Source organism: Oncorhynchus tshawytscha, linkage group LG19, assembly GCF_018296145.1.
Source record: "Oncorhynchus tshawytscha isolate Ot180627B linkage group LG19, Otsh_v2.0, whole genome shotgun sequence".
Classification (NCBI taxonomy): domain Eukaryota; kingdom Metazoa; phylum Chordata; class Actinopteri; order Salmoniformes; family Salmonidae; genus Oncorhynchus; species Oncorhynchus tshawytscha.
In genome coordinates, this window is record NC_056447.1 from 6,216,605 (window position 1) to 6,504,962 (window position 288,358).

Here is a 288,358-nt window from a genome sequence, read left to right on the forward strand (position 1 = left end):
ACCCATTGCCTGAAGTCAGCGCAGCCTGTCCCGGGACGTCTTCCTGGGGCCTCGGAAGTTGCCCTGGACCTCTCCACCATTCCCTTGGAGTACCAGGACCTCCGGGGAGTGTTCAGTAAGGCCGGGCCACTTTTCTGCCGCCTCACCGACTATTTGACTCCGGGATTGTTCTTTTCCCAGGCACCACTCCGCCCCAGGGATGAATATACTCTCTGTCGTTTCCGGAGACTAAGAACATGGAGACCTACATTGAGGACTCCCTAGCTGCTGGGTTCATCCATATTTCTGCCTCCCCCACCGGCGCAGGGTTATTCTTTGTGGAGAAGAAGGACAAAACCCTACGCCTGTGCATCGACTACGGTGGTCTCAACGACATCATGTGAAGATCCGCTACACGCTAATTCTCATCTCCTCAACCTTCGAGACGCTCCAGGGATCCACCGTGTTCTCCAAGCTGGACCTACGGAACACCTACCACCTGGTGCGGGAAGGGGATGAGTGGAACACTGCCTTCAACGCGGCCACTACGAGTACCTGGTCATGCCCTTTGGCCTTACCAATGCCCCTGCAGTGTTCCTGGCTCTGGATAATGATGTTCTCCATGACCTGTTGAACCGGTTCATCTTCGTCTACCTCGATGACATCCTCGTCTTCTCCTGCTCCACCCAAGAACACATGCTCCACGTCCGACAGGTTCTCCAATGCCCCTGGAGGACTACATTTTTGTAAAAGCAAAGAAGTGTGAATTCTATCGCTCCACCATCCCCTTTCTGGTTTACATCATCCCGGGAAGCCAGGAAGGTGAGAGCGGTGGTGGATTGGCCCCTGCCTACGTCCAGAGTACAGCTGCAGCGATTTCAGACACTTTTATCACCACTTTATACGGGGCTACAACACCCTGGCTTCACCGCTTTCTGCACTTACCTTTCCCAAGATTCCCTTCATTGACGCTTGCCTGCCACCCGGGCTCCCGGTGGACCCTGGCTTTTGTGCGACAACTCTTTTTTTTGTCGCCACTTGCACGGTCTGTGCACAGAACAAGACTCCTCGGCAAGCTCCGGCGAGTCTCCTCCAGCCTCTGCCTGTCCCTCACCATCCCTGGTCTCACCTAGTCACGGGTCTCCCTCCGCCTGATGGCAACACTGCCATCCTTACAGTCTGTTTTCCAAAGCCGCCCCCTTCATTCCTCTCCCCAAGCTACCCTCTGCCAAGGAGACGGCCCAGATCATGGTGCAGCACGTCTTCCGAATCCATGGACTGCCCATTGACATGGTTCTGAAAGGCAATCTGCACCCTCATTGGGTCGTCGACCAGTCTGTCCTCCGGGTTCCACCCCCAGTCCAACAGCCAGTCGGAGTGAGCCAACCAGGACCTTGAGACTACTCTGCGCTGCCTGGTCTCCGTCAACCCGACCACCGGGAGCCAGCACCCTTCCCTGCTCAGCCAGGGGCCTATCACTGTTTTAGTGTTCCCTGGGGTATCAGCCGCTCTTCCCTGAGCAGAAAGAAGAGGTCGGAATACCTTCTTCCCAGATGTTTGTCCACCTCTGTCGTTGTATCTGGAGGAGAGCCTGGTCGGCCCTCCTCAAGACCACCTCCAGGTATCGATGACAAGCAGATCGCCACTAGACCCTGGCTCCTCCAGTATGGTCTCGGGCAGGAGGTATGGCTTTCAACCCGGGGTCTGCCCCTCCGTGTGGAATCCCACAAACTATCCCACCGGTTTATCGGCCCGTTTCCCATCTCCAAAATCATTAGCCCCTCTGCTGTTCGTCTTCTGTTGCCCCGTTCCCTTCGTATAAATCCCATCTTTCAAGTGCCCAGAATTAAACGCCATGTCTCACAGCCCTTTGTCTCCTGGTAAAAACAAACAATGTATAATGTGGAGAAGCATTGTACCATTGAACCCGATGTGACATTTTTTTTTCAATAACCAAAAATATATGTTTTTCTGCTGGTTGAAGCTGGTGTACCAAACCGAAAGTAAAAGACACAAAAACAAAACTTAAGAACAGGAAGCATAGAAATATTGCACATAGAACAGATGTGCCGCTTCTTATACTTGCTTTCAGTGAGAATGACAGATCTATAACTCACATCTATGCATTTGGTAAGGGTCGCCCAAAAAGTTACATATTGTAGCTTTAAGGGGAAGGAGTGTAATAGATTGGTCTAATAACTATTATTAATTACCTGATTGGTTAATCTTGTGACCTCTTACCTTTGATATGTTGATGAAAATAACTGTGATGGGTGGTGGTAAAAAGTGGAAATATTTCAAGAATAAAGTGGCAATATTTCAATAATAAACTGTATTTAATTTAGAGAAAATTAACATTTAGAGAATAAAATTGCAATTATATTTCAAGGTTAACGTGGGGGATATGGTTAAATCCATGTCTCTCACCCTCTCCACAGTTGAAATACCTGAGTTAGATGACCTTGTGAAACTATACTTTAGAATTGGCTTTAGTAACAAGGAAATCCTATAGCACATAGCCCTATTATTATAAGTAGGTCTATCAGGACCTGGAAGAGGTTGTGCCACAGATTATTTTCAGAAGGAGGAACTGTGGTTACATACATACTGTAGGTAGAGACGGGCGGGTTGTGTGGGCGGTAAAAGGTAGGGGCAAAACAAACAAATGGCCATCAATCGAATGATCTAATACACTCGTTCAAACAGGCGTCACTGTGCACTCACACTTATCATCTTAATGATCTCTTAATAACTCGCTCGCACGCACACACACACCAAATTCTCCCCTGGCAATTTCAGACTATAGGTATACACTCTTCTAACGGTACGTTATGAGCACAAACAAGAAAACGCTCTTGGCACTGTCACTGAATGTGAAGAGAACTGGGATTGAGTCCCTGTCAGTCTGCCCTCTGAATTCACTAAAATGTTCTGCTGCTGTGTAGCCAAGGCGAACACCTGCAAAAAATCTTTGCATAATGGAAACATTATCCATGCTGCTTTGCTAACAGGAGTATTTCCCCCTTATGGCAACTATCCTTCTAAAGACTATAGTCTCGTAGGCCAACACTGCGTAGACTACGTGAGCACACCCGATAAAACAAATGATCTTGGGATCCTGGAGACCAGGGGCTATGAGTCAAGCTGCTCTCCAAATTTGCTACAACACCGCTATTGTGCAGCCCATTTATAAACCTATAGCGGACCACTAGATTGAGTACACTAACTTCTAGGTGAATTGGGGCGGCAGGTAGCCCAGTGGTTAGAGCGTTGGGCCAGTAACCAAAAGGTTGCTGGATCAAATCCCTGAGCTGACAAGGTAAAAATCTGTCGTTCTGCACCTGAACAAGGCAAGTAACCCACTGTTCCCTGGTAGGCTGTCATTGTAACTAAGAATTTGTTCTTAACTGATTTGCCTAGTTAAATAAAGGTTCATTTTACTTTACAGTAAGTAAGTGAAAGTAAATTATAGGCCTATTCAATGACTGGGGGAGGAAGGAACAATGAAGCAGGGGTTTTACACAAGTGTCTGTGGGATGAGAGGCAACTCAAGGACCACTCCTGTATGCGCAAACCAGCTAATTTGAGGCACTGCTTGAATATATTGTAGCGAATTCAGGGATTAGCCCTGACCAAGACTTGAACCCGGGTCCAGTGACTGTTAAGCCAAAACCTTAACGCCAAGGGGTCCAAACCCCCGACGAGGTCGCTAGGTGTTGGGTTAAGGTCACTCATTACCTCCTTCCTTCGGGTGAGCGTGTCCCCACGGTTCTCTACACCAAGTCCCTCAAGTGGACATTCCTCTCTGATTGTCCCACATCCACTTTCTCACTTCTGACACCAATGTAGCAAACTCAGGAGTAGCCCCGATCTGGACTCAAACCCGATCCAGAAACTGCCAAGCCAATAGCTTAAACCGTTAGGCCAAGAGGTTTGAACCCCTTGACAAGGTCGCTAGGTGATAGGTTAAGGTCACCACAATATTCATGGATAGATTTTCCCTTTCTTGAAACAACAATTGATCTAAATATAGGCCTATTAGATGATGATCGCTGATCTGACATAAATTGGTTGGTAGCCTAGTGTTACGCACCTAGTACTGAGACGTGATCAGCAGACAAAAAACCTGTCATATTTCACTTTTGCACATTATATACCTGAATTGTCGCAACCCCTATTACCAGCCTGTTCAACCTCTCTTTCATATCGTCTGAGATCCCCAAGGATTGGAAAGCTGCCGCAGTCATCCCCCTCTTCAAAGGGGGAGACACCCTGGACCCAAACTGTTACAGACCTATATCCATCCATCCATCCTGCCCTGCCTATCTAAGGTCTTCGAAAGCCAAGTCAACAAACAGGTCACTGACCATCTCGAATCCCACCGTACCTTCTCCGCTGTGCAATCTGGTTTCCGAGCCGGTCACGGGTGCACCTCAGCAACACTCAAGGTACTAAACGATATCATAACCGCCATCGATAAAAGACAGTACTGTGCAGCCGTCTTCATTGACCTTGCCAAGGCTTTCGACGTTTTTCGGATGACTGCCTTGCCTGGTTCACCAATTACTTTGCAGACAGAGTTCAGTGTGTCAAATCGGAGGGCATGCTGTCCGGTCCTCTGGCAGTCTCTATGGGGGTGCCACAGGGTTCAATTCTCGGGCCGACTCTTTTCTCTGTATATATCAATGATGTTGCTCTTGCTGCGGGCGATTCCCTGATCCACCTCTACGCAGACGACACCATTCTATATACTTTCGGCCCGTCATTGGACACTGTGCTATCTAACCTCCAAACAAGCTTCAATGCCATACAACACTCCTTCCGTGGCCTCCAACTGCTCTTAAACGCTAGTAAAACCAAATGCATGCTTTTCAACCGATCGCTGCCTGCACCCGCATGCCCGACTAGCATCACCGCCCTGGATGGTTCCGACCTTGAATATGTGGACATCTATAAGTACCTAGGTGTCTGGCTAGACTGCAAACTCTCCTTCCAGACTCATATCAAACATCTCCAATCGAAAATCAAATCAAGAGTCGGCTTTCTATTCCGCAACAAAGCCTCCTTCACTCACGCCGCCAAGCTTACCCTAGTAAAACTGACTATCCTTCCGATCCGACTTCGGCGATGTCATCTACAAAATGGCTTCCAACACTCTACTCAGCAAACTGGATGCAGTCTATCACAGTGCCATCCGTTTTGTCACTAAAGCACCTTATACCACCCACCACTGCGACCTGTATGCTCTAGTCGGCTGGCCCTCATTACATATTTGTCGCCAGACCCACTGGCTCCAGGTCATCTACAAGTCCATGCTAGGTAAAGCTCCGCCTTATCTCAGTTCACTGGTCACGATGGCAACACCCGTCCGTAGCACGCGCTCCAGCAGGTGTATCTCACTGATCATACCTAAAGCCAACACCTCATTTGGCCGCCTTTCGTTCCAGTACTCTGCTGCCTGTGACTGGAACGAATTGCAAAAATCGCTGAAGTTGGAGACTTTTATCTCCCTCACCAACTTCAAACATCAGCTATCTGAGCAGCTAACCGATCGCTGCTGCTGTACATAGTCTATTGGTAAATAGCCCACCCATTTTCACCTACTTCATCCCCATACTGTTTTTATTTATTTACTTGCTCTTTTGCACACCAATATCTCTACCTGTACATGACCATCTGATCATTTATCACTCCAGTGTTAATCTGCAAAATTGTAATTATTCGCCTACCTCCTCATGCCTTTTGCACACATTGTATATAGACTCCCCCCTTTGTTTTCTACTGTGTTATTGACTTGTTAATTGTTTATTCCATGTGTAACTCTGTGTTGTCTGCTCACACTGCTATGCTTTATCTTGGCCAGGTCGCAGTTGCAAATGAGAACTTGTTCTCAACTGGCCTACCTGGTTAAATAAAGGTGAAATAAAAAAATAAATAAAAAATTAACAGGGTAAAATGATGAGACAGAGAAACGTTAGTACTATTCAGTAGTTTTTAAACTATTGTTCACTTTTGTTAATCTTTTTTTTGTTGACAAAAATCAGTAATACATTACAACTCTATTTCAGTATTAACTCTTCACATTCCATATTCCAGTATCAAAAGTTAAAGGGTTAAAAAAAACTATTACCATACATCTACACATTCACATTGTACTGTGTATAACTCACTGTACTCAGTTTCCATTTCCAAAAAGCTATAAATGACTTGTGCTAAACAATGCTACAACCATGAAATTATAAACCATTTTAACATGTAAGCTAACATTGACTGAAACCAAATAGCCTAGCGCTTTGCTTTATGAGTAGTGCATGACCCTAGGGTGGCAACGCATACATTCTAAGTGATTTCAATAGTCTTTCTCCATTTTAATTGTTGTATTCTGTTCAAATCAACTTCAACCAAAAATATTTTCCTGCATGTTCATACATTTCTGCATTTTGGATGGTTGAGGTGCAGCTCTCTGAGAACTATGGGGGGGGTCTTGGAGGGTTGGTGGCCTGGCGGTTGGGAGCTTGGGCCGGTGGCCGATAGGTCGCTGGTTCGGGTACCCATTTTCACTTGGTGGGAGACCTGTCGACGTGCCCTTGGGCAGGGCGTTGACCCTGATTGCTTCTGTGGGTCGCTCTGGATGGGAGTCTGTTAGATGACTGAATGTAACGTAAATTGAGCAGCTTCACTGCAGGTAGATTGTATGTTTTAATATTCAAGAAAAATCTAATAAAACTCAAATAAACAAATGCGCTCCTTTAATGAAAGGGGATGGGGCTAGGTTTGTGTGGAAAGCCCCATGGAGAGCAGAGAGAGATGACTCAAAGTTAACTATACACACTGCGTATCACATTGAAAACTTCTTAAGCCTGCCTCCAGGGTGGCACAGTGGTCTAGGGCACTGCAACACAGTGCTATCTGTGCCTTCATAGACTCTGGGCTCTGTCGCAGCCGGCCGCAACTGGGAGGTCCATAGGGTGATGTACAATTGGCCTAGTGTCGTCCGGGTTAGGGAGGGTTTGGCCGGTAGGGATATCCTTGTCTCATCGCGCACTAGCGGCTCCTGTGGCCGGGCGCAGTGCACGCTAACCAGGTCACTAGGTGCACGGTGTTTCCTCCAACATCTTGTTGCGGCTGGCTTCCGGGTTGGAGCCGCGCTGTGTTAAGAAGCAGTGCGGCTTGGTTGGGTTGTGTTTCGGAGGACGCATGGCTTTTGACCTTCGTCTCTCCCGAGCCCGTAAGGGAGTTGTAGCGATGAGACAAGATAGTAACTACTAGCAATTGGATACCATGAAAAGGGGGTCAAATAAAAAATAAAAAATAAAAACTTCTTAGGGCTAGGCCCCTTTTTCTCCACTTCCTGTCTGAATGACGTGTCCAAAGTGAACTGCCTGTTGCTCAGGCCCTGAAGCCAGGATATGCATATAATTGGTACCATTGGAAAGAAATCACTTTGAAGTTTGTAGAAAGGTTAAAATAATGTAGGATAAGGCTTCCACAGGGTGTCAGCAGTCTATGTTCAATGTTTCAGGCTTTTAACTTGAAAAACAAATAAGAAATAACAGTTTTAGTAGTCTTTGAAATTCATATCTGCGCGCACCATGAAGACATTACGCACCTCCTAAAATCAGTTTCCTATTGAACATACTTCATTCCGAAATAAATATTATAGTTTGATTACATTTTAGTGTATCTGAGGAGTAAATAGAAACATATTTAGATTTTCGGAGTCCTTTCTCTGCAAGTTGAACGAGTGGATTACTGAAATCGATGGCGCCAACTAAACTGACTTTTTGAGACATAAAGAAAGATTTTATCTAACAAAACGACACTACATGTTATAGCTGGGACCCTTTGGATGACAAATCAGAGGAAGATTTTAAAAAATTAAGTGAATATTTTATCATTATATGTGAATGTATGAAATCTGTGTCGGTGGAAAAATATTTTGATGTGGGACGCCGTCCTCAAACAATCGCATGGCATGTTTTCGCTGTAATAGCTACTGTAAATCGGACAGTGCAGTTAGATTAACAATAATTTACGCTTTCAGACGATATAAGACACTTATATGTACCTCAATGTTTAAAATCTATAATATTTATGATTATTTATTTGAATTGCGCACCCTCCAGTTTCACTGGAAGTTGTCCCGCTAGCGGGACACCAATCCTTAATTAACAAACCAAACATTTTAATACCACTACAGAACCAGTCTGTGCATCAATACTACCCAGCCCTAGTTAAAACTCCCTTCAATTGCCTTCAAACTTCACCAAACTCATGGACTATTTAGTTAACCATGTTATATCAATATTTCATGAGTCATATTACACTTGTGCAAATTTGTAAGTTAACTTTTCGTTTCGACACACAGTACCAGTCAAATGTTTGGACACACCTACTCATTCAAGGGTTTTCTTTATTTTTACTATTTTCTACATTGCAGAATAATAGTCAAGACACCAATAACACATATGGAATCATGTAGTAACCACAAAAGTGTTAGACAAATCAATATGTATTTTATATTTGAGATTATTCAATGTAGCCACCCTTTGCCTTGGTGACAGCTTTGCACACTCTTGGCATTCTTTCAACCAGCTTCATGAGGAATGCTTTTCCAACTGTCTTGAAGGAGTTCCCACATGCGGAGCACTTGTTGGCTGCTTTTCCTTCACTCTGGAATGTGTACACACACCTGCATACACACACTGTACACACACAACCCACCTGTCTCTACCTATGTTTTTAACCACACAGACAGATGAAATCCTACCTCATCCGAGTCCATTTCGTTGGTTCCTCCTTCTGAAAATAATCTGTGGTACAACCTCTTCCAGGTCCTAATAGGCCTACTTATAATAATAGGGTTATTATGTGCCAAAAAAGAAAGAATTTCCTCGTTACCAAAGCCATTTCTAAAATATAGTTTCACCAGGTCATCTAACTGCAGGCATTCCAACGGTGGCGCACAGTAACAGGGGGCCAGGAAGTCATGCAGTTAACCAAATCACAGAGTTTATTCTCAAAATATTGCCACTTTATTCTCGAATCATTGCCACTTCATTCACTATTTTTGGGGGAAGACTTTGTTCCCTGAAATATTGTCACTTTATTCTTGAAATATTGTCACTTTTTTAAAGTACTATCATGTAACAAATATCCAAGTACCACCACCCTTCACTGTTTACTTTTGTTTCACTTGGCCTTAATACTCTTCCATAAAAATATCACACAAGGATTTGAGTGCACAACAAATGATTAAACTGTGGAAAGCAACATACAGTATAAGCATGTTTTCATTGATAAAGCAGAGCCATACTATATTTCTATATAGTATGAACAAGCCTGTGGGGTGTTACAACCCCGCCTGGAAACGCCCTCCATTCATCTTTTATGGTAACAAAAACACCCTCATTTGCTGTACACTCTAAAAAGAAAAGATTCCTAGAGTATCCATTAATGGGTTCCTCAAATGTAAAGTGCTGGGAACCTCTAAGTTCTTCGAAGAACCCCTTTTTAATGGATCCTCAAAGAACCGTTTTAACTACCCCTCTCCTATTATTATAATTAATATTATTAATAATGCGCATAACAATAACACAATATTTTAGTTGTCAGTGTTTATTATGATTTTAATGGCAAAGCAGAATAACATATCCAAATATGAGGTAAACTCTCAGCAGAGCCCTAAGTCCAATGGGTATATCTTCTGGCGTGTTGATGTTAATGTGCTGATGTTCTCCGTATCCATAGCCAGAATGATTTTGCAGTGCAGGGTGATCGAACAGGTTTCCTGTTATATTCATCAGATGTGTAGGGAGGGTGAAACCTGTGAATCTAAAAAAAATAGTAATTATACAGATGTTTAATAAAACAAGCACATGATAGTATTCATACATTTTTTTTTTGTGGTAAATGTGAATGAAAAAAAAGTCATACACATACCTTGTCCATAATGTAGAGGCCTATGTGATTTTCATTGAAGAGGTAAGGGAGGAGGATGTCACACGTGATCTGCATAACATACCAATTGACATACCTTTGTATGCCTCCTCGTCTGTATACCTGCAGACACAGACACAAAAGTGAGCAATTCAGTCATCTGCACCCAATTCAGCCTTCAACATATTCTTCTAGCATATATACTCTTACCTCGCTGTTGATTGATATCCAGTCAATTGTGTCCATTTTCTGTTTTACAGAGATTTGAACGAATATGAAATGATAGATGGTATCATCATAAAACAATATCAATTTGAATCATATAAGGGACAAACCTTACCTTAAACTGAGGAGATCTTTACATTTTTCAGTTAAGTGCCTGCGCCTGCTGTCCTTTAAATTAAAATCCAAATGCTTCAGTTGGGCAGTTAGGTTCCTGAAAAAAACCCACCAATTAAAGAGGTTCCTCGATGAACTCCACCTCCTATGGGGTTCTTGGAAGAAACCTTTGGGGGCAATTTTCAGTGCCAAGAACCCTAAGGTTCTTCAACTTTGAGGATCTTAGAAGAACCCTTGTTGAACCCCTCATTTTTAGAGTTTGGAGATGTTGGAACTGGGCCATGACAGTTTCTGAAAGAAAGCTCAATCACAAGTTGTATCACATTTCTGCAGAGGTGTGGGCAGAATGTTTGAATCTTTTGCAGTGACTTTTTTCAAACTAATGCATGCCGCTTAAAGCGAGTGCCAAACACTGGCCACACATTCTGAAAGATTCATTGTTTATTGAACAATTTATAAGTAAATGCTGCCTTACACCACCTTGTGGAAAAATGGCTTAAGGACAACAAAGTCAAGGTATTGGAGTGGTTATCACAAAGCCCTGACCTCAATCCTATAGAACATGTGTGGGCAGAACTGAAAAAGCATAGGTGAGCAAGGAGGCCTATAGTGGGAACCTTGTGGAAGGATATCCGAAACGTTTGACCTTAGTTAAACAATTTAAAGGCAATGCTAACCAAATACTAATTCAGTGTATGTAAACTTCTGACCCACTGGGAATGTGATGAAAGAAATAAAGTTGGAATAAATAATTCTCAACTGTTATTCTGACATTTAACATTCTGAAAATAAACTGGTGATCCTGACTGACCTAAAACAGGTCATTTTTACTAGGATTAAATGTCAGGTGTTCTCTGTTTTGCTCTAAATGTGTAAAAATGATATATACAGGACCAGTTAAAAGTTTGTACACATCTACGCATTCCATGGTTTTCCTTTTCTACATTGTAGAATAATAGTGAAGACATCCAAACTATGAACATATGGAATCATGTAGTAACCAAAAAAAGTGTTAAACAAATCAAAATATATTTTAGATTTCAGATTCTTCAAAGTAGCCACCTTTTACCTTGATGACAGCTTTGCACAGTCTTGACATTCTCTCAACCAGCTTCAGCTGGAATGCTTTTCCAACAGTCTTGAAGGAGTTCCCACATATGATCCTTTCCTTCACTCTGCGGTCCAACTCATCCCAAACCATCTCAATTGCGCTCCACCACTCTCCTTCTTGGTCAAATAGCCCTTACACATCCTGTAGGTGTTTTGGGTCTTTGTCCTCCTCTGCTCTATGTTCACAACATACTTCAGTCTGAGACTGCCATCTTTGAAGTCGTTTGCAGTGAGGTCAAAATGAAGGGGTGTTGTAGAAAACAGCCATCAGCGATTGGCTCATCTCTAACCAATCAGAGTAGACATTTGCATGCTGAGAATGTTGTGGTAACTTAAATATACCATTTTCCAAATGTTCCTTAAAATGTTCTGAACACCTCCAAGACAAGGTCAAATGTATATTGCATGATCACTGGAATATTATGTTAAACCTAAAAACAGATATATTTCAAAATTATGGAACACTGTTCAACATTGCTGGAATTTTCTGTACAACCTATGTGAATATCAAAATAATATTCTTGCGACATCCCAGACAACTCCCATAACTTAATTAAATATTCTGGGAACCTTTAAAGAATGTAGACCAGCTGTTTTGTCAACATCCTTACAGGAATTTCCTCTGCAATCTAACGTCACAACTGAGCATATTTTGTGTTTTGGGAAACTCTCTCTTGTAATGTACCCACACCGGAACCTTTAAGAACTCATAAACGCTATTCTGTTAACATTCTTGGAACATGAAAGGATTTTTTGTGCACCTCGATACAAACAATACCCTGAATGTCAGCACTGGACAGTTTTAGTGTTTTGGAAACCTCGTTATATCCACACAATGTTCCTACAACCTAAAGATACATTCTGGGAACCTTTAAAGAACAGATGAAATGTGTTATGGGAACATTCTTGTAACATCAGTGAATGTTTTTTGCACTCTAAAAGAAACATTGTAGAATCCTCCCCACAACTGGACCGTTTTTTGTGTTTTGGGAAAACATATTTTGTGATGTTCCCACAACCTAATGAAACATTCTGGGAACTGTTCTAGAAACTTTCTTGCAACATGAGGAGAATGTTTTATACAAACATTATATAGTCATCAGCGAGACTGGACAGTTTTCGTGTTATGAGAACATTTTCCTTGACGTAACAAAACATAGCTAGATGATGCATCTATAGTATCAAATTGGCATGGTAAGCCAACTGTAGGGAGGTAACGTTCCACTCTTGTACAGAAAGGTATGGGCAGGCATAAGCTACGGACACAATTGCATTTTATCCATGGCAATTTGAATGCAGAGATACTGTGACGAGATCCTGAGGCCCGTTGTCGTGCTATTCATCCACCGCCAACAGCTCATGTTTCAGCATGATAATGCACGGCCCATTTCGCAAGGATCTGTACACAATTCCTGGAAGCTGAAAATGTCCCAGTTCTTCCATGGCCTAAATACTCACCAGACATGTCACCCATTGAGCATGTTTGGGATGCTCTGGATTGAGGTGTACAAAAGCGTGTTCTAGTTCCCGCCAATATCCAGCAACTTCACACAGCCATTGAAGAGGAATGGGACAACATCCCACAGGCCACAATCAACAGCCTGATCAACTCTATGGGAAGGAGATGTGTCGCGCTGCATGAGGCAAATGGTGGTCACACCAGATACTGACTGGTTTTCTGATCTACACCCCTACCTTTCTTTTATGCATCTGAACAACAGATGCATATCTGTATTCCCAGTCATGTGAAATGTATAGATTAGGGCCCAATTCAATTATTTCAATTGGCTGATATTGACTGTAACTCAGCAGAATCTTTGAAATTGTTACATGTTGTGTTTATATTTTTGTTCAGTGTAGCTCCTACACACCTTCAGCATTTTTCACTCCCTCAGCTTTGGGACACTTGTGCAAATGGAGAGTCGAGTGCGTGATTTTGGAATTAGCTTACTCTTTGCGAGGAAGAGGTAAGAATGACCAGAGGGCGGGCTAGTGGCTCCTTATGAGGGGTGGGGCTCACCTCATTCGCCACTCGGCCCGTCTGTCTCCAACAGACCTGTGTGATTGGTTCTTCGAGCTTATGAGATTCTGCTGAATCAAAACAAATCCTTTTAAGAACCATGCCTACCTTAGTGATGCATCTGTGGAAATGCATCTATATACTATAAATATACAAACCAGTAATTCTTATTTTGTTTAAATCACACATTTCCTTCTCAGTTACGCATGAGGGAAAAAAAACGCGAAATATTTATTGGCAAGTAAAACACCACAGCCGGAGGCAAAGACTCCAGTAGCCTACAGTAGGGGTATTCTCTTGAGACTGCGCTCAGGGTAGGTCATTCATTCAGGTACAGGGCTTCCTTCATCCCATCAACTTTCAACAGTGTCTCCATAGCAACCGCAGCGCACCAGGCTGGAGTGTTTGTAAGGCGCTTTTATCTCGAAACCTGATTTCTCAAAAAGCTGAGAAGAAGCCTGGTATTGAGCTGACAAATCCCCAACTAGACTAAGAAAACAGTGTGGCCCATATCCTTCAAACTCACTTTTATAGTGTGTGTGGATAGCGTTCCTTTCAAAGCAAACCACTAGCGGTGCAGTTCGTCGAATGCCCGAGAAACAGCTCTTACAACTTGGATGGAAAGGAGAATACTGTCGGTAAGCCAGAGCCCCTCTGTGGTCAATGTGCCCTACTGCATCACTAAATGTAAATCACCAGTGCCCAATTGAATAACAATGAAGTTAAAAATGGATAAACGTAGTGGAATTCCGGGTAACGCTTTCGATGATGCACACACGCCTTGAAAGCGCATTTACAATGCCTTGTAGTGCATGATAAAAACCTGCTTCATAACAACTCAGAATTAGTAACATCATCCCTATGGAGCATCATAGCCCTACCGGATACATGTATAGGGTAACCAACCCACTGAGTTGGGTAATACAACATTGCAATTGTATGCGTTCACCTATAACAATATTTTTAAGTTGGATCTATGATGCATTATGCACTTTGGTCTTATAATGCATCATAGTGATGTATTGTAAGGAAGTTAGAACTATTTATGAATTATGACAACTTATGAAAAGCGTTAAAATGCACTATAAGTGTGCCTGTAGTTAGTAAGTGTCAGCGAAATGTTTTGGCATGGTGAACCATTTTTTAACACAAGCAAGTACCAGAATGTTGAAAAATAACCTTATAATCTGATAGGTTGGTGCACCTGTGTTTCCCAATAGCAATACCTATGGTGATCCATGCCCTTTACTTTCCCGTGGGGGTGGGGGGAGACAAGACAGACGGGACAGGAGTGATTGTCTCATAGAAAGGTTTATTTTTTGCCTAAATGTACAAAGGCAAGTTACAGTATTGTATATAAAAAAAAAAAGAAATGTGGCAATGTACACTTTACATAAGAGAGAAACCCTTGGGGAAAGGACGGCGGGGAGGAGACGAGGTGGGGGAGACGAGGTGGGGGAGGAGACGAGGTGGGGGAGGAGACGAGGTGGGGGAGGAGACGAGGTGGGGGAGGAGACGAGGTGGGGGAGGAGACGAGGTGGGGGATGAACCAAAACAAAACATAGAAATAAAAAAAGAAGAAGCTGTAAACATCTTTCTTTCAAGTACCGATGACTGATACCGAGCCACTGCTCTGGGGGCGGGGCTGAGTGTGATAGAGCAGGGGAGGTTTAGGGGGCAGGGTTATGAATAGAGAACAGGAAGAGGACATCCCACACAAGAACATTCCCTCCTCCCCGGTGGGAGGAACACAAGGATCGACTACCCAAGCACCATTTGAGACAACGCCTCAAACGTGGCTGCCCGTGGGAGTATGATCAACAAGTCATTTCTCTGCCTGGCAGGTGTCAACGTACTAAAAAAAAAAAGATCTGCAAAACTAGATTCTCGAAAAATAAAATCAAGTGCTTTTCCCCCTTCCCCTCATCATTTTTAACAGCCTGCCACCAGCACAGGGGATCTGGTTTAACAATGAGACGTAGAACAGCAGAAAATGACATTATTACTATATGACCTCACCCACCTTCCGTCTTCACTCTGTACAGACGGATTAAAACCAAAACACTAACTCCTCCCCCATTGTATTATGGACACATGTCAACAACAGAAAAATCTGTGCCAGTATTAATCTGTGCCAGTATCCAATCATGGCTGAACATTAACAGTCATGTGGTGAGAGAAAAATGCACACACCCTTGAAATAACAACCCCATTAAAAGATTACAACCTCAAATAATAATAACTGTAGCGACCCGTCTTTAGAAACGGGGATATCGACTTCACCACGTTTGCGTCACAGTCGATGTCACGCAGGGCTACGAGCCAGAAGGTTCAGGGTTTTTCCACCACGGACGAGATTCTCCCTGCCGGTCTCATTACACTACAATCAGAGTCTGGCAGACAATGATCAGCCAGGGGGGAAATCAGATTTTCAACATTTTGATGCTATATTTATAGAAAATATATGCAACTAATTTTCCAACAACAGGTTTCTGTGCCAATGCACCACACAACCAATAAGCAAAGCATAACTGCACACGGATGACCAATTCCGGGCCCTTTAACATCATGTTTTGTGTTTTCAACACCAAAATGAAATGGATCTCGACAAACGGAAAACACAACCCTCCCTACGTTGTATCGACAATCTGTTTCGTAACAGATGGCTCTTTCTAGAGGCGTCACTACAGACCCTGGTTCGATTTCAGGGTGTATCACAACCGGCCGTGATTGAGAGTCCAATGGGGCGGCGCACAATGGGCCAAGCATCGTCCGGTTCGGGGGTAGGCTGTCATTGTAAATAAGAATTTGTTCTTAACTGACTTGCCGTGTTAAATAAAGGTTCAATGAAATAAAAAATAGCCAGTTCGGATGCCGGAATTATATCAGAGTGGACCGACGTACAAAGGCACCCTACGGGAGGCCTTTGATGTAGCCTAATCAGATTAAAACGTTGTGACTGGTTGTGTTCATGCCACACATAAAAATGAAATGACAAATATTTCGGCTATATTGAAGCGCTATGGTTCTAGTTGCACGAGGAATAGCCGTTCGGATCAGAGAGGAGGCAGAACGCAGGTTAATCTTTCCGGAATCACTGGGCCTGCTGGGAGCATAGGCCTATGTGGCTACATTATTATAGGACCACTTGGGAGAATGATGATCCGCAACAGACAGCCCATTCGGTATCAGAAGGAAAAAATATAGCTAGACTGGCCTGCTACTGTGCTTTTCTAGATCCACAACTGATCCAAATGGAATGAAAACATTCATATAAACAGGGATTTTGCGCTGTTATTGAAATTACATTTCCACTACAGTTTACAGCCTAGAGTAGAATGTTGTAGTCACTTGAAAACATTAATGCAATTATTCAATGCATTGTGGCGTTGTAGGCTCGTCTAGGGTAGAATCATTGTATTGTTCCTAAACAAGATCTATAGGGGAGCTTCATGTGCTCACTGTTATTTCATGCGCAATGAGACACCTGGCCTCTCCGCTGCCTATCAGCTATTCCTTTATGTTCTTGTGGATTTATATAGAAAATTGGTGCAGATTTGAATAATTTTATGTGTGGTATGATTGCTAGTTAACCTATTGCAGATCTGGACAAACAATCCACCTACCACTACTGTCACTATGAATGGTGAATAGAGGGAAGGATCTACTATTAGACTATACCGACCTGTGGTACAGTAGGAAGTTAGCACATGGAAAAACAGTGTATAAAGGAAGTACCAAAACACCTTGATATAGGGGAGGAGCATGCAAGCAGATGAGGACAATTGGCTAGGATGGAAGAAATTATATAGTAAAACCTGCTAAATGGTGAATGTAAAATACCCTCCCCTGTGCCCAGTAAAAAAACAAACAATACAAAAACCACTAATCAAATTGATTATTTCAGACTTTCCGTGCTGCGCTCCCGAGCAAGCCGGATCCATGAAGGGTAATAAAAGCACCAGAGCGAATCAGATTGACTGTTTTTAGCGGGCGGGGGCGGGCTCTGTGCGGCGGTGTTGGGATCGATGGGCACCATTTAACGGGAGAGGGGTGGACCGGGTGGGAGAATCTGCTGTGTTTTACCTCTCTATCAAACCTTCTGGACAGCAGCTCTGCTCTCAGCCTGTCTCGCTCCAGTCCTACTTTGTCTGTCGCGGCAGAAAGTAATCATGTGCCAACTTCCCCAGCCAACAAACTGCATTCACGATCGGCATCTTGTGGAACCCGAAAAAACGACAACAAAGGAGTGAAGGTTACAATGACATGTTGACATGTGACATTGTTTTCCTTGAGGCGGCTTGGGAACGTGCGCGGAGAAGGGACTAAAATGGCATCGTGGGCTTCGAGGGGGGACAACAAGCTTCCGAAGGGGTGAGGTCCAGGGAGGGAGGGAAAAAAATGATCACAACACTTCAATTCTAAAGCTGTTACGTCAGCTACAGTTTGTCATATTATATCAAGAATGTTAGGGAAAAAAAGAGAAGGCTAACAGACCAAAAAAGAAAAGAAAAAAAGCAAGTAGGACATTTTTTCAATAGCATCGAAACAAACCTTTTTAAAATAATTCCTCTGTACACTATATACAGAAAACCACAATAGTGAGTGCGTGTGGGGAAAAAGAGAGAGAGAGAAGGGCGGGAGGGAGCTGATAGGAAGTGTCCCAAAGCAAACGTGCACACGGCTCGTTCCGCTGGGAAGGACTATGTGTTGGGCTAACGCGTTACAGTGCCGTCTTACACCATGCAGGCACACACACACGACAGAGATAGTTGGAAAGGAGAGAGAGATATGATGGGAGGGGATGTGTGGGCCCGCAGGAGAGATTCCATTTTGCAATTGCTTTCATTCACCAAATATAGCACAGGGGCATGTGCCAACTCCCAGTAACACAGCACTCCGTGACTACGAGTACTCTAATAAATATACAGGAGTGAGCTGCCCGTCTCTCCAGCACTACACACTAGATCAGAGGGAGAGCGAGTGCAGCAGCTGCCATATCCACTGAGCATCCATTGACAGCTCTGGAGAGAGCCTCCCTCTGTGTTCTTCGATGTCCACTGATGAGGGAGGACTGCAGCCATCCCATGATGCAGTTTGGTGAGAGACTAGCAGCAGTAGCCAGATTGTGGTTTGCAGACAGTTGCCAACTGTTCACATACAAAGTCCTGTGGGTCCCAGACAGCTTCCATGTCCACAAACTGACACTTGGAGCCCACAACAGCCAAAACAAATGCCATATGTACTGTAAGAGCTGGATGGATGGCTCTATGGACCCTCTCTCCTCTTCCAGCCTCAGCAGTGTCCAGTGAGGATGGATGGCTTGGATAGATGGTTCTATAGAACCAGAGGCCGCATCTGAAGAATCCAGACGGCCTTTCCGATCAGTGCATCTTTCTCCTTCCCTTTCCGGGTCACAGAGCTTGGAGAGCCCCTGAATGGTGCATCTGTACTCCTCTCCTCCCCCTCCGTTCCTCTTCTCTCTCGGAGCCAAAATACCTTCTGGCACAGATATGTCCTCTCCCTCTAAGGCGGGGCCCTCGCTGAGCAGCTGGGAGCTGTAGCCGTAGCGGATGCATTGGTGCTGCTTTGTAAACTGGATGACCCTTTGGAAAAGGAAAACCGCGACACAGCTGCCGCCTCCGACGCCACTGAGAGAGGCCAGTAGTGTTCGAAGCAGCGGCAAACAGCCAAGGGAGTTTCCTTACTGGGTCAGAGTGAGATGGAAACAAGGTAGTCAAGCCAAGACGTGGAACGAACGCCGCACAAAAGCCTCATACAAAAAAAAAAGCACAAAAAAAACTAACACGGATATTGTTTACGCTCTGAACAAACTCAAGTAGGCGGATGATGACTTTTCACAAAACAACAAAAACATTGTGAACTTGAAAGTTCCTCCCCCTGAAACTGAACAGACAGAGAGGAGGACTGTTTCTGTCAGTGTATGAAGATGAGCAGCTTCGGCTTGCATAGAAAGCCCAGAGTGGAGGAGAGGGATGGGGACACCAGTAGGTCCCTCCTCTGGCCCAAACAACAACCCCCCCCCAATAAAAGACATAACCGAAAAAGAAATGGGTCCATTGCAATGAAGGTCTCAAGATGTCCTCAGGGTCAGTGGGTAGGTTGGTGGATGGACGAAACAATCCACTTCCTCAAGTTAAGCTGCAACTCCACTACGCTAAGGCCCAGGATCCGTGAACAATCCATTAAGTCCATATTTCCATGTAGTGATTTCAAACTTAATCCAGTTTGTTTCTGATCAACCTCCTCTCCCTTTTGCACTCTCTAGTTCCAAAATGGTCGTCGATGGGCCTCACCCCATCAGAACGTGCCAGTCTCATCAGGCCTTATTCCGGGCCTTTTAGTCCTTCCTGTGAATGTCTCAGCAGTGCAAAGGAGTCAATGGACTGGCTGGCTGGTTGGCCGTGCGGTACCAGAGGAGGTGGGCTCGGTGAGCCCTCAACCAAGCCATAGGAAGCCTTGCTGTGGGGGTGGCCATCAATGAAGCTGAGGGAGGAACCAGATCAGCCGGAACAGCCAGGCAAAATCAACTAAAAGTACAACAAACACCATTGAACTGATGTTTAAAAAACGAGCGCCGCAGCACGCTTCCTTATGTGATCCAGTCACATGGCTCCAGGCAAGGTTGAGGTCAGCCAATCAGGTCTCCCTGTGTGGGGAAAAAAAGACACAGGGAGAGTTATACAAACAGCAACGGCAAGGATTTTAAAATCCACATTCAACAAGATGATTGGCCTGTATTTAGCATTGCTTAATCAAGCCTATATTGTAGTGTAACGCACTACGGAGAATCACACATTCTGTTTTCTTGAATGACGCTTGGAATAAAATGTAGTTGATGTTTGTTCATATTGTGTCCAGCAGAGGGCAGCATAGAATGCAATGTATGTTTGTCATCAAACAACTGGAAATCCTTCTAGTAGTCAGTAGCAGCTTTGACTAAGGTACTAGCTTCAGAAAAATGACCATGTTTAAACACCAGGAAGAAGTGTGTGTGTGTGTATGCAGCATTTTTTGTCCTCAGGAGCTGTGAAGGGGAACTGGTTCTTGCTTACCATTCTCACCTCCGTGCAGGGGGGTACATGGAGGGGGCGGAGGCTTGCTGACTGGCAACAATGGCTGATGAGGAGAGACCTGTGAAGGAAGAGCCCAACGTTAGATACGCCTCCATATACTAATAATGACTCAAACTTTTGTCAATACACTCCTACACCAAGTTTGGCTACTCATGGATTGCATGTTATTACTGTACCTATTCTATAGTACCTTAGGTGGGAGAAAAGGGCCTTGCAAAGTTATATAATTTGACAGTGATGTAATTACCATAGAAAAGCGCTCCATTTGAGCAGTTAGCTCATTGAACACCAAAGTCAGAGAGAGAGATGTGTTCCGTGTGCTTGAGCCCGTTTGTGGGCGTCCATCTGTCACTCACCTGTGGCATAGGACAGGTCGTACTGCCCCGAGAGAAGCGGGTAGCCCAGGTGGTGATGGGAAGGCAGGATGCGCTGCGAGGGCGAGGAGCGCGGCCGGTCTATGTCTCGGTCTCGTTCGGAAGCGGCGCGCTCCCGTTCCCGTTCGTGCAAGGGGGTCTTGTCGCTGACTGTCGGCGACTTGCTCTTGTACTGGCTGGCATGCTGGTGAAGGATGTCCAGGGCCTTGGCCTCTGAGGCGGACTTGCCGCTGACCGTGGGGCTGGCGCGCGACGCCTTCTCACCGCCCTCTTCGCCTGGCCCCATTTTACTGCCGTAGGGAGAGAAGGAGAAGTAGGAACCTGGGGGTGACAAAGGTGGTTAGACACCATGACATGAGTCGATTCCGCGTTTCCATTTAGAATTAAAGCAGGAAATATCAGGAATTAATACACCAAGTCATTTTTGTACATATCATAGTACAGACTGAAAATACTATTCCATTGGAAGAGGTGTATGTATCCCAAGGCATTAACTCTTACCAGGGTAGTTCTGCATCATGACCGAGGGCATCCCGCGGTAGCCCGGGTGGCTGGGGTCATAGCCCTGGCTGTAGCCATAGGCTCCGTGCATGTAGGGAATGTAGCCCTGGTGCTGGGCCAGGGGAGAGGAGAACTGCATGTGGGCAGCAGTGGCCCTCGGGTCCTTCACCATCCCCCGGTGCTCCTCAGAGGCCGCCAACGACGACCGGGGCTCAGCCCCCTCTTTGCTCTCCTCCTTGGGGGTGGCGTCTTTGGACCGAGCCCTCTCATCCCTGCCCTCCTTGCCCTTTCGGTCTCTGTCTCGGTCCCGTTCCCTGTCTCGGTCCCTGTCCCTCTCTCGGTCCGCTCGATCTCGGTCTCTTTCCCGTTCCCTGTCGCGTTCCTCTTTCCACCGCTCCTCGTCCTGTGGTTTCTGGGCCTCAGGGTACTTGCTGGGGTAAACGTAAGGCCACAGCCTCGAGTCAGGCTCCTGAAAACACCACAACATCTATCTCATTACAGACAATATCTCAACAGTTGTCTTACACATTTAAAAAAAAATCCACTTTAACATTTCCCAAAATACACAACAACAACAAAATGTATACTGCTAATTTTGAATGGGTGGCTCATTATGTTAAACATCCAATCAAAATCAACAGATTCAAACACAGCTGGGTCATGTTACCTGTCTGTACCACATGCCCTGCTCCATAGCCGAGGGCCTGCCCGACTCCATGCCCGCCTTGAGCTCCTCCCTCTTCCCATGGTGCCCTCCCTCGCTCAGCTTCATCTTCAGCCCCTCGGCCTGCTGGGCCGGCGCCTTGGCATCCTCACCCTTGGGCATGATGACCGATGACTTGGCCTGCTCCAAAGAAGACGAGGGATCTTTGGACAGCTTGCCCTGGGGTGGCCCTCCTTTGCCCAAATCTGTGAGACTGGGGGCCTTGGAGAGGGTGGGGGGCACCGAAGCCTTCTGCTTCCATTCCTCACTCTGCTCCTTCCCCGAGGAGCCCTCTCGATCCCTGTCCTTTCCAGCAGCGTCCGATTTCTTCTCGGCGGCACGGTGCTGCTCAGCTGCTGCCTGTCGCTGCCTCTCGTCGTACTGCTGCCGGTAGGCTGGGTTGGTGTTCATCAGGTGGTTGTGGTAGGCCTGGTCCGGGTGGTAGGCGTACGGGGGAACGTAGGCATACTGGTTGTAGTAGAGAGGCTGCATGTACATGTTGGAGCGCTGCTGGATGACTGAGGCCTGCTGCTGTTGCCCCGGTCCAGAGGCACCCATCTCAGGCTTACGGTCCTCCTGCAGCTCCTGCTTGACCTTACGGTCCTCATCGCCTGGCTCCTCCTGCTCCTCTTTCTTTACCTTGACCTGGGCCCCCTCCTGCAGTGTGGCCCCCGTGACAGACACCCCCGGGCTAGGGTTGGGATTGGCGTAGTTCGGGGAGTAGTAGGTCTCGTAGCCGGGGTAGTAGGGGGACTCCTTGCTGGGTGTTTGGGCGGGGAACAGGGCCTTCTTGGCACTCTCTCGGATAGCCTGCTCCTCGGACTTGATGCCTTTGGCGCCCTCCACCCGACCTTCGCCGTCCTCACCCGCGTCTGAGATGTCCGAGTAGGCCGGGCTATTGGTCTTCACTGAGGAATTGTCGGCTCCGTTCTGCGTGACCACGTGGAGCGGGGTGAGGGGTTGGGCCATGCCTCCAGCCTCTATCCTGCTGGCCACACCGATGGATGGACTTGGGGCATTGTCAGTGAAGCTGTAGATCTTGTCCGCCTCTGCCTTGATGCTGGCCAGCCGGCTCTGGTGGGGGTCCGATGAGCCATTCAGGAGTCCATCACCTTTGCTCCCCGGGTCCGAGGATTCAGAGTATGGGCTCTTGCCTTCTTCCGGCTTCCCCCCTTTCCCTTTGGGGCTGTCTCCCTCCTTTCCCGCCTCTTTCTTCTTCTTGTCTTTCTTCTTCTTGTCCTTCGAGCCGATCAGAGCTGGGTTCACAGACGAGGGGTCTCCCGGGGCCGAGGGCTTGGGCTGGATGGCTTTCAGCTGCGGGCTCTTGGGAATGGACTGAACCACTGAGCCCAAGGCAGGGGTGGAGCCGGGGCTGGCTGCAGGGAAGCCACCGGCCGTCTGTAGGGAGTACAGCTGCTGAGGCGGTATGGCAGTGGCGATGGGCCGCGCTGACTTCATGCCCTTCTGGGCCAGCTTGTCCACCTTGGAGCCGCTACCCGTCTTCTTGGCCCTGTCTTTCTTGTCGTCCATGCCGTCATTGCTGGCCTCATCTGTTAGGCAGGGCCCGTCTTCGCAGCCGTCTATGGCCATACCAACTGCCTCCGGGTCTGCCTCGCAGGGCTTCTTTTTGCTCTGCTTGGAGCCAAATTTCCCAGAGGAGGGCGATGGAGTCTGGGCCTCGAAGCCCCTGCCCTTGGGTGTGACTGAGCGGGCCGGGGACAAGCAGCCCTTCTGAGAGATGGAGGCACCGTTGCAGCTGCCCGGATCGGGGTGGAGAGTGGAGTCCTCTCCGTACTCACTGTCCCCATCCATGTCCAACTTCATGTCATCGTCGTTGTGGGCGCGGGCCTGGTGGTACTTGAGGCCATTAATGTGCTTGTATTTCTTGTTGCAGTTGGGGTGTGGGCAGTCGATGAGCACTGGCGAAGGGCAGTTGCGGTCGAGTTGTGGCGGGGGAAGGGGCTCTGCCTTAATAGTGGGAATGCTGGGGAGGACGGTGTGGGGCACTCCTCTGGGGCCGCTGTTGGAGTTGGTGCGCATGCGCTTGCTGCCCTTGGTGTCCTCAGAGCTGGAGTTTGGCTCCATGTCTGAGGCGGGCTTGTTCTTGCGCTTGTTGGCCGACGATGAGCTGGCCTTGACATCCTCCGTGTTGCTGTTGGGTGGTGTGCGGCGCTCCGACGACGTCTGGCTGCCCCGCCGGCTCTTGCTGCTGTTATTGGCGGCACGCGTCTTGCTGGTGCCGCTGCCCTTATTGTCTGAGGAGTTGCTGTTCTCGTTGACAGGCGTGTTGCCGTTAGGCCTCATCCTCTTCCCCCGGCCCCGGCCGTTCCTCATCTCCAAGTCGCTGGTGGGGGACTCACAGAACCTAAGAGAACCGAAACCAGAGAATTAAACCTATTGGCCATTAGCAACCCCCCCTCCTCCAACAAGAGAACTCACTGCCATCCTGAAATCCCTACCAACAGCCATAAGGAACTGTCACAGTGGATAGTGGATATGAAACAATACAAGCCAAAGGTGTTGAGCGCTCTCAATTCCGTTGCCATTCTCGGTCAGCAGAGAGACACTCAGATGGGAATGCATCTTTCTCTCTCTCGCTCTTTCACTTTTTATGTCCAAACTCAGAATCAAATAGGCTTCCCAAAAATAACATGGTGAACGTTTATTTTGATTGACAATTTTGTGCATTTATCAAAATACCATCAGGTAGCCTGATTTCAGACGTGTCATGTAAACAAGATTATTAGGGAAATCATTCTTCTTGAAAAGCTTGTAAACGTTGTCAAACTATTACATTAATCTGACTATTCACAATAATCATATTAGTGTATGCATACTCAGTACTAGCAGTCTCTCTATTGGTCAGTCACTCGGGAACGGCTCGTAATACCAGCTACAGTACACGATAAAGGCTCAACATTTCTGACACTGACAGAACTTAATCGTCAGACCTAGACCCTGTCACAATGAAAGAGCAAAGACGTCCGACAATCGTTTACGACCTAAGCATTTGCCCAAGATGCAGAAATGTTGTCTGGGACCGCAAAATCGTGGCATAAGAAAGTCTCTCTCTCACATAAAAAAAAAACTATACAGTCAAAAGGTGGTGAACCACTCAATCCCGTTGCATCTCTCTCTCTAATATCACCGCACCGATTCCAGAGGGCTCTTTTTTAAAATGTGTATTTTTTTTTAACAGGCCCCGGATGTGTGCCGGATTCTGATCCTCTCGTTATCCCCCCCCAATCTCGACAGCCCAATGTGTTCTGACAGATGGCCAAGCGCCACGGGGGCACGGACAGATTAGGCCAGGGTGACGTGGCAGCTGATCAGATAGGAAGAGATAACACCCCCCTTTACACACCAGCCAACAGGGAACAGAGCGGCAGAGACGGAGAGAGGGAAGAGTCACAGAGCTCTATCAAAAAGACGCGTTGCACGGCAGGAAAGGTGGCTGCAGTGTAGATCTGATCTGGAACGATGGCATGCGAGGCAGTTTTTTCTCCTACATGAACCACTGACATATCGCAACTTGGATTATGGATGAATACACAGTTAAATGGCACGAGAAGATTACTGCGTGGCACACAAAGCTATGGAGATGAAGGACGATTGCTTACAGCACTATAGCACATGGTGAAACAATTACCTATCGACTTTATATTCCCATTTTCACTGTAGGGTTGGGGAATATTATGATAGCATCGTCTATTGACGATTACTGACAGCCATCGTCGATGGTGACGACATCGTGATGCGACAGATGTTGGTTCAGCATTTTGCCCATTCGCTATATAGCCTATTTCTTTAAATATGGTATATACAGAACTCAAGAGAGGATTGTAGGCCAGACAGAGTGGAGAATTCCACCAAAGCAGCACAAAATGTCCATAAAATATTGTTTCACTCTCTCTCTCTCTCTCTCTCTGCCGGATGCATGGGCCTTAAGGACAGCAAAGAGTGTGCAATTTTAGCAGTCTTCTGCCACGATTTTGCCGTCCCAGACAACATTTCTGCATCTTGGGCAAATCCTTAGGTTGTAAACGATTGTCGGACGTCTTGGCTCGTTCATTGTGACAGGGTCTAAGGTCTGACGCTTAAGTTCTGGCAGTGTCAGAAATGCTGTGCAAGAAGAACGATTTCCCTAATAACCTTGTTTACATGACACGTCTGAAATCAGGCCACCTGACGGGATGAACGCACAAAAATTGTCAATCAAAATAAACGATCACCGTGTTATTTTTGGGAAGCTTATTTGATTCGGAGAGATAAAAAGTTGCGCATGGGAAAACTATTTATGAGATGCATATTTGACATTTTCCTCGAACTCACTTCACTCGTGCATAAGCATAGAAGGAGACTTGCGCTGCTGCTGCTGGCACACAGTCATTGTACGTGTTTAGTCGAAGTCTATGAAAGGCTCAGCCAGCAGTATGGTGCCTCTTGACAGGATCGATGGCAGAGGAGAAAACTCCTGTGTCAGTGGGGGGGGGGTTCTGATACCCTATGATTTTTCATTCATAACGGCTGACACCCAAGGACAAGAAAAGCTATGGGGGAAAATCCGCCCCCGAGGCCCTTCATACCAATATCTGTCTATTTTCAAGTGTCTGCCAGACTGCATGTTCTGTTTGAACTTGTGTGTGTGTGTGTGCATGCGTGGGTTTGTACGTTTTGAGTGAGTGTGTGTGTATTTGAGTTACTGTATGCTTACCTTGGCGGGGCCCAGTCGTGCCTTGTGCAGTCAAGGAGGGTTCCCACATATGTCTTGTTTCTCCAGGTCACGTTTACCACCAGCATACCTGGGAGGAGGAGGAGAGAGGGGGGCACGATGAGTAATGACGATTACAGAGGAATTGCCATCTCATGTCCTCCTCCATCAGCCAAGAGTCTAAACCACCACGCAACACACACAATAAAACAGGTCATATAAATCGAACCGCTAATTATTAGCAAAAATGCTAATATATCGTACACAGTATAGACTGGTAAACATACAACACCGTGCTAAAAATCTGTCATACTAATCATTGGTTTCATATCAATTTCTAAAGCGAAAAAGACGGCAGTAAGCAACATTCAGGTCAATCTGAAATGAATGGCATCTCAGAGTATTGAATAAAATAGTGGGGACTGTTTAGCATTCAGCATGCTGCAAGCTGGTTTCCCTGTCGGAACTGCTAACAAACACACCTCCCCCCTCCATTAGAACAGAGCAGTTCCTGATTACAACCTAAGAGCAGCACAGTACACTGACAGACGGCCATCCATTTGTATGCAGCTGAGCGAGGGACGAATGAGGAGGGGAAAAAAACAGGGGCATGGTGTCCTCCATCTGACATTACTGCCTGCAGACTGCAGAGGCTCCACAGGAGAAGAAAAAAAACGTATTTTCGTGCCGGGGAAGGAAACAGCCGAGGCATATAAAAGAGTTCCCTGGTCGTGAGAGCCCAGGTCTGTCGCCTTCAATTTGTCTCTCGAATGGTTTGCGCATTGGATGGCAGACACTTTGATACTAGAAGAGTGGAGGGTTGAAGCTCGGCTCATCTGTGCGCTTGGTTGCTGAGAGAAACTGCCATGCGCTCTTGGACCACTAGGGGGCAGTTGGTATCACAGGATGAGCTTCCATTGAATCACTACCACACACACACACACACACTCCATTTCATTGAGACATTCCCCCGGGGGCTTGTCTTTCATAATTGACCTGAACTCTGTCAGCCGACCGTTTTGCCTTTGCAGCGTCTCTCATAAATCTCAGTCACAATGATTGTGTTTACACAGGACATTCAAGATAATGTTGCCTAACTCAAGTGTACAATATTGTTTTGGTTTCAAGAAAGGGAATATGCACAATTAACTTGAATGGCTAAACGTTTTACAACCGTTCCGATAGATTTTCACTATTATGCGCCGTGCATGGTTTTTGTCAGAGCAGCAAAACGCCAATAGAACAAAAGTTCACTATATTACAATGAGGAAAAACATTGATTTTCAACCAGACAAGCCGTTCAAACAAACAATGATAAATGTGTGCGAGTTTATGTCCAGGCAGACGTTACGCAGAACCGCCTTAGTAGCAATTATCCCATCTGCGATCAGTTAGCATGACATCAGCTCGTTGCTGGAAAGGTAACCATGCAGGACAAACAAAGGCCTCTGTCAATTCCATGTCATTTACTCTGGCGCGCAAATGTTATTCCAAATGGCCTGCAACGCTGATGTGCAACACCGGAGCCTTGTAAAGAAAGTCTGAGCCAAGGAATAAAAAAAAAATAGAAAATCTGATTCGGTCCATTTCTGAGCTTATTACACACACCATTCATGTAGTCCCTGAAATCTTGAAGTGCCTGAAGTGCTTTAAGCAGGTGAGGGAAGTCCCTAAATTCACATACAGAATTGTAAAAACACAGGTGTGGGTTGAAGTGTGTGAGCTGCGTGTGTGTGTAATATGAATAAGTAGAACCTAGCCTATGTTCTCGTAGCCACAGTGTGAGGGAGAAACAAGTGGTAAAAAAGCCCAGACAGTGCTGCTTTTCAGGCCTGAAAGCCTGCAGCTCACGTCGATCCTCTCCCCTGATAGTGACCTCTGTGTGTGCCAGATTAATCGTTGGTGGTAACCCGAGTCTGCCAGCATTAAAGCTACATGTCTGACAGCGTCTTGAAGACTAATTCCGTTTTTTAAGAAGCTCAGAGAGCTCTCGGCCCCTGCCTCCGTCTCCTTTTTAAAAATGTTTAGCTTGGAATGCAGTAGTTGTTGCTGGAAATACTGTCGGTTTCTCGACCTGCAAAGCCATTGTTCTTACCCTGGTCTTTCACTTTAGTGAAGATAGAAACTCATTAGTGTGAAACTGATAAGACACAGAAAGCAAAGATGTAAACAAAGTGATCTCCGTACTTCCGCATGTTGAGCTTCGAGGGCTGCTGGGGTTTAGACCGACAGATAATGAGTTTATTCCTCACTGAAGAGATAAGGGGCGGGGTTGCGGTGGGGGGAAGGGCTGGCTGGCGCACTGGACAATGAGAAAATTCAGAGATGGCTCGTCTCCATCTGTTGTAGCCTTAGCCTAGCTTTAGTATAATATAATGCCATTTAGCAAGCGCTTTTACACAAAGCAACTTACAGTCATGCGTGCATACATTTTACGTATGGGCGGTCCCAGGGATTGAACCCACTAGCCTGGCGTTATTGGCGCCATGCGCTACCAACTGAGCTACAACGGACCAGGTGACCCACCACACAAGCACTGGGGAGTGTTTCAAATAGAAAACAACAAACAATAAAAACTCACTCACTTCCACACTACACATAACCCCCCCAGGCACTGAACCTTCCCAGAACAGAACAGAGTCTGAACATGGAGGGAGACTACGCAACATTAAGTCTTCTCAGGCTAAACAATACAAATGTGTGTCAGTCTCTCTCTTTCTCTCCGTGTGCAGATGTGTTTCCCCTCCCAGCGAGTCTGCCTGGGGTGTTTAGGGCTTGTATAAGTGAGACAGTCCTGTTGGAGAGTTGCTCATTGTAGAGAGAGAGAGAACGCCTGGCAGTTTTTTTTCATACTTGCGGTGTGGGACTGTCAGAGGCTGTTTTGCATACCTCTCAGCAGACTGCGCCTGCCAAGAGCAGCAAACTGGAGCAGCAGACAAGCCCAAACTCAGACAAAAAGCTCAGCTCGCTGGGGTTTTCACTCATCCAGAGAGCATGAAGAGCAGATCTCCGGATAGGGTTGGAGGATTTGGGGGCAATTCCTTTTCCTTCTTCATGGCTGAGTTGCAAATCTTTCAGGACTTTATAAGGGTCTGTGTGAGTGGATGTGTGAAAGAGTCAAGTAGTCTCTGTGAACTAGGCAACCAACCCCCCCTCTGAAATATCTAAATCCCCCACCTGCTCCATCTTGGTTTATGCCCTTCTCACTGTTTGCTAAAAACATCTGCGTTAGCCTGGCACATTTGTATCAAACTGAGGAACCAGAAAGGTCCAGAAAGAGTAAGTAGACAAGAGCAAAAGAGAAAGAGACAAGAGAAATGTAGACAGAAAAGAGCACAAACAAAGTGAAATGGCGAGATGCACTGAGTGAGAAAGAAGCTAGGAGAGACATGAACCGCTTGCCCCCATGTTGATTCTTAAGTGCAGCAGCTAGGAACCTTGTCATGTCACATCCCTTCCCTCCCACTACCCCCGCAGAGCAACAAAGACCACCTCCACCACCACCTCCAGCCCTGCTCCCCTAACCCCTCCTCGCCTCCCCCATCAAAGGCCTCCCTAATGGCAACAAAGAGCTGACAAGCTCCCAGAGGGAGCCTGGGGGTCCGGGGGCCTCTCCTGACTGGGTCACCAGTTTAATAATCTTTACCCCAGTGGACGCCCTTCCATTAATGGGTGGGCCCCCGGACCCCACGGTGGGTCAAGTCTACAGGCCCTCGGAGGCCCCCAGGGCACTGTGACCCCTGCTACCGGGGGCACCGTTCTCATTTAACTTGTCGTATTATACTTTACCCATTCATCCAACTGCAGGTCAAATAGACTACAGTGGACAAAAGCCATCTATGTAAATGGAGGAAGGGCGAGAAAAGGGCCCGTGTCATTGTCACCCCGCTAGTGCACAGTCCTAGCCAGCCTGAGAGACAATGTTCTCAATGGTTGTCTAAAAGGCATTGTAATGACGGGAGCTGTGTGGGATTATGTAATATCTTTGACAGTGCTGACAAGAGTGGGACAGGATTATGAGTGTTTGATAAAAGGCCTTAATCTGTTTGCTCAAGTGAGGAGGGGAGAAGGAACAGTGGCGACCAACTGCAGGGATAAATGAATAAAATCCCTTTCCTGTTAAATGGTAACTGATAAACTCCACCATCGTGACTCAGCCTTTCTGTGGCATTGGATTACACTCTCCCACACACAAAGCTAGCTGGAACATTATAGCTTTGACTTTGGTGCTTAGAGCTGAAATCTGTGGTGGTGCTGGGCTTTCAAAAGTGATCATGTTATCATCTTGTTCCAATAAGGACAAAGCCTTCTCTTACGAAAAAAGATTGAAGTCAGAGTGCAGTTCAACTGCAGTACAATGCAGTATAACTGCAGTTATTCCACAATTACTTTGACCAAAATACCACAGTCGACTACAGTTACTGCACTTTCCAAACTGCTTGCTTTTTTGTAAGGTTTAACACAATATGGCACTTCAATTAAATGTGTCTCTGTAAACGTGCCAATATGGATACCTCAGGCCACTTAGGTGCTTCTCCTATTTTTGTTCAAATAATTGGACGTAGCCTAACAACTGACATTTGGGTAGCTATACCACCTCAGCAAGCGTCGGCAAATGGACGGGGTGAATTTGCCATACACAACATATGTGACGTCGATAAGGTCTTGATCCTGTGGCACGGCGGCTATGGCCACTGCCTCCTCTGACGAGCGGGATCACATGACCAGGGTGTGGGGGTCTCCCACTGGAGAGAGCTCCTCTTTTGTAATCACCCCACTAGTCATTCAGCACAGCTGAGTGACCCGCTTAATGGGAAGAGGAGAGTGAGAGAATAGACCCTTTCCCCCCCCAGGTTCCTTTTGAGGGCCTGACCGTCTCCCGCCCGTTCCCTCGTTGTACTAGTCCGTATGAACTGTTCTCATGTGTCTGGCCATTGACCACACACACACTGTGTACCTTTAAATCTCCATCTCAAAATGTCAACATCTAACTAAACACATGTATTCACTGTGTTAGCCACTGTGTTCGCAGAGTTGACCTCCCCACCCCAATCTAGCTTTTTTAGTATGCGTATGAAAATCATTTGAGTTGTCAACAATGGAGAGGGGGGAGGGGAAATAGTCATCCGGCCAGTGTCAAGTTTGCTTCAAAAACTGTCTAGTGCAGCGGGGTTGGGTTGGAGCTGTGCTGGACTAGGCTGAATATACACTAGGGCTGGCTAGCTGCCTCGCTGCGGGTTGGTCCGAACCCAAGAACGAGTGAGAAAGACCATGGATGGAATGAAGGGAGGTCTAACTGGACAGATGGGGAAGACTGATTGAAAAGGAAAGAGAGAGCTGAGAACGGAGGCCAAAACCACAGCTCTGGGAGAGGCAGAGTGAAAGACTGAGGGGTGTAGTGGATGAGTAGCGAGCACGCTCCGAGCGGGCTTCACTGACACACGAACCACCGAGTGAATAAATGCCAGGGAAACTGCAGAATCCCCTCAGGGCTCCTAGCAGTGTGTGTGTGTGTGTGTGCATTTGTCTGTTCAGACCGGCTCGCCTACATAGACAAACTAGACATTCCCAGTTTCCATCATCATTACATTCTTAGTGGACAGGGACAATAGCAAGCAGCGGTACCAGCTGTTCTCTCTGTAGTAACATCTCATGGGACTTTCTGACAAGCCAGGTTGGACCGAGTGACAAGGCTGAATTTTGAGCTCTGAGCTGGAAGGGCTTTCTCAGCTGTGAGGCCCAGATCCGCCTCTTAGCGGGCTTCGCAACCAATTGTTTCAAACAGCGTGGCAGTGCTCCAACCATAAATATTTCACTCCCCACAGTTCTCTCCACTGCTCAACTCTCCGTTCCCTCCTCCTGCACATTTTTTCACCATTCTTTATCCAAACAACACGAAATTCTTCAGCAAAAAAAAAGCTGGCGTGCTTTCAATGTTGACTTAATCCCCAAATCATAACACATTAAATAAAAAATATGGCCGGGTGCAGACGCTCGTAGCCATGGCAACCCCACAGCGGGGGCGTGACCGTGGGTCTTGGCAGTTTCTCTTAGATGCTCTCAAACCTCTGACAGAGGTCTGCTGCCGGGTCATTGGTGTGGGCACTGCCTGCACTGTGTTGGCACACTGTCTGCCTGACTTTTCCCTGGCATGTAGCGCCAGCCGGCCCTGCCGTGAGGGGAGTGCTGGTGGGGTGGGGGCTTTTCTGGGCGGCACTTTAAGGGCACTAAACCTTTAGAGCAGTGGTTCCCAAACATTTTATAGTCCTGTACCCCTTCAAACATTCAACCTCGAGCTGAGTACCCCCTCTAGCACCAGGGTCAGCGCACTCTCAAATGTTGTTTTTGCCATCGTTGTTAGCTTGCTACAAACACACTATACAATACATTTATTAAACATAAGAATGAGGGTGAGTTTTTGTCACAACCCGGCTCGTGGGAAGTGACAAAGAGCACTTATAGGACCAGGACACAAATAATAATAATCAATCATTTTGCTCTTTATTTAACCATCGTACATATAAAAGCATATTTGTTAATCGAAAATTGTGAATAACTCACCACAGGTTAATGAGAAGGGTGTGCTTGAAAGGATGCACATAACTCTGCAATGTTGAGTTGTATTGGAGAGTCTCAGTCTTAAATCATTTTCTACACACAGTCTGTGCCTATATTTAGTTTTCTTGCTAGTGAGGGCCGAGAATTCACTCTCACATAGGTACGTGGTTGCAAAGGGCATCAGTGTCTTAGCGTGATTTGCCAAGGCCGGATACTCTGAATGCAGCCCAATCCAGAAATCTGCCAGTGGCTTCTGATTAAATTAAATTTTCACAGAACCGCTTGTCGCAATTTCGACGAGGCTCTCTTGTTCAGATATCGGTAAGTGGACTGGAGGCAGGGCATGGAAGGGATAACGAATCCAGTTGTTTTTGTCATCCGTTTCGGGAAAGTACCTGCGTAATTGCGCACCCAACTCACGCAGGTGCTTCGCTATATCACATTTGACATTGTCCGTAAGCTTGAGTTCATTTGCACACAAAACATCATACAATGATGGAAAGACCTGTGTGTTGTCCTTGTTAGTGCAGACAGAGAAGAGCTCCAACTTCTTAATCATAGCCTCAATTTTGTCCCACACATAGCGGGAATATAGTTGCGGAGAGTCCCTGTAATCTTAGAATCAGATCACTCAGGCGAGAAAAAACATCACCCAGATAGGCCAGTCGTGTGAGAAACTCGTCATCATGCAAGCGGTCAGACAAGTGAAAATTAGTAAAGAAAACTTTAAGCTTGTCTCAATTAAAAAAAACGTGTCAATACTTTGCCCCTTGATAATCAGCGCACTTCTGTATGTTGTAAAAGTGTTACATGGTCACTGCCCATATCAGGGGCCTTGCTTTAACAAAGTAAACCATTTTCACTGTACTGTTCAAAACGTCTTTCAAGCTATCAGGCATTCCCTTGGCAACAAGAGCCTCTCGGTGGATGCTGCAGTCTACCCAAGCGGCGTTGGGAGAAACTACTTGCATGCATGTTACCACTCCACTATGTCTCGCTGTCATGGCTTTTGCGCCATCAGTACAGATACCAACATGAGCAGCAGCTACGTTTGGCTTCATACGGACCGTTAGTGGAATTCCTGCGAGAGAGTAACGGTTAATGTGATTGGTTGTTAATTTTTTGACTAGGCTACCTGTATTTGACATTGTGTTGGTTAGTTTGTTGAACACTAGATGTCTTGTTTCACTTACAAAAATAAAATGAAACCAACTCAGGCGAGAGAAAAACCTCACCCGTTGGGAAATATAAACGGACTGTTTGAAAATGTGAAGAAAAACCACTGACATTTTGGAATCATCAGCAGCAGTATGTGGGGAGACTGGAATGGGCTGACAGTGCTACAACAGCGAGCATGACCCCCGGGGGTCAGGGTCCAATCCCCGCAGGATTTTCATTATTTCCGGCCCAGCATTGCCGCCAAATGCCACACCTCTCTACCTGCCGAATTTCTCGCTCTTCCCAGCAAGCAGAGATGTGTGAGTGTGGAATCCCTGGCTGCTTTGACTGACGGTGTGTCTGTGTGTTTGTACTTAACCCATAAGAGTCTAAGCCCTGTCTAAGCTGCGGGAAGGGGGGGGATCTACTAAGCTCTATGGAATTGTTTTAAGAAGGCCATACCAAGTATCATTTTGCTATTTGATAAAACATTAAGAGCCCTTGATGTACCCCCCCCAAATAAATATATTTTTAAAATGTATGAACATTTTTATTTTGGCCTTAGTCTGAATGCATTGAATAACAGATCCAAAGGAATTTTGTTCTGAAGTTATACATATTAGTGTGTAGCCATAACTGTTTGGAAGCTACAGACAAAAGTTGGCAGATCGGCTGTACCGAAAAAAACGGAGAACACTGTTGTGTTTGTGAGAGTCTCATCTTTCCATAGGGGCCATAATAGTTTTGTAGGCCAAACCGTTCAGACGCTGCAGACGATTTTGTGAGAAAACCGATTTTTCGGGATGTCTCATGGTCTGACAAACACGCTCTCACTCTCCTTTCACTGCAGGGAAGTGTGACATAGGAGGATTGATATGCATTTTTGGTATGCCAAAAATACTGATATCTCCAGCTTATTATCTATCTGTGGAAGACCATCTCCAATGAACTGCCAGCTGCCTGAATTGTTCCGTTTTTTCTCTTTTTTTTTTCTTAAAGCGACTTGGAGATTCTGTATTAGAAATGCTAGCTATAAAAAGCAAATCTATTATTGTTATTATTAGTCATATGAATGTGTTTTGCTTTTTTTCTGATAAATAATATGAAAAACAAGGTAGTGTTAGAGGGCGCTTCTCGTCTAAGGTCATTTTAATGGCATGAGCTATTTTTTTAAATTACGCAAATGCGATTTCCAAGGGGGCACAAACATCGACCTTAGGGGGTTAAACGAGCATGTGTGTGCGTCAGGGGTGGCGCCTCCACCCCAGCCTGCACTTCATTCACCCTGTCAGGTCCAGCATGGGGCTGCTCATTGATCTACATGGCAAAATAAAATAAATACTGCACGGCTAAGAAGGTCAGCATTCAGTAATCAAATATCCCTAGCAAAGGTTGGTGTCCTTTATTAGAGAACGAATAAAACAAGGCGACCCACTTTAATTAAGGAAGCTGGGGATATGGAGCTGACGAGCTGAGCGATGTGCAATTGCACCAACAAGGGGGAAAATACGCAGAATATATTGACTAACAACGCGTATTAAATCGGCAGCCTCTAGCGCCTTAGAAATCCGTGAAGAGGCAGATGACTTCACCGTGTGGGAGGGGGTAACCTTGCCTTGCCTGCTCTCCTTCCACACTCCTTGCGTCTCTCTCCTGCTCTAAAGCAGATGCTGTTGAGCCTCTGATGTCGATGGCCTATTGTTTATCCGAGAGGCTGCTCCCAGTGCTTACTGGCGAGGAGGAGTGGGGGGGGGGGCTGCGGTAGGAAGAGTCCTGGGGGGGCCAGCATGAGCCACATGAGCCACACGGCGACCGCCTCAAACGAACCACTGAATCAATACTAGAGGGAGAGGAGGAAGAAAGGCGGGAGACATAGGAGAGGGGAGGATGGAATGAGGAGGAGAGTCGCTCTCTCTCAGCAACCGCCACAGGGTGAACTGTGAGTTAAGCCGAAATCGCACAGAGAAAAGCTGTCAACTGCGTCAAAATGTGTATGCGCGAGTCAACCGACGTACACTGCCTAGTGCGTGCCAATGTTATTGTCATGCCAATCCATAATAAACAGTTGTATTTGTTTTGTTCCCTATGTAGCCCTTGTGAATTATTGTTGTGTGTTCCTTTTGACTCACCTTGTACGTCCTACGGGAGCGTCCGTACCTGCCTGTGTGAGGAGAGTTGTAGCTAAGACACCCGAGCAGTTTAATAAAGAATTTAGCGAGTCTCGTTTTTTCTACATAACAGTATTCTCTTTTGAAAGCGGGAGTTCCTTGAGTTTCCCAGCCGTGAAAGGAATGCCTGTGATCAAAATCCACACAGATGGGCATAGGGTCATTCCCCCCCACCCCCAAACATGTATTGTTGGCACTGGCAGTTAAACTTATCAACACTAAATAGACACTTTTTAACTATACATGTCACAATTCCAGATGTAACAATGCATAGTCTATTTTCTGGCAATTTATTTGCTCATTTGACCAGCATAGCTTTATAAACAACCAAGTCTCGTTCTTCTACATACAGTAAATAGTATTCTCTTGAGTCCTTGAGTTTTCCAGCCGTTGAAATCAACACAGGTCGGATACAATTGTTTTCAAATATATATAGCCTATTTGACTGATAAACCTTAGCTTACAGCCCAATACATTTGAAACTACATCTTTAGTCTACTTAGCATAGGGAAGATCATAACGATTCCTCTAATTCCTTTTCTACAAACGACACATGCAATTGATCAGCTCATTTTACCAGCATTGCTCTGCGTAGAAGTGAGGAAAATAGACTTGCTTTCTAATCTGACACGCTACGATGCCATAGACGCTCACTGCCCGTCTGTCTTCTCTCATTCAGTCATATGCATTCCATTTCCGGCGTGAGCACGGGTCGTTCGCGTACTGTGTTGTCACACCATGGCAGTGGGGGTGATGGAATGCGCGAGAGAATGCGGGCGAAGTGCCTCCTGCCAACTTTCCGCTTGCCGGTAAATCACGGCCATTTGAATACGCTGCTGCGAGGCTGACCAGGGCCATTAGCGGGAGAATAAACGACCGGCCCGACGCTAGCCGCCCTCGGGATCCTCTCTGTTGATGCATTTCCCGATAAAGCTCCAGATACTCCGGAGCCCTGATTTATTCATGGCCCTTAAAGAGGTTGGGAGTAAGTGGCTTGCAGATAGCACCACCTCACTCAGTATCAAGATGGGGGGTGCGTTGCTTTTTCCCCCTTCCTCCGGAATCGGATAGGTTTGTAAGCGACTGTAAACAACACTGTGGATGCGCCATGTGTTCTACCACCCCTGCGCTGAATCATTAAAAGGCAGTCTGGGGTGCTGAGTAGTCCTTCACTTTAAACACATTAGCGGCCCTGTGGGGGAAGAGCATGTCGGAGAAAGCGTGCTAGCTGTTCCTGCGCCCGGGGAATTGCTCACCGACGAGAGACCAGAAGCTTTTGTGAAATGAGGTTTCAAATCTGTAATGGCTAAGTGCTGCCATGGTGATGAAAAAGAGGAGGCGGCTGAGGCAATTTCTCGTCGAGTCGTCGACTGCCTCTGCTTCCTTTCTCCATTACCAAGCGAGGGAAGAGGAGCAAAGTACTGAGAGTAGACCGGGTCACTGGGAGAACACACAATAAAGCAGACAAGACCCTTGGCCCTCAGAATGCTGATAAGCTAGCTCCAATTGTAGGCGATGGTGTAACTACAATAACCGCCTAATGCACCTCTTTGAAGAATGTCTCTTCTGCATTAATCAATGAATTATTCATCCAAAGAGGGCTGACAGTTATCATACCAGATGAAGCCTATTTATGGCAGAGGATAAACGAAAACAGAACATCTTGCTTTTCCCCTCCATCTTGGACCTTTTATCGGGATGTCCTACATAAAATATAGGCCGAAGGATTTCAGTGGGTGAGCACACACTTAAACCACTGAACTAGGGTTCATCATGAAATAAATCCCAGCCAACATTTCCTTTTTCCACAAAAAAAATAATAAATCCATACACATTATTTATCCCTGTATTCCCTTTGCCCGGAGATCAGTCCTTACCGTCCTCGGTCTCCTGCCAGACAATGCCCTCCAGGTTGACGCTGGTCCCGGGCTCGCAGGGCCCCAGGCACTCGGGATCAGTGGCCAGGGCCACGTCCGTCGTGTTGGACGCCACTGAGCGAGTGCGCACCATGATCTGCTCACAGGGCGAGGCGATGCTTTCGTTGCGGTTGCCCACCGGTGCCAGGAGATGGAGGGGTGGAGGGCTGGGTGTGGAGACCAGAGACTCCATCTGCACCGGGAGAAAGGAGACATTTTGATTAGAGATAACATGATAAACAAAGCTGACATCGATATGCTTAACGTGGTCTATGTCCACACAAAGGAGGCTGGCCTACATTTCGATAGGCACAACGAAATGTGTAGGGTGGCAAGAAATGATTAGGCTAGATGCTCTGATACAGTGGTAGTCAGTAGCAGTCATTGCTTGTTGTTGTCAGCAGCTGCGGCGTTTCCCCTGCTGTGTCAATGTTGCCCATTGAAGATGAGGGTCATAGAGATTGAAACCCCCCCCCTCTTCTCTTCAGCATACTGGCTGTGTTGCTTCCCCTTCAGACCTGAGCTCTCAGCCTCTCACAAACCCACTGAACCTGCCTGGATGCCTGGGTTATTTGAAAGGGAAATTTCATCCTGGGGGAATCTGGATTTATTTTGATCATGTCCATGGGTCACTCATTGCAATTCTCATTGCAACCCGCTATTGGGACAAGAGAATTGGCTAGAGTCACCTCATCTAAAGAGCTGGCTTCATGGGGGTCTAGCTAGGATGCCTTCTCTCCTGCTGTGTGAGCTAGTCAGCCATATTCAGAGAGCCGTGGTGGAAGTAGTACTCCGCTAGCTTATTTAACCTTGACGGTGGGGATCATTACCATCCTCCATGATTATTATTCATGGCTGAGGACATTTAAGTGCACCGAATCATTAAAACATAAGCTACGGCTGTAATAAAGCACCCTTTTTCCCGTTTCTTTTTCTCAGCTGTAGCTTCTGAAGCCATTTGATTTCGAAAATGTTATTGCTAGTTCTCGCTCAGGGTTGAGCGGGAGGAGGGGGGGGCAACTTGGCAATCTAATTAGTGGTGTTTATTGACTCGCCCCACACATGAAAGTGCAGCATTTAGTAAGAGATCTCTTTTACCGTGAAATCAAACCCAAGCATAGCGGGGGAGAACAACAGACTGACATAGCGGTACTAGGCTTATGTTCCAAACAGCGACATTACCAAAACCAAACACCAAAGAAAACGTTAGAAACGTCAACAATGAGGCCATACTTTATGTAATGAGGTCTTTCCTATTTACTTAACAGTAGCTGCCATTCCGTGAGGTAAGGGAAAATATGTACAAGTAAGACTACTCCTAAAACTACACTCATCATATAATTGCTATTTCAACAAGAGTATTGATGGGACTTTAGGGAGAATTGTTTAAGACATCGCAATTGCTTGGTGTTTACTTACAATGCAGAGAGGAAGGTGCATGTACGGGTGGCAAGTAGCCTAGCGGGTAAGAGCATTGTGCCAGAAACCGAAAGGTTGGCTAGTTCGAATCCCGAGCCTACAAAAAGGTGAAACATCTGGCACAATGGGTGTCTTAGTGGGAGTTGGATATGCAAAACACATTTCCAATTCACACGTGTATAACACACACTTGTACATGTGTGAAATAAGACAAATATAAGCACCCACCAAATGATTATGATCACAAGCGGAGACTCCCTAATCCACTTCAGTCAACCTGGTTTCAATTTACAGCCTTTGGGAAAAGCCTGTGTGTTAAGTGCTTCAAGAGAAAGGTTGAACACACGATAATACTACTTGGAGAAACCAGGCGAAGGTTGCGCTGTGACAGATTCCTGATTCCAGACGCCAACATAATAAATCCTGGAGCTAGCCAAGGAGGAGCTGATGGGGCCGTTTCAAACCGCTGAAAAGCAGGGCTAATCAACGAGGATGTGTTCAATCAAGGCCAATCCGCAGATGGCCTCCCTCACACCACTGTAGAGAGAAAATAGGGCTTGCCCTTTGTTCCCACCACTGTCCCAGGGGGGCAACGACCTGTGAACAAACAATGCAATAAGCCCTGGAGCTATTGGAGCAGGGTGCTGAAAACTACTGGGGCAGTCAGTCAACCGAACCGCTAGTAAACATACCAGTGTGTATTAATGGAAACCATAGCCAGTATCCGCAGCACTCATTTCTCGAGAATGTACGCCCTTATCGTAGGCAAACCCCTGTGACGGCACTACTTACGTTGACAACTTTTCAGAGCACACCTGGGATTGTGTAGTACTGTTTGTACTCTAGAGGCTAAAGCGATGTGAAGGTTGACTTGTATGTTTGGAAGATGGCGTGTAGGCTACAGTGAGTTGTCATGAGCTTCGGCCTAATTTACACAACAACAGATGTGCTGCGAGTATGAGAGTACTGATGAGCTTGACTCTACATCATACCCTCATTACAAACAAACCCCCATGACAGTGTTGCTTACGGACTGACGAGCCTAATTCATTTGAATAAAAACCAACCCGTCTTGCTGTGTCGGGTAAAATAAAACACAATTGAAGAAGAGGCAAACACTGACTCCACAAAATTTGAAGCGTCTTAAAGCTTTGTATTAAAGGAGATTTTGTGAATACAAGCCAATTTTTTTTTGAGCGACAGAAAAGTCCTACGTTGAAAAGAACACTTCACACCAACGTGGGGGATGTTTGAAACGCTGCCACCACGGACGGGGCAACGACGCGCCACCATTAATGACTTCCACACCTAGGTGGTGGATGACACGAGGTATTTACATAAGGTGGCAGCCCACTCAGCAAAGAGGCTCTATTGTGAGCGAGCATACGAGAAAGGGGAGTTGTAGAAACTAGAGAGAGAGGGGTGTAGCCGAGGACAGTCACAAAAGGACTTTTTAGGGGCCCGTTTGTTGGGATTGTTGCTCTCGCCGTGTGTTTCGGCGGTAAGCAACAAGCTCCCTAATGAATTGAGCAGAGAGAAGTGGAGCCTTTAATTGGAGCGCCAGGCAGCGGCAGCTGGTGCCTTCAGCAGCCCAGGGAGCTCTGGGACCGCCTCTTAAAGGCCCTTGTCGTCAAGGATATCATTGAGCCCTCTGAATATCAGAGATGGCGCTGCAGATGACTGCGGAGTGCATCATATAGACTGGAGGGAGGCGGGAGGGGAGGGGCATTTGAAATGCATTTGGATAGGCTTGTCTTTTCAGAATTTAGATAGTGATTGTTGCTGTGGCGCTACTGTAATTGAGCCAGTCGTGAATGTTGTTGCAGCAAGGCTGGCAGGCTGACACACAAGAAGGGCTCGTCTATGATTAGCATCCAAGAGAGCACAACTTCATCAGTCAAAGCCAAATCCTCCAGTCTGGGGAAACTCCTGTGGTTGTGTGATCACTCACTCAGTGGTTGTCCTTCGATGCTAAATTCAATGTCTCTCTCTCATTCGCTCCATCACCGTGCTGGTCACGACTGCAGCTCCCTGGATTTACAGTCTGGCTGCTAAAAAAAAAAATCAGACGACCACACTGTTTGCGAGGACTCTGTGCGAAGTCACGCTCTCCCATTCCTGGGGCCTGGCGAGAACCGTACCGTCTGAGTGACTCATCACCCCACACCTTGCAGGGGAAGAGTTCATTCTGCCAATTCTGAGATGAAACTTCATTTTATACTCTGGCATGAGGCAAGACTTCACTCTCCACCTTTATAAAGACTACAGAATCACAGGGCGAATCGCTCAAACCTAAACCTGTTGCCCTTCAGAACCTGAAGACTGAGCCCACCTGTAAAGCTGCTGCGGCAGCCCATCTGCAGGACGTGAACCTCAGTCATATCTCCCTGTTTAATCAGGCTGGGGAGAAGTAAGTGAGCCCATGGCCTCAGACAGGATTACTGGGGGATTACAGTCAGGGCATAATGCTCAGCCACCTGTCCTCCTCGTGCTGCTCTCATGAAACTGATGCTTGTAAAGACAAACCACATTTTTCAATGCCAGAGGCTTAGAACACAGTCAAGTATTTATTTGCTGTTGTCGGCTAACAAGACGATGCGTATGGAAAAACAAGCAACGCTTTATCATAAGCTAACGGCTAACGCTTATTTGCAAGTGTAGGCTCCATAGAGACGAAAGTGAACCTGAAAACAGCAGTGGTCGAAGAGGAATTCTTCCAACCGTCGACCAAAAGCATGCTTACATACCCTAGCGTCAGATCCTTCCAAACCAAAGATGCTTACGACTGGCTCGAGAGACCACCAAACACAAACCGAAAGCTTAAGTGGAGACACCAGGAAAAGACGGCCAAACAGAAACCCTGCCTATGCATACACTATTTCTTTGCAGAAAAAAAAGAAGGGAGGCCCAGTCTCTAGTCTGGGGAAGCAGAAATCTAAATGGATACAAAACCTCAGTGGCAGCTCCAGCCCGAAGCCTACAACAAAAACATCCAGTATTCCTGGACCGGTTTCTCCTTTTGGGGGCTGAAGTGCAACTATTAGTGGTCGTTTGTCTCTGCAAAAGTTTTCACTTCGCCAAGCCTGCGCACGCACACACGCACACGCACACACACACACACACACACACACACAATGTGCTTTGCCCACACCCTGCAACCGGGACTCGGAAGATGTAAACGGATTGCGTCTGTCCAACGACAGTTTAATCCCAAACATAAACTGTTTATGAGCTTCTTTTTACTGTTCAGCATATGATTTAAGTATTGCAAATGCAAATTGTTGCAGTGTGCCATGTTTACGAAAAGACTGCTGTGGAGATGTGGGGCTACTAGGTAAAAAGCATTTGAGATTGATCGACAAGTGAAATCATTTACGTGCCCTTAATAGGCATAGGTTCCAATAGAACCACATCGCTGTTCAGTCGATAAATATTGTCTTTATATCAATATACAGCTTCACGAAGCTAATAAGGCCATACCAAAACGGAAAAAAGTGAACAGTCCTTTACTTTATAAGCCTTTTAAGGGGTAACACCCCTGCTCATGACTGTTTTTCCACATGTCATTTTGCTGGCTGCAAAAGACCAGACCCTTGGTCTGCTAAGCCCCTGGGCATTATCTTAAGGGTCCCCACAAACCAGTGGTCTGGAAAGCATCAAACAACCATATCCACTTTCACCCTGGCAGAGTGAGGAGAATCAATGTTCCCTTAGACAGCCTTTCAGAGGCGGAAAACAATCACTCAAAAACAAGGGGAAGGGGGGAAAAGAGGTATGGAAAAGGTCTGTGGCAAAAGACGACTGGTATAATAGGAATGGAATCCCCCCCTCCCCCTCCACGGAACAAAAAATTAGGTTTTGGCAGGCGAGTGTGTTACAGCCTCAATTCCATCGAGTTCCCAGAACATTCCTCTGCGCCCCCACGCCCTCCTTTCCGCTGCCGGGTAAGTGTTTCAGGTTCAGGAACAGATCCCTGAGGCCCCCGGGTGGGTGATGTCACCTTCCCAACATCCCTCTCGGAGGGGGGGTGACCCGTCCCTGCTGGGGAGGTCGGAGTCAGGCAGTGGTGAGGGAGCAGAGTTCAGGCCGTGTCAGGAGTCTCCAGTAACATCAGGAGAGGGGAAATACATCTGCCATACAAGTCCCCCTTCCTTCATAACGACAGGGGAGAGAAGTGCCCTCTGCCTAGAAACAAAAACAGAGAGAGCGATGGGGGAAAACGATAGGGATGGGGGGAGGGTTGATGCCACAATATTATTTTGGACAATATTATATAGATGGCCAATTGAGATATTACACAAAGCCTGCGTCAACATTATGCTAAGTATTAGAAACTAAATTTAAAAAAAGGAAAATATATGACTTGACACAAATTAGAAGTGAACAAGAATAGGAAATTAAGCAACAATTCTCAATCATTTCTTTGAGAGTACATTTGTCTTGGTCCACTGGCCTCTAGGCTAATTTGAACTGATTGAACTCATTCTCGTGTTTTTACAGGCTTAAATTAAAATCAGAGTCACCCACTCACCTTCCACTGACCTTCCCCTTCTCTGACCCCACCATTGACTGATGCAGGTAGTAAAACACCTGTAGACATAAACATGGCAACGTGCCTGGGATGCCTTGCTACCAGAATGCTAAGCAACACTAATATATTCAAAGGACCTTACTCCTCCCACCCACCCTCGAGGACAGTTTTTTAAACACCTAACTGAAACGAGACAGCCCGCTTAATCTTCGCAAAGGTGTAGAAATAGCACGGCATTGAGAGATCAAAGTGCATCTTTCATCAATCACTCGCAACCTTTCAACTGAACCCTGTTGGTGTTGACAAAGTTGAACTAATGTCACGCTATGTTTAGATGGACCTCTCTCTGAGCAGCCTTTCAGGTTAGGAGCTCTAATCCCAACTGTGTAAACAAGCAGGCAGTGAGGACTTAAAAAGTTCCGGCAATTCAAAAGAGGACGACTTCCAGGCATTTCTCTTTGGATCAAGACATCCCCAAAACGGCCCTTGTCACTTTGATGCAGATCATGAAAAGGCTTGATAACGTTCCCATTTCGGAAACTGGCAGGAAAAGCAAGACTTCTCTTCAACAAGTTTAACAGTCAAGGTATTAAGAAAAAAACTAAATAAAGACCTTGGACTATAACTTCTCGCCATAAAAGCAAGACTTTCACACCACCAGTCATAACAGTCATTGGCCTAATGGGGGGAGGGGGGGGTTATTGATTTAGCAGACGCCCTGGGTAACTAAGTGTGTCAATTGACTTCAGCTTCGTAGCCTAAAGTCCACCATTGAACCAAAACCCGGGAACACCGTGCAAAGAACATGGAGTTGAAGTTGGAGTTGGCATGCCGAACGGCTTCCCTGTGCATGTCAAACATTATAAATGTAGGTTACGTCATTTTAACGAGCCTCCAGATCAAAGGTTACCACAATTTATTCACTGCACTAGCAGTACCAGAGAGTTTCGAAAATCTGGTGGGGGGGGTGGCCATTTCACACAGAAGCTGTCCTTTGCAGGACACAGTGCAATTAATCACCGTGCTGTGGTGATACTGTGTAAATCTGTGCCCATTACCCAACATGCCTCCCTTCACCCACACTGGGTCCACTGAGCATGCCCGCACCAGCACTTGGGGGAGAAGTGATGAGTCATGCACAGATGATAGGGCTAGAGGGCTGCTCAACACCTGACACACTGACATAGCTCCTATTAGACACGATTCACACAGCCACTCAACATGACTCGGAATAGCATATGACAAACACACAACCCAGAGATCTGGACAGGACAGATTCAAACTAATATCGTGGGGGTGTCCGATCTCTAAAACAGACCTCGACCACGGAACGTAACCAGAAGTAGCACACTTTGCATTTCTCATATGCCCAGAAACAACAGTCAATACTGTTACCGCCATTGTTCCTCCGATAAGAAGAGTCTAAATATTGATCTCTCAGTGTCAGAGGAATCAATATGGTCAGTAGCCTTAGAAAGTGGTCTGTAAAAACCAGCTACTTTCCCAACAAGTCTGCGCAGAAAGGGGAATGAGTAGTCCGTGTTAATGTTGTGAGTGGTTACACAGTTTATGTTGAGCTAGCCGGCACCGGGCCAGAACATTCTGACGAAGGCCATACCACGGAGCCCGTAAAACAAATCGGGTACTAACTGCCCATGCCTATAATTAGGGAGGAGGATTGATTGAAAATCTGATTCGTGGAAACACAAGGCTGCCTGTAATTTGAGTTTCCCTGGGCCCTGGTAGCCGCTCTGGTGACCACACTGGAGGCACCAAATTGAGTGGTCGGGAGAGTCTTCTCCAAGCACTTTCAACCAGCTCTGCCCCCTCCCTAGTCTCTCATGGAACAGGCCTAACAGCACTGTCAAAACAAAACGACACAGGAGAACGCCTGCCAGTTTCCTGTGACCAAATGTGGTCTTTTAAATGACATGCTGCGTTGTCTGGACTGAAAACCTCAGAGAGACAGAGAAGTGGAAAATGACTAAACGCTAGCATGAGAAAAAAAACTTCATGGAAAAAAAAGAAAAGAAAACCAGCAAAAGCCCACAGAGTCGAAAGTGAAAAGCAGCGATGGGGTGGGGGGGGTGGGGGTTCTGTTTCTTGTCTCCAAGCAACTCTCTAAGCCCGAGAACAAGCCTCAAACTGAAGAGCGAGAAAGAGAGAGGGGAGAAGAAAAAAACAACAAAAGACAACCACCACTTTAATAGCCCCACTGAGTAGACCAGGCATGGCTACACTGAACCCTCCCCCTTGTAACCTAGATTCATGGAGGAGGCAGTTTGTTCATAATTGCCCGGTGTCTCATTAGAGGACAGAAAACATCTTCAAGAGAAGACGCTGCTTACCAGCATCTGGCTGCCAGCTAAAAGTACGCCTCCTCAAACATGCATCCCACAATTACATACAACAGGCCTTTGACCATTTTGTTCTCCCTCCTTCCCCTTTGAGAGGAATGGAACCAAACGGACATGTTTTCCCGGGCACTCTGCAACAGATGATTGAAAGTGACTTAAAATGGGACTGCAGACACAGTACAGAGAGACTGCCATGTTGTTTTTAAAGGCATGGTTTAACAGAAACACCGTTATCCCACAAAAGACTCGAAGCCCCATTTGTTCAACAACCCACTTCTTTAAAATACCATATAAGGTTTGTATAATTGGCTAGGCCTTTTTTTTGTGAGGTAATGATCGAGACTCCCCAGTTGGTGTTTAGCATGTGAGCGTGGGAGAGCTTGCTGCGGGTGAAAGCAGACACACCACAGAAAGTGACAGGTAAAAGGAAGGTGTGAGAGAACTGCGGGCAGAAATGGCTGACGGAGTCGTGCAAGTCCAGGGCACTACAGAAACCTTTGTTTTACAGTTCACACGCAGAGCCTCCTGCTAGTCAACAGCAAGAGCTGAGCCCTGGCTAATTCAAATCACACCACCTCCCACATTGAGAGACAAAGGGTCAACATCCACCTCAACAGACCCCTTTAACCATTATTGACACAACTCAAAGAGAAGTCTAATGAGAGAGTTGGACATCAAAATAGATTTCAACAGGCAAACAGCATCACAATAAGTCCGACTCTGAATACCTTGCCATCGGGTATTCTTTCTACAATGCACAAAAGGGCGACAGGTAGCTTAGCGGTTAGAGCGTTGGGCCTGTAACCCGAAAGGTGAAAAATGTGTCGATGTGCTCTTGAGCAAGGCACTTAACCCTAACTTGCTCCAGGGGTGCCATACTACTACGGCTGACACTAGAAAATTTCACTGTGACAATAAAACGTTTTTTTTTTTTTTTTTTTTTTTTTTTTAAGGACCCAAGCAGCATGTTCAATGACTAGGAAGAACTGGTATTCTTCGGTGACCCATTTTATGCTGAGGGGAGGAGGGTGGGTTCGCCAAACAGCCCCCCCCCAAGGGAGAGGCAGATTGAGGCGGTGCCTTCAGAACAGCTCAGAGAATCCAGCCTCCCTCCCTCATCTCCGGGCCCTTAGCAACAGCCTCAGCCAGCTATTCACCTGTTGCTAAGAGGAAAGAGACTACGCCAAGCCCTCTCACATCCTAACAACATCAACGAGGCAGTGAAACCAAAATAGAACCGTTACTGTACCGAACTAAATGAAACACAATCAAATCAAAGTCTCCAGCCTTTTAAATCAAGCAGCTCTTGAGAAAGGGAAACTAGAACAGACAATAAAAATAAGAAAATTCAATAAAGAGGTCAATTTCGCTATGATTCTATGGTAAACGAAAGCAGCTTTGATTTAAAAGAGAATAATTGTTGGCAAGGCCTTACCTGAAGAGGCCATTCACTGGATTCCTGCTGCCACAGAAGGTGCTTAACAAAAGAGATGCCTTTCTTTACTGCCTGTGGCGATGACAATTCAATTGTAGTTGTGTGTGTGTGTGTGTGTGTGTGTGTGTGTGTGTGTGTGTGTGTGCGTACACGAAAGAGCGAGACAGGGAGTGTGTGAGAGAGATAGTGGCTGTGAGGAAGCAAGGACTGGTGGTAACCCCGACAACACCTGTACTTTGCAAGCAGCCAATAGCCTGGTCTTAACAATTCAGCAGAGGCCTTGACTGAGTAGGAGGCACTTGACAACAGAGCAGAGGGGGGGCATTGTTCAATGTTGAGCTACAGAAGGCCTATAGCCAATGGCTGAACAAAAATTACTGTCAATTATAGATCACATGGCAAATTACTGGTTCAACAAAACAGTTGAACGCAGCGGCTTGTTAGTGAGAGAACGCTAGACGTTATGCAATTAAACCGTTATTGTCACTGCGGCTAGGAATAGTCATTACGACAGCTCTCGTTTGCTCTGATGCATTCAACTGTATGAAGCTACCCTCGTCAATTTCCGCTACTCTTGGGTGTCTCTGTGGTTAGGCGGCTAGGCATTTTAGCCTCTTCTCTGTGGGTTGAGGCAGCATGATTGGAGACACAGCCTAGAAGCACACTCGGCTAACACAGACATCAGACAACAATAGGCTCTGTTCAGAGTTGAAAGCCGAGGCACCGAAGCACGGCGCAGGCTGCCTGATTACGAGTGTGCACTCAGGCAACAACCAAAAACAACAACAACAAAAAAACAAGGAAATGGAAGCAAACCCTTGATTTAATGCTCTCGGCCCCCCGGCTAAACGGCGTTGTTGCAGGACTCGAGTTTTCACGAGACATTGTCGACGCCTACATTATGCCCGTTTAGAAATGAACGTGGTAAAGGCGCTGTGTGTGCAGGGCAGGGGAGTCACCAGCTACTCCGCCGAGCGTACAAAGGCAGTGTCTCTACTTACTGAGAGGCTGTGCTCTTTGGTTTAGCCTGCCGTTTAGGTTACATTTCCCTTTGCTCGCCCTAGTTTCAGCATTGATGGATCGCTGCCAGCTCCACCTCCGATGCCTCTTTGCTTTTGAGCCCATGCGTGAAAACAGAATCTGAGAAAGGGAGGGAGGACAGAGTACAAGAGAGAGAGAGCGAGTAGACACACTGAGAAGTGTTTGTGTTCCCTGAGAACACAGCCTGAACTACTGGGTGTAATATGACCAGAGACAGCGGGGAGGAAAAGCTTTTCTACCGACGGCATAACAAGCAAAATAGTGTTTCACGGAGAGAGAGTAGAGGGGGAGAAATGGAGGGAAGGGGAGAGAGAGAGAGAGAGGGGGAGATAGGTAGGGAGAAAGAGAGAGGGGGAGGTGGAGAGAGAGAGGGGGAGCGAGAGAGAGAGAGAGAGAGGGGGAGATAGGTAGGGAGAAAGAGAGAGGGAGAAGGGGAGAGAGGGAGAAAGAGAGAGGGAGGAGGGGGAGAAAGAGGGGGAGAGAGAGAGGGAGGAGGGGAGAGAGAGGGGGGAGGGAGAAGGGGGAGAGAGAGAGAGGGAGGAGGGGGAGAGAGGGAGGTAGAGAGGGAAGGAGGGGGAGAGAGGGAATGGGAGCGAGAGAGTGAGAAAGAGCCAGAGTGAGTGAGCGAGAGAGGGGGAGAGAGAAAGCCTTCCGGCTTATCAGTATTCAGGGACAGGAGCCTGCATGAAACCAGAAGGTAGCAAAGCTGAAAAAGACCTTAGATTGCCTGATAACTGAACTAGAGTTTCACGAATGGCTTGACGTCTTTATTCAGTTCGCACGGAAGGGCATACAAGGCTTTGTGCACAGCAACTCTGACTACATATGCAGAGAGGAAAAAAATAGTTGACACCCCTTCTGCCTCCCACTTGCCTGTCTCTTTCCTCTTGCGGAGAGCCAATTGAGAATTTGCTGCTACCTGAGAGAGTTAGTGCTTGGGGGAACTGGCAGCTCAGTGGTGTATTAAGAAAAGGGACACGGTTGACTACAGCAGTACCTTCCTGTCTGAGAACTGTCTGGCTGGCTGGAACCCAGTAGGTTTTTGCTCCTCTTTTCTCTCAGCCTAGCTGATGACCTCCCCCCCTCGCCTGCCTGTTGCCCTACCCCTCCCCCTTCAACTCGGACGGTGGCTGGCTGGCTTGGGGCCTCTGCCTGTAATTGTGTGCTGGTGGTAATGGGAGGAGACTTAACTCAAAAGCCCCTCCCCCCCACAAAAAAAAGCATGGCCACTTGAAATCTTCACACATCCCGTTCACAAGGGTGTAATTTCACATTAGTTCCGATCTCCGTACAACATCCCCACCGAGTAACAAAATGAACAGAGCACTTACATTTTGAGATGAGCTGGAGATTCTTGATTAAAAAAAACTAAAAAAACCTGTATGAAAGGGTTGTTAGCTCTGTTGCCGGGGAGTTAATTAAGCCAAAGGAATGCCAGTCACACACAGTGCGCCTCAGTCAAGCCCCATTCCAAAAACACAACTCCCAGGCTTCCCTTGAACAAATCCAGATGGTAGACTGGGTAGACTGAGAAAAACAACATGGCTGCTGCTGGAGCGGTGAAGTAGTAGTAGTAGTAGTAGTAAACAGTTCTGGGACACCAAACTGAGAGGCCAATCTGCTGCTCTCACCCGACCGGTCTCCCCGCGACATGTTTCAACAAAGTCCCATCTGTGCTGTGGAAAACACCGGAAATCCCCCTTGCACCCTCCCTTCCCTCCCTCTTCCCTCTCTCCCTACTTCCCGCCTCCTCCCTACCTCACGCCCCCCCTGACCTCCGGCCATTCCACCAGAGCGGTATTTATTACAATAATAATCCAACATTCTTGTCAAGGTCACCCACCGGAGAGCTCAGTCAGAGGGGCGGGCCGGGCCTTGGAGCACAAAGATCCAGATAAGCAGTGCAGGGCCTCTGACGATCCCCCCCTCTTCTCTCTCTCTGTCCACTGCTTAGTCATGCCCTTATCTCTGCAGTCCTGAGACAGCCTGCTGAGCCCTCGACAAACAACAGCTCAGCACCTCTTCACCTCCGTCAGGGGAGAACACACGGTAAACAACGCCCTGCTGGGATTACTTACCCACACAACAACAGCCACGGCAGTACACAGCGCTGGGCTGGACCAGAGGGTTTCATACAGATATGATTACCAAACACATCACAGCCAAGGTAACATGCTTTCAGCAGCCAATGTTGAAATGAAAAACCCTACCAGAATGGGTGGGAACAAAGCGAGAGTGCTGAATCCAAACATAAAGAAAATATGCAGGCATTTGATTCAAGAACACTCCCAACGTTGACTGATAGAACTGTACACAAAGTTATAAAAAGATCCAAAAGTAGTTGTGTAACAGACTCTTACCTTGGGGCTCCAGTTCAAATGACATCTAGCCTAATTAAATACATGTTTCTCTCAATTCTAGAGGACACAATTATATTTTTAGTTTGGGAGTGAAAATGGGCATGGGAGGAGAAAACAGAGAAGAAAGTAGTGGGGAAGAGAGGGACAAAGAGTTAGAGAAGGGGATAGCAGGGGAGAACGACTGCCCCCTCTTATTAAAGCCACGCAGCTCAAGGCCGACCGCAGTACTGCAGGCATTGTTGGTCAAAAACAGGATCCCCCATTGTAGTGAATGGGAAAATGGCAATCTTCGTGGTCAATCTTCGTGTAAATAAAATACAAATTCTTAGACAATCGGGGTACCTATAATTGCTTCTATTACACCAGATGCACGTCCTTGAACCGATTCTTTTATAAATCGCACAGAAAAAATAAGGATAATTGAGTTGCTATTCAGCCTGCAGTACCCCGGTCGGCCTTCAGCTGGAGTTACTTAATGAGAGGGGGCAGCACTGAGCTAGCCTGCAACGCCATTTCCTGGTGTAGCTCAAACTGCGCATGTTATGTCTCCATGAGATGACATCTGACTTATTTTTGCGCTATTGAGTCTTCACATAGGAATGAATGGTGTTACGTGATCGATGGCTTTGTCCATTCATATACAGCCATTGGGGGACTGAGAGAGGGGTCCAGAGTGGAGGAGAAAAGAGGGCTGTCTCGCATTCCAAGCTGTGGCGAGACGACGGCCATCATGCTCCACTGCAGTCCCTGTCCAACTGTAAGACCTTACATCACGCTAGCACTGCACTGCAATCAGACACACAGCCAGCCATTTATCGGTCTTCTGAAAGGATAACCATTCCTCTCAGCTCTGCACATCACGAAGCCCCCAAAACACACGTTTCTTTCCCTCCTCTCCTCTCTATCGTTTACTCCAGCTACCTTTTGGAGGGTCACCGAAGGGTGTTTGGCTGGCTGGCTGATACCGCTCTTCTCATATAAAGGGAGATGCCACTATAGTACACAATAAAGTAGAGAGGCGACACTCCTCCGACAAGTCCCTTTTCATTGCATATCGAGTCCAATGCCATAAAAAGCTGCTTTCTCAAGGTGAGTCCTGTTCATCACTGAGCTCCTTGTGTGAACTGAACCCATCCAGCCTCTTGTTACTGCCCTCTCCCAGAGATGGAAGAGGAGGAGGAGGAGGAGAGAAGAGAGCAGGGAGGCCCCTGTGGGCAATGGCGACAGGACAAAAGCGGTTTTAACTGCATGTTCGAATCAAGAGAACGTGCTGCCTCTCTTGCCTGTGCCACCTCCCAGGAGAGCCCGAGATGCCCGCCACCAGGTTATTTATAGACGGCATGGGTTTGTTCAGTCTTCGCCTGCGGTTCCTGTTGTTGCAGCAAGCCCCTGGAGGGAGGGGCTGCCGACAGAGTCAAAACCTCCCTCAGCCCCTTGTGAAACACCCCCTCCTCACCTCGCAGTTTCAAACCGCAAGAGAGATTCTTCTGAAAGGGTAGCCAGGTGACGGTCATCTTTGAAATGTGTGAAGCCAAGAGAGCACAGTCAAGAATATAGTTATATGGACTCGCAGTCTGGTACTTAAAAAAACATTTGTGAAATCAGTAAAACATATGAGTGAAATCAGTGAAATCAATAAAACTAATTAGCTTCTGTAAAAAAACAAAAACAAAGGATGTCATATTAACCGAGTATCATATTATCCAAAGTGGCTTTGGTCATTCTTCAGTGTAAGCAGTCTTGCCACAGATAAAGCGCTCTATGCATTCCAAGACTTACACAGACACTACGACAGCATTACGGCACAAAATGTCCACCAGCTCATGAAAACTCGTTCATATACTCACTCATGAGGACGGGGACTGGGGAATGCATAAAGCTGCCGCTAATCATTTATCTACGGTCTCCATTTCCACAGGGAGTGAGTGAGCCCAGGGGCTGTAAGGAGAGCTGCCGGTCCATGCAATGCCAGGGCCAGGGTCAGACGGGGGGCTGGCACGGGGCCACAGGGCCATCTTATTTCAGTGTCTGTCAGGTTGATACCAGCCAGCCAGAGCCGCCGCTCCCCAGCTCCCTTTTAATGACCTGGCGTATCCATGGAGACTACCTGGCTATCAAGCAGGGGGTTGTCACTCAACGTTAACCATGGCAATGCGCTCCACAGCATGGCTCAGAAAGGGGGAGGGGGGCTAGTGGGAAATGGGAACACGGGGGCCCAACAGCATTAGTTTAGCTACTCCTCTTGCTCTTTGATATTCCGGCTCTTCCGACGCCTCGTCTACAACAAAAGCCAGGCACAGCCACTAATAAACACTGTACACACCGGGGGACATAATTCTAATGAACTTTGTTCATACATAGCTGTGTTAACTTCTTGGATATAGGGGGCGCTATTTTAATTTTTGGATGAAAAACGTTCCCGTTTTAAACAAGATATTTGTCACGAAAAGATGCTCGACTATGCATATAATTGACAGCTTTGGAAAGAAAACACTCTGACGTTTCCAAAACTGCAAAGATATTGTCTGTGAGTGCCACAGAACTGATGTTACAGGCGAAACCCAGATAAAAATCCAATCAGGAAGTGCCGCATTTTTTGAAACCGCCTCATGCCAATGACTCCTTATATGGCTGTGAATGGTACACGAATGAGCTTAGGCTTTCTGTCGCTTCCCCAAGGTGTCGACAGCATTGTGACGTATTTGATGGCATATCATTGGAAGATTGACCATAAGAGACTACATCTACCAGGTGGTCGCTTGGTGTCCTCCGTTGCAATTATTGCGTAATCTCCAGCTGCAGTATTTTTCCATTTGCTTCTGATGAGAAACCAACTGTCACGACTGATATATTATCGAATAGATATGTGAAAAACACCTTGAGGATGGATTCTAAACAACGTTTGCCATGTTTCTGTCGATATTATGGAGCTAATTTGGAAAAAGGTTTGGCGTTGTAGTGACTGCATATTCCGGTCTTTTTCTTAGCCAAACGTGATGAACAAAACGGAGCTATTTCGCCAACACAAATAATCTTATTGGAAAAAATGAACATTTGCTATCTAACAGAGTCTCGTCATTGAAATCATCCGAAGTTCTTCAAAGGTAAATTATTTTATTTGAATGCTTTTCTTGTTTTTGTGAAAATGTTGCCTGCTGAATGCTAGGCTTAATGCTATGCTAGGCTATCAATACTCTTACACAAATGCTTGTGTAGCTTTGGTTGAAAAGCATATTTTGAAAATCTGAGATTACATTGTTGTTAACAAAAGGCTACGCTTGTGTTTCAATATATTTATTTCATTTCATTTGCGATTTTCATGAATAGAAAAAGTTGCGTTATGCTAATGCATTATAGTTTAAGTATTTTTCTGTCGATTTCTCAGCCAAGCAGGATGAACAAACATGACGTTTTTCGCCTACAAAAATATAATTTTTTGGAAAAAAGGAACATTTGCTATCTAACTGGGAGTCTCCTGAGTGAAAGCATCTAAAGTTCTTCAAAGGTAAATGATTTAATTTGGTTGCTTTTCTTATTTTTGTGAAAATGTTGCCTGCTGCCAGCACAGCCTAGCATAGCATTATGCCATGCTAAACTTACACAAATGCTTGTCTAGCGTTGGCTGTAACGCATATTTTGAAAATCTGAGATGACAGTGTTGTTAACAAAAGGCTAAGCTTGTGTTTGAATATATTTATTTAATTTCATTTGCGATTTTCATGAATAGGAAACGTTGCGTTATGGTAACACGCTTGAGGCTATGATTACGCTCCCGGATACGGGATTGCTCGTCGCTAGTGTTTAAATAGCTAGCTATGATGAGCTGTTTGGGTGAGCCGGGTGAGGACGACAGCGGACTAAATGGGATATAGTTTAAAATATTGATGCACCGATATGACATTGTTGGCCGATACCGATATCCGATATTTTCCTTGCCAAAAAAACAAACACTATCGATGACCGATATTTAACATTTTAGCTGCCTTTTAAGCATTCTAGTACAGATAAATAGTTAACACACACACATGGACGCAGCGGTCTAAGGCACTGCATCTCAATGCAAGAGGCGTCACTACAGTCCCTGGTTTGAATCCAGGCTGTATCCCATTCGGCCGTGTGTGGGAGTCCCATAGGGGGGCGGCGCACAATTGGCCAAGCGTCGTCCGGGGTCGCTGGTCCAAATGTCAGTCGTGAAGCTAATAGCAGTGACGCTATTACTGTGTGACTCCGGTAAGGCAACATGTGAAAAATAGCGCACTTGGTAGTGTGTATCGGTGCTCGACCAGTCGGCGAAAGCCAACATCACCCACGACAGAGAACAGTTGATTGTCAAGGACAATGAATTCCATTATCTTGGCATTGAGTTGTCTTGCTGAAATTTTCTTAGTCTTTCAAATGACTGCTCGACTTGTTGATTGCTCGATCCACACAGCAGACATTGTGGGCCAGGTTAGGAATGCTGTGTTGCATGTGTTGCACGTGTACATTTTAATGTGGCGTCATCTACCTACGTTATATAAGTGTGCACGCCAGCTTTGACATCGGTTTTGCACATCAGCGTTAAACTAGACATCGGGGCCGATGTCGGCATCGTCCGATTCCAATATCTCACCGATATATCGGGGCTGAAATGGACAACTGCGGAGCAGAACTGAAAAGACCTTAAGATTCCAGCCAGCCTCTCTCCTCTGTGCTGCTGCTGTGATGGCGATGACAAGTCGACTGCTCATACTCACTATGCAAGTCCCCGCTGTCTATCGGGCTTTAAAGTGTCCCTCCAGCCTCCTTTTCACCTAATTTAGCACCTGATTTACTTAACAAAAAGGCACATCTCAATAGGAGGCCCAGGTAAGTCATGACATAGCACAAGTAGGGGGGGGTGGGTCTTTGGTCTTTTGTTCTCTATTGCTCCTCCATTGTTACTCAAACAAGGGGGAGGGACGATGACATCACAACTTCCTATCAGACCTATCCTATCAGACCTACCACTTCAAAATTTCACAGTTGTCTTTTTTTTTTTAAATATATATATTTTTTTAACCTTTTAGTGTGTGTACTTTAATGTATTTATATTTGGGACATGTGCTTTTCAACAGTAAAATAAATACCAAAAAATTGCTGGAGGATGTCTAAGGACAGCGGCACTTTTTCTCTCTCTCCCCCTTGCTCTCACCCACTGAGTGACAGACAGGTGAGAACAGGGGAGGATGGAGGGACGGAAGGAGCGAAAGAGAGGAGACCCACGGTAACTGTCTGATTAAAACACGAGACGTGACCGAGATACAGTAAGCAGACAGCGGGAGCTGAGGAGCCCCCTCCCCCTTCCTAAAACCCACAAAGCCTCTCTCCTGAGTGTCCTTCAGCATATGGGGCTCCACAATGAGATGGGGGTGGAGGGAGGGATGGTGGTAGGGAGATGGAGAGGAATTCTAAACTCTTCCCTTCCTTTTTCTCTTCCTTCCTTAGCCTCTGGCAGTCCTGGCGCTCTCCAGGGCCAGGACTGCCAGAGTAGCATCATACTTTGATGACCTCGTTAGTTCAAGCACAAAAAACAGCTAATGTCCAGATACAAATAAACAGTGCAGTGGGGGCAGGGATGTGTGTCTGGCTATGGTGGTCCCTCAGAAAGGCTTGTTGGCCTGGTAACATTACAGCATAGTTGTACATGACACTGAACATGGCCAAGACATAGGCTAAATGGAACTTATACTAGATTATTTCTAACATATTTTGCCTATTTATTTGATGATCGAGAAGAGAAAAAAAACCTGTGCTATGTTCACCATTTAGGGCAGCCAAAACAACTAAGGCCCTTAGGACAGAAGTAGTCTTCACGTGGTTTGACACGGGAGTGGTAGGGTCACCTTGCATAAAACTGCGGGCCCCACTGTGGTATTCAGCGTAACCCAAGATCCTCAAAAAGCTCAGCGCTCAGTCTTGCTTTTCTTCTCCACTTCCTGTTTTTGATTCATGTTAGCTAATCGAATCCCATTGGGGCTCATGTTTCCAGCAAGCTGCGTTTTCGACACCCACCATCTCAGATTGTTCTAAAATAGTAACTGATACGATTAGCATTCCTGAATTTTTGGGGGGGTTGAAGTATAATTTAATCTGAGAAATGTAGCTAAATGATTAAGACAAAATTTGACATTTTAATTGATAGGATTATATTCAAGAAAATATAGTACCCAACATCCAACGTGGACCAATCTTCTTCCTACGAAATAGTAAAACGTGATGAATCCCCCCCAAAAAAATTTAAAGACACCCACGGCCCCTCCCACCCCAACAACCAGTATACAGTATCAGATCTTAATGTCTGACATAGTAATGCATAGTATTAAGCTGTGGCTTGGAGTATTGCTTTTTCATACATGCAATGTATTCCCTGTGAATCTGATGGTTATTTTCCCCTGTTCAGAAATTTGTCATTGGAGTCGCTTGCATTATTTACCATAAATGAGTGTGAAAGTACCAAGTTTTGCTTCATGATATTTTATTCATTTTGCTGGTCTTTTGTGTTTATTCAACAGATCACAAGATTTCCATTGCAATTTTAGGTAGAGACCAATAGCTTTTGCTCATGATGAAAATACATTGTGTGGTCGTCCTCAAAATTCAAACCAGTCCACCATGAAAGCAATTCAGTTTGTCTTTCTCTTACACTTAATCTGTGTTCAGGAAATGGCCCCTTTGTGTGTGGTTTATTCCCTACAAAAAAGATCTGGATTAGTTACTGTTAGACCATTCCTGGTGAACAAGCAAACCAAAAGGCTATAGTAGTTCTAATGGTTTCAATGACAAAAGTCCCAAAACGCACCCTAGATAGTGTTTTACAATGGTACATTTATTGGGTTGGGTTTAATGGTAAATGTCACTAATCACATTAAATAGAGCTGTTTTATAATAATTTAATTGACAAACATAAGACTGTCATGTAATGGTTTATAATATAATTGTATTATGGTTTCCACAACACTTTATTCCCTAACCCATTTTTCCATCAAGTTTTGGGCTTGTAGGAAAATTATTAATATGAGAATTGCACCATAGGGATAGCCCTCTCAGCGAGCTGCCACCTTATGGACTATTCGGGGAGAGTTGGGCTGAAGCATTTGGTTGCTAAGAGGAGGACAAACTGAATGGCTTGGCCACAATAATGAAAAAATAATGCAAGCAACTTCAATGCCAAAATTCTCTGAATAGGGGATACTAACTATCACCAGATTCACAGGGAATAAATGACATAGGCTGAAGAAGCAATACTCCAAGCCGCAGCGCCATACTACTTGTCAGACTTAGAGAACTGCTAATGTATACTGGTTGTTGGGGTGGGATCAGCGTATAGTGGCTTTTCACCATTTTATTGGATTCCTCATGTCTCATTGGTAGAAAAATGTTTGGTCCAAATTTGATGTTGGGTACTATATTTATTGAACATTAACTGAATCGTAGGAATTAAAATGGCCAATTTGGGTGCACCAACATGCTCAGTATCTCAGAGATCGATATAAATTACAACAAAGTAATTCAGGACTGCCAATCTTACCTGTTTCAAACTACAGAAATTATTTCAGAACAATCAGATGGTGAGTGTCATGGCTTTCTGAAATTACACAACTAATCACGCTTACCTGAGACCCATTTCTCTGGCGTTTCCTGGATAACTTGCTCAGAAGGCTCAAACACACACACAGTTACACACACTTGCACCCACCAGCGTAATCAGCGACTGCTCTCTGTGAGAAATGGCCGCCGCCTCTGGAGCTGATGACCTCTGGTATTAGTCACGCTGGGAGCGCAGGCGCGTCGGCTGCAGTGAGTGCGTGGGTTTAAACACTGCTCTTCTGCCCATGCCTTCTCTCTCTCTCTCGCTCCCGACACCGCCAATTTCCTCTAATGCTAGTCCTTATGAGGAACAGCGGCAGTCTGTTTATACTGCAGTTAAGCCATTTCACTTTGAGCCAGAGGATCAATTTGCAGGGCGCAGAGACAAAAGGAAATGAGAACCTGCTTTCTCTCTCTGTCTCACTCCCTCCCCCCTCTTTCTTTCTCTTTTCTTTCTCTTCTTTCTGCAGAGAAGGGGCCAGTGAGTGAGCACAAGATTGAGAGAGAGAGGGCGGTCACTTATCCTTGTTCGGGCCTTGTCCAGACAGCCCCTTTAACACCGCCTGCTTTGATGGAGCTCTCCTAAGCCCAGAGTTCAGCAGTGGCCATGGAATGCTCTTCAGCGCTGGTTGTTTTAAAGCCCCGCTGTGCTGTTCACACCGTCGCTCCACTCACACCGAGTTCCATTTCTGTAGGCCCTGTTAGAAGGCAAGCCTCAGCTTCTCCAACATGTACTAGGCTCTGTGGCGAATGACCTCAGCCTCTGCTGCTCTGTTGAACTCATTACTAATCACAGAGCACACATATTCTAAACGCTTTCTCACAAACTGCTCGGTTGTTTTTCCTCCCAGTGATGGTGACGACAATGAAGATAGTTATGACGTCACTCTGACTCAGGCATAGGGTTGTTAAATTCCGGTAACCTTCCCAAGAATGCCCTGGTTTTCCAGAAATTCGGGATGGAATATTCCAGATGTACTGCTTATTACCTCCTGATTTCAGGGAACCTTCCAAACAGGATTTCTGGAAAACTAGGGATTTTTGGGGAAGTTACCCAATGTTGCAACCTTACTCAGGCATTACGCATGCCCAGCAAGGTAATGAGAAAACAGTCTGTGATTGAAGGGGTGGGTTTTGACTGGTCCCAAGTCCTTTTTGCCTTGAAACTTCGGCCACTCAAAGTACAGGGAACAAAGACCGAAGAGGAGGGCCAGAGTTCATCGTTTGCAGAAGCCTTTCAGCCTGTTTACTGAAAGGACTAATTGGATGGGCAACTGCCTGGAGGCCTAGCTAGTCCCCCCCTCACACACACACACACGAAGCAGCAACTAACTGGCAGTCGAGCTCGGTGGGCCATTAGCCGCCCCTGTGAGGGCGATTCGCAAAAGGGCGATAAATCTGTCGAAGGGGATCCTAGCGACAGCTGAAACTCTGCACGGAAACAGGCACCGCGCTGCTCCAACCAAGCACTTTTCAAAGGCCTCGGCAAAGAAAGAGGGGAAAAAAAGGAAAGGCGAGAGGAAGAAAAATAAAGACGACCTCTCTGCCAGTCAGTTCATCCATCCTCTCCTCACTCCCACCGTTCCCCTCCTTTCCTCTCATGGCAGGTAGTGTAGTCGGAGAATGTGAGTCATGGGATGATTTAGGCGCGGAGCCTCAGACAATGTCGGCAAGGATGGCGTGCTGATGTAAGAGCCACTCGTGGCACTTCTCTGTGCCAATGACGAGCCGGGACAAATCAGCCAGGCAGGGGATATGGGCCCTCTCCTTTTGATTAATCACCGGATTTATACCGCCACCGCCGTGCTGGAGAGAAGAGGAGGGGGATAGGGGAAAGACAGGAGGGTGGGGAGGGGAGTTCAATCCATCAGTAGAGAAAAAAGGGGTGGAGAAGAGAGAGAGCTCCTCTGGTCAAGTCAGAGTCTTTATTAGGAGAGAGTATCCAGCAGAAGTGGAGATCCTAAAGTGGTGGAGACGCCCTTATGACGCTTCAGGGAAAATGGAACACACAGCCTTTCCTCAAGGGACAGACGGTGAAACATCATTGCTGAAATAAATCATGCGTTTGTCAAATTCGGCATCTTAGACATATTTGTAATTAATCCAGGATAAAGCAAGTGCTTTGTGTTTGTTAAAACTACACGATTACGCGCAAAGCGGTCGGCGTGGTGAAATGACCCTGAACTTCTGTCAAAACGCAAGTGCCTGTCAAGACCTTCACATTGAGGAACGAAGGGAAAATTGGAAAAACAGTAGGCCTACATATAGACGCACTCAAAAAAACATGTCTCCTCTCCCAGGCCTTTGGCTTTCTACACCAAGTGCAGTCCACCACAGGGATACAAGCTGCCTGCCCTCGCCGATGAAACTGAGGAATGCTCAAAATGAGCAGGAGGTGACCCTGTTATTTTTTTCCATAACCACCCAAAATACACTCTCCAAATATCTGGGAATTGTGTCTTTCTTCAAGGCAGAGAGAAGAAGGTTTAGTAATTTGTGAGTTGACCCCGACCCCCCCCCTCCCACTCTCTTCCTTGGAATGAGGCCCAGAGGCTATGCTTCCTAGAATGGCTCTGTGGTCTGAACTGTGGAGGGAAGGAGGCAGGGGGGAGGGGTGGGTCTTCCCCAGAAATCCACAACAAGTCATGCTCTGTGCCAGTCAAGAGGGGCTACGCACCAGGAGATAGGAGGGGGCAGAAGGAAAGTGAGGTCTACCCTCCTTTCTCTCTCTCTGTACCATTTGGCTGGGTTGTAACACTGGGGGAATTAGCCCTTTCTCCCACTTATGCGGGCCCTGATGGTAACCATGGCTACTGCAGCTCAATAGAGGCTCTTCAAAGCAAAGGTTTTCGCTGTTTCAACATCCTCCGACTGGAGTCAAGACTATTCTCAAAATTGCTCCAAGAGCCCCGGGAAAAAAAGGCAGTCAATTATGAAGCCGCTTACTTTGGCTAATGAACAGGTCATGCTTGGAACTCAAGTAGATTCCCCCCCTCACTCACTCCTCTCTCTCTCCCTTTCTACTCCATCTCATTTTTCGCTCTCGCTCTCTCCGAGGTCTGTTGAATCACAGCTCGTTTTTCCCAAAGCCCCTGATAGAGTGGACTGACAGATGGCTGAATGAACATGTCACGTTTTAAAGGACGGGGAGAAAGCTGCTTCCAGGAAACCCCTGTGAATTCCAGTGTGCTCAGCCTGGGTGCCAGAGGGACCCTTCTCCATCCCACATGATGTCCAACAAGCTCCCCCACTCCAAACAGCTACAATCCCACATTGAGCCCTCCCTTCCACTCCCTCGGTGGCTGCCACCAGTCTGGATCATTAGGAATGTTGCCCCCCCCAAGGACGACAGTGTTCCCTGTGATTTCCCTTCACAGTGAAGTAATCCCCTCTTTGGAAAGAAGTCCTTTTAGGGTGAATTAGAGAGGGCTCTATTCAAAGGGGTGAGTGTCAGGGTGGTGGTGGAGAGGAGGGAGGGGAGGTAACACCAGTCACATGGGCCATAGCTGTCCGTGTGGATTAGCCTGGAAACGAGGAGGTGCCTTTCATCTCCGACCCAACCTCACAGTGTTAAAACACAAGCCATGTTGCCAGTACTAACGTGTGGCTGTGTGTCTTACAGAGCGCGGTCCTTCATAAACGCTAATGCATGCTGCATATCGAACAGAACACATGCCGGCAAACTCTCTCACACCATTAAGATAGGCCGGTATCAGGCGTAGATGCTGGGAGGGGGCAGTCGGCATAGCGTAATAAAACACACAGTCGCAGAACTGCTACATCGTGAAGTGCTTTAGGAAGAGCGTATGATCGTAGCATCAAAATGTGGCCTACACACTGACAGCAAGGCTATAAAATGAACCAAGTCAAGAGTAGGTATGAAGAAAGCAGCACAGAATACACACAGGCTATTGGCTCCATCTAAGCAGTCCTTAGATGAGCACCACACACCCTGTGACAGTAACATCCAGGATACGGATCAACTCTGACCCATAAACACATTCCACACCTAATGAGGCTCCAGTGAGGCCCTGAGACAGGATGAGTTTACAACAAGTCGACCTCACTCAGAGGGAGGGAGAGGAGGGAGGCCAGAGAGGGGGGCGTTTGGACAAACATCTAATAAATCTACAGTACCTCTACCACCCTCCTCCCTCTCTCCCCTTTTCCTCCCAGTAGCCTTGACCCTCTCCGGCACCTGGATTTGTGCTGACAAAATACTGCAAAATGGACACTGTCGAACAGACCAGCAGAGGAGGAAATAGTTGGACATGGTTCAATAGATTTGCTCCAGTGACTAATTTGGAGTATGCGAAGGACCCATGGCTCACACACACGCCAATGTACTCCGATTTCAATACCTCACCCTCTCACACATGTTCACATCGACAGACACACACACACACACACGCACACGCACACACACACACACACACACACTCTAACACACACTTCCATCTGTTGTCAGAAAAGCTCCTTCACATGCCAGAGTGCTTAAGATGACAAGTAGCTTGCTATTTACCATACACACACTCAACACCGATAGCAAACATATTTGTCTGAATATATCTGAAAGGAAGATTAAGAGAGAAAAGGAACACAGGGAGAGAGAGGGCCGTTTTTAAATTAGGGCTGTCAAAGTTCCCGCGTTCGGTCTTGGTGGGGCTGTCTCTATTGTAGTGCACTGTGCGCACAGCTTTGAGCAACAATTAAGGAAAACACATGTACATTTTACAGTTCCAATGCTAATTTCCTGCAATTCTACACGTTGCCAAGACTTATGCCTTAGTTATAATGCTATTTGAGTGACTCAAACACAATAACAAAATCAAATGGGGGCCACATGCAATGACATTTTTGGAATTTCAGTTTCTCCCCAACCGTCTAGTTTTTATTTTGGTGATTGTTAGTTCTCAAAGATGATCTTTATAAAAAAGATATAATCTCCATGATCTTTTCTACATACTTTATTTGGTTTTAGTAGTTTAAGGTTAAACCGAAAATGATTTTACTATCACAAAAAAGTATGTTTTTGTTCGTACAGTCAACCGTCCAATCAGAAATTGGGAGAACAATCCCTTAGCATGCCTGAAGATTTAACAGTACTTGAGTGAATGTGTGTGTGCGATGCATCACAATTAACTAATGTCATTAACTCGATTAATTTTAAATCGTTTGACAGCCCTAGTTTAAATAAATACATACGGTGTAGAAACAGGGGGAGGTTGAAGCCAAACCACCCAGAGAATACCTGCTGTAACCAGAGAGATGGGCCTGTAGAGGAAGCAGAACCTGATTAGTTCACCAGTCCCCTCGAACTATCCCTCCTGTGTGTACTACACATGGGTTGTGTTCATTAGGGCATGCAACGGAAAACATTTTACAATGTTTTGCTACAAAAAAAATGTAATGGGATTTTCTTATTCAGGAAGTACAGGAAGTTCTTCCCTGTTTCGGCCTGTTTTCTTCCATGTGGTACCTAATGAACACCAAACCCAGGCCTAGGTCTATGTAATGCAGTGCAACAGCAAAGTGCTCTAAGGCCTCAGTCAAATAAAACCCTCAGAGCATGCTGTTAATACACAAACAGACAGGCAGGTCTATGTTTACAGTGCCCTACTGTACTTTGGGTGGAAAATGGTCTCCTTGCAGCAATAGCCTTTACAGTGCCTTCAGAAACAATTAAAGCCCACTGAATTTTTCCACATTTTATTGTTACAAACCCTGAATTTAAAATAGATGAAATGTCAATTAAATGTCAATTTCTTTGTCACACAATATCCCATAATGTCAAAGTGGAATAATATATATATATATATATTTTTTTTTTAACAATTTAATAGAAAATGCAAAGCTGAAATGTCTTATGTTGATAAGTATTCAACCCCTTTATTATGGCAAGCCTAAATAAGTTCAGAAGTACAAATGTGCTTAACAAGTCACATAAGTTATATGGACTTACTTTGTATGCAATAATAGTGTTTAACGTGATCTTTTTTTATGACACCTCTGTACCCCACACATACAATTATTTGTAAGGTCCCTCACTCTAGCAGTGAATTTCAAACAAAGATTCAACCACAAAGACCAGGGAGGTTTTCCAATGCCTCGCAAAAAGGGCACCAATTGGTAGATGGGTAAAAAAAAATGTAATACAAAATTGAAAGCAGACATTGAATATCCCTTTGAGCATGGTGAAGTTATTAACACTTTGGATGGTGTATCAATACACCCAATCACTACAAAGATAAAGGAGTCCTTCCTAACTCAGGAAACCGCTCAGGGATTTCACCATGAGGACAATGGTGACTTTAAAACAGTTACAGAGTTGAATGGCTGAGATAGGAGAAAACTGAGGATTGATCAACAACATTATAGTTACTCCACAATACTAACTTAAATGACAGAGTGAAAAGAAGGAAGCCTGTACAGGACAATAATATTCTAAAACATGCATTCAGTTTGCAACAAGGCACTAAAGTAAAAAAATAACTTTGTCCTGAATACAAAGTGTTATGTGCATATCCAATACAACACATTACTGAGTACTACTCTCCATACTTTCAAGCATAGTGGTGGCTGCATCATGTTATGGATATGCTTGTAATCATTAAGGACTGGAGAGTTTTTCAGGATAAAGAAGAAATGGAATGGAGCTGAACACAGGCAAAATTCTAGAGTCTGGTTGAGTCTGCTTTCCACCAGACACTGGGTGATCAATTCACCTTTCAGCAGGACAATAACCTAAAGCACAAGGCCAAATCTATGCTGGAGTTGTGTTTTATTTGATTTATTTAACAAAAACAATGTTTACCTTTATTTAACTATTTTCAATGACGTCCTAGGAATAGTGGGTTAACTGCCTTGTTCAGGGGTAGAATGACAGATTTTTACCTTGTCAGCTCAGGGATTTGATCTTGTAACCTTTTGGTTACTAGTCCAACGCTCCCACCACTAGGCTACCTGCCGACCCAGTGAATGTTCCCGAGTGGCCGAGTTACAGTTTTGACTTAAATCTGCTTGAAAATCTATGGCAAGATCTGAAAATAGGTTGTCAAGCATTGATCAATAACCAATTCGCCACTATTGGCCTATTTATTGCCTTACCTCCTTACTTGATTTGCACACACTGTATACAGATTTTTCTATTGTGTTATTGACTCTACATTTGTTTAGCCCACGTGTAACTCTGTGTTGTTTTTGTCGCACTGCTTTGCTTTATCTTGGCCAGGTCGCAGCTGTAAATGAGAACTTGTTCTCAACTGGCCTACCTGGTTAAATAAATCAATTTAAAACAAAGTAAATAAAAAGATGGGCGAGAAAAAACCCAATTCTATTTAATCCATTTTGAATCCAGGCTGTAACAAAATGTGGAACAAATCAAGGCAGAATGAATACTTTCTGAAGGCACTGTGTCTTTATTTATTCTGTCCGTCCTCAGTGGTTGGTAAGATGAGCTTCGTATTACAATCCGCTAAAAGTACTGTGCGATGCAGAGTGACGTTTTAATACTAGTAGCCTGGTATGGTTCCAGTGGATGTACTCATCCTCTGGTTAAATATGCATGGCGATCCCCCGGCGACCTATGAGCCCTCCTACACACAGTAGAGTCAATAGCATATCTAACAGATAAATTGCTAGATTCTTATTCTTTTTTTGTTTGTTGTAAAAGCAGTACGTTGCTCTCTCTGGCTTGGAATTGTTCTGTGTGCGTTGTCGAGATCTACTAAAGTTTCAGATGCGGTGATGTCGTGAGAGGTCAGGAGGTCACATAACCAACCCTCTTGAAGCTCTAACCCGAAAAAGGCACGCACTTTAAAATGTACGGCTGGTGCATTTTTAACAGCTCCGATATAAAATAGAAATGACTCACGCGTTTTCCCTCCCTCACTTTCTCTTGCTTTCTGGGAGGCTGAAAAGGGGTCAGGCTGAGCACACCTGGGGAAGGCCCTCCACAGTGTGCAGTGAAACGAGATTAGGACGGGAACAACAGTTGGCCGGTCAGCTCTCTCAACATGACAAGACGGGTTTCTCCTTCCCTCATTCTCTGTTCATCTGACTTACTCTCCCCCTCTCTACAACCACATTTCTCTATACTTTTTCCACATACATTATTCTCCCTCCCTCCCTCAGTCCCGGAGGTGTCGTGCAGCTGCAGCGCTCTTCTAATCTCATTAAAAAGGCGCCCTTCCCTGTGACACTGACCTCATCAGAGTGGGACCAACTCGGACCACAAAGCCACCCTGCATGCCTGTTAACCTGTCACCTTTCTGACACGGCCACAAGAGAACCTGCTCCCCCTCCTCATTCCTCCCCACGCAGCAGCTGTCGCGTTCACTCGCTGCCGCAAAGAGCCAGAGTAACAAGAGCACAATTTGCAATCCCACAAACACCACTAAGAAAATTGTCCTTGAGTGATACAAGTAGATACAATCGCTTTACGCAGGTCTGTGCCACTAAGAAAACAATCCTTGACCTGATACAAGTGGCTATATTATCACTTTACATAGGTCTGCAGCACAAACACTACTAAGAAAGGGTCTTGGAGTGATATCAGTAGCTACATTAGGGTTGGGCGATATTACAATAGTATCGGATATGGAAGATGGACAGCCATCGTCAATGGTGACGACGTCGTGATATGACAGACGATGTATAGCCTATTTAAACTTGACTGGCACCGCGGAGTAAAGAGCTGACCGGGCAGCCCACAGCAGAGCCATGCCAAGTGGCCTGTTCCTTTGCTATAACCTGCATAATCTATTGAAATAAATATGTTATAAACAATTTACAGAATGCAAGAGAATAAATGTCGACAGAGCTAAGATTTCCGCCCAAGCAGCTCAAAATATCCATACAGAAAATATATATATTTTCTCTCATTGTCGGATGACCTGGGCCATATAGCAGAACACTCCGGTGTCTGCTATTATTTTAAAGGCCTCATTTTGCCATTCCTCTCCATTTGATATGAATACGACTTTTGTTTTTATGCTGGCTTTCCCCTGACGTGATACCTCATGATCAAACAATGAATTTAACTAAGAGTTCTCCGAAAGTTTGAAGTTGTTTTTGAATAGCCTAAAAACATGATAGGCCTAAGGTAATAATGAGAGGTAGAATTAACAACAGCGAGGTAGAAAAATCCAACAAGTAAATTTGAACAAACCTTACCGTTGAGCAGAGCTTCGTGTAAAAAAAATGACGCATGCAGCCCTCCTTGCCGTTGCGAACCAAATAGCCAAAAGCCAAACACTATATGAAAATAGCCTATCAAAAGCACTAAGACAAGTTAAAGTTATGAAGAGTATTTCCCAAATAAGCTATTCTAATAAAGTCTTTGACCTAAAGACGCAGCTTTCAAATGGGAACAAGTGTGAACGTCAGAGTCTAGAGGCTATTCTCTATCACAGCTTTATTCTGAATGAGAACTAAATACAGGTGTGAACGTCAGAGTCTAGAGGCTATTCTCTATCACAGCTTTATTCTGAATGAGAACTAAATACAGGTGTGAACGTCAGAGTCTAGAGGCTATTCTCTATCACAGCTTTATTCTGAATGAGAACTAAATACAGGTGTGAACTAAAACGTCAGAGTCTAGAGGCTATTCTCTATCACAGCTTTATTCTGAATGAGAACTAAATACAGGTGTGAACGTCAGAGTCTAGAGGCTATTCTCTATCACAGCTTTATTCTGAATGAGAACTAAATACAGGTGTGAACGTCAGAGTCTAGAGGCTATTCTCTATCACAGCTTTATTCTGAATGAGAACTAAATACAGGCAACAAGAAGGGAAATTTGAGCAAACAATATCATGATGGAAAAATCGAATGAGAAGTCAAAGGAAAAAGCTTATGAAATAAATGATGTGTAGAGTAAACGATACCATCGTATATCACAATGTTTAATGGGTACTACGATAGGAGAAAGGTACAATAGGAGAAATGTTGACAACGCATAATGTCAAAGCGGAATTATGTTTTTAGACATTTTTTACAAATTATTATTTTTTAATTAAAAAGCTGAAATGTCTTGAGTCAAGAAGTATTCAACACCTTTGTTATGGGAAGCCTAAATAACTTCAGGTAATAAGTTGCATGAACTAACTCAGTGTGCAATAATGGTTAACATTTTTTTTTTGACTACCTCATCTCTGTACCCCACACATACAATTATCTGTAAGGTTCCTCAGTCGAGCATGGTGATGTTATTAATTACACTTTGGATGGTGTATCAATACACCCAGTCACTACAAAGACACAGGCGTCCTTCCTAACTCAGTTGACGGAGAGGAAGGAAACCGCTCAGGGATTTCACCACGACTAATGGTGATTTTAAACCAGAGTTAAATGGCTTTGATAGGAGAAATCTGAGGATGGATCAACAACATTGTAGCTACTCCACAATGCTAACCTAAATGACATAGTGAAAAGGCATGCACCCTGTTTGCAATAAGGCACTAAAGCAATTCTGCAAATAAATGAACTGAATACATAGCAAAAAATCCTAGAGGAAAACCTGATTCAGTCAGCTTTCAAACAGACACAGAGACAAATCCACTTTTCAGCAGGACAACAACCTAAAGTGCAAGGCCAATTATACACTGGAGTTACTTACCAAGATGGCATTGCATGTTCCTGAGTGGCCTCGTTACAGTTTTGAGTTAAATCGTCTTGAAAATCTATTGCAAGACTTGAAAATGGCTGTCCAGCAAAGACCAACAACCAACTTGACAGAGCTGGAAGAATTGAAAAAAAGAATAAAAATGGGCAAATATTGCACAATCCAGGTTTGCAAAGCTCGTATAGACTTACCCCAGAAAGACTCAAATAGGTGTAATCGCTGCCAAAGGGGATTTTAACATGTATTGACTCAGGGCGTTGAATACTGATCTAATCAAAATACATGATATATGTAGATCATTGACAAAAAAAAAACAGACAATTAAATCCCTTTTAATCACACCTTGAGACAACAAAATGTGGAAAAAGTCAAGGGGAGTGAATTCATTCTGAAGGCACTGCAGAAGAATGGTGATAATCGTCGCTGCTCAGCAATCATCACTGCAGGCTTGGGCTAAAAGGAAGGGATCAGGAAGAGATACTACCAACTGCTAGCCAAGGGCCTTAGAGCTATTTTAAGACCATTGTGCTGGCTCTACTCTGGTTGACGAGTATTACTCCATTATAGGGGCAATGACACTATCCTTCTACACAGCCAAATTGGATAATAGAATCAGATAGATACATGACTGAATAAAGAGCACTGTGGTTTGCTACAGCCTTGACCTTGCTTAACACCACAGGCCACTGTTTACACACAACAGTAGCGTGAGGGTTGAAAGAAGAGGAGAGGAGGATAGGATAGGAAAAAGGCGAGGCAGTAGACCTGGCAAGGGGATTCACATCTCAACTAGGCGACCAAAAACGTTCACTCATAGAAAGGCCAGCTATTCAGCTCACAGAATCATATGGCAATCTTGTACACTTGTCTCCAGTCTCTTGAGTCGACAGTCAGGCTAACCGTTAACTGAATAATAGCCTGAGTGAGTGAGATATTTATTCCACTGTTGTTGTAGCTTAGCGCAGAGGCAGGTCTTGAAAGACTGCAGGTAAACCATCAGTTTGATGTTTCCGGCCTAACTGCCACTTCCTTGGCTCTCACCAGACACCCTGTAATACCAGCTATTTCTCTAGACAAAACCTCAATAGAGCTCAGGAGAGGCTCATAAAATTAGATCCACAGCACATAGCTGTCAAGATGCCGGACTGTTTTCTAGCTAAGTAGTCGGCGAAGCAGTCGTCCAACGCAATGAATAGCAGAGCGTTTCTCTTCACCTTATGTCTTTTTCACTCACAGTTGATAAAACAGAGAGTGAAAAAACAGGGAACATTTAATGGCTGCTCTTGGGTCAGAGGTCCTTTCAAGCTCGGACCAGATCCTCTCCAATAACCCATCTTTAAGGTCTGATCCCAGGTCAGTTGAAGTTAAATCCGCCCCAAAGAGAGAAAGAGCCGTGTGAGACTGTGGAACTTGTTTTGAGAATGGGTCAACATTCCTTAAAGGAGAACTCCACTCAAAAACAACATTTTGGTATTTGTTTCATTAGTCCATTGCTGACATAGTCCCTAAACATTTTGTTTGTCAGCAATCATGTTGTTTTCACAATATCTTACTTTCAAAATACAGCATTTTTTATTTATTTTACCTTTATTTAACTAGGCAAGTCAGTTAAGAACAAATTCTTATTTTCAATGACGGCCTAGGAACAGCGGGTTAACTGCCTGTTCAGGGGCAGAACGACAGATTGGTACCTTGTCAGCTCGGGGGTTTGAACTTGCAACCTTCCAGTTACTAGTCCAACGCTCTAACCACTAGGCTACCCTGCCGCCCCATCATCCCCCGTATGATGCATTTTGGAATCACACTGTAGGTCTAAGGAATGTGATTTCACCCAATAGTATGGTCATATATGAGCAAATTAACCCTGACACTGTATGTATCAAATTACATTTTAACACAGTTTAGATGTAATTGTACAATTATTTTGCATCCTCCGAGTCTCAGATGTGGTTTTGCATAGCACAGTACAGCGAGTAAAGCACAGTAGAGTATAGTACAATACAGTACTGAGTACAGTAATAGTACAGCACTGTACAGTGAGTAGAGCACAGTAGATTACGTATTTGTACTGCACAGTACTCTACTGATGTCCAAACTTCTGAAACATGGGGAGAATGACATCAATATCCATATTTATGCATTTCTGTTTAGTACAGATCAGGAATCCATGATGTAATTCCGTTATCAATATCCACTTCACTTACTGGGAAATGTGGTCGTATAAAAACCTGAGGGAGATTTTACCGTAACTCCGTTACCAAAGTTGGAATCGACACAGTTTTCCCACTATATTCGTTTTAGTACATTTTTCAGTAGAAACTGTTAAAAGTTTTCGTTGTGCGTATGGTTTGTTAAACTTTGAAATCATAGTTTTTTGTTTGGCATACATTTTAAAGTAAAGAATCTCAGTCAAAGCGTAATTCTGTTAGTGTGGAATTGCCCACAGCAGGCTGGAAAAGCTAACATTAGCAGGCTAGTAGGGCTAACGTTGGCATGCTACTTGACTAGCATCCTTGGCTGACATTTTATCTGAACAAATTGGTTTAATTATGCTGGCTTGCCGGGTCCTCCGTATAACGTCACACCCAGCAAAAACATTTTTTTCCCGAGATATCTTCCGCATTCTTTGGAATTCTGATTTGTTTTATGTATGTAGAAAAATGTTAGAGTGAGGCATAATTTGCATTGGGACTTTTGATCCATATACTAATGCAAAACAATATGTTACATGTGGTTACGTTTATGTTACCTACCCTTTAAAATACCCTCAGGCCTCCAGTGTTCACAAACTGAGGTGATGAGAGCAAATTAACTGCCTGACATTTCCTGGGCTGAAAACGTTATGGGCCGGACAAGATGAGTCTACTGTACATTCAGGAACAAAGGGACACGAGGAGGTGGCAAACAAATCACTGCCTCAGCCCTCGTGTAAACATGAGGGAGAAAACGATCCACACGCACACACACAACCTGGAACATCTCCTTCCTGTGTCAGAGCAACAGCAGGGAGGAAATGTTTGGGCTGTCCCAAATGGAGAGCTGATCAAGGGGGAAGCGTCACAGAAACCCTTCACAGAAACTCTCCATGAAGCTCCCTTCTCCGGTCCACCCCGGCCAGATACCAGGAAAAAGGAGGGAACTCGACCACCCCTCTTGGGTAAAAAGCCCCATCCCACCACACACACTTCCTTATCTTCTTACTGTGATAGCTTTAATCTGACAATGCACACGCCCTGAGGGTTCAGTCAGCATTTGAACTGCCTCACTTCACTGCGAGTCGATTGGACTGGCTTTGTTACGTTTGAAGCTCCAGTTTTTCCATCCGTGTCTGTCTGTCTTGTCTGTCTGTCTGGGTCTCTAGCACTACCAATGCTATTTCCCTGTTCCAATATCAATCTCTCCCTCTTTCGATAAACCAGTACTTCTTTTTCAGAGGCAGAAAGGGAGAGATGAATAAAGGAACAGAGGGCTCTTTCTATCCCCCCTTCTCTTTCCATCTACACCTCTCCTGCTGCTTCTAAAGTCTCTTCTTTCCTACAGCTGAGAAAGCTTTGAGCAAAGCACAGGCAGCTTCAAACGTCTCATCCATTTATACACAGAGCTCTGGCATCCCTCTCGCCTCCTCCTTTCCCTCAGCTGCCTGCCCCCCCTTCTCCTTCCTTTCCCCCTCAAGTGCCCTCTCCTTCAGGCAGAGGCTGCAACAGCATGGCTGCCTCTCTCACAGGCAGGCAAATCAGACACACACACACACACACACACACACACACACACACACGTTATATACTGACCCCCTCTGCCCATTGCAGGCTCACTGTAGTAGCCCGAGCTCTCACTGATAGTCAGTCCCAGATCCAGGCCTTCCTCTCCTAGGTAGGGTTGTTCAGTCCTGTTTTCCTCTCCTCCCCCCACCTCTTCCACTTTCTTGCTACTCACGCGTCGAGAGGCGAAATGAGGCGCGCTGGAAATGTGCTGGGGCTGACAATGGAATATGGCTGCTCTGAATGCACAAGACTTTAATGGGCTGAATTAGCAGTGCGAGTGAGTCTCTCCCTTTCGCTCCCTCCCTTTCTCTCGATCTCTCTGCCTAGCTCGGTCGTCCCCTCCCCCACGCCTTGCTGCACAGCCATTCCAGACACACACGCTGCTTACAAAGCTGAGAGACAGAGAGGGAAGGGCCAGCCGGCCATGAAAGTGCTTTGTTTCTCCCAGCTCTGGGATCGTTTCCACAGGCCTGCTCTGCTGTGCCCCCTCAGGATTCCTCCCTGTTACACATACTGACTCAGTCTTTCCACAGGGCTTTAGGGGGTGCGCTTGTGTACACTAAACATTTATTCATCCCAATCGCTTCGATTACAGACATTATTATGAGGTAGTCATTTCACAGTTAAAGCTCATGAACAAAGATTGAGATTTCTTTGGAAGAAAAAAAAGCCTGATAAAAAATGATGGGGATGGGGATAGTAAAATACCCAGCATGCAATTAATTTCCCTGCTGTGTTAACAAATCAAAGTAGATCAGAGAAAAACACGATTTAAATGAATTAATGTTGTCACATTAAGTGAGCGTATGCTTTGACAGACTACATTAGCCCCTATACCCACAGTCGGCCATTACAAAAACGAAGAACGTTTTCAGAGGCGAGTCGCTCGTGGGAAGTGGCTGCCTGGTCTTCTCCCAACCCCAAACCCACACACACACCCACACTGCTAAATAGAGACAGAGCTAATCCTGTTTCAGCATGGCAGGACGGGATTATAATATACTAGGAGTTTATACAGCCCCGGCGATGGCTCTGTGCGATGAGGAAGAGATGACCTCTGGGAAGAATGTGTTCCTTCAAATTATTAAGTGTTATGTGAGAAATGACATCTTACAGCACAGCTGTTTACCAGAGATCGGCCCCCCGGGAGGAAATGTGTGAAGCCACCGCGGCGGGCTCAAATAAGGACGCGAGCGGCCGTAGAATTCCGCAATCATCTCAGCTAGCTGGCTGCCTATATTGCTTCTCTGTCTTAACCAGTGTTGCAACACGCTGCAGGCGTCCCTCAAAGGTAATCTGTTCAAAGCCCTGTACTGGATGAAGGAAACAGACCAAGGACTTGTGTAGTACTTTGTCATCTGTTGAAAAGAAAAAAACACAAACACCTATAGGGCTAGGCAATTTGTTATTGTGCATTTAATCGCTATGGTAATATGGACGTGTACGACATCAACATCACCACGTTTCAGCGTCCTGTACAGGTCTAGCCTATTTGTCCACATGGTACAGCCCTGACAGCCCCTCGCAGTCTTTTGGTCAGACGGGATTACAGAAATGGCTGCACCTGCCCGAAAGATACACTGAACACTACCTAGGGGACGAAGTGAGCCCACCACATTATCATAAAAACTGAAGAGACAGGAGGACACATAGCGTATACTACGGCCAATTCCAAGGTCATTGGCTTTAATCATATACGTGGTCATAACTAATCTTCCTGTCAAAAACAAGTTCTCCGCAGCGAAAGACAGAGCCCTGAGAAAACCACTATGTAAAGTCCTTACCAAAACAGCAAACAAGTGTTATGACCGCGTAAGTGCAGCACTAGACGTAAACCCCCCGGGTCACGCACCACAATAGCTCCTTTGATGCTTAACAAATGTTTGGGAAATGGGGGCTAACCAGAGCCAGCAGCACACTGAAGGTCAAGGAGACGACCAGATGTTGGAAAACAGAGTTTATGTGGCCAGCATGGATCCGATATTAAATATTTCCACAAGGCACAACCACAGCTCTTGACAGGGTTTTCCTGTATCGCCGTCCAACAGGACTATAAACTTAGCAGCTCTCGCCACTGTGACCCATAAGCCTGCACACTACGCTGACCTCCGGACAACATGCTCTCGCGTCTATAATGTGTACGCCCTACATAGGCCTGCTGTGAGTGACTGTACATAGATCTGTTAACAGAAAATGGGATTCTGAACTAAGGAATTAGCGTACCTCCTCCCCATACTTCTATTTAATTCCAATATCAATATGCCATTTACTACCTTCAACACAATACAGACGGAAAACAAGGAGGCTTTTAAAGAAGGAATGATTTCGAAACGCTTACGCAGTATGCCATCTTGATTCATGGTACTCTACGCTCCATCTGTCAGGAGGCAGAAGGCATTGTGTGTGTGTGTGTGTGTGTGTGTGTGGGGGGGTACGAGGGCAGTGGTAAGACTGAAACACAATACCCACCCCACACAGCTGTGTATTGCGACCAGCCTGCAGTAAACATAGGCCTACATTTAAGAAATTGACCGGACCCATATGCCTTGGGTGCGTAACCTGATTAGGACGTCAAGGATAGAACGGTGTGTCCTTCTTACGAAACTCAAATCTGCAATTTCAACTTGTTTAAATAACTGTCCACATTTACTTTTCCTCAGCCAACAAGATGATTAATAAACTGCAAAATCACTAGCCTGTGTCAATCTGCTATACCCCCATAGTAGAAAAGTTTCCTATTTTATTGGTCAGCTTGTCGTTCTGTGCGAGAAAGAAATTCCCTATTCCAAAACAGACTTTGAGGCAGTTGTGGGAAGATGGATCCTAAATTCATACAACCGGTAGGCCTACGCTACATCCGAAAAACTAAGTCTGATGCAACATGTCAACACATTTAGCGGTAGGCCTACGCTACATCCGAAAAACTAAGTCTGATGCAACATGTCAACACATTTAACGGTAGGCCTACGCTACATCCGAAAAACTAAGTCTGATGCAACATGTCAACACATTTAGCGGTAGGCCTACGCTACATCCGAAAAACTAAGTCTGATGCAACATGTCAACACATTTAGCGGTAGGCCTACGCTACATCCGAAAAACTAAGTCTGATGCAACATGTCAACACATTTAGCGGTAGGCCTACGCTACATCCGAAAAACTAAGTCTGATGCAACATGTCAACACATTTAGCTTAAAATGTTGATAATTTATTATTTCTACAAATGTTAAGTGCAGCAATGAACGCACAAGGCAGTAGGCTACGCAAATGTTTGTTACATAATGCAATTATTGGGAAAACACCGTTGTCAAAAGCACACTGCACATGCGAGCGGTTTCATGAAATAGAGGGGGAAGATCTAAAGATGCAACAATTAACATGGGTTACTAATAGACTAGGATTGTGCTTTTGGCTACTGGACAGAAAAAAAGGTGATTTGAAAACCAACAGAACATGAGAAAAATAGGCTACTTGTTTCAATGGCATATGGAAGTCTTTATAATTGTCTGGTTGGATTTTGGCTAGGCTCATTTGAAGCATGGTAAGACATGCCTCATATGTAGTAAAATGTAAAGGGTTGAAACAATTCAGTATATGCTTTAAAAATGCTTACGGCCTCCAGCTCATTGCAAAGTGGCGTGTGATGCACTGAAGCCTGCCCAGTTGACTATGCACTTGAATGGCAAATGGAAAGTGCACTTCAATTACCAGGTGAGAAATAAAAATAGTAGCTCTTTAATCGTGGCCATCAAAACTATTTATGATTTTTCTATTCAGATTGCAATTAGATGCAGAAAAAGCAGCAGTCCACACAAAACACAGAAAATGACAAAATACAGAACACCAATGGTCAGGAACAGCGACACAAATCCAAACTAAAACACCACGGCCAAAGAGCAAGACAAAAAAAAAAAAGAAAAGAAATTAAAAACACCAAAATATAATGGGTGTGTTTAGAGTTCGTCAAATGAAATAAAATGGTATTAATCACATGCTTAATAGACAACAGGTGTAGACTAACAGTGAAATGCTGACTTAAGGCTCCTTCTCAATACACAATGATTGCATGTCTTTTGGGGTATATATGGGTTTTTGAGCTGTGCTTTAACTGGCTGAATAGAGAATTTGGTACTTTCAGCACGTCAATACTTCTTACAAAGACCAGCGGTGACACAGTCAATCTCTCCTCCAATTTGAACCAGGAGAGACTGACATGCATTTTAAATGACATTGGCCCTCTGTGTACATTTGAGGGTCAGACATGCTGCTCTGTTATGGTCCAGCTGCAGCATTTTTTTTAGGTCATTTTTTTTGCTGCACCTGACCATACAACTGGGCAATAGCCAAGATTTGGGCATGCTCAGAATCAACCGCGAGAGCCACTGCATTTTCAAGGAAACAGACAGCGGTGCTCTCAATAGGGAGTCCGGTGAATAGATAAGTAGCAAATTAATTCAGAATAACGGCACAGAGACTTACGAACACTACATAGACAACATCAGAACACACTTTCAACAACACTCTTCAGACTCTCGAGACAAGAACAATGGCTGGCAACTACCAGCACCTAAAAAGAAAAACAACTAAATCAACTCAGTGAAGTCTTCAGTCTTAACTGCCGACACAACAGGGTTGGCAGAATCGAGGCTACCTTATTCTTAGAAACACACGCGATAGATAGGTAGACTGAGCTAAGCATTCCCCTTGCTTTGTTCCCTTGATTTTGGTTCACTGGAGAGTGGAGGCAGAGGGGGGGACAGAGGGGCAGACATGTGGAAAACAATTAGTGTGGAGTGTTTTTACTGGAGTCCTGCGGGGCAGGGGTGCTTCAAAAGGGCCCAGCGGCAGCAACCCAGGAGCTAGAGCCTGGACAAAAACACGGCCGACCGACACTTCGCCAGCTAACCCCTCCAACCTAACAAAACACATCTCTCTCTGCTCAGACAATCCCAGGCTTTCAGCTATGTGAGCTATCCACCAGAGTAAACTCTGGGCTGGGAGAAGAATTCCACTCTGGCGAAAGCAGCGGACAGCCGTAATGCTGCAAAATGACTAGATAATTCACTGCACTCATGGAAGCTTACCCTCGGTGCACTCCTCTTGGCACATTTCCCAAGATGGCATCTAAAAAGGTAAATATTGTGTTGCCATCTGGTGTATATTTACATTTTTGACCTGGTCAAGAACACGGACAGTGAACTACCTGAATAAGATGCCTTATCACTCCAGAGATATCAATAGAAGCAGTGGCGTGATCCCGTGCGGCTCAGTTGGTAGAGCAGGGCGCTTGCAACGGCAGGGTTGTGGATTCCTTTCCCACGGGGGACCAGTACAAAAAAAGTAATTTAAAAAAATGTATGCCGTCACTCTACTGTGAGTTTCTCTGGATAAAAACGTCTGCTAAATTACCAAAATGTAAGGCCCTAATTTCTCATATTCAACAAAACCTAAGATAAGACATTAGGAGCTCAGCAGAAAGATAGGAATGAGGAGTGAGATTAAATCTGCAAATCGGCAAATGTTAAAAAAACAATGTCCACACAGGGTAGAACACTTTTACAATACAAGACGAAACCAGTAGCTTCAAGCTTTAATTTTAGGCTAACTTTCCTTGCTACCGTACAGCTGAATTCACTACCCGAGTACTTTGTTTGTGATAATATGCTAACCATAATGCAAAATATGCGAATACCAAAGCTGATTTTCACCAAAAACATTATTAATTCACTCTGTCTCCCTTGCCAAAAACAAATTAACTTAGTCTCCCTCACCTCCCATCTGGTTTCCACTAGATTCCCATAGGCACATTCTGTGTCACGGATGAGATCATTACTTTCTTAAAGAGACGGCGCAAATTTTTATAAAATAAGATATTGCTTCTTCTATGCAAATGTTGTTGATCAGTAAATTGAAATATGTTCCAAATGGAAGGTATTGTTTGTCATCTGTAATGAAATCGGCAACAACAAAAACAACCCAATGCATGCGCGCGCAAACACAAACACCGACACACACACACCTATTGAATAAAACGGATTCACCTGGAATTTGAATAGACCTAGGCTACATCTTGATTTACACAGTTTATCAATATAAATGTACCATTCAAATACAGTTGAAGTCAGAAGTTTACATACACTTAGGTTGGTGTCATTAAAACTAGTTTTTCAACCACTCCACAAATGTCTTGTTAACTATAGTTTTGGCAAGTTGGTTTGGACATCTACTTTGTGCATGACACAAGTAATCTTTCCAACAATTGTTTTCAGATTATTTCACTTATAATTCACTGCATCACAATTCCAGTGGGTCAGAAGTTTACATACACTAATTTGACTGTGCCTTTAAACAGCATGGAAAATTCCAGAAAATCATATTATGGCTTTAGAAGCTTCTGATAGGCTAATTGACATCATTTGAGCCAATTAGAGGTGTACCTGTGGATGTATTTCAAGGCCTACCTTCAAACTCAGTGCTTCTTTGCTTGACATCATGGGAATATCTAAAGAAATCAGCCAAGACCTCAGAAAAAAAATTGTAGACCACAAATCTGGTTCATCCTTGGGAGCAATTTCCAAATGCCTGAAGGTACCACATTCATTCTGTACAAACAATAGAATGCAAGTATAAACACTATGGGACCACGCAGCCATCATACCGCTCAGGAAGGAGACACGTTCTGTCTCCTAGAGATGAACATACTTTGGTGCGAAAAGTGCAAATCAATCCTAGAACAGCAGCAAAGGACCTTGTGAAGATGCTGGAGGAAACAGGTACAAAAGTATCTATATCCACAGTAAAACGAGTCCTATATCGACATAACCTGAAAGGCCGCTCAGCAAGGAAGAAGCCCCTGCTCCTAAACCGCCATAAAAAAAGCCAGAATACTGTTTGCAACTGCACATGGGGACAAAGATCGTACTTTTTGGAGAAATGTCCTCTGGTCTGATGACACAAAAATAGAACTGTTTGGCCATAATTACTATCGTTATATTTGGAGGAAAAAGGGGGATGCTTGCAAGCCAAAGAACACCATCCCAACCGTTAAGCACAGGGGTGGCAGCATCATGTTGTGGGGGGTGCTTTGCTGCACGAGGGACTGGTGCACTTCACAAAATAGATGGCATCATGAGGTTGGGAAATTATGTGGATATATTGAAGCAACATCAAGACAGGAAGTTAAAGCTTGGTTGCAAATGGGTTTTCCAAATGGACAATGACCCCAAGCATACTTACAAAGTTGTTGCAAAATGGCTTAACCTCTTGCGACGAGAAATCCCGGATCCGGGAGCGTAATCATAGCCTCAAACGAATTTGCATGACGCAGCGGACATAAAAACTTTTCCTATTCATGAAAATCGCAAATGAAATTAAATAAATATATTCAAACACAAGCTTAGCCTTTTGTTAACAACACTTTCATCTCAGATTTTCAAAATATGCGTTACAGCCAACGCTAGACAAGTATTTGTGTAAGTTTATCATGGCATAATGCTACGCTAGCTCTGCTGGCAGCAGGCAACATTTTCACAAAAATAAGAAAAGCAACCAAATTAAATCATTTACCTTTGAAGAACTTCGGATGTTTCCACTCAGGAGACTAGTTAGATAGCAAATGTTCCTTTTTTCCAAAAATATTATTTTTGTAGGCGAAATAGCTCCCGTTTGTTCATCATGCTTGGCTGAGAAATCGACCGGAAAATGCTACCATTACAACACCGAACTTTTTTCAAAATTAACTCCATAATATCGACAGAAACACGGCAAACGTTGTTTAGGATCCATGCTCAAGGTGTTTTTAACATATATATTCGATAATATATCCGTCGAGGCAATTGGTTTCTCATAAGAAGCGAATGGAAAAATGGCTACCTCAGTATTTTACGCAAGATTTTCTGCGGGAGACACCATGTGACCACTTACTAAATATGCTCCCTTACGGCTATTCTTCAATGGAAATGCGTAAAAAGACGTCACAATGCTGTAGACACCTTGGGGAATATGTGGAAAACGTAAGCTCATTCGTAGCTCATTCACAGCCATATAAGGAGTCATTGGCATAAGGCGGTTTTAAAAAATGTGGCACTTCCTGGTTGGATATTTATCTGGGTTTCGCCTGTAACATCAGTTCTGTGGCACTCACAGACAATATCTTTGCAGTTTTGGAAACATCAGAGTGTCTTCTTTCCAAAGCTGTCAATTATATGCATAGTCGAGCATCTTTTCGTGACAAAATATCTTGTTTAAAACGGGAACGTTTTTCATCCAAAAAATGTAATAGCGCCCCCTAATGCATAACTAATGCATAGGACAACAAAGTCAAGGTATTGGAGTGGCCATCACAAAGCCCTGACCTCAGTCCTTTGGAAAATTTGTGGCCAGAACTGAAAAGTGTGTGCGAGCAAGGAGGCCTACAAACTTGACTCAGTTACATCAGCTCTGAATGTCAGGAGGAATGGGCCAAAATTCTCCCAATTTATTGTGGGAAGCTTGTGGAAGGCTACCCAAAACATTTGACCCAAGTTAAACAATTTAAAGGCAATGCTACCAAATACAAACTGAGTGTATGTAAACTTCTGACCCACTGGGAATGTGATGAAAGAAATAAAAGCTCAAATAAAATCACTCTACAATTATTCTGACAATTCACATTCTTAAAATAAAGCGGTGATCCTAACTGACCTAAGACAGGGAATTTGTACGAGGATTAAATGTCAGTAATTGTGAAAAACTGAGTTTAAATGTATTTGGCTATGTAAACTTCCGACTTCAACTGTAAATGATTACCATTTTGTTGTTAGATTGTTTTTACCAAAGTCAGATTGATTGTATGATTGTATAATGGAGTCATAATGCATACATTGCTGTCTGTAAAGAATTGACAAACATTTTCAAATTTAATGATATTGAACTCAAAATATGCCCAACAATTGAACAGTAGCAAAACTTACAGTACCTTCAGAAAATATTCACACCCTTTTCCTTTTTTCCATATTTTGTTGCATTACACCCTGAATTTAAAATGGATTAAATTGAGATTTTTGAATCACTGGCCTAGACACAATAATAACCCCATAATGTCAAAGTGGAATTGTGTTTTTCAAAAAATATATAAATAATTGTATTCAAGCCATTTTGATGGAAAGCCTAAATTAAGTTCAGGAGAAGAAAATTGCAAGGACTCACTATGTCAAATAATAGTGTTTAACATCTCTGTACCCCACACACACACAAATTCCCTCAGTCGAGCAGTGAATTTCAAACAGATTCAACCACAAAGACCAGGGAGGTTTTCCAATGCCTCTCAAAGAAGGGCACCGATTGGTAGATGGGTAAAAAAATAAAATAAAAAGCAGACACTGAATATCCTTTTTGAGTATGGTGAAGTTATTAATTACACTTTGGATGGTGTATCAATACAGTCAGTCTGCAAAGTTTACAGGCCTCCTTCCTAACACAGATGCCTGAGAAAAAGGAAACCACTCAGGGATTTTACGATGAGGCCAATGGTGAAATGTGGGTGTATGCTATACTGCTTCTCATGGCCCCTTGAAAGTTTCCACAAATTGTGTGAGGGGTAGGAATGAGCGTATTTCTCCATCCCCTTCTCCATCCATTGTACTGGGCAGTACAATGGAGAGAAATGGCTCAGTCCCTGGAGCAAAAACCTTGTGATATCCAGGAGCACGAGTATAGGAATAAGCTCCTCCCAAACATTTTAAACCTGCATCTTTCATTGTTAATGTGGGATTCAATGACTTTATGAAGAGCAGCTCAGAACAGCTGGAGATGGATTTTAAAGAACTTATTGGGGCTCTACTCGACACCTACAAACTCCCCATAATATCTGGCCCTGTGCACTCCCTAAATCGTAGCATTGAACGTCAGCAAACTCTTAGCCCTCTGTTTTAAAAGGAGGATGGGATCCACCCAAATAATTTGGGTTCCTGGATCCTTTCACAGCACTATAAGGCCGTGTTGAGACAATGACTTGTCAATGACCTACGCCTACCTCAGTTAATCCCTACCATTGTGTCGCTGAGTTGTCATAATGCTTCAGCAAATGTACACTAACGTTCAAAAGTTTGGGATCACTTAGAAATGTCCTTGTTTTTGAAAGAAAAGCACATTTTCTGCCCATTAAAATAACATCAAATTGATCAGAAATACAGTGTAGACATTGTTAATGTTGTAAAAGACTACTGTAGCTGGAAACGGCAGATTTTTGATGGAATATCTACAAAGGCGTACAGAGGCCCATTATCAGCAACCATCACTCCTGTGTTCCAATGTCGCGTTGTGTTAGCGAATCCAAGTTTATCATTTTAAAAGGCTAATTGATCATTAGAAAACATTTTTGCAACTATGTTAGCACAGCTGAAAATGGTTGTGCTGATTAAAGAAGCAATTAAACTGGCCTTCTTTAGACTAGTTGAGTATCTGGAGCATCAGCATTTGTGGGTTCAATTACAGGCTCAAAATGGCCAGAAAAATAATAATTTTCTTCTGACACTCGTCAGGCTATTATTGTTCTTTGAAATGAAGGCTATTCCATGCGAGAAATTGCCAAGAAACTGAAGATCTCGTACAACGCTGGGTACTACTCCCTTCACAGAACAATGCAAACTAGCTTTAAACAGAATAGAAAGAGGAGTGGGAGGCCCCGGTGCACAACTAAGTAAGAGGACAAGTACATTAGTGTCTAGTTTGAGAAACAGACGCCTCATCTGTCCTCAACTGGCAGCTTCATTAAATAGTACCCGCAAAACACCAGTCTCAACGTCAACAGTGAAGAGGCGACTCCGGGATGCTGGCCTTCTAGGCAGAGTTGCAAAGAAAATGTAATATCTCAGACTGGCTAACAAAAATAAAAAAAATGGGCAAAAGAACAGACATTAGACAGAGGAACTATGCCTTGAAGGCCAGTATCCCGGAGTCACCTATTCACTGTTGACGTTGACACTGAGTTTTGCTTTAAAGCGGCATCCAAATCTATCGAATGTAGTGATCACAAAACAGTAGCCATATCTAGGAAAACCAAAGTTCCAAAGACTGGGCCTCATACTGTGGTTGAGAGGTCATACAATAAGTTTTGTAGTGATTCCTATGTTGTTGATGGAAAGAATATTTGTTGGTCTGTGGTGTGTAATGAGGAGCAACGAGACGCTGCACTTGACACATTTATGAAATTGCTTATTCCAGTTACCAATAAGCATGCACCCATTATGAAAATGACTGTAAAAACGGTTAAATCCCCATGGATTGATGATGAATTGAAAAAAATGTATGGTTGAAAGGGATGAGACGAAAGGAATGGCAAATAAGTCTGGCTGCACAACCAATTGGCAAACGTACTGCACATTGAGAAACCATGTGACTAAACGGAATAAAAACAAAAATTAAAAATTAACTATACTATGAAACAAAAATAAATTATATAGAGAATGACAGTAAAAAGCTTTGGAGCACCTTCAATTATTTATTTTTTTATAAAAAGGTAAACTCAGCTCTATCATTGATTGAATCAGATGGCCCATTGATCACAAAAGCCACTAATTTTTTTCATTGGCAAGATTAGCAAATTTAGGCATGACATGCAAGCAACAAACGCTGAAACTACACATCCAAGTATAAAGACAAGCATTGTAACTTTGAATTCCGTAAAGTGAGTGCGGAGGATGTGAAAAAAAAAATGTGTTCTCTATCATCAAGCCACCTGACAACTTGGATGGAAAATTACTGAGGATAATAGAGGATGATATTGCCACATCTTCAATCTAAACCTAATAGAAAATGAGTGCCCTCAGGCCTGGATGGAAGAAAAAGTAATTCCACTACCCTAGAATAGTAAATCCCCCTTTACTGGCTCAAATAGCCAACCAACCAGCGTGTTTAAAATAAAAAATGACGTTGTCAACCAAAAATTGCATTTGACCAGACACAATGATATTTTACTGTTAACTAATTGACAGATTTTCAGCACGCTTATAGGGAAGGACATTCAACAAGCATAGCACTTACACAAATGACTTCAGTGTGACTTTTGACATTATCGATCATAGTCTGCTGATGAAAAAACTTGTGTTACGGCTTTACACCCCCTGCTATAGTGTGGATAAAGAGTTACCTGTCTAACAGAACAAATAAAGTGTTATTTACCTCTCCAACATAATCCAGGTAGAATCAGGACTTCCCCAGGGTAGCTGTCTAGGCCCCTTACTTCTTAAAATCTTTTCATGCTGCTTGCCTTGAGTAAACCCAGTGTGTCAATGTTTGCGGATGACTCAACACTAAACATGTCAGCTACCACAGCGAGTGAAATCACTGCAACACTTAAAGAGCTGCATTTAGTTTGAGAATGGGTGGCAAGGAATAAGCTAGTCCTAAAGTCCTAAATATTTCAAAAACTAAAAGCATTGTATTTGAGACAAATCTTTCACTGAACCCTATATACCTCAACTACATATTGTAATGAATATTGTGGAAATTGTCCACCAGACACTGGGAGATTAATGAACCTTTCAGCCAGGGTTTCCGTTAGCCGGTCAGATGGATTTTGGCCTATAGAGAAATTGAAAAGCCTATAAATAAAATTGGCACCGGAGAAGACGCTTTTTTGCCTATTCATTGATGGAAATACCAGGTCGATGAAAATACATTTGACTGGTACTGCTTATCGGTCTATAGGTTCATTTGCATTATTTAGTTTAATTAAATCGGTGCGTGTCGGCTACAGTATATTCGTTATGCATCTTACTTATCACATGCATACAGCATACAGAAACAGTCTGAGCGAAAAATCTGTCAGACAGCTCGAAAGAAGCTACTGCTGTAGCATCTAAAACGGCAACGGAAGATAGGCTTCATCAGCGCTTCACACACCAATTTGCAATGAGCTGGTGGCTGTAGGCTACAATTTTGGAAAAATCTACTAAATTGTTTGAAACCTTGACATTTGAATACATTTTGAATACATATTTTTTTATGTAGCCTTACTGGGCTAGGCTACTTCTTCCTCGACAAGCTGACCAATAGAATAGGTCAACTTCTCTACTATGCAGGATAGGAGTTTGACATGACTGAATAAATAAATGCACCTATAAATAGATAAATAAATCCACACATAAATAAATATACGAGCAGGAAAATACAAAAACACTGACCAATTCATTTATTTTCTCTACATATTCATTTATTTTCTCTACATGGCGGCTGGTAGCCTAGTAGTTAGATCGTTGGGACTTAAAAATCTGTTGTTCTGCCCCTGAACAAGGCAGTTAACCCACAGATCCTAGGCCGTCAATGAAAATAAGAATTTGTTAGGCTGATACCCCATTTCATGGACCCAAGATCCATTGGTAAAGCTGTACATTGCAATATGAATGATCAATACACATAGGCTTACTGGTGAGCTAATGTGGCTCATTTCACAGTGGTGTCAAGGTCCTGCAATATGGGCTATCATGCTAATATTTGTATAAACTCTTCACGGCTGTGTTCTGTGGGTGTCAGTAAGCAGGCTGATACCCCATTTAAATAGACCCAAGATTTATAGGTGTATAACAAAATAATAATTTTAAAAATGCCTGTACATGTGACTTTCCCCACAGTCCCCTTAGACAACTGAAAAGGGGAGAAAGCTATCACAGTTTCCTGGTTTCCACCAATCAGAGTGCCTGAAAGCACATTTGGACTCTGACCCCCTCCCACTGCAGGTCAGAGTGGCTATCTTTGTCAGCAGTTAAAGATGCAAGTTGTCTGTGTGATTAATGTTTAGTGGAGGAAACAGTGGAGCATGTGTAGATTTTTTGTGAACTGTATGATGTAGATAGGGAGAGATTGTGTGAAAGAGTTAGAGAGGCTTGGACAGGGGTGAGGTTTGGTTGGTGTAGTGGGGGGAGGAAAGAGAAAGTTAGTGGTGTCTAGGGCTTTATTTCACTTTCTTAGAGGAACAGGACAAATGAAGAGAATTTAATCTGGGTAGGCCGTGACTGGCCTCACACTTCAGCACAGTAAATGGCGGTGTAGGCCTTAAAAGTTGGATGAGATCTGGCAACCCAATCCCAAAGAAGAAGACACAAGTTTGGCTGCCGACCAAGTTATCAGTCTGTTTATTTTAGTAAGATTGTGTATGCATTCAGGAAGTGAGTTGTGAGGTTTATTGTCGGGAGGGTTAATGCTAAATTATGGTGACTGACTGAAAGCAATTACCTTAGGCTTAATAACCTTGTCACATCTGTAGCTGTATAGTACTGCTGCAGCTTACGTATATTTCAGACACGTTTACTGTATTGCATTAGGTGTTATTGTTTAGAGATGGTTCATTCCTATAGCCTGTACGCACACTTTACCGCTGCATTTATTATGATGATATATGATGATGGCACCGGAGAGGATGGCTGCTGTTTTATTGGCTCTTAACCAACCGTGCTATTTTGTTAGTTTTTCCGCATTGTTTGTAACTTATTTTGTACATAATGTTGTTGCTACTGTCTCTTATGACTGAAAGGATCTTCAGGACATCAGAACAGTGATTAACTCACCTCGAATTAGACAAATCATTTTCCTTTAATGAGTCGGACGGGAAGGATATACTCCATACAGCTGAACAGGTCGTCATCCCCGTCATTCACAGGAGAAAGAAACTGAGATTTTGCGAAAGGAGATCGGGGTGCCTTGTGAGGATCAGACGACGATTGGCTAATCTGCCTTTGCCATCCGTACTATTAGTCAACCTTTGATCCCTGGAAAATAAACGGGACGAAATAAAAGCACGTATATCCAATGGGACATTAAAAACTGTAACATATGTTTCACAGAGTCGTGGCTGAGTGATGACATTAATAACATGCAGCTGGCGGGTTATACACTATCCGCAGAACAGAACAGCAGCCTCTAGTAAGACACGGGGTGGCGGCCTATGTACATTTGTAAACAGCTGTTGCACGATATCTAAGGAAGTCTCTAGGAGTATATCATAGGAGTATATCATGATAAGCTGTAGACCACCACAGAGTACCAAGAGAGTTGTCATCTGTATTTTTTCGTAGCCGTCTACACACCACCACAGACTGATGCTGGAACTAAGACCACACTTGATGAGCTGTATACCGCCATAAGCAAACAGGAAAACACTCATACAGGTGGCGCTCCTAGTGGCCGGGGACTTTAATGCAGAGAAACTTAAATCAGTTTAACTGATTTCCATCAGCATGTTAAAATGTGCAAGAAGAGAAAAAAAAAAGTTGAGACCATCTTACTCCACACACAGAGACGAGTACAAAGCTCTCCCTCGCCCACCATTTGACATATGTGACCATAATTCTATTCTCCTGATTCCCTGCTTACAAGACAAAATTCAAGCAGAAAGGACCAGTGACTCGGTCTATAAAAAAGTGGTCAGATGAAGCAAATGCTGAACTACAGGACTGATTTGTTAGCACAGACTGGAATATGTTCCAGAAATCTTCTGATGGCATTGAGGAGTACACCACATCAGTCACTGTCTTCATCAATGATGACGTCGTCCCCACAATGACTGTACGTACATACCCCAACCAGAAGCTATGGATTACAGGCAACATTCGCACTGAGCTTAAGGTAAGAGCTGCCACTATCAAGGAGCAGGACTCTAACCTGGAAGCTTATGAGAAATCCCGCTATGCCCTCAGACAAAACATCAAACAGGACTAAGATCGAATTGTACGACACCGGCTCCAACGCTTGTCGGATGTGGCGGGGCTTGCAAACTATTACAGACTACAAAAAGAAGCACAACCGAGAGCTGTCCAGGAACACAAGCCTACCAGACGAGCTAAATCATTTCTATGCTCGCTTCGAGGCAAATAACACTGAAACATGCATGAGAGCATAAGCTGTTCCAGACGACTGTGTGATCACGCTATCCGCAGCTGATGTGAGTGAGACCTTTAAACAGGTCAGCATTCACAAGGCTGCAGGGCCAGACGGATTACCAGGACATGTACTCTGAGCATGCGCTGAACAACTGGCAAGTGCCTTCACTGACATTTTCAACCTCTCCCGGTCTGAATCTGTAATTCCAACATGTTTCAAGCAGACCACCATAGTCCCTATGCTCAAGAACACTAAGGTACCATTCCCAAATGACTACCGACCCCTTAGCACTCACATCTGTAGCCATGAAATGCTTTGAAAGGCTGGTCATGGCTCACATCAACACCATTATCCCAGAAACCTTAGTCCCACTTAAATTTGCATACAGATCCACAAATGATGCAATCTCTATTGCACTCCACCACTGCCCTTTCACACCTGGACAAAAGGAACACCTATGTGAGAATGCTATTCATTGACTACAGTTCAGCGTTCAACACCATAAAGCCCTCAAAGCTCATCACTAAGCTAAGGACCCTGGGACTAAACACCTCTGTCTGGAACTGGATCTTGGACTTCCCGACAGGCCGCCCCCAGTTGGTAAGGGTAGGTAACAACACATCCGCCACGCTGATCCCCAACACGGGGGCCCCTCAGGGGTGCGTGCTCAGTCCTCTTCTGTACTTCCTGTTCTCTCAGGACTGCCAGGCAAGACTACAACACGATCATTAAGTTTGCCGATGACACAATAGTGATAGGCCTGATCCCCGACAACGATGAGACAGCCTATAGGGAGGTCAGACATCTGACCATGTGGACAACAAACTTTCCCTCAACGTGATCAAGACAAAGGAGATGATTGTGGACTCCAGGAAAAAAGAAGACAGAGCACGCCCCCATTCTCATTGACGGGGCTGCAGTGGAGCAGGTTGAAAGCTTCAAGTTCCTTGGCGTCCATATCACCAACAAACTAACAGTCCAAGCACACCAAGACATTCGTAAAGAAGGCATGACAAAACCTATTCCCCCTCGGGACACTGAAAAGATTTGACATGGGTCCTCACATCCTCAAAAGGTTTACAGCTGCACCATCGAGAGCATCCTGAAGGGTTGCATCACTGCCTGGTATGGCAACTGCTCGGCCTCCGACCACAAGGCACTACAGAGGGTAGTGCGTATGGCCTGGTACATCACCAACAACAAGCTTCCTGCCACCCAGGACCTCTATACCAGGCGGTGTCAGAGGAAGGCCCTAACAGTTGTCAAAGACTCCAGGCACCCTCGTCATAGACTGTTCTCTCTGCTACCGTACAGCAAGCGGTACCGGAGCACCAAGTCTAGGTCAAACAGGCTTCTAAACAGCTTCTACCCCCGAGCCATAATACTCCTGAACATCTAATCAAATGGCTACCCAGACTATTTGCATTGCCCCCCGTTCTACGCTGCTGCTACTCTCTGTTATTATCTCTGCATAGTCACTTTAATAACTCTACCTACATGTACATATTACCTCGACTAACCAGTGCCCCCCGCACATTGACTCTGTACAGGTACCCCCTGTATATTTTACTGCTGCTCTTTAATTATTTGTTACTTTTATCTCTTACTTTTTTAGATATTTACTTAAAACTGCATTGTTGGTTAAGGGCTTGTAAGTAAGCATTTCACTGTAAGGTCTACTACACCTGTTGTATTCGGCGCGTGTGACAAATACAATTTGATGTGATTTTCATAGTTCACGCTACTGTTAAGCCATGGCGAGAGATTCTAGATGTTTCATAGACGGTCCTCAGCGCTCCCGCTTGCCCCCGCAGTACAATTTATGACTCTGTGGCACTAGACACAGATCAGATATCCACCAGTTCTGAGAGAGGGCCATAAATCTTGCCTGTCTTAGTCAGTTCTCTCTCTCTCCATGATTTGTTTATACATATAGTGCTCTAAATGTGTATGCTGTAATTTGAATATCCCTGTATAGATGCTATGCCATTCTTTCCTGTGTAGATATTCCTATTGGATAGCTTACAACATTGTAGATTTGTTCTTACCTTTCAGAACCACAAGTCTATCCTATGCAAACTGGAGATGTCTGTGTGAGTGTGAATACTATAGTGTGTGGTGGTGATGGTCATAATAAAAGTCCTGGACTAAGAAGCATCTGTACTGTTCTTGCCGGACAGCCTGTAGCGAGTCAGAACCAATTACATCACATTAACTACTAGCGGTGAGGGCATTCCCAACCGACCGATCAGACAGCTCCAGCTAGCCATTTTTTACAATTAGGTAAGGCTGTACATTGCAGTATGAATGTCCAATACACACAAGTCTGCCTGGGGAGGTGATTTCCCACAGTCAAAGTCCTGCAATATAAGCTACAATGGTAATATGTAGGTACCCTCTTCATAATTGTGTTCTGTGGGTATCACTGAATAGGCTGATACCCCATTTCATTGCTCCACAATCCATAGGTAAAGCTGTACAGCTAAATATAAGTATATGCCCCCAATGAAATTATGAAGTCTAATACATCCACAGTGCGACTTCAACTGATTTGCCATTTTTTGGGTCAAATTAACTTAGTCTTTTGTTGAATTTATATAATTTGTTAAGCAGTATCTAGCGTAAATAAGGCATGATTTCACAATGTGAAAATGTCAATGCGGGGCCTTTATTTTGAAGGTGAACCGCAAAAATGTGTGTGCTTAGCTTTACATACAGTGCTGGCCCATACTGAAAACAGATTACCTGCTTTCCGTGTGGAGGTATGCATCGAAAACTTGGGTCAGCTAGCTGCTAGCTATTCATCTTATTGATAAAGTTCCATTAAGCAGGTATCTTGAAATGGCTGGGGGAAAACTAGCTAACGTTAGCTTACCCCCACCAACTGAGTTCACCGTAGATAGCAAGCTAAGTGGACTCTAGCTAGGTTTCTAGAAAATAACTAGCTATATAATTACTAGCTAGTTACTGACTATTTTAACAGTTTTTGTCAAACTACTTTGTTCCCCTGCCTGTTCGTTTATGCTTTAATGACTGAAAGTTGGCAAGAGAAATGCCCCTCCTAATTTGACTGTTGTTTTCATATAATTTGACTGATTAGGGGGCTTGTGCACATTTAAAATGTCTAAATTACTGACTGAGCTAATTCTTGTTCATGTTTTTGTTGTTGTTGCATTTCATTGCTGACAGGCCAGGGACCATAATCACAAAGAATCTCACAAGTAGTACTGATTTTAGGATACGTTTTGCCTTCACATTGACAAGGGGGAGGTTATCCTAGACCACTATCCCTAGAGGGAGACACTTTGTGAATATAGGCCCTGGAAGAAAGCGGTTACACAATACCTTGCACAGCAGTAATTTTACCCCTAGAGCAGGTGTGCCGCAGGTACTGCAGGATTTAGTTTCAACTCGGCACAACAACAGGCGTTCGTTCAGTTCAGCCACGTTTTCTCAAAACATTCTTGAACCGACAGATACTTTTGCTCCAATCGGTGGGTGTGCCGGGGTGTGGCTTGAAGCAATGAGTTTAGTATGTAAAGGGCAGGGGTGCATTTTGAATACACAACCCAACCCCTCCCCATTTTTCAACGAGTCGTTCAGTACAGCACCGTTTCCGTTCAATGGAACATTCTTTTACATTTGTATGTACTGAATACAGCCCTGACCGCCTGAACTAATTGATCCGTTGAGTGATTGCCTAAATTCAAAACAACCAGTTTTCCAGGTCGGTTAAATCAAAAACATGAAGTGCCTGCGGCACTCCAGGGCCAGGGTTGCCTATCCCTGCCCTAGAGGTACTAGTCAATGCTTATTAACTGAATATTGTACGTGAATTTCCATAAATCAATGACACAAACAAAAGGGTTGAATTGTTCAGCGACATTTGCAATAAATGCTAACACAACTTTGGTGTTGAAAGGTACATAATGCATTTATTGTCATCTCCCTATCAGGTCACTGCATGCTGTGACATGGGTCTGGATGGTGACACATCTTCAAGCTGCCGGACTGAAGACTGTGGCCTTCATTGGTACCAGAAGCAAGGGCCTTACCTAAGAATACAGCAAGTCTCCCTCTCGATCTCACAGCCTTTCTGTCAACATGTATGTACCCACTCAAATTCACACCAACAGCTACGGACACAAGCACGGACTTTTATTCACTTGTTTTTACTTGTCGCAGTCTTCAATCTTGTCTGGGATATATATTTTAGTTGCCAAACCTGTGTGATGTCTGATATACATAAACAATGTATTCACCCCGGACATGAGAATTGTATTTACTTTAGACCTTTTGAATCATCAAGTGTCGTCTTTGTGTTTAAGCTACTACAGAAGGTAGTCAAAGCTGATGTGACAAACATGCATGTAAAAATTGTTTTGTAATCTAACAATTAAATTGAGTTTATACAAAACTATATTGCATTTGGTCACCACCTAAATGTGTCTTTTAAAAGCCTTCATAGTTGCATCCTTCCTCAGTGAACTGCCTGCGGATAGCTGACAACAGGGTGGCAGGATTGTTCATGTGCTACGCTAGAGATCCACAGCAAACTCACCTGGGGATAGGGGGATGGACGTGTTAGTTTTGTCTGGGAGACTGCGAGTCTTTTACAGGGAGAAGATAGCATGAGTTTTGGCATAAGTACAGTGAACCCAATGCAACCAGTGGCTCTGGAAAATATGTGACCCACCACCTGGTTTCGGGTCCTATGAAGCAAAATCTGAAATGGTGTTGTTTACATTGGATAAAAGTAAAGACTCAGAGCTAGAAAATTGTATATCATGCACAATTCTGCTTTGAAAGTTGATAAACTTTAACGCCACTTTTGAGAAAATGGCCTGTGAATGTGTTGGTACACGTACTGGAGAGCTCTTCTTTGTCTACACCCATTCAGCATCGTTCACACCCTCTTAAGCATTAGCCCCACCCATCTCTAAGGATTCACAGTGTAGCAAACAACCAAAGATTAAGATTAAAAGTAGTAGCAAAAAGTAGTAGTACAAATAAACTTTATCTAGTCCTTGGCCTATCTTTGGTGCAGGTCATGTTGTTCTTCTCATTACCATCTCTGGTAAACACACACACTTATATTAAATAAAATCAAAGTTTATTTTTCACATGCACAGGATACAGAAGGTATAAACAGGACAGTGAAATAAATGGTTACTTGCATAGTGGATTATTTTGTTTAGACGTGTAGCTAGCTAGCTAAATAATGAACCAAAATCCCAACTCTAATGCCGCGTTTAAAACAACAGGGAACTCGGAAATCTCAGACTTCACTGCGTTCAAAATAACTGGGAATGCAAACCAAAAAAAAGGAGCTCGGAATGGGGAATTTTTAAAAAATATTATTTTTATTTTTTAAATCGGTCATCCAACTCAGAATTTCAACTCATCAACTCGGGCATCTTTCTAAAGCTACGACTTTCCAACTTAAAGATCACTGATGTCATGATTTGACCTCGTATTCTTCAGAGTTCTCAGTTGTTTTGAATGCAGCAATATTAACATGCATGAATCTGCAGGTAGTTAGAGTTAACCAACTAGGTTCAATGTTAGCTAGCTAGCTAACATTAGGCTATTACTAGAAATGCAAATGGTTTCTGATATACAAATATTATTACTACACAGATCATATGTAACATTAGCTAGCTAGCCAGCCAGCTAACTTTAGCTAGCTAACAGTACGCTTTAACATGCAATGAAAGCAACCTTCTGACAAAATTTTAAATGTATAATATCTGAAAATGTAGCTAGACTCTTACCTGTATAACATGGATGAACGCTTCTCCCTCTGTCATGTATACAATGTTTGCCCTTAGTTTGAATATGTAGAAAGCACCTGTCTCCGGATTACAACAGCCTTCTGTGTTCTATTTAGGACTGTTTGCATTTGGCAACCATCTCTCTGCTTCCACTGTGCATTCTACTGATTTCAAAACTCTCAACTTCTTTGATGACATTGACACCGTTTCTTCCCCCACCACTGTCATCAGAAGCCTCTACAATGTCTGGTTCAATGAACATGTTTTTACCTAAATCAGGGATTTCCTCATTGTCTGATTCATTTTCAGAATCAGAGAGTCAGCGTGGCACGATCGTTCTCCAGAAAGTAGTCCAGCAACACGTTTTCAGTGCTTCATGTTATCTTTAAAACTAGGCTTGTAATTTAAGAATTGTATTTGTATTTACAGATGGCATACAAGTTTGTTATTAAGGCACATGAAAGATCACATGTTCCAGAAGACATTTCTGGCAAAAATGCCTCTCCTGTGAAATAGTGCCGTGAGACATACGCCTAGCTTCTTAAAATGGGTCACATATGCCATGTCATCACACAGGTAGACTGCCATAGTGAAGGAGGTTTACATGGTGCATCAAGTATTCTATTATGAGTGTAGCTTACTGCTCTGGAGAGATTGCAGGTAGTTGGTCAGAAGGCTCTGGAGGTCCTTGGCCCATTCTGTCTCTGCAGCAGTTGGAGAGAGATGGATAGAGGTAGTGAGCACTAAAAAGAGAGAGCACCCTCACCCCTGACCACCCACTGGCCCACGGCCTCCTGCCTAGTATCATGTAAAGGAAAACAATAATATCATGACTTACTGACAGAGTGCTCCATATTCCTGCTGGTAGCAAGCCTCAACCTGGATGCAGAGAAATGTCCTGCCTTGTAGTATGGTTGCATCCATCTCCGCCAGGCTCCAATAAATCGGATGGCAAACCTGCAGTGATTAACACGAAAATGGTACCTGACCTTAGGATTCCTATATTAGTATGACTATTTCACATTAATGTCTGTAAATGACAATAGATCTGATTAAGTATGCAGTATGCAAGCCATTTAAGTATGCATGCCATTTTGTGATAATGGCTATGACAAATTACATGGCATACATGTGAATTTATAGCTACCTAAGATATTATTTATATTTTATTGCACCATCTCACTAACAATTGCTAAGGCGACCAGTAAATTCCACTATTGTGGCTAAACCGTACTGTGGCAAGCTTCTCATAGGTGATTTACTCCATCATGACAACATGCTCCTCTTTACTTGGCTGTAGTTAGCTAGCTGCTAGCTTATTAATTAAGTATCCACTCTATTGCTTAATGAGTGATCTAGTTAACGTGAGCTAGCCAACATGCATTGCTTCTGACATGTAAAGCAAGCAGAATCGTGACATCTGACAGATAATTAGCTACCAAGATAATAATGGTTTCTGATAATTGCAATTAGTTCATTATCTGGCTAGTTAGCTACGTGTAAAACCAAGTCTGGCTGTAAAACAGTTAGCTAGCCAACTCAACTTTATAGCCAAGCTAGCTAGCTTGATACTCGGTAACGTTAACTTACCATGCTTTTCTGGACAACTGGACATTTCTCTCGCCAATCCCAGTCGACTCCTTCTTGCGACTCCTTGTCCCTTGGTCTTCTTCTAGGTTCAAAACTATATGGCTGTAGTCCGTTGCCTTATTGTAAAAAGCAACCTCTCGTAACACAGCCAAAACTGTTCACCACTATCTACGTCAAGGACAATGTTCCATTTGTTCTTTTTATGGTACATGTGAGGCACATTTATTTTTAAATGTAATATTTATTTAACTAGGCAAGTCAGTTTAGAACAAATTATTATATACAATGACGGCCTAAACACAGGGCCAAACCCGGACGACGCTGGGTCAACTGTGCGCCGCCCTATGGGACTCCCAATGATGCAGCCTGGATCCGAACCAGGTACTACAGTGATGCCTCTTGCACTGAGATGCAGTGTCTTAGACCACTGCACCACTCAGGAGACCAGCATATAATAGTTTTGATAAACAATTTGCCACAAAAAAGATACATCGTATTGAGACATAGCTATATGTGCTAGACATTATTGTTTGGGGGGGTCAATGTGAAATAATGTCCTTTAAACACGTTCTGTCATACTGAACGCATTCAGGCCAAGGAGTTCAATCTTGATTTTATCAGAGCACAGAGGAAGTCTGGAGCTCTGTCAGAGTGACCAAGTTCTTGGTCACCTTCCTGACCAAGGCGCTTCTTCCCCGACTGCTAAGTTTGGCCGGGCGGCCAGCTCTAGGAAGAGTCTTGGTGGTTCCACACTTCTTCCATTAAAGAATGCTGGAGGCCCCTGTGTTCTTGGGGACCAATCAAATCATGTCCAATGAATTGAATTTACCACAGGTGGACTCCCAATCAAGTTCTAAAAACATTTCAAGGATGATCAATTGAACAGGATGCACCAGACCTCAATTTCGAGACTCATAGCATGAATACTAATGTAAATAAGATGTGTATTTAAAAAAATATATATATACATTTCCAAAATGAATAAAAATATTTATATAATGTTCGGTTTGTCATTATGGGGTATTGTGTGTAGATTGAACAAAAAAATGTGTTTTTATCTATTTTAGAATATGGCTGTAATGTAGCAGTATTTGGAAAATGTCAAGGGGTCTGAATACTTTCCGAATGCACTGTATGTGTGCATTTATGTATTTATTCATTTAATTCTAATTATGGCAGCTTTGTTCCTCCATATTGATATAGGCCAGTGATTTTGTTGTTCGTTATTCTAACTAGGCTTGGGCGGTGTACCGTATATACAGCATACAGGGGTATTTAGAAAAAGCCAGGGGACAACTGCGAGAGACCGGAGCCTTGTGAGTCACTCACTGTTGTGCAGCACGCGCCAGGTGATCTAATTACAGTATGGAATTCACAAATGTTTGCTAGCTAGTTATCTTATAACTATTAAGTTAACTGTTTAAAATGTGCTAAATGCATTGCAGTTGTGCATTTGGTTTGCTAATTTAGTAGCTAGTTCTTTATCTAGCTAAATGGTTAGCTTATTCCAACATCAAGCATTCACTATGTAGCATTTTTTTGTTACTTTTATAGTTCAGGTCAGACACTGTCTAAAATGTTCACAATGTGATCATTAACATTTAGTTAGCATTCTCTATGGGATTTTACATGTACTTATTAGCATTGCTCACCCCCGGTTTTACACAGTACCCGTGGGGAGTGAAAACAGCGCCCTTGAGTTCAGTGCCGGTATTACCGAATATCCCAGTGTGGCACAATTCTACCGTCTTTTTCAAAGTGCTAATGAGAATTCAGTAAGAAGGACCGCACATTGTTGCATCCTTGACTTGCATGTTCTTTTAATATTAATTACCATAATCTAAATGAGATTTCTGTCTTTCTGAGCACCGTGGGTGCCCGCCATAATCAGGTTACGAACCCAATGCATATGGGTCCGGTAGATTTCTCAAAGGTCCGTTAAATTGAAATGTTGCCGGTCAAATGTACGGGCCACATTTTCCTAATGGAAACACTGCTTTCAGCAGGGCAATAACCCGAAAATACAAGGCCAAATCTATACTGTACTTGCTTACCAAGAAGACAGGGAATGTTCCTGAGTGGCCGAGTTTTACTTAAATCTACTTGACAGTCTAACTGAAAATGGTTGTCTAGCAATGATCAACGACCATTTTGACAGAGCTTGAAGTATTATGAAAATAATAAAATGGGCAAATGTTGCACAATCCAGGTGCAACATCTTAGAGACTTTCCCAGAAAGAATCACAGCTATAATCATCCCAACTGTGCTTCTACAAAAATACTGACTCAGGGCGGTGAATATTTATGTAAATCAGATATTTGATATGAGATATTTCATTTTCAATAAATTAGCAAAAAAAATGTAAAAACATGTTTTCACTTTGTCATTATGGGGTGTTGTGTGTAGATGGGTGAGAAAAAAATGAATTTGATCAATTTTGAATTCAGGCTGTAATACAACACAATGTGAAATAAGTCAAGGGGTATGAATACTTTCTGAAGGCACTGTATCTGTCTGGATCAAGTGTCATTCTGTGACTTGTTTTAGTTCTGGTATCATTTTGGTATTGAGTATCGTGATTGTATCGAGTATTGTGATACTAAACCTGGTATCGTTATTGAAGTAAAAAATTCTGGCATCGTGACAACACTAAGTCTGTCTTGGCAGCATCTTGTAGGTACTGCACAGCCAAACTCATTTTCAAATAGACAAAAAGAAACACTGCTCTAAAACAAGCAACTACTTCTCCTTGGGGCAGAGAGCTAGCTTTGGTGTTTTCCCCATTTCTTTTTTCAGAAAGGCTGTTTGATGAAATCAATCTAGAATCCATTTTAAGCTGCAAAGGCCAACTGAGGCAAGTATTTGTTTTTATCTGGCGGACTTAAAATGCTAACGTTATTTTGACCAAAATGACTGATGTGTAGAAATGACGAAATGCTGAAAGAATCGCAGCTATGGATGTGATCCATGTCTAATGCAGAGCAGCTGACTGCTGGTTGGATCTTGAGTGGCATGGCATGGTTGGAAAGTTGCTTGCAACGGTTCCATCAACGAGAGCAGCTCGCCAGAAAAGGAGAACTTGGCACAGGCCCTGCCTTTTCTTTATGTGTTTTCAATTATCCGCCACCCCGTTTCAAAGGAAGTCACAAACACTCAACTTCAAGACAGGCATCCACTTCAATGATTCCGATTTGGGGCTGAACTGTGTTACACAAAAAAGGGAGACGGCCTCATTGTGATCGGTGCAGGCTGTTTTACATTCTCTGAAAAGGGACTGCGATGGTGGTGGCATTATAGCTTGTGATCTGTGGGTAGGAAAGGCTGCTTATCGTCTTAAAATGACACTGAACATGACAAACGGAAACGTCTCCCATGGAGTCTGACGAGAGAAATGTGCGTCTACTTCTCCCGCTTGACTTCGACGGCTATGAATGCAAGGCTGTATAAAAGCCCGGTGTGAGAGCCGGAGCTAGCCGTTAGCTGATGAAGAGGAATCGCTGTTCCACTGCAGCCAGTAGACGCGTGGGGTGGCCATTTGAGAGCTCAACGAGATTGGAACATAAGAGGCGAGCTTTGTCTGCCCAGTTTGCTGCCTAGTTTTCTGCAGTAATCAGAATGTTACTCAGGCATCTCAGAACAGATGGCTGGAAAACGAATGGTGGGTCTGATCTCTATACACAACCCCCGTCTTTGGGATTACACACCTTGACAGAGGAGCGGAGGAGAGGGAGTCTGGACTGGAAGAGAAACACGAGTCAGAGGCTGTTCTAATGTGAGGGCTAACCCTACTAGATCACAAGGGAGATTTCAGATCAAAAAGGGTTCATTTCCTCTGAGGGCGTGTGCGTGAATGAGAGAGATAGTGTGTCCCTGCTACGCTGAGTTCAAGTCTGCTAGTGCTGGTGGGTGTGTGCCTAGGTTTATACTATTTTTGTCTGTCTCCCTGCTCCTCCGCGAGCAAAAATACAATTTCAGTTCGTGTTAGTTATTAGTTAAGCTAGTTATTGTTCGGCTTTGTTCTCAAAGCTATGGCTGTGGCTCTGTCTGATGGTGCAGGCCAGAGGTCTGTGCGGGACTGATTTATTCATGCCGCAGCTTCTCATAACGCACCCGCTCACACTTGCTGGCTTTCTGTCAGACTCTCACCCACTACTGCAAGAACTGGTCCTGAACACCAGTCCCACAATGTTATTTTAGGCATACAGTACAAGTCAAAAGTTGACACACCTACAAAGTTTTCTTTCTTTCTTTTTTAAAACTATTTTCTACATTGTAGAATAATAATGAAGACATCCCAACTATGAAATAACACATATGGAATAATGTAGCAACCAAGTGTTTTACAAATCAAAATATATTTGACAATTCTTCAAAGTAGCCACCCTTTGCCTTGATGACAGCTTTGCAAACTCAACCAGCTTCGTGAGGTAGTCACCGGGAATGCATTTCAATTAACATGTGTGCCTTGTTAAAAGTACATTTGTGGCATTTTCTTTTCTTAATGTGTTAGAGTCAATCAGTTGTGACAAGTTAGGCTGTGGTATACAAAAGATGGCCCTATTTGGTAAAAGACCAAGTCCATATTATGGCAAGAACAGCTCAAATAAGCAAAGAGAAACAACAGTCCATCATTACTTTAAGACATGAAGGTCAGTCAATGCGGAAAATGTCAAGAACTTTGAAAGTTTCTTCAAGAGCAGTTGCAAAAACCATCAAGCGCTATGATGAAACTGGCTCTCATGAGGATCGCCACAGGAAAGGGAGACCCAGAGTTACCTCTGCTGCAGAAGATATGTTCATTAGACTTACCAGCCTCAGACATTACAGCCCAAATAAATGCTTCACAGAGTTCAAGTAACAGGCACATCTCAACATCAACTGTTCAGAGGAGACTGCATGAATCAGGCCTTCATGATCGGATTGCTGCAAAGAAACCACTACTAAAGGACATCATTATGAATAACAGACTTGCTTGGGCCAAGAAACACAAGCAGTGGACATTAAATCAGTGGAAATCTGTCCTTTGGTCTGATCAGTCCAAATTTGAGATCTTTGGTTTCAACCGCCATGTCTTTGTGAGACGCAGAGTAGATGAACGGAGGATCTCTGCATGTGTGGTTCCCACCGTGAAGCATGGAGGTGGTGGTGTGATGGTGCTTTGCTAGTGACACTGTCTGTGACTTATTTAGAATTCAAGGCACACCTGGCCAGCATGAAAGCGGACACGTTTTGCATATAGCATATATCCTACTTTTTAGGAGGACGATTAGCAGACAGAGACAAATAAATGGGTCATCAATATTTATTGAAAATCAAAAATGCGCAAAGCTCCCTCACCATGGTAGCCTATTCACGCGGTACGCCTTTACCTTTTCAATGACGATTTTTGATTGCACCTCGACTAATGCTGGTTGACCTCACTCGACTTTCCACTATCAATATTTATTGACAGGCACTGTAGTATAGTTTACAGTTGAATCATATTTACTTTCATTTCCTTGGAAAGATAACGGACACGTGATTCTCCAACCACGTACGGGCAGCCTACTCTATTTAATTGAGACCGCACATATACTAGGCACACTTGTTTTCACACGCCCAACGAGGAAGAGAGCTAGGCAACCTAATGTAAAGCAGTGAATTCTGAGTGTGTGTCAATAACGCAACAAAGGTGTGCTTTTAATACAATAGGTAGGCTAACGCCATACAAAGCAGAAAGACATCCGTTCACAAATAATCTGCGGAACAACAAACATTTTAAATCATAAAATTGTCTGCCTGACCGCCCACTCCCAAACGCATCATGATCGCAATGATCGCAATGATCTCTGTCAGGTCCCAAAAGAGATCATTGCGGCGGGGTTGACATTTTTCATGATACAGGCCTCTAGTGCAGGCATGCACTCCACTGGAGCTCTGCTATATGTCGTTACTGTGGAGAAGGAAACGAGGGTTGTGGTACAGCACCACCTTTCCCCGCCTGGGTTGCATAGAAAATACACACACGTACACAATGGCTGAAAACTGGAGTTTAACTTCTTATGGCTGGGGGCAGTATTGAGTAGCTTGGATGAATAAGGTGCCCAGAGGTGCCCAGAGTAAACTGCCAGCTACTCAGTCCCAGTTGCTAATATATGCATATTATTATTATATTTGGATAGAAAACTCTGAAGTTTCTAAAACTGTTTGAATGATGTCTGTGAGTATAACAGAACTCATATGGCAGGCAAAAAAACATCATTTTTCCAACTCATTCCCTATTGAAGATACAGTGGGATATTGGTCATGTTGCACTTCCTAAGGCTTCCACTAGATGTCAACAGTCTTTAGAACCTTGTTTGATGCTTCTACTGTAAAGGAGGGGCTTCATAAGGGCTCTTTGAGTCAGTGGTCTGACAGAGTGCCACAAGTATGTGACGCTCATTCACGTGAGAGTTAGCTCACGTTCCATTGCATTTCTGAAGACAAAGGAATTCTCCGGTTGGAACATTATTGAAGATTTATGTTAAAAACATCCTAAACATTGATTCTATACATCGTTTGATAAGTTTCTACGGACTGTAACGGAACTTTTTGACATTTCGTCTGCTCCTAGTGAACATGCTTTGTGAGTTTGGATTTCTTTACAAAACGCGCATAACAAAAGTAGCTATTTGGACATAAATGGACATTATCGAACAAATCAAACGTTTATTGTGGAACTAGGATTCCTGGGAGTGCATTCTGATGAAGATCATCAAAGGTAAGTGAATATTTATAATGTTATTTCTGACTTCTGTTGACTGCACAATATGGCAGATATATTTTTGGCTTGTTTGGTCTCTGAGCCCTGTACTTAGATTATTGCATGGTTTGCTTTTTCCGTAAAGCTTTTTTGAAATCTGACACAGTGGTTGCATTAAGGAGAAGTGTATCTAGAGTTCCATGCATAACACTTGTATTTTCATCAACATTTATAATGAGTATTTCTGTAAATTGATGTGGCTCTCTGCAAAATCACCGGATGTTTTTGAACTACTGAACATAACACGTATACTGAGATTTTTTAAAATATAAATATGAACTTTATAGAACAAAACATACATGTATTGTGTAACATGAAGTCCTATGAGTGTCATCTGATGAAGATCATCAAAGGTTAGTGATTAAACCCAGAACCCGTATTCCGATAAGGTCGCCGGGATGCAGAGAAAACAGAAAGATTGCAAAACCAGTCCCCCCGGCCACCTGATAGGATGGATCCAGTGAAACCGACACGGAAATGGGAGAGAGTCCAAGTTGTGTCTCTCCCTGCGCCACCCCTCCTCCCCGTTTGCACAGCCCTGACTAACCCTGAGTTGTAATACAATAGCACCAGTCATAAGTCACCATGGGCAGTGAGAGAGTGAAAGAGAAAAAAAAAAATATGAAACTATCGAGAAGAGACGGGCTGCTCCCAGGTGCACAGGAGACCTCCCGTCACGCTATAAGGCTCTGGATTTGACTGTGAGAGCGCTGGAGCCTGACATTTCACAGGCGCTGCTTACACCCAGACACATTCCCTACAGAATACTCCACACTCGAGAGAAAGGAGAGAAGTGGGAAAAGAGAGAGAAAGAGATCCAAAAATACCTATTCATTAAAACCACTGCTCCAGGAGTTAATTCAAGGAGTGAAAATATAGACAGTCTAATAAAGACTGGATGAGAAACCTGAGCCCTGACTGACTATCAATCAAACTGCAGCAGAATAAGAAAGTAAAATTGTTTGAAATTTGTCTAAATAAATCATGTCTGGATTCACTGCTGAGAGAGGAATGCTAGAAAGCTTTAAACCCCTTGTGCATACAGCACTTTCGCTACAGTAGAGTCCATTGATCTCTACGCAGGTTGCGGTAACTGGCAGTGAGGAAGGTGTCTGGTGCTGATTCAAAATGAAGGCTCATTCTTTGTGAGCTTGGCATTTAGCTGGGAAATTACAGAAACCGCTTGCCTTTGCTAATTAATGAGGAGGTAGCCTACTGGCAACAGAAGCTCACTTGACTTCCAGAAATCAAACTTCAACTCCTGAACTTTAAGGAAAGGCCAACTACCACGGGCCACAGTCAATTTTAAATGCCCTGTTTAGAGCATGGTGCAAGCAAATGCAGAACTTTTTGTGGTAGAATGAACCCCATTTTACGGCAGGACGCTTGGTAGGAAAAAGGACGAAGAATCGTTTCTAAAACTGCATATCTAAGGCTCTGGTCTGTCCAAGAAGTGAGGGTAGACAGTTCTCTGCTATCCACTTAACATATTAATTATTCTTTTGGGGTATAGGGAAGGGTCAGTTGGGGAGGGACAGTTTTCTTTTCATGAATTTAGGGAGGGTTCAGAAAGAAAAACAAAATGGAGGGCCATCCATTTTCATTTCAGACAGGTCCGATTTTCTCCATCTCGCCCTTATTATAAATAATGTTCACTCTCTTATATGAGTACGATTATGCCTTTGGCTGCAGTACAATACAACAATTGATTTTAAAACCAAGGTAAGACATGCTTCATCGAATGACATAAAACGTCTGAGTTTTAAACAATTAAATGTATGGTTACATAGTTTCAAAATGCTGACCACCGCCGCTCAGATTCAAGGTCGGTGCGGTGCGCAATATTTCTGTAATTAAAAGTCTCATTAAAGTTTGTCTACATTGTCTGGCGCATCCCTCATGCTAGCATCGGTTTGGACATGAGTCTGTAATATGCAGAACTTTTTGTGGTAGAATGATCCCCATTTTACAGCAGGGAGCTTAGTAGGAAAAAGTGTAATTACGTAAGTGATGAGGTTTTTATGACAGCCTATATTGTCTAAAGAGATGAGACAGACTGTAGACATCCAGGAGACATTAAAATAATCGTCAAAAGCGGATTACGAGGGATTTCAAAAAGAGAGTCTCTCATTCACCTCAAGTAATTCCATCTCTGACAGAGTGGAAACATGCAATCACCATCACTGAGGTTAATGCCTGTACAGGGCACTGCAAATTCCCTGTGTTGTCCAAACAGGAAAGGCATGTGAAGGTCATGACTGTAGAATGGGTGCCGTTAGCCAGTGTCAGCTGCTGACAACTACTTAATGTCAGAAATGGCCTATTGATGAGATCTTAAGGGCCACACAGGATGATACCATGTTTTTTGTGTAATTTTAATGCGACCAAGCCTTTAATGTGTCTAAACAAAGGATTACTTATTGACCCTAGACAGACGACAGAGATATCTTGTCCTTTAGTCGCAGGATTTCCTGGCCTGCCGGCATGATCCTCACAGAGGGAGTAGACTGCTTCCTCTCCTCCTCCCCCACCCAAGACAGACACAGCGAGAATGAGTTGAACTGAATGCCCCCTACCATTGAATGATAGAGGTTGAAAATGGAGCAAGATGACACATGAAACCTCCCGCCACAGAGTTCAGCACTCCCCAAGCTCCGGAGATAAGCAGAAAACCCTCTCAATGGAATACGGATGGATGTCCTATTCTATACAGCAGAAGCAGCTATCACACAGCTCATAGCGAAAGAAACTTTGATACCTTTTCCTGACGATCTTACCAAGTTCCATCCGATGAAGACTTTGAAAAGCATACTATCAAGATGACATGGAGAAGAGTAGCCAGTAATTATGTCTAATGGGTAACTCTACCCTGAAAGTGCCCCCCAGCTAACTATCTGCAGGCTGGAAAATGCAGAGGCTCTTCGACCCCCCCCCCCCAGACCAAAAAAATATCTGCTGCCAGAACAAGTCGTCCAACACTGCCCCTGGAGCTTCACTTTTGTCTCAGCGTATGGCGATGACATATGGCTGACAATTGTAACTGATCTCCCCTGGTGCAAAGCCTCTTCTAGAGATGGCTTGTCAATACTCTCCAGCGTCTCTGTCAGAAACCTTATCAGAGAGCAGCAGCACTCAGGTTTGTCACATCTTTGGCATCCGACACGCTGAAGCCTTCCACCACCACCCTCTCCTCCCCCCACTATGTCGACAAGCAACTTGTGTAAAAACAAGACTGCCCATTTGAGTGCCTGAGCACATCTTCTAGAAGGTTCGAAAACGGGTGCCTGTGTTACTGCTCAGGCCTTTTACTAATGGCAGTGAAGGGTCTGAGCAGTAACCCATTGTTGAAATGACTGGCATACATAAAAGGACAGGCATCTGCAATATGTAGTGGTACAGACTGACGCTTATGTTGGGTCTTGCATAACATACTTCACTTGTTTCTGGGGTGAGTACAGCAGTGTGAAAGTCCCCTGAGGAGCCATTAGTGTTAAGATGGAGCCTCATGCACTACTTAACACACCCATCAAATTCAGTGATTACATGAGAGGTTTCGAGACAGTACAAAGCTCTTATCCCCCACACAGAGAACCAGATTACGTCTGTAGCTCACTCAATTTGAAAGCAAAGTGCTACATTAAAATGTAATAAATCACTTGTCAAGGCGAGCTAGATATGCTAATATTCCAGCAGCAAACAAACAGACAGCATCTGCTATAGTTCAAAGCAGTTGACTTAACAGCAGCCAAGCACAAAATCGAAGACAAGACAGCTTGTTACTTACCTTTTCACTTTTCACTTTCTTCAGGTTTCTGCATTCACTGTTGTCCATCTCTTCTGGATCACTTTTAATGGCCAACGGTGGTACAGCAATCCCTGTGGAATCCAGGGCGATATTCCCAAGTGGTTCGGCCACAGCCAAGTCTGTATTTTGCGTACCGTCAAATGGGACGCTACGAGGGCCCCCCAAAGGCAGATTTGGGGCACCTATCTCCTTCTCAGTATTAGCCACTCCTGTAGCCACAACTTCACTTTTCTCCTTCTTACTTTTCCCAGAGCCCACCTCCTTGTCTTTCTTTCCACTAGGAACATTACGGGAGGCTTTGCTGCTCTTCTCAGCACCCTTTCCAGAGTTGGTGTTTGTTGTGGGACCTGTGCCAATGCCGGATCCCATAACCTCGCCCTGGGTTCGCACCTGGGTGTCTTTCTTGGCCCCGTCTGTAACCGAGGCCTTGCCACTTTCCTTTGAGTTCTTACTTCGCTTGGATTTGGGTTTACTCTCTTTGCCTTGAGCAGCGGGTACGGGGCTAACAAATTTGATGTTGTCGGGTAGAGCTGCTACAGCGCTGGGAGGGGCAGCCATGCCCCCACCGTCTTTAGTGCCAGACATCTCAAGTTTGTCCTTTTCTAGGTCTGCGTCAAGGTCAATGATCAGATTGCCAACACCTATATCCCATTCATCACCGCTGTCGTAAGTGTCCACCGCATTAGAGTCCACACCTTTCCCGCCTGCAGTGCCACTGCTTAGGGACATCTTAGTGCCAGCGGCCCAGGCGCACCACAGTTAAGTCTGACCTTCTCAGACTACTGGAGGCAGTGGGAGAAGGGTTACAGCAGCTTTAGGGTCTTCTCGGTATCCCCTTCCCAGTAACCCACATTGTTGCCCTGTAAAGAGAAGAGAAAATGTGTGAAAATTCTGCAGTCAGAAGCTCTTAACATACCAAGATAAACTATAATGAGATCATTAGAGATTTGAATCTTGCCACACAGGAAAGTATAGCAGGAAAGAAATCAGGGCTTGACATTAACTTTTGAGAGGCCACTTGTCCCCCCTAAAAAAGGTCTGTGACACCATTATTACAACATTGTACGATGCCACTTCACAACATGAAATGCATTACTATCTTTTTCACCATAGAGAATCAGAAGAACATGTAGGCTACACTGTCTGTGGCTTCTTTGCATATTCAAGCCAGTCTCAAAATACAACACTCCTTTTTAGGCTCTCTTGGTAGGTAGGTAGGATGGTTGCCCCCCCCCCCTTGATAGCCTATAAAGTTTTGCAACACGACCAAATACTTTTTATGTCTTTATAAAACAATTCCTTACAGGGATCGAAATTAAGGGTGTCCCGTCATCCCCGGGACGATAAAAAATATTTATACGGATCAAAACCGACAGTTCGAGGACCACAGACCAAAACTCATACAACCACTGCACATTCAAAAATGTTTTTAAAAAAGCAAAGAGGCCGATGCAACAGATCTGACCATTTATCTTAAAAATGTTGACAACGTTTTATTTCTTCATATTATAAGCTCAACAATGCGCATATGGCTGTAGGCTACACACGAATGTTCCAAATTGCAATTAGCGGTAAAACGCAGTTCTCAAAAGCGCACCGCACGTGTGACATAGATGAAAATATCCATTAGATATTAAGAAAAAGCAGCACTCTAAAGATGCATCAACTTGCATGGGTTAGGGATGGATTGAAATGTACACAATGGATACCTGCAGGAAAATGGGGGTCATGTTTTTAAAATTCCAGTCATGGGGAAGGTTTAATATTGTCCAAAGAAGGGTCATGTCATTTGTAATTGATGAAATGTCAATATTTTCCAGTGTTTCAGATTTAGTTGCTCATTAGGCTACATATCGATGTGTGCCCGCTGCCGACCCTCCTCTCTGATTCTCCGCTGGATGCACAATACCAAGTGCACCTATAGGCTATTTAGTGGGGTCTCAATCAAATAAAAAACATAACCTATAGGCTAGAGTTTCTCAAACTCAGTCCTCGGACCACAAGGGGTGCACGTTTTGTTTTTCGTCCTAGCAGTACACAGCTGATTCAAATAATGAACTCCTCAACAAGCGTGGATTATTTGAATCAGCTGTGTAGTGTTAGGGCAAAACGTGCCCCCCTTGAGATCCCCAGAACCGAGTTTGGAGAAACGCTGCTATAGGCTTCGAAGTTCATGCTTGGATAAGCACAGAGCAAAGTTATATTTTCTAAGATAGCTTTATTTACACCATCCCAGCAGCTAAGCTTCATTACATACCACAATGGATATTGCAACCCTGAGCCCTGGCCTGCTCTTGCTGATCAAATACTTTTATTGTGTGCTGCCTAACCAATGGCCGTGGTACAATCGATCGGAAATGGTGCTGAAAGTAAGCAAATTCGAGTAGGCATAATTAATTAAAAACTGTCTTCATTTTAATTAAACTTTACTAAACAACAAGAGGGCTTTGTGTTGGAGCCTATTTGTCCCCATTTAAGAACTAAGGTAGTAGGCCAACCTGTTTTGACAGACAAAATGAGGCTATAGGCTGCTATATCCATAGATTTTGTCGGTCAATTCCTCACTTTGCACTGTTTTGATGGGGTATGCCATAGGCCTACTTTTTTATTAACCTACCCCTTATTAGCTTAAGTTAAGAAAATAAAACATATCTGATTATATAAAGTGAACTATAAAGAGCGCTTTGGCACGTAATGCTTTATGATAGAAACAAGTTGTAAAATAACCGGGAAAGAAGTGGCTCCCGATGCATATGAGATTTGTTTAATTTACATGACATTCAGAGGCTGAGCAACAACCCACTGTAGCAGGGAAACAAAAAATGGACTTGGCTTGGGAAGTAGTCAAATTCTTTCACTCTCAATAGATTAAGCTATTCACTTTCTGTACAATAGAAGATGTTTAAACCCAGACAGCTTTTAGGGAAACACTTGTGACCTTCTTCTCGTTGGGTTAAGCCACGGAAGAAGAGTAGCCAGCAGTTAAAGCTTACATTTTAATGTGTCGGTAGGCCTTCTCTCTCTGGGGTGGAAAGGTAGGCCTAATTTTTGAAAGGACCATGATCAGATTCCTAATGACGTCTCGGATTAAATTATTTGCAAACAGGGACAGTTTCGTTGCAAACAAGACAGACTGATTTGACAAATATGATAAGATGAGCACATAGGCCTCTCTGTCCATTTTTAGCCAGTCATTAGTGTGGTATAAAAAAATATTCAGCTAATATGTCAAATGACGTTGAATTGCATGATATCTTTTTTTATAAAAAGGCCATTTTTTTCTCGGCCCTGCAAATACAATGATAGATTTATGCTCTTACTATAAATGATATATTTCCAACCATACTTGTCCACAGTGGACTGCGAACACACAACCTTGTGGCCTGTAGCCCTTTGCAATACCAAAATTCCTGCGTTGCCATGTAATGCTTACAGGACGAAGAATCGTTTCTAAAACTGCATATCTAAGGCTCTGGTCTGTCCAAGAAGTGAGGGTAGACAGTTCTCTGCTATCCACTTAACATATTAATTATTCTTTTGGGGTATAGGGAAGGGTCAGTTGGGGACGGACAGTTTTCTTTTCTTTTCATGAATTTAGGGAGGGTTCAGAAAGAAAAACAAAATGGAGGGCCATCCATTTTCATTTCAGACAGGTCCGATTTTCTCCATCTCACCCTTATTATAAATAATGTTCACTCTCTTATATGAGTACGATTATGCCTTTGGCTGCAGTACAATACAAGAATTGATTTTTTAAAACCAAGGTAAGACATGCTTCATCGAATGACATAAAACGTCTGAGTTTTAAACAATTAAATGTATGGTTAAATAGTTTCAAAATGCTGACCACCGCCGCTCAGATTCAAGGTCGGTGATGTGCGGTGCGCAATATTTCTGTAATTAAAAGTCTCATTAAAGTTTGTCTACATTTTCTGGCGCATCCCTCATGTTAGCATCGGTTTGGACATGAGTCTGTAATATGCAAGTGGGCTTTTTAATTTATGTAGCCTACATGAAAAAATAGATTTTAATATTATTCCATGTTAACCACACGGATCCAATTCTTACCAGAAGAATTGTTTGATATTGTGATGTGATGATTTATTTTTTAACTTATCCATTCATAAAACTGAAATCTATATTCTTCTTGACTGCCTTTTTCTTGCCCGAGACATCAAGACAAGCATTCATTTCGAGCCCTGGAAAGTATCCACTTTCAGAAAGTATTGTAGACATTTGCCAAACCTCCAAATCAAATTCAGACAATGTTAACATACAGAGAATCTGTAGAAACTAGGAGAATAGAAAGATTCAAAACATCACAGCACAGTTGAAAAATATATGGCAGAGCTAGAAATCAAAACTGGATGGTCCTCAGAGATAGATGGGAGGGGTTGAGGGTAGCTGAAGGCTGGGACCAAAAATAAACAAAAGATAACTAATGTCAAATATACTGTGTCTGTAAAAAGTATGAAATATGTATAAGCTGGAAGTAGAAGACTAAGTATTGTTTTCCATTAGTTTACTCCAATTAGGGAAGGAATAAAGAAAGAAAATACATAAAAAATATATACAGTACAAGTCAAAAGTTTGGACACGCCTACTTATTGAAGGGTCTTTATTTTTATTATGTTCTACATTGTAGAATAATAGTGAAGACAAAACTATGAAATAACACATGGAATCATGTTGCAACCACAAAAGTGTTAAAACAAGTGTTAAAACAAATCAAAATATTTTTCATATGAGATTTTTCAAAGTAGCCCCCCGTTGCCTTGATGACAGCTTTGCACACTCTTGGCATTCTCTCAACCAGCTTCATGAGGTAAACACCTGGAATGCATTTCAATTAACAGGTGTGCCTTGTTAAAATTAATTTGTGGAATTGATTTCCTTAATGCATTTCATACAATCAGTTATGTTGTGACAAGGTAGGGGTGGTATACAAAAGATGGCCCTATTTGGTAAAAGACCAAGTCCATATTATGGCAAAAAAAAGCTCAAATAAGCATCATTAATTTAAGACATGAAGGCCAGTCAATCTGGAACATTTCAAGAACTTTGAAAGTTTCTTCAAGAGCAGTTGCAAGAACCATCAAGCGCTATGATGAAACTGGCTCTCATGAGGACCGCCACAGGAAAGGAAGACCCAGAGTTACCTCTGCTGCAGAGGATAAGTTCATTAGACTTACCAGCCCCAGAAATTGCAGCCCAAATAAATGCTTCAGAGTTCAAGTAACAGACACATCTCAACATCAACTGTTCAGAGGAGACTGTGTGAATCAGGCCTACATGGTCAAATTGCTGCAAAGAAACCACTACTAAAAAGGACACCAATAACAAGAAGAGACTTGCTTCGGCCAAGAAACACGAGCAATGGACATTAGACTGGTGGAAATCTGTTGTTTGGTCTGATGACTCCAAATGTGATATTTTTGGTTCCAACAGCTGTGTCTTTGTGAGACGCAGAGTAGGTGAATGGATGATCGCTGCATGTGTGGTTCCCACGTTGAAGCATGGAGGTGGTGTGATGGTGCTTTGCTGGTGACACTGTCAGTGATTTATTTAGAATTTAAGGCACTCTTAACCAGCATGGCTACCACAGCATTCTGCAGCAATACGCCATACCATCTGGTTTGCACTTAGAGGGACTATCATTTGTTTTTCAACAGAACAATGACCCAACACACCTCCAGGCTGTGTAAGGGCTATTTGACCAAGAAGGAGAGTGATAAGTGCTGCATCAGATGACCTGGCCTCCACAATCACCCAAACTCAACCCAATTGAGATGGTTTGGGGTGAGTTGGCCGTAGAGTGAATGAAGGAACAGCTACCAACAAGCGCTCAGCATATGTGGGGAAGAGAAAGCCAAGAGTGTGCAAAGCTGTCTTCAAGGCAAAGGGTGGCTACTTTGAAGAATCTAAAATATATTTTGATTTAACACTTTTTTGGTTACTACATGATTCCATGTGTTATTTCATAGTTTCGATGTCTTCACTATTATTCTACAATGTAGAAAGGAGTAAAATTAAAGAAAAACCCTTGAGTGTGTAGGTATGCCCAAACTTTTGACTGGTACTGTATATATTTACAAAAAAATGTAATATGGGGGATTGGCAATGATGCAGTTGCATTGATAGAAGCCAAAATCTGCAATATTTAAGCTGATGTACAGAGAATACATTCTAAACAGTATCTTTGACTTAAAGGGTCGCACACAACCCACCAAACGTGGATCTCCGGTTGGTCTACAGATCGTTCAGAGCACTGTTGACGTCTGACTGTCAACATTTTCACATGATTCTTTGCAACAGCTTTGCTCATCATAAACTGTACCATGATTCTACGTGTAAAATGTACTGTCTTTGCAACAGCTTTGCTCATCATAAACTGTACCATTCATGACAAAGAAAAAACTCAAACCAAGCTTTCTTGATGCACTCAAGTTCAAGGAGAAAGCTGCCTTTGGGTTTATAAGCCACATGTATGCCAACAGTGAGTTGGGCTTTGCCAGGGAGGGTGAGGTTTCCACAAACCCCAAACACATATGGAGTCCATTTCCTCTTTCACCAGCAGGTTGACGTCAGGCAGGACTAAAGAGACCTCTGAAATCAAAGCCACAAGCCCTGACCCAGAGATCAATCTCCTTTCTCCTCACCAGAGCTCCCCCGCCACAGGATATTTAGTCTAATTAACACCCTGACATATCAATCCAATGAGGTCAACAACAGCACGAAAACAAGGTTGACTTCTACTGCTGGCGTCAAAGCCTGCAAGCCCTCTTCGCTCTCGATCTCGAGTCTGAATGAGCCATAGCCCCAAGACTTAAGCTAATGGAAGAGAATGAACAATATGTCAACATTAATGAAGGTCTTAATGGAGGCAACCACGCTCTTATTAGGCCTACCTCTCCATTGTGAGACATTTAATGTAACACAAAGAGATTTGCACTCATATCAGTAGGGGTGGGAGGTCCTGACTTACAAAGGACACACTAACACTGACATTGTTCTTGGTTAGGAAGTTCTGGTTGATCTTAGTCAGCCTGTACCATCAAACAGACCAAACATGTAAGGCAAAGAAAGACACAGTCTTCATAACCAGTTTGCTCTGAGCTATTGGTATTCCTCACCCTAGCCTGTTTACATGTGACAGACCAATAAAGAGCGAAACAAGACCCAGGCGTTTTATGGGCCCTGACACAAAGCCTCCATTGAGGCAAATCACAGCCCTTTGCCGCTTTCGCTTTCCTAACACTGGGTCAAAAACAACTTGTGTCCAGGAATAGGAGCATCTCTTTCACAAGCCTCCTTTTCAAGGCACTTATCATATGAAAGCATTGGTGTAACCGCTTCGCCCCCCCATGACAATGGAAGGCTTTTCACACACACAGAGAGAGAGAGACCGAGAGAGAGAGAGAGAGCTGTCTCTGGATGAGGAGGGGTCAGATTCCCCACCATAGCCTACAGTTTAGGGCTACTGTAAGGATTGCTACTGTAAGGATTAAAAGTAGGGCCCTATAAAATCAGCGTCGCAGAGGACACGGACGGAATCCAGACTATCAAACGGAATTCAACAATAGATATCTTTTTTATTGAACTTAATAGACAATTCATGAACTTGCCTAAGTTTATCATCAGGCATGAACCAAACGCATCACTGATTTGTATTTTCCTAGAACTTTCTGAAATGGCACAGGAATGCCCCTGTCTGTGTTTGCGGTGCGCGCATATGTTTACACTTTGTGTAGCCGTTAAAGATGATGCTAATGATAACCATCTTCTGGTAGAGATGGAAAGGCTTTCCCAAATGAAATGTTAACTACAAAGTAGAATATGCCTACCCCTAATGCCATCATGATTATTTGCATCAATCCAGTGGTCATTTGTTTTGCAAACTCTAATCACGAGTGCAACAGAAACATCACTAACGAAACAGGTCTCTTGATGGTGCACACTTGGATTAAAGGGTAACTACACCCCAAAATCCACATTTCTTCTATTTTTCCGAGACCTCAAAAGTGGTCTCCTGATGTGGTTTAAGCATTGTTGTGGATTTTGAACAGGGATGGTAAACTCCAATCCTCGGGGGGGGGGGCCTGATCGGTGTCACACTTTGTCCCAGCCCCTGCTAACACACCTAACACCAATAATCACTAATCATTATCTTCAGTTTAGAATAGAATTCGTTTAAAATCAGCAGTGTTTGCTAGGGATGGGGGAAAGTGTGACATCACTCTGGCCCCGAGGACTGGAGTTGCCCATCCCTGATTCAGAGCATCGGTTTTTGTTGTTTTTCCTATTAAAAAGGTGTGATTTGAGAGTGAAAACCTGGGGGGGGTGGAAAAACTGAAACCTGGGAAAATAAAACAGATTTTATAGGACCCTATAAAAAGTATGTCATGCCATTATTGACTTATCACAGATGCTAATTAAACCCCTGGCTATGTGTCAGAAAATAAAGCTCAGATTCAATTCTCCTTCTCGCACTTGGGATGTTTGCATAGAATGATAGAGATGCCACATACTGAAAAGAAAGTCGATTTGTCAAAGGCTGACAATTGAATCATAACACACAAAATCCTCCAGGGATCCTACAGGAAAAATGAGATAGTCAGTGGATAGGTATCCATCCATATAGCCACTATTTACAGCTAGGTCAGCATTGGATCCTTGCTCTATCTAGCTCTGGCTGTATTGCCGAGTGCTCAGCTGAACTCTGACACGCTTGGTCAGAGGCAGGTTCAAATGCTCTGTTGGAGCTTGATTGGCTGTGTGGCTAGATGGTCAGACAGGGGTGACAAAAACTCTCAAATAGTCTGGTCTAATCCTTTAGTCACAGGGCTTGAGCCTGATGAGAGCTGCTAGCATTCAAATAAAATAAAATCCCAACACAAAGACCTAAGAGTCCACAGAACCAGGAGGAATCTTGTCACAAAAAAGACAGCAAAACATAACTGCACAAATTGATGGGTTCTATTTGATTAACACTTAGGCCTAGCTGTCTGACTATCAATTAGGGCTGGGAATTGCCAGGGACCTCACGATACAATATTATCACAATAAATAGGTGAGGATACGATATGCATTGAGATTCTCATGATTCTCTATGTATTGTAATTCACTACTGTGATTTGTTTGTGATTAGATGTTCCAAACCCAGAAAACATACACACACCCCTTTGGCTCACACACCCCTTTGGTATCAAATTGCGTGGGGAATATTAGGCCTGGGTGGTATACTGTATTTAACTATATACCGGTATTGATGCACGGACTGGTGTGGGTTTTTACTTTATCTTCTATAATGGTTTTTGAATGTTTGGTTTGTTAAATGTGATACATCCATTTCTATAGTTTACTCCGCCACTTGAGTCATCCCTCTCCACTCTCTGCCGCTTTCCAGACAGACCTGGTCCCCCCCGTCACTCAAGGAGCGCATTTGTTGTTGCTTGACTACGAGACACTTTCATTCAGTCTGCATGGTCAACGCAGCACATGCAACAATGTTGATGACAACGATGTTGTTTCCACTTTGATCTTAATATAAATCCACAAGTGTTCTATAATTACAATATTAGTTTGTGTTTCTTACATCTGCAAACAGCTAGTTTGTATGTTCTTAGCAAGTTACGATTTAGCTTGTTAGCCACTAATGCTAGCTAACTAGCTAATAAAAGTACTGATTCAGAGCAAACGTAGCTAGCTAATACAGTCTGATACCAGTGTTGGTGGAGGCATAAATCAGCATGTTGTTTGTGCAACAGTATCTTCTAAATCAAAAGAGGAATAGGCGAAGTATGAATATGTTGGCTACATGAATGAAGATTTAATGTAGCAAAAGATTATAGGGTCCCCTAGGAAACACTGAACATCACTTAACTGCAGGTCAGTTAAGAACACGTTCTTATTTACAATGACGGCCTAGGAACAGTGGGTTAACTGCCTTGTTAATGGGCAGAACGACAGATTTTTACCTTGTCAGCTCAGGGATTCTATCCAGCAACCTTTCGGTTACTGGCCCAACGCTCTACCAACTAGGCTACCTGCCACCCCGGTTGCAAAATGTTTTTGCCCATATCGTGGCAGTGTGGATATGTGTGAAATGCTTGATATTGTATGTGATATCAACAGAGAGGTATATTTTCTGGGTGATTTAAATATTGACTGGCTTTCATAAAGCTGCCCACTCAAGCAAAAGCTTCAAACTATAACCAGTGACTGCAACCTGGTTCAGGTTATCAGTCAACCAACCAGGGTAGTTACAAACAGCACAGGAATGACATCAGCAAAATGTATTGATCACATCTTTACTAATGCTGCAGAAATTTGCTTTAATGTAGTTTCCAAATCCATCGGATGTAGTGATCACAATACAGTAGCCATATATAGAAAACCAAAGTTCCAAAGACTGGGTCTCATATTGTGTATGAGAGGTCATACAATAAGTTTTGTTGTGATTCCTATGCTGATAGTGTAAATATTTGCCGGTCTGTGGTGTGTAAAGAGGAGCAAACAGATGCTGCACTTGACACATTTATAAAATTGCTTAATCCAGTTACTAATAAGCATGTACCTATTAAGAAAATTATTGTAAAAGTATTACATTCCGGTGGATTGATGAGAAATTTTACATTTGTATGGTTGAGAGGGTTGCACAACCGATTGGCAAACATACTGCAAATTGAGAAATCATGTGACTAAACTGAACAAAGAAGAACAAGAAACTGTACAAAGAATGATAGTAAAAAGCTTAGGAGCACCTCAAATGAAATTTTGGGCAAAAAGGCAAACTCTGCGCCATCATTTATTTAATCAGATGGCTAATTAAATCACAAAACCCACTGATATTGCCAATTACTTTAATGATTTTGTCATTGGCAAGACACGGCAGCAACAAACGCTGACATTACACATTCAATTGACAACTGACTTTCACCATGCTAATAGTTGAAGGACATTCAAAAAGTACAGCAAATTACTGACAATTGGCTGAGAGAAACTGATGATAAAAAGATTGTGGAAGCTGTTTTGTTAGACATCAGTGCGGCTTTTGACATTATCGATCATAGATCACGCTGCTGGAAAAACTTGTTATGGCTTTACACCTCCTGCTATATTGTGGATAAAGAGTTACCTGTCTAACATAAGACAGAGGGTGTTATTTAATGGAAGCCTCTCTAACATAATCCAGGGAGAATCAGGAATTCCCCAGGGCAGCTGTCTAGGCCCCTTACTTTTTTCAATCTTTACTAACAAGTATTGTAGATATGTAGTGGTGTAGTAATATATGATGTACTGCTAATGGGGATCAGTAATAAATACAAATGCCCCAAAATTATGAAGTGAAAACATGTTCTAAAAATTTTAGCAAATGTTTTGAAAATTAAATAGAGAAATACCTCATTTACATGAGTATTCACACCTGAATCAGTACTTTGTAGAAGTATCTTTGGCAGCGATTACAGCTGAGCCTTTCTGGGTTAGTCTCTAAGAAATTTCCACACCTAGATTGTGCAACATTTGCCCATTAAAAAATTCTTCAAGCTCTGTCAAGTTGGTTGCTGATCATTGCAAGACAACCATTTTCAGGTCTTGCCATAGATTTCCAAGTAGACTTAAGTAAAAACCGTAACTCAGCCACTCAGGAACATTCACTGTTGTCTTAGTAAGCCAATGAAGTGTAGATTTTGCCTTGTGTTTTAGGTTATTGTCCTGCTAAAAGGTGAATGCCTCTTCCAGTGTCTAGTGGAAAGCAGACAGCCAGGTTTTCCTCTAGGAGTTTGACGGTTTCTTAGCTCCAAATCCGTTTCTTTTTCATCCTGAAAACTTCCCAGTCCCTAACGATTACAAGCATACCCATAACATTATGCAGCCACCACTATACTTGAAGATATGGAGAGTGGTACTCAGAAATGTATTGGATTTGCCTCAAACATAACACTTTGTAAAAGGTTAATTGCTTTGCCACATTATTTGCAGAATTACTTAATATTTTTATTCTGTAGAGGATTCCTTTTCACTAAGTCAATTAAGCATTGTGGAATAACTACTATGTTGTTGATCCATCCTCAATTTTCTCATACCACAGCCATAAAACTCTGTAACTGTTTTAAAGTCACCATTGGCTTCATAGTGAAATCCCTGAGCGGTTTCATTCCTCTCCGGCAACCGAGTTAGGAAGGATGCCTGTATCTTGCAGTGACTGGGTGTATTGATACACCATCCACATTTTTACCCATCTACCAATATATGGCCTTCTTTGCAAGGCATTGGAAAACCTCCCTGGTCTTTGTGGTTGAATCTGTGTTTGAAATGCACTGTTCAGCTATGGGACCTTACAGATAATTGAATGTGTGGTGTACAGAGATAAGGTAGTCATTCAAAATTCATTTTAAAACACTTATCCACAGAGTGAGTCCATGCAACGTATGTGACTTGTTTAGCACATTTCTCTTGAACTTATTTAGGTCTGCCATAAGAAAAGGGGTTGAATACTTATTGACTCAAGACATATATGTTTTATCAGTTTGTAAAAATGGCCACTTTGACATGATGGAGTATTGTGTGTAGGTCAGTGACACAAAATCTCACTTTAATCTATTTTAAATTCAGGATTTAACAACAAAATGTTGAAAAAGACAAGAGGTCATACTTTCTGAAGGCATTGTATTGCTGATGCAGAGAGACAAGAGAAAATGCGTTTTGATCCGTCATGTGATAAAAGTGCTGAAAACATGTTGGCTTACTATTTAAAAAGAAGATGGAGAACACGCTATAGGATGAGCAACACCAGAGTATTGGTGCAGGTACAGCCGACGAGCGGTAGCCGCGTTTTCAGGGGAAATTTAAAAAGCCCCTGGACGTTAACAAGGCGATGCTCCATCTTTACTGGATTGGTTTAACAGTGCAGAAGAAAACCTCTCCTGACAAATGTTTTTTCTCGTCAGGAACAGAAATAGAAAGAAAAGTCGTACAGATAGTGATTTGATGCTTGATACGTAAAAGCGCAAGTATCGATAGAATATCATCCAAAATAATATTGCGATGTAACTATAGTTTTTTCCCCCCACATCACTACTATCAAGCTATTACCCATTTCAGACAGAATATGTTGTATTACCTGTAAAAGAGCATACAGTAAAGTTTACATGACCCCATTTCAAACAGTCCCTTATTTAACACCACTCTTGCAGGTATACTCCTTTTATTTATTTTATTTCACCTTTATTTAACCAGGTAGACAAGTTGAGAACAAGTTCTCATTTACAATTGCGACCTGGCCAAGATAAAGCAAAGCAGTTCGTCACATACAACGACACAGAGTTACACATGGAGTAAAACAAACATACAGTCAATAATACAGTATAAACAAGTCTATATACGATGTGAGCAAATGAGGTGAGATAAGGGAGGTAAAGGCAAAAAAAGGCCATGCTGGCAAAGTAAATACAATATAGCAAGTAAAACACTGGAATGGTAGATTTGCAATGGAAGAATGTGCAAAGTAGAAATAAAAATAATGGGGTGCAAAGGAGCAAAATAAATGAATTAATTAAATACAGTAGGGAAAGAGGTAGTTGTTTGGGCTAAATTATAGGTGGGCTATATACAGGTGCAGTAATCTGTGAGCTGCTCTGACAGATAAAGTACCAGTCAAAAGTTTGGGAACACCTACTCATTCAAAGGTTTTTCTTTATTTTACTAATTTCTACATTGTACAATAATAGTGAAAACATCAAAACTATGAAATAACACGTATAGAATCATGTAGCAACCAAAAGTGTGTTAATAAAATCAAAATGTATTTCATATTTGAGATTTTTCAAAGTAGCCACCCTTTGCCTTGACAGCTTGGCACACTCTTGGCATTCTCTCAACCAGCTTCATGAGGTAGTCACCGGGAATGCATTTCAATTAACAGGTGTGCCTTGTTAAAAGTTCATTTGTGGAATTACTTTCCTTTTCAATGTGTTTGAGCCAATCAGTTGTGTTGTGACAAGGTATGGGTGGTACACAGAAGATATCCCTATTTGGTAAAATACCAAGTCCATATTATGGCAATTACAGCTCAAATAAGCAAAGAGAAACGACAGTCCATCATTACTTTAAGACATGAAGGTCAGTCAATTAGGAAAATTGTACAGTGCAGTTGCAAAAACAATCAAGCGCTATGATGAAACTGGCTCTAATAAGGACTGCCACAGGAAAGGAAGACCCAGGGTTACCTCTGCTGCAGAGGACAAGTTCATTAGAGATAACTGCACCTCAGATTGTAGCCCAAATAAGTGTTCCACAGAGTTCAATAACAGACACATCTCAACATCAACTGTTCAGAGGAGACTGCATGAATTAGGCCTTTATGGTCAAATTGCTGCAAAGAAACCACTACTAAAGGACATCAATAAGAACAACAGACTTGCTTGGGCCAAGAAACACGAGCAATGGACATTAGACCGGTGGAAATCTGTCCTTTGGTCTGACGAGTCCAAATTTGAGATTTTTGGTTCCAACCGCCATGTCTTTGTGAGACGCAGAGTAGGTGAAAGGATGATCTCCGCATGGAGAAGGAACTGTGATGGTGTGGGGGTGCTTTGCTGGTGACACTGTTAGTGTGGGGGCACACTTAACCAGCATGGCTACAACAGCATTCTGCAGCGATACGCCATCCCATCTGGTTTGCGCTTAGTGGGACTACCATTTGTTTTCCAAAAGGACAATGACCCAACACACCTCCAGACTGTGTAAGGGCTATTTGACCAAGGAGAGTGATGAGTGCTGCATCATATGACCTGGCCTTCACAATCACCTGACCTCAACCCAATTTAGATGGTTTGGGATGAGTGAACCACAGAGTGAAGGAAAAGCAGCCAACAAGTGCTCAGCATATGTCGGACATCCTTCAAGACTGTTGAAAAGCATTCCAGCTTGTTGAGAGAACGCCAAGAGTGTGCAAAGCTGTCAAAGGGTGGCTACTTTGAAGAATCTAAAATATATTGTGATTTGTTTAACACTTTAGTTACTACATGATTCCATGTGTGTTATTTCATAGTTTTGATGTCTTCACTATTATTCTACAATGTAGAAAATATAAAAACATCTAGAAAAACCCTGGAATGAGTAGGTGTGTCTAAACTTTTGATTGGTACTGTATCAGTGGGTAACTGGCAAATTGGAAATGGTGGGGGTTGGAGGGTGTTGTTAAACCAGCTTGTTTGCATTTCAAATTAGGGAGGTGTTAAACAATGGAAGTGTTAAAGGGACTTCTGGATTTTTTAACATGCTAGCTAATACCCATAGACTTCAGGTCATTGTGCTAATGCAAATCTCCAACTTCCTTCATACTGGAGACACAGTATCTCATAGAAAATAGCCTACGTGGCATCGAGTCAGAAACATCTATTCTAGTGTCAAAATTTACTACAAAGTGTAAATAGGATAATTTTGATCGTAAAATCAGTACCGTCCAAAATTGAGTTTTGTAAGTGAGTTCGTCACAACATGTAGCCTACACCTTGTAGGGATATTAGTAGTAGAGGTCGACCGATTATGATTTTTCAACGCCGGTACCGATTATTGGAGGACCAAAAAGCCGATGCCGATTAATCGGCCATTAATCGGCCATTTTTTTAAATAATATTTTTTATTTGTAATAATGATAATTACAACAATACTGAATTAACACTTATTTTAACTTAACATAATAAAAAGTTAAGCCTCAAATAAATAATAAAACATGTTCAATTTGGTTTAAATAATGCAAAAACAAAGTGTTGGAGAAGAAAGTAATATGTGCCATGTAAAAATATGTGCCGTGTAAAATATGTGCCATGTAAAAAAGCTAACGTTTAAGTTCCTTGCTCAGAACATGAGAACATATGAAAGTTGGTGGTTCCTTTTAACATGAGACTTCAATATTCCAAGGTAAGAGGTTTTAGGTTGTAGTTAATATAGTATTTATAGGACTATTTCTCTCTATACCATTTGTATTTCATATACCTTTGACTATTGGATGTTCTTATATGCACTATAGTATTGCCAGTGTAACAGTATAGCTTCCGTCCCCCTCCTCGCCCCTCCCTGGGCTCGAACCAGGAACACATCGACAACAGCCACACTCGAAGCATCGTTACCCATCGCTCCACAAAAGCCACGGCCCTTGCAGCGCAAGGTGAATAACTACTCCAAATCTAAAAGCGAGTGACGTTTGAAACAGTATTAGCGCACACCCAGCTAACTAGCTAGCCATTTCACATTGGATACACCAGCCATTAAGGCTGATAGGCTTGAAGTAATAAACAGAGCTGTGCTTGCGAAGAGATGCTGGCAAAACGCACGAAAGTGCTGTTTGAATGAATGATTACGGGCCTGCTGCTGCTTAGTCAGACTGCGCTATCAAATCAGACTTAATTATAACATAATAACACACAGAAATACGAGCCTTTGGTCATTAATATGATCGAATCCGGAAACTATCATTTCGAAAACAAAACGTTTATTATTTCAGTGAAATACGGAACCGTTCGGTATTTTATCTAATGGGTGGCATCCCTAAGTCTAAATATTCTTGTTACATTGCACAACCTTCAATCTATGTCATAATTATGTAAAATTCTGGCAAATTAGTTCGCAATGAGCCAGGCAGCCCAAACTTGCAAATACCCTGACTCTGCGTGCAATGAACGCAAGAGAAATGACACAATTTCACCTGGTTAATATTGCCTGCTAAACTGGATTAGTAGTTATAACTAGTGATTATGATTGATTGTTTTTTATAAGATAAGTTTAATGCTAGCTAGAAATTTACCTTGGCTTCTACTGCATTTGCGTAACAGGCAGATTACTCGTGGAGTGCAATGGTTAGAGCGTTGGACTAGTTAACTGTGCAAGATTGGAACCCTTGAGCTGACAAGGTGAAAATCTGTCGTTCTGCCCCTGAACAAGGCAGTTAACCCTCAGTTCCTAGGCAATCATTGAAAATAAGATTGTGTTCTTAACTGACTTGTCTAGTTAAATAAAAAGGTATCAAATAAAAAATTCATTCAATTTTAAAAATAATCGGAAATCCTTATTTTTGGCCGCCGATTTCTGATTATTTTTTAAATTTAATACATTTTTTAACCCTTGTTATGAAAACTTGAAATCAGCCCTAATTAAATCGGCCATTCCGATTAATCGGTCGACCTCTAATTAGTAGTTCTGGGATTTGTCCCCTGGGAAATATCTAACAGCGGACATAAGGAGAGACGAGACAAAACTACCCAGTTATAGAATAATGTGTTGTAGGACAGCTGAGCTGACTCAAGACCGGGCATTCAACTCAGTTTATAACATTTCCAAGGTAACATGTAAACCCAAAGACAACTTCCATTCACATTAACAACTGCCTGCAGGGGCAATGACAACACTCACCTACGCATCAGCCGGGCAGCCTCAACCATGGCCAGCCTAAATATCATTTGGAAACAACTCTCTAATCTGAAAACAAAATTTAGGATGATCATCTCCATCCTGATGTACGGATCAGTCATGGACCCTCACCCTGGACTTCATGTCATCTGGATGCCTTTGACTCCAAGTGCCTCCGCCACATAATGGCATCATATGGCACGGCCACATCCCAAACTCCACAATACTACAAAACACGGAACAACTCAATCTCCTCCCTGGTCAGAGCCTCCTGACACTGACTGTCAACCGGTCCAATCAAACCCACCTCTGGAGGCTGCCCTTATCCTCTGGAGGCTGCCCTTAATTGAGCCCTTAAGTGAGCCCAACCGGCCATGCCCAAGAGGAAGACTGAGGGCCAGGTGGTCCGACCTACACAACCTGGGACTCAGTCCACGTTTAATGAATTTACCAACAAAAAAAGCAGAGAACTATTCACACAGACCTACTACCTGTAGTTTGGTCATTTTTCCACGCCGATACAGATTATTGGAGGACCAAAAAAAGCTGATAATTACACGAAATAAACACTTATTTTAACTTAATATAATACAACAATAAAAATCTATTTAGTCTCAAATAAATAATGAAACATGTTCAATTTGGTTTAAATAATGCAAAAAGAAAGTGTTGGAGAAGAAAGTAAAAGTGCAATATGTGCCATGTAAAAAAGCTCATGTTTAAGTTCCTTGCTCAGAACATGAGAACATATGAAAGCTGGTGGTTCCTTTTAACATGAGACTTCAATATTCCAAGTTAAGACGTTTTAGTTTGTAGTTATTATAGGATTTATAGGACTATTTCACTCTATACCATTTGTATTTCATATACCTTTGACTACTGGATGTTCTTATAGGCACTATGGTATTGCCGGCCTAATCTCGGGAATTGATAGGCTTGAAGTCAAACAGCTCTGGGCTTCAAGCATTGCGAAGAGCTGCTGGCAAACGCAGGAAAGTGCTGTTTGAATGAATGCTTACGAGCCTGCTGCTGCCTACCGCTCAGTCAGACTGCTCTATCAAATATCAAATCATAGACTTAACTATAATGTAATAAACACACAGAAATACAAGCCTTTTGTCATTAATATGGTCAGATCCGGAAACTATAATTTCGAAAACAAAACATTTATTCTTTCAGTGAAATACGGAACCGTTCCGTATTTTATCGAACGGGTGGCATCCATAAGTCTACATATTGCTGTTACATTGCACAACCTTTAATGTTATGTCATAATTATGTAAAATTCTGGCAAATTAATTACGGTCTTTGTTAGGAAGAAATGGTCTTCACATAGTTCGCAACGAGCCAGGCAGCCCAAAAAGAGAAGTGACACAATTTCCCTAGTTAATATTGCATGCTAACATTAATTTATTTTAACTAAATATGCAGGTTGAAAACAATATACTTGTGTATTCATTTTAAGAAAGGCATTGATGTTTATGGTTAGGTACATTGGTGCAATGACAGTGTTTTTTTTTCACAAATGCGCATGTTAAATCACCTGTTTGGCAAAGTAGGATGTTAATGATAAATTAACAGCCACCGCATTGATTATATGCAACGCAGGACAAGCTAGTTGAAGTAGTAATATCATCAACCAGTGTTAACTAGTGATTATGTTAAGATTGATTGTTTTTCATAAGATAAGTTTAATGCTAGCTAGCAACTTACCGTGGCTCCTTGCTGCACTCGTGTAACAGGTCATCAGCCTGCCACGCAGTCTCCTCGTGGAGTGCAATGTTGATTAAACGGTCAACCTCTATTCCAGGGTCTGTTAAAATGCAGGACTCATGTATAGGTATTTTGGTGGGTTTTAATTTACCATGTTTTTTTTTTACACCCCAACTCTTTCAGATAAACAAAAATGCAGGAAAAAAGAAGCAGGCATAGTAAATTAGTGTGAATATTGTGTGAGAAAGAGTAATACCATTCTAAGAACTCCATTATGCAAGGTCAGGATTTTGAAAATACAATATTCAAAAGGTAACAAAATCTAAAAACTATTTGTGCTGCTCGAAATGACCCAGTAGATTATCCCGTGGCATGCAGAATGCCAGAGCTATTCTAAGAACTGCCTTTCTGGTGAACTGCCTCTAATTCCACGCTTACAGTAATTAAACTAACCGCAGTGTGAGGCCTTCAGCAGGATGACACATGATTACAAAAAGTCCACTCACCGCTCTCTTTTCATTGTCATTCAGTAACACTCTCTTCATATGGAAAGTGTTCCAAAAGAATCCCACAGTGAACCCGGTCATTTCCATGTAAAAGGACCATGAGCACCAACATGTCAAATTGGGTGTGAAATGAAAGCTAAGAGTCTATATAACCAACATTGACAGACAAGCGGTCTTCATCAAGTTATTCAATTATTGCATCTGAGCTCCTAGAGCGTTTTTTTTCTCTCTCCTTTTCTTTTTCAAGTGTTCTACTCTGCTAGCCAGCACCTCGCCGAAACAAGTGTGCGTTTCTTTCACCTCCAGAAGACCCTTGCCAAATAATAAACACATTTATACTGAACAAAAATATAAAACGCAACATGCAACTATTTCAATGATTTTACTAAGTTACAGTTCATATAAGGAAATCTGTCAATTAAAATACTTTCAACCAGGCCCTAATCTATGGATTTCTCATGACTGGGCAGTGGGTCAGTCATGGGTGGGCCTGGGAGGGCATAGGCCAACACACTTGGGAGCCAGGCCCACCCACTGGGGAGCCAGACACAGCCAATTAGAATGAGTTTTTCCCCTCAAAAAGGGCTTTATTACAGACAGGTTGCTGGTCTCAGACGATCCCGCAGGTGAAGAAGCCGTACGTGGAGGCCCTGGGCTGGCGTGGTTACACGTGGTCTGCGATTGTGAGGCCGGTTGGAGGTACAGTCAAATTCTCTAAAACGACGTTGGAGGCGGATTATGGTAGAGAAATTAACATCAAATTATTTGGCAACAGCTCTGTTGGACATTCATGCAGTCAGCATGCCAATTTTGTATTTTTATTTAACCATTATTTAAATAGGCAAGTTAGTTAAGAACATATTCTTATTTACAATGACGGCCAAGGAACAGTGGGTTAACTGCCTTGTTAAGGGGCAGAACGACAGATTTTTACCTTGTCAGACATTTGTGGGATTGTGTTGTGTGACAAAACTGCACATTTAGTGGCCTTTTATTGTCCCCAGCACAAGGTGCACCTGTGCAATGATCATGCCGTTTAATCAGCTTCTTGATATGCCACATCTATCATCTGTGCATATGAACATTTCTGGGATCTTTTATTTCAGCTCATGAAACATGGAACCAACACCTTTAATGCTGTGTTTATATTTTTGTTCAGTATAGTTTTGGAGAAAAGATTTGCCTTCTGTAAGTTTAAGAAACATTGCTTAGTGCCTTGTAACTCTGTTACAAAAAAAAACACATCTTTTAAGATATTTTCACATTTCTCTCCCTCATGAGGGAGAATAATGAAAGTTCACAGAAGTAACAAGTAAAAGGTGGACCTACCAATTAGGAATGTTTTACTAATAATACATTTGAATTAATTCTCGTTTGATTAAAATTGGCAAAAGAATTATCGATTTTCCTCAAAATCTGTCATGGAATTACTGCAATTGAATTGGTAAAGTATTCAGAAACCACAGTTGGATCACCTGCTACTGTCCTTCCTTCCAGCTCATAACAGTTTTATTTTAATTACGTCGTCTGGTGGCCAAAGCGAGTGTGAAAACAGTCTGGACAACCCCTCCCTCTAACGTTACATCCCCCCACAGCTTTTACTTACACCTACCCACGAGCCCCCTCTTTCCAGCATCCACACCCACTGAGAAGCAACTGACACTGGAGATCCATGGAAGTTGAAAAGTAGTTGGTCAGCCCCCCCTGGCCTTGATTTCAACGTCCACAGAAGTTGTTTTTTGAGGGCCGATCCAGCCCCGATTTCAACATCACGTAGATTTTTGATCCGGTCCGGCCTTGATTTGACCCAAACATAGATGTCTATGATTGGTGACAGGACCAAATCATAAAGATGTCTATTTTCCACAAAATGACGGTACAGTACACTTAAGCACAGTAGAGTACAGCAAAAGTAAAGTAGAGTATAGTTCAGTGGAGTATAAAACAAATTGTGTTTGTTAGGCTTAAAACTGACCAAATCAGTTTCCTAAAATCTTCTTTCCAGAAAGGAAACTCCAATAATGGGGACAAGGCCTCGGCTACATCAAAGCAAACATACATTTTCTTATCACTCCACTATCAAACAAACCCATTGTAGCCCATTAAAGCCAGACTCAGTAACTGTCAGTTTGGTCATTTAGTTTACATTCTATATATATTTTTTGTCGAGTCAACAAAACAAACCCAGGCAAGACTTCATAACATGCTCTAGAGTCTAGGCAGGGTAGCCTAGTGGTTAGAGTGTTGGACTAGTAACCGAAAGGTTGCAAGTTCAAATCCCTGAGCTGACAAGGTACAAATCTGTCGTTCTGTCCCTAACCAGGCAGTTAACCCACTGTTCCTAGGCAGTCATTGAAAATAAGAATTTGTTCTTAACTGACTTGCCTAGTTAAATAAAGGTTAAAAAAAAAAAAAAATTTAAATACCTGAGAGTTCTCAATTCATATCAAGCAGTTTTCTAGTTACAACAAGCATGTAGGCTGCTGTATTATAAACGCTAATTTCGAGTCCGAGCAGTAAAATGCAAAGTAACTTTGTTCCAAAACCACCGGTGTTTTCAAAAATGCCCTGCTACGAATCATCAGCTGACAGACTGTGGGCTTTATCACACATTACATTTCAAAAACATTTCATTTCAAAAAGGTGTAGACAGAGCCAATATACGAACCATTACCAGACGCACACTTGTATTCTGTACCCCAACTCTAATTTATAATTAGTTATTTATAATCAGAGGGATATAGATAGGCTTAATTGTATTGTTGATGTGTTGCTGTAGTCGTGGATGGATCAGAACAGATTCTATTGATAGACTGTGCCTGAGAAACGGTGTCATAATTTTCTGGAGAAATCTGACCTGCAATTTGTAAACAAAGCTTATTTTATCACTTTGAAGTGACCCAAATGGTAAATTAAGATATATTAAAACTAAATTAAATAGTGATATTTTATTTGGCACTTACTCGGTCTGGCTTAGAGGCTACTACCTCAGATTTGATAAAACAAGGCTAGTTAATCAACATTCATAAAGACCATGCTCTTTCCCGAACAGTCACCTGAAAGCATTCCTATTATTGTGTACATGGGGGTTGAGGGGGATGTCTTAAATAATATACATTTTTCATCCCTTGCCACATACCTCGAATTTCCCCACCCAATCCATTACATTTTGTATTTGCGGTCATTACTGTGGCAACATGGGAAGATCCTGATTGACAGACACGGGGGCAAACTGTTCCAAGCGATTCTCTCGCTCTCGCCACTTCTCTCTCCGTTGGGGATTGTGAGCAGCAACAGTTAGCCATTTCAAAACCACGGGGTCATGTTAAGGCGAGACACAGCTTGCCGTCACATAACTCTAATGCGCCATCGTTTCCAAGGGCTTAGAATTCCACAGGCTATCATTCTGCTGAAAATGCTCCTTCAATTTGAGATAATGGCTTCATACTAGTCCTGAACTATCTGAAGTCAAGTCCAATACCATAGCAACTTAGTAGACTACTCCCACCGTTTCCCAGAAGACTAAGAATCAGGATATGAGGTGAAAATCTGACAGACAGATGTTGTTCTTGGCAATAGAAAGGGGGGGGGGAGGAATACTCTTTACTCAACTGTCAGAGGACTGGTGACTGCTTGGAGATAGACTGTTGACTACAGCAGTGTGGAGAGGGTTGGTTTCTAACGCTCCATGAACATGTCATCTCTATTTTACTACAAGGTCCATGTTCATGTGCGCTGGTGCAAACATTAAAATTGGGCTATGCTCAAGAGTTTTCACAAGCATATGGCGCACACGCGTTTCATTCCACTGATCGTGCCACATCAAACATATTCCTTGTTTAATACATCCCTATTCAGAGAAATCATTCCTGTTTCGATTTCGCAGCACCTCCATGGAAAGTATTATTCCAGTAAACATCTTGATGTGGCAAAAGCAAGGCTCCCATTAAATAGACAGACGCAGTTGCTGCGATTGGTTCCCTGCTCGATGGTTAGCCTAGCTAGCTCCGGCACACTGTGTACTGTGTGTACTCTCCTGGCTCTGCAGTGCTCTACTGTTAGCCCCAGAAAAGGTTGTCCTCTCCCCTCCAGTCAGTCACACATAAACCCTGGTGGCTCGTTCTGCTGCAACTGGTGCCCTTCCAGCGGCTGTAAATAACGTCTCTAAACTAATTTTGCTTTCCCTGCCACATGCCAGTGAGCCTTGGGAGTGCGCAGGGAGGAGAGGCACCAGTGAATCTGGGCAGACAAGCCAGCCCCTCCTGCCGCACTACAAGGGCCTGATTAATACAGGCATTTGTAACGGACGCCTCTGCTGATGAGAAATGTGAAGGGAAAATGAAGCAGGCACAGGGCAGGGACGCCTCTCACAGCGCGATGACAGACTGAGGGATCAGATCGATTCCAACCGCGGTTCTGTCAGGGCCCTCTGGATGTTTCCTCCCCCGCGTTGAAAGCACCAACACGGCGGATGACAAAAAAAAACACAACAAAAAAAGAGCGAGGAGGAAAACAAGGGCACGAGATTACATAAGAGAACCTCTGACCTGATTGTGGAGAGCTCTGCCTCCATCTGCACAGTGCTGCCTTTCATTTTTAATTCCCCCTTCCCTGCAGAGTAAATGAGGATCTCTAATAAAGAATGGGTCTCAAAGCCTGCTGGCGCAGAAAGAAAGTGACAGGCTCTGTGTGAATCACAGAGAGTTCTCTGAAGAGGTTCGGCCGGGAGGTGGTGGGTGGGGGGGAAGAGAAGAAGTGCAGTGCAGGCAGAAGCACTTCCCCTTGGTTAGATTAGGTGCGTTGCATCAGATGAAAGAGCCGCTCTGGTTTTCATCTTCCTTTTTGTTTCACTCGTTAAAGCTAGTGTACAGAGATCACTAGAAGATAGAGCCTCTCCTATGTGACAGGCCGGGGGTGGATTTATCGAGCCTTTGCTCAAAGATGACACAATGAGCGATACAGACGGACCTATTGCTTTTGCAGACCCGGAACCTGCTCTGCTCAGCTCTCAGTCAGCTCTGCACTAGGCAGGCATTGATTGCTCGGCTATTGACGGGCTTGCTAGCTGAGCATGCTCGGCAGCTTGCTGCTGCCGCCCCGACCTGGGAGCCTCGCCTGCCTGCATTATTCAGCTCTCATTAACAGGGACATGCGGATCCCCAATGTCCGCCGGGCTTCGTCTGCCAGGCTCATAACTCACCGGTTTCACATTCAGCCCTTTGCAGACAGTGACCACCATCAGAAGCCACATTAGTACCATCACCCACGAGAGGATACTCACTGAGGAAGAGGGCACGGGGTTGTCCCGTCTGGTAGGGTTGAAAGGGGGCTGGAAACCCAGTGTGTACTCGACTTACCGCGTTGCCCTTACCAGTAAAGCACTGTAAGCTGTTTTAACATCCCACACCAGGTTAAATACAGTCCAATCGGATGGAAGTCGCTCATCAAATCAATCTCCTGGGGTTAAACCACAAAGATTTTCCCTACCTGCCAAAGGGAATCTGTCAATTCGCATGACCTCATTCGCCAATTATTTTGTAGAGCCTACCATCTTGGCCTAAAGCTTTTTCACCGCAAGTGTTTTCATATCTTAATAATGGGTTTGTATTTACTGAGCCAGTGTGCATTTCCTCCCACTGTAGTGTAGTTAAGTACTGAGGGATTAAAGGAAAAATCTGAAAAGGCAATGTTCCAGTATATAATTTTCCAATCCATCCACAACATTCTGTTTTCACCATTCTCAAACATCTCTCATTTAAATCAATATTTCCTGAATAAAAGAGCAGCAGACCATTTCCCTCAGGGTTGGAGAGTGGGTTCCAACTGCAATTTGTCATTTCAATAACGCTCGGCAAAACCCCCCCGTTTGCACAGCGTATCCATGGCAACAGGTGAATGAAAAATTCAATTTTTGATACCAATTTCACAACATGCCAGTGGTGATGAAAGCCGGCACGATAGAGGGTGGATAAAAATTGACCCGGTCTTGATAACACAGCCCCTGGATCAGAGAGCTTTCACCTCTGTGGCTGGCACCTTTAGCCCAAAGATACATTTTTTTAACACTGAGGAATAACAACTCAATAAGGACTTCAATTACATGTGCAGGACCTGGCTAATGAGTCATTTCATTGGGCCCGCTGGTGAGGGACAGGTATTCCGTGCAGGGATCCACGCCGAGGCTGGCCCGTGTAATTGGATTGTGTGCTTGAGCTGCTGACTAAAATAGAAATGTCCCGGCCAGCCTCCAGGTGATGGGAATCATCAGTACCCAGGGAGGTCAGCCAAGCTCCATCTCACCTAAATGTCAGAAGGGTGGCTTCAGCCACCTCAGAGAGTGCAGGACTTAAAAGGTACTCAGTCCCTCATGCGTACTGTTTGGGTGCCGTGTCTAAGACGGTGTTGAAATCGGTCAGCCCTAAACGTATAAGTACGAGTCTCTATTTTCTGGTTGTGGCTTTTTAGTTCAGCTGGACCACTCTGCTCCAGTCGCCGCACATTGTGTGAAGTCTCCACAGAGAAACACTTTGACAATACCCTTTGTGCTTCCAGATAAGCCATGGCAGAAGCAGAAATGAAACATTTCATATTGCTTTCATCTCCATTCCTATGGCACATACATATGAATAAAGCAGGGCAGTCTGGCTGCATCAGATTTCACTCCATCATGATCGGTGGCTGAATCCAAAGAAGAGTGGAGAGAGAGAAAAAACTATTTGGCAGGCAGGGGGATGAGAGCTCCTCTGGGTAATAGGTTCACAGAGGGAGCGCGTGCCGCCCCAGCCACCATGTCACAGATCATTTCCAGGCCATTTACACACGGCCCAGAAACCATGCACTGCCGATGCCTCTGGCCAAACAGAGGTCCCCCACCTTCACAGACCTGACAAGTTGCCAGATTGATAACCCCCAGAAGTGTGAAGTGCAGCTATGGAGTATGTGTAGGAGGCTACATTAGAGATCACAAAAATGTCCCCGTATCAACCCAGTGACCAGAAGGGTCCAGGTGGACACGGAGACAATCCTCAACCTCAAGGACAGTGGGCCATTTTCTCCTGTGAGTTCAGACAGCCTCCAACAGCTCCATTGATCATTACACTACAGCGGAGAGTCCCACTGTGCAACTTATCAGTAGCCTAGTGACACTTCTGGCATCTCTGAAGCACAATGCAATCAAGTGTGTCATGTTTTACTAGTCTCCGAGACTTGACTCGAGCAGTGTTGATTACAATCAAGTCCGAACGTGCAGCTAGCCGAGACAGGGCTGCATTTCTGCACCAGTTGTATCACCAGATTTATTACGCAGGCTAATTTGTCAGTTGAAATAAAATGTTACAGCACAGACTAGAACGTTCCTGACACTAGCTATCAACCACACAGCTACCACTGCAAAGCTTCAGATGTAGGCCAAAGAGTGGTGAGATAAGTGGCCTTACAATTTTCTTTTACCCCTCACATGTTCAGGTATAATTCTTCTTCCATGTTTGAGTTTTGGGTCAGTAACCGAAAAGGTTGCTGGTTTGAATACCCAAGCTGATAACATGGAAAAATCGATGTGCCCTCGAGCAAGGCACTTAACCCTAATTTGCTCCAGGGGCACTGTACTACTATGGCTGACCATGTAAAACAACACATTTCCTTGCACCTATCCTGTGTATTTGATTTGATTTATTAGGATCCCCACTAGTGACAGCTAGTTTTACTGGGGTCGGACACATAACGAAAAAATAAATGACAGACTAAAGACTTTACAATTGGCATACATTTAAAAACATGAACATGTAGTGTTTGTGCGCGCATCTATCAGTTACCCTTACATGTCAGGACATACACAGGCGTTGTGCCGTGAGGTGTTGCTTTATTTGTTTTTTGAAACCAGGTTTGCTGTTCACTTGCCCTTTATAAGATGGAAGGGAGTTCCATGCACTCTTGGCTCTGTATAATACTGTATGTTTCCTTGAATTTGTTCTGGAACTGGGGACTGTGAAAAGACTCCTGGTGACTTGTCTGGTGGGATTAGTGTGTGTGTGTCAGTGCTGTTTGTATGTTGACTATGCAAACAATTTGGAATATCATCAGCAAAAGAGGGCCTAGAGAGCTGCCCTGCGGTACGTCACACTTTACATGTTTGACATTCGAGAAGCTTCCATAAAAAATTTGTTTTTTTAAATCAGTTCTATTAAATTGCCATATTGTGAATTCTGATCTGTCGGAGGTTGAAAAGCCATAACACATACTTTTTTTTATCAACCTTAGGTTATGGTCAATAATATCAAAGGCTGCACTGAAATCTAACAGTACAGCTCCCAGAATCTTATTACTATCAATTTCTTTTAACCAATCATCAGTCATTTGTGTCAGTGCAGTACCAGTTAATTGCTCTTCTCTATAAGCATGCTGAAAGTATGTTGTTAATTTGTTTACACATCTTTTCCTACAGTTTGCTAAGAGCTGGCAGCAAGCTTAGAGGTCTACTGTTAGAACCAGTAAAGGCCGCTTTACCACACTTGGGTAGCAGAATTACTTTGGCTTCCCTCCAGGCCTGAAGATAAACACCTTCGAGACTCAAACTAAAGATATGACATAGAGGATTGGCCATAGAGTCAGCTATGAACCTCAGTATCTTTCCATCTAAATTATCAATGCCAGGCAGTTTGTCATTATTGATCGATAACAATAATTTCTCCACCTCTCCCACACTAACTTTACAAAATTCAAACTGACATTGCTTTTCTTTATTTGTTTTTTTTTAATGCATGATGAAGTTTGCCCACTTTGCCAATGAAGTAACCATTAAAGTAACCATTAAAATAATTGGCAACGTCAAATAGTTTTGTGACGAATAAGCCATCTGATTCAATAGAAGATGGAGGTGAATGTCTTTCTGCCTACAATGTAATTTAGTAGTACTGACGTTTTTTTCCATCATTCTTTACATCATTGATCTTGGCTTCATAATACAGTTTCTTCGTCTTTTTGTTGAGTTTAGTCACATAATTTCTCAATTTGCAGTAAGTCAGTCAGATGTGCAGCAAGACTTGTGAGCCACACCCTTTGCCCCATCTCTTTCTACCATACAGTTTTTCAATTCCTCATCTATGGAGCCTTATCAGCTCTAACAGTCAGTATGTGACCCCAAAGAAATCTAAAATAAATTATAACACACATTTAAGCCATCTCTAATTATACACTGTTCTGTAGTTTTTTTTGTCTGCCTGACTCAATATTTGTATAGTTTACATTTATTGTTAGCAGAATTACAAGTACAGTGCCTTGCGAAAGTATTCGGCCCCCTTGAACTTTGCGACCTTTTGCCACATTTCAGGCTTCAAACAAAGATATAAAACTGTATTTTTTTGTGAAGAATCAACAACAAGTGGGACACAATCATGAAGTGGAACGACATTTATTGGATATTTCAAACTTTTTTAACAAATCAAAAACTGAAAAATTGGGCGTGCAAAATTATTCACTTTTAACAGACCTCTGAGACTATCACAGTGCAGGTGCATTTATACGGAGACTTGATTACACACAGGTGGATTGTATTTATCATCATTAGTCATTTAGGTCAACATTGGATCATTCAGAGATCCTCACTGAACTTCTGGAGAGAGTTTGCTGCACTGAAAGTAAAGGGGCTGAATAATTTTGCACGCCCAATTTTTCAGTTTTTGATTTGTTAAAAAAGTTTGAAATATCCAATAAATGTCGTTCCACTTCATGATTGTGTCCCACTTGTTGTTGATTCTTCACAAAAAAATACAGTTTTATATCTTTATGTTTGAAGCCTGAAATGTGGCAAAAGGTCGCAAAGTTCAAGGGGGCCGAATACTTTCGCAAGGCACTGTAAGTTAAAGGAAACTAGTATTTAAAATAACAGGCCTAACCATTCTTAGCACTGAAATTGCATTGTGCAAGTTTCAGGTAGTCAAACTGTGCCAATGAATGTACAGAATGATTGGATTGTGCAAAAGTGGCATATTGTTACAACTCAATAAAAATAAGATACAGCTAATGGGGAATGAAGTGGCTGCTTCCCATAGAGACAGTGCTATTAAACTCGCAGTGCTGCCATGAAGAGTTAAGACAATTGTAAAATATGCATTGATACATATGCAAATATGTTGCTGCTGTAAACCTTATATCGTGAGATAGTTAAATTACAAACAAATTGAGGACTAGAGTGCTATGCAATTTTTTTTATGGCAATTCGGAAATCATTATGATAAAGATCCCTCTTCTCTTTATCTAAACAGTGCATTAGCCTATCCATTACATTTGGCCAGGGCAAACTCCCTAGTTTCCCAGGCATGCAGGGAATGACCAAAGTACTTTAATATTTAAGAGGCAAATTCCTCTGATGAGATTAGGGGTTCGTTAATGCTGCTTTTCTTAGGGCCTCCCGAGTGGATGGCGCTGTGTTAAGAGGCTTGGTTGGGTTGTGTATCGGAGGATGCAGCCCAACCTTCATCTCCCCCGAGTCCATACGGGAGTTGTAGCGATGAGACAAGATAGTAGCTACTAAACAATTGGATACCACGAATTTTGGAAGAAAAGGGGGTAAATGTATTTATTTTTTAAATATTTTAAAAATGCTGCTTTTCTTAACAGGCCCCCTCTCAACTATGACTTTTGTACCTCCCATGTGAGGGTTTCCAAAGGCACTGGACTGTACAGGGCATTTCCATTTGAAAAGCCCCATGAGCACCAACATCTGTAGTTAATAGGAGCAGATCAAATTTGGTGTAAAATGAAAGCAAAGAGTCTTTATTCTAGAGAAATAAGGCATATATATATATATTATTCAACCATTCAACCAAAGCAAAGGCTTTGATCTCTGGTCAACAGATGGGAAAGCACTAAGAAAACATCTAGCAGAAAAAAAAATCTTAAAAAGTAGCCTATAAGAGGGGCTTCCCGGGTGGCACAGCGGTCTAAGGCACTGCGCCACTATAGCCTGCGGTTCGATTGATGCGGCTGTGACCGGGAGCCCCTAACCCCTAATTATTTAACACACAAGAACACACACACACACACAAAATTTAAAATGTTCTACATTGTAGAATAATAGTGAAGACATCAAAACAATAACAAATAATCATGTAGTAACCAAAAAAAGTGTTAAACAAATCAAAATATATTTTATATTTGAGATTCTTCAAATATCCACCCTTGGCCTTGATGACAGTTTTGCACACTCTTGGCTTTCTCTCAACCAGCGTCACCTGGAATGCTTTTCCAACAGTCTTGAAGGAGTTCCCATATACGCGGAGCACTTGTTGCTTGTTGGCTGCTTTTACTTCACTCTGCAGTCCAATTCATCCCAAACCATCTCAATTGGGTTGAGTTTGGGTGATTGTGGAGGCCAGGTCATCTGATGCAGCACTCCATCATTCTCCTTCTTGGGGGGTGTGTTGGGTCATTGTCCTGTTGAAAAAGAAATGATAGTGGGACTAAGTGCAAACCAGATGGGATGGCAAATCGCTGCAGAATGCTGTGGTAGCCATGCTGGTTAAGTGTGCCTTGAATTCTAAATAAATCACAGACAGTGTCACCAGCACCACACCATCACACCTCCTGCTTCACGGTGGGAATCACACATGCCGAGATCATCCGTTCACCTACTCTGCGTCTCACAATGACACAGCGATTGAAACCAAAAATCTCTAATTTGGACTGATCAGACCAAAGGAGAGATTTCCACCGGTCTAATGTCCATTGATCATTTTCCTTGGCCCAAACAATCTCTTCTTATTTTTGGTGTCCTTTATTAGTGGTTTCTTTGCAGCAAATCGACCATGAAGTCCTGATTCACGGAGTCTCCTCTGAACAGTTGATGTTGAGATGTGTCTGTTACTGTTACTCTGTGAAGCATTTATTTGGGCTGCATTCTGAGGTGCAGTTAACTCTAATGAAATCATCCTCTGCAGCAGAGGTAACTCTGGGTCTTCCATTCCTGTGACGTTTCTCATGAGAGCCAGTTTCATCATAGCGCTTGATGGTTTTTGTGACTGCACTTGAAGAAACTTTCAAAGTTCTTGACATTTTCTAGATTGACTGACCTTCAAGTCTTAAAAGTTATGATGGATGGTTATTTCTCTTTGCTTATTTGAGCTGTTCTTGCCATAATATGGACTTGGTGTTTTACCAAATAGGGCTATCTTTACAGTTTTGATGTCGTCACTATTATTCTTGAATGTAGAAAATAGGTTTTAATTTTTTTTGAAAAAACCTGGAATGAGTAGGTGTCCAAACCTTTGACTGGTACTGTATATACGTGCCTTCGGAAAGTAATCAGCCTTATTCTAAAATGGATTACATTGTTTTTACACACATCATCCCACAATGACAAAGCAAAAACAGGTTTTAAGAAATGTTTCCAAATGTATTAAAAATAAAAACAAATATTAAAGAAGTATTCAGACCCTTTACTCACTACTTCGTTGAAGCACCTTTGGCAGCGATTACAGCATTCAGTCTTCTTGGGTATTGCACTACAAGCTTGGCACATGCGTATTTGGGGACTTTCTCCCATTCTTCTCTGCAGATCCTCTCAAGCGCTGTCGGTTTGGATGGGGAGCGTTGCTGCACAGCTATTTTCAGGTCTCTCCAGAGATTTTCGGGCTCTGGCAGCCCCACCCGAGGACACCCCACTCGAAGCCACTCCCGCGTTGTCTTGGCTGTGTGCTTAGGGTTGTTGTCCTGTTGGAAGGTGAACCTTCACCCCTAGTCTGAGGACCTGAGCGCTCTGGATTAGGTTTTCATCAAGGATCTCTGTACTTTGCGCCGTTCAACTTTGCCTCGATCCTGACTAGCCTCCCAGTCCCTGCTACTGAAAAACATCCCCACAGCATGATGCTGCCACCACCATGCTTTACCGTAGGGATGGTGCCATGTTTTCTCCAGATGTGACACTTGGCAATCAGGACAAAGACTTCAATCTTGGTTTCATCAGACCAGAGAATCTTGTTTCTCTAGTCTTTAGGTGCCTTTTTGGCAAACTGCAAGCGGGCTGTCATGTGCCTTTTACTGAGGAGTGGCTTCCGCCTGGCCATTCTACCATAAAGGCCTGATTGGTGGAGTGCTGCAGTTCCTCTGTTGTGTTACTTTCGGTACCTCTGTCAAATATGTCTCACGGATCAAGTCTGTCTACCAGCGCAGTCAATGTCCCACGGAGCGCACCGTGCCTGCTCCACATACTCACTGCTAGCCTGCACTGCGTGTCTGGGCTGTATCATGTTTAGCTCCCCATTCATGCTGCACAGGAGTTAACACACTTGATTATATGACACGACATGTAGATATATTGAAACGGTTAATTACTGTTTGTGAAACAATGTCCATACAGGCTACAATTTACAATGCAAGAAGATACCGGTAGCTTCCAGCTTTGTTGGCTAAATTCCTTGCTAGCTTACAGCTGAAACTAACATCAATTCACTACTAACGAGTATCGTGATGATAGTTTTTTGATACAAAACCTGGTATCGAAGTCAAAATTCTGGTCTTGTGAAAACACTCATCTTTAAGATATGTTCTCATTTCTGTCTCTAAATGAGGGAGGATAATGTAAGTTCACATTAGTAACAAGTAAATATAGACCTACCAATAAATAAGTTATTGAGTTTACTGATAAATTTGGTTTATGATTTATTAAGTGATTAAAACACGTCATTCTGCTACCAAATCGGAACACAATGACCAAAAAATCTTTTAACGGAACGACTGCAGCTGAATTGGCTACAAATAGGACTATCACAAACCAGTTGGATCACCTGTTACTTTCCTCCCTTCCACTGGCATACTGTTATGTTCAGCTCATTCTGTTTTATTTCTCTTTCTGTCCCGTGGATGGTGAAAGGAAGAGCGTGAAAAGAGTCTGGACAACCCCTTCCTCTCGCTCTCCCGGTCTCTCTTATCTCTCTACAGTTAAATGTCACCTCTCCCGGGTTTACTGACACCTACCCATGAGCACCCCTCCCTTTCCATTTACTGTAACCAGCCCACTGAGCACCGGCCAACACCGGACTTCCATGGACATCGAAAAGTAGTTCAAATTTGGTCAGTCCAAATCTGAACCAATCATAGACGTCTGTTTCAAAAGTTTGGACAGCACAGTACAGTAAAGGAAAGTAGAGTATAGTTCAGTTTAATACTGTACAGAGTAGAGTTTAGAACAGTACAGTAGAGCACACTAGAATAGAGTACAGTATAATTTACTGTACTGAAATATACTCTACAGTGCTGTACTGTACTCTGTGTTGTGCTGTACTGTGATCTCCAAACTTGTGAAACATAGATGCCTATGATTGGTACAGATTTGGTCCGGTCTGGACCAACCAAATTCGGTCTTGCGCATTAAAATAATAGCCAGTGGGTAGAATAATACCCAAACATGCAAAGAAGAATATTACATTTTTCTACATTTGTGTACCTATTCAGGATATATCACCATGAAGAGAATGACATTTATAATTATGCATTTCTGTATAGTACAGATCAGGGACCCATTATGACATTCTGTTATCATTCTGTTACCGGGTGTTAATCCACTTCACCGTGTCATATAATAGCGGACAAACCATTATTTCTGCAGACATCTTTTAATCTTAATTCAGAGTAGATATTTAACAGCGTTTTGGGAAAACATGGTCATAAGAACAGTGCAGTGTGCAGATGTAAAGTTTGGTAACAGAATGACAGTAAAATCTGAGGGAGATTTCAAACTTTACATCATTCTGTTACCAAACTTTACATCTGCACACTGCACTGTTCTTCGATTAAAGGTGTGTAACATTTTCAGGGGAAATTGTTAAAACAGTACATGCATAGAGTTGAATTGTTTGTTTAACTTTGCAATCAATGGTTTTTGTTTGGCATACTTCTAAAGTGAAATCTCAGTGTCATTGTGTTACCGTGGAATTGCCCTACACCCACCTAGGTTAATCAAGGCACGACAGCTATGAAGGATGTGTCATGGATGTGCTGGGGAGTTCAATGCACTCCTAAGACAACAGTTATAACTTACCTTCAGTCATAAACTTAAGACTAGGGAAGTATTTTTCTTACCTATATAGAGTAGCCAGCCAAATAGAAAAAGTAGCTAGGCCTTTCCGGGCTCCAATTTTATTTTGCCAAACAAGCTCTATTTTGGGTGTCTCTGGTACATTCTAATGCCTTGATTCCATCTACACAGCGAAATCATTTAATACTGTATCGAGTTTACCTCCTAGATTGGTCAAATTTGTTGTGGTATTGTGTAGGGATGGGTATTTGAAATTATTTCACTATTCAAATTATATATTCTATTTTTTGGGATATCCGGATAATCGAAATACACTAAGTGTCCAAAACATTAGGAACACCTGCTCTTTCCATCACATAGACTGATCAGGGTTAAGGCTATGATCTCGTATTGATGTCAGTTGTTAAATCCACTTCAAAGCAGTGTAAGTGAAGGGGAGGAGACAGGTTCAAGAAGGATTTTTAAGCCTCGAGACAATTGAGACATGGGTTGTGTACATGTTCCATTCAGAGGGTGAATGTGCAAGACAAAAGATTGAAGTGCCTTTGAACGGGGTATGGTAGTAGGGGCCAGGCACACTGGTTTGTCTATCATAACATCTGGTATTGCCGGTCTTGACTGCCTCACATCATTGTAAAGAAGCTAGTTAGCTGCAGTATGTAACTAAGTTAGCCAGCTTGCTAGCTAACGTAGCAATGCTAAATGAGGCTAGTTTGAGGTGTCCTTGTCTACAACAACTATATTGATATGAAACAACAGTTTACCTGATGGTTGATCATTGTATTCCACTCATCATTTAGCCGAATTAATTCTGTCATTTTTATTGCATTCATTATAAATCTCTCAATTCACTTGCTAAACATAGAGCCTCTAGCGCTGCTTTGATTGACCGACAACAACAAGCTACACTTGTGAAATGTGTGTAAGCTACTGGTGTGTCTTTATGGGGCGCACCAGTAATGTGTCATAAAACTGTTGTTTTATAAATATTTCAAATGTAAATGGTCCATCATTGTAGGCTATGTAGCAATATTAAAATTATAAAAAAATTAAAAATGTTTTGATAAAGCCTTTCCCCCCCCCCATTCTCAAAAATGAATACTCTCCTAAGTAATTGAATATTAACGTCCATGTGCATATTCGAATAACCGTGCCCATCCCTAGTATTGTGTAGAATGACATGATTTTACAATTTAAGTTATCGAAAATGTATGAATTCAGTGTGTTAGTTATTTTGGATAATGTCTAGGCCTATATGATCAGGACTATATGTGGAGAACATCAAACCTTTAACAGTAAACATTAAGTCTTCTGAAAGTCTTATTTACAGTTTTACAGCAAAATATGAATTACCACAATGTTTGTTCTTCAAATGATGTATTTAATAAATAAATAAATAAATAAATAAATATAAAGGTCAAATATTAAAGCTATGTTACTGATTTTACATAAATTAATTTAGAATTATTATCATATTTGGAGCATAATTGTTTATCTATTGTTCCTGCAGTGTGGATTCACAATCTTCATTGAATGATTTCATAATTTATCTGCAGATAATTGCCCAAAAGCCTGAATGGCTCCCTGACGAGTCACTCGCACGTCACTGTCTGGCAAGTCCTGATTTGGACTTCATATTCTAGGAAAATACAAACGGGATCTTCGGTTTAAATACTTGTCCCGGTGCGATACCATGGACATATAAGTATGTTGTATGACTTATGAATTGCAAAGGGATACAGTCAATTTGACACCTTTTACAAAACACTTGCTGTTCGGCTGTCAATCAAAGCACAGTAAACAGCCTAAGCGCCGCGTCACACCTCTGTGGCTGGCTATAGGAGACACGCAAAACACTTGCTGTTCGGCTGTCAATCAAAGCACAGTAAACAGCCTAAGCGCCGCGTCACACCTCTGTGGCTGGCTATAGGAGACACGCAAAACACTTGCTGTTCGGCTGTCAATCAAAGCACAGTAAACAGCCTAAGCGCCGCGTCACACCTCTGTGGCTGGCTATAGGAGACACGCAAAACACTTGCTGTTCGGCTGTCAATCAAAGCACAGTAAACAGCCTAAGCGCCGCGTCACACCTCTGTGGCTGGCTATAGGAGACACGCAAAACACTTGCTGTTCGGCTGTCAATCAAAGCACAGTAAACAGCCTAAGCGCCGCGTCACACCTCTGTGGCTGGCTATAGGAGACACGCAAAACACTTGCTGTTCGGCTGTCAATCAAAGCACAGTAAACAGCCTAAGCGCCGCGTCACACCTCTGTGGCTGGCTATAGGAGACACGCAAAACACTTGCTGTTCGGCTGTCAATCAAAGCACAGTAAACAGCCTAAGCGCCGCGTCACACCTCTGTGGCTGGCTATAGGAGACATGCAAAACACTTGCTGTTCGGCTGTCAATCAAAGCACAGTAAACAGCCTAAGCGCCGCGTCACACCTCTGTGGCTGGCTATAGGAGACACGCAAAACAAAATAAATGAATGTGCCAGAAAACAATCATTCGGTTAAGTGTATTTTGACACATTGTTACCACTTACTCAACATGGGATGATTAGTGAACTGAACATTTTCTGAATAGCGAATTGAAACTTTTAAATAAAAAGTAGCAGTTAATTTGAGGTGGAAAAAGTAGCCGGCTTAAAATAAGTCTGTCACCGGCTGATTAGCCAAGGGCCGGTGCTGAGGAAAAACACTACTTGGGTTTACGTTTCTCTAACATACTCACTCCACGACCGTCCAGCCAGACCCATTGCTAAACACGGGATTTTGCCAAACGGATTCAGAGCAAAGATCTGTCAGTTAGGCCTAAGTGAGAGATTCCAGTAATTGGTTATATAAAGAACAAGCGGCAGTTGTCGGGGGGAATTAAGACAGTCAGTCAACATGAGAGGTGCGCTTTACACTCCGATACACACGATTAGGAGTGCAGGAGGCAGACAGAGAGACGGGCTTCCCATAGATCCTGTTAGCCTGGCTTCCTCCACTGTAAATCTACTGGTCTGCAGTTCACACTTCAGTTCACTTTAACCCCAGCTCTCTAAATCACTAGGCTCGGTTTTGTTTTGCTTGCAAACATTATTAAGCAATTAAACACTTAAATGAAGTCAAGTGCAGCATGCCTCGGTCCTAAAGGACCAGTTTAGGCCGCCACTGATTTCCAAAAGACCGTAATTCAATATATCACCTTTAATAACTAGGGCCCATCCCCCACACACCAGCTGTTGCTGCAGGAACAGCATAGAGCACAGCTCCTCTTGGCTGGCTCACACTGGGAAAGCTTAGCATTTAAGTCACACCCAGGAGAGAGAGTTAAGTTCAGAAGTGGTTTCTTGTGGAATTTCTGGCATTTAAAATCAGCACAAAACTGCCTCCTTGTCTTGATTGCATGTTATTGATGCAAGCTAAAGTCAACCATCAGCAGGTGTTGAAATCATGCTGTGAACTTAGTCCTGTGCAATGATTTTCCAGTGCCTGATGACAAGGACAAGGGATGAACTGACAAGGATGTTGTCACAATGGTGAAGTTGCCAGCCTTAATGAATAAACTGAAAGAAATGTCCACAAATACCCCGTTGAACAGTGAAGTCAAACATTCCAAACGGCCAAGGAATGACATCCCTGACAACAAAAACCACCCAGTTCTAATCACGTTGGATTATGACTTGGCTAGTATACTGTAATTGCAACCACAATTATTTATTTGACAATTCCCCACTCAAAAATACCCTGAAGTCAAGTTGCCTTCCAGGTGATGGCTTTATTGAAGTTTATCTAAATGTGTACACTTTTCCCCAAACCAAAAAAACCCCCACCATGAATATTAATCTACCACCAGTGATATTCATATGCTCTCCAACCCCAATCCCCGCTATAATGCTTTACACGCCTGATCATGTAACAATGGGTGGTTTCCAGACGTGCAAGACATGAAAATGAGAGCCAGCTGCCTGCATACCCAGCCACGTCCAAGCCAGTCTTTCCATGACCAAATGGCACAGGAGAACATACAGGCCCATGTCTGAGAGCATACGGCACTCATTAACCCAGCAAGCCTCCCTGCTGAACCGACCCATTCCAAACACTTCTCGTCATTGCTTAAAAACGTCCCTTTTGGTCCAACGGAGGCCCACAAAGTCAGTTTGGAGGCATGAGAGCATGAGCTCTGAATGCAGTTATTCTCCAAGTACAACAGAAATCTGATCCCACAGTCATTGGGGTGGCAGGGTAGCCTAGTGGTTAGAGCATTGGACTAGTAACCGAAAGGTTGCAAGTTCAAATCCCCGAGCTGACAAGGTACAAATCTGTCGTTCTGTCCCTGAACAGACAGTTAACCCACTGTTCCTAGGCAGTCATTGAAAATAAGAATTTGTTCTTAACTGACTTGCCTAGTAAAATAAAAAGGTAAAAATAATGTTAAAAATAATAATACAAATTGCCTAATAGAAACACATTGGGTATAACGGTTGAAACTATAATTCTCTATCAACAAAACATTGTATCCAACTGTCAAAATAAATGTCACAAATAAAGTTGAATGGCACCCAAATGTTTTCTCCTCCATCAAAGTCTGGAAACAATATTAAGATCGCTAAGTAAACCTACGCTCTGCTATTAAAAACACACAATTAAACTGTTTTGTAGACGTCTGTTGTATGAACCTAGGTTACTAGGACACAAATTTGTATTAGCTAGTAAGTTACATACCTAGCATCATCAGGTTTCAAGAAAATCAACTGTTGGCTAAGTATCAAGAATTCCACCAATTCATGGAAATATGACTTGACTAGCTACTACCATCCACTTTGTTTGACAAGGGTGATGGAATGGAACTGAAGTGACATATGAAGAGGGTAATATACTTTTTGTTGACAGAGGGCGGAAGTGGAGACTTATGTGAATAACCAGTCATTCAAAACGCATCTATTGTCAACGCAGAGTCATAAGGTTGACCACACATTTCAAGTACATTTACTTTACAGATGTATTAAATTACATGTTGACTGTGTTTGTGCACACTGAACAAGAATATAAACGTAACGTGTAAAAAGAGTTGGTCCCATGTTTCATGAGCTGAAATAAATGATCCTACAAATGTTCCATACACACAAGAAGCTTATTTCTCTCAAATTCAGTGCACACCTTTGTTTACATCCCTGTGATTGCCAAGATAATCCATCCACCTGACAGGTGTGGCATATCAAAAAGCTGATTAAACAGCACGGTCATTACACAGGTGCACCTTGTGATGGGGACAATAAAAGGCCACTCTTAAATGTAGAGTTTAGTCACACAACACAATGCTACAGATGTCTCAAGTTGAGGGAGCGCGCAATGGGCATACTGACTACACGAATGTCCACCAGAGCTGTTGCCAGAAAATGGAATGTTAATTTCTCTACCATAATCCACCTCCAACGTTGTTTTAGAGAATTTGCCAGCACGTCCAACTAGCCTCACACCTACAGACCACATGTATGGCATCATGTGGGTGAGCGGTTTGCTGATTGATGTCAACGATGTGAACAGAGTGCCCCATGGTGGTGGTGGGGTTATGGTATGGGTAGGCATAGGCTATGGACAATGAAAACAATTACATTTTATCGATGACAATTTGAATGCACAGAGACACTATGACGAGACCCTGAGGCCCATTGTCGTGCCATTCATCACCCCATATATTACACCATGATAAATGTATTGACACGTCGCAAGGATATGTACACATTTCCTAGAAGCTGAAAATTTCCCAGTTCTTCAATGGCCTGCATACTCACCAGACATGTCACTCGTTGAGCATGTTTGGGATGCTCTGGACCGTCAGGTGTTCCAGTTCCCGCCAATATCCAGCAACTTCACACAGCCATTGAAGAGGGGTGGGAAAATATTCCACAGGCCACAATCAACAGCCTGATCAACTTTATACAAAGGAGATGTGCATTGCTGCGTGAGGCAAATGGTGGTCACATCAAATGACTGGTTTTCTGATCCACACCCCTACCTTTTTTTCAAGGTATATGTGACCAACAGATGCATATCTGTATTCCCAGTCATGTGAAATCCATTGATTAGGGCCCAATTTATGTATTTCAATTGACTGATTTTCTTATATGAACTGAAATTGTTGCATGTTGCATTTATTTTTTTGTTTAGCATAGTCATCTAAATCCTTTGTTAATGTTTTCAGAAAACTAAAACAATCAATGCTCCATAATTGGTTGCCCATTACTACCATCCAAACATCAGCCAGGTCAATAAAATAAGTGCGCACGTACCATGTTCCCTTACATGTTCTTCTAAAAACTGTTTCAATGAGAGAAGATAGTTTATAGGGTGAGAACTTAAACATTTGTACAAAACCATTTTTCAAATCGTACGTGAAATGTTTTAGACTTGCATTTAATTAGGCTGCATTTGAAATTGAGCATTATTTTATAACTGTGAAATGTCAGCTAAGCAGTAAATAGCTAAGCAACTTCAACAGATTCAGTAAGATAATTTGAAAGCAAAGTCTGATTGTTTAACTTCACATCATTCACATAATAATTTTGGGGCTAATGCATTGGCAATCCTCATCGTTTCACCCAATAACAATAATGTGATAAATCTGGTGACTTTGCATGCCAGGTTGCTAATATTTAAGCATCAAATAGGCTAACAAGTTAATCTGAAATGATAGCTTGGCAATCATGTAAAGAAAACTGAACCAAAAGCATCAAAGAAACTCTCAATGGAATATCAGTAACCCTTTCAGATATCAAAATGTGCCACTGAACAAATTCGGTTTGGTGTAAATGTATGAAATTTGGTGTTAAAATAATTAGTACAAGTGTCTACACAGGCCACATTGAAATTTTACCATTGACACTGGAAGTATGATAGACAAAAACATGTGGAGAATAATTTTTATTAAAATGACTTCAACATACGTGTCATGACGTTGCCCTCTTTGGGTATAGCAAGCCCCATCCCCCTCTCCCTGCCTCCCCCTTGCCTCTTTCAACTAGGCTGCTGTGGTCAGAGAGAGGTCGTAAATTCCTGAGAAGACCCTGCCACATGGCCACATAGTATAAGAGGCAGAGTAAATTTTCATAGAGCACAAAGGAATTTCTTCCACCTCACAGAACTTGAGGTACGAACAAATGTCATGTTCCGGAGAAAGTATAAAAGATCGGTGAAGAATCCAACTACGAACTGGTCCGTTTGTTACAACTTGGGGAAGCTCATGGGAGACGGTGTGGCCACATTACCATAACGCTGTTTATATAATAGCCTCAGATATTAGGTTTACATCTAATTGTTGTATAAGATGAATGAGTGAGTATGATACGGTTTGTAAAATTGTGTAATATGATGTTGGACTGTTTAATGAAGGAAAATATAATTCTCTTTTGATTTGAACTAAATCAGAGGACCGGCCCTGAGCCCAGTTAGGGTCAGGCATCCTGGGACAGCCCCTTTTCTGCAATTCCGAATAAAACCCAACTTTTGGAAATTATCACCAGACCATGTTTTTCTCCATTAGGAGAGGACAACGGTTGTAGACCATTGCTGAATCTTTTAACCATACCACGTGGTTAAACTCTTAGACTATCGATACCGACAGAATAAGAACAAGTCTTTGATATTAATTACTAGTCTGCAGCTAGGAATTCGGTATCATTGAACGCGAAGAACGACAACCGCCGAAACATCCATTCTATGACAAATGAATGAATGTCACTCTGAACTAACCCCTCTAACCAAGACAGAGAGAGAGGACGAAACTCTCCAACAGAAACAAACTTTTCACCAGCGATGAAGACGACACACTGAGCGTAAATATATATATTGATTGCAATTGTTCCCGAATGAATGATCGTTCATGTGCAAAGGATTAGCATTTCAATTGTTATAATTATCACTCTGTAGTGACTTCTTAGTCGACCCCCACTTCGGCACATTCTCCTATCATTTCTTGTCACCACATTTACCTTGTTTGTTTGTTTATGCATTCCTGTGAATTACTTAGTAATAAATAAATTATTTAAGACAATTGATGTATGGATGACTCCTAGTGAAGACTGGGTTCGTGCAGATAGCCAACCTTTTACGACGTTTGGAATGAGACTCACATGAGGTAAAGTAAATCATTCATTAATTCGAAGACTAATTGATCAGATAAAATATCTGAAAAGTTATTTTAGGAAATGATAACTTTGTCATCTGAATATTTTTCCTAGTTAATTACAGTTACATGATTAAGCAGTTGATCACATAATACTAATTACAGAGACTCTTTGATAAAAACTATAAGTCTTCAATTTAATGAGTGACATATGTATTTTGAAATACTTTTCAGAATTACATTGTTTAAGCATAAAGTATTGTTATTTGACCTGTTCAAATATATGATGCAACTCATAATCGTTTGAACTACAGCCGTTGCTGTATCGTACGATATTTAGTCTATGGACACATGGGGTTCGTTTCTTGCACATTTCACAAATCAAGTCCTATAAATACACAGTGCATTTGGAAAGTATTTCAGACACATTCCCTTTTTCCACTTTGTTGCGTTACAGCCTTATTCTAAAATTGATTCAATTGTTTTTTCCTCTCATCAATCTACACACAATACCCCATAATGACAAAGCAAAAACAGTCTGGAGTGTTCTTGGGTATGACTCTACAAACTTGGCACACCTGTATTGTTTTGGGAGTTTCTCCCATTGTTCTCTGCAGATCAAGCTCTGTCAGGTTGGATGGGTAGTGCTGCTGCACAGCTATTTTCAAGTCTCTCCAGATATGTTGGATCGTGTTCAAGTTCGGGCTATGGCTGGGCCACTCAAGGACATTCAGAGATTTGTCCCGAAGCCATTCCTGCTTTGTCTTTGCTGTGTGCTTAGGGTCATTGTTCTGTTGGAAGGAGAACCTTATGTCCTGAGCGCTCTGGAGAAGGTTTTCATCAATGATCTCGTTTTACTTTACTCTGTTCATCTTTCCCTCAATCCTGACTAGTTTCCCAGTCCCTGCCGCTGAAAAACATCCCCTCAGCATGATGCTGCCACCACCATGCTTTACCGTAGGGATGGTGCTAGTGTTCCTCCAGACGTGAAATTTGGAATTCAGTGCAAAGAGTTCAATCTTGGTTTCATCAGACCATAGAATCTGGTTTCTCATGGTTTGAGAGTCTTAAGACAAACACCAAGTGGGCTGTCATGTGCCTTTTACTGAGGAGTGGCTTCCGCCTGGCCACTCTACCATAAAGGCCTGATTGGTGAGGTGCTGCAGAGATGGTTGTCCTTCTGGAAGGTTCTCCTATCTCCACAGAGGAACACTGGCGCTTTGTCAGAGTGACCATCGGGTTCTTGGTCACCTCCCTAACCAAGGGCCTTCTCCCCCATTTGATCAGTTTGTCAGGGCGGCCAGCTCTAGGAAGTGTCTTGATGGTTCCAAACTTCTTCCATTTAAGAATGATGTAGGCCACTGTGTTGTTGGGGACCTTGAATGCTGCAGACATTTTTTGGGTCCCTTCCCCAGATCTGTGCCTCGACACAATCCTGTGCCTCGACACAAATCTTTGCTCGGACATGCAATGTCAACTGTGGGACCTTACATAGACATTTGGGTGCCTTTCCAAATCATGTCCACTCAATTTAATTCACCACGTGGACTCCAATCAATTTGTAGAAACATCAAGGATGATCAATGGAAACAGGATGCACCGGAGCTCAATTTCGAGTCTCATAGCAATGGGTCTGAATACTTATGTAAATAAGGTATGTGTTTTTTATTTGTTGCAAATTTGCTAAAATGTCTAAAAACCTATTTTCACTTCATCATTATGGGTTATTGTCTGCAGATTGCTGAAGATATTTTAAAATTATTGAATCCATTTTAGAATAAGGCTGTAATGTAACAAAATGTGGAAAAGGTCAATGGGTCTGAATACTTAATAATGAAAGCGCTGTATATATTGTTCTGGACAATCTATAAACAAAATGTATTAAGATCTGATCGTTTGAACATGTATTTACAGGACTTGATTCATGATATGTAAATAAAAAACACAGTAAACCTGTGTCCGAAAGACATAGATAGTACAATATCAAAAACTCACATTGTAGACAAACGCTTTGGCCGATTAAAACATTACCTTCACATTTGTCCATCATTTGTCTCAAAGAACAAGTGTACTAAAGGAAATTATACATTTCCGTTATAGACATGAATGGGTTAAGGTGCAAAATAATTTTAGATCCAGAAATTCTAATAAAATTGTTCACATACACAGTCATAGGCAAGACTGGTAGGCTGCCAGTCAAGATTGCCATGTCAAGAGAAGAATGGATGCAATAACAAGAGTAACTCTTGACATTAGCCACACATGTCAACCAGGGGCACACAGCACAGGGTGCATTAGGCCTCAGTGCAAGAGGCAGTCCTGTTCAAAGGCCTCCTGGTCTTTCACGTCTCCCCAGAGTAGTTGAAAAAAATCACAGCGGTCTCGGCCTTCCCAACACCACATTATCCCAGCATGAGCTGCTTTCACAAAATGCAACAGAAAAAAAGGTCAGTGCTGAAAGCTTTCTAAGCTGCTTGGCAAGGCTGTTGAGGGACAAGCGGGCTTCCAAAGAAATGCAAACAAGTGACTAGTATGGAGTAGAAATGTTGGAATTTACTCTAACTTGCTATTCATCATTAGCCAGGGTTTATTCAATATAGCAAAGTAAAGTGTTGGTTACAAGTGGTGCACTTTGTGCTGGGGACAATAAAAATCACTAAAATGTGCAATTTTGTCACACCCACAAGGCCACATCTCAAGTTGAGGGAGCGTGCAATTGGCATGCTAACTACAGGAAATTCCACGAGAGCTGTTGCCAGAGAATTTAATACTAATTTCTCCAACATACGCCGCCTCCAACATCATTTTAGAGAATTTGGCAGTACGTCCAACCAGCCTCAAAAACAGCATGACCGTGTGTTACCACCCCAACACATGACTTCCAGATCCGGCTTCTTCACCTGCGGGATCGCCTGAGACCAGCAACCTGGACAGCTGATGAAACTATGGGTTTGCACATCTGGTTGCTCGTTGTCCTCACCAGTGTCTAGACTGCAGTTTGGCGTCGAAACCGACTTCAGTAGGCAAATACTCACCTTCAATGCCCACTGGCATGCTGGATAAGTGTGCTCTTCACGGATTAATCCGAGTTCAACTGTACCGGGCAGATGCCAGACAGCGTGTATGGCATCGTGTGGGCGAGCGGTTTGCGGATGTCACCGTTGTGAACAGAGTGCCCCATGGTGGGGATGGGGTTACGGTATGGGCAGGCATAAGCTACAGACCAAACACAATTGCATTTTATCGATGGCAATTTGAATGCACAGAGATACCATGATGAGATCCTGAGGCCCATTGTCGTGCCATTCATCCGCCACCTCATGTTTCAGCATGAAAATGCACAGCCCCAATTCACAAGGATCTGTACACAATTCCTGGAAGCTGAAAATGTCCCACTTCATCCATGGCTTTCTTCCTCACCAGACATGTCACCCATTGAGCATGTTTGGGATGCTCTGGATAGACGGGTACGACAGCGTGTTCCAGTTCCCACCAATATCCCGTCAATTCGCACAGCTATTGAAGAGGAGTGGGACAACATTCCACAAGACACAATCAACAGCCTGATAAACTCTATGTGAAGGAGATGGGTCTCGCCGAATGAGACAAATGGTGGGTTTCTAATCCACACCCCTACTTTTTTTTGACATATGTGAACAACATATGCATATCTGTATTCCCAGCCATGTGAAATATATAGATTAGGGCCTAATGAATTAATTTAAATTGACTGATTTCCTTATATGAACTGTCACTCAAATATCTTTGAACAAAAATATAAACGCAACATGCAACTATTTCAGTGTAGATGAGACCGTTCAAGATCCCTGTTCTGCTCTGTGAGCGTCGTTGCAGAGGCCATTATGATAAGCTGCAAAATGGGTTCGAATCAAACAAAACAAATTGGAGTTACTACAACTTTAGAAAAAGGCCATGTTCATTTGAGAACATAGACAAATTACAGGCATATCCCCTTCCCCTCTTTAGTGTAGAATTGTGATCTGTGATTACTCAACATAGATACCAGTTCATCTTGAATAATAGTTTCAAGTTAAAAACAAGTTGAAATACTTCACTTCAGGTATTTGAGGGCGATGGCATTGTGGACAGCCCAGACACCATAATGAGCCCCAAGGACCCATCATCTCTGTCTCAGAGCCCTCCATCTCACCCCAAAAAACTGGTGTTGTTCAGATGTTGGAAAACATGTTGTTATCTTTCTTTGCTTTTGTTCTTATTCACATGTTAGGGTGGTGAGTAATTTACTTGGGGGGGGGTTCTCGCAAAAGGTCTGCAAATTTCTGTCTGGTTATTTGTACTTGTGGCAGAAAATATTACTGTTCTTAAATCAGTCACTCAGTAAACTTGCACTGCTTTGTACATGAGATTGTCGTCTTGGGGGTATGCCCTTATTGTCTACAACTAGACAGTTATTCTCAAAAATGTACCATTGCAGGAAGGTCCTCATTGAAATGTTGAAAGGCCACTACACAACACAAGATTGTACATGGACATGTAGATTAGTTGTGAAATGTAAAATAAAAAAGATCAAACTAAAACACCACAAGGATGAAGAGAGTGTCATTATGGTACTCTTTATATGGGCTCTGTGTTTTGGTCCCCGGCAAGCACTCCAGCCTTGGTAGCCGAACTTGCTGCGCGAAAAGATGTTCCGCATCTTCCTCCTAACCATATGCGCCCACATCGATCATAGTGAAGCGCTTACTTTGCATCGCAAACTGCCACCAGGCCCATTGAGAAAAGGCCTGTGTAATTGTAGTACTCCCTGCAAGAGTTTGAAGGAGATCAGATCTGACTATGTTTTCCATCAACAGTATCTGCACAAAACGGATAATTCCAAGGATACCAAAACTCTGGCAATTTCGGCCCATTTTGCCACAAGGGGTTACACAATGAATTCTTCCTTCAGGACAAGCCTGGCACACTTCTGTGACAATGGCACAAACTGTAGAGTTCCCTTGTTCATAACTTGCAGTGATACTTTGGTGTGTGCTGCCACTGGCCAAAAACCGATAGGGTCGAAGCCAGCCAGCCTTTTTGGCAAGCTCATTCCTCTTGTAATGTTTAGTGGACACGCCATTGTTTTTATTTCTCCTCCTGAGTACTAAGAGCAGTTCAAAGTCTTCCAATTCGCAGAGACATGTTTGCTTCTGCAGCTAGTTAAATCATTAAAAAGTAGCATTGAAAAGCATAGAACACCATACTAGCCAGACATGTAGCTGGCTAGCTAGTATTTGCAAACAAAAGGTGTGCAATACTGGATCCAAAAGTTCAAATGTCGTCACTAGCTACAGTCAGAGTGCCTCAGACCCTCATGCTTGGTAAACTAATCTGACACCTCAAACCCCTTAGTGGATATACTACAAGGCGGAACGCAATGACAACGTGGACAAAAGCACGCACTGCTCCCCCCAAAAATCTGATTCCGTCCATGCACCCACGTCGATCGACGGCATGATGTCTGTAGAGCCCTTTGACCAACCCATCTCTTAAGAATTCACGTGAACCCGTGTGACTGTGACCATGTGCTAAAGCAGTGAGGAAGTGCTTTAAAAAAAACAAAGAAAGCATTTCAAGATTAAAATATTTTATTAACTTCAAGTGCTAGCCCACAAATAGGAAAAACTTAACACACACAAACAAATAAAGGCTTGGGTAAAAACATGACCTAGACCTATGCTTATGAGATCCTTTGAGTGACTTTGGTTCAGGTTTTGTTATGATATGAACAAAGGAATCTACCCTGGCAGCCCATTTATTTCCCGCCATTTTGGACCAGGACATGGAATGTTCATGGCCTTTTTATTGCAAACGTAATGATCTTCTCAAAAATATATGCTTGCCAGATTGTGTCGAGAAATCTGGTTCCATCTGAGTGAAAGCTCCTTGGCCACAACAACTAGTCTGATGACTCGCACTAAATTATACAGACGAAATACCTGAAAGTAGGGTAGGGAAATTAATTCTAGCCACCAGCCAAATGCTAGTAGATTTTGGCATTGGCTGTTGTCACACAGAGCATTTAGGAGCATTTTATTTCTCAACCCAAAGCCCACAAAACCATACACTACCGTTCAAAAGTCACTTAAAATGTCCTTGCTTTTGAAAGAAAAGCAATTTTATTGTCAAGTAAAATAACATCAAATTGATCAGAAATATAGTGTAGACATTGTTAATGTTGTAAATGACTGTTGTAGTTGGAAAAGGCTGATTTTTAATGGAATATCTACATAGGCGTACAGAGGCCCATTATCAGCAACCATTACGCCTGTGTTGCATGAATTTCCCAGCCCCCTCATTATCTCAACCAATCATAACTGGGCAAGATTCTGTACTTTCTCCATGGCTAAACACGTTCTGTTTTTTTCTTTTTTTTTTCTTCATAATTATAGATCATGTATGAGTTTAAGGCACATGAAAGGCATTTCTGCAACAACAAAAATGTAATGAAAAAAACCCACCCCAGATAAGGCATTACATATGGGTCAACTGTAGACAGGTGTCGTGTCTGAAATTGCCTACTACTTATTAAAAACTAGGCTACGTACTGTGTACTAATCATACTACATACTATTTAGAACATACTCTTTAGTAAAAATGTATGCAGTAAGCAACACATATGAACATACTAGACTCACCCATGCTGAAAATTAGTCATCAAATGCGCAATTACATTTTTTCCCTCATTTTGGTACATCTTGTCCCCTTATCTGATTATCAGGCTGCTGTCAAACACATGTGCCTCTGAAAAGACGATTAGCCATTCTTCCTCAATAGCATGCAGTGAATTCATACTAGATGACAAGCCAACATGGGTATGACAACCTGGCATTCAATTTTCTAAATTTCACACACTAGAAAACATTTTAATTCACATACCCTGATGGTCTACTATTTAGCATGCAAGCACGGACCTATCCGGACATGGATGTCCTTCTCCATCAAACAAATAGAAGTTCGGGGGAAAAACTAACAGCCGTATAAAGATGTCTCAAGTATTGTTTTATATTCTTCTCAATTTCAACCTGCCAAGGAAGTTCGATTGTTGATTCTACAATCTAGCCAAATTAAGAGAATTGATATAAGCTTCCAGGGAAACAGAATGTTAATTCACTAGACTAGCAGAGATTGGCTTGTATCGTATATCTCGTTAAACAATCGTAGTCATATACACAGTGTACAAAACATTAAGAACACCTTCCTAATATTGACCCTACGGCTTCTCGGTTGTGTCAAGTTGGCTAGATGTCGTTTGGGTGGTGGACCATTCTTGACACACACGGGAAACGGTTGAGCCTGAACTGAAAAACAGCAGCTCTTGACCCACTCAAACTGGTGCACCTGGCACTGACTACCATAGCCCGTTCAAAGGCACTTAAATATTTTTCTTTCCCATTTACACTCTGAATGGCACATGTATACAATCTATAGTGGTGTTGGAATACCCATACTAACATACTGTATGCTACATACTTAACTTCTTTGGGACTGGGGGGCAGTATTGAGTAGCTTGGATGAATAAGTTGCCCAGAGTAAACTGCCTGCTACTCAGGCCCAGTTGCTAATATATGCATATTATTAGTATATGTGGATAGAAAACACTCTGAAATTTCTAAAACTGTTTGAATGATGTCTGTGAGTATAACAGAACTCATATGGCAGGCAGAAACCTGAGAAAAAATCCAACCAGGAATTGGGAAATCTGAGGTTTGTAGTTTTTCAAGTCATTGCCTATCGAATATACAGTGTCTATGGGGTCATATTGCACTTCCTAAGGCTTCCACTAGATGTCAACAGTCTTTAGAACCTTGCTTGATGCTTCTACTGTGAAGGAGGGGGAAATGGGAGCTGAATGAGTCAGAGGTCTGCCAGAGTGGCATAGCTCTGTTGCATTGCATTTCTACAGATGAAGGAATTGTCCAGTTGGAACATTATTGAAGATTTATGATAAAAACATCCTAAAGATTGATTCTATACTTTGTTTGACATGTTTCTATGAACTGTAATATGACTTTCTTCTGAACTTTCGCCTGGACTTGCCCGTGCGTCGTGAGTTTGGATTGTGTACTAAACGTGCGAACAAAAAGGAGGTATTTGGACATAAATGGACTTTATCGAACAAATCAAACATTTATTATGGAACTGGGATTCCTGGGAGTGCATTCTGAAGATCATCAAAGGTAAGTGAATATTTAGAATGCTATTTCTGACTTGTTGACCCCACAACATGGCGGATATCTGTATGGCTTGTTTTGTTGTCGGAGCGCTGTACTCAGATTATTGCATGGTGTGCTTTTTCGGTAAAGCTTTTTTTAAATCTGACACAGCGGTTGCATTAACCTGTTGAGTGTAGGCAGTATTTTGACGTTTGGATGAAAAACGTACCCAAATGAAACTGCCTGTTTCTCAGGCCTAGAAGCTAGAATATGCATCAGATTAGGATAGAAAACACTCTAAAGTTTCCAAAACTGTCAGAATATTGTCTGTGAGTATAACAGAACTGATATTGCAGGCGAAAACCTGAGGAAAATCCAACTAGGAAGTGCCTTCGATTTTGAAAGCTATCTGTTCCATTGCATGCCTTCTCTCCACTTAAAGGGATATCAACCAGATTCCTTTCCCTATGGCTTCCACATGGTGTGAACAGTCTTTAGACATAGTTTCAGCCTTTTATTCTGAAAAATGAGCGAGAACGATCACATCGCGTCAGTGGATGGCTGGGTGCTAGCAGAGTTTTGCATGCACCAACAGCTTGGAGCAGACATTTTCTCTCTCTCGCTCCTATTGAAAAAGCTACGGTCCGGTTGAAATATTATCGATTATTTATTGTAAAAACAACCAGAGGATTGATTATAAAAAAACATTTGACATGTTTCTACAAACTTTATGGATACTATTTGGAATTTTCGTCTGCCCCGTCGTGACCACTCGAGCGTGTGGATTACTGAACATAACGCGCCAACCAAATTAAGGTATTTTGGATATAAAAAATAATGTTTATGGAACAAAAGGAACATTTATTGTGTAACTGGTAGTCTCGTGAGTGCAAACATCCGAAGAATATCAAAGGTAAACGATTAATTTTATTGCTTTTCTGACTTTCGTGACTAATCTACTTTGCTGCTAGCCGTTTGTAATGTTTTGTCTGCTGAGAGAGATGTCCTTACATAAATACTTGGTTTGCTTTAGCTGTAAAGCTTTTTTGAAATCTGACACTCCAGGTGGATTAATTATTTTATTTTAGTATACTGTAAATTAATGGTATCCTTTCAGTTGAGCGTACTCTGTCTACCGGAAGTTGATGCTGCTGCTATGCAACCTCTTGCTAGCTTGTTAGCATAACAATAATTACTAGCTAAACTTCGGGTGTGTTCGTAAATTCAATCTGGAGTGGAGCGTTCGTAAATTCAGGGTGTGGTCAGATTATCTGTTTGTAAATTAAGAGCGCACAGTGGACACTCTGGCCGAGGAATAGGGTTGATCCGTGCGTTCTGACCCCATAACGGCAGTCAAGCACCCAAGTTAACTGGCTAACTACTTCCAGACACAAATGAGACACCTCATTGACCATTTTACTTGCCCTAGCAGAGCTGGTTAGGCAGTGTTCATGTTATCCAGAGCGTTGGTAACTGTAACTGTGCTGCTGGCAACAACTTAATTACACTTTTTATGCCGACGTTTACTGACACCGGCCACATTCAACGGGTGTTGAGTGTTCGTAAATTCATCAGTTAGTCTGCGCTCTGGCACAGTCAGATGAGTGTCTTCTGAAATCAGAGTAGATAGCCCGTGCAAATTTACGAACACACCCGAACAACTACACCACTTAGCTAAGCTGTGAATGACGTGAATAATCAAGTAAATAAAAGTTGGGTAGTTAGATAGCATAAAGTAAATATACTGGAAAGTTCTATGTATTAGTAGCCAACTAAAGTTACAGTAGGTAGCTAACATACCTGGTACATACTGCTGTAATGCTATGCGGTTCGTAAGGATAGCGTTGCTAACAAGTTGTCAGCCAACATAACGTATAAAGTAACTTATTTGAAGTCATTACTTTATTACATTGGTTAACATTTTCTAAACATTTGTCATAATTAGTTAATGCAACGAATTTGTATCCACTCTCGGACATCGGGCTGCATATTTTCTGCCTTTTTCTTCAAATCTGAAAACGTGAAGCCACGCACCTTTTATGAAGAATTGCATTATGGGCCTAAAACCATGGAAATAGTGTCCATTGCTTGTATACTTTGTATTTTGGCGAATGTAGTATGACATCCGGGAACTTTTGGCATAGTAACTATATCCATACTATGACTAATAAGCATACTACATACTCAATTTATGTCACAAATAATATGGTTCGTGCGGTTAGTATGAGTATTTGAACACAGCGCATGTCTCAATTGTCTCGAGGCTTAAAAATTATTCTTTAACCTGTCTCCTCCCCTTCACTTATACACTGATTGAAGTGGATTTAACAAGTGACATCAATAAGGGATCATAGTTAAACCAATCACTGGCACATTCAAAAAACACAATTTAGGGCAGAAAAGGGTTGACATGCCAAGAGATTGAAAGGCCTTGTGGGATAATTCTAGCACAATCTGAGTCATTACAGGTCATCATAACAGCCTGATTAAGCCATTAGTAAGACAAACGATACTGACAAAAGCTATCCCTAAATAAACACTGTCATCTTTTTTTCCCCTCCATTGACGACCTTCTGAAATCGACACCCTTTGAGATAAATATGCATTTCACAAAACAATCCCCCCTGCTAAGTGTAAAGGTGTAAATCATGAGAAGATCCCGGTTTGTAGAGAACAACGGAGGCAGATCAATGGGGAAAGGAGCGCAGTGTGGCGCCATTACACTTGCCTTTTTGTCTGCCTGGTTAGTCATTCAAAATGTGTTTGCTGCTAGAGATCTCCAAGACAGCTGTGTGCCATTAGCAATGGAGAGAAAAGCACCTTATGATGACATCGTATTATCATGATAGAATAGCCTATATCATCAGGAAAGTAAATAAAGACAGTTGACACAGGTGCTTCTCTGCATTGATAGAATATGTTATTAGCCTAGGCTTATTGATGTCAAAATAAGGTTTCCTGTTTGAAAGATGGAAAAGTTTCAAATTACATTGCAAACTATAACCAGAAGGCAAAGTTGATCATGCTTAGGCTACTTCGCTTCACACTGCCGGAGCTATTTTTAATCTCATTCAGCAATTCTATTAAGAAGCAGTGTTTTTCCCCTATAGGGTAAATCCATCTGAATTCAATCACTTTTTGACAGCATCCCTTACGATTTAAAGAAACTTTCCATGCATGTTTGCCCATGGAAAAAGTGGTCAAAGTATAGTTTTGGAGATAAAGTTAACACATTTTGTATACCCCTCCATACCATGAGAGATCCATGTCTTCATCACTGGAAAAGATAAACTGTTATTGTCTGTTAATGTCATTTAAAAGCTTACAAACATTGTTGTCAAACTACTTCATCTTTGAATGTATTAAAACGCCCAAAATATATATTTTTAAAACTTTATCGTCAATTATAAACATGTGAACTCCAATTCTTTTCATTTCACATCAAGGTTTTTGTGTTGTGACAGCCATCGGTTGAGACATAACATGCTCTAGAATTCTATTTCTATTAATTTCAATAATAGAAATAGAATTCATAGAATGGACCCATCCCTTCAGACCACTGCAATATAGCTAGTAAACCATTGGCATTTTCATTGAATGTTTACTACTAATTACTACCACAAAGATGATTGGCGGTCCACCCATCGTCAAACGTCATCTTAAAAGGTCATTTCTATTCTATACAGTGCCTTCAAGAAAGTACTCACACCCCACCTGAATTTAAAATCGATTACATGTAGAATACCCCACAATGACAGTGTGGAATTATGTTTTTTATTATTTCATTTTTTAATAAATTAATAAAAAATGAAAAGCTGAAATGTCTTGAGTCAATAAGTATTCAACCCCTTTGTTATGGGAAGCCTAAATACCTTCAGGTAATAAGTTGCATGAACTAACTCTGTGTGCAATAATGGTGTTTAACATTCATCTCTGTACCCCACACATACAATTATCTGTAAGGTCCCTCTGTCAAGCAGTTAATTTCAAACACAGATTCAACTACAAAGATTCAACTACATTTTCCAATGCCTCGCAAAGGGCACATATTGGTAAGATGTGTAAAAATAAAAGCAAACAGTGAATATCCCATTGAGCATGGTTATTAATTACACTTTGAATGGTGTATCAATACACCCAGTCACTACAAAGATACAGGCGTCCTTGGTAACTCAGTTGACGGAGAGGAAGGAAACCACTCGTGGTTTTCACCATGAGGCCAATGGTAATTTTAAACCAGTTACAGCGTTAAATGGCTGTGATAGGAGAAAACTGAGAATGGATCAACAACAACAACATTGTAGTTACTCCACAATACTAACCTAAATGGCAGAGTTAAACGGAACAGTCTGTACAGAATAAAAATATTCCAAAACAATCAAAGAAATAGAAAATCAAATAAATAGCAAAGAAATACTTTTTTTGTCCTGAATAGAAAGCACTATGTTAGGGGCAAATCCAACACATCACTGAGTACCACTCTTCATATTTTCAAGCATGTTATGGGTATGCTTGTCATGGGCAAGGAACTAGGGAGTTTTTTTAGGATAAAAAGAAAAGGAATAGAGCTAAGCACAAACAAAGTCCTAGAGGAAAACATAATTTTAATAGGTTTCCTATGGAGGATTGACAGTACAATTTAAAACAGATATTCCCATTCAAGTCAACATTCTCTGAAGTGTGTACCTCCAACCATCTTTCAGGTACCATTTGAAAGTTGAAATGTATTCCCCCCCATTCCAGTACATTTATCAGTGGGAATGCATAAACATTTTTGTCCAGGACACCTCGTTTCCATATGTCGGGTTCATTTGTAATCCATTCTTTTTCTGGGTGGGTGAGTAACATGGGTCTGAATTTGGTAAGAACAATCTCCTTTTTGGCAATGCAATAAGTGGTGTTAAATTTCATTACCTCTAGCTCAGTTAGCTCAGCCTGTTGACCGGCTTGGGCTGGCACCAGTTGCCTGTCAAATGTGTCTGCATCTGGTAGTACACTAGTGGTGTTGCTCCAGCCCCGATTCATTTGTCCTGGCACTTGTGCTTTTGGCTTAAGTTATGTTTTTAGAAACGACTCGTGCTTTAGGTGACTTCAGCCAGAAGCAAAATAAGTCTTCCCTGCTGCCATTACTACACTTTCAACAGTTCTCACAGAACATTGTGTTCCTAGTTTTGTCTTCTCTGGTTCTGAAATTGAGATCCGTGACATTCCAGCCAACACAGACAGGACCTGGGAATATTTTTGAAATTCAATACCCAATCTGATTCAGATCCCAGGTGGACTTGATTCTGACCCAAAATATGTCTGAGACGAGGGAGAATCAGATCTAAATTAGGTCGGGTCTGTATTGGACCCAAATGCATCCGAAATATTTTTTTTAAATAATGCAGCTGTATTGCTAAAAGTAAAATTGTTTTAACTTGTCGGGATGGTAGTAAATGTTAACATTTCACATGCATTTCCTGATGTAGGCCTAGCTAAAATAATTGAGTTGTGGTCTACCCTGCAACTTAGTATTATCCTAAAAGACATCCCTAATTAAAAATGTCAACACAAGAAGAAGGGAATTCTGTGGCACGTCTCTCTCCAGAATGAGCCCTCTCTCCCGCGAATTCATGCACATTCATGGTGTGAATAGTTTGCCTCTGATTTTTTATAGTTGGCTAGAGGACACATAGTACCTGGCCTGTGCATAAATGTAGACCTATACAAGCTCCCAATTTGGGATGTCTGATAGTAAGCCCATTTCTGATTGTCTAAACCCACCAACTCTCAAAGTATTTTCTTCGTCACCTCACACAAAGTCAAGAGTGTTTTACATCCTTTGCGAATGACAATAGTTCCTCACTGTATTTGAAAATCTTTCCAACACTACTTTTCCATAGGCCTAAGTAACCACCACACATTGCTGATCCCATATCTCAAGTGGAAATGTCATAAATTAGGCTACCTGAACACTTCTCCCTTGTGCAAAGTGCAGCGGTGTCTGTTCAGAGCTCATTGGCGCAAGAAACGAGTTGAAACAATGTTGCAAGCTCACTATAAGGAGAGCTCAACCCAGACAGAAAGAGAGGCAGACAGGAGAGATGAATGCTATTGACTGAACCAACTGCCATTCGTAGGCAAATGTGACTAATAGGGGATATTTATATTCATCAGGATATTTTCTCCAAATATGCTATAATTTTTGATCCGATTGGTATTTCACATACTTTCAGACAGATCCAAGGTCCATGGCCACCGAGTGTGATCTGATCAGGGATCTGAGGGTCAACTACAGAAATTTGGATCCAACCCATTCGGATACCTGGTCAGATCGCGGGTAATCGAGTTTGGGTCTATCTGTGAAGACCTCTACTCCTTAGCCACTTCAATTTGCAAAGTAACGCCTCTCGAAATAACCATTTCTTTTTCTGAGAAGGTGGATCGGTAGCAGCATCTCTGACATTGTCCTCATATTCCTCGGGTTGATCATTTTAGTTTTTTTGTTGTTAAAGAAAGCTTAAAATTCCACCGTGTTTCGTTGTCGTTCTTGCTAGCTCGCTAGCTAATGCCATATAGCTGACAGGAAGGGGGAACGTTTCACAGTACCAAGGGAAAGTTTACACAAAAAGGGATCGGTCGTGCCTGGTTTAATTAGCTATTTAAAAAAAACATTTGTCACATTATGATTGGTTATGATTTGTAAACAATGTACACGTGCTCCCAAAATAATAGTACTGGTCACACAGCAAAATGTTAAGCTATACATTACAGCCCTGACTACAAGGTGAAAGCTGTCAAAGTTAGTCAAATTATCAGGATATGTTAATTTCACATTTTGGAAAGGATCGACAGTTTCTATACGGGCATTTCTACCTAAAACGTTGCATGAGCACAGACAAGAAGTTCATAGGAGCATGTCAAATTTCAGGTCAAATTAAAGCCCAAAGTCTGTATTTTTTAAATAAGAAAAGGCTTTGATTTCTGCTCAAAGAGATAGAATTAGGGAACTTAGACAACATCTACCAGAAAAAGTCTTAAAAGGGTATTAGAAATACATCAAAACACAATAATGTTTAAGACCCCTACCAACTAATATCAACACTTATATTTATATTTTGAGAAATTATTGCCTTCTGTAAATTTAAAAACATTGCCTTATAATTCTGTTACCAAAACACACATACTGTATCTTTAAGATATGTTCTCTCCCTCATGAGGGAGGATAAGGAAAGTTCACAGTAAGTTAAGGTAGACTTACCAATTAGGCCTAGTTAGTGTTTTTTCTGATATCAAGATTAGGATTTATTAAGTGATTAAAACTCGTAATTCCGTTACCAAATCAGTACCATCTTTACATTTACTATAACAAGCATCCTCACCGACTGACACCGGACAGCCATTGACACTGAAATTTGGTCAGTCCGCCCTGGCTGGACCAAATCTAAACCAATCATAGACGTCTATGTTTCACAAGTTTGGACAGCACATTAGAGAACAGAGCAGTACAGTGCAGTACAGTGAAGTAAAGAAAAGTAGAGTACAGTAGAGTTCAGTACTGTAGAGCGCGCAAGAGTACAGTATAATGCACTGTATTTTACTATACACCTACTGTCAAAAATATTTCTATGATTGTTTCAGATTTGGTCTGGATCAACCAAATGTGGTCTTGTTTGGGGACAGAGATCATTACAATAATAGCCAGTGTGTAGAATAATACCCAAATATGTAAAATAAGGATATTGTATACTTCTACCTTTGTATTCAGGATATCACAATAAAGAGAGTGATATTCATATCTATAGTTATGCATTTCTGTAAAGTACAGATCAGAGACCCATGATGTAATTCTGTTACCAGATGTAAATCCATTTCACATACTGTAGTACAACAGCCCAAATATTTTATTTTCAAACTCGAGGTGTAATTGTCATAGCTAACACCCAATTCTTTCTGCAGATATCTTTGAAGCAGATATTTAACTTCTTCGGGGTAGGGGGCATTATTCGGAAGTTTGGATGACCGAGGTGCCCAAAGTAAACTGCCTGCTACTCAGGCCTAGAAGCTAGGATATGCATATAATTGGTAGTATTTGATAGGAAACACTCTTGAAGTTTCTAAAACTGTTTGAATGATGTCTGAGTATAACATAACTTACTTGGCTGGCGAAACCCCAAGCACAATCCATCCAGGGAAATTGTTTTTGAGGTCAATCTGTTTCCCATTAGTTTTCTATGGCAAGCCCATTTTAATAGAAACATGCTTGCAGTTCCTATCGCTTCTACTGGATGTCAACAGTCTTTAGAAATTGGTTGAGGTTTTTCCTTTGCGTAATGAAGAAGTAGCCCTTTTCAGAACGAGGGTAGAGTGAAGTGTACTGTTTGATAGAGGCGCATGACCTGAAAGCTCGCTACACTTTGTTTTCCTCCGGTATTTAACACAGTTTATCCCGTCTTAAATTTGATAGATTATTTACGTTAAAAAATTACTAAAGTTTTATTAGGAAAGTTGTTTGAAATGTTTGGACAAAGATTACAGGTAACTTATTAGGTATTTTGTAGTCATGTTGCGTGAGTTGGAACTGGTGTTTTTCTGGATCAAACGTGCCAAATAAATGGACATTTAACGACAGGAATTAATCGAAAAGGACCATTTGTGATGTTTATGGGACATATTGGAGTGCCAACAAAAGAAGATATTCAAAGGTAAGGCATGAATTATATCGTTATTTCTGAGTTTTGTGTTGTGCCTGGCGTGTTGAAATATGATTGTCTGTGTTTGCATCATGGGGTGCTGTCCTCAGATAATCGCATGGTTTGCTTTCGACGTAAAGCTTTTTTGAAATCGGACACCGTGGCTGGATTAACAAGAAGTCACGCTTTAATTTGACATATTGCATGTGTATTTTCAAGTATGTTAAATATTTACAATTCTGTAGTTTGAATTTCATGCTCTGCAATTTCACTGAATGTTGGCCAGGAGGGACGCTACCGTCCCATGTACCCTAGAGAGGTTAAGCGAGTTTTTGGAAAATGTGGTTGCATAAAAAAAATTAATTCTGTTATCAAACTTTTAAATCTGCACAGTTCTTCCAGTAAATGTGTTTTTGTACGTTCTGTTTAAATTAAATGCAGTCGTTGTGCATAGAGTTGTATGCTAAACTTTGAAATCTTCGGTTTTTGTTTGGCATACATTTTGAAGTGAAAGATCAAAGTCAAAGTGTAATTCTGTTACTGTGGAATTGCCCTTGTGTAATTTCACTTGGGGTAACTATAAGTACTCCTTTATATCACTATGTCAAGTGAAGTACAAGCATCGACTCCAGTACTTAATTGTCTCATGATGACGTCAAGTGTCTCATCTCATTGTATAACTAAGATCCTCCAATTAGCACTGAGTACACATGATGTTTACACCTTTTTTAACAAGATGGCAGTATCGTGACGCGACACTTCCCAATACAAAATATCCCATTCATTGGAATCCATTCAAAACTGACAAGATAATTTTACGTCAATGACTTTAGCTAACTAGCATCAGGCCTATTAGCATAGTTTATTAGGACTGGTTTAACAAATGCACACTAATTGTTAGCTGATGGGGTTGACTAGTCAGTGAATAATGCACCTGAACAAACTCCATAGCAGGTACAGAAGTATTAAAAAAATACATTTTAAAAGGAAAAGGTGAATTGCAGAGGGGTCGGACATTTTCCACATGCGAATATTCCTCGGAAGAAATGTATATAAAAGCAACGCACGCACCAATAAAGCACTTTGAGGTGCAGCCAAAACAATTGATAACTGAAAAGGAAAACTAAGCATCTCAAAATATTACAAAGATATGTCAAATCAGGTAATGCCACATTCCAGTCTGGAGGATGTATGCTTTGAATTAATTTCCCTCAATCATTAGGTGCTTTTTATGCCACCTTCCCTTCTAACGAGTTCTTGTGAGCATCGGAGTAAAACAGAAGGCATACTCGTGTTCCTGAGAAGCTTTCAGGAATGGGGTCATAATATTTTGAAGCTGAAACCATTCAAACGCTAAAGCCAAATTCATATGAAGAAAAAAAATGATCAACAGGTCACAGAGGCACTAGAAACTGCTTAAACCCACTCAAATCACAATAGTGCTTGTCATTTTGCCACTGAATGTCAGATTTTGGCAGGGACTTTTCCCCCCGATCTTTTAGTAAAATGTTAAGAATTGATCAAAGGGCCATACTAAATTAATAAAACAGGCCAGTTCTGGCCATCAGGCCACCAGTTGAATAGCCCTGCTCTATAGCCTAGCTCTTTTCTACTGCTATCATTTGCAGGCCATATGTTATCCTTCAGACACTGGTGTAATTTTACAGTGAGTGTGTGTAAATGCCATGGGGACTAGAATTTGGTCAACCCATACTTTTGAATGCAAATGAGTAAACTGAAAAGACACTGTTTGCACAATTGCAATTTTGCCTAGCACGAAAAAGTTTTGTTCTATCGATCAAAATCATCCTAGCCAGGGACATTACCAAAATAATCCAGAGTCCCAAATTAAACTGTAAACAAAGCTACTTCTCTGTCTAGAGGGCACTCAATCTTATTGATTCATTCAGCTGCCTGATCGCTCTCTCAGTATCTTCGGGGTGTCTAACTCAAAAACATTTTATCACATAAGGAACAAAGCTGCTTATTATGGAGAAACTGTATTAACGGGGGAGAGCAGGACAATATTTATTGCCACAGTGCTGATGTGCACTAAAAAGGAACATCGGTCTGACAAACTCTTAAAAAGACACTCAAGTAATCTAGGGGAGAAATAGCCTACAGTCCAACGCTGTCAAACGCTCAAGGGTGAACACACGGGAGGGTGAACACACAGAGGGTGAACAGAAAATGAGAGCGGTCAGTTCCGTTGATTGTCAATCAAAAATGAAAAAGGTCATGACTCCCAGTGTTAACCACAGACCAGAATAACATCATAGGGCCTGGGCTTACATCATCACCCACCTGCCAGCCATCACAGAAAATCCCAGAAGGGTCTTGCTTGGCTACGGCGATGAAACTGCAGCATTGTGACATTCCCTACGCGGACCATTGTTGATGGGACTGCAAGGTGGCAGATGAGATACTGCAAGTGTCCGGACTCCTGTCACAGGTCTGTACTGTCACAGAAAGGCTTGGCATCTCGCTTTCATTCACTCTCCCCGTCTCCCTTCTTCCTCAACACTGTATTCTCCAAAAGAAGATGCAGGGTTCAGCAGGCAGTCAGGAGAAGGAGTAGAAGAACACTTTCAATTAATTCCCCAGGAGCTGAGGAGTACAGCCAGCCTTCAAAACGCAACTCTATTTAAAAGGCTTAAAACAGATATAAATGAGTGGGTGGAGGAGGAGAAAACCAAATAAGTCCTCCGGTTATGCTCAGAGAGTGACAGTAAGGCAGACAAGCAATATTGTAGAATTTGTAGACTGGTCTACCAAGGCTAGCAGAATCATGAGTGCTCTTAATTTCCTAGCATTAACAGGGATGGGTAAAAGTGTCCATCACGGACAGCTTTAATAGTTGAACCAGAAGTATCAGACAGACCTCACATATTTTTATTTATTTTGAGTCACTTGCACAGTAGTACCATTATGCTTTCAGAAAGGTCTCTTAAAGCTCTCCTAGGCCACTCTAGAAGGTTCTGTTAGGGACACTGAATGGATTGAAACACAACGCTTCATTAGGGGCCAATTTATTCAAAGGCTGTTCTTACCAGTCCCCTGAGGATGAACACAATCATTATGTGATTGTTCCGTGAGCTCAAGAACACTTGTTTGGCAAATTATTTCAATGTGTAGCCAAATGGAAGTCCCGTGCTAGCCGACAAGCGATTCACCCCCACCTATTCCGGACTATGAAAACCTATTGGTTTTGTCAAGAGCTGTGCTATGCAAAGGTATGTTGCAAGCAGGGATCTACACACATTTTTTCCACTAGTGATTGTCAGACCAATTTAAAAATTTTAAAAAATTGATAATGACCTGGCCTGCCCCATAATGTGCCTGCATTCCATACAGAACCAGGCTAGTAATGATTTTTATTATTATTTATTACAAAAAAAAACACAAGGAAGGGGTAGGGGGCAGCATTCTGAATTTTGGATGAAAAGCATGCCCAAATTAAACAGCCTGCTACTCGGGCCCAGAAGATATGATATGCATATAACTGGTAGACTTGGATCGAAAACACTAAAGTTTCCAAAACTGTTAAAATAGTGTCTGAGTATGACAGAACTGATTTGGCTGGCGAAAACCTGAGAAAAATCCATTCAGGAAGTAGTTTATTTTGGGGGGGGGGTTTCTAGTCAATGCCATTACAGTATCCATTGACTTAGGACTCAAATTGCAGTTCCTATGCCTTCCACTATATGTCAACAGTCTTTAGAAATTGTTTCAGGCTTGTATTCTGATAAATGAGGGAGTAAGACCAGTCTGAATGAGTGGACCCTGCCGTGTCACAGAGCTTTTTCATGCTTGCGACCAGAGAGAGTGCCTTTCTTTTATATTGACGACGTTATTGTCCGGTTGAAATATTATAGATCATTTAAGCTAAAAACAACCTGAGGATTGAATACAAACGTCATTTGACATGTTTCTATGAACTTTACGGATACAATTGGGATTTTTTGTCGGCCTGTTTTGACTGCGTTTGAGCCTGTGGATTACTGAAGAAAACGCGCAAACAAAACTGAGGTTTTTGGATATAAAGAGACTTTATCGAACAAAAGGAACAATTAATGTCTTCTGATTGCAACCATATGAAGATCATCAAATGTAAGGGATTAATTTTGTCTATATTTCTGACTTGTGTAACTCTTCTACTTGGCTGGTTACTGTTTGTAATGATTTGTCTGCTGGGCTATGTTCTCAAATAATTGTAAGGTATGCTTTCGCCGTAAAGCATTTTTAAAATCTGACACAGTGGTTGGATTCACAAGAAGTTCATCTTTAAACCTATGTAAAATCTGTTTTGTTTCTTAATTCTGTATTTGAATTCTCTGCAATCTCACTGGATGTTGGCCAGGTGGGAAGCTAGCGTCCCACATACCCTAGAGAGATTACAGTATTAGAACATGAAGGACAAAGAATACAGCATCAAGACACTATCAAACATGGATCAGTCTTTCCGCAACAGAGCCATCCTTGTGTGGGAGGGTGCTTGTGCATGATAGTGATATAAAATATGTCATTGTGATCATGAAAATGGAAACTATCTTGTGAAACCCGAACCCTCCAAGATCCACCCACAGTTCCCCAATAGCTGTCCCTCAACCATTCGAGACCCTTCGCACAGCACCCCCCCCCGAAGAAAAACAATTACAAATACAATTAATTCCATTCCCCACCCCCAAGAACCCCCCAATGCACCAACAACCAAGAGAATGAACTAAAGAGAAAAAGGGAAAAGACAGAAAAAAACAGCAAACAACAATGCAACATTTATTCTTTAAATAATACATTTAAGACAAAGGACATCAAAGATAACTGCAATCATAACAGCAATGCCTACTTTATATGTTTGTGTGCATGTCTGGCACTATTACATGTATGCGTGTGTTCTTGTATGTGTTTATTTGAATGCGAGTGTGAGTATATGCATGTGTAATGATTAGCATGTTCTTACTTTGATTTGGATAGATTTAGGCCTGCTGTAGCAGCAAAGAAAAGAGACTTAAAAGTTATATTTATTGCAGATTTCAAAATGCTATGTGTTATTTTCTGCAAAATCCTCTAGGAGGGCAGAATAGGAATGTGATTTCGCCAAGCCTTTTCAGGTTTTCACTCTCAAAATAACCCCTTTTTTCTGGGGGGGGGGGACAAAATGGGATGTTCTAAGTCCACAACAATGCTTAAACCAAATCAGGGGACCGTCTGAGGTCTGAGAAATCTTGATTTTTTTTTTTGGTGAGCACCAGCCAGACAGTAGTGTGTTTCTGTAGCACACTTGTGATAGAGTTTACAAAACAAATTGCTACTGAATTGATGCACAATAATCATGATTCTGTTGAGGAACTAGAGCAAGCACTGTAGTTTTGTTTGAAATGCCCAACATCCCCACCATCACACAATTATTGCTGTTTTACGTCATCCAAAAACGGCCCATTATAAATCACAATCTAGGTCAGGCTGGCATCGTTTGAACGCTTGTTCTTTTGCCAATATGACTAGCTAAGTTATAAAATATGATTTTTCAGTGTTAGGTTATCACAGGGCAATTACTAGAACGTTTGTAATTTTAGTGCACATAGATAGGAGTAGGGTCCCGCGATATACAGTACGCCGGGGTATTTCGAAATACCCTAGGTATGATTTCTACATTTACCTTGCATCAGGTATGGATTCCTTAGTACTTGTTAGCATTTTGTTAGCATTCTGGTAAGTGACGTTTTGAGGCTTTTTATTTTATTTTTACATACCACCCAACCCGAGAAGAGTCATGTGTGCCTTTAGGTGCGTGTTTTCATGGCAAATTTCAACACAATAGAGAAGAATAGGCTCATTCTGTTCAGAAAAACCCATGGAATGACGCCATGTCATCTTGTAACTAACTGTACATTAAACATAGTGATCACAAACATTGACACTGTTTATGACATGAGATTTATGATATGGAAATGTGAAGTGCACATTTGGATTCACGAGTGCTTGGCTTGTTTGTATGGCATCAATGCGGTATTATAATCCTCACCATAGGGCTCTAAACGACCTTTTTCCACTGGTGGCATCAACTATTTCAGTTGATGGCACCATCATATGATTTGGTCGCATATACCTTTAACTTCACAATATCATATTTACAATGATTGTTTGGAGGGGAAAAAATAAAACCTTTCCTGGATCTCAAAAAGAGTGTTATTGTTAGTGATTTTGAACAGTACCTCCACAGTTGTAGGGCCCTATAAAATCAGCTTTATATTTTGGTTAAATCCATTTTCCCAGTTTTATTTTTTCAGGTTTCAGAGTTTTCCCATTTTTTTTCAGGTTCACTCAAAAACATGTTTTTGAAAAACGACAAAAAAATGTGATGCTCTAAGTCCACAACCACGCTTAACAATAACTGCTAAAGCAGTTATGCTCACATTTATTTATTTTTACATGCCCCCCCTCCGTCCTTGGCTTTTCCTAATTATGTCGGTGTTCAAATTTTAATATCAACAGAATTGGAGTTATAACCAGTTTTAGGAGGGCATGTCATTTTTTAAACGGTTTTCTCCCCGTTGCACCTCCTCCCAACAGTAGAGTCTGCGGCACTCCTTCTGACAGTTGAAAGTGCAGTGCCCAGCTGATAATTACCCCAATAATTGCCTCAAAACTGAACCTAAACTATACTGACACTAATTTCACACATATAACAGATGAGATAAATGAAGTAAAGTATGATGGGGAGAAATGGGTGACGGGGGAGTTGATTAGTGAGGGGAAGTGAACGATGCATAATTATGTCATCACCAATTGTGAATGAAGAACAGGGCCGGCCATTCTATTGTATTGGTATATTCTAATTATAATCTCAAAATCATATGTACCATATCTCAATCCACCTAATCCAAACAGTTTTATCAGTCTACGATGGCCTACTTGAAGTAGGCAACAAAGTGAAAGCGTGCGTAATTGTAATGCTGAACGGCTTTCAATATCTGGGAAAAGATCCCCATCGGGCAGCAGGTGAGCAAGTGTCAGAATGTGGTGATGAGGCTTGTGGAACCTTCAATTGGCAAGGGGAGAATTGTCACCATGGACAATTTCTTCACTGTCATTGGCCTACACCATGAACAAAGTGAGACGGAAGCTCCCTCCCTCCGCGCAAAATAAGGCACCTGCACAGCCGTTGTACTCCACAATGGTGCTGAAGAATGATAAGACAGGGACACAATAAAAGAGAAAACCGAAGACTATTGCGCACTACAACCAATCAAAACTATGTCAAAGTGCGTCAAGCAAGTGCAGGTTAAAGATGTGTCAGCTAAACTAATCCAACTGATAGCATTGAGTGAAGATGCATACAATGTAAGCACGAGCTGACAATAATTTACTATTTGCCTGATGTCACATCAACACATTTAATTATAATGCCCTTATTGCTTTTGTGCTGATTTTTATTATTTATCAAGGCCACGTGGCACTTATAATGATGTTTAGGCTACTGATGTTTTCATAATTTGAATGTCTTGCTGACTGTGCATCTTGGTGGTTGGGGGGGGTATTGATTTTATTATGTCATTATAAAAAAAAAATGTTACAACTATGAAACATAAAGCATGTGTTGGAACAAAGGCACTCCACGAATAAAATATATTGAATACTTGAATGTGCTTTTGTTTTTACATATAGCCTACAGTAACAAACTAATGAAAATGCTATTGTGTTATTTGAAATAAAATAAAAATCGTATTGTCACACAATGCCTTTATAAACACAACCAAATGATTGTTTTTGCAACAGCATATAGGAAATTTATTAATTACAATGTTAGAATGTTGCAGTCAGAATGACTGCTCATTAGCTTGAAGAGGTGTCCCTCGAGGCCCTAGTGTTAAACCACATCAGGAGAACATTTTTGAGGTCTGGGAACTATATTTTAAAAAACTGCGGAGGGTGTAGTTGCCTTTAAATTCAAGTAGTCACCTATCAAGAGACCGTTGTTTGGCTCGCAGTGTTTTTGTACTGTACAATGTACAGTGTAGGCTCCATGTGATTGCAGAGTTACAAAACAAATGCTATGCGATTGATACAAATCAGCCCTATGGGACTCCTATTCATGGCTGGAAGTCATACAGCCTGAAATCAAAACCAGCGACTGTAGTGACACCTCTTGCACTGAGATGCAGTGCCTTAGACCTCTGCGCCACTCGGGAGCCCTTAATGTCATATCATCCCTCCCTCGGTTCCGATCAGATTTACGTAATAAATACAAAAATAGAAAAGCGAGTTTTAACTTTGCATTGGTACTTTTGATGCATTAACTTGCATTGGTACTTTAGATGCATTAACTAACGCAAATCCATATGTTATAACTGGTTATGTTAATGTTACCTTCCCTTCAAGCGCAGGGGCATACAGGTCAGCACTGCTAAGGCAAAAGCGAGAGAGCTCCAGACTAAAATAGTGGGCTATTTAAAGCACAGAGGAAACAAGTTTCAGACACCTAGATGGCAAGGATGTAATTGTGATATAGTTTAGTAAAACGTTACAAAAATGGTTTGTCAAAAGTACTCAAACAAGAACCACCACAGAATATGGGGAAATAGCCTAGGCCTAAATGACCCAGAAAGTTTCATCCATTCCATAAAAAGAAAGCCAAGTCCTTAAAATCAATAGGCGTTTGCAGCTTTAAGATAAAAGCATAAGTCCTCTTTAAAAGAACCGGTCTCAGTCCTCTTTAAAGTGAACTCTGAGGTAAAAAAAATAAAATCAAAAAGTTCTCTGTTCTCTTTGTATTCACACTTGAATTTAACACAGGTGGACTCCAAGTTGTAGAAACATCAAGGATGATCAATGGAAACAGGATGCACCTGAGCTCAATTTCGAGTCTCATAGCAAAGGGTCTGAATACTTATGTAAATAAGGTATTACTGTTATTTATTGTTAATAAATTACCCTTTTTATTTAACTATTGTTTTTGCTTTGTTGTTATGGGGTATTGTGTGTAGCCTGATGAGTGAAACAATTGATTCAATCAATTTTAGAATAAGACTAACGTAACAAAATGTGGAAAAGAGGAAGGGTTCTGAATACTTTCCGAATGCAATGTAGTCTACTGTCCCTTTAGGAGCTAGAATTGATTTTGTACCATATGTTGTGTTTCTCATCAAATATGTTGTGTTCTAACACTATTCAAACCCCACAATGGAACAAACAGCTTATGAAGCTCTCTTAGCCTATAGATCACATATTGCAAACAAATAATCTGAACTAAAACCTGCACACATATTTTGGAATTTCTGTGCATCCTTTACAATCGCTAATCAATATCCAAAAACAGTACACATTTTTCCATTAACCTGCACATTATCATCTTCTCTATTTTGTGGCACCAATTTGACAGTTTATGGCAAGTGAAACAATGTTGCAGTAGTCTAGTATGTGGTAAGGGAATAATGACAAGCGAACCTGGGGAACATTGGTTTCACATTGCCCTAAAAAAACGGAACTGGATGGCGGAATTCAAGTGAATCGAAGTCAGGGTGTTTTCACATATAGTCCTCTTTAAAAAGAAGCACTCTCAGTCAGTGAACACGTGGGTGAGCAAAAAGCAAAAAAACTCAGGTCTCTTTGTATTCACACTGCCCTAGCCTTTGAATAAGGACTCGGCATTGCCAATCCACATTGCCAAGAACCAATATCCTTTTTCCAACATTTACTCAATGCACTCCGGGTAAATACATGCACATTGCAGGACAAGCCATACTATCAGAACCGGTTATCGGACAGCCAGGGATGTCACAACATACATTTTGAAAGCTAATAGTTAGCATTTTGTTACAAAATAAGATATTAATTAGAAATCAAATATAATATTTACATGAAGAAAAAAAAATGGAAAACAGGATAAATGGCAAAAGAATAATTGCTGATTAAATAATGCTTTAATTATACTCAAAATTGTACCGGCAACCTGCACATCATCTTTTTTTAGTTTATGGCTACGGCAGGGGAAACGGTGTTAGAGTAGCTTATAGTACTTGGTGTGGAAATAATGATAAAAGAACCTGGAGAGCAGTGTTCTCATGGCACTAAAAAAGGGAAACGAATCACAGACTCCTGAGATGTCTCAGTTCGGGTTCGTGTCGGTACTCGAGGGGTCCGAGTCCCTTTGGCGTGTTCACACTACACAAACAATTAAGCGACCCGCAAAAATTGGCTGAAAGGGAACAAGTGTGAAAACACCCTGAAAACACAGAAAGAACACACAACTATGTGTTCATTTGGCATTGCAGCATCTCTTTAGTCTTCTAAATTACTAATCTAAAGCCCGGTAAGAACAAAATGAACAATAATGCAATTTTGAATGTGTGCAATGTATAATCTTACCGTAACCTTTTAATACACGTAAGAAACCAGACTGAAATAAGACCTAGCTTAAATTATGAATGAATGCACAGGCCTAGCCAAATTAATAATGACACAGAAAGCCGACGCATCCTATAGGCTACTGCTCAACAGGCTCTCTTTTCTTTCTGGCTCAGATATTACATCAAAATGTCACCGCCTTGCACACGTCATAACACATGATTTGTTCTACATCATGCAGAACACATCATGAAATCATGTCATAATTATGCCTCAACTTTATATCCGCTTTAGGAATGCTTTATGAACTGTCACACTTAATGGGCATCGTGAACCTTCCGAGTTGGGTTTAAGTTGTGGCTCACTTTAAGTACTACCTCAGCTCTTGCCCTTTCTGGGATCTCAGGCAGTCAGTCGCCTTGTGCACATAGATCCTATCTTGTTTGATGGCTCATTCCAGTGCAACTGATCTTCTGTGAAGGTATACTGGTCAGTAGCACAGTTTAGTACTCAGTACCAACGACATGTAGAGGCACGACACTTAATACATTCCTGATTATGTCCTTCTCGATCTACGTCTATGTAGGGGCGTAGCATGGGGTTAAAAAGAGCCATGTTCAAATCAACAACATAAAAATTATTCAATTTGTGACCAAGACAGAACATACCACTTAGCAAATTTATCAGAAGGGAAACCGTTAGGGGACCAGCATTCTACCATCCTTTTAAAGCCCTAGTTAAACCTTATTTAGCCTACTGAATAAATTCAAACATCCAAAAATGTCTCCATCATTTAGCCTCAAGCATTTTCTAGGTTAGGACTTGGCCTAGATAGAAAACCTTGTAGGCCTAAGACAGGACTGAAAATTCCCATAATTCGATGACGACGTCTCACTTCCCAAAAACACTTCCTCTTTGTAGGCCTATGGCTATGTGACATAGCCTATAGTAGACAAAATACCAATTTTATTGGTCCATATTATTCAAAAATATTGATTATTGTCACGTTCTTTTTATTGGTGAGAAAGGGTTTTGGAGCTGGGAGGCCATGGAGGTGTTGAGGTGCAAAACTGCTGGCGCACCGAAACCTTTTTCATAACCCATATAGACCTAATGCTTCTTTTGAGTGTAAACTTCTATCAAAGTCAAATGGCAAATACAATAAAATGGTGAGGCCCATACAAAAAATAAACCACAGTCCCATGGGCCATTAGCATACAATGTAACGCACGGCTGTCATAACAAGTAGAGAACTTTTAATGCTGTAAGCGTTAGGCAAGGCCTACATTCTGTCATGTAACCAACGTTTTAAATTCTCTGTTCACTGGGGAAGTCCTGTGGGAAATGGAAGCTTGCTTTTTGTTCAAGTCTTTGTAAATGAAAGCTTCACAAATAGAATTGTTTATCCTCAATCCTAGGTTGTACAGGAATTGCCAGTCTGATTGCATGCACTGGATGATTTCTCAACTAGGTTTGTGGTGAGAAAATGTGTCACGCCATGGGAATGCCAGTTTCTAGGCTTTTTAAGTATCAACAACTCCTTCCAGTATGCTGCTTTGCAAATCAATCTGCAATTGATTGCATATCAGCCTACATATCCTAGTCACTTCAATAGGCCTTCATCTAGGCTTTCTCAACAGCCTTTTTCCTTTCTGTAGCCTACTCCAACAGAGGCTCAGAGAAAAAAGTATGCAGAATTTAGGCTGCACCCCACTCTCCATTTAGCTCGGCTCTGCAGTGAAAACAACTTAGTCTTTCAAATAAGGTTCTCTCAAAAAGGCCTTTGTGGGCATTGGCAATTGAAATGCTAGTCTGATTACACAGATATATGTATCCTTCTCGTCCTAAATTCAATTTGCTGTGACTAATGGATTGGAGATACACAAGCCCAGGGTTGCTTTTTTCAGAGCCGTTTTCTACCTCAGGTAACGGATATCTGGTACAATCTCCTTGCCTCGTTCAGAGCCAGTCAGGGAATTGTTTTTGACAAGAGAACAGAATTTCAGAGCTAAGAACACCAGGGCTTAGCAGGGAAATTTGGGTAGCAGAAGCCCTTATGGACCACACTAAAACTTTGAGCCGACAGGCAGATCCCAGATAACAAAACTAGAGACAAAAAGGAGGCTCAGCACTGGCCCACCATTCCAAAACGTTAGTGGCTTGTTCTTTGGTCTCCCTATCAGAATGGGGGCCAACAGATATGCCCTGATATTGGGCAAATTCAGTTTCCTTGTTCCTCTGACAACAAATCTCCTCTTCCAGAGGCCACTTGAGTCTTGGCCAAGAGGCAGCATGTCAAAGGGAGTGACTTATCAGACCTTCATCCTAACATCACCTCAGGCATCAGAGGCCTCGTTTTCCACGACTTGAGTGATTTAATCAGATCATAGGACTCAACTCAAATAAATGAGGACATGAACTGTCACAATAATAACAGAACATGATAACAGCGTAATGTAGCCCATCATATGTCTGGTGACACCTCAAGATTTAATTTTCAACATCTCCAAGGCCCAATGTTGATGATGATATTTTTACTCATGCAATCAATCAATGTTGCATGCAATGGTCATGGCTTAGCCACATGAAAATGCATGCATTAAGGATTTTTCTACCTGGATATGAGTCAGGAGGTAGAGCTGGGAATTGCAAGGGACCTCACGATACGACATTAGCACAACACTTAGGTCCTGATGCAATATGGTTTGCAATTCTCACGATTCTATATGTATTGTTTTCTTTTAAATCCACACGTAGAATCCCTCCACAGCCTCATAGAGGATCTAGATACTTTTTCTACCCTCTCTAACCAAATTATGTGTACTATATTACATATTGCATCACAAAAAAATACAACTTCTACATTATCGTGTAGTTTACCAATAAAATGGTCTGACAAGGATGTGGACATACTCGGTATACGTATCCCGAAAGAAAGAAATTCTCTCACTCCAATACATTTTTATTTTAGAGTTAGCAAAAATAAATAGGTATTTTCCTTTCCATGGTAGCAAGTTCTTGTCTTTTTGTGGAAAAATCACCATGATTAACTCTTTAGTCATATCACAGTTTACCGATTTGCTTATGGTTTTGCCTACACTCAGCGACCAGTTATTGTAATTATATGAGCAAAAATATAATATTTTTATTTGGAATGGCAAGCCAGACAAGATTAAAAGGGCCTATTTATATAATGAATATGAATTTGGAGTGCAGAAATGAACGAAATATTAAAGCATCTCTAAAAGGCATCAGTCCTTCAAAAAAGTTCCCCTAAAATTCGAAATGGTTCTCTAGTAAATTAGTAAGAATGTCTCACCCCCATGTTCAAGAATGGCCTTCTTCCCTTTATACCGATTACAAAACGCACAATTTTGGTTATTTGAAAACGAAATCTCAAAAAGAGCATTCTTTTTTAAACAAGCCATAGAAAGTTGGTTACAATTTCAGTTTAATCCACATGAAAAGACAGAACAAAATAGTTGATAAACAAAAACAACTATTTTTCGATAAAACATTTTTTTAAGGGATAATCTTTGTAAATGATATCACAAATATGATTGGTGGAGTTGTCACACATATGGAAATGTTGAACTGTCTGCTCTACCCAAAATTACAACCAACTAATTGCAGCATTACCGCAAAAATGGAAGAGGTAAGTGGAAGGGACATGTCTGTCGGCCCTGCATTAAAGACAAAAAATGGTGAAAAGAACATTGTGATCAATAAAAATATATACCAGATATACCAGATATATCTGGTATACCAGATATACATATATATATTTCATTTAAGGACCAAAAATGACAGCTGTGCCATATAAATTGCAAAATAGTTGGGTAGAGATTTTTTATTTACTTTTGTGAAATAGCACAGTTACAAATATATGGCAAATAAAAATACATACATACTGATAACAAGTTCAAACAGGTGCCATTAATACAGGTAACGAGTGGAGGACAGAGGAGCCTCTTAAAAGAACAAGTTACAGGTCTGTGAGAGCCAGAAATCTTGCTTGTTTGTAGGTGACCAAATACTTATTTTCCACCATAATTTGCAAATAAATTCATTAAAAATCATAATGTGATTTTCTGATTTTTTTTTTCTAATTTTGTCTGTCATAGTTGAAGTGTACCTATGATGAAAATGACAGGCACTCATCTTTTTAAGTGGGAGAACTTGCACAATTGGTGGCTGACTAAATACTTTTTTGCCCCACTAAGTGTTTGATCACCTACCAACCAGTAAGAAATCCGGCACTCACAGACCTGTTAGTTTTTCTTTAAGAAGCCCTCCTGTTCTCCACTCATTACCTGTATTAACTGTATTAACGTACGTACGTACAGTCGTAGCCAAAGGTTTTGAGAATGACACAAATATTAATTTCCAAAGTTTGCTGCTTCAGTGTCTTTAGATATTTTTGTCAGATGTTACTATGGAATAGTGAAGTATAATTACAAGCATTTCATAAGTGTCAAAGGCTTTTATTGACAGTTACATTACGTTGATGCAAGGATTCAATATTTTCAGTGTTGGTCCCTCTTTTTCAAGACCTCTGCAATCCGCCCTGGCATACTGTCAATTAACTCCTGGCCCACATCCTGATTGATGGCAGCCATTCTTGCATAATCAATGCTTGGAGTTTGTCAGAATTTGTGGGGTTTTGTGTGTCCACCCGCCTCTTGAGGATTGACCACAAGTTCTCAATTGGATTAAGGTCTGCGAGTTTCCTGGCAATTGACCTAAAATATTGATGTTTTGTTGCCTGAGACACTTAGTTATCACTTTTGCCTTATGGCAAGGTGCTCCATCATGCTGGAAAAGGCATTGTTCGTCACCAAACTGTTCATGGATGGTTGGGAGAAGTTCCTCTCGGAGGATGTGTTGGTACCATTCTTTATTCATAGCTGTGTTCTTAGGCAAAATTGTGAGTGAGCCCACTCCCTTGGCTGAGAAGCAACCCCACACATGAATGGTCTAAGGATGCTTTACTGTTGGCATGACACAGGACTGATGGTAGAGCTCACCTTGTCTTCTACGGACAAGCTTTTTTCCGGACGCCCCAAACAATCGGAAAGGGGATTCATCAGAGAAAATGACTTTACCCCAGTGCTCAGCAGTCCAATCCCTGTACCTTTTGCAGAATATCAGTCTGTCCCTGATGTTTTTCCCTTTGCAGCCCTTCTTGACACCAGGCCATCCTTCAAAAGTCTTCGCCTCACTGTGCGTGCAGATGCACTCACACCTTGCTTGCTGCCATTCCTGAGCAAGCTCTGTACTGGTGGTGCCCCGATCCCACAGCTGAATCAACTTTAGGAGACGGTCCTGGCGCTTGCTGGACTTTCTTGGGTGCCCTGAAGCCTTCTTCACAACAATTGAACCACTCTCCTTGAAGTTCTTGATGATCCGATAAATGGTTGATTTAGGTGCAATCTTACTGGCAGCAATATCCTTGCCTGTGAAGCCCTTTTTGTGTAAAGCAATGATGACCGCACGCGTTTCCTTGCAGGAAGAACAATGATTCCAAGCACCACCCTCCTTATGAAGCTTCGAGACTGTTATTCAAACTCAATCAGCATGACAAAGTGATATCCAGCCTTGTCCTCGTCAAAACTCACCTGTGTTAACGAGAGAATAACTGACATGATATCAGCTGGGTCTTTTGTGGCAGGGCTGAAATGCAGTGGAAATGTTTTTGGGGGGATTCAGTTCATTTGCATGGCAAAGAGGGACTTTGCAATTAATTGCAATTAATCTGATCACTCTTCATAACATTCTGGAGTATATGCAAATTGCCATCATACAAACTGAGGCAGAAGATGTGAACATTAATATTTGTGTCCTTCAAAACTTTTGGCTACGGCTGTACAGTTGAAGTCAGAAGTGTATACACTTAGGTTGGAGTCATTAAAACTCGTTTTTCAACCACTCCACAAAGTTCTTGTTAACCTCTCTGGGAAATGAGCGTCCCACCTGGCCAAAAGCCAGTGAAAATGCAGAGCGCCAAATTCAAATAAATTACTATAAAAATCAAAAATTGCATGAAATCAAACGTAAGATACCAAATTAAAGCTACCCTTGTTGTGAATCCAGCCAACATGTCAGATTTCAAAAAGGCTTTTCGGCGAAAGCAAACGATGATATTATCTGAGGGTAGCACCTCCGTAAACAAAGAGAGAAAGCATATTTCAACCTTGCAGGCACGACACAAAAAGCAGAAATAAAAATTTAATTAATGCCTTACCTTTGACAAGCTTCTTTTGTTGGCACTCCAATATGTCCCATAAACATCACAAATGGTCCCTTTGTTCGATTAATTCCGTCGATATATATCCAAAATGTCAATTTATTTGGCGCGTTTGATCCAGAAAACACCGGTTCCAACTTGCGCAACGTGACTACAAAATATCTCAAAAGTTACCTGTAAACTTTGCCAAAACATTTCAAACTACTTTTGTAATACAACTTTAGGTATTTAACGTAAATAAATCGATAAAATTGAAGACGATGATCTGTGTTCAATACAGGAGGAAAACAAACTGTAGCTAGCGTTCTGGTCACGCGCCTCTACCTAACAGTAAACTTCAAGTGACCCTTGTTCAAGATGGCCGTACTTCTTCATCACACAAAGAAACCTCAACCAATAACTAAAGATTGATGACATCCAGTGGAAGCGGTAGGATGTGCAAGAAGGTCCCTTAGAAATCTGGATTCCCAATGAAAACCCATTGAAAAGAGAGTGACCTTAAAAATAAAAAAAAACATCTGAATGGTTTGTCCTTGGTGTTTTGCCGGCTAAATAAGTTCTATTATACTCACAGACATGATTCAAACAGTTTTAGAAACTTCAGAGTGTTTTCTATCCAAATATACTAATAATATTTATACATTATCGTCTGGGGATGAGTAGCAGGCAGTTGAATTTGGGCATGCAGTTGAATTTGGGCATGCATTTCATCCGGACATGAAAATACTGCCCCCTGTCACCAAGAAGTTCCCAAACTATAGTTTTGGCAAGTCGGTTAAGGCATCTACTTTGTGCATGACACAAGTCATTTTTCCAACAATTGTTTGCAGACAGAATATTTCACTTATAATTCACTGCATCACAATTCCCGTGGGTCAGAAGTTAACATACACTATGTCATGGCTTTAAAAGCTTCGATAGGCTAATTGACATCAATTGAGTCAATTGGAGGTGTACCTGTGGATGCATTTCAAGGCCTACCTTCAAACTCAGTGCCTCTTTGCTTGACATCATGGGAAAATCTAAAGAAATCATCCAAGTTCATCCTTGGGAGCAATTTCCAAACACCTGAAGGTACACATAATAGTATGCAAGTATAAACACCATGGGACCACGCAGCCGTCATACCGCTCAGAAAGGAGACGTGTTCTGTCTCCTAGAGATGAATGTACTTTGGTGCGAAAAGTGCAAATCAATCCCAGAACAACAGCAAAGGACCTTGTGCAGATGCTCGAGGAAACAGGTACAAATGTATCTATATCCACAGTAAAATGAGTCCTATATCGACAACCTGAAAGGTCGCTCAACAAGTAAAAATCCACTGCTCCAAAACCGCCACAAAAAAGACAGACTATGGTTTGCAACTGCACATGGGGACAAAGATCGTACATTTTGGAGAAATGTCCTCTGGTCTGATGAAACAAAAATATAACGGTTTGGCCATAATGACCATTGTTATGTTTGGAGGAAAAAGGGGGAGGCTTGCAAGCCGAAGAACATCATCCCAACCGTGAAGCACAGGGGTGGCAGCATGATGCTGTGGGGGTGCTTTGCTGCAGGAGGGACTGGTGCACTTCACAAAATAGATGGCATCATGAGGCAGGAAAATGATGTGGATATATTGAAGCAACATCTCAAGACATCAGTAAGGAAGTTACAGCTTGGTCACAAATAGGTCTTCCAAATGTACAATGACCCCAAGCATACTTCCAAAAGTTGTGGTAAAATGGCTTAAGGACAAGAAAGTCAAGGTATTGGAGTGGCCATCACAAAGCCCTGACCTCAATCGTATAGAACATTTGTGGGGAGAACTGAAAAGGCTTGTGCGAGCAAGGACGCCTACAACCCGGACTCAGTTACACCACCAGCTCTTTCAGGAGGATTCGGCCAAAATTCTCCCAACTTATTGTGGGACGCTTGTGGCAGGCTACCCGAAACGTTTGACCCAAGTTAAACAATGTAAAGGCAATGCTACCAAATACTAATTGAGTGTATGTACACTTCTGACCCACTGGGAATGTGATGAAAGACATAAAAGCTGAAATAAATCATTCTCTCTCGTATTATACTGACATTTCACATTCTTAAGATAAGGTGGTGATCCTAACTGACCTAAAACGGAATTTTTACTAGGATTAAACAGGAATTGTGAAAAACTGAGTTTAAATGTATTTGGCTAAAGTGTATGTAAACTTCCGACTTCAACTGTATGTATGTATGTATGTATGTATGTATGTATGTATGTATGTACAGTGGGGCAAAAAAGTATTTAGTCAGCCACCAATTGTGCAAGTTCTCCCACTTAAAAAGATGAGAGGCCTGTAATTTATCATAGGTACACTTCAACTATGACAGACAAAATGAAAAAAAAATGAAAAATCCAGAAAATCACATTGTAGGATTTTTAATGAATTTATTTGCAAATTATGGTGGAAAATAAGTATTTGGTCAATAACAAAAGTTTCTCAATACTTTGTTATATACCCTTTGTTTGCAATGACAGAGGTCAAACGTTCTCTGTAAGTCTTCACAAGGTTTTCACACACTGTTGCTGGTATTTTGGCCCATTCCTGCTTGCAGAGCTCCTCTAGAGCAGTGATGTTTTGGGGCTGTTGCTGGGCAACATGGACTTTCAACTCCCTCCAAAGATTTTCTATGGGGTTGAGATCTGGACACTGGCTAGGCCACTCCAGGACCTTGAAATGCTTCTTACGAAGCCACTACTTCGTTGCCCGGGCGGTGTGTTTGGGATCATTGTCATGCTGAAAGACCCAGCCACGTTTCATCTTCAATGCCCTTGCTGATGGAAGGAGGTTTTCACTCAAAATCTCACGTTACATGGCCCCATTCATTCTTTCCTTTACACGGATCAGTCGCCCTGGTCCCTTTGCAGAAAAACAGCCCCAAAGCATGATGTTTCCACCCACATTCTTCACAGTAGGTATGGTGTTCTTTGGATGCAACTCAGCATTCTTTGTCCTCCAAACACGACGAGTTGAGTTTTTACCAAAAAGTTCTATTTTGGTTTCATCTGACCATATGACATTCTCCAAATCTTCTTCTGGATCATCCAAATGCTCTCTAGCAAACTTCAAACAGGCCTGGACATGTACTGGCTTAAGCAGGGGGACACGTCTGGCACTGCAGGATTTGAGTCCCTGGCGGCGTAGTGTGTTACTGATGGTAGGCTTTGTTACTTTGGTCCCAGATCTCTGCAGGTCATTCACTAGGTCCCCCCGTGTGGTTCTGGGATTTTTGTTCACCGTTCTTGTGATCATTTTGACCCCACGGGGTGAGATCTTGCGTGGAGATTATCAGTGGTCTTGTATGTCTTCCATTTCCTAATAATTGCTCCCACAGTTGATTTCTTCAAACCAAGCTGCTTACCTATTGCAGATTCAGTCTTCCCAGCCTGGTGCAGGTCTACAATTTTGTTTCTGGTGTTCTTTGACAGCTCTTTGGTCTTGGCCATAGTGGAGTTTGGAGTGTGACTGTTTGAGGTTGTGGACAGGTGTATTTTATACTGATAACAAGTTCAAACAGGTGCCATTAATACAGGTAACGAGTGGAGGACAGAGGAGCCTCTTAAAGAAGAAGTTACAGGTCTGTGAGAGCCAGAAATCTTGCTTGTTTGTAGGTGACCAAATACTTATTTTCCACCATAATTTGCAAATAAATTCATTAAAAATCATACAAATGTGATTTTCTGGATTATTTTTTTTCTCATTTTGTCTGTCATAGTTGAAGTGTACCTATGATGAAAATTACAGGCTTCTCATCTTAAGTTGGAGAACTTGCACAATTCGGTGGCTGACTAAATACTTATTTGCCCCAGTGTATGTCATGCAATAAAATGCAAATTAATTAATGGATTTTTGTTTTAGATTCCGTCTCTCACAGTTGAAGTGTACCTATGATAACAATGACAGACCTATCTCTACATGTTTGTAAGTAGGAAAACCTGCAAAAACGGCAGTGTATCAAATACTTGTTCTCCCCACTGTATGTATGTATGTACATATATATTTACCCCAAAAATATATGGGGGATTGGAAATGCAGAAAATTACATTATAATTTATTTGTATAAAAAAATATACAAACATTAGGCTGTGTTCATGAATTATTGTGCTGTTGCAATGGTTCCGTTTGTAAGTGAGAAGTGTTTAGACCCTTTGACAAAGACCATCATAATAAACAAGAGGAAAAAGAGTGAAAACATAGGCAACTATGATGTACTTTCATAAATGTCTTGAATTCAAAGTGTCTCTGAAATGGTTTTCAAACAACAGCAAGGCGAGGAGCCTAGGGAAATAGGCTACTCCTGCATTACTTTGAAATCTATTCAGCTTAGGGCCTACATCTAGGTATAGGCCTAAGGGTTGCGGTTCACCCTCTGAGAATAAAGTCTGCTTTCACTTTGAGGATGGATACAGTGGAGAATACATTTCTACAATGACAGAAATAGCCCTAAAGGACTTAAGTTACTCTCTTTTCACTGATGATCTCTGACTACAACAAATAAGTTAATATCCATGTCCAAGAATAATAATGAGGAAATGGTTTAGAACTCAATACCTACATGTGTGGGCCCTCATACCTACACGTGTGGGCGTTTTATTCTCGATTCAAACAGGATTGCAAACTCACAGCAACATCTCAACAATGAGAGGTGTGAGTGGGCGGTATCACACTTCACGGTAAACAAATAGACAAGTCGCCTAGTAAGCAAACATCTGCATTTTCCTTCAACTCCACTTAGCACAGATGATCCAGGAGGTAATTGGACATACATCAGTTCAAAGACAAATACCTTTGGAAGTTTTTATTTTTTAACAATGAAACAGAGCTAGTCTGGAACTTGATCTGCCTTTGCAAGCACTTGAGCATAACAATGTTTTAAAGGTCATTATGGTGATGTTATTTTGCATCAACAAAATATGCTTCATGTCACTTAATTCAAACATTGTTTGACTTGGGAAATAAGAAATTGCAACATGAAGAACAAAAAGGTTTTCTCAAAACTTTACAATAATTGTATTGAATTGTGTGTCTGCTGTTGATGTCGACTAGGCTGAATGGATTCTCTACACATATGTAGTAAAAAATAAATAAATGAGTATCCTAGAATTACCAGCTCAGAGCCATTGAACATCTGCAGGGAGAATGAAAATAACAGAGGGGGCCAAGAAAGCAAACAAAACATTTCACTTTTTATACAGTGATATGTCATTTAGAAGACTTATCCGAAGCGACTTACAGTTACGTGTGCATATATTTTACATACAGGTGGTCCCGGGAATCAAACCCACTATTGTGGCATTGCAAGCGCCATGCTCTACCAACTGAGCTACAGAAGACCACAAGTAGACAATACTCAGTGATGTGTATTCATGGAAGCCAGGCTTCCCCCAAAAGAAATTACCAAGAATAAAAGATAACATTTGTCTCTGTATATGTAGTCAATCCATCTCATGCTGTCTGATCAAAAAGAGTATGACATTGTTGCCCGCCCGTAGCATTAAATGAAAAGGAAGACAGCGAACATTTGGCCTCCCTTGATAAAAATATAGAAAAAATAAATAGCCAATCAGCATTGAGCTAAACTGAGTTAGCCAAACTGAGTTAGCGCAACTGCGAATGGTCCAAGAGCACCAATAAAAAAGGGTCAACGGAAGCCAGTATGGATTTGGCTTCACACCAATCGCATCAAAACATAATTGCATCCCGTTGTGTGGTTGTCCTCTGGTGGATAGCTTCTTTTTTTTTTTACATACAATCTACCTGCAGTAAAGCCACTCAACATGTACATTACATTCAGTCATCTAGCAGACACTCCGATCCAGAGCGACCTACAAGAGCAACCAGGGCACAGACAGATCTCCCACCAAGTTAAAGCGACCTCTCGGCCACCGGTCCAAGCTTACAACCACCAACCATCCAGACCCATTTACTTTTTCCACATTTTGTTACATTACAGCCTTATTCTAAAATATATATAAATCAACATAATGAAAAAGCAAAAACAGATTTTAAATTTTTGCAAATGTATGAAAAATAAAAACAGATACCTTTTGCTATGGACTTAAAATTGAGCTCAGGTGTATCCTGTTTCCACTGACCATCCTTGAGATGTTTCTACAACTTGGAGTCCTGTGGTAAATTCAATTGATTGGACACAATTTGGATAGGCACACACCTGTATATATAAGCTCTGCATTGCTTGTTTGAAAAATAGATACTTTGAACAAGATTTCATTTTCAATTAATCAAAAATGAAAATGGCAATCTGCACAAAGGTCATTTTTAAACAAGGGTTGAGTTTTTCTTAGTAATCTACTAGTAAAACTTTTGAATAAGTGAAGCTTTTAGAGAGACATTTAGTGCTTTTATGTTTAATAATGTCAGCCCACCAAATTCATATTCATTATTATATTCATGCTTTATCTTGTCTGGTTTAGCATCCCAGATAAATGTAAATATATTTCTCTCATATGATTAGAAAAAACAAAATCATCAGGAGTAGGCAGCGCCATTAGTAAGAGAGTAAACTGAGATATGACTCAGGAGTTAATCAGTGTAATGTTTCCATAAATAGACCAGTATTTACCTCTCCATGGTTGCAGAATCTTGTCTATTTTTACTAGTTTTTTTACTGAAATTCACTGTGGTGAGCTCATTTATATATTTTGTGATATTAATACCAAGTATGTCTACTTCGACGTCAGCCCATTTTATAGGTAAACCGCAAGGTAATGTAAAGGTTGTATTTTAAAGATCCAATATGTAATATGAAGATCCAATACGTAATTCATAATAAGGTTTTAGTCCAGAGGCCAGAAAAGTTATCTAGGTCTTCAAATGAGACATTGCAGGGATCTAGCTTAATATAAAACTTGAGTCATCGGCAAACATAGACACCATTGTTTTTAAGCCTTGGATTTCTAATCATCTAATGTTTTTATTTAATCTGATTTTAATAACTATCATTTCTATGGCCATAACAAATAGATATGGTGACAGCAGACACCCTTTTTTGACCCCTCTTGACAAGCTCAAAACTCTGAGAAGTAACCGCTATTTACTATTTTACACCTGGGGTTGTGATTACTTTTGCCCATTGAATAAGAGACTCACCAAAAAAATTTAATCCAGGCATTTATAAATAAAACCCAGCCTTACATTATAAACCTTTTCACACATACCAACAAACAAGTGTGATCATTCACCAGCGTTCCCTGCAGCGTGCGCTCAAACCGGTGTGATTAGAACGCTTATTTAGAACGTCCAGTTTCGATTGAAGCAAAAGTCTAAATTTGAGCTGACCACACTTTTTTCACAGAAACATTTTGCACAAACACATTCCTTACAAAGTTATTCACAGAAGAAACGACAGCATAACACAATCAACCAAACCTGGAAAATGTAGTCTACATTAGTCCTAGTGCTAACTGTGGAAAGATTAACATAGCACAAGTGGTCATATTTGGAGAACTCTTGGCTGACAGAAACCATAATATGAATTAGCTAATAGAAATTACTATTTACAATTCATCAGATCATTGGTGAGCTCAACAGTGATCTAAATCATTGAGTACAAACACTTTCTAAAATTTGAAAGTAATCCAACAATGGGTAGTTTGTTTTTTTGCGTCAACCAAAGATAATAATAGGAGACAAGATGAGTTTGGTCTGTTTGTAGTATGCATGATGAAGGGGGTGTGTCGTCTACGATCATTACTTCCGGAAGTTTATTTGAAAGAAGAGAGAACCATTCCTACGCCTCATTATCACATCTTTGGTCTAACAGATGTTTACGTGACACACAGAACGCATTGTATAATAGCACCACACATAGTTGGCAAATAGCTTAGCATTAGCTCATCATAATCAGTACAACCTTCAAAAAAGGATTTTACACCTGCATCATAGGTGTCCATTACCATCTTTGTAATAATCGGAATGTCTTATTTGTCACCAGTTCATGAAAACGTGAATAAAACTGTAAATACATTATGCTTCATACATACTGTATGCTACAGTAGAAACGACAACACGATATAGAGAAAATAAGGCACTTACTTTGATAGGAAAGCACACAGTTATTATTTGTAAGGAAAACAACAATGATGGCAATACAAGCACCAGCCAGAAAATGTGTCAGTTTGTGCAAGACCGTGCAAATGTCTGCATACTTGATCTGCGGAAACACTAGGGAAGTGCTTGGGCTCTCCTCGAAGAGAGAAGTTTGTCCGGCTCAGTAAAGCTTCAAACATGAACAGTCCACAATAGTGAAATGTGCTACTTCTATGTGAATTAATAGGGAGGAACACACCTAAATTGAAACTGTTAGAAAATAACTTGAAATTGACAACTTGAAACGTAGCCTATAGATAATTAGCAGGCAGCACGGGTTAACTGTCCTGTTGCATAACAATCACATTTTGTAACAGCGAGTGCATTACGACATCACATGCATAAAACTACTCACGCTGGGGCGACCGGTAGAGATATTTTGAACTTACGCCTGAAAAGGTTAAAGGCCTTTTCAACATCTGCTATGAACACCAAGACTGGCTTCTTCGATGTTTTATGTTTGTCTATTATTTCTAGTAGTTGTCATATATTTTCTCCAAAGTCCATGTAAAAAAACACGTCTTATCAGGATGAACAATACCTGGTAAAACCATTTGAGGGCTATTCATTTCAGTATCATTTTTACATCACAACATTGATCTATAACAGGCCTCCAGTTTTTTAGATGGACTGGATCTTTATCACCCGGGTCTTGTTTTAATAATAGTGAAGTAAGACCTTCCTGCTGAATACCTGACAGACAACCATTTCTATAGGAGTAGTTCAAGCTAATAATGGAGCTTTGAGTATATCAAAAAAGGCTTGATATACCTCCACGCCATCAAGCCATTGTAAGACGGCGCCGAAGAGGAAGGCAGACGTTTTACGTGTCCCCAACCTGTTGTGTTTTTTTTGTTTGCATTGTTGGTAACTTTTTTTTTTTTTTACTTAATTTGTACATAATGTTGCCGCTACAGTCTCTTATAACCAAAAATAACTTCTGGACATCAGGACTACGATTACTCACTATGGACTAGCAGAATCCTTTTTTCCCCTTTCACGACTCTAACAAGCCCGAAGCGAAGGACAGACTGCTTTCTCAGGAACAGACACATATCCCTGCGATTTGCGTGAAGAGGCGGCAGAGAAAAAGTGGCCAAAGGGCAGGCTGCATTCAGAGAATTTGAGGGCGATCGAATAAATCCCCACTTCCTTCCATTCTGCTAGCAAACATGCAATCTTTGGAGAATAACATTATGAGCTACACAGAAGATTAAACTACCAATGGGACATTAAAAACTGTAACATCTTGTGCTTCACGGAGTCGTGGCTGAATGACGACACTGTCAACATCCAGATGGCTGGTTACAAGCTTTAACAGCAGGATAGAACAGGGGCATCTGGTAAGACAAGTAATGTGTATTTTTTGTAAATAACAGCTGGTGCACAATATCTAAGGAAGTCTCAAGCAATTGCTCGCCTGAGGTAGAGTATCTCATGATAAGCTGTAGACCACACTATCTACCTAGAGAGTTTACATCTGTATTTTTCGTAGCTGTTTACATACCACCAGTCAGAGGCTGGCACTAAGACGGCATTGAATGAGTCGTATTCCGCCATAAGCAAACAAGAAAAGCAAACAAGAAAGCTCACCCAGCGTTTTCTTTAATGTAGGGAAACTTAAATCTGTTTTACCAATTTTCTATCAGCATGTTAAATGTGCAACCAGAGGGAAAAAAAACTCTGGACCACCTATACTCCATCCACAGAAACGCTTACAAAGCTCTCCCTCGCCCTCCATTTGGCAAATCTAACCATAATTCTATCCTCCGGATTCCAGCTTACAAGCAAAAATTAAAGCAGGAAGTACCAGTGACTAGATCAATAAATAAGTGGTCAGATGAAGCAGATGCTAAACTACAGGACTGGTTTTCTAGCACAGACTGGAATATGTTCAGGGATTCCTCAGATTGCATTGAGGAGTACACTACATCAGTCATTGGCTTCATCAATAAGTGCATCGATGACGTCGTCCCCACAGTGACTGTACGTACATACCCCAACCAGAAGCCATGGATTACAGGCAGCATCCACACTGAGCTAAAGGCAAGAGCTGCCGCTTTCAAGGAGTGGGACTCTAACCCAGAAGCTTATAAGAAATCCCGCTATGCCCTCCGACGAACCATCAAACAGGCAAAGCATCAATACAGGACAAAGCTTGAATCGTACTACACCGGCTCTGATGCTCGTCGGATGTGGCAGGGCTTGCAAACTATTACAGACTTCAAAGGGAAGCACAGCCGAGAGCTGACCAGTGACTCGAGCCTACCAGACAAGCTAAACTATTTCTATGCTCGCTTTGAGGCAAATAACGCTGAAACACGCATGAGAACACCAGCTGTTCTGGAAGACTGTGTGATCACGCTCTCCGCAGCCGACGAGAGTAAGACCTTTAAACAGGTCAACATTCACAAGGCCGCATGGACAGACAGATTACCAGGACATGTACAGTGATCATGCGCTGACCAACTGGCAAGTGTCACTGACATTTTAAACCTCTCCCTGTCCGAGTCTGTAATACCAACATGTTATAAGCAGACCGCCATAGTGCCTGTGTCAAAGGACACCAAGGTAACCAGCCTAAATGACTACCGACCAGTAGCACTCACATCTGTAGCCATGAAATGCTTTGAAAAGGCTGGTCATGACTCACATCAACACCATTATCCCAGAAACCCTAGACCCACTCCAACTTGCATATCGCCCCAACAGATCCACAGATAATGCAATCTCTATTGCACTCCACACTGCCCTTTCGCACCTGGACAAAAGAAACACCTATGTGAGAACGCTATTCATTGATTACAGCTCAGCGTTCAACACCATAGTGCCCTCAAAGCTCATCACTAAGCTAAATACCCTGGGAACAAACACCTCCCTCCGCAACTGAATCCTGGACTTCATGATGGGCCGCCCCCAGGTCGTAAGGGTAGGTAACAACATATCTGTCACGCTGATCCTCAACACAGGGGCCCCTCAGGGGTGCGTGCTCAGTCCCCTCCTGCACTCCCTGTTCACTCATGACTGCATGGCCATGCACGACTCCAACACCATCATTAAGTTTGCTGATGACACAACAGTGGTAGGCCTGATCACTGACAACGATGAGACAGCCTATAGGGAAGAGGTCAGAGACCTGGCCGCGTGGTGCCAGGTCAACAAACCCAAACTCAACGTGATCAAGACAAAGAAGATGATTGTGGACTACAAGAAAAACAGGACCGAGCACACCCCTATTCTCATCGACGGGGCAGCAGTGGAGCAGGTTGAGAGCTTCAAGTTCCTTGGTTTCCATATCACCAAAAAACTAACATGGTCCAAGCACACCAAGACAGTCTTGAAGAGGGCACGTCAAAACCTATTCCCCCTCAGGAGACTGAAAAGATTCGTCATGGGTCCTCAGATCCTCAAAAAGTTCTACAGCTGCACCACAGAGACTGGTGGCATCACAGCCTGGTATGGCAACTGCTCGGCCTCCAACCACAAGGCACTACAGAGGGTGGCGCGAACAGCCCAGTACATCACTGGGGCCAAGCTTCCTGCCATCTAGGACCTCTATACCAGGCAGTGTCAGTGGAAGGCCCTAAAAATTGTCCTAGACTCCAGCCACCCTAGTCATAGACTGTTTTCTCTGCTACCGCACGGCAAGCGGTACCTGAGCTCCAAGTCTAGGTCTAAGAGGCTTCTAAACAGCTTCAAACCCCAAAGCATAAGAGTCCTGAACATCTAATCAAATGGCTACCCAAACTATTTTGCATTGCTCCCATCTCACCTCAACTAACCGGTGCTCCTGCACATTGACTCTGTACCGGTACCCCCCGGTATATAGTCTCGCTATTGATGTTTTACTGCTGCTCTTAAATGACCTATTACTTTCCTCTTATTCTTGTCCATATTTTTTGGAACTGCATTGTTGGTTGGGGGCTCGTAAGTAAGCATTTCACTGTTGTAATCGGCGTATGTGACTAATAAAATTGGAATTTCCTTACTGAATTTCCAGACTGAAAGGAATATCCTCAAAGTTATTCCTCTGTAATTTGGCCTTCTCACTAATCTTATTGTGGATTTGTTAACTTTATCATTTGTATTATTATGAAATAATAATAAAAAGAGTTCCTGCAAATGATTTTAGATAGCGTTCCTGTTTTGAAGATTCAGGAAGAATTTTGTGTATTTTTCTCCATATTCCATCCAGTTTGCTTCATTTTTTTATAATATATTACATTACATTACATTGTTGAGCCAATGCCACAGATGTTAGAAAATTGAGTCAGTATATTATGTGTGTAGTAGATCGGAGTAGGTTGATGTGTGTGATATTGGATGTGATTTAGTTCAAGTTTAGTGTCTGGATAAGAGCAAGACTATAATGTGCAAATAAATAAGAACCCAGCCAATTTGCATGGTTGAGTGTCCGTGTGTAACATGAAGGAGGTGTAAGTCTTAATATTCAGGATGATAATTGTAATCCATATTGTATCAACATCATAGTTGCATTAAACATCATTATCATAGAAAAACACAACCAAGTATTTCCATAGTAATTGAGGTTTCACATGATTATGAAACCGAGATCCTGTACAAGATGTTATTATTCCCCAACATCCCTGTTCTGCCATCTTCCTATTGCTTGTTGGAAACATAGATAAACATGTAGACCAAGATACACAAAAACATATTGAATTATAGGAAGTTCTCGACAGTAGAGAGATCTATTCTGTATGCGTGACTGTAAGTGAGTGTAATTGAGTGTGTGAGTGTCCGGTGGATAGCTAGCTAGTTAAATTGTTCCCTTTCCTAAATTAGCCATGGAGGATATGGGGATTTGGACTTGTGGTTTTACTTAATTCTCTGTGTTGGTCAAAGAGTGATTCAAACAGTGATTCTGATCCAACCATAAATTCATACATTGTGCCCCTCCAACATGTAGCTAGATGTAGTATGCTAATGTTGACTAGCCGGCTCATCATTGACCATGACAGGAAGTTAGGCTAGCGAGCAAGCATTTTAACCAGGTAGCCTAGGACAACAAAAACTACAAGTGTGTTAGGTCAACATGAAAGAGAGGAGGATGACATTGGTGTTTCTCAACAAGAGGTCTACATGTTTTTTTTTTCTACTTGAACGAGAACACGCACACATAGAAATCAGAACCATGGACAGCCACATCATATTTCGCTTATGTTTGATTGGACTAAATCGTTTTTGGTAGCTTTTAGTGAATATAGTGGAGGCAGCTCCTGTTTGTTTTGTTGCTATAACTGTGGTTCTAAATCAATAGCTGTTAAGGAGTCTGAAAATGTCTGAAACATTAACTTGCTTGACCATGCTGTGGAGGTCATATAACTGAGATATATAAACATTTTATGGACTTATAACCAGACAGATGTTGCTCTGTTTTTTTGATGAAATAAAGGTGTGGTTTCATTTTTTCTGCCACTGTGTCTTCTTATTGTCTCAGCCTTAGGCCTATATATCATAGTGGCAAGGCATATGAACTAACAGGTTCTAGAGCAAACACAATTACCACAACACATAGGTTGTAATATGGCATTTTTCCCCCTGGCTTGGCTTCCCCAGTGATTCTACCCACGCACAGCTATACTGTAACAATCCAGGAGAGACAGTGAGTGCCACGAACCCGAGCAGCCATGGCACAAAAAAAACAGTCATATTATTGGGGAAACAGTCATTGGTCACTCTTATCGATGTCAGCTTCGTTACACTAACCCCACCAAAATACATATATGAGTGTGGCTCAAACTCAGGACAGCAAATCTGCAACCATAAACACTGCTTACAAGGAAGCTAGTTCCCTTGGGAGAGCCAGGACTGTAACAATAACCAGATTGCCTTGCATTGTTATCACAAAAATATAGCATTGAATAAAATGTGATGGTTGATTGCGATTTCACTACACCTCTTGACTTGAGTCATCCAATCAAATATAGAGAAGTCTGAAGGCGACTAAAATGAACATGTTAAGTAGTCTAGGAACCCACTTACCCTGGCCCTTCTAGCGTCAGGTGGCATGGCATGGCTGTCCAGGCAAATACTGTGACATATGCTCTCGCACGCTGCATATCATTAAGTTCTTTGCAAAAGGCTGAGCCAACCTACTAAAAACACACACTAGCTTGGTTTATGACAGACACCCTGTTAGCCAACTAATGTTGGATAGCAATATCATCAAGTCACTTCCTAGGGAAACAGAGGACAAGTGTACAAGCATTGGCATAGAATAGCCATACTAGCAAATTGAAAGGATCAGCTATATATGGTGCTAAAGTTAACAATTAACGTTACTCTTTAAAACGGCTTGTTAAATGGCTAAGATGAAAATAGAAGGCGGTTAAACCTTATTCCCTAAAATGCACACATTGCATTAGGGCATTTCCTAAATGTCCACTTCTTAGGATAATTTGCTAGCTATGGCTAACGTTAGCTAATACCATTTTAGGACAAGAGTCGAATAACTCATTGGTGCTTGTGTTGAAATAGCTGCTCCTCCTGGGTCTTCAGACAAAGAGGGGTTCGCGAAAGCAGTTGTTAGCCAGATAAGCTAAGTGTTAGCTAGCTAGAGCGCCCTTTCCAGGTTAGCATTTAGCTAAGGACGCTAGTTACGTCCCGCGTTTCTAAAGTAACGTTATCGAAAACATTCCTACACTCGTATAAACTTAATGTTGTTAACTTACCCCACTTGCCAACACCAATCCAACGAATGTTTATGTACACTCCATAGATCCTGATAGTAAAGGTAAAAGCACTTTGATGACCCCCAACGTGCTAAAATTCACAGACAAATCAATCAACGCGCTCCCAAGAAATCCCAACAGCAGAGAAAAGGAAATGCCAATTCACTGGACTGCAGCCATCACACACGTTGAGATCCTGTTAAAACATTGAAATATACCGGTTACGATGGGCATTTCAAATTAAGTTTCAAGCCTGGTTGGAAATATAGCACATCCTTTCTGTAGTCCGAATTGTAAATTCCGATATTCCGGTGGTTTCCACCAGTTTTATTACTGGACTTGATTTCGCTGAATCTCTAATATCTTAATGGCTGTTTATCTTTCAATGCTGAGGGGAGCGAATACAATGTAACCAACAAGCAGAACGAGTCATTTGCAAATTCAGGAATAAGAGCCTTTGTGGACTGAACCGCTAGGGGAGGTACACTACTAGCTGAGAAGAACCGGAACTGGATTTTAAAGGGGATTGGGGATGTTGGTGAATGACTCTCGATGCCTAGGATAATTTGATTATTGGCATGACAGGAACAATATGGTTATATATATGGTAAATACGTAGCAGCAAAAAGAGACACAGCTACATAATATTTGGCTGTCAAAATGCACACGTGTATGTTGTGCTTGATATGAGATAACAAGGCAACTCTACTAAATATTTAGTTGAAATACAAATAACAAGAAATAACATAAAAAATATTGATATCTGATTTCATATAACTTTATACAATATTATCCACAGAGTTTGTTTCAAATAAATTCACAAAAAATAAAAATAAAAATTCAGAATTCTGTTTCAACTTTATAGATTTTACACAATTGTGTCTTTATGTTTATTTCCTCGGGTTGATAGTACAGCTATGGATACCAAGGATTGTGTAAAATACCAAAAACAGTACAAATCAAATCACATTTTATTTGTCACATGCGTTATAACAACAGGTGTAGACTAACAGTGAAATGCTTACTTATTAATTAAGGGACCCTTCCCAACAATGCAGAGACAGAAAAAAAGTGAAATAATAGAAAAATAATAACACAAGGAATAAATACACAATGAGTAACAACAACTTGGCTATATACAAGGTGTACCAGTTCTGAGCCAAAGTGCAGGGTTGCGTATATGTAAACAGACCGTAAATGTCTCAATTTTGGTTTTCTAGGAAAGCTGTGAGTTTTATTATATGATACAATATCAGTACTTGTTGCATTTAGATCTTGTCTAAGTCATATCATCAACTGATTTCAGCCAGTGTATGGCTGTGGATTTACTGCATTGTTTGAATGGAATGTTGGCATATTGGCAGGTAATTTGAAAAATGTATAATAATAATAATAATCATCATAATATATTTCATTTGTACAGCACTTTTCTTTACAGTTTCATTACAAAGCTCTACTGATAAAAAATCAATAATATATATTCAATAAAAACAACATACATTTAGAATCAAGGCATGTAAAATAGCGGTAACACTCGACTTGACACCCAGCTTCATAACACGTTATGACACGATCATAACCATGTCATAACATCTGACATAACTTGTCAGAGCCTGTCATAATATGCTCATAACACTGTCATGACACATATATTTACACCTGTTGTGACATATATTGTTATTTTATGGCTGGTTATGACACCTATATAAGAGTGTCAAAACCGTAATTTATTCAAATGTATTTTTTCCCTGCCTAGAAGTTTCTTAAGTCCTTTGTGTTGTTGAAAGGAATTCTTTACAGTCATGTTTGTTTTCATCATAAATAACTTTGACACTTTCAAGAAGCATTATGACTGTCCCATGTCATTATCACGTACTTACCCTTATGTCAGTCATCAGTCAAATAGAGGGTGTCTTGAAGCATTATGACTGTCCCATGTCATTATCACGTACTTACCCTTATGTCAGTCATCAGTCAAATAGAGGGTGTCTTGAAGCATTATGACTGTCCCATGTCATTATCACGTACTTACCCTTATGTCAGTCATCAGTCAAATAGAGGGTGTCTTGAAGCATTATGACTGTCTCATGTCATTATCACGTACTTACCCTTATGTCAGTCATCAGTCAAATGGAGGGTGTCTTGAAGCATTATGACTGTCCCGTATCATTATCACGTACTTACCCTTATGTCAGTCATCAGTCAAATAGAGGGTGTCTTGAAGCATTATGACTGTCCCGTGTCATTATCACGTACTTACCCTTATGTCAGTCATCAGTCAAATAGAGGGTGTCTTGAAGCATTATGACTGTCCCATGTCATTATCACGTACTTACCCTTATGTCAGTCATCAGTCAAATAGAGGGTGTCTTGAAGCATTATGACTGTCCCATGTCATTATCACGTACTTACCCTTATGTCAGTCATCAGTCAAATAGAGGGTGTCTTGAAGCATTATGACTGTCCCATGTCATTATCACGTACTTACCCTTATGTCAGTCATCAGTCAAATAGAGGGTGTCTTGTCCTGTACCTGAAATCTGCTCCTCCATTCACCCAGTTACAAGAAACAAAGCATTTGAGGTAGGTGCATGTCTGACATAAATGTGTGCACAATTACAATGATAATTTAATATGGTCAATATCAGAAAATGTTATATAACATTAACATACAAATAGTTGACAAATAGGCTATGGTGTAATGGAATGTTTTGCTTTGTGCGGTAGGTTTTTTTGGGGTTATGTAGGTGTCATAACCAGCCATAAAATAACGCAATATATGTCACAACAGGTCTAAATATATGTATCATGACAGTGTTATAACCATATTATGACCGTTATGACAAGTTATGTCAGCTGTTGTGACATATTATGACATGGTCATGGCACTGGGTGTCAAGTAAAGGGTTACCAAAATAGCAATAGTGGGCTAGGTGCTAAATCCATTTTAGATTGGGGCTAGGACTACGAAAATTACAGTCTGTAGAAGTGGATTTTAAGGCCGGTTTTAAAAGTTCAATGTGGTGGAGCGGCTCTCAGATGATCAGGAAGAGCATTCTATAGGCGAGTGGTAGAAGGCTCAGTCCCCCATAGTTTGGAGATGTGTCTTGGGGACTTGGAACAGTAGGGAGTGGCGAGCAGAGAGTGCGGGGTGGTTTGCTGATTGAGATTAAGTCGCTGATGTAGATGGGGCTCAATCCATTCAAGGCTTTAAATACAAGCATGAGAATTTTGAAGTTGATCCTGTAGTTGACCGGTAGCCAGTGGAGCTGGGCCAGGATCGGGGTGATGTGGTCTGGCCAGGACCCTAGCAGCACTGCTCTGGATTAGTTGGAGCCTCTGTAGTGATTTGGCTGGGAGGCCCCCAAACAGGGCAGTGCCGTAGTCAATCCCAGAGAAGATGAGGGTGTGGATGAGTTTCTCTGCATATGGCTGGGAGAGTGATGGTATGACCCGGGCAATGTTTTTAAGATGGAAAAATTCTGTTTTAAATATTTGTTTTATTTGGGCATCGAAGGACAAAGAGGGATCCAACTTGACTCCTAGGTTGGAGATTAAACAGGACAGGTGGATGGCCTGGCTGTTGATTGTAGGGCAGATGTTTCCAGCACTGATTACCTGCTTGGGTGTCACAAGAAACATAGCATTAGTCTTGCTGCTGTTCAACTAGAGGAATTATCATTCAGCCATGCCCCGATGCCCTCCAGACAGCTACTGAGTTTTGCTAGGGCAGAGATAATGTCCAGTTTGATGTTAATGTAGACATGGGTATCGTCAGCATAGCAGTGGAAATGTATGTTATAATCTCTGAGGATTTGGCCGAGAAGGAAGCATGCAAGTTTAAAACAGTATAGGCCCCAGCACTGACCCCTGTGGGACACCGCATGTGACTGCAGACTCCTCTGATCTGGACTCTACAATAGTGATGTATTGCTTCCTGTTGGAGAGGTAGGAGGAGAACCAGTTTAGAGCTGTTCCAGAGACAGCAGTGTGCTCTCTGAGACGCAGCAGGAGGATGATGTGGTTTACGGTGTCAAAAGCAGCACTGAGATCTAAGAGGAGGTGAATCCTAGAAGATCCTGACAAAGCAGCTACTTGTAGGTTGTTGGTAACTTTAACCAGAGCTGTTTTGGTGATGTGCAAGGGCCAGAAGCCAGACTGGAAAACCACGTACAACTTATTAGATGACAGATGCGATTGAAGCTGGTTTGCAACCACTTTCCCTTTTTTTATGAATGACAATGGATTCATTCCTCTTAAACTGTCTGACTAGCTAGCTAACAAACATACAGTGCAGATACATTCTTAAAATAAATTATTATTATTACATAATATCTTTTCACAGCACTGGCAAACCATAGTTGACCAACTCCCTGTCCAAAATGGCTGACCTTTATCCCATTATAAGAAGGTTCATGTGTATTCTAGTATTCAAATTCCTAATTCTATGGGGAATCGTCTCTGCAGCTCTCCAAGGCAGAGGGCACAGGGAGGCCAGGCGGAACTGAATTAATGGGATAATTTTCACACAGTCAGGGCCGGCACTCCATCTTCTCATCGTCTCCTCCGCTCTGTGCACACTGCACTCATGCTGGCTTACGATTCATCCACACACACAGGAACAGCTTCCATTTTGAAGAAGGCAGGGCTAGTTTTTTTCTTTCTCTCGCATTCTGCCTTTTTTTCTCCTCTCTCTCTCATCATCACACCTTTCTCTCTCGCCTTTCTCTCTCCATCTCTCTCTCTCCCCCTCCTCTCTCTCTCTCTCTCTCTCTCTCTCGCTCCCCCCATCTCTCCTCTTACCTTGGTTTGAGTGCTGAACAGCAGACTACACAGTAAGCGAACAGAGATCGGAGGCTTCAAGCCGGGCTGTCTGTCAGGCACACAGGGCTGCAGCACTAAATTAACTGGCTGTATCAGGAACACACATTTCCCTTGCTTACAGTTGTAAATCAGTCATTAGGATGACAGATCTATGAGCTTGATTCAAGACCACAACGGCTAAGATGCTTGAATGTGACACATTGTATCTGGTGGGGAGAACGGGATCAGATAAATCAACAAGCTTATTAAAGAAAAGCAGCCACTCGGATCACCTGTGTAGGAGTATGTGTGTGTGTGTGCATGTGCAAGTAGAACAAACATGTTGACTCACCCTACTTGTAGAGAAATGTCAATGACATGCCCCTCTCTTTCATGTTGCCGAAACGGTCTGTGACTCTGTCATATAGTACACGCTTTTACTTTTTGTTGTCCTAGGCTACCTGCTCGCAAGCCTAACTTCCTTTCATGGGCAACGATGTGCCGGACCAACTACTTAACATTAACCTAGTACATCTAGCTACATATTGAACTTCCATCCTCTCAGGCCAGGGGCACAATGTATGAATTTATGGTTGGATCAGAATCGCTGTTATAATCATTGGCCAGTATGGAGAATTAAGTAAAACCACAAGTTATGTTATTTATGTGATTGGTGTGAAGCCAAATCCAAACGGGCTTCCTTGACACTTTTTTGTTGTTGCACCAGGACCATTCACAGTTGAGGTCACTCAGTTTAGCTCAACGCAGATTGTCTATTATGTATTTATTTGTCATCAAGGGAGGGAAAATAAATTGTGCCTCGTGCGAATTGAAGGAAAATTATGAAACATAAAGAGACAAAATATATATTGTTATATGTTTTTTCTTTTTTTCTTAGTACATTTTGTTTTGTGAAGATTGGCTTCCCTTGGCATATATGTATATATCACGTTTATGTAAGACGCAGATACAGACGGTGTCAAAGTAACAACCACCTGGGCAGGCAAATGACAGGTCAAGGCAGGCAGGAGTCAGTAATCCAGAAGGGTGTAAAGGGTCCTGAACGGCAGGCAGTCTCAGGGCAGAGAAGGATCAGTAATCCAGAATGGCGGGGTAAGGTACAAAACAGCAGGCAGTCTCAGGGTCAGTGCAGGCTGAACGGTCAAAACCGGGGAGGACTGGAAAACAGGACCAGGAAAACAGGCAGGAGCAGGGAAACAAACGTCGGTAGGTTTTATGATCAAAATGTAAACGTAAATGTGGCAACAGACAAACAAAGAACACAGGTATGGTGTGACAATATGAGTCACACACCACTGAAGGTTTCGGTAACAGTTTTCTCCATGAAGTTAAACTCAGACGACTCAGAATTCACAAAGTCAAATGCAGACGGCGCATCTCGCCCACTTGACACTTCAAAGAAGCCCAAGGAATGTTCCTGAATAAAGCCCTGGTCATCCACATACATGATGTCTGTGGTTTCATCCATTTGCCATGCAGAAACATTTGCTGCGTCAACCTCTCTTTTAATCTAATTTTTAATGGATGATGGAATGGACGCTATCAAATCATTCTGAATTGATTTCGGCACCCCAGAGAAGACAGTAGAAACATCCATAAGTAAAGCATCGTAGCGTGTTTACCTCTGCAAGCTCCTGTAGTCGACCTAGTTCATTTTAAACAATGAGCCATTGTTAACAATTACAATTCTCAGTACGAAGCAACGTGCCCCCAGTAAAAGCTCTTACATGCCCCAAAATGCAGTTTCCCTATTTTTTCTTACCTTTTCGTTGTGTTGTGCAGTTTGAATAAGCAGACTGTTCGTCCATTGTATGATCGATGTTGGCTTTTACCCAGAAGTTCGTGCAATGAACGGGGTTCTTCAACAAAACATTCACTATGTTGTTGTTAGCATTAGCTAGCAGTGTTGACAATTTAGCAACTTTGTTGCTATATTTAGCCATACTTAACAAAAATATAAATGAACTGAAATAAATTTTCCAGATGCACAAAAAGCTTCTCTCAAATGTTGTGCACAAATTAGTTTACATCTCAGTGAGCATTTCTCCTTTGCAAAGATCATACATCCACCTGACAGGTGTGGCATATCAAGAAGCTGATTAAACAGCATGATCATTACCACTATAAAATGTGCAGTTTTGTTACACAACACAATGTGACAGATGTCTCAAGTTTTGAGGGAGCGTGCAATTGGCATGCTGACTACAGGAATGTCCACCAGAGCTGTTGCCAGATAATTTAAAATGAATTTCTCTACCATAAGCCACAACCAATGTCATTTTAGAAAAGGGGGTCAGTACATCCAACTGGGTTCACAACCGCAGACCACGTGTGATCACGCCAGCCCCTCATGAGGCCCATTATTGTGCCAGTCATCCGCCACCATCACCTCATGCTTCAGCATGATAATGCACGGCCCCATGTCGCAAGGACCTGTACACCTGGATGCTGAAAATGTCCCAGGTCTTCCATAGGCTCCATACGCACCAGACATGTCACCCATTGAGCATGTTTGGGATGCTCTGGATTGAGGTGTACAAAAGCGTGTTCCAGTTCCCGCCAATATCCAGCAACTTCATACAGCCATGGAAGAGGAATGGGACAACATTCCACAGGCCACAATCAACAGCCTGATCAACTTAAAAACTTTATCAACCTTAAAAACTGTAAAAATGTTCTCTCTGCCCCATGGGAAAAGTGGTAGAATTGCAGGAAATTTGCTTTGAAACTTTAGTTTTTCTCTCAGTCCCATGACAACATGTGTAAAATTGCAGGAAATGTTTAAAACAGAAGAATGATGTCTCTGAGGCCTAGAGGGCCTCTAAAACTGTGTCTTTGGCCACGCCTACTACCATCCTAGGGGAAACACTGTTCTGAGTATCTTGGTTAGCTCTTTTCATCTCCTTTTCAATTCCCTCTTACCTATTCTACCCCATTCATTTAATCTAGCCTATAGGCGTAGTCTTGGAATTGTAGGCCTACCTCCAAGAACGTTCAGCATTCCCAAGACGGACTAAAAGGAGATGGACAAGGTAGGGACATCATAAATCAAGTTGGAGGACAGGGTGGGGTGAGAAAAGTCTAAATCTATCCAAATGTAAATATGACTGAAGATGAGCCTCTGCTCTCAATACTCTGCTGTGCTCTAAGACACAACCACCCAAGATAGCTCTCAGTGATTTATTAGACATTATAAATCCCAATGGTCTCTACAGGTGTATGACTGTAATGACACTTTTGAAACGCAGTATATTTGTCCAACATGCCAGTATTTCTTTGGAAGGGAGGGAAGTGCCAGATCATTGCATATCATGTGCTTGCCTCCCTGGGGATATGCCATCTCTTGTCAAGAGTTGATCAGTGTTCATGAAATTGTCAGTCAAGAAACAACTAGAGGAAATAGTTATCAGACCCCAAATTCTGCAAAGCATTCGAATATAAGTATTCTAGGTCCAAGAGCAGCCCAGATAGTATAGATGACATTTACTGTATAATGGTGCACTATACAAGTCGATAGATTAACCTTTCACTCTCATGGAATTTGGAAGGCGTTCCAATATTCAAGTCCTCTCCCTTTCACATATTGCCCCTACAAGTCACAGTTAATGAACTGCCCCCGAACTTAAGAACGAAGCACATCCGTCTTGTGGGGCTGTGGTTTGGGCCAAAAAGCCCCGAAATTAATGATTTCCTTCAGCCCTTTGTGTATTGGTGTGTTTCACTTGAGGGGGAGGGCTTGACATGCCAGTTGAGAGGGACACCCACAAATGTACACGTGTACAGTTTACTATCTATTTGCAATTGCCCTGCTCGCTGCCAAGTACAGAATATCAAACAATTCAATGGTGACCATGGGTGCAACTGGTGCTATCACAAAGGAGAAGTGGTAGAAAAGGGTAATGGATTCAGTAGAGTGTATCTGCTTGAGAGTAAGCCAGAGCCACGCACAGACACTAAACACCACGGAGAGGTTGCCTTGGTGGTGGAGTCAGGGAATATCATGCATGGTGTTAAGGATGCATCTTCTTTAATGTTGCAAGGTTTGCTTTTGATGACATGCACGGCATCTTACTTGGTCCAAATATCACCCTTTGAGTCCTGGTACATTGGAAGAGAAATAGAGCGCACGAAAAAAAGATTGCTTGCCACAAAACCACCTGTAAATATGACAAGACCAATTAATTTACTGAAATATTGGAAAGCCACAGAGTTCCCGACACTTCCTGCTGTTCTATAGCCTCTCTGTTTAAATGGGATTTTACCCAGGCAGTACTTACACCATTTTCTGCTACTGGTGCAGGGTACCTATTGTCTACTGAATGACACGGTTAGCTCTCATGACATTGATATGGCTTAGATGTTCTTTCAAGAATGTGTTATTAGGTTTGAACAATTGTATGCGAAATGTCATGTCAGCCACAACGTCCATATACTTTTGCATGTACCTACATTTGTCCGAAACTGGGGATCTGTGGGCTCAAAGTGCATTCATCTTTGAAAGTAGTTATTGGAGACTCGGTAAACTCTTCCATGGCACTCAAGGTTTACCAGGACAAATAGTGGAAATGTTCACTATCTACCAACACATCCCGAGACAACTCACTATTACATTCAGCACAGAATGAAACCAAGCTATAGCAAAAGGTTTGTTGAAGAAATGTTAAGGGGCTACAAACTAGCTAACGAATGTGAAAAACAGAAGAGTGTATTTTTAATAGGGTATCCTGTTGCATGGAACCCTACATCAAGGGAGGCTTTTCTCCTTGGAAAGTCAGACGTTACTTACAAAGAACCATGTCAATTTCACCATAGAGTGATCGTTAATGGGAATCGCATTCATCCCAAAACAGGAAGTACCTTATCGAAACGAGTAAACCATGTAGTGGTCACACAACATGAGTCAGTGAGGATGGTCAGGTCTTTTGTTGACGTTGGCAGTGAAGTCTGCTATAGACCCAGTGATGACAACAAGATGCATAATAAGAGACCTAGAGACAGGAGGCACTGCCTCTGGGATTCTTAATGAGATTGGCATTTCAAATGAGGTTCAGTTAATCAAACGCACAGACATCCGTACCACCTGTGTTTACCTGAAAGACATCCCAGGTGTACAAGGGAACTACATATGTTTACAGCCCAACAAGTGGGAGGTAGACTGAGAAAAGGTTGACTTATTCATTTATTGCATTTCTCACATCTGCTGAGTTTAACTGTCTGATAATGAACTATATTTAAAAAGTCTCTTTTCTCTGTTGTCACAACATACTATATCTCAAATCCTGCAGTTAGCTTGAAATTTCCATATCCTGCAGGAATATCAAAATCCTGCAGGTTTTGGTCCTGCAGGATTCCTGCAGGAATGTACTTGTGTAAAGTACTTAAGTAAAAACACTTGAAAGTACTACTTAAGAAGTTTTGGGGGATATCTGTACTTTACTTTACTATTTATAATTTGGACAACTTTTACTTCACTACATTCCTAAAGAATATAATGTACTTTTTACTCCATACATTTTCCCTGACACCCAAAAGTACTCGTTACATTTTGAATGCTTAGCAGGACAGGAAAATGGTCCAATTCACTCGCTTATCAAGAGAACATCCCTGGTCATCCCTACCACCTCTGATCTGGTGGACTTGTTAAACACACATGCTTCATTTGTAAATTATGTCTGAGCGTTGGAGTGTGCCCCTGGCTTTCCGAAAGAAAATGGGGGGAAAAATAGCACTATCTTTTTTGCTTAATATAAGGAATTTGAAATTATTTGTACTTTTACTTTTGATACTTAAGTATAAAAAGAAACATTTTTTAGACATTTACGCAAGTAATATTTTACTGGTTGACTTTCACTTTTACTTGAGTCATTTGATATTATAAGGTATCTTTACTTTTATTCAAGTATGACAGTTTTACTCAAGTTATTTTTCCACCACTGCCTGTATGAATATCATAATCCTGCAGGTTTTGGTCCTGCAGGATTCCTGCAGAAATGTACTTGGTTGTGCAGGATTTTCAAAATATCTGCAGGACAAGTCGTACTCCTGCAGAAGTCCTGTAAGAGCATCAAATGACCTTTCGTTCAGGATCTTGTCAATCTTACTGGATTCCTGCAGGACACCTGCACAATTCCTTTTCATGATGTGGCCCTTTCTGGGTGTAGATCATGGTCCCCCTCCACTCCCCTGCTAATTAGTGAAACATCACCCATTAAAGGAATGATCTCTGACCTCAGCAGCGATACCAACCCTAACTATGCTATTAGCGGAAAAACTATAGAAATTGCGACAAACGCAAAATCAAAAATCCAAAATCAACCATCGGGCATAGGCCTTGTAAAGGTTCTCTCCAGTTTAGTCCTGATGTCTTGCCATCCAAGATTGGCATCGGTCCAATACCGCATTGCACAGCTGAAGCACGAGCGGGACACAGTAGACATAAAGGGACAGGTGGAGAGAACAGGAAAAAATTCTGGTAGCTGTGGAACTGTGTTTGAAAACTGAACAATTAAATGTCATTGCAAAAACTTATGACGACGAACAAGCACAAACTTCAACAAAATCATCTTCTACAGGAACAAAATCGCATTCTAAGGCCAAAACTAAATACGATGATGTCAACGCCAAACTAGATCAATCGGAAGAGTTATCTACAAACAGTAGCGCTCAACTTGATAACATGCATGCAGTTTTGTTGACCGTTACTCACAGTAACAATGTTCTACTCAACATGCTGCAGACCAAAGACGATCAGTTAATGAACACAATGACTAAGTTGGATGACAGGTCAGCAGAGCTCCTTGAAGTAAAGTACATTGAACGATGCAACACTACACTTCGAGGTTTCACTCAGACTACCTCGCCTCTCACATTGAGAGTCATGCTGAAACTACACTTCTAGGACATATCACCCGTTTACCATGTGTATGTTACCAGCCTCGAATCTGAACCCCTGCTACTCGGAGCAGACTTAATGGATCGGTTACTCCCGCTGATAGATTGGAAAACCAACCATGTATAGTCACAGGTCACTGTGCCTTCTCCACTGGCCACAGTGCCTTCTCCACTGCACACTGTCTTCCCCTAACGCTAGCTGCAACGCAATCATTCACGAGGGATATCTGTCAAAAGCACCCCTTGGGAAAAAGACGTTTCGAAACCTCTTGGTGCAGAATCCGATCCAAGGAGATATTACAATATCTCGACACATTCTATCAGCAAACCTGATTGACCATTCTTTTAATGATTTCGAGCCAGCAGTCTCTGTGAATGAGCAACTTCCCTCCTCCTTGAAGTCGTACAATACTGTAGTTGAGATGAACTTATCTCGCACTTCGGACACTTCTGCAGCACTGCGGCCGTTTCAGCGATGCGCAGAGTGTACTCTGCTTCCAATGATACATCTTCCTCTTTGTGGGGAACTGTCACCCCTTACAATGACACTAAGGATGTCAGTCCCACAACTGACCCGATGACTCCCACTGGTGAAACACTTTGCGATATCACAGACAGATATCCTCGTCTCAGTTCGCAGGTACTGAAGAGGTTGCCACACGCAGAGCGGACACTGTGGTGACTGACAGGCCTCGACAGCCACTGAGCGTTTTGAAGCACCAACACCAGGAGATTTGGTTAAAAGGTTGCGGCCATTCTCATAATGCGGTGGCTAACAAATCGTACATAGGGTTCAACCTTTTTGTTTGTGCCTCGGATACCAACATCAACGGCTGGTGGGGGGGTCCCGAGCCACAAAAGGGGGGAATAGTAGCCCAGACCCATGATGAGCCTCATCGAGGCCGGTGGGGGGGTCGAGACTACATGCAACACCGTACGAGGCCGCCAGAGCAGAAAACAAATCTAGTTGTAAACTCCCCTATGAGAACAGAGTGAGGAGCAGACAGGCCCCTAGACGGGGATAATCTTAGGACACATCGAAGACATTACTGAGGTGTACCACACTGGTCGTAAAGGAAGTCAAGTGGACTTCCACATCAAACAAATGGCAAAAATAGTCATGCCTTGCCATGTGTAGTTTTAACTACAATACAACTAGTAAAGTGCTCTAGTCATGTGTTCCGGTGTGTATGTATATATATATGTATATATGTATGTATGTATGTATGTATGTATGTATGTATGTATGTATGTATGTATGTATGTATATATATATATATATATATATATAATATTTCAGAATAAATAGGTAGGACAACTGGTCCCCTTGAGTACCAGTACCAATGACAGCACAGTCAGTCCAGCAACAGTCAGTAAGCGGATTCGAGACCTCACAAGTCAAATCACTATTGATAATAGAGACAGAGGAGTTAGTAGTCACTCAGATTTCAACACGTGTAGGGGAATCTCCAGAACACTCTTCCAACCGTTAACACACATGCTGCTAATAAATAGAATCCTCCATTCAGGAGGAAAGTTATTAGAAGTCATGAACCATGATCACACTGCATACGACTGGTTCAGTGCTTATAGAGTACTTCCATCGTGATGTTAGCTCCTCTGTGGATAGCATAGATATGAAATATACTCCTTCATACCTATAAACGCTACAATGGTGTAAGACACAGTGACGTGTAGTTAAACTACTGCAGGTCCCCGTAATACGTTTTGAGGTCGACATCAAGTCTTACTGACCTCCAGTCATCGACCTGGAAATGATCTGATGACGTCAGACTCATTCTAAACAAGTTGTAACCTACCAGAATACTTGGTTCTTTCCCTTGGCATGTGCTCTTATGTAAGCATAAGCACACACGTACAATGGAACATTTATGAGGATTTATGCTTGGATCACTTAGGGGTCCGAACAAAATACCAGCCTTAGTAAAGTGGAACATTTAGTCTTAGGCCTTTTTGACTCTACTGGTACAGTACTCACCAGTTTCTCCACAGAGGTCCATAGGTCATCCCTGTAGACTTCCCGAAGCTGGTGCCTTGCAGCTGTAGACTTATCATGTAGTTATCAACTTAGGATAGTGCCCGAAGCAACACACTGCAAAATTCAACTGCCTGCTACTCATCCCCAGAAGATAATATTAGCATATTATTACTATATTTGGATAGAAAACACTCTGAAGTTTCTAAAACATATCTGTGAGTATAACATAACTTATTTAGCAGGCGAAACCCCGAGGTCACTCTCTTTTCAATGGGATTTCATTGAGAATCCAGATTTCTAAGGGACCTTCTTGCAGTTCCTACCGCTTCCACTGGATGTTACCAGTCTTTAGAAATTGGTTGAGGTTTTTCCTTTGTGTGATGAAGAAGTACGGCTATCTTGAACGAGGGTCACTTGAAGTATACTGTTAGATAGAGGCGCGTAACCAGAAAGCTAGCTAGTTTGTTTTCCTCCAGAAATGAACACAGATCATCCCGTCTTCAATTTTATCGATTATTTACGTTAAAAAATACCTAAAGTTGTATTACAAAAGTAGTTTGAAATGTTTTGGCAAAGTTTACAGGTAATTTTTGAGATATTTTGTAGTCACGTTGCGCAAGTTGGAACCGGTGTTATTTCTGGATCAAACGCTCCAAATAAATGGGCATTTTGGATATATAGCGACGGAATTAATCGAACAAAAGGACCATTTGTGATGTTTATGGGACATATTGGAGTGCCAACAAAAGAAGCTTGTCAAGGTAAGGCATGAATTATATTTTTATTTCTGCGTTTTGTGTCGCGTCTGCAAGGTTGAAATATGCTTTCTCTCTTTGTTTATGGAGGTGCTACCCTCAGATAATAGCATCGTTTGCTTTCGCCGAAAAGCCTTTTTAAAATCTGTTGGCTGGATTCACAACAATAGCTGTAATTTTGTGTCTTACATGTGTGATTTCATGAAAGTTGTATTTTTTTCGTAATTTATTTGAATTTGGCGCTCTGTATTTTCACTGGCTTTTGGCCAGGTGCGTCCCACATATCCCAGAGAGGTTAAGAGTGGATTCGGGAGATAGCCGCTCTATATAAACTAATGCTTCTGTGGTTCCCCAGGTTATTAATGGTTTAATTGTTGCATGGTTTAATTAAATCACGTAATCAATTAAACATTAGGTAATCAATTTGAAAATAGCATGTCATCTCATTTAACCATAGCAGAGACAAAACATCCTTCACAAAGGGTAAAATTCCTGCAGGATTACTGTAGGATTTTTTTGTAAGGGTATAGAAAACACTATATAAAGCTACTACATGTAAATGAATAAGGGAGTTCCAGATCGTTTTTTTATAAGCCCTAATAAAATGTATAAAATTAACAAAGAAATATCTGCTACGTGTTGGAGGCAGTGTGGACAAATAGGTATACCCCCTTTTTCTCCCCAATTTTTGATCTTGTCTCATCACTGCAACTCCCCATCGGGCTCATGAGAGGCAAAGGTGGAATCATGCATCCTCCGAAAATATGACCCGCCTAACCGCCCTCCAGCTTAACCCAGAAGCCAGTTTCACCAATGTGTCGGAGGAAACACCGTTCAACTGGAGAACGGGGTCAGCCCGCAGGCACCCAGCCCGCCACAAGGAGTGGCTAGAGCACGATGAGCCAAGTAAAGCCGCACCGGCCAAACTCTCCCCTAACCTGGATGATGCTGGGCCAATTGTGCACCGTCCTATGGGACTCCCAGCCACGGCTGGTTGTGGCACAGCCCGGGAATGAACCCGGGTCTGTAGTAACGCCTCTAGCACTGCAATGCAGTGCCTTCGACTGCTGTGACACTTTTTGGTCTGAAATTCTACATCAAATCAAATCAAATAACATTTATTTATATAGCCCTTCGTACATCAGCTGATATCTCAAAGTGCTGTACAGAAACCCAGCCTAAAACCCCAAACAGCAAGCAATGCAGGTGTAGAAGCACGGTGGCTAGGAAAAACTCCCTAGAAAGGCCAAAACCTAGGAAGAAACCTAGAGAGGAACCAGACTATGTGGGGTGGCCAGTCCTCTTCTGGCTGTGCCGGGTGGAGATTATAACAGAACATGGCCAAGATGTTCAAATGTTCATAAATGACCAGCATGGTCGTATAATAATAAGGCTGAACAGTTGAAACTGGAGCAGCAGCATGGTCAGATGGACTGGGGACAGCAAGGAGTCATCATGTCAGGTAGTCCTGGGGCATGGTCCCAGGGCTCAGGTGCTCCGAGAGAGAGAAAAAAAGAGAGAATTAGAGAGAGCATATGTGGGGTGGCCAGTCCTCTTCTGGCTGTGCCGGGTGGAGATTATAACAGAACATGGCCAAGATGTTCAAATGTTCATAAATGATCAGCATGTTCGAATAATAAGAAGGCAGAACAGTTGAAACTGGAGCAGCAGCACGGCCAGGTGGACTGGGGACAGCAAGGAGTCATCATGTCAGGTAATCCTGGGGCATGGTCCTAGGGCTCAGGTCCTCAGAGAGAGAGAAGGAGAGAATTAGAGAACGCACACTTAGATTCACACAGGACACCGAATAGGACAGGAGAAGTACTCCAGATATAACAAACTGACCCTAGCCCCCCGACACATAAACTACTGCAGCATAAATACTGGAGGCTGAGACAGGAGGGGTCAGGAGACACTGTGGACCAATCCGAGGACACCCCCGGACAGGGCCAAACAGGAAGGATATAACCCCACCCACTTTGCCAAAGCACAGCCCCCACACCACTAGAGGGATATCTTCAACCACCAACTTACCATCCTGGGACAGGGCCGAGTATAGCCCACAAAGATCTCCGCCATGGCACAACCCAAGGGGGGGCGCCAACCCAGACAGGATGACCACATCAGTGAATCAACCCACTCAGGTGACGCACCCCTTCCAGGGACGGCATGAGAGAGCCCCAGCAAGCCAGTGACTCAGCCCCTGTAATAGGGTTAGAGGCAGAGAATCCCAGTGGAAAGAGGGGAACTGGCCAGGCAGAGACAGCAAGGGCGGTTCGTTGCTCCAGAGCCTTTCCGTTCACCTTCCCACTCCTGGGCCAGACTACACTCAATCATATGACCCACTGAAGAGATGAGTCTTCAGTAAAGACTTAAAGGTTGAGACCGAGTTTGCGTCTCTGACATGGGTAGGCAGACCGTTCCATAAAAATGGAGCTCTATAGGAGAAAGCCCTGCCTCCAGCTGTTTGCTTAGAAATTCTAGGGACAATTAGGAGGCCTGCGTCTTGTGACCGTAGCGTACGTGTAGGTATGTACGGCAGGACCAAATCAGAGAGATAGGTAGGAGCAAGCCCATGTAATGCTTTGTAGGTTAGCAGTAAAACCTTGAAATCAGCCCTTGCTTTGACAGGAAGCCAGTGTAGAGAGGCTAGCACTGGAGTAATATGATCAAATTTTTTGGTTCTAGTCAGGATTCTAGCAGCCGTATTTAGCACCAACTGAAGTTTATTTAGTGCTTTATCCAGGTAGCCGGAAAGTAGAGCATTGCAGTAGTCTAACCTAGAAGTGACAAAAGCATGGATTAATTTTTCTGCATCATTTTTGGACAGAAAGTTTCTGATTTTTGCAATGTTACGTAGATGGAAAAAAGCTGCCCTTGAAATGGTCTTGATATGTTCTTCAAAAGAGAGATCAGGGTCCAGAGTAATGCCGAGGTCCTTCACAGTTTTATTTGAGACGACTGTACAACCATTAAGATTAATTGTCAGATTCAACAGAAGATCTCTTTGTTTCTTGGGACCTAGAACAAGCATCTCTGTTTTGTCCTAGTTTAAAAGTAGAAAGTTTGCAGCCACCCACTTCCTTATGTCTGAAACACATGCTTCTAGCAAGGGCAATTTTGGGGCTTCACCATGTTTCATTGAAATGTACAGCTGTGTGTCATCCGCACAGCAGTGAAAGTTAACATTATGTTTTCGAATAACATCCCCAAGAGGTAAAATATATAGTGAAAACAATAGTGGTCCTGAAACGGAACCTTGAGGAACACCGAAATTTACAGTTGATTTGTCAGAGGACAAACCATTCACAGAGACAAACTGATATCTTTCCGACAGATAAGATCTAAACCAGGCCAGAACTTGTCCGTGTAGACCAATTTGGGTTTCCAATCTCTCCAAAAGAATGTGGTAATCGATGGTATCAAAAGCAGCACTAAGGTCTAGGAGCACGAGGACAGATGCAGAGCCTCGGTCCGATGCCATTAAAATGTCATTTACCACCTTCACAAGTGCCGTCTCAGTGCTATGATGGGGTCTAAAACCAGACTGAAGCATTTCGTGTACATTGTTTGTCTTCGGGAAGGCAGTAAGTTGCTGCGCAACAGCCTTTTCTAAAATTTTTGAGAGGAATGGAAGATTCGATATAGGCCGATAGTTTTTTTATATTTTCTGGATCAAGGTTTGGCTTTTTCAAGAGAGGCTTTATTACTGCCACTTTTAGTGAGTTTGGTACACATCCGGTGGATAGAGAGCCATTTATTATGTTCAACATAGGAGGGCCAAGCACAGGAAGCAGCTCTTTCAGTAGTTTAGTTGGAATAGGGTCCAGTATGCAGCTTGAAGGTTTAGAGGCCATGATTATTTTCATCATTGTGTCAAGAGATATAGTACTAAAACACTTGAGCGTCTCTCTTGATCCTAGGTCCTGGCAGAGTTGTGCAGACTCAGGACAACTGAGCTTTGAAGGAATACGCAGATTTAAAGAGGAGTCCGTAATTTGCTTTCTAATAATCATAATCTTTTCCTCAAAGAAGTTCATGAATTTATCACTGCTAAAGTGAAAGTCATCCTCTCTTGGGGAATGCTGCTTTTTAGTTAGATTTGCGACAGTATCAAAAAGGAATTTTATACATGTTATACATGACATCACAGGTATTATTATTCAACCAGAACCATGTCATCTCCTTATAAGTATTGTTCTTGTGGATACACTCCAATCCTCTCCACTGAAATGAATAGGTTATCTTTCAGCAGCAGCAAGGAAATGTGTAACAAATTGCCAGAAAAATGAACATATACCCTCAAAAGATATATGGTTAGGTCTATGCGGGGGGTTTGTTGACGTGGAGAGAATTACATCAATCTTGCAACATAGACGGGATAGGTATGAATATGTCTGGTCAGAGTTCCTGACATATCATACTATAGTCTTATTCTGTAACTTCTGGGTTTTGGTTTCTGTTATTTTTTTTATGTGGCCTTATCCATAGTATGTTTGCTCTATACCGTCAAAATACAGGACTAGTAAAGGCCCAGTGCATTACTCTAGTGAAGAAAATTCTTATGTTTTACCCTCAGCATCCCTACTTCAGCTATGTCTGCAACAGGGTCCTGGACTTCCTGACGGGACGCCTCCAGGTGGTGAGGGTAGGCAACAACACATTCACCACACTGACCCTCAACATGGGGCCCCCTCAAGGGTGTGTGCTTAGTCCCCTCCTGTACTCCCAATTCACGATGACTGCATGGCCGCGCATGACTCCAACATCATCATTAAGTTTGCCGACGACATGGTGGGAGGCCTGATTACCGACGACGATTAGACAGCCTATAGGGAGGAAGTCAGTTACCTGGCAGTGTGGTGCCAGGACAACAATCTCCCCTTCAATGTCAGCAAGACAAAGGAGCTGATCGTGGACTACAGAAAACGGAGGGCCGAGCACACCCCCAATCACATAGCCAGCGGTGTAGTGAAGTATCAACATCAGTTAGGATCTATCATGGTCCAAATATACCAACACAGTTGTTAAGAGAGCAAGACAACGCCTCTTTCCCTTCAGGGGGCTGAAAAGATTTGGCATGGTCCCTCAATCAGTTGGTCAAATATGGCAACTGCTTGGCATCCGACCGCAAGCCACTACAGTGGGAAGTGCAGAAATCCCAGTACATCACTGTCAAAGACTCTAGCCACCCAAGACTGTTCTTTCTGCTGCTGCACGGCAAGCGGTACCGATGCACCAAATCTGGAACCAACAGGACCCTGAACAGCTTCTACCCCCAAGCCATTAGAGTGCTAAAGGGCTAGTTAAATACTTCACCAAATAGCTACCCGAACTATCTGCATTGACCTTTTTTGACTCATTGCATAACTTGCTGCTACTGTTTACTACCTGTCACATTAATCCTTGTTATATATGTACATATATACCTAAATTACCTTGTACCCCTGCACATTGGCTCAGTACTGGTACCCCTTGTATGTAGCCAAGTTATTGTTTCTAATTGTGTATCTATTATCACTTACTACGTGTTTAACTTTTCTAATATTTCTCTATTTTCTTTCTCTTTGCATTGTTGGGAAGGACCCATAAGAAAGCAGACCACACCTGTTGTTTACGAAGCATGTGACAAACACAGTTTGATTTGATATCCCTTATTGGGACAGTGGTTACGGTGTTGGTCATTAGTGCTGGTGGCCTGGGTTCAACACAGGCTAAGGGAGTTACCCTACTCTCACACAGTGGATCAGTGGTTATCCAATCAGGGCCTTGATTGGGTCGGCAAGAGTTGTAACGAATTTTTTTTTTACACAAATGTTCTTGCAGCGTTCCCATGAAAACGTGTCTAGAAAATGTATACCTTATATTTTGAGAACATGGCAACCATGTTCTGTGTATGTTTGGTGGGACGTTGATGGAATATTCTCCTAAACCCACAGAAAACTGGACACATGGATGTTCTTGCAACGTTCTTATTTATAGTGCCTAGAACATTCATATCTTATATTCTGAGAACATGGTAACCACATTCTGGGTAAAAGTATTTGACCTTAAGGGAATGGTCTCTTGGAAACATTCCTTGCACATCATAGGAACATTCTTTTGGAAACGCTAGTTAATGACCTAATGAGACTCTTAAGTCTCTTAAGAATTGGCCCCTTTCAATTTTTGCCTAAAATGACATACCCAAATCTAACTTCCTGTAGCTCAGGCCCTGAAGCAAGGATATGCATATTCTTGGCACAATTTGAAAGGAAACACTTTGAAGTTTATGGAAATGTTAAATGAATGTAGGAGAATATAACACATTAGATATGGTGAAAAATAATACGAAGAAAAAAAAATATATATTTTTATATTGTTTTTGTACCACAATCTTTGAAAGGCCACAATGTATTATGCCAGCCCAGGTGCAATTTAGATTTAGTATGTGTGCAAAGTGTTTGACTGTTCCAAGGAACCATTGCATTTCTGTTCAAAATGTTGTATCAAGACTGCCCAAATGTGCCTAATTTGTTTATTGATAACTTGCCTTGTTCAAAACTGTGCACACTCCTCAAACAATAGCATGGCATTCTTTCACTGTAATAGCTACTGTAAATTGGACAGTGCAGTTAGATTAACAAGAATTAAATCTTTCTGCCAATATCAGATATGTCTATGTCCTGGGAAATTTTCTTGTTACTTACAACCTCATAATAACCGCATTAGCCTACATTAGCTCAACCGTCCCACAGGGAAACCACCAATCCTGAAGAGGTTTTAAGGGAACATTCTCTAAACGTTTGTAGTTAGCTGGGAACTCTCTCCTGATATGAAATTAAGCCATGTCTCATGTTCCCGCTCATCCCCTGGCACATTGAATGTTTCCTCTTCAAGCACTGTGAGTAGGCCTGTTAATTTTCTCTCATTACTGTATGTAGAGTCCATAGAATTATGAATTAGAATACTAGATGGGACATTCACCTTTTTATGATGGAATAAAGGTCAGCCATTTTGGTCAGGGAGTTGGTCGTCATGGTTTGCCAGTGCTGTGATAAGATCAAATCAAATAATGAATTTGAAGAATTTATCTGCACTAATTTAATAGGATCTCTATGGCAGAGTCAATTTGGACTAACTCATTCTCAGCTATTTTGTGTAACTGTGTAATTGTTTTTGTCTTCCCAGTCAAATCCTGTCCTGCCATCAGTGGAAGAGTTGAGCTCTTCTCCAACACATCCACCATGATGATTCTGTCCTGCACTGAAGCCTCTGAACACCTCAACCTCTTTCCTGCACTGAAGTCAAGTCTCTGAACACCTCAACTCATGCCTCATACCCTCATTCAATCGCTGCTGTGATCCCTTCTCAACACCATGCAAGTAGCCTTCCCCATAATATTTTACTATAAATGTCTCTATTAAATGTTTTAGGTTAAAATGATTTGTCTCTGATGATTTCTGAAACGCTTTGTCGTCTCTGTGCGGTCCGGACCTATAACGTAGGGTCGCCCAGTCACCAGCCTCCACGTGTCTGTGTTTGTGTGTGTGCAGCCGCGGATTGGCTATCTGGCAATTCTGGCAAATGCCAGATGGGCTGGACCATTTTTTTAGTTGGGTGGGTTGGTCGAAATTGACACACACGTAATAATCCTCTAACCTTCATTTTTACAGTTGACATAGCCGCTGAAGTGAGGGCAGATCTTGCCAGTTTTAATGCCAGCAGAAAAGCCTTATTAATGAGCAGGCTGTCCAAGGTCTACCCATGCCTCAGCGATAGTGTTAGTGCTCACTCAGTGTGTGTTAGAGGCTAATGGCGGGGGCAGCACACTGTTATTAGAGAGACACCAACCAACAGCTGCAGGAAAGGGAGAACCAGTGCATATTACAGCAAACGTGTCATGCTATTTGTCACACAGCAGCGCAGAGATAACCTCTCGTGTTTACTCTCCTTCTGTAAGGTGGGAGGAAAAGCAGGAAGGAGGAGGGATGATACTCGCTCTTCCCACTCCACAGAGGCATTCTGAGCTGGTTATCCGGGCAACAAGGATATGATCATGTTGCCTTTAACATGACAGAGGGAATCATCTTGTCGGCTCTGCGAGGCAGTGGGCACAGGGAAGCCAGGGGAAACTGAATTAATGGGATCATTTTCACATAGTGAGGCCTGCAGTCAGGGTCGACACTCCATTTTCTCATCACCTCCTCCGCTCTGTGCACACTGCACTCACACTGGGTTACGATTCGTCCACACACAGGAACAGCTTCCATTTTGAAGCAGGCAGGACTCGTTTTTTTTTTTCTCTCTCGTTCTGCCTTTCTGTCTGCTCTCTCTCATTCAAATGCTAAGCTATATCTGTCTGCTCTCTCTCTCTCTCGCGCTCTCTCCCCATGTCTCCTCTCCCTGGTTTGAGTGGTAAACAGCAGACGGCCCAGCGAGGGAACAGAGCACTGTTGATTTGCTCTCAGAGCCACGCTGTCTGTCATGCAAACATGGCTGCAGTCCTAAATTAACAGGCTGTATCAGGAACACACATTTCCCTTGCTTACAGTTGTAAATCAGTCATTAGGATGACAAATCTATGAGCTTGATTCAAGACCACAACGGCTCAGATGCTTGAATGTATGTCACGACTTCCACCGAAGTCGGCTCCTCTCCTTGTTCGGGCGGCGTTCGGCGGTCGACGTCACCGGCCTTCTAGCCATCGCCGCTCCACTTTTCATTGTTCCGTGTGTTTTGTCTTCACTCTGCCGTCCAACTTATCCCAAACCCTAACAATTGGGTTGAGGTCGTGTGATTGACCATTCTGCTCCTCTCTTCCTGTAGGCAGAGACTCAAACACGAAGGTCTATTCAATGCTGGTTTGACCAATCGGGAATCCATGCTTCACGATTGTTTGATCGCTCGGACTGGGATATGTTCCGGGTTGCGTCTGTGAATAACATTGACGTATACACTGACACGGTGACTGAGTTCATCAGGGAGTCAATAGGGAATGTTGCTCTTATTGTGAATATTAAAAACTCCTTAAGGATCCCGTAGGATCGGTGTCCCATGACGGTTCTTGCTAACATTTGCTAATGTGACTAGAATGACGTTGCAAGTAACAGCAAACTTACCAGAACATAGACATGTCTTATATGGGCAGAAAGCTTAAATTATTTTAATCTAACTCCACTGTCCAATTTACAGTAGCTATTACAGTGGAAAAATACCATGCTATTGGTTGAGGAGAGTGCGCAACACCAAAACACTTTTATCACAGCAACTTATTTGATACATTCCTCTGAAGGTAGTAAATAAATCAAATCAAATAAATTATTAGTCACATGCGCCGAATACAACAGGTGTAAACCTTAAGTGGAATGCTTACTTACGATCCCCTAACCAATGCAAATGCAAATAGTCTGGGTAGCCATCTGATTAGGTGTTCAGGAGTCTTATAGGCGTAGGGGTAGAAGCTATTTAGAAGTCTCTTTGACCTAGACTTGACTCTCCGGGACTGCTTGCTGTGTGATAGCTGAGAGAGCAGTCTATGACTAGGCTGGCTGGAGTCTTTGACCATTTCTGACACCGCCTGGTATAGAGGTCCTGGATGGCAGGAAGCTTGGCCCCAGTGATGTACGGGGCCGTACGCACTACCCTATGTAGTGCCTTGCGGTCGGAGGCCGAGCAGTTTCCATTCCAGGCAGTGATGCAAGCCGTCAAGATGCTCTCGAAGGTGCAGCTGTAAAACCTTTTGAGGATCTGAGGACCTATGCCAAATCTTTTCAGTCTCCTGAGGGGGAATAGGTTTTGTCGTGCCCTCTTCACAACTGTCTTGGTGTGCATGGACCATGTTAGTTTGTTGGTGATGTGGACACCAAGGAACTTGAAGCTCTCAACCTGCTCCACTGCAGCCCGTCGATGAGAATGGGGGTGTGCTCGGTCCTCTTTTTCCTGTAGTCCACAATCATCTCCTTTGTCTTGATCACGCTGAGGGAGAGGTTGTTGTCCTAGCACCACAAGGCCAGGTCTCTGATCTCTTCCCTATAGGCTGTTTCTTCATTGTAGGTGATCAGGCTTACCACTGTTGTGTCATCAGTCAGGAAGTCCAGGATCCAGTTGCAGAGGGAGAAGTTTAGTCCCAGGGTCCTTAGCTTATTGATGAGCTTTTAGAGTACTATGGTGTTGAACACTGAGTTGTAGTCATTGAATCGCATTCTCACATAGGTGTTCCTTTTGGGAAAATGCAGTGTGGAGCGTAATAGAGATTGCATCATCTGTGGATCTGTTGGGGTGGTATGCAAATTGGAGGGGGTCTAGGGTTTCTGGGATAATGGTGTTGATGTGAGCCATGGCCAGCCTTTCGAAGAACTTCATGGCTACAGACTTGAGTGCTACGGGTGGTAGTAATTTAGGCAGGTTACCTTGGGGTTTGTGGGCACAAGCACTATGGTGGTCTGCTTAAAACATGTTGGTATTACAGATTCGGACAGGGAGAGGTTGAAAATGTCAGTGAAGACACTTGCCAGTTGGTCAGCGCATGCTCGCAGTACACGTCCTGGTTATCCTTCTGGCCCTGTGGACTTGTGAATGTTGACCTGTTTAAAGGTCTTACTCACATCGGCTGCAGAGAGCGTGATCACTCAGTCTTCCTGAACAGCTGGTGCTCTCATGCATGTTTCAGTGCTATTTGCCTCGAAGCGAGCTAGGAAATTATTTAGCTCGTCTGGTAGGCTCGTGTCACTGGTCAGCCCTCGGCCGTGCTTCCCTTTGTAGTCTGCAACGGGTTGCAAGCCCTGCCCCATCCGACAAGAGTCTGAGCCGGTGTAGTACGATTCGATCTTAGTTCTGTATTGACGCTTTGCCTGTTTGATGGTTTGTCGGAGGGCATAGCGGGATTTCTTATAAGCTTCAGGGTTATACCCTGACTACTCCGCTCACGTCGCGTGCTCGAGCATTGCAAAATACATATAGGAATCTATGTTATTCAATTATTGCACCCACACTGCTCGTGCGTGCCAATGAGCATCTGCGTTGCCAAGGGCTAAAATAGAAGTCATTCCTATTTCTGACAGATCGCGCTGCAAGTCCTGCCTCTCCCATCGCCTCATTGGTTTATAGAAGCAAGTACCCACGTGCCATCACCTCATTGGTTATACCCACTTGGGTGATTGAAAGATTAAATGTTTTGCCGGTTGTCGTGGTAATAATATGAGTGTAGATGCCAATCACCATATAAGTTCAAAGATGACAAAGCCTGGAAGGAGGAGAGATGACTAGAAACGATTCGGTTGACCGTTTTATGTGTGGATTAATTGTAGAGGACCTTGTGCATTATATATAATATAATATATAATATATAAGTATAAGTATAAGTATATATTATATAAATATATAATAGCTAACTAGCTATATTGCAATACATGTTTAATGCTTTTCGACCTGTCCCCAAGTTAATGTCATTGTTTCAGAGTTTGTTTTGATATTTGAACCTGCGTGGCGTGATCGCGTTTGGTGTAGGGGGACAAAATAAATGTATGCACGATAGCGCACGATGGCACACATGCGCAGCCGGTTTGGGTTCTGTCTTAGAGTCCCGCTACTTGAAAGCGGCAGCTCTAGGTTTTTTAAACCTATCCAAACCGAAAACCGTGGATCGATGGCAGCATTCGCATAAAACTGAAAGCGCGAACCACCTCATTTAACTACGGCAAGGTGACTGGGAGTATGGTTTTATACAAATAGTGCAGTTATACCCTCCATAAGGCAATCAAACAGACAAAACATTAGCACAGAGACCAAGTCATAATTCTGGCTCAGACACGAGACGTATGTGGCAGGGACTGCAAGCAATCACAGATTACAAAGGGAAAACCAGCCACGTCTCAGACACCGATATTTTGCTCCCGGACAAGCTAAACACCTTCTTGGACCGCTTTGAGGATAACACAGTGCCACAGATGCAACCTGCTCCTGAGGACAGTGGGCTCTAATTCTCAGGAGGCTGAAGAAATTACGCTTGGCCCTTCAGACCCTCACAAACTTCTGCGTCGTCTGCCTAATGCATCACCGGGGGCGCACTGCCTGCCCTCCAGGACACCTACAGCACCCCATGTCACAGGAAGGCCAAAAATATCATCAAGGACATCAACCACCCGAGCCACGGCCTGTTCACCCCGTTATCATCCAGAAGGCAAGGTCAGTACAGATGCTTCACAGCTGGGACCGAGAGACTGAAAAACAGCTTCTATCTCAAGGCCATCAGACTGTTAAATAGCCACCACTCGCTGGCCTCCACCCAGTACCCTGCCCTGAACTTAGTCACTGTCGCTAACCGGCTACAACCCGGTTACTCAACCCTGCACCTTAGAGGCCGCGGCCCTATGTACTCAGACATGGAAACACTGGTCACTTTAATAATGTTCACATACTGTTTTATTCATACAATATGTATATACTGTATTCTACTGTATTCTAATCATTGCCACACAGACATTGCTCTTCCTAATATTTATATATTTCTTAATTGCATTCTTTTACTTTGAGATGTGTCTATTGTTGTGAATTGTTAGATATTACTGCACTGTTGGAGCTAGGAACACAAGCATTTCGCTACACCCACAATAACATCTGCTAAATATGTGTATTTGACAAATAACTTATGATTTGAACAATTTAATGGCTTATTTGCTACGTGTGGCTTATTTGATTGAGTAGACGTTTCGTAATGTTTAGGTTGTTACGAGTATACTGAAATATGTTGGACACGTGACATCCCCGACAACTTTCCTGTCTAACGTTAGCTTGCTAGCATACAAATGGTGCTCAAATTCAAATCAACTTTGCTTACCTTATTAAATTGAAAAATAACATGTTTATTGATATTTGCAACCACGTACTCTTGCGTCTTCATGCTGGAATGGCAGTTGGTGCCTGGTGGACCTTTAGAATTTGTGAATTTGAATTGACCAAAAAGGCTTCTATCTAGCATTTATACTGAACAAAATATAAACGCAACAAGCAATCATTTCAAAGATATTAATGAGTTACAGTTCATATGAGAAAATCAGTCAATTCAAATAAATTAATTAGGCCCTAATCTATGGATTTCACATGACTGGGAATAAAGATATGCATCTGTTGGTCACAGATACCTTACTAAAATAAATGGACCTCACAATGGGCCTCAGGAACTCGCCACAGTATTTTTGTACATTCGAATTGCCATCAAAAAATTTAAATTGTGTTTGTTGTCCGTAGCATATGCCTGCCCATACCGTAACCCCACCGGCACCATGGGGCACTCTGTTCACAACATTGACATCAGCAAACCGCTCGCCCACACAATGCCATAAAACGTGGTCTGCGGTTGTGAGGCCAGTTGGACGTACTGACAAATTCTCTAAAACAACATTGGATGCGGCTTATGGTAGAGAAATTAACATTACATTCTCTGGCAACAGCTCTGGAGGACATTCTTGCAGTCAGCATGCCAATTGCACTCTCCCTCAAAAGTTGAGACATCTATGGTATTGTGTTATGTTACAAAACTGCACATTTTAGAGTGGCCTTTTATTGTCCCCAAGCACAAGGTGCACCTGTGTAATGATCATGCTGTTTATTCAGCTTCTTGATATGCCACACCTGTCAGGTGGATGGATTATTTTGCTAACTCATTTTTGCACAGAATTTGGGAGATATAAGCTTTTTGTACATATGGAACATTTCTGTGATATTTTATTTCAACATGGGACTAACACTCAGTCTTGTTCAGTATAGTTTGCAACAACAGAGGTCGAAATGAACATTGCTGTTTGTCCCTCCGACTTGGGCAACAATGTTGCAAATACAAATTCAAAGAGACAGGTAGGCATTTTTTTGACCAGGCTAAATCATGCAGCAGCATCATTTATATGGATATAACTGTTAATGCAAAACAGTTAAAACAAATTAAAATGCAGCTAGTTGTCACGGCATTCAAGAGAAGAAGGTGAGAACCAAAGTGCAGCGTTGTACGTGTTCATAATTAATTTATTAGCAACTGAACACTAAATACGAAAATGACAAAAAGAATAACCGAAACAGTTCTGTCTGGTACAGATACAAAACAGAAAACAACTACCCACAAACACAAGTGGGAACAGGCTACCTAAGTATGGTTCTCAATCAGAGACAACGATTGACAGCTGCTTCTGATTGGGAACCATACCAGGCCAAACACATAGAAGTACAAAACCTAGAACAAAACATGGAATGCCCACCCCAACTCACGCCCTGACCAAACAAAATAGACACATAAAAAAGAAACTTAGGTCAGGACGTGACACTAGTTAAGTTTCATTTAAGAGTTTGATGTGACTGTTAGCTTTATTTAGTTGGCTAAAATCCATTATACATTATACTCTGTGGTAGTGATAGAACCCACAAGGTTATTTGCCTTCATTAGATTAACATAGGGAACCTATCCAAAGTACAGAAAGGTTAAATATAGAACCCCAAATACCCCTTTTTTAAGAGAGTAGGGTTGTGTAGTCAGAGCTACAGTCCTGAATTGTGTGTAGTCACAGCCACTATCGGCCAGAGTGTGACATTAGTCTTAAATATAATTTCCCATTTTTTTGGCGCATACATTATAGCTCAGCATTTTCATTTTTTTTATATATATACAGTCATTTTTGATAATCTTCATCAATGGTGTAAATAATTTCAGACCCCACCGTATGTGTGTATGTGTGTGTGCGAATACATGCATCCAAGGCAGCGTGTGTGTGTCTTACCCCTGATTACATGTTTAATCAATGCCCATCTCATCGCGAGCTAGGGAAGTGAGGAGCGGAATTTACATTTTCATTTGATTCCCCTCTCTGGTCCGTCTGGCGCTCACTATGCTAATTAATCAGTCATTCTAATGAGCTGTTAAAGGGAGATGGGGAAGAGTAATGAGGGGGGATAAAGGGAAAGCCAGCCTCTTGGTTTTCTCCCTGCCTTTGTGTCATCTGTGCCGCATTGTCATGGTAAACCGACATTGCAGTGTACGGAGCTAGCGCTTCCTTAGCTTGCTTCACATTGCAGATGTTCCTTTTCTCTTATCTCTGTGGACAGCCTAATTTCACAGAGAAGGGCAACAAAGAACAGGATGCGAGAAATGGCGTGTGATTTGCAATGGGGAAAGACAAGAAGGTCGGCGTTCCAAATGGCACTCCATTCTCTTTATAGTGCACTACATTTGACCAGGGCCCTAGGCAAGAAGACAAGCATGAAGCCGTGCATCAAATGGGGGTCTCCGGCAGTGAGGGCTCTAGGCTTTGGTGTTGTTGTCATGCCTTTTGTCACGTATAAAAGAGCAACTGATGTCACAAATGAAAGAGGAGCTTCTCATACAACCTGTCTGCTGGAATAGATTGGCGCTACATACGCACCGTCATGCATAGTTTACACACCACGTACTCTCAAATCAAATCAAATCAAATCAAATTTTATTTGTCACATACACATGGTTAGCAGATGTTAATGCGAGTGTAGCGAAATGCTTGTGCTTCTAGTTCCGACAATGCAGTAATAACGAGCAAGTAATCTAACTAACAATTCCAAAAAAAAACTACTGTCATACACAGTGTAAGGGGATAAAGAATATGTACATAAGGATATATGAATGAGTGATGGTACAGAGCAGCATAGGCAAGATACAGTAGATGATATCGAGTACAGTATATACATATGAGATAAGTATGTAAACCAAGTGGCATAGTTAAAGTGGCTAGTGATACATGTATTACATAAGGATGCAGTCGATGATATAGAGTACAGTATCAACGTATGCATATGAGATGAACAATGTAGGGTAAGTAACATTATATAAGGTAGCATTGTTTAAAGTGGCTAGTGATATATTTACATCATTTCCCATCAATTCCCATGATTAAAGTGGCTGGAGTAGAGTCAGTGTCATTGACAGTGTGTTGGCAGTAGCCACTCAATGTTAGTGGTGGCTGTTTAACAGTCTGATGGCCTTGAGATAGAAGCTGTTTTTCAGTCTCTCGGTCCCAGCTTTGATGCACCTGTACTGACCTCGCTTTCTGGATGGCAGCGGGGTGAACAGGCAGTGGCTCGGGTGGTTGATGTCCTTGATGATCTTTATGGCCTTCCTGTAGCATCGGGTGGTGTAGGTGTCCTGGAGGGCAGGTAGTTTGCCCCCGGTGATGCGTTGTGCAGACCTCACTACCCTCTGGAGAGCCTTACGGTTGAGGGCGGTGCAGTTGCCATACCAGGCGGTGATACAGCCCGCCAGGATGCTCTCGATTGTGCATCTGTAGAAGTTTGTGAGTGCTTTTGGTGACAAGCCGAATTTCTTCAGCCTCCTGAGGTTGAAGAGGCGCTGCTGCGCCTTCCTCAAGATGCTGTCTCTTCAGACATACGTACGCACGTACATACGTACGTACACACACACACACACACACACACACACACACACACACACACACACACACACACACACACACACACACACACACTAGTATGACAAAAACATAAACACCTCCTGGCACACACTGCCATTTTCCGCCCTCTCATGCATGTTAAACACAGTATACCCCCCCCAACTCCTCTCCTCCACCCCATCCCCCTGTCACCATGATGCACTACCCCTAGCAGGTTACATTCAGGTCAGAGAGTGATGAGCGTAATGCGCCTGCAGCCGTTGTGGCAGAGGAGTGCTTACCATCCTGTTCCCTCGTTCATCATACTTGGAGTAAATCCCCTGTAATAAATGTCCACGGAAACGTGCAGGGAGCCCACTTAAGCGATTAGAAAGGTGGGTCCCCTACTTTATCTCTGCATGATACACCAGGGTAGTGTCCCAAATGGCACCCTATAACCTCTTTGGTGCACTACTTTTGAGCAAGGCCAATAGGGCTCAAGTGCACTATATGGGGCTCTGGTCAAAAGTGGGGAATAGGGTGCCATTTTGTGACGCAGCCCTGGTGTATCATGCAGAGATAAAGTAGGAGACCCTCCTTGTGGACTTATCTGTGCCACCATGTAAAAAAAAATGAAGTTAAAATAAGTAACATACAGTATATATTTTTTAATCACACACACACACCCAGTGAACACACACAACTGATCTGTTCACTATTGAAAATTCAATTACTAGGATAATTCTAGAAAAAAATACTGAAATGAAATAATTCATTTGCACATTATCACTGGGTTTGCTACATTATTTGTTATCATTTAAGGTTTTTGATGGCAGAAAATGGCAGTTACAGCTGTTCAAAAACACACAAATCTTTGAGTCCGAAGGGGTGCACAGCCACACTCTGGGCCTTCCCCTCGACTGACTCATCAGCACCACCTTGCAAAACAATTTTGGGGAGAACCATGTTTGTAGTGGGACCATGTGGTCTGTTTTAGCACTGGAGAGGGAGAGGAAGAGGAGGATAGGGGGGAGAGGAGGTGTATTTTATTCCATTGATTTAATCACTTGACCTTTCTTATTCACTGTAAAGAGCGAGAGTCGTTTGGTCAAGGTAGTAGAGCGTTTGTTTTCCTTCTCCGGCTGTGGCAAGCAAGTCTAGCGTGAAGGGAAATGACTTTTGTCTGGTGCCTGCGGCCCCACAGTGTGGTGTCTCCTCCTTCCGGTGCAGTGTTTACAGTACCCTGGCCCACATGACCAATAGCAGCGCAGCGTTCTGCCCTGGAGTGATGACAGGCGGGCTCTCTGGTTTGACAAATAGCAGCTGCCCTTGACAGGCAGACCCGTCTACTCAACAGCTGGCGGCACTCAAAGCTAGCTCCACCGCCGAGGCCCTGAGTACAGGCTCACACTCACATACACACTATACACATGTGTGCGCGCACACACACACACACACACACACACACACACACACACACAAACACACACACACACAAACACACACACACACACACACACACACACATTCAATAGTAAAACTTAGCAGAATGTCCCATACCCTGTCCCTGCTCTGAGAGAGCTGTCAACAGAGGTGTCCAAGTATGTCAACAGCACAGGTGTCTAATGGTCCTCTCTCTCCCACAACACACTCAGGCCATGGTCGGGAGTCCTAACAAGCATGAACATGTGAACTGACACACAAAGGAGTTTGTTGAATGTCTCTTCACCATAACATATGGATGGGGTGGCAGAGAGAGAGAGAGAGACTGTGTGATATCCACACTAAAGCCACCAGTCTGGAGGAACAGGACATTCAAAGGTTCATGCACTTTCAGCTTCCCATCAGAGAGCCGCCAACCTACCAACAGTCATCCACTAGCACAATAACAGCAAGACCAACCCAGGCCAACCCAGGCGGTGAGGGTGGACACTCCCCTGTGGCAAGGGTCAGGCACGGTTGATAAACCCATGCTGTTGATTTGGTTGTTCCATGCATTGGGAAGATAGGCTTGGGAAGTGGGAACAGCAGTTTGTGAAAAGTGAATGTTGTTTTTGTGTCATTCAATAAAAGCAAGGTCACAGGGATATGTTTCTGCCTCAAAGTGTTTGTTTCAATTAGATTACGCTATTATGTTATTACACTACTGCATCTGAACACATTATCAGTATTTGTCTGTTGAGAGTATGACATTGGCATACCATATTTATTCTGAATACAAATGAGGAATTTGTGGAATTGTGGAATGAGGAACAGCATGTGAAAACATTTGGATCTGCGTCCCAAATGAAACCCTATTCCCTTTATAGAGCACTACTTTTGACCCAAACATAGGGAATAGGGTGCCATTTGGGATGTAGAATATATATCAACGTGACAGTCATACAGGAGACTGAGAAGAAAAAGGAATCCTGAAAGTGTGCCACATACAGTACTCAAACAGTGGGGAATTGAAAACAGATCAGCCAGTGTCTGTGTTTTCACGAGCCTCCCTGGACCTCCTCAGAGGCGGAAAATATTGGACATATGAGGAAGAGAGGAGAGCGACTTCATATCCTTTGAAGGATCCGATATTAACACATCAAACAGCTTCTCTCTTCTTCAAGCTCTCTTTTAGTAGCCTGGCAGCAAATGTTACGCAAGCTGTAAAACTATTTCCAATCGCAAATTCTGCTCACTCTTTTCTTTCCCCACCAAGCTAACTCAATTTCCACATGTTTAATGCTCGCAGTAGGAGGTGAAAATACCTTTTGGGATTTCTTCTCTCCCACTTCTTCCAAACCTAATCCCAGTGTATTGGAGACATTTCCTGCTGTACAACTCGGGTTGACATTTTGACCGCATACTTCAGGCCTCACTCTTTCTCTCTCCCTCTGTCACTCCCTCTTTCTCTCAGAATCTAGCTATAGCAGCACAGGGGTAGGGGATGGGCAGGAGAGCGGGGAGTGGAGCGGAGGGGGGTTGTCAGAAGCAGACTCGGTATGACTGAAGTAGAGTAGGGTTTCTTTTACCCCATCACTCGACAGAAGGTTATTTGAAAGCTGCAGGAGTGAGAGTAGACTGTGGCAGTGGAGCGGTGGTTGTTACCACAGATTGTCTGTTTCACTCGCTTGATGGATGGTCCCTGTTTGATCAATAATGTTCACCGGCCTCCAACATTTCTCCTCCTCAAACACACACACTGTGGTGAGAGAGAGGGGGGTTCTCGTTCAAATGCTTATTTCGATGTATCACATGTGGGGTTTGCTAAGACCACCTACTCTCTCGGAAGTACCTATCAAAAGCATATGTTGGAGAAAGACAGGTAGAGTGGAGAATGTGGTGAGACCCTCACTTCCATAAAAGGAGCCACTCTCCCGCCCTCTGGTTATTCTCGTTTCTCTTCCTCACAAAGAGTGTCACTCCTCTAGCTCTATATCGACTGGAAAGCTGTTTGCCTGCTTAATCTGCTCACAAGCAGACTTTGAAGGATATCGCTGCCGAGCGTAGGTCTTCAGACCCTGTTGAGAGGTTGAGTACTAACCGGAAGATTCGAGTAGAAATTTATTTTTACTTCTCAGGCTCCGTGTGTAGCTAGTTTCACTGCTAGCTATTGGGACTCAGTTAGCCCACGCTGCAAGGCTTAGGCTAACTTAGCTAGCTTGCTGAGAGGCTATCCTCACGGGCATACCCTACCTGCAACACAGTAGCATTGCTAGCTTCCTTCTCTAGTCTAGTTAACCAACGTTTACCCATTGGGTTAACTAGACCGACCCTCTCAGTCTTCACGGCACCGTCTGTCACGGCAGCACTCTTTCTGAAGGCTAACTCGGCCACTCGGGTTTCCTTCAGCCAGCACTGAGCTAGCCATGGCACACATTAACCACAAGGTAGCTTCTTGTTAGCTAAAGCCCAAGGCAGCCCAAGACAGATTCCAACAGTCTAATGTCCATTGCTCATCTTCTTATTGGTGTCCTTTTAGTAATGGTTTCTTTGCAACAATTTGACCACGAAGGCCTGATTCATGCAGTTTCCTCTTAACAGTTGATGTTGAGATGTGTCTGTTACTTGAACTCTGTGAAGCATTTATTTTGGCTGCAATCTGAGGTGCAGTTATCTCTAATGAACTTGTCCTCTGCAGCAGAGGTAACTCTGGGTCTTCCTTTCCTGTGGCAGCCCTCATGAGAGCCAGTTTCATCATAGCGCTTGATGGCTTTTGCGACTGCACTTGGAAAAATGTTCAAAGTCCTTGAAATGTTCCTAATTGACTGACCTTCATGTCTTAAAGTTTTCATGGACTGTCCTTTCTCTTTGCTTATTTGAGCTGTTCCATAATATGGACTTGGTCTTTTATCAAATAGGGCTATCTTCTGTGTACCACCCCTAACTTGCCACAACACAACTGACTGACTCAATCGCATTAAGAAGGAAAGAAATTCCACAAATTCACTTTTTACAAGGCACACCTGTTAATTGAAACGCATTCCCGGTGACTACCTCATGAAGCTGGTTGAGTGAATGCCACGAGTGTGCAACGCAAAGGGTGGCTATATATTGTGATCTGTTTAATACTTTTTTGGTTTACTACATCATCCCATATGTGCTATTTTGATCGTTTTTACAATGTTGAAAATAGTAAAAACAAAGAAAAACCCTGGAATGAGTAGGTGTGTCCAAACCTTTGACTGGTACTGTATGTTTATTCATTTCACGGCTCTGCAGTCCTGGGAGAATACCTACCCGAAGTCGAAATACCCCCACGCGATTCCCTTCAGCTAGCACTATGCTAGCTACAGCATTCCTTAGCTATGAGGTACCTGTTAGTGTAACCAACTCCATATAGCAACCCAGAAGAACGGCACACGGACACCAACATTTAAGGTTGACTTTGTTTTTATCTGCACTAAAAGGTATCAAACAGTGATGAGAGGCATTGACAGGACGATCACAGCCACACCTTTCACTGCTCTCAGAATGTCTCTCTCAAACTCAATGCACAAACTGATAATATATTAGAAATGTGTTGCGTGAAGAAAATAACAAAACTACAGTAAAACATACCTGCAGTAAAAGACAACAAACAGTGATGACAGGCATTAGGAACGTCACAGCCACACGTTCACTGGTTAGACACAAGACACAGGACACAAGATATATTTTATATAGGCGCTATGGTAATAATACATGCCCTCAATATGAAGCGACATCAATCCATAAATGCAGAGCACAAGTAGAAATCTTTTTATATTAAGGTAGTGATACAATAACCATTCACTTATTAATATTTAATTAAAGAACCCTTGGATTACCAATTACCTGCTGACAATATCTAGAGTGATATTGCAGGGTACTGACTGATGGTGCTAGTTAGCTCGTTATTGACATGGCTAACTAAGCCATGAAACACTCGGTTAACTCTCTAATGACTTTGGGATACAGTATATGAACCAGTTTTCAAAAGACGCTATTGTGCTAAACATTTTAAAACATGTACAGAGGAAGGAGACACGGACCTGCTTTCAGAATGTCTCTCTCAGACTGAAAAGCAGGCAGACCAACTTTCCAAATGGGGGAGACACTCAAAACCCACTAGTTGTTCTTTCAAGGAAAATAATATAAAAAAGGCAAGTCAGAAGACACATCTATCTAGTAAATGGTTTCACCCACTATTCTACCTACTACTCTGCCTGCAAACAGAGGTGTTCTTTGATTTTACATTGTGCATGGCGCAAGTGAGGAGGGTGGAAACTAAACAATTTCACAAGCAATGAAAGAGACAGGCTCGTGACTCTTGGGAAAGAGTGCCAGCCCCTTATGCACACTCTCTGTTTTCACAGTCTTATGCACGCTCTCTGTTTTCACAGTCTTTTGCACTCTCTCTGTTTTCACAGTCTTATGCACGCTCTCTGTTTTCACAGTCTTTTGCACTCTCTCTGTTTTCACAGTCTTATGCACGCTCTCTGTTTTCACAGTCTTATGCACGCTCTCTGTTTTCACAGTCTTATGCACGCTCTCTGTTTTCACAGTCTTATGCACGCTCTCTGTTTTCAGTCTTATGCACGCTCTCTGTTTTCACAGTCTTATGCACGCTCTCTGTTTTCACAGTCTTATGCACGCTCTCTGTTTTTACAGTCTTTTTCACTCTCTGTTTTCACAGTCTTATGCACGCTCTCTGTTTTTACAGTCTTTTTCACTCTCTCTGTTTTCACAGTCTTATGCACGCTCTCTGTTTTCACAATCTTATGCACGCTCTCTGTTTTTACAGTCTTTTTCACTCTCTCTGTTTTCACAATCTTATGCACGCTCTCTGTTTTTAGAGTCTCATGCACGCTCTCTGTTTTTACAGTCTCATGCACGCTCTCTGTTTTTACAGTCTCATGCACGCTCTCTGTTTTTACAGTCTCATGCACGCTCTCTGTTTTTTGCATTTTTTGTCATGGAGAAGTGGTGTGACTATAAAGATTGTTCCTCCCAACTCTGTTTTCCATAGTCCAATGCTCCTTGGAGGATCTTTTGGACGGTGACCAGGTTAATCTTTGCCACTTTCTTGGCCTGCCAAGGCCTCGACAGTGATACAGTTTATCCTTAACTGTTGTGTAGTCTCTAATAAGAGCACGTCGGCTACGGCCAGTCTCTAAGCTTTTAGCTCATCCTGGGACGTGTCTATTGTGATTAAAATTATTTCACAGATGCTATCTTCCTCCTTCTTTTGCTTCACTACTGCCCTTGGCATCCCTAAGCATATAGATGGGCAGTGCTCTACCAGCTACTGTTCGCAGCTACTGTTCGCACCCACAGTCTGCCCAGCGGTTTTTAATATACATGGCCCAGGTCGACTTTTTCCCCTTACAGGCTGACTACACCGCTCACTGCTCGCGCGCGCCAACGAGCGTCTTCGTTGCCAGGGGTTAAAATAGAAGTCAGTTCTATTTGTGATGCAGAGCGCGCTGCAAGTTCTGCCTCTCACCATCTCCTCATTGGTTTATAGAAGCAGGTACATGCCATCTCCTCATTGGGTTATACCCCCGTGGGTGACTGAAAGCTGAAATAGGTCGATGGCGGTAATGCACCTAATTTATGAAAGTTGCCAATCGCAATATAAAGTTGAGAGAAGAAAAGCCTGGAAGGAGGAGAGATGACTAGAAACGATTCAGTTGACCGTTTTATGTGTGTATTAATTTTCGGAGTAGAGGACCTTGTGCATTTCAGGCAAAATAACAACTCAATGTTTATATCCCAGAACAAATTAGCTGGCAACAGCAAGCTAGCTAAATAGGACAAATTAGCTAGCAAGTGCAAGCCAGCTAGCTATCTTGCCATAAATGTTTAATGCTTTTCGACCTGTCCCCATAATTATAATTGGTTCAAAGTTTGTTTTGATATTTTAACCTGCGTGTCGTGATCGCGTTTGGTTTTGGGGGACAAAATACATGTATGCACGATGGAGCACGATGGCGCACGCTTGCAGCCGGTTTGGGTTCCGTGTAAGTCGCACCTTGGAGCCTATGGCTTTTTGCCTGTCAATTTTCCTGGAAGAGTGTCCCCATTGTTGTCTAATATACCCGGTTGCATCTACTTGGATTGCAGGAGAGCTCACAAGGGTGTCGTGCTCTTCACTTATTGGGTAACCACCCTCGGTAGATTGATTTATAATTGCGAGGGTGATAGCCTTCGGAGGGGCCTGGAAGAACCCTGAGGAGTTTACCTATTGGGCACTGTTTTCAGGACATAGCTCATTTAACTGAGATTTTGTGCGCCATGTATTGGGCTTCCCTTCACTTTGTTATGAGGTTTTTACCGATGGGTTGTCTCCGCACTTCCTCTCTGCATACTCCCTTAGTTTTGGAACCTCTGAGGGTTGCTGATGTTCAAACTACCCTGGCTTCAGAGAGCGTGTTCTTCAATTCGGGAGTTAGACAAATCCTTAGTGATACATCGAAACAAGCATTTGAAAGAGAACTGAAGGTTGCTTGCGTAACCCCCGGTTCTCTGATAATATGAGTGAGATGTATCACTGCATTCCCCTGCTCGCAAGAGCGTGAGGAAGAGAAGCATGCTTGAGAATAACCAGGGCGCAGGAGAGTGGCTCCTTTTATGGAAGTGAGGGACTCACCTTATTTGCCACCCTTCATGTTTGTCTCCAACAGACTCTTTTGATAGGTACTTCCGAGAGAGTAGGCAACCTAGTGAACCCCACACGTGATACATATAACTCATATTATCAGAGAACTGGGGTTACACAAGTAACCTTAAGTTTCCTATTGCCCCCCCCAAGTCATCTCTTTCTGAAGAAGAACACCCTCCGTCTGTAAACCTCAGCCAGCCAGGAACGAGGCACCGCTGTGCTGGAACATTCGCTCAGCCTCACTCTGCCATTCATTATTTTTTTCATTCTGTAGCGATTGATGATTCCCTGTGTTGCATATTCAGAAATTCATAGTCTTTGAAGAAGGGGGCGATTATTTAGTGTCTGACCGAAATGTGTGATTTAGATGTATTTTTTCTTTTTCTTTGCTGTTGATCTGTACTGGCAGGTAAGTGAGAGTAGCCGTTGACAGAGTATGTAAGTGCACGTTGTCTCCCACACACACACTCTCCCTTTTCTCCCCCACCCAGGTATTATTTGTACACCTTTCAAACAAAGGTGTTTTGTGGCCAAAAACGGCAGTCTGCCTGCAGCAGCCTGGTCCAAATAGGAACATTACCTGCTCTATCTTTTTGCACAGAAAAACCCCATCCGTTTAAAAATGATTTTCTGATATGTAAAACTAGCAAGTCAGTCAACTAACAGCAACTTTCTAGAGAATGTTTTGGTTTGTTGCTAGCTTGTTAGCTAACTTAGTTGTATAGCTAGCTGGCTAGCTAGCTCATATTATTACCAGAACATATCTGACAATGTTTTGAGTTTAACTGTAGCTAGCCATATTATTTACAAGTATGGGAGGGGGTGACCACCCCAGGGCTCACGCACCTAGGGGCCCTTAGATGTTTTAAAGAAAAGGAAAAACTTAATTTAACACAATAAAACATGGGCAAATTCATATATAATATTTTATATTATATAATTTCATTAAATCCTGGAATTGGTCTGAGCTGGTGTTGCTTATTTTACTAAGCAATGCACAGCTGTGTCTGTCGCTATACTCCCTTGAGGGGCCCCCTGGCCTAGGACTTGCGGTTGCGCTGCTGGTTGGCTGCTGGTGGGGGTGGGAGTCGGACTAGGATCTTCAAAATTATTATTCATTTATTTATTTAGTCATTTGTTAGTTTAAAACTAATTTTGGTATCTTACTTATAGCCTACTTCATACAGTACCAAAACAACATGAAAATGAAAACAAATGGTTTTTAGCCAAGTTTTTTCAATGTTCACAGTTAATTTTACCTGTCATATTTGATTGACGTGTAGCCTACCCGGTCTGTTGCACGTTCTCGATGTCATCAGGTCACGTATAGCTAGCTAGCAAAGTTACATTCAGGTGAAAATTGTATAGAAAGTACAAGTTAGGTGCGCAAAAACACAAGGAGCGAGAGAAAAGAAAAGAAAAGTTTATCCTGTGTATCCTGTGTTCCACTTACAATTGACTTCTCGTCGTTGTCCTTGCAAAAACACATCCAACCACTACTGCTAGTGCTAGCGCTAGCTCTAGCGTGACAGTGTCTAATGAGGCTGGTGCCTATAGAAGCATGGCCTTCATGCCCATGGCCTTGAAAATAAATACTGTTCAATCAAGGCTTTCTATGTGCACTGTTTTTTTCTGGTAAACTGGAGACCTTGTAGACCTACTGATTCTAGCCTCTCAAGGTTTAAAATACTTGAGGAGGAACGGGAAAACCTGCAGCTGGAGAGAACCATTCTCACGCTGAAAAGCGTATGAAGCCGATCGGCCTGCTCTAAAAAATGTGCACTTGAATTTAAATTTATGTTGGTGTTTTGGAACAGTTTACTAAAGACTACGTCAATCTTTTCTAACTATCTGACGCCTGTAGGGCTGAGATCAGACAGACACACACAGATGAGGTCGATGACAAGATGGAGAACACTGCGAAAGAGATGGCCTGACAAAACAACACGACAACTGAGTTTGCAGAGGAGAGAGCGTGCAAGAGGAAAAGGTTTCATGACGAGGACGCAGAGGACGACAGAAGTGTAAAGCAGAAGGTGTGTAAAGCTGATGTAGCCTATACCGTAGGCTACTATTACATACTTGTGGGGCAGTTTGGGAATCGATTTGCTGACTTCAGACCAATGGCTTGGGTGCTCTCTGTGCTCTATGGTTGCTAAGCGCTTTGAGTGCTCTGATGCAGAAAATAATATGCTTGATCTTGCAAGTTTCTACTCAGAAGACATTTACAAGCCTGAGGAAGTTTCTCTTTCCGCACAATGTATTTCCGAGTTAGCCATGGATCTCAACACTGACGCAGTCCTACCATTCATTCTTTATTGCCAACGACATGTACCCAGTATATCCAAATCTGACCCTTCTCCATAGAATCTACAAAACCATTCTAATCATTGTATTGGTCACATACACATATTTAGCAGATGTTATGGTTGGTGTCGCGAAATGCTTGTGAAAATGCAATGTGAAATGCATTCCTATCAGCAGTGCCAGTGCCGAGCAAAGTTTCAGCCACCTGAAGCTCATCATGAGCTACTTGCGTGCATGCATGAATGAGGCCAGGCTATCCAACTTCAATTGGCTTTGTACTGAGCGGGACATAGACATTGACAAAGTGGTTGGCAAGCTTGCCGACATGAAGGAAAGGAGGATGACGTTCCAAAAATATAACCTTGATTTGTACATAGCTCTTTCACCTGTTGGGATTATTATTTTGTTCTATGGAATGGATGATGGAATTAACAAATGAACTAGACTACATCAAACTACAACATGGCTATATCGGCTTTAGTCTTTGGTTGAGACTAAAGCAGTCAGAATGTTATTACAGGCCCTCTTGCTCATCACTTCACGGCACCTATCGGCAGGCAGTGTGTGTGTATGTGAGACACAGCTTGCCTGCCTTATGGGTTGCTTAAGCACACAGCCAAGACAACGCAGGTGTGGCTTCGGGATAAGTCTATGCCTGAACATATATGTGCAGTGACATTCCCCATCCAACCTGACAGGTGCTTGAGAGGATCTGCAGAGAATAATGGGAGAAACTCCCTAAATACAGTAGTAACGGGTTTCTTCTTCCTCCTCTGAGGAGGAGTAGTAGGAAGGATCGAAGGACCAAAATGCAGCGTGGTATGTATCCATAATGTGATTTCATGGAAAATGAATACAAAATACAAAAGAACAAGAGAATCAAAATTAAAACTGAAACAGTCCTGAATGGTGCAATCACCGAAACAGAAAAATAATCACCCACAACTCAAAGGTGAAACCAGGCTACCTAAGTATGGTTCTCAATCAGGGACAACGATTGACAGCTGCCTCTGATTGAGAACCATACCAGGCCAAACACAGAAATCCCAAATTATAGAAAAAAGAACGTAGACTGCCCACCCCAACTCACACCCTGACCATACTAAAACAAAGACAAAACAAAGGAACTAAGGTCAGAACGTGACATGTGCCAAGCTTGTAGAGTCATCCTGATGTAGACTTGAGGCTGTAATCGCTGCCAAAGGTGCTTCAAGAAAGTATTGAGTGAAGGGTCTGAATACTTATGTAAATGTGATATTTCAGTTACATTTTTTAAATAAATTTGCCAAAATTCTAAAAACCTGTTTTTGCTATGTCGTTATGGGGTATTGTGCGTAGATTGATGAGAAAAAAAACAATGTATTCCATTTTAGAATGAGGCTGTAATGTAACAAGATGTGGAAAACGTTTTTATTAACATAATTGGTGAAGCAAAGGGACATTCTAAATAGTTTTGGGAGTATCTAAAAAAGTTAACAGGGAAAGACCACAGTAACACTGCAAAAAGACTAGAAATCATGGTGAATAACAATCTAACACAGGATGCAGTTGAAATAGCAATAGCCTTCAATTTCTACTTTATTGACTCTGTCAGAGTACTGACACAGAACCCCTCCACTGGTTTCTTGGGCTCAGTGATAGTGAATGACGCTCAACCTGTCTTCATCATAAGGGAGGTTTCTGAGTCAAAGGTGAACAAGGTGATTAGCTCACTAAAGAACTCTAAAGCCAAAGATGTGTTTGGGCTGGACTCTACCTTTCTTAAAATCTACAAAGTGTCACTCATTGGCCCCATTACTAAGGTCACCAACACATCTATTGGTCTCTGGGTGTTTCCAAGGGTATGGAAGTCGGCCATAACAACGGCCATCTTTAAATCGGGTGACCCTGCTGACGTGAGTAACTACAGGCCCATTGGTATACTACCTGTGGTGTCAAAGGTTGTTGAAAAGTGTGTAGCAGAACAACTGATTGCCCACCTCAACAACAGCCCCTTCACATTACACTCCATGCAGTTTGGCTTCAGAGCGAAACACTCCACAGAAACGGCCAACTGCTTTCTTCTGGAGAATGTGATGTCCAAGATGGACAAAGGGGGCGTTGTTGGGGCTATGTTTCTGGACCTAAGGAAGGCTTTTGATAATGTTAACCATGAGATTCTCATCACAAAATTGTCCAAGTTCAACCTTTCCCCCGATGCCTTGAGATGGATGAAATCATACCTTGAAAGCAAAACTCAGTGTATCAGAGTAAGTAATGAGCTGTCGCCCACTCTTAGCTATGATGTGGGCGTGCTCCAAGGGTAAATACTGGGGCCCCTCCTGTTCAGCCTGTACATTAATGATCTGCCTTCTGTCTGTACTGGGTCCGAAGTTCAAATGTATGCAGATGATACAGTGATATATGTGCATGCAAAGAGCAAACAACAAGCTGCACAAGAACTCACTACTGTAATGGTCCAGGTTACAAAGTGGCTCAGTGACTCGTGTTTGCATCTCAATGTGAAAAAAACTGTTTGCATGTTCTTCACAAAGAGGGCAACAGATGCTACTGAGCCAGATGTCTATGTGTCAGGGGAGAAGCTCCAGGTGGTATCTGATTTTATGTACCTTGGCATCATACTTGATTCCAACCTCTCTTTTAAAAAGAATGTGAAAGAGGTCATTCAGATAACCAAATTCAACCTAGCTATTTTCCGATTTATACGAAATTGTTTGACTACAGAGGTAGCAAAACTGTACTTTAAATCTATGATACTCCCCCACTTAACATACTTCTTGACTAGTTGGGCCCAAGCTTGCTGTACAACATTAAAACCTATTCAGCCTGTCTACAAACAGGCTCTCAAAGTGCTTGATAGGAAGCCCAATAGCCATCATCACTGTTACATCCTCAGAAAGCATGAGCTCCTGAGTTGGGAAAATCTTGTGAAATACACCGACGCATGTCTTGTATTCAAGATCCTAAATGGCCTGGCTCCCCCTCCACTCAGTATTTTTGTTAAACAGAAACCCAAACATATGGCTGCAGATCCACAAGATCTGCCATGAGAGGTGACTGTATGGTTCCCTTAAGGAAAAGCATCTTTAGTAAATCCGCTTTCTCTGTGAGAGCTTCCCATGTCTGGAATACACTGCCATCAGACGCACATAACTGCACCACCTATCACACCTTCACAAAATGTATGATGACATGGATAAAGGTCAATCAGATTTGTGATCATAATCCCTAGCTGTGTATTGCCGCTTTCCATGTTGTCTGTTGTCTGTAGCTTGTGAGGTGTGGAAACACTTTGTTGCTTTTATGAATTTTGTCTTGCTGCTTTTTGTTCTATGTTTCTCTGTCTGTATGCTATGTCTTGCTTGTCCTATGTTGCTCTGTCTGTATGCTATGTCTTGCTTGTCCTATGTTGCTCTGCGTGTGCTCACTGCTCAAGGATTGTCTATATTGGTTGAAAATTAGCCGGTTGGCTAAAACCGGCACTTTTACTGAAACATTGATTAATGTGCACTGTCCCTGTAAAAATAAAATAAACTCAAACTCAAAAAGTCAAGGGGTCTGAATACTTTCCGAAGGCACTGTATACTGAATATAAATAGTGAAGAGAGCAGGTCCCAAAATTGATCCCTGTGGTACACCTTAATGTACTTCAAGAAATTCAGACTTAACCCAATCCATCACGATGGCCTGAGTTCGGTCACTAAGATAATCATGAAAAAGAACAGGTGTCGGAGCTCAGGACTATCGAGGACAACTTATTCAATAAAACAGCATGGTCAACAGTATCAAAAGCTTTTGACAGGTCCACAAACAAAGCAGCACATTTCATTTGAGTGGCTAAAGCAATGACAAGATCATTAACAACTAAAGTGGTTGCTGTAATAGTACTATGCCCAGGCCTAAACTCTGATTTACATTCAAAATACATTTCTCAGATAAAAAAAAAGAGCAAAGTTGTACATTTTACAAAGATTTGAGAATCTCAGCTAGACAAGGAATCCTTTGAAATGGGACTATAATTATTAAGATCACTACTATCCTTGCCCCTGAGGAATGGCAGCACTATAGCTATTTCCTGATAACAATGTGGGTTATTATACCAACAATGATGTGCGCTGCACACTTAAGCAGACCAGGATAAAATTTGTCGGCCTCTGTGGATTTCTTGTTGTCAATTGCTAATAAAGCATCCAGGATGAATTTTTCTGTAAATAGCATAAAATAACGTTACTTAAATTGATCCATCAAGTCAAAGGGAGGGGCGAAAACCTGCAGACACTCGGCCCTCTGTGGAATGAGTTGGACACGTGTGGTTTTGATGATTCTCTGCTTTGGTGCTGCTGTCCATGGTTCTGACTTCCTGCGGAGCTCTCCTGCCCGCTGTGCTTTGTAGAGCGACGTGCGCTGTCCTTTGTGCTGAAACATTGTATTGATATTCGCGGCCGACTGGCAACCTGTTTTCTTTTTTTGTGTCTTTCAAAACACGTGTCTGGCAAAGTGGTACACCATATCTATCTGTATCAGTGGAGGCTGCTGAGTGAAGGTCGGCTCATAATAACAGCTGGAACAAAGCTAATGGATTGGCTTCAAATGCATAGAAACCATGTGTTTGATACCATTCCTCTGATTCCGCTCCAGCCGTTACCACGAGCCAGTCCTCCCCAATTAAGATGCCACCAAACTTCTGTGCCCTGTATGCTTTATTGGAAAAAGGCTTCCATGGCTCAATATATGGTGATGCCTAATCAGCTATCCTTTTAAAAATTATTTGTGATGATACCCTGGCAAATGAATCTGAAACATTTGGCAATGTTCAACTTCAATGCACAGGCGCTATATAAAATAGCTTTGCCGTACTCATTGGTAAGCTAATCAATACCTGAATATACTTTTTGTTGAATTTCCTAGGCATTGCAAGACAAGACATTGCGATAGGCTATAGACTACCAAAATATAGCATATGTGCATGGTACCAAATGTCTATCTGCCTGCCCCTCCTCTCTCTCCCTTGCTGGTTCGCCTGCTCTTTCTCTTCTCTAAGAAAGAGGTGAGTTTGTTCAGTCTACGATCTGTTGTTGTCGAATAGCTAAGCCTACTCATTGCAAGGCAATACATTGTGAGATACAGCATTGTGGTATAGTTCTACAACTTTTGATTACCAATGGAAGGTTCTGACTCTGTCTGACTGGTGGGCGACCAGCCTACCTATACCTGGCTGTGCCCCTCCCTCCCTCGCTAGTCCGCTCTTTTTTTTATTTATATTTTTTTTGCTGTAAAAGTTGCAAGAGTTTGTGTTCTCTGAAGTAGACTACGGCAATTACTCAGTCTCCTCCAATGCAAAAATACTGGGGAGACAATTCCTAGTGGAATCTAAGTTTGACACCCAGAAATGGGTGTCCACAGCGGGAGTCGATGGGGAAGGAGTTGAGGAATTAATTATTTTGGAGTCGACTCCCCACCACTAATTGTCTCAAGTGTTTATTCTGCGTCCCAAAGGGCACCCTATTTTGACAAATGTAGTGCAATATGTAGTGAATAGGATGCCCTTTGGGATGCAGACCTGGATGACATGACTCATCTGTGGATTAATCAGAATGTAGGCAGCTTAATTAATAAGAAAGTATGATACACAGTCAAAGTCGATCCCATTTGACATGCAGTCTTAACAACCAAGAAGGAAAAAATAAACTTCCAATCTTTGGTTATTTTAGATTTCAATCATACTTAATTCCTCACACTTATAGGCATAATGCATTTTGTGAGCTAGCTTCGAGCACACATTGGGAGGTTGGAGGGAGAGTGCTGGGAGGCAAAGGGAGTAGGTGTTTTACGGTTATTTTACTCCTAAGCCTCTTGGTATGAAGGGGGTGTTGGGTGGAAGGGGCGGGAATGGTTCCCATGCCAGACTCATTCTGAACACAATCCTATTACAGACGACAATGCACACGAAAAAGAAAAAAACCCACTCTAGCATTAGCTCCTTCAGCTTCCTCTCTGTGACTAAAGAACATGTCAAACTAACATCCGGGGTTCAATTGCCTCTTTCACCTTCAACTAGAACCTTTCAATTCCATTTTGACATAATTTCACCATCTCCCGTTTCTCATTGAAGTGGAAAAAATGACCTTAATAAAAAGCAGACATATTGAGATGGTGATGTGGCTCCCGCAGGCTGGAAGCAGGAGGCCATGAAAGGATTTGAGAAGCCGAGTGCCTCTCGCTGGGTATTCACTCTGACTCGCACGCACGCACGCACGCACGCACGCACGCGCACACACACACACACACACACACACACACACACACACACACACACACACACACACACACACACACACACACACACACACACACACACACACACACACACAGGGGCTACCCACACACAGAGGGCTACCCACCCCGTTACACAGGGGCTGGGCTGACATAAATCTTGGTGCCAGCTGCATTTGGCAGCTCTCCTTGTGGCTCCAGATAATGGAGAGTGAAGAGAGTTAGATAATGGAGAGTGAAGAGAGTTACGGCCCTTTTGATCAGCAGATCTCACTGAACTGAGAGAATGCTCTGCGTCCTAAATGGCGCCCTATTCCCTATATAGCACACTACTTTTGACCAGGGCGCTGGTCAAAAAGTAGTGCAATGTGTAGGGAATAGGGTGCCATTTGGGACTCGGTCCTGTAAGAGTGGAGAAATTCCACACTTACATGGGCCCGACCAACTGCGGGATTCAATCTGGAACTGCTCTCAGATCAGTGTTATTTATAACCGGGTATAGCTTTTTGAGCTGGTTGAAATACAGGACAATCTTTTATATTCAGGATGGGAAGAAAAGTATGAATACAATATAATAGATTAGAAGACATTTTGTTCCCTATGAGAAAAATAAAGCTACAATTTGAATTATTCTGTTCAGTTCGTTGGGTTCTGTTCTGTTCTATTTTATTCGGATTGCTTGAGTCACAAATTTCCATTCTAGAGCCTTGATCAGACCACCGAGACTGTCGGCTGCGGTGCTACTCTGCACCTATGTCCAGAATGTCCGCAGTCAATCTTTGTTTGCGGACACATAGCACATTGGAGATGTAGCACATACAGCATAGACAGGCCAGAAGTTGGTAGTGGCGTTGCTTTCTTAAGCTTTGCTTCCATTGGCAAGTCCATGCTAGATAGCCAAAGCTTGCTAGCTGCGCTAATGTTGCAAGCTCGCCACAACTAGATAACTAGCTAGCAAGATGAAGAAATAGTTTGATTCACACTCCTTTATACCACAGAGATATCTGTTATACCATACTGCCAGTTTGCTTGCTAGGTAAACATTGAGCATCGTCATTCGCTATGACAGCCTTTCATTTGTGACTAGGTACTGCACTGACTTTCGGCAGAATAGTCAGCTTGCTTTATGAAATTCAATGTGATTTAATCATGTTACTAACAAAAGTGGCTAGATAGCAATAGGAGGAAGCATTTAGTATCCCATTCATTTCATATTTGGTGTGATGCTCAGCTAGCAAGCTAGCTAGCTAATAGACAATTTTCATTCACATTGTCACACTTGAGAAATATTGCTCCTTCAAGCACAAAACTCATTTGCTAGAAAAGATGCAACTAAGACTTGCTCTATAAAAAAATGTCAAAATTAGTTGCATGTATTTTGTTGTTGTTAAAGTCCTACTCTAGTCTCCTTTTCAGATAATTTATCACCTGATTTATTTTACAAAAGGAAGTCGAATAAATGGACTGTCACTATGGGGAGCTTTTAATAGAGCACCCGGTTCAATTGTGCATAAGAGCATTTTTAAAATCTCTAAATGGTTAAACCAGTGAGACATATACGTGATTATTGAAAACAATCTGTGAGTTTGCTTAATTTACTATCCTAAATTAATATATTTAATTATTTTGCCATATCCAATTCATGTATATTACTCTACTTTCCAGGATGTGGGCAGACTGACGTTTTGACCACATCGGATTGGAAATTATACATCCTTTTTTTTTTACCTCAGATTGGTGATGTTAGTAAAACAGTTTATAGTCAACACGATGACACAAGATCAATTGCTTAAAATGGGGGTCGCAGGACTTGAATGCAGTTATCATTTTTCTTCTCAAATGGCACGGATCATTCCAGGCGGTGGTCTCTCTATAAAAGTCGCTGGCCACACACCAACACACTGATTTTAAGGTCAAACTATCACTTAAATAGCAGCCAGCCGTTATCACTGTCGGTATCCTGTGGTGGGCCGTGATACGTTGAAGTTAACTAACAGGAAAAGTGGTTTGTTCCCTTTTCCTGTGATGGCACACCTCCCAAAATCAACATCCACCATTCCAAAATATAGATATACGCCCTCTACAGCTAACCAACCATGTGTAGGTTATTCAAGTTTCCATGTGCCCTTGGTTATAGTGTTAGTTAAAAAAGCGCTACACCTCAAGTTTCCTCCTGTTCTGATGTCACTCTCATATCGATGGAAGTGATTAACAAAAACAAGTGTTGCATTACATTTACTGCGTTGACGACCCACTTTTTGAATTGTTGAAAATGCAACCATTCAAAATGTAGCTAGACGTCTTCTACAAATAGTCCTCTAACCAGTTATGTACACATTATTCCCAGATTCAGTGTGGTTTTTGAGCTGTGTTAGTTTTAACAGGATGTGCAACCTCCTCTACCGCCTCTCGCGCAATTGATTTTAGTGTGATAATCGATGAGTGATTGACAAAAAAGCTTTTGCATTTCTCCCTCTGTTTTGGGGGCCCCCATGTCAAAATGCAACATTCCAAAATGTAGCTGACTGTGGTCTGCAGGTTGTCCTCTAACCAGTGATGTAAAAAGATATCCAGTTTCCACGTGGTTTTTGAGTTGAGTGATTTATTGGCACTTGTCAAAACAACAGGGTTTTTGGTGAGTGTGCAATTTGTAAGGTTCTCATAAAAAAAATATACAAGTAATATGATTACTATTGTTGCACATGTATGTGTAGATAGTACATTTTCTGTTAAGGTTTTCAATATATCACAAACTGTTTATGCATATTAGTTTGGCTATTTATCAATATGTCTTGTCAACAGGAAGCAGCAACAGCATCATTTTCAACTTCAGTGTCACGACTTCCGCCGAAGTCGGTCCCTCTCCTTGTTCGGGCGGCGTTTGGCGGTCGATGTCACCTTCAAGCCATCGCTGATCCACTTTTCATTTTCCATTTGTTTTGTCTTTGTCTTTTTAAATTATTTTATGTTGAGTAAAATACGTTTATTTACTCATAACTGCTGTCCTGCGCCTGACTCCTCTACACCAGCTACACACAGACTTCCTTACATTCAGTTTTAGGAATATAAATGGAAATAAACTATTGGTATTGTACAGATAAAAGATCTTAATTTGAGCCAGTTTGCTACCGCAGGAAAATAATCCTGTGTGCGCGCGCGCTTCTGTAAGTGTGTTTACATGGTGGATGAGGTCTTTAATAAGGTGCTATACTCAGGGTAAAACATGACCTTCAGCTCACCAGAAGCCTGCACAGACAAAGAATCTAATCTGGGTTTTCTCTCTTCACCCAGGGGGATATCATATTGGCTCCTTAAAGGGAGGGGGGAGGATTGTCTACACACACACGTACACACACCACCAGGCTTCATGTCCACCACCGGCCGAGATGAGAAATAGAAGATTTAATGAAAGCCTTCACTGTGGTTCTGACACCGCTGGGCACATTCAATTCAAGATCTGTCCAATAGCTCCTGCTTCTTGAAATATTTTGCACATGTGCCTGATTGCTTTGTGTGTGTGCGTGTGTGTGTGTGTGTGTGTGTGTGCATGTGTGTGTGTGTACATTCCTGAGTGTGTACACACACTCTTCTCCTCCCCCAATCCACTTAGCAGTACTTTCTAGAGAGGAGGATTTGTCAATGTTGCTAAATGAGATGGCTCATTGACTCAGACATAGGGGAGCGATCCCACCAAACTCTGCCTGCACTGAGCCATTTGTTCTTGTTCCACTGTAATGCTAAACAAATACACACTCTCTCCTATGGGATAACACCCTGTAAAAGCTAGCACCACTAGCTACCTGTGACAGCATGTTGTGTAAATATGCTTTATCACAATTTTATTTTACTGGACAAGTCAGTTAAGAACAAATTCTTATGTTCAATGTAGGCCTAGGAACAGTGGGTTAATTGCCTTTTTCAGGGGCAGAACGACATACTTATACCTTGTCAGCTCGGGGATTCGATTTTGCAATCTTTCGGTTGCTAGTCCAACACTCTAACCACTAGGCTACGCTGCCACCCCAATGGTTTGGGGTGAGTGGAAACTTGTAAAGTCTTTTTTCACTGTCTTTTATGACATAGCCAATTCCTGTGCCACTCCAAATACAATTACATGTTAGAATTCCGAGTAGCCAATCTCTAGTGATTAATATTAAAGCATGGACACAGCGAGAATATGACTGCCGATGGGTAGTGACATGACGTTGGCCTGTGGGTAAGGTTTATGACCCCTCCCATAAATACCTTTCTCCCCTCTGTCTCTCTCTGACTCTACTGAGGGACTCTTGAATAGCTTTTGTTAAACAGAGAGTCTGGGAACATCAAACAAGTGGAGGGAAAGGAAGCATATTTCGGTAATAGAACCAGTTGAAAATATGCGTTGGTACTTAATGAATATGATGTCAGTTCGGTTGTCATCTGAGACTGATGACAGGACGACCTAAACTGTATCTGGGAAAGTCTACACAATATAGTTATCAGACTCACATGGAATTGTTGTGCAATTCAAATGTTTAAATATAAAATTATTGGTGGAAAGATTAAATGTAATTTCAGCTTCCAAATGAGAGATTTGGGTTTTCATAAGGATAGGGCTCTGCTCAATCAGTGGCCCACCCCTGTGAAGAGACTTGGGCTATAAACTATGAAACACACCCTTCTCCCTCCACAATATAAAAACCCTTGATGAAAATGTAACATCCTGTTCCGAGGACGATAGGACGACGGTCCATACGTTGAAAAGGACTAACATGTCAACTACAGAACTAAGCCAACCTCAGTGTGAGCTTTGGTTGCGAATGGTATGAATGTTGAACTCTTATTCACTACAGAAGTGATACCTCCTAGCCATTGAGTTAACAGCGGCCGCTGTAAACGTGGCTAGGAGAGGACAGACAGAGTATCCCGTCTACCACACAACGACGACACTACAACATATCCCGTTCACCACCAGAGACACTCTTCAAAGGACAAACGACTCTGTTGGGCAACACGGCCTTCCATCTACCACCAACCTATTGAAGCGCAGCAAAGAGTAAATATTTATTGCATTTTCCTTTTCCAAATGGGCGGTAATTTAGAATGCATAAGATTCTGCATTTACGATAGAGTAGCTGCCTACGGCTCGATAGAGACATCGCTTCTCCCTTTGTTCTTCAGTCTTCCCGCTCTTTCACTCAAACCCAACCCCTGTTCTTTGTGTAACCAGCTGTCGTATCTGTTCCGTCCGCTAGGGACGTATGTCCTTATTATGTCCTTTATGACATAATTTGCAATCAATGAATGATTCATTCTGTGTATATGTAATTATGTGTGATTAGTTAGGTATCTAGTAAATAAATTATTAAACCCAATTTTGTATTCCTGATTCAACTTGTTAGCCAGGGTTCGTGAAGATAACCAATAATTTACAACTTTCAGATGAGACTGAAATGATGAGACTGAAATAACGATTAATATTTACTGCTATTAATGTAAAATATTACTAGATCTTTAAGAGTTTATTCGGAAGATATTCTATAAATATTATTTTGTGGTGCCCCGACTTTCTAGTTAATTACATTTACATGATTAGCTCAATCAGGTAATACTAATTACAGAGGAAAGATTTTATAGAATAGCATGATATCATCATATCACTTAATCCAGCATAGCCAAAGACACAACAGTAGTTATCACACTAGGAGGCTGTTCCTTCTCTTGCTTTTTTTTAACCTTTATTTAACTAGGCAAGTCAGTTAAGAACAAACTTTTATTTTTAATGATGGCCTAGGAACAGTGGGTTAACTGCCTGTTCAGGGGCAGAACGACAGATTTGTACCTTGTCAGCTCAGGGATTTGAATTTACAACCTTGCGGTTACTAGTCCAAAGCTCTAACCGCTAGGCTACCCTGCCGCCCCAAACAAAAGACGTACCGACCTGGCACCGATGAAACCTGACGTTTTTACTTGTAGAATCGCAATGCTCGGCAGTGGCCGACAACTTGACTTTGAGCCAATTGAGAGAACAAACCTCCATGTGAGGAAATAGCCGTGGGAAATAGGGGTGTTGAAGGTGCTGCAGCACCCCCTGATGAAAATGTATGTATGAAAAATCAAATAATAATGTGAATACAAATTATAACAAAATGAATGAACTAGGCCTTTATTGCTCCTGTATGAGCGGACAAAATTACTCCTCAGCAAGAGGCATTAGAAGAAGACAAAATTTGGTGTGTCATCAAAGTGGTCTCTGACTTGTGTCAGGCTCGTTCAGGTGTAACAAAATTATATTTGCTCGTTATTTCTTACTGGTAACGTAACTGATTACAGTTAGTTATTTTGTAATCAGATTACACATTCTCCAACCCTGTGTGTGTGTGTGTGTGTGTGTGTGTGTGTGTGTGTGTGTGTGTGTGTGTGTGTGTGTGTGTGTCAGTGAGTGCATGTGTGTGTGTGTTACCTGCTCAGGTTGGTGTGAATTGTGACACCTTGTGTATGCTGCAGGGCAACACTGTGATGGGAACCCGCCTCGAATCTGATTGGTTGGCGTAAAGATCGTTCCGTCTGAGTGGCTGTGAGAGGCAGTGTGTAATCTCTGTGTGTGAGAGAAGGAGATAGAGTGGTGTGTGTGTGTGTGTGTTTCAGGAAGGTTGGAATGTGTGTGAAGGAGAGGGGAGAGAGAGTGAGAGAGAGAGCAGAGGGCCTGGCAAGCGTGTGAACTGTCAGTTAACACCCACGTTATTTGTCTAAGGGATGGGAATTGTACTAGGCAAGGGAGATACAAGGCTCTTTATGGTTCACAGCCCTCAGCTTATTTTAAGAGTAACTACGATGCAAGCTGGAACAGATATTTCCACCCAACAGTGGTTGCATCCCAAATGGCATCGTATTCCTTATGTATCACCAAAAGTACTGCAGTATAGGGAAGTTAGTATCTGAGGAAAAACAGTCTTTGAATGTATGTTTTGTCTAAGATGTTATTATTTTTCACAGATCCTCACTATAGCGCTTTCAGTGTGTACATACACTACATGACCAAAGGTATGTGGACACCTGCTCATCGAACATCTAATTATAAAATAATGGGCATTAATATGGAGTTGGTCCTCCCTTTGCTGCTATAACAGCATCCACTCTTCTGGGAAGGCTTTCCACTAAATGTTGGAACATTGCTGCAGGGACTTGCTTCCATTCAGCCACAAGAGCATTAGTGAAGTTGGGCACTGATGTTGGCCAATTTAGGCCTGGCTCGTAGTCGGTGTTCCAATTCATCCCAAAGATGTTCAATGGGGTTGAGGTCAGGGCTTTGTGCAGGCCAGTCAAGTTCTTACACACCGATCTCAACAAACCATTTCTGTATGGACCTTGTTTTTGAACAGTTGTATTGTCATGCTGAAACAGGAAAGGGCCTTCCCCAAACTGTTGCCACAAAGTTGGAAGCACAGAATCGTCTAGAATGTCATTGTAAGCTGTAGTGGAAGCAATGTTAAGATTTTCCTTCACTGGAACTAAGACACATACCATTACTCCTCCTCCACCAAACTTTACATTTGGCACATTCGGGCAGGTAGCATTCTCCTGGCATCCACCAATCCCAGATTAGTCTGTCGGACTGCCAGATGGTGAAACGTGATTCATCACTCCAGAGACTGTGTTTCCACTGACATTGCTTCCAGAGGCAGTTTGGAACTCGGTAGTGAGTGTTGCAACCGAGGACAGATGATTTTTACGTTCTTCAGCACTCGGTGGTCCCGTTCTGTGAGCTTGTGTGGCCTACCACTTCACGGCTGAGCCATTGTTGCTCATAGACATTTCCACTTTGCAATAGCAGCCCTTACAGTTGACCGGGGCAGCTCTAGCAAGGCAGAAATTTGACAACCTGACTTGATGAAAAGGTGGTATTCTATAACGGTGCCATGTTGAAAGTTACTGAGCTCTTCAGTAAGGCAATTCCACTGCCAATGTTTGTCTATGGAGATTGCATGGCGGTGTGCTCAATTTTATACACCTGTCAGCCACAGCTGAATCCACTCATTTGAAGGGGTGTCCACATACTTTTATATATATAGTGTAGATGATTTTGTCCTTGGGTGATTACATGTTGAACATTTGGAAAGCAGATAACAAAAAATGTGCAAGGAGGTTAGTACACAGAGCCCCTGCCAGGCATCTCATGGTGCTTTACCATTTATGTTAATGTAAGCTCTAGTGTTATTTTCTTCCATCAGTAGTGTGACACTTAAAATGTGGGGCGAGCAGTATCAACAACCTCAGCTTTCTTCAAGACTGTTGCTTTGTGAGAAGGTGTTAAAGTTCACAGTTAGCCATTGTTATGTAAATGAAAGCTGACAAGCACTCAGGGCCTTCCCTTGGCTCCAAGTCAGAGCAGGTCCACTGGAGCCCTGGCCCAGTGAGACATGGGTTCTGGCCTGTGTAGATGGAAGCAGAGAAGTCTGAACCTTTTGTGTGAAACACAGCAGTAAATCCTCATTGGAAATGCTGCACCAGAGCCCAGAGAGAGAGAGAAAAAGCGGGCTAATCTGGGCTGAAGCTGGGTTCAGGAGTCCTCAGGCTGACTATAGCTCCTGCACTGAGCCCTCCTGGGCCCAGCTAGTCTCTGCCTCTTTTTGGATCTTTCTCTCTCTCTCTCTCTCTCTCTCTCTTGTTTCTCTCTCTCTCTCTCGCTCTCTCTCTCTCTCTGTCTCTGTCTCTCTCTCTCTCTCTCTCTCTGTCTCTCTGTCTCTCGCTCTCTCTTGTTTCTCTGTCTGCCTGGCCATTTCTTTCTCGTTGTCTTTCTGTCTCTCTCTTTATATTTCTCTCTGCTTTTATATTTCCCTCTCTATGGGAAATACGGAAGTATTCCACACTCATACTCCCTCCCTCTTTTCCCCCCTCTCTCCCTGATGCTTTTTATATCTCGGGCAGCGCTGCAGTAGTGTGGGCCTTGCTGCCATGCCTACGTGGTCAGTGGTTAGGGGAGATTGAATCATTAACAAGGGAGATGGGCCCCGCTCGTTCTCTCATTAGTATTCTACTGTTGGCACGGCTCCACTGCTGCTGTGCTGCACGGAGAGGAGAGGCGCAGAGGGTCATGTGGTTATTTTCGTCTGTTCGAACACAGCACATTTTTTTTCTTGAGGCAAGCTGAAGTTCAGTAGCCAAAGTTGACACCCCTTCCTAGGTGATTGGTCAACCGTAGGGATTCTTCAATTAAGTGGTTGTTGTCGTTCAACAAGAGACGACAAGTTTTTATGCAAATTGTGATTTGAGAAATACTACACCAAACATCTTAATTAGATGTCAAATTGAGCGACTAAGACCTCCTCGGCAAAAACGGCAAGATGACTGATTTCTTGATGTATCTTTTTGAGGAGGTGTTATGGCTATGTTTTGTATGGCGTCGTAAGAGGGACAAGCAGTAAAATTGATACTTTGTTTTTGTCTTTCAAGGAAATGCTTTTTTTAAGGGAGGATGCGCGGCACAGACGTTCGCTTCGCCGAGCCAAGTTCTGCTAGGAGTAATGTGGACCACTTTATACATTGATAAACACACATGATACAGTGAGCTCCAAAAGGATTGAGACAGTGACACGTGTTGTTGTTTTGGCTCTGTACTCCAGCACTTTGGATTTGAAATGACACAATGACTATGAGGTTAGAGTGCAGACCGATCCATATCAGGTGAACAGTTTAGAAATCACAATACTTTTTGTACATTGTCCCAATTTTAGGCGACCAAAAGTATTGGGACAAATTCACATATGTGTATTAAAGTAGTCAAAGGTTTAGTATTTTGTCCCATATTCGTAGCACGCAATGATTACATCTATGCTTGTATCTCTATGTTAGATGCATTTGCCGTTTATTTGGGTTGTGTTTCAGATTATTTTGTGCCCAATAGAATTGTGTATTGTATCATTTTGGAGTCACTTTTATTGTAAATAAGAATAGAATAGAATATGTGTCTAAACATTTCTACATTAATGTGGATGCTACCATGATTATGGATAGTCCTAAATTAATCGTGAATAATGATGAGTGACAAAGTTACAGATGTACAAATATCATATCCCCAAGACATGTTAACCTCTCACCATTACAATAACAGGAGAGGTTAGCATGTCTTGGGGGTATTTATGCCTGTCTAACTTTCTCACTCATCATTATTCACGATTCATTCAGGATAATCTATACATTACTATACACTATACATAAGTTACCATTCATATCAATTGGGCAAAAACATTTTTGAAACACAATCAAAACAGCAAATGCATCCAACAAGTTTGTAGGAATATATCGGACCAAATACTAAGCTTTTGACTACTTTAATACACGTATATGTGAATTTGTCCCAATATTTTTGGTCTCCTAAAATTGGGACAATGTACAAAAAGTATTGTGATTTCTAAACTGTTCACCTGATGTGGATGAAAATACCCTCAAATTAAAGCTGACAGTCTGCACTTTAACCTCATACCCATTACATCATTTCAAATCCAAAGTGCTGGAGTACGAAGCCAAAACGTGTGTCACTGTCCCAATACCTTTGGAGCTCACTGTATATAACAGAAACACTCACGTGTGCAGAAAGAGACAAGCATACACACTCTCCCTCACCATCTCCTCCCTCACTCTATTACCCCTCTCTTTCTTCTCCCATCTCTATCTCTCTGCCCCCCCCTCTCTCTCTCACTCTCACTCTCTTTCAGGGCAGGAAATAGATAATGTAAGTCCCAGGTTGTAGCGCTTGTCGGCTGTGTTTGCTATCTGTCTTATCACATTAAGACGCTGGAAGTATAAGCAGCACTCTCCCAGGCCCCTAGTTCTGAGCCCCTCCAGTCCTGCTAGACACACAAACATGCACATATGTGCGCACCCACATGTATTTGTTATTTCACCTTTATTTTAACAGGGAGTCATATTGAGACCGAGTCTCTTTTACAAATGAGCCCTGCAGTACATGTGCACATGGGTGTGGTGTCACGACGCACTCTTATTGGGTGAGGATCACAGCCCTCTCTCTCACTCTCTCTCCCACCACAGGTTTATGACGGTCATAAATATCTAAAACTCTTTACCCCACTCGGCCGAAATGAAGGTTGAGAATCCCTTTGTTACCACAGAGAAAGACTTTGCAGTACGGTAACCTCAAAAGGTTGAATAATGTAACAATATTTCTGTATTCCAACCAGTCGAAATTGTCCGTGGGTATTCAAAGAACAATCATGTCAAACTCCTTACTAATTTGTAATGCAACTACCACAGCAGAACAACATAACTGTTTCTCTGAATGTGTATATTTCCCAGGTTTACGTCTGAATGTTGTATAAAATTAATGATTGAGCATGTGACTACTTTTGAAAAGTTGAAATGTGATGCTAGCCCTCTAAATGAGAGTAGGGTTTTTCATGTAAAGGTTCAACTAGTCAGTGACCACAACCCGTGTGCGCAGACATTTACATCAGCGTCATGGAACGCCCCCTTTTCTACTCCAGAATAAAAGGACTCGTGAAAAAAAGTGTACATTTTGTCAAGATAACGCCGGGACGGGGTCCCCACATTGAAATGGAAACTACTCTCTAGAGACGCTGGTGTGTGTAGTGGTTTAACAAACTACAACTCTACAAAAGGACAAGACCAGAGAAAGTGGAGATCATCACCCACGCTGAAATGGTGAAGAAATCGACAAACTAAAGACCAATTATTCAGGCTGCAGCCGTTTAAATCCTTTAGTCTGGTAAACACATCCGCTCTAAGAACATTTCCGAATGGTACTCTGACGTATCCATATTAACAACCTCCAACTACGGAAGACTTTGATCTCTGGTGGATGCAACCAGACTCTCTAACTATTATCCAGCAGACGGACCGGCGATCAACGAGAGGGACAGCAAAGGCCTACACTCGTAGATACGTATATTGCTATTTATTTTCTAATGAGTGGCTGTTCATGCTCAAAGTATCAGCATTGACATGAGGGTAATTATGAACTGTACTACAGTGGGTCTTCTCGGAGTTTCCCCACTCTTGAGCTGTCCCCACCCTGTCACGACTTCCGCCGAAGTTGGTCCCTCTCCTTGTTCGGGCGGTGTTCGGCAGTCGACGTCGCCGACCTTCTAGCCATCGCTGATCCATTTTTAATTTTCCATTGGTTTCCCAGCATTCCCAGCATAAGGCGCTCGTCGATTCAGGCGCGGCTGGGAATTTCATTAATATGAGCGGTAGCGGATAACTATACCTCACAGTGATCTGATTAAGACCCCTGGTCGTCAATACACGGGCGCAGACCTCCCTCCTTCTTCACAAAAAATAAACTTGAGGAGGCTGGTGAAGTGGAGGACCGGATGTACCCCTGACGCAGGGATTCGGAGACATTGGCTTGAGGGGGCTAGACACCGTTTTCTTATCTGGACTGACCACCGCAATCTGAAGTACATCTGGGCAGCGAGGAGACTGAACTCTCGCCAGGCAAGGTGGGCCATGTTTTTCACCCGTTTTGTGTTCACCCTTTCTTACAGAGCAGGCTCCCAGAACGTTAAGGCAGACGCATTGTCCCGGCTGTATGACACAGAGGAGCGGCCCATGGATCCCACTCCCATACTACCCGCCTCTTGCCTGGTGGCGCCGGTAGTGTGGGAGCTGGATGTGGACATTGAGCGGGCGTCACGTGCAGAGTCCGCTCCCCTCCAGTGTCCAGCTGGGCGTCTGTACGTTCCGTCTGCTGTCCGCGACCAGCTAATCTATTGGGCCCACACGTCACCCTCCTCTGGTCATCCTGGCATCGGTCGGACGGTGCGCTGTCTTAGTGGGACATACTGGTGGTCCACTTTGGCTAAGGATGTGAGGGTTTACGTTTCCTCCTGCTCAGTGTGCGCCCAGTGTAAGGCTCCTAGGCACCTTTCCCAGAGGTAAGTTACAACCCTTACCCGTTCCACAACGGCCGTGGTCGCACCTGTCGGTATATTTCCTGACCGATCTTCCTCCTTCACTGGGTAACACCACGATCCTGGGTAACACCACGATCTGGGTAAGTCTCTAAGACCTACGTTGTGGATCGTTTTTTCTAAGTCCTGTCGTCTCCTTCCTTTGCCTGGTCTCCCTACGGCCTTACAAACTGCAGAGGCCCTGTTTACACACATCTTCCGGCACTACGGGTTGCCTGAGGATATACTGTCTGATCGGGGTCCCCAGTTCACTTCGAGGGTCTGGAAGGCGTTCATGGAACGTCTGGGGGTCTCGGTCAGCCTTACCTCAGGTTTTCACCCCGAGAGTAATGGGCAGGTGGAGAGAGTTAACCAGGATGTGGGTAGGTTTCAGAGGTCTTATTGCCAGGACCGGCCGGGGGAGTGGGCAGCGTTTGTGCCCTGGGCAGTGATGGACCAGAACTCGCTCCGCCACTCCTCCCCCGGACTCTCTCCCTTCCAGTGTGTATTGGGGTATCAGCTGGTTCTGGCTCCTTGGCATCAGAGTCAGAACGAGGCTCCTGCAGTGGATGACTAGTTCCGGCGCGTGGAGGAAACATGGGACGTCCACCTTCAGTGCGCCATGCCCACCTTCAGTGTGCCGTGCAGCACCAGAAAGTTGGCGCAGACCGTCACCGCAGTGAGGCCCCGGTGCGAACCGGGTCTGACTCTCGACCCGAAATCTGCCCCTACGCCTGCCCTGTTGGAAGCTGGGTCCGTGGTTTGTGGGGCCATTGAAAGTCCTGAGGAGAGTGAACGAGGTTTGTTACAGGTTACAGATTCCCCCCGATTACCGCATTAACCTCTCGTTCCATGTGTCTCTCCTCAGGCCGGTGGTGGCTGGCCCGCTCCAGAAGAGAGAGGTTCCTCTGCCCACCCTCTGGACATCGAGGGGGCCCCGGCGCACTCCGTTCGTTCCATACTGGATTCGAGACGTTGGGCGAGGGGACTTCAGTACCTCGTGGACTGGGAGGGGTATGGTCCGGAGGAAAGATGCTGAGTTCCGGTGGAGGATGTGTTGGATCCTTCTATGCTGCGAGAGTTCCACCGTCTCCATCCGGATCGCCCTGCGCCTCGCCCTCCGGGTCGTCCCCGAGGTCGGTGTCAAAGCGCAGCTGGAGCCGCGCGTCAAGGGGGGGGAGGTACTGTCACGACTTCCGCGGAAGTTGGTCCCTCTCCTTGTTCGGGCGGTGTTCGGCGGTCGACCTTCTAGCCATCGCTGATCTATTTTTCATTTTCCATTGGTTTTGTTTTGTCTTCCATCACACCTGGTTTCAATCCCATCAATTACATGTTGTGTATTTAACCCTCTGTTTCCCCTCATGTCTTTGTCGGTGATTGTTTGTTATATGTTTTGTGCTAGTCATGTTCTGGTGTGCAATGTTTTTTTTACCCTTTTATATTGTTGGTTTTTAGAGTTTTAGCATTTATTAAACTGCTCCGTTAATTCCTAGTTCACTCTCCTGCGCCTGACTTCCCTGCCACCAGCATGCATCCATTACACACCTATTTCCTTTGTCTACCAAGCCGTCATATCGGTTTCGTCCACTAGGGACTTTTCCTCGTGTCATGTTAGTAATTAATGTATAACTAATTGTAAGTGTGTTTATGCAGTACTGTGATTGATTAGTTAGTTAGTAAATAAATAATTAAGCCAATTCTAGGGTTCGTGCAGATATCCAAGGGTTTGCAACATTCAGGAATGAGATTGATGAGGTAATAATACTTTAATTGAAAACTGCAATCGGTAAGATAATAAAATATTAAAAGAGTTATATTCGGGAAATTGCAACTCTATAAACAACATTTTCCTGTTGTTCCCCGACTTCCTAGTTAATTACTATTGCGTGATTCGTTTTAATCACGGAATAATTACACATAGAGAATTGACTTGATAAATATAAGTCTTCACATTTACTGATAGTCAACGCTACGACAGTGGACACACCCTTAGCTAGCAGGAGTTCTCTCAGCCCCATAATGTCAGCCCAAGACAGCAAAGAACAACATTGCATTTAATAATAATGACTGTGTTTCCTGGAGCCAGTGTTCAAACATGACTATGCCAACAGTTGGAAAATAAACGTGCCTCGTTGCCTAAAAGAACAAGGCAACACCCACAGATTGCTCATTAATGGGTATATTGAAAGAGCGAAATGGATCGGCGGGAGAGCAAAAACATATGTTTGTGGCCACAGCAACAAGCTGGCTTTATTAGTTCCATCACAGTGGGCTCTGATGAATAATGGGGGGAGCGGGTTGCCTGTGACCTAAAATGGCCACCAATTTGTCACTGCTGCTTACTGCCCTGGAACTCACTCGGCAACTGTCTTTGTGCCCTTGTGTGAGGTTCTGTGGGACCCGACAGCAGGACAACATGGTCTAAAGAGGAAAAGGTCATACGTTATCCATGAGAGACGCAAGAAAAACAGCTGAAGATAAAAGACTGAAAATACATACATTTACGTGATTTTATAAGGTGACACTATCCCACCACATTTGATTTTGAATAAACAATGGAAACACTGGATAAACAACACAATACAATTACTGACACTATCATAACATCTACAGAGCCGTCAGAAAGTATTCATACCCCTTGACTTATTCCACATTTTGTAGTTACAGCCTGCATTCAAAATTGATCAATTAGATTTTTTTTTCATCCATCTACTGTTCTCACAATACCCCATAATGACAAAGTGATTTTTGGGCTGTTGACATCTTTGCTAATTTATTTAAAATGAGATACAGAAATATCTCATTTACATATGTATTCACACCCCTGAGTCAATACATATTAGAATCAGCTTTGGCAGCGATTACAGCTGTGAGTCTTTCTGGGTAAGTCTCTAAGACCTATAAAATTCTTCAAGCGCTGTCAAGTTGGTTGTTAAGCAACTCCAGTGTATATTTGGCCTTTTGTTCTAGGTTATTGTCCTGCTGACAGGTGAATTTGTTTCCAGTGTCTGTTGAAAAACAGACTGAACCAGGTTTTCCTCTAGGATTCTGCCTGTGCTTAGCTCTTTTTCGGTTATTTTTATCCTAAAAAACTCCCAAGTCTTTACCGATGACCAGCATACCCATAACATGATGCATGCTTGAAAATAGAAGGAGTGATACTCAGTGATGTGTTGGATTTACCCCAAACATAAAGCTTTGTATTCAACATAAAGTAAAATTCTTTGCCATATTTTTTGCAGTTTTACTTTACTTACCTACTGCAAACAGGATGCATGTTTTGGAACATTTATATTCTGTACAGGCTTCCATCTTTTAAGTACAATGTTGTTGATCCATCCTCAGTTCTCTCCTATCATAGCCATTCAACTCTGTAACTGTTTTAAAGTCACCATTGGACTGAGTGGGTTTCTTCCTCTCCAGGAACGGAGTTTTGAAGGACGCCTGTATCATTGTAGTGACTGGGTGTAATTAATAACTTCACCATGCCCAAAGGGGTATTCAATGTCTGCTTTTTATTTATTTTTTACCCATCTACCAATAGGTTCCCTTCTTTGCAAAACATTGGAAAACCTCCCTGGTCTTTGTTGTTGAATCTGTCTTTGAAATTCAATGCTCGACTAAAGGACCTTACAGATAATTCAATGCTGGACTAAAGGACGATAATTGTATGTATGGGATACAGAGACGAGGTAGTCATTCAGAAATAATGTTAAACACTGTTATTGCACACGGAGGGAGTCCATGCAACTTGTAAAGCACATATTTTCTCCTGAACTTATTTAGGTTTGCCATAACAAAGTGGTCGAATACTTATTGACTGAAGACATTTCAACTTTTCATTTTGTATTCATTTGTAAAAATGTCTAAAAACATAATTCCACTTTGATATGATGGGGTATTGTGTGTAGGCCAGTGACACAAAATCTAAATATTATCAATTTTAAATTTAGGCGGTGTGTGAATACTTTCTGAAGGCACTATATATGAGATTTAAAGGGAACAATCTCTATAAGTGACTCAACAATCGTTTTACTGTCCATTCACTGGCTTACACTGTGTTTTCACTTCTTCCCCAGAGAGGTTACGTTTACTTTCTCCTCTGACTGACCTTGAGTGGCTGCTCCACTTCCTGATAGCCTTGATGTCTTGAAAAATACCAGGGGCTACCGTGACCCTTGAGCCCAACCACACAGAGGTGCACATGATGGACAGCTGCCTCACCCTGAGAAGAGGTAGAAAAATAACTAATGTGGATTCACTCTAAACATTCCACCCCAGCAGGGTAGTGCCGCCGTGAACCCGACTCTGACCTGAAAGCAACCTCACCATATGCTGAGCAGATTCAGAGAACAGAGAGAGAGGGAGAGAGATGGTATATATTATTATTGTTGCTCAAACATGTTTTTAATTTATATAATACTTCATACACATTGATTTGGCAACTGTGGCAAGCATCTATTTATGCCAATGAAGCATTTGTTGAATTGTATTGAGAGAAAGAGAGGGGGAGTAGTGGGGTCTGTGCACTGAGAACGCAATCTCCATTTCTTCAACTCTGTATGTTCAACGAGGCAAGGGGTTTCAGCATGTTGCATTGGGGGCTGGGGGAAGGGATATCCCCGAACTGCAAAGTGATAAATGCATAGGAATAATACCAAAGTGTTGTTTGGGAACGTTTTGATTTCACATGTGGAAAATCGCATGATTTCACGTGACATTTCCACATGTTTTGCACATGTGTAACCATGTGTTTTTGGAACATTTCACGTGATGATATTTCACATCAAGTATCACATGTGGATTAAAATTTTCACATGTGGATTCACATGACCTTTCACATGTGGATTCACATGACCTTTCACATGTGGATTCACATGACCTTTCACATGTGGATTCACATGACCTTTCACATGTGGATTCACATGACCTTTCACATGTGGATTCACATGACCTTTCACATGTGGATTCACATGACCTTTCACATGTGGATTCACATGACCTTTCACATGTGGATTCACATTTTTACGAGGTGATGCCCTGCAAACAAAAATCAGTCATTATGCTACACGCTCAATGCTTTTAACATGGTGTTTTCAACTCACACATTTACACAGTAATTATTATTCAACATGTCCTTACATGGTATTTGAACTCCACAACCTCTTGGTTCAGCATTCCGATCTTCCTGCTACGCCACCACGTCTGTGTCAGTAATTGAATTCCCCTGTACTTCTACACTTTGGACTTCAAAGTAAAGTTACCTTCAGAGGTACACATAAGAACTCACATGGTAATGGCCGGTACCTATTAGGGTACATGTGCGGATAACCTAATTACAATGGTACATTTTTCTACGCAACATATTAAACATAAAGCTGTGTTCATAATCATGTGGGAGGTGGGAATTTGCCTACTGTGAAGTCGTAAATACCAATGGGATGCATTCACATGCTTTAAAATCGTTGAGAAACACCAAACGTCTAATGGCCAAAAAGCTCATCAACCAACCATAAAACTAAAAATACAGCTATCATACTTGTAAACGAGTTCAAAAACCATATTGATAGATTTTTATAAATAATGTTTTGCTGTTACATTTAACTGAAAAAAAAAATGCTGTTATCAAGGTATTTTCCTTAGTGGGGGACATCAGAGGTCAGCATGTGGGAGAAGTTGGAGATGATGGGAAGATAGATGCGTTTCCACTAGTAATTACCAGTTGGAGGGTGGTTCAAGTGGATTGTTCCCAGTTGTATGTGGTAAATTCCCACTTCCCACTTGGTTACGAATGCAGCATTAGGAAAACTCATTACTGCACTCAGATGTGTAGGTGGGGGCTCATTAGCATATTTGGGGGCATGGTCTAAAATATGTTGTATTTGTGCCTAATTGTCAGTGGAAATGTTGTACCAGTTTATGTGGTTTTATCATTTGGTTGATGAAAACTTGACACCTATTTTGACATTGTCAGTAGTGATGGGAAACTGAGGCGTTCTGATGGCTTCTGCCAAATTGTGCCGGAATTTCTTTTGATACTCTGCGCTTCATTATGTGTCTAAAATGCACATTAGTGACATTTGCTGGTCAGCAATAAATATCCGTGTGTGATTATCAGATAGGCATTTTTCATCAAAACTCTGTGACGGAGAGTTAAGTTGTTGGTAGCCTATAATCAGTTGGAATACCAGGTACATCATGCTTCCCTTTTTTTGCCTTAAAGTTGGCTACTTTTCAAAAACTGTAAGCAGGAATCAGGAGGATAGAATTATGGTCAGATTTGCCAAATGGAGGGAGCTTTGTATGTGTCTCTGTGTGCGGAGTAAAGGTGGTCTAGGTTTTTTTCCCTCTGGTTGCACATGTGACATGCATGTAGTGGTCATGTAGTGTGAGTATATATACAGTATATATATACACACTTATACTCCGGACTACGATATTACTCATACGAATATTTCAATATTTCTTAATTCCATTTTTTACTTTTAGATGTGTGTGTATTGTTGTGTATTGTTAGATATTACTGAACTGTTGGAGCTTGGTACACAAGCATTTCGCTACACCCGCAATAAAATCTGCTAAATGTGTGTATGTGTCCAATATAATTTTATTTGGTTTAATAATAATTACAGTGCACGTTCCCATCCAAGTAAGTGCTTTATTACTTTATCATAATACAGTTTCTGAATATCGTTTTATGTAATTTCTACTGTAGCACACCGTATTTATGTATGGAGAATAATGTATTCTGTGTGTATTCCTTTATAACCGCGGACACGCAAAGTATTGATTTCATAACCTTTATGGTGTTATACTCAATTGTGCTTATGTAGTTACATTTTTCTACTAGTTCTGTAAAACAATGCCAATGCTAAAGAAATATTAGCTTGTGCTGTATACTTTGAAGCTGCCCTGCCTTATCATGACCATTGCATTGGCCTGTGTATTCATTTGTTCTGTTTAGCATAGCTCTGTCCTGCCCTTGAGCCCTTGTGGAGTTTTTCAGTTCCTGTTATTATTATGTTACTTCATTGTTACTTCATCCTGATATTTTATTGTAAATACTAATAATGTATCTTTATTCTGTAGTTCCAGAAACCATACACACACTATTGAACATAACTTGCCAACATCATAAATAGAACTGGACATATTTCTTGTCGAAGATTGAGGACAGCTTTTGTATGCTAGCAACATACTGTCTGGAGAGGGAGTAGAGAGGACGAGGGAGTGGAGAGGATGATGATGGAGTGGGGAGGTGGATGAGGGAGTGGGGAGGTGGATGAGGGAGTGGGGAGGTGGATGAGGGAGTGGGGAGGTGGGTGAGATATTGTCAATGTCATTGCATAATGAAACTGTACTTGATTTGTATGGGAACTTTAGGTGCTTCTACATCTGCATTGCTTGCTCTTTGGGGTTTTAGGCTGGGTTTCTGTGTAAGCACTTTGTGACATCTGCTGCTGTATAAAGGGCTTTATAATAATTGCAATTAGCTAATTCATATTATGGTTCCTATCAGCCGAGAGATAGCTAAATAGGATCGCTTGCGTTAGCTCACTATCCTCAGTTAGCGCTAGGACAAATGTAGCCTACATTTTCCGAGTTTAGAATTGTGTTATGCTGTTGCTACTTATATGAATGTCTGAACATTGCATCCAAAAATAAACTTCTCACATTGAGGACATAACGTTGTAAAGACTGTGTTTGTGCAAAAAGTTTCTGTGAAAAAACACTGTGGCCAGCTCAAACACTGACTGTCGTGTGGATCTTAACTAGATGTTCTAATGACCTGTTCTTATACCGGTCAGAGCATAAGCTGCAGGGACCACTGTAGAATGATCACATGTAAAAGGGATAACTAGGACGACATGATTCTTTTCTAGATTGTTGAATGACCATGACCAAATATGTGATACACCTGGTCTGCTGTAAAGAATGACAGTTTCCATCCCCACTCTGTACTTCTGTCTTCCACTGAGCCTGAGCTGTAAGACAGAAATTCCAGCTCAGTGGGACAGACTGTCCCTGAGGGGGGGTGGGTAGGCGTGCTACTAACCTACTTATCTTTTAGCATGATGCCCAATGAAAAGGTAGATATCTCACCACTCACTGTGACTAAAATGAGGATGAAAATGTGGGAAACATGGATGATAATGCCCGTAGCTAGTAACCTCGTCCCCAGTCTCGAATTGTTGGCGCATAGAGAGTGGGACTTTAAAAAAGGGTTAAAATCTAGACGGGAGAGGAAGCAAGTCTGCTTGAGCTGTATTAGATGGGACTTTGAAAAATTGTGAAACTAGCCAGATCGACCGTATTATTTTTGGAGAGCCAAATTGATTTGGGTAAACTATTTATTAGATGTATGCTTTCCCGAACTCACTTCCATGTTTAGCTCATTAACTGCGACGCTTGCACAAAAAGTGGGAGGTGCTAGATAGTGAGATCAGCCAATTAAAACTGCCGGCTATTTTTGCCACTCCTGCCATTCAAGTCCCATTCTGAGGCACTCTGAAAGCAAAACGTCTCAACAGAGAGAGGCCCGGCTGGCGGGTGAGATTACGTAGCTAGTCACTAGATCTAGCCAGATGTAGCGTGTTTATTGAGCCAACCAACAACGAATGCGCGGATTACATCACGACAAAACCTTAGTAGCTGTATTATTCTTTTTTAATTCAAATGGTTGAGTTGAGGTTAACTGCTATGCAAGCTACTCTGCTTTTTTCACTGATGCTCACACTGCACACCATTGAAGAGCATTCATATGCGCTGCTGCATATAAGTGCTGGGAGATTCTGCAAAATATTCTAGTTATTTAGGTGAAATAATCTATTAAGCTAGCTTGTGTTTTTCGGCCAGCTTTACAACATTATGCTTTAGTTCAATAATTGCAATGCTAGCAACTGTGCTTTTTCAATGCTGCACACATTGCATAGTACACCTTTATATGAAGAGCTTGCATATGCACAGCATTGACAGACTCTGCAAATTCTATAATTTTATTGGTCACATACACATGGTTATCAGATGTTAAAGCGAGTGTAGCGAAATGCTTGTGCTTCTAGTTCTGACCGTGCAGTAATATCTAACAAGTAATCTAACAATTCCACAACAACTACCTTATACACACAAGTGTAATGGAATGAATAAGAATATGTACATATAAATACATGAATGAGCGATGGCCGTGCGGCATAGGCAAGATGCAGTAGATGGTACAGAGTACAGTATGTACATATGAGATGAGTAATGTAGGGTATGTAACCATTACATAAAGTGACATTGTTTAAAGTGACAAGTGATACATTTATTATATCCATTTTTTCAATTATTAAAATGGCTAGAGATTTTAAGTTGGCAGCAGCCACACAATGTTAGTGATGGCTGTTTAACAGTCTGATGACCTTGAGATAGAAGCTGTTTTTCAGTCTCTCGGCCCAGCTTTGATGCACCTGTACTGACCTCGCCTTCTGGATGACAGCGGGGTGAACAGGTAGTGGCTCGGGTGGTTGTTGTCCTTGGTTGTTGATCTTTATGGCCTTCCTGTGACATCGGGTGGTGTAGGTGTCCTGGAGGGCAGATAGTTTGCCCCCTGGGATGCGTTGTGCAGACCTTACGACCCTCTGGAGAGCCTTACGGTTGTGGGTGGAGCAGTGTTTTCGGTGGCAAGCCAAATTTCTTCAGCCTCCTGAGGTTGAAGAGGCGCTGCTGCACCTTCTTCACCACGCTGTCTGTGTGGGTGGACAACTTCAGAATGTCCGTGATGTGTACACCGAGGAACTTAGAACATTCCACCTTCTCCACATCTCCTTTGATTTGTCGACGTTGAGTGTGAGGTTATTTTCCTAACACCACACTCCGATGGCCCTCACCTCCTCCCTGTAGGCTGTCTCGTTGTTGTTGATAATCAAGCCTACCAGTGTAGTGTCGTCTGCAAACTTGATGATTGAGTTGGAGGCGTGCATGGCCATGCAGTCATGGGTGAACAGGGAGTAAAGGAGGGGGCTGAGAACGCACCCTTGTGGGGCCCCAGTGTTGAGGATTAGCGGGGTGGAGATGTTGTTTTCTACTCTCACCACCTAGGGGCGGCCTGTCAGAAAGTCCAGGACCCAGTTGCACAGGTCGGGGTCGAGACCTAAGTTTTCGAGCTTAATGACGAGTTTGGAGGGTACTATGGTGTTAAATGCTGAGCTGTAATCAATGAACAGCATTCTTACATAGGTATTCCTCTTGTCCAGATGGATTAGGGCAGTGTGCAGTGTGATTGCGATTGCGTCGTCTGTGGACCTATTGGGGCGGTAAGAAAAGTGGAAGGTGTCAGGTAGGGTGGAGGTGATATGATCCTTGACTAGTGTCTCAAAGCACTTCATGATGACGGAAGTGAGTGCTACGGGGCGGTAGTCGTTTAGCTCAGTTACCTTAGCTTTCTTGGTAATAGGAACAATGGTGGTCCTCTTGAAGCATGTGGGGACAGCAGACTGGGATAGGATTTTATTGAATATATCCATAAACACACCAGCCAGCTGGTCTGCGCATGCTCTGAGGATGCGGCTAGGGATGTCGTCTGGCTATCCTAGTTATCTTGGTGACATAATATACTTCAAAGCTGCAATATTTAACTTTTTGTATTTTTTTATGTTTAAAACCTCCAATAAGTTGCTAGTGGTCATCCAATGTGATGCAACAGTAACAATATTGCGCCTTTAGCCTGCCTGAGAAACGCTATATTAAATGGTTTTCATTTCCTTGTCAGGTTGGATTTTTCACACCAGATTTTGCGGGGCGTACAATAAGTGATGTGTTTGCCATCAGGGAGGAGGCAGTGTGATAGTTGGCTATCTGAGCCCATAGCCAACACTTGGCTAGCGGAGATAGCTAGCTTACAAACATGGCACAAGGGACAAACAACCTGACCCAGCAGCAAATACTCCATCTAAGCCAAAGAAGCAGACAGGCAAAAAGGGAAAGCCCCGGCCAAGATGAGAGTTAACCTCAGATTTGTGTTTACACAGTGGAGAGAACTAAGGGAGTTGGATTCATAACCATCCCAGAGTTAGACATTTTTTTCTGCTGAAAAGGTAAGACATAGCTTGCTAGATAATACACTAAGTATACCAAACATTTGGAACACCTTCCTAATATCGAGCTGCACCCCCTCTTTTGCCCTCAGAACAGCCTCAATTTCACCGGGCATGAACTCTACAAGGTGTTGAAAGCATTCCATAGGGATTCTGGCCCATGTTGAATCCAATGCTTCCCACAGTTGTGTCAATTTGGCTGGATGTCCTTTTGGTGGTGGACCATTCTTGATACACACGAGAAACTGTTGAGCGTGAAAAACCCAGCACTGCTGCAGTTCTTGACAGAAACCGGTGCGCCTGGTACAGACTACCATACCCCGTTCAAAGTCACTTAAATATTTTGTCTTGTCCATTCACAATCTGAATGGCACACATACACAATCCATGTCTCAATTGTCTCAAGGCTTAAAACTCCTTCTTTAATAATGTTGTGTTATATTTCTGATGTCTGTGGTCTGAAAACCACGCTGATATTGGCTAGATGGCTAGCTAGCTACTTCAGTTTACACAAGTGTACTGGCACAGAAGTATATTATGTCACCTCCTCCCAGCTGCCCACTGCACTGAGGCTAGGTAACACGGTCACCACCGATAAATCCATGATTATCGAAAACTTCAACAAGCATTTCTCAACGGCTGGCCATGCCTTCCGCCTGGCTACTCCAACCTTGGCCAACAGCTCCGCCCCCCGCAGCTACTCGCCCAAGCCTCTCCAGGTTCTCCTTTACCCAAATCCAGATAGCAGATGTTCTGAAAGAGCTGCAAAACCTGGACCCGTACAAATCAGCTGGGCTTGACAATCTGGACCCTCTATTTCTGAAACTATACGCCGCCATTGTCGCAACCCCTATTACCAGCCTGTTCAACCTCTCTTTCATATCGTCTGAGATCCCCAAGGATTGGAAAGCTGCCGCAGTCATCCCCCTCTTCAAAGGGGGAGACACCCTGGACCCAAACTGTTACAGACGTATATCCATCCTGCCCTGCCTATCTAAGGTCTTCGAAAGCCAAGTCAACAAACAGGTCACTGAACATTTCGAATCCCACCGTACCTTCTCCGCTGTGCAATCTGGTTTCCGAGCCGGTCACGGGTGCACCTCAGCCACGCTCAAGGTACTAAATGATATCATAACCGCCATCGATAAAAGACAGTACTGTGCAGCCGTCCTCATCGACCTTGCCAAGGCTTTCGACTCTGTCAATCACCATATTCTTATCGGCAGACTCAGTAGCCTCGGTTTTTCGGATGACTGCCTTGCCTGGTTCACCAATTACTTTGCAGACAGAGTTCAGTGTGTCAAATCGGAGGGCATGCTGTCCGGTCCTCTGGCAGTCTCTATGGGGGTGCCACAGGGTTCAATCCTCGGGCCGACTCTTTTCTCTGTATATATCAATGATGTTGCTCTTGCTGCGGGCGATTCCCTGATCCACCTCTACGCAGACGACACCATTCTATATACTTCAGGCCCGTCCTTGGACACTGTGCTATCTAACCTCCAAACGAGCTTCAATGCCATACAACACTCCTTCCGTGACCTCCAACTGCTCTTAAACGCTAGTAAAACCAAATGCATGCTTTTCAACCGTTCGCTGCCTGTATCCGCACGCCTGACCAGCATCACCACCCTGGATGGTTCCGACCTTGAATATGTGGACATCTATAAGTACCTAGGTGTCTGGCTAGACTGCAAACTCTCCTTCCAGACTCATATCAAACATCTCCAATCGAAAATCAAGTCAAGAGTCGGCTTTCTATTCCGCAACAAAGCCTCCTTCACTCACGCCGCCAAACTTACCCTAGTAAAACTGACTATCCTACCGATCCTCGACTTCGGCGATGTCATCTACAAAATTGCTTCCAACACTCTACTCAGCAAACTGTATGCAGTTTATCACAGTGCCATCTGTTTTGTCACTAAAGCACCTTATACCACCCACCACTGCGACTTGTATGCTCTAGTCGGCTGGCCCTCGCTACATATTCGTCGCCAGACCCACTGGCTCCAGGTCATCTACAAGTCCATGCTAGGTAAAGCTCTGCCTTATCTCAGTTCACGATGGCAACACCCATCCGTAGCACGCGCTCCAGCAGGTGTATCTCACTGATCATCCCTAAAGCCAACACCTCATTTGGCCGCCTTTCGTTCCAGTTCTCTGCTGCCTGTGACTGAAACAAATTGCAAAAATCGCTGAAGTTGGAGACTTTTATCTCCCTCACCAACTTCAAACATCTGCTATCTGAGCAGCTAACCGATCGCTGCAGCTGTACATAGTCTATCGGTAAATAGCCCACCCAATTTTACCTACCTCATCCCCATACTGTTTTTATTTATTTCCTTTTCTGCTCTTTTGCACACCAATATCTCTACCTGTACATGACCATCTGATCATTTATCACTCCAGTGTTAATCTGCAAAATTGTAATTATTCGCCTACCTCCTCATGCCTTTTGCACACAATGTATATAGACTCCCCTTTTTTTCCTACTGTGTTATTGACTTGTTAATTGTTTACTCCATGTGTAACTCTGTGTTGTCTGTTCACACTGCTATGCTTTATCTTGGCCAGGTCGCAGTTGCAAATGAGAACTTGTTCTCAACTAGCCTACCTGGTTAAATAAAGGTGAAATAAAACAATTAAAACAATTTAAAAAAGCCCAGTTCAGATGAGATGAGACGCAACGCGCCAGTTTGTTTGATCTGAATGGTCTAGTTTTAGAACGTCTCATGTCGTTGGCTGGAGTATTCAAGATTCACCATGTCAAAACTTTAGCCAAAGTCTTGAGACGAGATGGCTCCATTTAGCCATTCAAGAACAGTGCGCTAACATTCTGTGTTCAGCAAAGCAGAAAGCTAGCTGGCTAGATAGCTATTTTGATGTACATTACTAGCCTGGCTTGCTGACATTTACAGTGCCTTCAGAGAGTATTCACACTCCTTGTGTAACGGTTTTCTAGTGGTGATGAAGGAGAGTCGGACCAAACTGCAGCGTGTCGATTGCGATCCATGTTTAATACAACAAAGAAACACGAACTTACAAAAAAACAATAAACAAAACCGAAACAGCCTAACTGGTGCAAACTAACAGAGAGTACACATAGGACACTAAGGACAATCACCCACGACAAACTCAAAGAATATGGCTGCCTAAATATGGTTCCCAATCAGAGACAACGATAAGCATCTGCCTCTGATTGAGAACCACTCCAGACAGCCATAGACTTTGCTAGACAACCCACTAAGCTACAATCCCAATACCACCACCAAAACCCCAAGACAAACACACCACAATTACAAAAATCCCATGCCACACCCTGGCCTGACCAAATACATAAAGATGAACACAAAATACTTTGACCAGGGCGTGACAGAACCCCCTAAGGTGCGGACTCCCGAACGCACCTCAAAACAATAGGGAGGGTCCGGGTGGGCGTCTGTCCATGGTGGCGGCTCGGGCGCGGGACGTGGACCCCACTCATTTAATGTCTTAGTCCCCTCTCCCTTCGTCCCTGGATAGTCCACCCTCGCCGCCGACCATGGCCTAGTAGTCCTCACCCAGAACCCCACTGGACTGAGGAGCAGATCGGGACTGAAGGACAGCTCGGGACTGAGGCAGCTCGGGACTGAGGGGAAGCTCGGGAGTGAGAGAAAGCTCAGGAGTGAGAGGAAGCTCAGGAGTGAGAGGAAGCTCAGGAGTGAGAGGAAGCTCAGGAGTGAGAGGAAGCTCAGGCAGGTTGATGGATCTACCAGATCCTGGCTGGCTGGTGGTTCCGGCAGATCCTGGCTGACTGGCACTTCTGGCGGATCCTGGCTGACTGGTGGGTCCTGGGAGACTGGCGGATCCTGGCTGACTGGCGGATCCTGGCTGACTGGCGGATCCTGGCAGACTGGCGGATCCTGGCAGACTGGCGGATCCTGGCAGACTGGCGGATCCTGGCAGACTGGCGGATCTAACTGATCCTGGCAGACTGGCGGATCCTGGCCGACTGGCAGATCCTGGCCGACTGGCAGATCCTGGCCGACTGGCAGATCCTGGCCGACTGGCAGATCCTGGCTGACTGGCAGATCCTGGCCGACTGGCAGATCCTGGCCGACTGGCAGATCCTGGCCGACTGGCAGATCCTGGCTGACTGGCAGATCCTGGCAGACTGGCGGATCCTGGCAGACTGGCAGTTCTGGCGGATCCTGGCAGACTGGCGGATCCTGGCAGACTGGCGGATCCTGGCAGACTAGCGGATCCTGGCTGACTGGCGGATCCTGGTTGACTGGCACTTCTGGCGGATCCTGAAAGACTGGCGGATCCTGGCTGACTGGCGGATCATGGACTGGCGGATCCTGGCTGACTGGCGGATCCTGGCTGACTGGCGGATCCTGGCTGACTGGCGGATCCTGGCAGACTGGCGGATCCTGGCTGAATGGCGGATCTAACTGATCCTGGCAGACTGGCGGATCCTGGCTGACTGGCGGATCCTGGCCGACTGGCAGTTCTGGCAGATCCCGGCTGACTGGCGGATCTGGAAGAGTCTGGTTGACTGGCAGATCTGGAAGAGTCTGGTTGACTGGCAGATCTGGAAGAGTCTGGTTGACTGGCAGATCTGGAAGAGTCTGGTTGACTGGCAGATCTGGAAGAGTCTGGTTGACTGGCAGATCTGGAAGAGTCTGGTTGACTGGCAGATCTGGAAGAGTCTGGTTGACTGGCAGATCTGGAAGAGTCTGGTTGACTGGCAGATCTGGAAGAGTCTGGTTGACTGGCAGATCTGGAAGAGTCTGGTTGACTGGCAGATCTGGAAGAGTCTGGTTGACTGGCAGATCTGGAAGGGTCTGGTTGACTGGCAGATCTGGAAGAGTCTGGTTGACTGGCAGATCTGGAAGAGTCTGGCTGACTGGCAGATCTGGAAGAGACTGGCTGACTGGCAGATCTGGAAGAGTCTGGCTGACTGGCAGATCTGGAAGAGTCTGGTTGACTGGCAGATCTGGAAGAGTCTGGTTGACTGGCAGATCTGGAAGAGTCTGGTTGACTGGCAGATCTGGAAGGGTCTGGTTGACTGGCAGATCTGGAAGAGTCTGGTTGACTGGCAGATCTGGAAGAGTCTGGCTGACTGGCAGATCTGGAAGAGACTGGCTGACTGGCAGATCTGGAAGAGTCTGGCTGACTGGCAGATCTGGCGGCGCTGGGCAGCCTGGCGGCGCTGGGCAGACTGGCGACGCTAGGCAGACTGGCAGTGCTGGGCAGCCTGGCGATGCTGGGCAGACTGGCGATGCTGGGCAGACTGGTGGCGCTGGGCAGACTGGCGACGCTGGGCAGACTGGCGATGCTGGGCAGACTGGCAGCACTAGCTGCTCCATATAGGCTGACAGCTCTGGCGGCTTCTTACAGACTGACAGCTCTGTCGGCTCCGTGCTGACTGGCTGCTCCTTGCAGCCTGGCAGCTCCTTGCAGACTGACAGCTCCTTGCAGACTGACAGCTCCGTGCAGACTGGCTGCTCTATGCAGACTGACATCTCTGGCTGCTTCATGCAGACTGACAGCTCTGGCTGCTCCATGTAGGCTGACAGCTTTGGCGGCTCCGTGCAGACTGGCAGCTCCTTACAGACTGGCAGCTCCTTGCAGACTGGTAGCTCCGTGCAGACTGGTAGCTCCGTGCAGACTGGCAGCTCCGTGCAGACTGGCAGCTCCGTGCAGACTGGCAGCTCCGTGCAGACTGGCAGCTCCTTGCAGACTGACAGCTCCTTGCAGACTGACAGCTCCTTGCAGACTGACAGCTCCTTGCAGACTGGCTGCTCCATGCAGACTGGCTGCTCTATGCAGACTGACATCTCTGGCTGCTTCATGCAGACTGACAGCTCTGGCTGCTCCATGTAGGCTGACAGTTCTGGCGGCTTCTTACAGACTGGCAGCTCTGGCGGCTCTGTGCAGACTGGCAGCTCTGTGCAGACTGGCAGCTCCGTGCAGACTGGCAGCTCCGTGCAGACTGGCAGCTCCGTGCAGACTGACAGCTCCGTGCAGACTGACAGCTCCGTGCAGACCGGCAGCTCCGTGCAGACCGGCAGCTCCGTGCAGACCGGCAGCTCCGTGCAGACCGGCAGCTCCGTGCAGACCGGCAGCTCCGTGCAGACCGGCAGCTCCGTGCAGACCGGCAGCTCCTTACAGACTGGCAGCTCCTTACAGACTGGCAGCTCCTTACAGACTGGCAGCTCCTTACAGACTGGCAGCTCCTTGTAGACTGGCTGCGCTGAACAGGCGGGAGACTCCGGCCGCGCAGGAGAGGAGAAAGGCTCTGGCTGCGCTGAACAGGCGGAAGACTCCAGCAGCGCTGTAGAGGAGAAAGGCTCCGGCAGCGCTGAACAGGTGGGACGCACTGTAGGCCTGATGCGTGGTGCTGGCACTGGTATGCCGTGCATGCTATGCCAAGCCCACACCTTTCTTTCTACTCTGTCCAATACATCCTCCACACTCTCAGACTCAGCACTCTGCTTCGCCGACAGCTCCAATTCCATCCATGGCTCTGCCCAGGGTCCTTGTCCGTCAAGGATCTCCTCCCAAGTCCATTTATCCAAAGAGTGCAGCCTCTCCCAATGCTGCTGCTGCCTCTGTTGCTTCTCCTGCTGCTGCCTTTGCTCCTGCTGCTGCCTTTGCTGCTGCTGCTGTTGCTCCTGCTGCACCTGTCGCTTCTCCTGCTGCTGCTGTTGCTGCTGCCTCTGTTTACCACGCCGCTTGGTCCTTGGTTGGTGGGTGATTCTGTAACGGTTTTCTAGTGGTGATGAAGGAGAGTCGGACCAAACTGCAGCGTGTCGATTGCGATCCATGTTTAATACAACAAAGAAACACGAACTTACAAAAAAACAATAAACAAAACCGAAACAGCCTAACTGGTGCAAACTAACAGAGAGTACACATAGGACACTAAGGACAATCACCCACGACAAACTCAAAGAATATGGCTGCCTAAATATGGTTCCCAATCAGAGACAACGATAAGCATCTGCCTCTGATTGAGAACCACTCCAGACAGCCATAGACTTTGCTAGACAACCCACTAAGCTACAATCCCAATACCACCACCAAAACCCCAAGACAAACACACCACAATTACAAAAATCCCATGCCACACCCTGGCCTGACCAAATACATAAAGATGAACACAAAATACTTTGACCAGGGCGTGACACCTTGACCTTTAATGTCAGTGGAATTATGTTTTTCGAAATGTTTATAAATGAATGAAAAATGGAAATCTGAAATGTCTTTAGTCAAAAAGTATTCAACCTCTGTTATGGCAAGCCTAAATAAGTTCAGAAGTAAAATTTGTCTTTACAAGTCACATATTAAGTGGCATGGAATCAATATGTGTGCATTAATAGTGTTTAACATGATTTTTGAACGACCTCATCTCTGTACCCCACACATACAGTTAGTTATCTGTAAGGTCTCTCAGTCGAACAGTGAATTCCAAACACAGATTCAACCACAAAGACCAGGGAGGTTTTCCAATGCTTCACAAAGAAGGGCCCCTATTGCTGGATGGGTACACTGAATATCACTTTGAGCATGGTGAAATTATTAATTCAACTTTGGATGGTGAATCAATACACCCAGTCACTACAAAGATACTGGCGTCCTTCATAACTCAGTTGCCGGAGAGGAAGGAAACCACTCGGGGATTTAACCATGAGGCCAATGGTGACTTTAAACAGTTACAGCATAATGCTTGTGACAGAAGAAAACTGAGGATGGATCAACAACATTGCAGTTACTCCACAATACTAACCTAAATGACAGAGTGAAAAGAAGGAAGCCTGTACAGAATACAAATATTCCAAAACATACATCCTGTTTGCAATAAGGCACGAAAGTAAAACTGCAAAAAATGTGGCAAAGAAATTAACTTCATAACCTGTCTGTCATAGGCAAGGACTAGGGTGTTTTTTTAGGATTAAACATTACGGAATATAGCTAAACACAGGCAAAATCCTAGAGGAAACCTGGTTCAGTCTGCTTTGCAACAGACACTGGGAGACAAATTAACCTGTCAGCAGGACAATAACCTAAAACTCAAGACCAAATATACACTGGAGTTGCTTACCAAGATGACATTAAATGTTCATGAGTGGTCTAGTTACAGCTTTGACTTAAATCGTCTTGAAAATGACTGTCTAGCAATGCTCAACAACCAACTTGACGGAGCTTGAAGAATTTTTAAAAGAATATTGTACAAATATTGTACAATTCAGGTGTACAAAACTTTTAGAGTCTTACATCTAGAAGAGTGGAGGCTGTTATAGCAGCAAAGGGGGACCAACTCCATATTAATGCCCATGGTTTGGGAATGAGATGTCCTACGAGCAGGTGTCCACATACCTTTGGTAATTTAGTGTACATAGTTTAGACTATAAAAACATGACATTACTGAATTTCTTCTATACAATTGCTCTCAAAACATATTAATTTTACCTGGGGTCTCTAGAATTCTGGTCTGTTGCATTTTCCATGTCTTGTCGGGTCATTCAGTTTTTCACTTTTTTTAGGGTTACCTTTTTTGGTCCAGTAGCAATACACACCCCGAGGAAGAGGTCACAGTGTCTTTCAATTATATTCAAATAAACAATATATACAGTACCAGTCAAACGTTTGGACACACCTACTCATTCAAGGGTTTTTCTTTATTTGTACTATTTTCTACATTTCCTACATGATATGACCTGATTAGAAAAACAATCTGGTCCCATCATAACCCGTGTGGCGAGGGTCATGCGTGCACTGCCTTCAGAGGTAGCGGTCAAGACCTGGCAAGTACTGAAGTGTACATTTGAGCAATATATGTTGCCGACTGTATTTTTAATGAAAAGTGTAGTAAGTGTGAAGAGGCTCTAATACCAGTACTCTTCAGTTCAGCAGCACACTCTACTCCCACTCCATTGGCCTCAGTGAGGAGGTATGGGGGAGGGTTGGATATCTGGGAGCTATACAGAGAGGCTGATGAATATTCTCAGAAGGGGAATGCGAAGTTGATTTGATTGAAAACGATAGAGGCCCCATGACCACATGACATGACTAATATGGCTGTGAAATGGAAACAGGAGCGGCTAGCTAGAAATACTCTTAAAGAGCTAAGCTAGGGTTTCGAGATGTTTTCGTCGTTATTTTTTGCAACCATGACAATAATGATATGCGGTGCGATCCCTCTGGGCTTTCTGTGTTATTTAGACACTGACTTGATGAGTAAACAAGAGATTATTGTGGTGGAATTGATTATCATGTGAAAAGCAGTGGTTGATTCAAATGAAATGCTTCAGATGGTAATACTTCTCTCAGCTGGTGGACTAGTGGGATGGTGCTGGGTCTCTATGGAGACTCGTCACGGACGACAAAGCTAGCCCGCGTTGTGAATTGCACATTGATTCTCCAGAATATATATTTTTTTACATAAACTGTAATCGGTTGGACATTTCGCAAGAGACCACACACAAAACAGGCGAGGTGGCACATACAGACAAAGAGTGCGACAACCCAGGTCTACAGAGACCTCATATGCTCCCCCACGGGACACAAACTGGTTAACTACATCAGCGTCATTTCCACGTCATTTCAACAAATTTTGGTTTTGTTTTTCCTTCTGGGGACGTTGAATGAATGTGGACAATTTATTGGATTTGAAAGAAGTCATCAACATGAAGGAATTTCAGGACTTTGAACCTAAATCTAATGACATGGTTAAAAAAAGAAAGTCATGTAAAAAGAAAGTCATGTTAGTTGACAACTCAATCAACTGTAAATCAAAACTAAATGTTGTAAATGTACTGTAAATACAGGTTAATCTCTTATAAACACTGTGCTACCAGGAACCTGGGATTACCATATCAGTGCAGTGTGGCTGGATGGGTGGAAAAGCGTCCGAACTGACAGCAAGCGTGTGTGTGTGTGTGTGTGTGTGTGTGTGTGTGTGTGTGTGTGTGTGTGTGTGTGTGTGTGTGTGTGTGTGTGTGTGTGTGTGTGTGTGTGTGTGTGTGTGTGTGTGTGTGTGTGTGTGTGTGTGTGTGTGTGTGTGTGTGTGTGTGTGTGTGACCATGCGTGAGAGAGCGAGAGAGAAAGAGAGAGAAATGGGGGAAAGTGTAAAACTGACAGTCAGTGTTAATGGTGCTCTGTTCCTTCCTCTGCACGCCTCCACACAGAGCAGGTTTGAGGTCAGGCAATGTGAGCCTTTGTTGCCTGGAGGCACAGAGAGCCAGGGAGAAAGGAAGCGAAAGCTTGCTTAATGATCAGCCTAAATACAATGCTGCTCTCTGGGGAACAACAGAAGCCATGAGGCCCCTCTGCTGCAAAGACATGAGGAGATGTCTGCCCTTTGTGTGTGGAAGGGTGTGCATGTGTGTGTGTTTGTGTGTGAGTGTGTGTGTGTGTGTGTGGAGGGGGGTGCACGTGTGTGTGTGTGGATCTTTTATTTCAGCTTATGAAACATGGGACCAACACTTTACATGTCATTTGTATTTTTTTCAGTGTATTTTTCCTAACTGTATAGGTACCTAAAGTGAAGAGTATCAAAATGCTAAGACGTTTGTAAATCTGTTTTAATAGGGGTGTGCAATCGCTGATAGAACCTTATGGCTCTGACCATTTCAAAGGTAAGTTTAAAACCTGACTGAGTTCCGACCCGGCGTACCCCACAGTTTAGGAACCACTGCCTTAGAGCATGTTTAAGGCCCTTGGGAGAGGTGTTGCTGTTTTTGTTTTGTTCTATATCAGAATGAAAACCTTAATGGAAGGGGTATTTCACAAAAATGTTATTGATAGTTTACTGCCTTTGGGTGTCAGAGACCAGAAAAATATATCACTCTACTCATTCAGAGAGAGGTAAGCTTTATCCATAGGATATAGTGTTTTAAGGTTCTATCTGCAAACTGAAGCTACTCTGATGGCAAAAGAGGGACGCAACTCAAGATTAGGAAGGTGTTCCTACTCTTTTGTACAAGCAGTATATATAGGTGTAACGGATGTGAAACGGCTAGCTAGGTAGCGGTGGTGCGCGCTAAATAGCATTTCAATCGGTGACGTCACTTGCTCTGAGACCTTGAAGTAGTGGTTCCCCTTGCCCTGCAAGGGCCGCAGCCTTTTTGGAGTGATGGGTAACGATGCTTCGAGGGTGACTGTTGACGTGTGCAGAGCGTCCCTGGTTCGCGCCCAGGTCGGGGGCGGGCATAAAGTCTATACTGTTACAAATAAATCTTCTTAAGTTAAGCATGGATATTTTGTGTCATTTTATGGATTATTATTATTATTGCTAAACATCATTCATGATAAGAAAACTTTTTCCCCCTCAGGAGAATGAAAAGATTTGGCATGGGTCCCCAGATCCTCAAAAAGTTCTACAACTGCACCATTGAGAGCATCCTGACTGTAGAAAGGGTTCTCCATGGAACCCAAAAGGGTTTTGAAACATGCAACCAAAATGGGTTCTCCAAAGGGTTCTCCTATGCGAACAGCTTAAGAACCCTTTATGGTTCTCAATAGTGCCTTCTTTTCTAAGAGTATATTCCTTACACAGTGCACTACTTTTGACCAGAGCCCTATGAGTCCTGGTGAAAAGCAGTGCACTATGTAAGGAACAGGGTGCGATTTGGGATAATACCTAAATCACAGCATTACCTGTCCATATTTAGACACTCCAGTGCCCCTGAGATCCATCCTGCTGAATCCATTTAGCCCTTGCTGGCTGCATGAGTGTGTGTGTGTGTTTGTATGTGTGTTTGTGTGTGCATCTGCATGTTTCTTTGTGTGTGTTGTGTGTGTGCATGTGCGTTTGTTTGTGTGTGTGTGTGTGTTAGGAATCTGTCTGATTTTACTTTCTCTGTCAGTGAGATCCCACTGGGCACAAACTGGTTGAATCAACGTTGTTTCAATGTAATTTGTCAACATATTGTGACATACAATCTATGTGGAAAATACGTTAAATATGAAATAACTTATTTTACTGGCAAAACTGTTGTTCTGAGGGTGAAATTTTAACCACAGGATTATGTCATCATGGTAACCAATTTTCAACACAGACAAACCTTGAATGAAATATGTTGAATTTGTACCTTTGAAACAACATCAGATCTTCAACGTTATATCCACAATCAGAAGAAGAAAAAACAGTAGGCTGGACAGCACCTCATACTGGAGAGTTAATCTATCTACAGCTATCCATTTGGTTTCCCATTCAGAGTTCTAACTATACCCAGCAATAACGTAGCTTTGATATTTGTCACTGATTACCACCAATGTGCTATTGTGAGAATGATTATTGAGAGATCTGCACTTATTAACTAAATAGATTCACTGTTGCTATTGAAGTCATTCCAAAGGGTAGATTTAACAGAGCAAATGAAATGTAACCATACTTTATCAATCATACATCATCAAGGATACTATTTAGGCCTATACAGTATTTGCAAAGTCATCAACAGCTAATGTTTCAATTCAACCCAGGGTTCAACAAAAAATACACAATACACACACTTCCAGGCAAAAGTTTGGACACACCGACTCATTCAAATGTTTTTCTTTATTTTTACTATTTTCTACATTGTAGAATAATATTGAAGACGTCAACACTATGGAATAACACATATGGAGTTGTGCAGTAACCAAAATAGTGTTAAGGAAATCAAAATATATTTTATATTTGAGATTCTTCAAATAGCCACCTTTTGCCTTGATGATAGCTTTGCAGTCTCTTGGCAATCTCTCAACCAGCTTCATGAGGTAGTCACCGGGAATGCATTTCAATTAACAGGTGTACCTTGTTAAATGTTAATTTATGGAATTTCAGTTGTGTTGTGACAAGGTAGAGGGGGTATAGCCCTATTCGGTAAAATACCATGTCCATATTATGGCAAGAACAGCATAAATAAGCAAAGAGAAATGACAGTCCATCGTTACTTTAAGACATGAAGGTCAGTCAAAACGGACTATTTCAAGAACTTTGAAAGTTTCTTCAAGTGCAGTCGCAAAAACAATCAAGCGCTATGATGAAGGTCTCATGAGGACCGCCACAGGAATGGAAGACCCAGAGTTACCTCTGCTGCAGAGGACAAGTTCATTAGAGTTACCAGCCTCAGAAATTGCAGCCCAAATAAATGCTTCACAGATTTCAAGTAAGAGACACATCTCAACATCAACTGTTCAGAGGAGACTGTGTGAATCAGGCCTTTGTGGTCAAATTGCTGCAAAGAAACCACTACTAAAGGACACCAATTAGAAGAGACTTGCTTGGGCCAAAAAACACGAGCAATGGTTAGTAGACCGGTGGAAATTTGTCCTTTGGTCTGGAGTCCAAATCGGAGATTTTTCGTTCCAACAGCCGTGTCTTTGTGAGACGCGGTGTGGGTGAGCGGATGATCTCTGCATGTGTATTTCCCACCTTAAAGCATGGAAGAGGAGGTGTCATGGTGTGGGGGTGCTTTGCTGGTGTGGGGGTGCTTTGCTGGTGACACTATCTGTGATTTATTTAGAATTCAAGTCACAATTAACCAGCATTGTCATGCCCTGACCTGAGATATCTCTGTTTTCTTTATTATTTTGGTTAGGTCAGGGTGTGACTAGGGTGAATATGCTAGTTTTTGTATTGTCTAGGGGTTTTGTAGGTCTAGGTAGTATGTTTGTCTATGGTGGCCTGATATGGTTCCCAATCAGAAGCAGCTGTTTATCATTTTCTCTGATTGGAGATCATATTTAGGTAGCCATTTTCCCTTTTGTGTTTGTGGGTTCTTGTTCTATGTTTAGTTGCCTGTCTGCACTACTCATATTAGCTTCACGATTTGTTTTGTTATTCTGTTAATTTGTTCAGTGTTCATTCGTTAAATAAATTAGAATGTACGCTTACAACGCTGCTCCTTGGTCCGATCATTATGACAAATGTGACAGAAGAACCCACCAAAAATGGACCAAGCAGCGTGTTCAGGAGGAATGGACCTGGGAGGAGATTCTGAATGGAGTAGGACCCTGGACGCAGGCTGGGGAGTATCGCCGTCCTAAGGGGGAAATAGAGGCAGCGAAAGCAGAAAGGCGAAATTACAAGGAGTTGTACCAATGAGACAAGCAAGAGAGGTACCCCCATAAAAAAATATTTGGGGGGAGAAAACACGGGGTGATTGGCTGAGTCAGGTTGGAGACCTGAGCCAACTCCTCATGCTTACCGTGGGGAGCGTGTGACTGGTCACACCGTGTTATGCAGTAATGCGCACAATGTCTCCAGTTCGCATTCATAGCCCGGTGCGCTCTATTCCAGCTCCTCGAATGGACATCCAGCCAGGACGGATGGTGCCGGCTCAGCGCTCCTGGTCTCCAGTACACCTCCTTGGACCAGGATATCCTGTGCCGGCTCTGCGTACTGTGTCTCCGGTGCGTCTGCACAGCCCAGTGCGTCCTGTGCTAGCGCCCCGCACTTGCCGGGCTCAAGTGAGCATCCAGCCAGGGCGCATTGTGCCAGCTCTACGCTCCAGATCTCCAGTGCGCCTCCACAGTCCAGTACGTTCTGTGCCTGCTCCCCGCACTCGCCCTGAGGTGCGTGTTACCAGCTCGGGACCACCAATGCCGGCACCACGCACCAGACCTCCAATGCGCCTCCACAGTCCAGTACGTCCTGTGCCTGCTCCCCGCACTCGCCCTGAGATGCGTGTCCTCAGAAAGGTACCACCAGTGCAGGCACCATGCATCAGGTCTCCAGTGCGCCCCCACAGTCCAGAGCTTCCGGCGACAGTTCCCAGTCCAGAGCTTCCGGCGACAGTTCCCAGTCCAGAGCTCCCGGCGACAGTCCCCAGTCCAGAGCTTCCGGCGACAGTCCCCAGTCCAGAGCTTCCGGCGACAGTCCCCAGTCCAGAGCTCCCGGAGACAGTCCCCAGTCCAGAGCTTCTGGAGACCGTCCCCAGTCCAGAGCTTCCGGCGACAGTTCCCAGTTCAGAGTTTCCGGCAATGGGCTACAGTCTGGAACCGCCAACGACGGGCCACAGTCCGGAACCTCCAACGACGGGCCCTGACCTGTCACGCCCTGACCTGAGATCTCTGTTTTCTTTATTATTTTGGTTAGGTCAGGGTGTGACTAGGGTGGGTATGCTATTTTTTGTATTGTCTAGGGGTTTTGTATGTCTGGGGTTTTTGTAGGTCTAGGTAGTATGTGGTGACTATGGTGACCTGATATGGTTCACAATCAGAGGCAGCTGTTTATCGTTGTCTCTGATTGGGGATCATATTTAGGTTGTTCTTTTCCCTTTTGTGTTTGTGGGTTCTTGTTCTATGTTTAGTTGCCTGTCTGCACTACTTATATTAGCTTCACGATTCGTTATGTTAATTTGTTTTTTTTGTTCAGTGTTCATTCGTTAAATAAATACCACGCTGCGCCTTGGTCAGATCATTATGATGAACGCGACAAGCATGGCTACCACAGCATTCTGCAGCAATACGCCATCCCATCTGGTTTGTGCTTAGTGGGACTGTCATTTGTTTTTCTACAGGACAATGACCCAACACACCTCCAGGCTGTGTAAGGGCTACTTTACCAAGAAGGAGAGTGATGGAGTGCTGATTCAGATGATCTGGCCTCCACAATCTCCTGACCTCAACCCAATTGAGATGGTTTGGGATGGAAACCAGCCAACAAGTACTCAGCATATGTGGGTACTCCTTCAAGACAGTTGGAAAAGCATTCCAGGTTAAGCTGGTTGAGAGAATACCGAGCGTGTGCAAAGCTGTCATCAAGGCAAAGGGTGGTATTTTGAAAAATCTCAAATATGAAATATATTTTGATTTGTTTAACACTTTTTTGTTTACTACCTGATTCCATATGTGTTATTTCATAGTTTTTATGTCTTCGCTATTATTCGCTATTATTCTACTATATTCTACAGAAAATAGTAAAAATAATAGTAAAAATAAATAAAAGCCCTAAGGCCTAGTGTTTCAAGCCTTGGTTGATTTCAAATTGAATCTACGGTAATAATAAATATGTTGGATTCATGTCTACATAACAACCAAAAGTAAATGATAAAGAGTATGACTAAATTGAATCAAACTTTATTTTAAAGTGCAATTAAAGTTTGATTTGATTTATTCCTATTCTTTAACTTAGATTTTTGGTTGCTCTTTTATCACATCAATTTGTTTTAACTCCATGCATTTATAGCTACCACTGAGCTGCTTTTAAATTATCCCCAGTCGCTACAGTGCCTTCAAAAAGTATTCATACCCCGTGACTTAATCCACATTTCAATGTGTTACAGCCTGAATTCAAAATGTATTAAATACATCTCACCAATCTACACACAATACCCCATAATGACAAAGTGAAAACATGTTTTCAGAAATGTTGGCAAATTTATTGAAAATTAAATAAAGATATATAAGTATACTGTACATAAGAATACATAAGTATTCACACCCCTGAGTCAATACTTTGTACAATTACTTTTAGCAGTGATCACAGCTGTGAGTCTTTCTGGGTAAGTCTCTAAGAGCTTTGCATGCCTGGACTGTACAATATTTACATGTGATTATTTTTACAATTCTTTAAGCTCTGCCAAATTGTTTGTTGATCATTGTTAGACAGGCATTTTCAAGTGTTTCCATAGATGTTCAAGCCGATTTAAGTTTAAACTATCTAGGCCACCCAGGAACATTCGTTGTCGTCTTGGTAAGCAACTCCAGAGTATATTTGGCCTCATGTTTTAGGTTATTGTCCTGCTGTAAGGTGCCTTTTTCTCCCAGTTTCTGTTGGAAAGCAGACTAAACCAGGTTTTCCTCTTAGCTCTATTCCATTTCTTCATATCTTAAAAAACTCCCTAGTCCCTAGGCATTCAGTGAGTGTTGTATTGGATTTTACAAAGCTTTGTATTCAGGACATAACTGTCACGCCCTGGCCTTAGTTATCTTTGTTTTCTTTATTATATTGGTCAGGCCAGGGTGTGACATGGGTGATTTATTGTGTTCATCTTGTCTAGGGGTTTATTAGTATAATGGGGTTGTGTTCAGTTTAGTTGTCTAGGTAAGTCTATGGTTGCCGAGAGTGGTTCTCAATCAGAGGCAGGTATTTATCATTGTCTCTGATTGGGAACCATATTTAGGCACCATATTCGGGTATTTTGTGGGTGATTGTTTCCTGTCTTTGTGTTTACTGCACCAGATAGGGCTGTTTCGGTTTTCACGGTTATTGTTTTGTAGGTGTGTTCATGTTTGAGTTTTCCTATTAAAACCATGGACATTTACCATGCCGCATATTGGTCCTCCGATCCTTCTCGCCTCTCTTCTTCAGACGAAGAAGAGGAAAACCGCGACAATAACGTTTTACTTTAGTTCCTTATTGCAAACAGGATGCATGTTTTGTAATATTTTTATTCTGTATAGGCTTCCTCCTTTTCACTCTGTCATTTAGGTTAGTATTGTGGAGTAACTACAATGTTGTTGTTCCATCCTCAGTTTTCTCCTATGATAGCCATTAAACTCTAACTGTTTTAAAGTCACCTTTAGCCTCATGGTGAAATCCCTGAGTGGTTCCCTTCCTCTCTGGCAACTGAGTTAGGAAGGACGACTGTATATTTGTAGTGACTTTGTTTATTAAGACACCATCCAAAGCGTAATTAATAATGTGACCTTTATATTTAATGTCAGATTTACCTATCTAAAAATAGGTGCATTTCTTTGAGTGTCACACCCTGATCGGTTTCACCTGTCTTTGTGCTTGTCTCCACCTCCCTCCAGGTGTCACCGGTCTTCCCATTATCCCCTGAGCATTTTTACCTGTGTTCTCTGTCTGTTGCCAGTTCGTCTTGTCTTGTCAGGACTTACCAGCGTACTTTCCAGTTTTCCTGTTTCTCAAGTGCTTGTTTCCTAGTTTTCCCGGTTCTGACAATTCTCCCTGCCCAGACCCCGAGCCTGCTTGCCATCCTGTACCTGCCTGACTCAGACCTGATTACGAACCTCTGCCTGCCCTGACCCCGTGCCTGCTTGCTGTCCTGCACCTGCCTGACTCTGACCTGATTACGAACCTCTGCCTGCCCTGACCCCGAGCCTGCTTGCTATCCTGCACCTGCCTGACTCTGACCTGATTACAAACCTCTGCCTGTCCACGACCTGCCTTTTCCCCCGCGCTATAATAAATGATTGATAACTGTACTATCCACCTCCTGTGTCTGCATCTGCGTCACATCCTGAGTCGTGATAGCGTGGCATTGGAAAACCTCACTGGTCTTTGTAGTTGAGCCTGTCTTTGAAATTCACTGCTCGACTGAGGGACCTTACAGATAA

At 42.8% G+C, this 288,358-nt stretch overlaps 1 protein-coding gene across 7 annotated transcripts; it reads right to left on the minus strand.

Annotated features, from left to right (window-relative positions):
• Positions 1 to 14,679: 14,679 nt before the first annotated feature.
• Positions 14,680 to 198,991, minus strand: znf609a (zinc finger protein 609a). 7 transcript variants are annotated; one of them, XM_024378945.2, is made up of 9 exons: positions 198,565 to 198,991; positions 107,499 to 108,379; positions 38,535 to 38,766; positions 26,777 to 26,864; positions 22,027 to 24,427; positions 21,360 to 21,828; positions 20,841 to 21,179; positions 20,464 to 20,542; positions 14,680 to 20,057 (listed from the first exon to the last, which is right to left on the minus strand). In XM_024378945.2, exons 2-8 carry the CDS (start codon positions 108,246 to 108,248, stop codon positions 20,469 to 20,471), a joined length of 4,353 nt encoding a protein of 1,450 aa, XP_024234713.1. In that variant the 5' UTR covers positions 108,249 to 108,379; positions 198,565 to 198,991; the 3' UTR covers positions 14,680 to 20,057; positions 20,464 to 20,468. The 7 variants fall into 7 exon arrangements, with proteins under 7 accessions (XP_024234713.1, XP_042157248.1, XP_042157251.1 ...); XM_042301314.1 differs by lacking the exons at positions 107,499 to 108,379; positions 198,565 to 198,991 and adding an exon at positions 73,737 to 74,333; XM_042301317.1 differs by lacking the exons at positions 107,499 to 108,379; positions 198,565 to 198,991 and adding an exon at positions 59,351 to 59,519.
• Positions 198,992 to 288,358: the final 89,367 nt, after the last annotated feature.

Excerpts from the sequence above, each read along its gene's own strand:
- znf609a (XM_024378945.2), bottom strand. The coding sequence starts at position 108,248 with ATGTCCCTAAGCAGTGGCACTGCAGGCGGGAAAGGTGTGGACTCTAAT. Across the intron at positions 38,767-107,498 it reads AGAAAGTGAAAAGTGAAAAG|ATGGAGTCTCTGGTCTCCAC; the intron begins GTAAGTAACAAG and ends CTCCCGGTGCAG. Across the intron at positions 26,865-38,534 it reads CTGGCAGGAGACCGAGGACG|GTATGCTGGTGGTAAACGTG; the intron begins GTAAGGACTGAT and ends TCCTCCTCCCAG.